Raw genomic sequence first — 288,358 nt, 5'->3', positions numbered from 1 at the left:
ATCGCTGACATGGACAGCGGGATTGAGTGCGCCCTCAGCAAGTTTGCCAATGACACCAAGCTGTGTGGTTCGGTTGATACGCTGGAGGGAAGGAATGCCATCCAGAGGGACCTCAACACGCTTGTGAGGTGGGCTGATGCCAACCTCATGAAGTTTAACCATGCCAAGTGCAAGGTCCTACACCTGGGTCGGAGCAATCCCAGGCACAGCTACAGGTTGGGCAGAGAAGAGATTCAGAGCAGCCCTGCGGAGAAGGACTTGGGGGTGCTGGTCGATGAGAAAATGAACATGGGCCGGCAGTGTGCACTTGCAGCCCAGAAAGCCAACCGTATCCTGGGACGCATCAATAGGACCGTGACCAGCAGGTCAAAGGAGGTGATCCCGCCCCTGCACTCTGCTCTTGTGAGACCTCACCTGGAGTATTGTGTGCAGTTCTGGTGTCCTCAACATAAAAAGGACATGGAACTGTTGGAACAAGTCCAGACAAGGGCCACGAGGATGGTCAGGGGACTGGAGCACCTCCTGTATGAAGACAGGCTTAGAAAGTTGAGGCTGTTCAGCCTGGAGAAGAGAAGGCTGTGTGGAGACCTCGTAGCAGCCTTCCAGTATCTGAAGGGTGCTGGGGAGGGACTCTTCATTAGGGACTGTAGTGATAGACCAAGGGGTAATGGGTTAAAACTTAAACAGGGGAAGTTTAGATGGGATCTAAGGAGGAAATTCTTTCCTGTTAGGGTGGTGAGGCACTGGAATAGGTTGCCCAGGGAGGTTGTGAATGCTCCATCCCTGGCAGTGTTCAAGGCCAGGTTGGACGAGGCCTTGGGTGATATGGTTTAGTGTGAGGTGTCCCTGCCCATGGCAGGGGGATTGGAACTAGATGATCTTAAGGTCCTTTCCAACCCTAACTATTCTATGATTCTATGAATAAAAGTAGAATTTAGGTTTTATGTTGAACTGCATTATTAGCAACATCTAATATTTTTTGAAAAGCAAATTGTTAGAAGCCCAAGGACAGCTTGCTGAGCTGAGGTGTTGAGGCATATTATGGTCTGGTATAGCTTGTGTGTCAGTGTGTGACCTCTGTTCATTCTTGACTCAAATGGGAATACCCATGAGCCAAATATCAGCTTTGTCATGGGTATAGTAACCACGATGTTTGCAGTATCACATTACAGCAGAGGTTCAGTCAGGTACTGTTATATTTTCCTAACCCTGTATAACATAATAAAAGATAGTTGTCTCAGATTGCCTTATTCTGGGGAAAAAAAATAAAAAATAATCATTGTCTGCAGCTGAGGATGATTCCTAACTGCTGCTGAGAGAAAAAAAGGCTTCACTGCTGTAGAACAAAGCCAATAAAATGCAGCAATGTAACTGCAATAATGATGTGCTGCATATAAGTATGCATGTGAACACATGAAAAATATTTTATTGTAGTCCCAAAAAAGTCTTGCAGGCCAGATAGTGAAATGTCTAGAATTATCATATTTAATACTTCAATACTAATAACAATGGCAATGGCTAATTTGTGCATATAATATCTTCTGTGTGTTAAGATAGTTATTTACAACTTTCATCTAAAGAGCAGATTTCTTTAGGCGCTATATATATGCACTGTGTATTATTGGGCAACTATGTAAACAGAAGTATTAACAGTTCTCGCCTAGAGAATGCCTCTTCCTAAGACGTTAAATACTCTGTCACCTTTTAATTCAATTTATAACCTGCTGCTGAGGTGCCCGATAAGTCTGTTACATGGTAGTTGCCACTTGACAGAAACAACAGTAGTCTGTGAAGCAGAGCGAGACCTGTGACCTCCTCCTTCCAGCAGCTACAAACAACTGCCTGTTCAGGAGGATAATTCCATCTTATTTCTGCTGACCTCTGCTGGATTCAAATTACTATCCTAAAAGGAAGAAGCCTGTGCTAGGGCCATGACAAACTTTAAATGCATTCATTTTTAGGTACTTTAGCAGAGATGACCAAGACTTTGAACAGCTGGAGATCGCCGCTCGTCAAACAAACTGAGTATCTGACCTATCGTTGAAGATGGTCATGATATCTTATTTCTTGTGGGTATTTTAGTACCCAAAGTTAGTCAGAGAGGGAGAGGAATTATGATATTAACACAATTCATATGCTGATGAGCCAGAGCTCTTTCATGTAAGAGCCAAGTTATGTTTGTCTGGGCGACTGGATGAGAACCATTTCTGTACATATTATCTTGTTATTCTTCAGCTGTGTGATGTCTTTAATAGTAAGTATTGTCTATATTTGTGTATCTGAGTAATTCCATGCAAAGGGATAGAATATTAATAATCTTTAATAGTTTAGAAATTTGCTGATATGTACTTGCAAATGCTTTAATCACCTTGCCAAACAGAATCAACGAGAAAATACCAGTTGCCTGTAAAACAGTTCAGATAAATTAAACATGTACGTTTATTACTGCAACAGTATCAAACAGACCAGATCTAAATATTCTTTACAGAAATATGATGCTCATAACAAACAAGAGAAAAAAACCTAAAAATATTTCTGGGAACTGGGAAGGGCAGGTCAGCAATTGATTTCAGTGCTCATTTTAGACACGCTAGATGTGACTACACTAATACAAATGTGAAGGACTTAAATATTGTTAGTTTTAGAGTGGACCAAACCAAACCACATGGTTCTTGCCAACCATGCGGCTGAACCTGAGAGAGAGCGGGACATTATACCCATTTTCAGAAACCTGAAAGCTCGCTCTCTGAAAACAGAAACCAGTTTCTATCATCATTGCAGACACGGAGAGATGTCAGTGAGGGCTCTAACTTTAGTCAAGCATCTCAGAGCAAAATCAAACAAACTCTTTAGTGACAAAGACTTAGTGTTAGAGCAAATGCCAGTAGTTATAAAATAGTGAGGGGGAAAACAGACATGCTGTATAGGTGAAACCTCAGTAGACCGATTCATTTTTTTTCCATGAAGAAACCATTAACAAGGTTTTAAATAGCTGCAGCCTGCATATTAAAAATGCCCATGTGTATAATACATGAATAAGGGCACCTTGGCTGAATACATTAGGGAACAGAACTGTCATCTTTACCCCTTTCACAACCCTACTTTTGCTTGCTTATGTGAATAGACAAGAATAGTGAGGAACACTTGTCAAAAGTTACATTACTAACTATTCTATGATTCTATGAATATTAATGAGAGATATGGCTTCCTGTATTTTTCATCAGTATTAATGAGAAAGGCAGGTGCCACTAATGTTAATGGGAAATAACACATGTGTGTAAATCCCATTAATGATTATTAGACATCCACAGGAGAACCATCATTAATGCTAATGAGTGTTTCACATATATGCAATTCTCATCAGTAGTAGCCAGAGACCTATGTGCATGTATTGCCCATTTGAGTTAATGAGATATATACATGCATGTGGCTGAAGCTGTGTTTAATGTTAATGCGACGTATACAGGAACTGACAAAAGAACATGCTTAATCTTGATAACACTATCTTGCCCTTTGGGTTCTAGTTCATCTTTAGGAAATTCATTGTTTTCTATTAATAACCTGGTTTGGGTATTACTTTGGCTGTGTACCAAGTACCATGCAAAATTAAGACAAAATAGAGAGATCTGTTTTCCGGATGACGCTGCAATCTCTCTCTACGTCACAGATCAGAGTATGGCAATTTGTCTATTTATGCTGGGGTCGGTGTGGGGATATTGGTGAATACATGCTTTGATTCTATGGTTGTTGATCAAAATTGCCTTTCTTAATGGCAATAAATCTCACCCAAGGCTGTACTCTGATCGGTACTTTTGGTAGCTGTGATCTGCCTTGAACTTAGGTCCTGCTAGCTATGTTTTCATATGCTGTGAGGTTTGTGGCAATTTATTTTACAAGTTCTCTTTTATAGTTAGTTACTTCCTAATCGATTAGCGGCTGTGTATGGAGAATGGGCTTAAATCGTATCTTTAAATAAAATAAGTTAGTGGAATTTACAAACTGAAAATGTTGCATATTGGCATCAGCCTTTGCTATTTCAGGGGGATCGTCTGTGCAGATACTGAATTTTGCCACGTATCTTTCATATCAGCAAAACTCATAGATAGTCAGACAGTAAGCAGAAAAGACCTCCAAATGTTAAATTAAGATTGCTGTCAAAAAAAAAAAAAAAGGAACACTTGTCAAAAGTTACATTAGACAGTGAATCAATTGGTTGTGATGCGTGTTTTAAAAAATAAGCATCACTCCACCAGTTCCTTTTTTTCTACCACTTTTTCAAATCAGGCCATTCCTCTGCAGCTCTTTATTTACACACAAAGCCTGGTAAAGGATCATGTTTTACCCACAGCCTGACTGAGGCTTTTTTGTGATTCATTCACCTGCTGCTCCAGCAAAGACATATCCCATCTTCATTTATATACCTAAGAGACAATTCCAATACAGGAAAGAATGTATGCTACCAAAAGGAGGCTGCCACATCTGCTGTGCTTGATATATGTGAAGTGTGGCAAAAATCTTTCTGCAGCTGTTAATCTTTGTATTTAGAATGAGAGGATATAATAATGCACTTGTAGGGCAGGAATGACTCACTGAATATTTGAACAAGATATGTCAATTTTATGCTGTGCTATTCAGTAAAATATACGTATATTTATTTTGGCAAGCCATATATTCCTGGCCTCTGAGCCTGTTTCAAAAGGGGACACAGAATTTTTTATCAAAGTAGTTTGACTTCTTCCCCTTAAGTATTATTTCCCCTTTAAGGGGAAGAAGTCAAACTATTTCCCCCTTTAACCATTATTTTGCAGCTCTCTGGAGAAAAGCTAGCAATTCAGATCTTTAATGCACTCTCTTTAATGATGGGGCAGGGGAGGAAGAGTGGCAAGTTTTCTGGCAGCGTTGGCTCTTGTCTATGATGCTGCGTTTTAGCTCTCGAGTGAAACAATATATAGCTCCAAGCTTACGAATTGCTGTTATCAGTGAGAGCTTGCTGAGAAAATGAAGTGCAGGCCTACACTTCTATTTTACGTTCTGTAGAATTAAAACCATTTTAGACCCTGAATGCGGGCCTTTACAGATACCTGAACTCTATTTTTTTCCATCTGACTCATGTCTCTGTGAGCCATTTATAGCACTTTCATATGCAGAGAAATTTTTTTAGGCTATGTCTGATGCTCCTCTGAGTATATTTAAGCCCTCCTTTTTAACAGGGGCTGGACACAGAAGGAAGAAAACATCTCCTGGATAATGCTTTACAATGATAGGAATAACGATAAAGCTTAGAAAACGGAAATCCCTTCCTATTGTAACCACAACAGGTTCTAAGTAGGAGCAGGCTCTTACTGCGTTTCATCATAAGCAAGGAAATCTGGTTTGCCCCTTCTTGTCTGACCTTGGCAAAACGTGTAATCTTGGCAGCCCTGAGTTTCTTACAGCCCCAGAGTTGAAGTTCCAGGCTTCATGCAGTGCTGAGGTAGACCGCCTCAGCCCTTCACAGGCTGAGCTGTGCTCCGTGCCCGAGCGGTAGCTGGCAGGGAGGAGAGAGCAACAAATCATCAGCAACCCTGTGAGACAACACTTTGGCAATCTACATTGTACCTGAGAACAAAGATGAGTACTGCAGGAAAAACACAAAAGATGAAAGATCACTAAAATTGCAGAACTACTGTTTGCTTAAAGAAAAAATAAAACCAGCAAAGAAAGGCTGTAACCAAGTAAAGGACTCAGGATTTATTGTTACCTCTAATGGAGGTCCTTGTTGACCATCCTATTGCACCAATGGTATGAAATTAAATTTCCTTTTTTCTCCAGGACTTTTTGCAAGCCACTTCCAAGTCCCACATCAACACACACTTCTTACTTGAAAACAGCTGCCAAATTGTGAAGATAAGAAAAGAAAGCGATCAATTCCTGTTTAAAATGATCAGGTAATTTTTAGCAAAACCACTTTTTTTCTGTCTTTTCAAGCTCCTACTGAGATAAAAAGGGGAGGAAGGTGTGAAAAAATCTGAAACCTCCAAGATACAGCCCTTTTGTGGGAAGGTTGGAATTGTCTTTTCAGGGCTTTCTCTGTATTTTGAAATTGTTTAGAAATACAGATTAGAACAGACCAAAGAAAGGGATGAGACACCCTGAAAGGGAAATGTGAAACAATATTTGAATGTGTGACTTCATTCTTGCCCGAAGGTGTGCTGAATTCATGGAGTCCCCCAGAGTATTTCACGGTGTGGTGGTATACAGCCTGCTTCCCTGACAGATCATTACTGCATATCATGCTGGGACCTTGCACATGGCAAGCTGGTGGCTGCTTTACCTGCCTTGGTCTCAGTGAGGTCCCTGTAAATATAAGTTCAGGACTCTGTCTTTGGAATCCCAAACATTCAGGCAAACTCAGAATTCAACGTGTGATTGATTTCCACTACAGGACAGAGCTGCCGGAAGAAGTTAGCTTCAATTCAGGAGGCTTATGGGTAAGCTCCTTACAAGACCAAGTGTATAACACAGGTGGCTATGAGGGGTTGGCTTCCTGAAGTACTTCTTTCTGACTTCATGCAAGGTAGCAGACTCTGAGTGACTGAAAAAGGGTGGAGAGGGCAGAACAACAAATATAGAAGAATAGAAGGGTTGAATGTAAAATACATAATACAGATGCGTTAGGGTTGATGAAACCATAAGGAAAAAGTACTGCATTAGTGCGATATGGCGAAGGCACACCTCAGAGTTAGGAAAAAACCTGCCTTTCTGCATTGCATTGTGTTTCTCAGGCGAGAAAAATCTGTGGTTGTTACACGAGTTTTGCACAGCTATTTGAAATCTAGGCCGACTTCCGGGAGGTGTCAGTGGCACTGGTGACCCTGGAGCAAAAAGAACTCCTTCCCCAAGCAATCTTTCTGTAGCAGGAAATTATCATTTGACCCTTGCCTACATTCTGCCAGCAACAATAACAGAGTGAAAAAAAAACAAGCACGTGGCGACTGGGCTGAGTTTGATGATCCAAGACCTTTCTTAAGTTTAGGCCTTTGGAAGTTTGCATTACCTGTGGTTTGTTAGTGAATAAAAGCTTTTTAAGAAAGCTGATGATTATACAGATTTTGAGAGCAAATTGGTCAGATTTCCTGTTTGAAAACCAGTGCAGCTGTGAAAATTTTAGGGATACATGGATAATGGAAAATTTAATGTTATTTCTGTCCAGTAAAATATTCAGCCTTCTGGAGGCAGACAAAATTTTAAGGTTTCAGACATGCTGGTTGTTTAAATCTGTTTGCACTTAGATTCAGAACCTGAAAAATGAGTCTTCTGGCATTATCAGTACCCTCTTAAAACCAAGCTACTAGTTAGAAATAATAACAGGTACACTTTCAGGGCATGGCCATGCAATGAGGGAAAACATATCTATATGTATACGCTCAACTTTTATGCTAGATTAACAGAATTTGACTTTTGGCTATTTAAAGTAATTCAAATCCATGCGGTCTTCCTGCAATTTTGTGACTAATTAGACGTTAAAATTACTTTTTGCAATATCCTGAGAAAAAGCATCTACGTAGCATTAGAGTGTGAACCTGTGATCTTATTGTTTTTATTTTGAATCTGAATGAACGTTTCTTATGATAGTGGAATAGAAAAAGGTGTGAATCAATAAATGGTGCTTCAGTATTAGCTAGCAGAATTGAGGAAGTGCAGCTGGGGATAAAAATAGCTAGAGGCTGCCTTGTAGTTGTTACAAATTTACCTCATGAAATCTTCACTTCTGTACTTTTTCTTTCTTTGTTTCTTTCTTCTTTCTCAGAAATAGCCTCAAGCAGTCTATTGACTTGGTTTTACCCCAGATTTTTAAATTGTAAAAGTAGTTGTGACTCCTGGTCTGACCAGATACCTGTCGCCTTGACAGCACTTGAAGGCTTGAATGACAGCTACCTGCTGTGTTTGGAAAAGTCCTTAGGTTATGAAGGCCTTGCTAGACCATTGGATGGGAATATCAGAAACCAAGACTATCTTACTGCACTTATTTGCAACACAAAAGTATATACATCACTGAGTTTAGTAAGAGTTTTTTGTTGGAGCATTAGTGGTTTTAAGCCAACAACATGATAATATGACAAATAGAAGACAGAGGGTGTGGAGGGCAACTGTTAATGTGTATTAAGGAACAAGTGAAAGCGTCAATACACTTGTTATATGATGCCATGGCTAATCAATGCATGCTTATTCTCTGTTTGAGCTGCATTATTGAGTTTAATCCTGCTCCTTTGTGAGTATAGATGGCTCCTTTGCATTGCAGCCAGCCTGTTTTCTTTCTATAGAAAGGCAGAAAACGGTTAATGGCCACTTGCTGATACATGGCTAGCTGGCTACACAAAGCTAAATTTCTCTGCTTGCTTACATGGTAGTAATGGCATAATGGAAGTAAATAGATGAAGAACTAATAATTCTAAAATAGAGAGAAATTTAATGCTACACACACAGGAAGTGACTAGGTAAGTAAATGTGCAGTCAAGTCATGTCATGGGAGGGAATGAGGCTTCTCTGCCTCAGCCCCCCCATCTGTAATGGAAATTAGTCCACAAGTTTCTTGGCATCTAAAAATGTTTACAACCACTCTATAGATCAGGCAAGTTTTCTTTTCAGGAGGCTGTGGTTCCTACTTAGGACACTTTGCTTCATACTCATTTGCTTTTGTAATACCCCATTATTTCTAATTTCTATATTCCATTATACTCTCAGCCCTCTCTTTTAAGTTCTTCTCCCAACACGGTTACTGTACCACCCTTGGTTCAGCTACATTACATAATTCTTATAGATGTTCCTCATCAGTCAAATTGTTCTGGTGCTTAAATATTAGCCCTGCTTTTGGGTTTTTTTTCCCCTAATATCACCATCTGTCATTGCCCTTCATTTATAGCTTGTCAGCCAATTTTAAAACCACGAGACAGTGCTCATTTCCAATCCAAATGAGATTAATTTTTCAAGTATGGTTTCTGAGGTATTGCATCTGCTGTCTACTGATGCTGGATACAAGATCTGAAATTGCTCTGTGTAACAAATTTGTGACCCCCACTGTAGTCACCCGTGTTCCAGCACGTATGCCTAGGACATAATTGCACTCACTGCTGTTTATTGCTCATGTTGCTGCTCTCAGCTGCTTATTTTCCTTAAAAAAAAATAGAAAAGGAAACAAAAAACCTACACTTCCATTATTTTCCTAGGGGTTGTAATTTGATTTACCACATGATAATTTCCACAATTACTCTTTATTCATCTTCTAAAGTTCAGTGCCATCCAGCCATCTGGTGTCTCATTAGTTCTGCAAAAGCTCTAGCCTCGAAAGAAAAAAAATTACTTACATGGCTAATTTTAAATATGCTAATCCTAATGATGCAAAGGAGACTGCTCATAATTTTTGAGCCAGGCATATAGATAACTCTTGCAAGATCAGGCCATAAAATACTTTCAAAAGATTTTTTGAGTTAATCATATAAAGTAATTAACATGCACACAGCAATGTACTTCACACAGAAGTGCTAATAGGCCTGTATTAAAGTTTTCTATGCATTTCTTTAGTTGCTTTTTCTCAAACACCTAAGCATCAGATTTGTGAGCAGCGTAAATCAGTGTTCACCTGAAGGTTGTTGATAGATGTATGCTTTCAGAAGATTTAGAATCAGATGGAAAGTCTTCATTTATTTGTTATCCATTTTGCTTTCTCTCTCCCTCGTTGTGATAAAGACTCACATTCCAGCACAGTCAGTTCAGATGGGCATGATCAAATTTTTGGTCATCTTTAAATGGCAGATTTTCTTTCTTAAGCTACTTGTCCTCACTGATACACCCATAAAACTCTATCTTGTTTTACGTTCTGCAGCCAGAATTCACTTTTTTTCTGTCTAGAAGGGGTTTGCTGCAAAGACATAGCTCTTCTCCATACCCTCATTTCTTATAGTAGCTGAGAAACACCTTTTAATTTTAAGGCACTGCTCAGTGAAAACATCAATGCTATACCAATTTTAGATTCTCATTAAGGTGTGATCTATTTTGTGAAGGGCAGCTTGTTATTGCTATATATCATAAAAATCCTTCAAACATCCGCTCTTTGAGCTTGTAACTCATAAGTCTGGCATCTCAAATTCTCTTCTGCTAATTACAAAATGCTGATCTTGCTCATTACCACCGTAACAGTAATACCTAGTTAGGAAAAGAACACTGCTTCTCCTGGCAAACTACAATGTCTTGTGTTTTATTGCTTTCTGCTACTTAGCTTATTGAATCAGTTTGCACATAGCCATTTTTCCACCTGCCTCTGCAAAATTCTGAATGTTCTTTTGTAGGCACCTGATTCAGACTGGGTGATGTGGAATATGCAGGATGAACGTCACTTGCCGTTGTGGTTTAACATACTGTTAATTTACAGAGCTTGCCCCAGCTCAGGAATGCATTTGGTCATGCGTTTTGTGAAGTGATGTATTTTTACCTCTGAGTAGGGATCAGTGAAGCAAAGAGAAATCAGGTATGTTTACTCAGGACCATAGTAAATCTGCAAGTGAATTTCTTGAAACCCTGCAAATGTCTTAACTGCAACACTGCCCCTGATGAAATGGTAAGGCCTCTAAGTCAGCCGTTAACTGCTAGAAAATCCTAATCAGCAAAAGGTAGAGGCAAATTCACTCACCTTCCTCTAACTGTTTTGAAACAGCAGGGACTAGTTCAGTATTAGTTTAGCTGGTTTTATATTATTGGGTTTTTATGTGCGTTTTGATACAAGAACTGGCACTTAATTAGCCTGGGAAAGAGGAACATCTCAAAGATCCAGAAGAGAAACTGACCAAATCTAGAGTTTGACAAAAGCAAAAAGAACAACAAATACTGTTCCTCCTAAACCAAAACCAAACCACAACATATCCCCAGTGTGGTCTTTCAAATGAAGACAGTTAAATTCCCATGTTATTCTTATTTAGCCACAGTCCGGATGAGATATTATTACGGGTAAGCAAGTGTTTCGTCTAAATACCAACATTAAATCCACTCTGCAGAGCTGGAAGTTAACAGTTAACTAGCTGTGAAATAAATGCTAGAATGAACAATTTCCACAGGTCGGGAAAGAATTTGCATGTAAACATCCTAAACAAAAGAAGAAAGTACCCTTTTAGACAGCCTCTAAATTAGAAGCATTGTGAATTCCTTTCAGGCTTAGCATAATGGTCCTGATGTACCATCATGCTCAATGGGATAAGAAAACAATATCTCCAGAAAGAAGAGACTTCAGGGAAGCCAAGTCAGTTCAGGATCATTTAATTCAAAATCTCCATGTTATTTCCTTTTATTTAAACCATTATTAAGAAATAACCTTCAGCTTATCACATGTGAAGCATAAGCTTCCTTTGCTATTAACTTTGACACTTGGGGGATTATATTAATTTAGGTGATGGTGCCTGTTAGAGAGCATTTGACTGCCCTCAGTGTAGAAGGACTTACTCTTGTTATTGATTTGTTGGTAAATATATTGGGTGGAAATCCCCTGGTATTGCTAGTAACTGCAGATTCCAAATTTTATTGGATTTGTGAGCAATTTTTCTCTGTGTTTAAACTTGTGACCACTTTATAAAAAGAAGAGCCTATGAGTAAGGTGAAAAAACAAATGCTTGGTTTTATTTTGTTGAAAGGAAAACTACCTTGTTTTGCTTTGTTCCTGGTTGTTGATTGCGTTAGTCTGGGGTTTGTCATGTTTATTCCTGAAAAGGCACCAAACTAAGAATACACTGCAACAGGAGCTAGCAAGAAAGCCATTACCTCTAATGTTCAAAGGGCCATCAGAGTAATTTTATTTCATGCATAGGATAGAAATCAAACCCATCCACCCTTTAGTTGCCACAAATAAGTGTACAGGTCAGTGTGACTTCTTTAATAGCGCTATTTTCTCCTAAATAATTTTCCTCAATGCTTTAAGCAGGAGTTAATGAAAGCCAAGAATAAACTTGATTGGACCTTTGCTATCCCAACACCCTGAGGCCAGGGTACTGAGCATCCAGACAGCTCCTCCTCCCACCATGCCGGGCAGGGAACAGGTCCAGGCATCTCTGGGAGCATGTGGTGATGACAATGACTGCTCAACTTTCCCAATCCTGTCCTGTGTCTTGGTCTGTGCTCCAGTAATCAATATACTCTTAGTCCTTGTTATCAGGTCTTCAAGAGAGTTAAATTGGTTTATCTACCCTTTGCCAAGGCACGATCCCTCTGTCCTTATACACTGAAATTTCTGGTAGAATATCAAGGAAGTGTCGCAAATAATGAATGGAATTGGGCTCCTATGTCTCCTCTGTAGCTTTTCTTTAAGACTGATTCATAAAACTTGATCAGAATTAACAACAAGAAGAAAAAAGGGAGTTTAATTAAACACAGATTGGGAACCGTCGAAAGAAATAGTGTTTCATTATGTTCTCTTATTATATCCTACAATATTAATCCAATTAAAGCACTCAAGTTATTTTTAAGATGTGGCATGAATAAGGTAACCTAAAATATCATATGATTGCTCCAGCTGAGACATAATAGTTGGAAGTAATTTTTTCCAATAAAAGTAACAGTGAACAGTGCTATTAATTTATGGTAATGATGCTACTGGGAGAAGTATATGACTTCCACTGCTGAATAATCAACAAAAGTAAATTAGCTTTAAGCAATAGAATGTGTGTGTATATCTATGTGAGTGTAAATGACCTTGAGAATAAAGAATTGAGAAAAGGAAATTAAATACAGTTTTAAGCATCATGAGAACATAGGGATTTTTTTTCAATTATGTCTTTTGAAATGCAGTCCATGTGAATTCAACATTCTACAAGGAAAAACTAATTGTCGTTCTCTTTTTACGTATTTTAACTAAAATGAACAGATGTATACTTGCACCTGAAACCTTTCCAAATTTCTGCTTTATCACCTGAAGAAATACGGTTCCTGGGACATTTCATTTACTCCTAACTCAACAAAAACAAATCTGTGGTTTCTTATTCATTGTCTCTCAGTCCTCATTGTCTCTTTCAAGTGGGCTGTGTTTAAAGAGAAAGCATTTGCCTCCATTGTAGATATTTTTAATTAATCTTTTCAAGTTGATTTAAAATACTCAGCTTCTTAACTTAGGAAATGCTGTTTTAGCTGTATTTATCTTTCAACCTGACTTTTTCTTTCATTCCGCAACCAAGAATGTACGTATTTTCCTAAAACTACGTGTCTTTCACTTTGAGTACATTTTTGCTGCTTAAATCATGCGTGAGTGATTTGTACTTCTACTTGTTATGACCGAATGTCTTAGATCAAACCCCTCTTGTCACCTTTGAAAATATACATTTTGTCTTTTTTTGAAGTCCACTTCTTATATTTTTTCCTATCTAGGTAGTCCACTCGCCTCCACTCACTCAGTGTTGCTTTGCATTTTTTCAGACTACTTTCCTTACAGTTCTTTGTGCTGCTTCCACTTGCAGTGCCTCTCACCAGACGGGTGGACGGGTAGCTGAACAACAGCTATATATTTTTTTCTCTATTAAACAGTATCAACTACATTAAACGTCTTGCTATGTGGAGAGAAGCTGCCTTGTTGTGAGGCTGATTGACACAGACTTTTACAGAAAAGGAAACCACAAAAAAAAAAAAACAAACAAATAAATTAAAAAAAAACCAACCAAACAAACCCTTATATTTGAAGACTTAATGTTTTTCAACTTGGAGTGTCTTCCAATCTTAATAGCTGGAAAACTGGAAATATCTAATTAAGTACTGATCATTGAATTTAAGAATATCTTCCAATAATGCCTCTTTCTTGCTTGTTTGTTTGAAGATGGTCGTTTTCATAAGAAAATGTAGAGATACAGAAAGCAGAATCATGGACTTATTGAAATCTTGAGTTTTATCTTGACTTGAAAGGAACCAGTATTTCTCCAAATGCTTATGTACTGCAAATGCTCTCTGTGTGGATATAAATCAACAGTATTTTCGTACATAATCTTAGAGTGGCCATTGTGAAATATTACATTGGATTGGGGCACAACTGTTATTGACAACTATTTTTAAGCAGAATTTAAAGAAAAAAATACCATGAGTGTGTTACAAGGCTTCTGTGAAAAATTTGGCTGACCAAATATACAAAATATGCTGCCCTTCTACCTGCTCATCTAGTGTGCCATCTTCCCCACGGAGCTGGCTGGTGTGGGGAAGGACTTAGAGGGAGTGAACCAAGCATCTCTTGTTAACTAAGACGTTATTAAAAGTTCATTTTGGTTCATGGAAACTTCCTAAAGGAAACATGTCTTACATTTCCATTTCAGTCATACTACATTTAAATTTGGGACATTAACTGAGAATAGAAGAGGGAAAAAGGAGGGAAGCTGAGCAGAACTATGTAGCTAGAGGAATCTGAAAGCTATGCCCTTTCTCTGCATGAGGCAGTATATACATAGTGTATATAAGCATAGTCTGTGCATTTTACACTTTCCAACTATACCTGGGGGGAGAGTCAACACTTGGTAATCTATAGTAAGTTTCGAATTTCTTTTGGTGATAATTACTATGAAATAAATATTACAACATTCATATGTATATGCTACATGGTGTGCCCTGGTTTTGGCTGGGATAGAGTTGTCTTCCTAGTAGCTGGTACAGTGCTGTGTTTTGGATTTAGTATGAGAATAATGTTGATAACACTCTGATATTTTGGGTGTTGCTAAGCAGTGTTTACACTAATCAAGGACTTTTTGGTATTTTCTGTTCTGCCATTGACCAGGTGAACAAGAAACCAGGATGGAGCACAGCCAGGACAGCTGACCTGAACTAGACAGAGAGATACTCCATACCACAGCTCATCATGCTCAGTATATAAACTGGAAGGAGCTGGAGAGGAGCCATTGATCTCTGCTTGGGAGGGGCATCAGTCACGGGTGGTGAGCAATTGTATTTTGTGCATCACTTGGGTTTCCTTAATTTTTATTTCTCCTTTTTTTTTCTTTCCTTACAATTACTCTCATTATTGTTATTGCTGTTATTTCTATTTTTATATTTTACTTACTTTAATTTCTAAACTGTTCTTATCTCAACCCATGGGTTTTACCTTCTTCATATTCTTCTCGCCATCTCACCCATGGGAGTGGAGGCGTGAGCAAGCATCTGCATGGTATTAGTTGCCGACTGGGGCTAAACCATGCCACTTTCTGTTATGGCTCTTAGTGATAAATCTTAGTAAGGGTATTTACCAAAGACAGAAAAGTATGGACATGGACAACACCATCAGGAAAAACCAATACCTGTTTTGCAATGTCTTCTCAAGTTGACACAAAACATCAGTAGGTGTTCTCTCAGCCAAAATTTGGATATTCTACCTATATTTCTATTTCAGACATGATATAGAGCCAACTATTGACTTTCATAAGTCTGAATTTGATACAATTAAGATATTACAGTAGCATTTAAGAGGGCTGAGGAAATCATCAAGAAACAAGACCACCACCCAGGTTTCACGCAGTATCTGACTGTGAACTGCGATGATGATGAGGTCATTCAGGTCAAAAGATCTTTCTTTATTTCATTTTTATATATCTCCAAGCTAGGCAAATGACAGATTTTCACTAACAGAAAGCGATAAAAGATTTTTGCCTTTGCAAGCTGGGATTTGCTCAGGGAAAGTTCTCAGCCATATGACAACTGTAATTATTTTAAACTCTTGCAGGTAGTTTGCCAGCACAATGGGTGTTTCAAACTGCACAAATACCCTATTAAGCTAGATTCCTAAAATAGCTGTGGGGTTTTATGCCTGCTCTGAAAGAGTTTGGATCTGATGCCAAGTAACCTGCGTGTCATAAGTGTGTAGTTTTCAAAGCTTTATGTGTACAAAAGACATATTTGGAAGCAAGTGGACTTCAATTTAGCCATACCTGAAAGTGTACCTTAGATTCATGAAGAATATATATGTAAAATAATTAGTCCTGCCAGAAACTTTCCAGCCTTTCAAAACAGATTACAGAACCTTACAAAATTCTGGAAGCCAGGGAATATACAGAGGGCAAAAAAGTAAGAATAACTTCTATGATTTTCTTAAAGTATGTTTATTTAAGCATATATTTTTTAAAAAGATAGATTACATATTAAATATAATAGATATATAAGTTTACTCATAAAGATAGACATTTATATATATTATATATACAGATAGAGTTTGAAATATTTCTATTTTTAGATATGTAGGCTACATATTTAGATTTTTTAAAGATCAGATCAACGATCTAGGGAATATTAATTGAGCTCTGTTGAAAAATGAAACATTTTTGGTGCTTCAGAACAAAAACACAAAGGTAAGCTCCTGATCTACTTCAGCTTTTTTACAAAAAACTATGTTACAGATGTGTGACTAAATAAAGGAATATATTAGTAATAGCAGAGAAACATTTATTAAATATTTGGAACTTTTTAAAAATGAATTTTGTGGATTTAATTGCAGTTTGGAACAAAAAGTCTCTGAAAGCATAAATTCCTCTGCAGAACAGATATTCTGGTTCAACTGTAACTTTCTGACTGTGAACATAAACATATTTCCAAACAGATTTTTTAATAGAAATATTAGAGGTTTATTTTAAAAGTGGATGTTAAAATCTAGAGTTGTAGTAACAAGGATGGGATTTTCAGTGTCAGAACAGTTTGGTGATATCCAAGATGTCTAATACCTAAGACACCTAAACGGTACTCCTGAATGTTTGGGAGATTCCTAAGATGCACTGTGCTAAGTTTGAGATAGTTTAGAAAATTGAACCATCTAAATTTATGTTTGCATTTTCAGATGTGCAAAGCACCTCAGCATTGTTCCTAACTCTATTGTTGCCCACAAAATTTACTATCTCTATCAAGTTTACAAGATGACACAAAGCATTCAATGCAATATTTTGTATTTAATGCAAATATTCCGCACAGATTTTTTCCATAAGTACGATTTTACCAGGTAGTGCTCCTGCTACTTTAATAATGGTATTAGTAATTGTCCTGGGTTCAGCAGTAGCAGTCATTTTTCTCTTTCTTGGTAGCTGGCGCAGTGCAATGTTTTGACTTTCGGCTCAGGAACAGAGCTGATAACAATGATGTTTTGGTTTGGCCAAGGACTTTGTGAGGCTCATGCTCTGCCAGGGAGGAGGGGAAGCCGGCCTTAGCATGTGAATACCTTATTCATTTCAAACTACTACAATACAAGAGAGTTCAAATGTTGTATCTGATGATACAAGCAGGATTTTCATGTGCTTTCTACAGAGCAGAAATAATAGATGAGAAAATCTCTGCCATGCAAATTCTTTCCTGGAATGGCAAATGAGTTTGTGACCTAGTTGCTAAGTAGAGGTGATCATCACAGTATTGATGATGATCTATGCTGTTCTGAAGCTGTGACATACAGTCCAAATTTCAGGGACTGTTTAAAACTGGTGGATCTTTCAGGTTTTTTTTTAATTTCTTGATAACACCATATACTGCCATCTTTAAAAAAGATATATCTTCAGAGTGCTTTACCTGTGTTTGTCAAGAGGTCTACTTTGTTAGTTTTAATTACTTCTGTCTGTTAGAAATCAGAGTCAAAAAGGCCAGAGAGCTCTGTGAGCATTCATCTAAAGGGACAATTAGACAGTAAGCTAAAAATTATCAATATGTCCAGATACATTTGCCTTTGACTTTGTTATCTCTATCTTCTGTTTAAAATGAATCTTATTTTACTAGGAGAGTGATTTAAGCATGTCCTGGGTTCAGCAGTAGCAGTCATTTTTCTCTTTCTTGGTAGCTGGCGCAGTGCAGTGTTTTGACTTTCGGCCTGGGAAGAGAACTGATAACAATGATGTTTTGGTTTGGCCAAGGACTTTGTGAGCCTCATGCTCTGCCAGGGAGGAGGGGAAGCCAGGAGGAAGCAGAGACAGGACACCTGACCCAAGCTAGCCAAAGAGGTATTCCATACCACAGCATGTCATGCCCAGGATGTAACTGGGAGTGAGCCGGAAGGGGTGGGGGACTGCAGGGTTGAAGGAGGTGCTTGGTCGGGCTGGGGGGGGGGGCGTGGGGGGGGTGGAGTTATCGGTTGGCTGGTTGTGAGGTGGTGTATTGTATTTTCTTCCCTTGTTATTTCCTTTATCATTGTTATTATTGGTAGTAGCAGCAGTGATTTGTGTTATACCTTAGTTACTAAACTGTTCTTATCTCAACCCGTGGGAGTTGCATTCTTTTCGATTCTCCTCTCCGTCCCTCTGGGAGTAGGGGGAGGGAAAGAAGTGGGGGAGTGAGCGAACAAGTTACCTGACTGGGTTTAAACCACGACAGTTCTTCTTGGCGCCCAACATGGGGCACTAGGGGTTGAGATAACGACAGATCTGACCAGATTAATAGTCATTTGTCACAATGCTGATTTATTGGCTCTCAGAGTTGTTCTTCTTGATCTCACAGTTTCAGAATGTTGTAACTTACTTAGACCAGGTATTTGCTGTGTTAGTGCTTATCAAGTGTGGGGCTTGGGCTAAGGTTCTTGTCTCACTGTGCTTTATGGCAATGGCTTGTAACACGGGTGGGCTCCAGCAGCAGGGCGGGACGGACGTGGCCGTGGACTTGTACCTGGCCGTCCGGCTGCTCTTCACCGCCCTGGCCCTCGCCCTCGCCTCCGTCTTTGTGAGTCCGCGGGGAGCCGAGGGGGAGCGGCCCCAGGAGCCGGCGGCTGCTGAAGCAGCCCGGGAGAGCGGCCCCGGGCACCAAGCGGCGGCGGGAGGGGGCCGGAGGCCGCGAGGGGACGGCTGCCGGGAGAGGAGGTCGGGGCGGTCGGGGAGCAGAAAGAAGCGGCTGCCGGGCAGCGGGAGAAGACGGCGGAGGAGCCGAGTCCGGCGGAGAAGCCGAGCCCCGCAGAGGAGCCGAGCCCCGCGGCCGAGCCCAGCCCTGAGACGGCCGAGAGCATTCCCCGGCAGCCGCCCGCCGAGCCCCGGGAGGATGCAGGAGACCAGGCAGCATTTCCCAGCAAGGCAGAGGAGGAAGAGCTGGACTCAGAAAAAGAGAAGCTGGCGGTGGGAGAGCCGGCAAGCACAGCAGCTACACCAGCCCCAGTGACAAGTACAGCAGCATCAACTGAGAGTTCTGAAGGTTTTGAATGGCCTTTGGGTATCCTTGGGACCTGCCTGCTGATTGTGATGGGGATCAGCATGCTGGCACACATACACAGTGTGTTTTACCCACCACCATTTTGTCTGATCTCAGAAGTTAAGCAGAGTCAGGTTTGGGTCTTGCCTGGGGTTAGACGACGATGCAGGGGGACCAAGAGATTTTCCCCAAAGCTGGACAGTCATCAGTGGCAGGGTGTGTGTGACAGTATGGGCAAGTATCTAGTCCACTGGGCCCCTCCAGTGCTTTGGAAGCATCGGAGATGGAAGGCAGCTGTATGGAGTCCACAGCAACAAGCTGCAGAAACTGCTGAAGGGGACAGTGAATTATTTTGAGCCTGGTGGGCCCATGGCACTTCAGGCCATCAGAGCAGAGATGCAACATAGAGATGGACTCATGATCGAGGGGTGGACTTAACAATGGACACTACTGCCCATGTTATTCACAAGCGTGAACACTGCACACAGTCTCTCCTGCTCTGAAAGACTGTTACAAGAGATAGAGCCTGCCATCATGGACCAAATGGACGCAGCAGCTTTATAGCTACTTGTCCATGCACTTAGACAAGAGTGATGGTATATTGAAAATGTGGGATCTGAGCATGATATGAATTGTATTGAATAAGGGGTGGATAATGTCCTGGGTTCAGCAGTAGCAGTCATGTTTCTCTTTCTTGGTAGCTGGCGCAGTGCAGTGTTTTGACTTTCGGCCTGGGAACAGAGCTGGTAACAGTGATGTTTTGGTTTGGCCAAGGACTTTGTGAGCCTCATGCTCTGCCAGGAAGGAGGGGAAGCCAGGAGGAAGCAGAGACAGGACACCTGACCCAAACTGACCAAAGAGGTATTCCATACCACAGCACGTCATGCCCAGGATATAACTGGGGGTTAGCCGGAAGGGCTGGGAGTCTGCAGGATTGGAGGAGGTGCTTGGTCGGTGCTTGGTCGGGCTCGGGGGGGGGGGCGAGTTATTGGTCGGCTGGTGCTGAGGTGTTGTATTCTCTTCCCTTGTTATTTCCTTTATCATTATTATCATTGGTGGCAGCAGCAGTGATTTGTGTTATACCTTAGTTACTAAACTGTTCTTATCTCAACCCGTGGGAGCTGCATTCTTTTCGATTCTCCTCTCCTTCCCTCTGGGAATAAGGGGAGGGAAAGAAAGGGGGGAGTGAGTGAACGAGTTACCTGACTGGGTTTAAACCACGACAAAGCATGAGAACATCTTTATGTATTTTTGTATGTTGATCTGATTATAGTTAGATAGCCCACAGAAGACAGACACTCAGAAAAATACATCTACACAGTAAGTTATTTATGAAAATTTGGAAGAGGAATTTCCTTTACTTTTCCTACTAATGAGCAGTTAATCAGTGCTCAATGATTTCTTTGATTCATATAGCCTATTTGTGCTCAAGAAATATTCTTAAGGACATAGGGAATTTTCTCAGATTGATTCAATATCCAAATGTATTTCCCAATTTTTTTTTTTTTTTTATTGTTTCCTCTCTGGTGTGATCTCCAGTTCGCTCTGTTTTGTTTAGCTGTGAGGTGCCAAACAGTGCTTTGGGTTTGCTTCCTACCTACTCACTCATTAGGTGCTCATCCACAAATTTCAGATTAGAGCACTCAAATGGACTTTTAGCAAAAGTTCCACAGAAGTACCTCAGCCAGCTGTCAGCCAGAAACAAGGGCAGAAGGACCACAAATTTCAGCTAAAGAAAATTCATTCACAAACACTTGTGAACAATCATTAGCCACCTTGTTCTAATCTTACTGAATTATACCATACATCAGCGTAAGGCTTAAGCTATTTGCAGGCTATGCTCAGCACTTAATGTTGCGTGAAAACAAATGCTCAGCCTTCAGCTCTGTAAACAAATGGGGGATATCCAGAAATATTTTATATCCTGTCCTCATAAAGAAAGTGTAGGTAAGAAAATACGACTGTATCAGTACAGGAACTGCATTTTATGCAGTGGGCACTTGTAGGCAGTATGGTGTTAAACTGTGTAACAGATTTCTAGGCTACTTCACAATAAAATGATAAGAATAAAGGATTTTTTGATAAACATACATTGTCTACAAAAATCTAGGGAGCATTTTTGCTGATGGTTTTTATAAACTTCCAGTTAAGGAGAAGAGTCTGATTCAGGACAACAAAGGAATAACTGGTAATGGCCAATTGAGGTGAACGTGAAGGAAAGGCTTACATATGTATCATCTTCTTAGTCCCACCAGGGGGTCACATTAACACTTTGCATTTAGTCAGTTGAAGGCAGAAGTTTTCAAGTCTGTCGATGGATATGCCCTGATGGGAAATTCTGGGCATTTGGCTCTTGTGGTCTTTATTCTTCCACACTTTTTTGCAACATAGCTTTTTGTATATTGCCAGATTTTGGAGTACTTGCAATAATGGGAAATGGTCAGTCTTTGCATTGCATATGTATGAGAGTTAGTCAGAATATTATACTATTTATCATCAGAGTATCCTTCCCAGAGAGACCTGTGTACTGCCTCTTAGGAAAAAAATAAAAAATAAAAAAAAAAAAATAAAAACCTACAGCAAATTGGTTATCAAGGGGACATGTTAACTGCTGACTGTGTATGGGATGGAATTTGTTCTGTTTGTCTGGCTCCTGGGCATTGGCAGTGGGGAGGAGACGGAGTTTTTTTATTTTTCAGTTTGCTGTTTGCTTTACTGTTAAAGATAAGATGATTTGGGAACTGCCTGTAACCTGAACTGTTAAAACTCTTTTGGTAGAGCAGAATAATGTTCCAGACTTTGGCACAAACCTTAGAAAAATACTTCCACGTCTTACAAATAGCATCTTTGCCCAAGTTTGGGGCAATGTTATATATTCATTGCAATCTTCTCCATAGTTTTTCTAAGAATTGAGGTTAGAGTAACAGGAAAGATAGAACATTTATATGACAGCAGCTCTTCTCAAGCTACTCTGACATCCTCTTTCTCAACTTTACATGCTTAGCTTATGGCTGTGTGTCTTCTTCCCACCTCCCTTCAGTAAGCATAGGATGTGGGAAAGCTATCAATTGAGAATTGAAAAGGGATTGTGACTTTGCTTGGTTCACATCTTATTTGCAGGCCTTGTCAGTGTCTCAAAACCATTTTAATGTGACCTATTAAGACTCTGGTTAGAAGAAAAGTTAACCCCCTGCTGCAGTTGTTAGTGTGTGTAGCCAAAGTGGAAGTCAAACATGAGAGCCCTGAAGACCTACACAGTTGAAAAATTCAAGTCACCATCTAGGTTCAGCAATGGTTCACAACTTGCTGGATAAATCTAGATGCAAAGCAGATCTGGGGGATCAGTTCTGGCCCCCAAACTGATACTTGGGTATTCTAGGTTTGCTGAATCCTGTTTGGCCTATGAACCAGCTCAAAAATTTTCACCCTCCTACCATCACACATTGTATATTACTTGCTGGGAAAATATCATTGGCTTATGTTTTTATATTTCAGTCCACAAATTGTACATGCAAATCCATAAGAGCTAAGGTGCAAGAACAATTCTAAGTGGTAAAGCAAGCACTTGCTTTTCAAATTGCCTTTTTTTACCTATAAAACAGCACATAAAGGCAAAAACTTATTTGCAGAAATTAAGATTTTTACTAAAAAGCTGCAGAATCTTTGAAACAAATGGCCCTTGATTACATGCTTATCTAATGTGTGGGGGTTTTTAATGTAAAATGACATAAGTGATTTGTACTTTAGCCTTGCCTATTGAAACAAAAGGATAGTACAGAAAAAATGGAAGGAGCAGGTATCAATAATGGATGCTTTTATTATTCTGAAGCAGTTTCAATCTCATTTTTAGTTGGGCAAGTACTTATATGGGACTGAAAGGGCTTTTATACAGAGATACACTACATAATTTGTTTTGCATGCTCATTTGAAACTCTAGGAGAAACTTACTGGGACCTGAGCTGAGAAAGTCTTCCTAAGCAAATTAAACTATAATAGTGATCTAACATATGCTTTCAACCATATGTGCTTTGCTGGGTTATAACATTTCTATGAGAGTTTGTTATGATGATGTAAGCGGCATGTTCTCATGCTTTCTATGCATGAAAATACAGACAAATGAAGGGATATTACACTGCCACTCCATAAATGAAATATCATCAGTAGCCTCTTTTCTGTAGGAGACAATGCAATACTGCCACCCCATATCCTCTCCACTTATTAAAAAACCAATAGGTCCAAGTCTTAGGAAAAAAGAAAAACAGAGAATGACCTGCTCTCATCCATATGAATTGCCTTTTTCATCACCTTCTTCTGTTAAAGCAAATATTACCAATAAACATTCTGAAAGTCTGACGTTCATGTTTAACAAAAGCTAGAAAAAGCTTAGAGAGCTCATCTGACATAGAGAAGCAATAAATTAATATTACGATTGATGCTAATTTCTAGAACTAAAGCTTTCTCCTGAAAGAAGATTACATGGGGTTTTTTTACAGGAAGAACAGTAAGAGGACTCTAATACTAAATCTCTTTGATGTTTTAAACATGCTAAACATATTTAAAGCTATTTCCCTTACTGTAAATATGAAGTAATGGAATTTTGGCTTTATTAAGCTGGATGGTAAAACCACAACAGCTGATTTCTCTATTTCCATAAAGCTTAGATCAACTCAATCATTAAGATTGAGCTTATAAGTGTTCATGCTCTTGAGAACCTTTCCACTAAACCTGTTCTCCTCATTTGGAAATTCAGCCAAATACTTGTAAATACAAGAGTAACCCTTAGAGACCTCTGTCTGAAGTGTTCTCTGGACTATGCATTTTGCAAATGTGCATTAAACATTTGAAGCTGGCATATCTTTGTAGGGCTTTTCAGTGTAAGACCTGGGTGTTCAAAGATTTGAAGGAAATACGCTCACTTACTCATCTGCCTTTTATTTTCTGGTTAGTATTTCAATAATGTGTTGAGAAATAAGACTCACAGTGCCATATTTTCTTTTATAAAATTAGTGTGTTTGCTTACTAGATCATTTACCATGGAAAGCTGTTGAAATTGTAATTGACTGTTCACTTTTTAATAGGTATGACAAAAATCAGTCAATTTCTGCCTTCATCAAGCGTGCTGATGTTAGAGCTTTGGCTGAACCCCTTTTTTCCTGTTTTGGTCTCCTCTGTGGGTTTTGAAAATTCGTCTCGCCTATTGTTGTTTTTCCAGTTTTCTGAAGAGGAAGGCAAGAAAACCAGAGAATGCACGTAACACCCTTCTTCCATACCCTAATGCCCATATCTGTGTTACTTTGTGTGACTAGGACCGGTCTTGTGGCCCTACATTATTCAAATTTTTTTGTTGGTGCTATGAAGCAGCAAATAGGGATGTATTTTAGCAACTCAGTCCCCTTCTACCAATGCCTCTACAATGGAAACCTCAATTTAGGTTTTGGGGGGCTTGATTTTTATTTTCCCTATACTGCATCATTCATTCTTTACATTTGTTCATCCTGTTCACTATAGGATAGAGCAGACTATGGGATATGTCATGGTTCCCAGAAGTACTCTTTGTAAATGACAACTTTTCCCAAAATGACACTGCAACATTAGGCGATGGGTACATTCTGAAATCACCCCCAGATATGTGCTTTTCTGGAAGCCTTCTTTGGATATTGATTTTTTTTCATAAATGCCAAAGCTTAAACCTTTTATCTCTTTTAGTATCTTTGAGTTCTGTGTCTTCTGAAGAGTATGCACATAAAGAAACACACAAATGCAAACACGCACCCCGCCATTTTTCAGCAAGAGTGTTGGGACCTCCACAAAAAGAAAGACACTCAAAAGCAAAAAATAATTTGATGCTTTTTGTGGTCTCCCTCAACTCTGCCTTTTTTTTCTTCAAGGACAGGTGTCTTCTGCCACCTCTCAAAACAAACACAATAATAAAACCCATGCTTCTTGCCTCTGTGGCAGCACTGCTGCTCTTTAATAGCAAATAAAAGCAGTAACAAAGACGTTTTTTGCCTTAGTAAGTATTTTTAACCTGAAAATATTGTTGAAGGAATGATTATATTTCAGATAGGATAAAGCAATGTAAAGGCTAGAAATCTTTGTGCTTAGCGACATAAATCAGCCACTATTTTACATAACTAAGCCATTCTTCACATCTAAAGAAGTTATCCTATAATTTTGCCTTATATCCTTTTCTTGACTTTCTAGAGAAGGTGGTCACTTTCAAAGACAGAATACTGAACAAGATACATAGTGCTTCTGCTCTGGCACAGCAGATCAAGTGCTCAAATTCGAAGCGACTTACGGCACAGCTGTTATCCTTCAGTCCTGTAGCCTGTTTCTTCTGTCATCCTCCGCTGAGGTATGGCAGAGTGACAAGTCACCTAGATGTATTTAATGTGAAATGAAATATGTCGCTTTTTGTTACTTTTCTTTATTAATTTTTTATTTTAATGACATGTCATCTTAAAATATATACTTGAAAATACTTTTGAACCAGGGAGCATATTATTGTACGGGTCACTTCATTATTTATTTATGTTTTCTTCCCATACTGTCAAGCTACCAAAATTGCAGCAAAGAGATTCTCATTTTTTTAAGAGAGCTAGGTAATGTTGCAGTGCAGGGTAAATAAAGTAACCAGCAGTATCAGATATTATTATCTTTTTATTTTATGTTTCCTACTGTTTTTTGAAGACATACATATATACAGTCTGCCTCACAGTATGTTTCCATATTTGCACAGGAAAATGCTAAATGATTTTCTTTTCTGGCCTTTAATATCTCAACTGTTTCAGTGGATCCTTTTGCATTCTGATTTGTAGCAGGTAACAACCTGTTATGATAAATCATGGAAGGTTGGGTTTAAATGCCAAAGCCATGGAGTTTTCCTTACATTTGGTACTAAGGGCTTGAAGTTCTCAGCCTGCTGCATACATATCTTTCATCCCTATTTCACTGCAAACAAGTTGAGAGTTTGAGTTGGAAGGGAGCTAAGACACTTCTTTGCCTAATCACTTGTAAAGGCATAATTCCCCTTAGAACATGCAAACTTGTAATTATGTTTGAATGTCTAACGTAACTGCTAGAAATATAGGAGAAAATCCAATTTCTAATTCTTGTGTGGAACTGTTCTTTCTTTCTCAAGAAAATCTGAATTATGACAGAGAAGTTATATTGAGATCGTTGTGAAGTTTTTGCTTTCATGAAGAGTAGATATTAATGGCTACTGATGATAATTATGCAGAGAACTCTAGGCTAAAAATCATGCCTGTGCTGTATGTCTGCAATGCCTGAATGTTTAGGCAAACAACAAGTAAAAAAGGTAGATGCATCTGCTTCCTTATATCAACTTCTTGAAAAGAATTCTAGCTGCAAGAGGGAGACTGTGCAACTCAAGATACGAGACAGGAGAGCTACACAAATGTTTTGAAACGAGTTGTGTGTAATACAGTAAGTATCTCAGTATCCAAGATTCTAAACAGTTTGACTTAAAACATATTTTTAGGAGTTGCTATTTTCTCTTCTAATTCTGGAAGACTTTTCCATGAGATTTGAGCTCACTTCCAGATCCAGGAGAAATGGCATACTTAGAACTAAGAACTGTACTCTGCTATTCATGTCAGCAGCAGCTGTGCATGAACATCCAAGAGACTTTTATTCCCTCAGGTTATGTTCTACTTTGATGTTCCTAGAGTCTATAGCCTTTAAAGTTAATGGGAGTTATATGCTATAGCATGCATCAAGGAAAAAGATACACCCTGCAGTTAGATATGAAAACATTCCTCTTCATAGACCAGTACTGGCACCGTGTTCATGCTGCTGAATAACATATCTTGAATGAGGCTCTGAACTAGCAACTTGTGTAGTTATTTGCATCTGTCACTGTAAACACAGATAGATAGGTTACGTTTGTCATGGCAATCGGTAGACTAACAACAAATTTTTACTGTGCTATGGCAAATCAGTTCTGCACCCTGTAACTGGCAACTCCCTAGCAGAGTGCTGTCTGAGACAGGGAGTAAACTAGCAAGTGTTTATCTGCTGTGATTTCCCTCATGTTTCTGGAGGCACATGTGTGTCTAGAAGTCCTTTTGCCACTACATAGTGTTCAGATAAGACTAGATTTTCTACTTTTATATCATGTATGTCCCTGGAGTACAACTTCTTTATAATTTTCCGTCATTCCTTTTAGCACTGAATAAGCATGCATGTGTGTGTTTACACACATTTCTCAGTGAGTTCATATATGCCTTTGATGAACCTCTTTGCTAGGCTGCGAGACCACCTAGTTCTTACTCTTACTACTCATGAAGTTTGCCACCTATCTTCTTTGAGCTCCTGCTGCTTAAGCATTTTGGTTTGGCATGATACATTCTCTGTTTTAAGAGACAGTTATCAATAACTATTTAATAACATAACCAGGCAGTGCTACTGAAATGGGAATATGAAGTTTACCCTTGAGATATACTATCATTTTATCCCTTGCTCTGACCCCTTTTGCAATACACTGTATACTGATGAAGCAATGCCACAGCAGCTTCCTGTATCTGCTCTCTCTGCTGCCTAAAAGTGGCTGTAATTGTTAACATGATAACTAATTGACAAAAATAGCTGCCAGACACTACTGAATGGCCTCAAACTTCTGCGGAAGCTGAGGACATGAAAAAGAAAATGAGTGCGCAGTATGTTCACTGACTGAAACATGGTCATTCTTCTCTCTTGTATGTTTTGTGTTGCAGCACTATTCCCTTGAAGTCTGAGCCATGATACTGAACAAGAATCTCTTCTACAGTACTGTCCTGGATTCAGCAGTAGCAGTCATTTTTCTCCTTCTTGGTAGCTGGTGCAGTGCAGTGTTTTGACTTTTGGCTCGGGAACAGCGCTGACAACTGATGTTTTGGTCTGGCCAAGGACTTTGTGAGGCTCATGCTCTGCCAGGGAGGAGGGGAAGCCAGGAGGAAGCAGAGACAGGACACCTGACCCAAACTGACCAAAGAGGTATTCCATACCACAGCACGTCATGCCCAGGATGTAACTGAGAGTTACCCAGAAGGACACAGGGTCTTCTGGGTCGGAGTCGTTTTTCAGCAGGTGGTATCGTATTCTCTTCCCTTGTTATTTTCTCTTATCGTTGTTGTTGGTGGTGATAGCGGTGGTGATTTGTGTTGTACATTGGTTGCTGGACTGTTCTTGTCTCAACCTGTGTGAGTTGCATTCTTTTGATTCTCCTCCCCATCTCTCCAGGAGTGGGGAAGGGGAGAGCCCCCGGTGGGGGGGGGGGGGGGGGGGGGGGGGGGACACGGGCCTTGACTGCTTCCAGCCCAGCACCACTCACTGAGAGTGAGTGAACGAGCTGTCTGTCTGGGTTTAAACCACAATAAGTGCTCATTAAAAGGAGAGTTAAACCGTGCAGACACCACTAACTTGTGAGTACCTTCCTGTAAAATATTCATCTTGCACTGTAGTTGTTAAAAAGTGGCATGCATGCAATCTGCTATGCACGGTCATAACACTTTCCTTTTACTTGAGTAAGCTTTATAGTTGAACAGCATTGCCATCTTGTGGTTCTGATGGGTTTTGTGAGTCTGTTTCTGCAACGCTTGTTTTCTTTATTGTGTTGGCAAGAATTCCTGAAATGCCTTGGCACATACAACAGAACTGGTATTGCCCCAGTTGCAAAACATTCACAGAAAAATATTAAAGCCTACATCTAAATGTAATAAACTATTTCTTCAGTCTTTCAACAAAATTATTTTCCCTCTTTCCACTGAAAGAAAGGGAGTAGAGAGTTAAAGTTTTCATTAGAAGGGTCATTGTGTGACACCAGATTATAAGAGCTGACTTATTAATTATTGCCCAATTTTGAAATGGGGTTTGGTCCAGTACCCTTCAGCAAGTGTCTGGACTCTTCCTCTGTTGGTGCTGGACCACTGATAGTTCATAAGATCATCCACAGTCTAAAAGAGACCTGTACTATCTTAAAACAATAATGATAAGGATTCAGAAAAAAAAAGGAAAGAAAAATTCACAGTAGTGGAAGTCCAAATTATTATTTTATTTCTTAAAAAAAAAAAATCACTGTTTTCTGTGTTTGCACAGTGTAGTGTTAAGGAACCATGCTCTGTCTCACTTGTGGACAATGTTAATCAATAGTAATGTACCACTGTAACTGGTCACAGAGGACGCCCTGTCAGAGTTCAAGACGTGCAGCGTATTATGCAGTAAATAGGACCACTCAGTACTTCAGAGACTGATTGCAATTAGTCTCTTGATCTAGAAGACTGAAAATATGCCTTTGTCACCTTTGATGCAGGAAAGGCTCAAACCTTTTTACTGCACCAGTCAATTAAGAGCTCTCCCTTGTCGGATGAGTTGCTGAGCACCTGGTGTTACATGGTCCAACTGAACAAAACTGGCTGTGATTTCTGTTGGAGCTTAAGAGACAGGTGGGATTTTTTTTTGTTCTCCTCTTTTTCCATGAAAAATGTCAAGCTGCTTATTGTCTGCTCAAACATTTATAGAAAATAGCAAGTCTTGCCTTAGAACTACTTACATTCTTGCTATTAAATCTGGTGACCCTAAGCGAATGCCAACCATCACTTTTCCACTCATCTTGAAACTGCTCTACCTTGTATAAAATTGGTAGTGTTCAATATTATGGATTTGAGTTCATGGAGAAATCTGCCAGGTACCGAGCAAGTACCTCTGAAAAATCCCACCTATGTAAACCACTGTATAGTGTCCTGAACTTGCTGTTTTTCTTTCAGGACACTGATTCAGGTTGAGCATATGAGCAAGATCTCCCGTTTTGCAGGTAAATTCTAGGGACACATTGTCAGAGAGGGAACTTTATCGAGAAAGAGCTTTTCTTGATAAACCAAGGATTCCTGACAATTGAGAATTCCTTCTCAGGCTGTACTACAAATCCCACATCATACTGATTGATAGTCACTTTACTCTCACAATGTTGATTTTTGGTCAAGTTGGTCCAAGTTGAAGTTTTCTGGTTTTACTTTCAGGTGATAAATCTAAAAAGATGAGTTTATGGAAGTAGCATCTTTAAACTGGAAAGTCCCAGAATGAGTAGCCTTCTAATGGAAGTAAGCTAAACACAAAGAACAGGATCTGTATTTGTGCCTAAGTTTCAAAGGTGAATTATAATACTTATGTCATTCATGTTTTGTGATTGATCAGAGAGCCCTGCTAGAGGTCCTGTGCTATATAGTTCCTAGTTTTACACTTACAATGAGCAGCCAATCCTGAAAATACCATTTTGATTTGTAAGAAACTTTATGAAAGACCATAAAGCAAATATATGAAAATAAATTGAGATTTTAACAAATTTTATGTCTTCTGATGGATAAAAAGACATCAATCTTTCAATATAGAGATACTAGAAAATGAACAGTTATCATGGTTCAGGTTTCAGACCACACTATGCAAGACATACTGAACATCCTTTACACCTAGATTCAAACAGAGATAAAGGATGGAAATTACATTTATTTGTACATTAATGTGGCAAGCATCTTCCAAAAACCTATCTAGTTATTTTAACCCTCCATTTCAACAAATTTGACCGTCTGCTTTGTCACCAGCAAAGATCTTGTTCTAAAAGCTACATCAAAAGATCACCTGTCTTGTGCACCTTGTTCTCACTTAGCACAAACAAAATTTTAATGGTACCCATCTGTAGGTATGATGGTGACCTGAAGCAGGTGCATACTCATTGAATCAAAATTAGCAGCTGGAGTTGTAGTAAGCAGAATGACAATTAAAATTTTTAGACTCTACCAATTACTAAAAGCAATGAAATTAATTGCTTCTTTGTGGAGACAGTGTTTTCACAGGAGAATGGATAATTGGTACATAAACTCTGAAAATCCTGAAAGATACAGCAAGGCCATGAGAGGCCCAAGGAAGCTTAAGCAAGCAAGATAAGAAGATGGAATTCACTGAGGTAATGAGAACTGTGGACTGTTGGCAAGCTTTCGAGGTCAAGTTCCCACACCTGTGCTTAACCAATTATATGCTAGTTGCAAAGGGTCCTCAAGACATGTATCCAATCATAATATGCCAAATCACTGTAAGTGCATGTAAGAAATAGTATTTAAGGGGTTAAGGTTTTGTAATAAATGGCTTTTGTCTGATCATATTGATCTCTGACTGAGTCCATGTATTTTCTGCGGCACTTCTTTTAACTGCTTAAAACTCTGTAAAACTTGTGACACAGGATCTTCAGACTCTGATAAAATCCAGTGACGCAGAAATTAAAATACATAAACTTCCCTTAAGGTGATGCTGAATTCTGAAAAAAAAAAAAAAAACTGTTAAAGATTCTATCACTTCATAAATATAAAATACAATGCAATAATACAACAAATGGCCAAATTAGTGTTTAGTATGAGAAACTGGGGGTTTAAATGTTTTTTTCACGACTGTCAAGACTTCATAAAGAGTTTCTCAGAGGAGGAAATCTGACAGAACCTGTAGTCATTGGGGCCTGACCCTCTGGCTCAGGCTGCCTGAGGAGCTGCAATAGCAGGAATGTGTTATTGCAGCCCAGGCAAGCTGAACGTGAGCCTCCAGACTGGTGCCGACATTTCGAGTGTTTTGTTACTGTTGACAGAACACAAAGTTTTCTCTAATTGAGGCTGGAGATAACAGTACATTGCTGTTGTTTAGCACTTAGTTAGAAGGCAGCCTTTTTTTGCTTTGTGCTTATATGCGATTCACTAGAACTGTTTCGTCTACCATTGGAGTGAATTTGTTTATGTGCACTAAGTCTCTCTACTATCAGCAAAAATTACATCACTTCATCAGTCTTTCTCAATACCAATTAGCGGTTATTTTCCAAAACAGTCTAATTTAGATTAAGCTAAGCTATTATGTTATTAGTATTTACATTATCCTGATGATCATGATCCCGCTTCTTTAATTAGGCACATCAGCATGTCTATGTAAGACTGCTTTTTTGTAGACAGTCTTTTCAAATTTCTTTGTTACTTTCTGTGTTCCAAGAAACACCCAGCAACTAAGTCTTACCTCTGAATTACACATGACCTTTCTGAAATACTTTTAATCAGTCATAGGATTGCATTCAAGGAGTAGGGATTATTTGAAATGAAAAAAAAAATCTAGTTACACTTTGCTACATGCATCTTTGCTGTAGATTAGTAGAGGTAACAGACTAAAGCATGATATTTACTCACTATGAAAGCAAATTTCTTTTCTCTCATATAAATCAAGTATTAGAACAGGCTGCCCAGGGAAGTGGTGGAATCACCACCCCTGGAAGTCTTCAGAAAACATGTAGATAAGGTCCTTAGTGATATCGTTTAGTGGTGGACTTGGCAGTCCTGGGGTAAAGGCTGGACTTCATGATCTTAAAGGTGTTTTCCAACCAAGTTGATTCTATGATGGTGCACAGCTTTCCTGAAAAGGTGTAGGTTTCCTATGTTCTCACAATTTGTAGGAGTCCTCTGAGATTAGTAACAACCCTTCTGAACTACTGATTACAGAGGGAGATGCTGTGCATGTTAACAGCTGGTCTTTACCCAAGAGAATGTACAACCAGACAGATAAAAGCAAAAAAGAAGCAAGGCAAAGGAAAAAAGCAAGGTAACTGGGTTTGAGTGGAATAATAAAGATGCACTTGAACTAAACCAGCTTAAGTAGATGACATTGCAATGGAAAAAGAGGGCAAGAAGAGAGTAATTTAATGCATCTCTTACAGATTTCTTTAATAGGCTTGGAAATGGGAAAAGTGGGAAGACTATGTTGTATAGGAATCTGCACAGTAAAAGAGATCTGAATTTTGTCTCCGCACTTTAAGGAACATGCACGAGCTTTGTCCTCTGCTTGCTTGATTTATTCTAGCATAGCTTTTTTCAAGTGGAGTTACACTATATTTGCACCCCTATAAAAAAAACAGAGAGTCAAGACACTCACCAACCTAGATTGTTTTAATGACAAGTAAGACTACTTTTCTCATGTAGTGGAACTTCACGCAGAAATTTCTACAGTTCTGATTTTAACACTTTCTGTTTTTTTTAAATGAGAAGGTAGTAAAGTGTTTTTTTAAAGGCACATGAATTTATTGTTTTATTTAAAGGAACATGATTGCATTACACTGTTTGAACTGATTTGGCATGAAATAAAATCTAGGTTTTCCTAATAAAAACATTTTATCATTATTCTCACAACAAAGATTACTAAGAATTGTTGATTTTAAAAGTGTTTGAAAGTATAGCACTAATTTTCCATAGCTTTCTGTTAGAATTTGACATTTACTTGCCCATACATTTAGTTTATGACTCTTGTCTGCAGCAAGAAGATTAGGAATATTAATCAGTACGAGCAGAGGTATGCAAAAAGAAATCTCAAATATATTATGGGGAAGATTAAATGTAATTGTAGTGATGTTTAAGATGATTGAGAGAATATAAGAAAATTTGAGTTAGGGGGTTGCCCTTCTTTTTTACATTATTTGCTTTAGACTCACTACTTAAGAAAAATTTGTGACCCAGTTCCCCTTCACCCCAGTAGTAAAGAGTTTTTAGATCCACATCATTTTGGTGGTGTCAGCTGCGTGTCACATTTGTTTCTCTGTATACTGATCTCCAGGCATCTTGATTTTGAAATTTAGCCAAGGTAAGTGACCAGATTTTCCCAACCCTGGAATGAGACCAGCAGGAGCTGATTATCTTTTGCTTCATAGAGGAACAAGCACAGTGTCCTCCTTTGCATGGGCCCAAGGCAGTGCAGCCTTCATGAGACACACAGAGGAGGAAGACTATCTTCACAGAGGGTTGGTGTCCATCTGTGGTCCTGTCAGCACTCTCCATCTGAGAGGTTTTAAAAGATGTAATATGTGAAGACATAATAAATGCATTGCAAACAGCTCTCATTTGGTTTTGTATATGTAAGTGAGCATCACACGCCTTTGAGGAGTTGTTCAAAAACCTGTTGTCTTTTTTGTTCCTGTGATCAAAGCTGAATGTAGTGCTGTTCCTAATAAAGACATAGGAAAGGTGACCACTACCATGGGAGTGGTATCTCAAAATCCTTTCAGCTAGATCTTGTATCAGTTGTTGAGGTGACAACTTTGACTCATTTGTTATTTAGGGAAAAAAAAAAAATTACTATCAGTAGATAAGAAAACATTCACACTCCATTCCTGTGCAGTGGGAAAAGAAAGGATAAACAAGATGCATTTCTTATTCCTATACTTTTCTGTGCTATTCATCTTTGCTTTTATCCTTCAAAATACGTATTATTTACATAGCTGGGAGAGTATTATGGCAGTGGCTTTTCATGGTGGTAGACGTCCTTTATGTTTAGTACTGCAGATTGCCAGCCTTTCTGAATTGCAGCTGAAAGCATTTCCTTCAGCACAGTTCTGCTTATTATTGTTTCCAGTCTTGTCAATGCTGGCCTAAACAATTATTAACTAGAAGAAAACAGGGCAGTTGTTTAAATTTTTGAATTATCAGTTCTAGATCGTATTAATTATTCTGAGAAGCACTTAACAGCTTAATGAGACAAGGATTTGAGCATAAATGTTGTTTTCATTTGTTTGTGTTATTTGAGACTGTTGTAACTGGCTGCTTAATCATCTGTGTCATATAGGTGTATTATTAGTTCTCACTGGGACATTTTACTCAGTTGTCATTAATGGCACAGAATGGCTTTCCCATCATTTTTTCTTGGAATCCTAGATAGAGAACAAGATCAGTCACAGTTTTATCAGTGAGTTACATTAAGCTGTTCTTTGCCACTCATGGATCAATGTATTTCCACCTCTGACTGGTCCCTGTTCTACCTATGTCAGTGCCATTCCAACTGTCTCATTTGCCAAATGAATAACAAAGTTATCTTCAAATTAATGCTATGTATTTTTTTAAGTGGATTAGCTGCAATATATTCAGTTTTTTCTTTTGATTTTACTGGGAAAAAAAAAATGGCTTTCAAGTACCAAAGTATAAAAAGCCAGAGTTATTTAAGAACTAAAGAAAATAAAATGGTATTTGAGTTATAAAATAAGTCACTGTTCTTGAATGAAAATTCAGCAGTAACTGGGGAGTTTAGAGGCAGTGAAGCACATTATTTCAGACTCCAGACCTACAGTGTGGTCACTTTGTTTCTTATTTGGGCAAAGTAATACAGTAAGGAGAAGAGAAAATAGCAAAAGCTTCTTACTCTTGTCTTTGATAAGTGTGCATCTGACAGGCTTATAGTAAGAAAAATCAAGGTATACCTTAAGTATCTACCAGCTTTAAAGGAATGAATTCCCATTTGCTGGCTAAAGAAAGCCCAAGCACCTAAGTATGTAACCAATAATCCTGCTACAATCATTGCAAAATGAAGATGTGTGCTCTTTTTTTAATCTTAGATGTGCAGGAGGAGCAGCAACCAGTCTGCAATACTCCAGTGTCCTGGGTTCAGCAGTGAAGTAATTTTTCTCCTTAGCAGCTGGTGCAGGGCTGTGTTTTTGACTTTTGGCCTGGGAACAGTGCTGATAACACCGATGTTTTTACTTACTGCTCAGTAATGTTTACTCTGACCAAGGACTTTCTGAGCCTCATGCTCTGCCAGGGAGGAGGGGAAAGTAGGAGGAAGCAGAGACAGGACACCGGACAGGTAATTGTGTTTGATGATTGCTGCCACATTCACTAATCGAGATGCTTGAACACACCTTGCTACAGTAGCACGAATACAGGTACATTCTACTGTGCTCTTTGTCAGAAATATGTAAATGCCGTGTATCTCTTTTGAAATAAAATACAGTTGCTTTTATTAGCAGGATTGCATTTTTCCACCGTGATGCCCAATCCTGCCCTGAATAACAATCCTGTGCAGGTGGACAGGTAGCATGGAGGTATTTAAGACGGCTAGATGTGGCGCTTAGGGACATGATTCAATGGTACACTTGGTAGTGTTTGTTTTATGGTTGAATTCAATGACCCTAAGGGTCTTTTCCAACCCAGATGGTTCTGTGATTCTATTCCGTGATTCTGTGGTGTTGCCCCTACTGGCTGCCATTTTAAAATGTCACAGCCCTCACAGCTCTGTGCGCGCCAGGCTGCACACTTTTAACGTTTTGCTTTGTTTCCCCATGTTTTCAGTATGCATTGAGATGGCTCTAAATCAGTCAGTACCATGTCTTTTCAGGCTGCACTTAAGAAATGTCAGTTGCTTGGAGTCTGTGTTTCATACTGTCCATCCATAATTCTTACATTTGTCTCACAGGGTGAAAAAGAACGCCAAAACAGTGAAGTAAATATATAGTACCTGAAACAGTGAAGAACTCTTGCATAATGATATTAGTATTGTTCATTTTGATGCTGTCGTGGTTTAAACCCAGTCAGACAGCTTGTTCACTCACTTCCCCCCCTTCTTGTCCTCCCCCTAACTCCCGGAGGGACAGAGAGGAGAATCGAAAAGAATGCAACTCCCACGGGTTGAGATAAGAACAGTTTAGTAACTAAGGTATAACACAAATCACTGCTGCTACTACCAATAATAACAATGATAAAGGAAATAAGGGAAGAAAATACAATACATCACCTCACAACCAGCCAACCGATAACTCCACCCCCCCCCCAGCCCGACCAAGCACCTCCTCCAACCCTGCAGTCCCCCACCCCTTCCGGCTCACTCCCAGTTACATCCCGGGCATGACGTGCTGTGGTATGGAATCCCTCTTTGGTCCGTTTGGGTCAGGTGTCCCGTCTCTGCTTCCTCCTGGCTTCCCCTCCTCCCTGGCAGAGCATGAGGCTCACAAAGTCCTTGGCCAAACCAAAACATCATTGTTACCAGCTCTGTTCCCGAGCCGAAAGTCAAAACGCTGCACTGCGCCAGCTACCAAGAAGGAGAAAAATGACTGCTACTGCTGAACCCAGGACAGATGCATAAACCAGTCGTGCCCTACTTCCACATGCCTTCCATTGTTTATTTAGAGAAACCGTCTTTTCAGTTAAGTTACAGCTTTGGCAATGCATGAAACCCCCTTTCTGTTATGCTCAGCTCATCAGTTTTCCAAACTATTTGCTAAGGATGTGTGAATTGTGGAAGAAAAAGGAATTCCCAGCAGTTAAGAAAAAAATCTGCACTCTCGTGCCCCTCAGGAGAGAGTGCGTCCTAGATATTCCGTGTATTTCAGTGTGACACAGTTCCAGGGCACAAAACATGTCTTCTTGTATTTTATTCCGTGTTAGAAGTGATTATCAATGAGAGATCCAAATGATTTGCCGCTGGGATTTAGATTTAACAATGACTGAGTGACTGACGGGAACAGCCTTGAGATTATAATGTCTTTGAAATGGGCAATTGTACCGGGTACTTAACAAGCCCTACTGAAAGCTTTCCACAGCCTGACCGGTTGCCATTCCTATCCCTGAAGAATAGAGGCTGTTGATCCAGGAGCACGTGCCTGTGTAGTGGAAAGAGTAGCTGTTAGCATTTTAAAACAAGCACGTACAGCGTAGCTCCTGAATAATCTGAAGGAACTGGATTTTCATGTATCCCACTTACCTTCCAGTGCATATTCAATTCTTATGCTCTCAGATGGTTAACGGGCCTGTTTGTGTGCATCTGCCACAGGTTATTTTATGCAGGTTTACGGCTTGGGGTTTCCTGTAACCCAGGTGGAAGCATTTGCTATTCCTGAGAGGAAAGGCTTTTTTTCTGTGAAAGACAAACAACCTTTAGGCAAGTCTAGAGTTTATAATTTGTCAGAAACTTGCAATAGGATGCCAGTTGCCCCAGGAAAGCTTTCAGTACCTGTAAGTGTTTTGTGGGACTGCAAACAGAATGCAAGTGCAAGATAAACATAAGGCCAAAACCTTTAACAGCTCACCAGCATCTCTTCAGTTATAGGACCTAATAAGCAAACAGCTATGAAACTTTCCACAAACTTTCTTTCCTTTAAAATACCTTCAAGCAGAATAGTTACCAAAACATTTGGTGTAATTTTTCTCTGATGTAATTTTTAACACGGAAAATAGGTTTTCTATTCATGAAGTATTGTTTCATTTAAGTGTTTATTGCCCTTTGCCTTGCCTGTGTCAAAGTAAACCATAATCTGGCAATAGATTCATGATCTGTAAGAGTCTGTATATCCCAGCCTTCATGAATTTCTCTTGCTCATTTCTATTAAGACTGGAAGGAAAAGTTACTACATGCAGAAACCTAAATGTAGGATTGCAATTATCTATATGGTAATTGAAGAGGGAAGAACCATGAGAAAACGCTGTCACTTTTTCTGTGATAACAAGCATAATGTCAGTCTGGATGTTCTAAGTCAGCTGCAGAATTACTAAAAACAAAAGAAGAGCAAAACATTGGGAATGCAAAGTTATCCACATGAGCTTAATGGGGAACCTGCTCCCTTGTGGTTCTTTGACTGTGAGAATTGTGATGGTTTTCTTGTGAGTTAATGCTTTTTAGGAATAGGGATTTGTGCGTTTGCTTTTTTTTTTTTTTTAATAGAGTCTAAATTTTCATGTTATAATTCTCAAACTCAGACCAAGAAAAGTTTAGATTTGTTACATAAAACAATCCTGTAACAATCTTTATTTAATGGGGGTAAGGTATCTAATTACCAGGACATTCTGCACATTAAAACAGTGAATAAAGATGTAGGTTAAAGTTATATCTACTTCTGTAAGTCTTTAAATGACGCTGCAGGAAGCCAAAGACCTTCTGCTGCTTTGAGCTGCTGCATGTGGGTGCAGGGTAATGGCAGAATATTTTTAAGTAAGACATCAGTTTTCAGTTAACATTAGTGAACCAGTTAATGGGTGAACCATAGTGTGTGTGCACACAGAAACGAACCAGTTAAAACCCTGGGAAAAACTACTCTCAGGACCTGAAAAAGACTGTTTCTTTTAGCTTTCAAAGCAGAGATAAAGGGCTATTTATACCGTTCAGTCCCACATATACTTAGCAAAAGATTACATTTGACCTCACTGTCCCAATTTCTGGTGGCAGATTTTCATTTATAAACCTAACTAGGCTGTAGATTGTAAGGTAATAACCCCAGGAAAATTACTTGAAGAAGTATTAGTTATTTGTGGACTCTGAGTGATTAAGACCCTGACAATTAAGAAGGAGACTGGTGTGTCAAAACCTTTATATCACACTGCCACCCTAAAACCCGGGTGCTGTTTTGTTCCCCCAATGTATGATTGTTTCTCTTTAACCAGAAAGGCAGAATACCTTCCACTGGGGATTTCGATTGTTTCAACTAGGTTTCTGCCTTTAAAAAGAAGGCATTAGTGTAGACATCTATACTGAAGACTGTGCACAGCAAAACTGGATTAAATTATTAACAATCCCGCGGAAAACCACATGAAACCGGCAACAAAACTATGACTCGTGCCCGGCCTGCAGTACCGAGGCCTGCACACAGGATGACAGTGGCACAAAACGCGCACCTCCCTCCCCGCCGCCTCCCCAGCTGCAGTGATGAAGTTTGGTGGCCGCTGGGCGGCAGCACACCTCATCTTCTCTACCGGAGAGGGAGCGGGTGAGTCACGGCCGCCCTCCAGCCCAGATTCCGCCCTCCAGGGACGGTAGCTCCTTCCTTCAGGGTTAGGGCTGACGCTTCTCTGCCCTTTTCTTTGAGAACGAAAGATTTCCGTTCTGGAAAATCTCTTTCTGACCGAAGTAAAACATTACACATGGTAGGGTAAGGAAAAGGACATCACTGAAGCAGTAACTCGCCTAAAACACACCAGGACTCACTGATTACAAGGCTATTTAACGCTTCTCAGAAAAGCCTGGCAAACACACAGAAGCAACGCAGATTTATACCTTTGTGTCCGTGTGTTTTCTTCAGCCATGATTACTTTTCGTACAGATGCTAGTGCCTCAGTGAGGTTCTCGGGGACTCTTTTGAAAGCTCTTTTAAAAACTTAACTAAAAAAGCATGAAGCTTTTAACATTCGTATCTGAAATGCCTTCTTAAAAACACTGTCCCCTTTTCATACAGCATTATCTTCACGGTGTCATTTAATTGTAACAAAACAAAACACAGAAGATTATGGTAACAGGAGAAAACAACAGAGGGAAGTGAGTTTTGCCTGGGTGTCATGCGCTCCACAGCAGATGTTATTTTATTCTTAGTATGACTTTTAAAATATTTCACAGGGAAAAATAGAGAGGGAGAGGGGGCACATTCGTTCGCTTAACTTCAAAGTCCACACTTCGGGTACCTCGGCGAGGGGACCCCGCTGCACACGGACCCACTGGGGTGTCAGCACGGAGCAGTCTCAGACTCCCTTCCGTCTAAGGGCTGGGGCCGTGCTGGGGAGCTGGTGTGTGAGGTCACAGAAGGCCGCCGAACACCGCGGGGTGATGTGCGGTCCCGCAGGCACCCTTCCAGCAGTGCCGGCAGCAGCGGGTTTAGCGGCAGCAGCAGCTGCTTTAGCAGCGGCAGAGCCGACAGCAGCAGTGCCGGCAGCAACAGCAGCAGTGCCGGGAGGTGCCCTGTTAGCGGCGGCGGCGGCGCCATGGTGCGTGGAGGCTTGGTCCACTGCGTCGTCGTTACCCTCCTGCTGATCCTGCGAGCCCGGCATGTCGGGGCTCGTTCGTGGCCACCACGGGGATTAGGTAGGCAGGCAGGCAGGCAAAGGCCATCACCCAGCCCCGGCAGCGCGCACTGCCCTGGTCGCGGTGGGACTGGGCTGCGCAATGCGCAGCCAGCTCCACTGGCAGCGAGAGGCACGGGGCTGCAGCCACTGCGGGGACGTTTGCCGAGGAGTGGTGGGGCCCCAAGCCACACGCAGAGCCAGCCTTGTGCAGCCCTGCCACAAGAAAACCTTCCTAGGTTAAACGAAGTAGATGACGACGTCTGATGGAAATGTGCTTGATTACAGCTGTGCCTGTAGCCGGTGGCCACCCGATTCAGCAAAGTGCTGCCCCAGATCTTGTTCTGGAGCCTCAGGCCGATCCCGCAGGTGTGTCATTTCAATGCGTGAGCATTTAGGTTTTAATCATTCAAAATTTACTTGATATTTTCTTGGCTGGTGCTTAAGACATGCAGAAGAGCAGAGCGAGAACGGGTCAGGCTCAGTGATGTGCCTTGGAGCATTCTGCCTTGCAAAGCCTTCCTTCCCAGCCTCTCTGACCCTGAACTACTTCCAATACAAAGCCCTCGGGCTTCTGAGGGTTGAGTTCAGAGCTGGCGTGAGCTCCAGTGAGTCCTTTCTCCTGACAGCTCCGTGCACGGCTCGTTTTAGACCAGCATGGTCCAGGCATGCAGTAACTGCACAGCCCTCCTGAGCAGAAGGGAGAGACAAGTGCCATGGAGCAGCCCTGTGCTTGAGCTGCATTCGCTGCTGTTCAGATGTGAGGAAACACACTGAAATATTTCAGGGGAGCTCCTCTGTACTGTTTGTTTGCAGATGTGGCCGGAGGTGAGGGCTATCCAGCTTCCCAGCTGGATTCCATGGCTGACGCTCAGGGAGACAGCATGGGTACGTCATGGCTTTTTACTTCCTTTCAGAGCTGCCCACCCAAAGCCCAGACGTGAGCAAGGAGTCTCTTGCAGGTGGGAGAATACAGACCTGCGTGTGTGTGTCATGCCATTAGATGATTCCCTTATATGTTCTGCTGTTCGCTTACGACAGTGTCGTATCACAGTGTGTGAAGGAAACATCTCATGGGTCTTTGGTTGCAGATGTGGGCACAGGGAGGGCTTTTCCAGCTTCTCAGCTGGATCCCGCGCTGGAGCTTCCCTGGGACCCCAGGGTGGAGTAGTCAGCTTTGACTCACTTCGCAGACAACACACTGATTGTCAGTGCTTCATTTGCATGGAATTTCACTTTGTACTTTCCATTTGGGTCCTCAAGGAGCAAAGTCTGAAGATGAGACAGGAGAATCTTCACAGCGGTCGTCAGATGCCTTGAGCAGAATCATGACAGACTTGGATGAAGCAGCACAAGGTGGTCCTATATCACTCTTGACCAGAAGGCTCGGGAAGCTGAGGTTTTAGATGCATGTACGGACAAGGAGTGGCCTACACAGCAGGAACGGGAGAGGCTTGCCAAGGAACTGATTCCCGATAAGCCATGACAGGGCCAGCATCCTGCCAGTCGCCACAGGGGAGAGTGCCCTTGGACAGCGGACAGGGTGCGCAGGCAGCTTGGGGTTGCCGAGACCAGCAGACTTGGCTGGGGCTGCAGGCGTGCTATGGCCAGGGTCGGAGCTCTCCGGCTTCACAGGCTGACCCAGCCCCATTGCTCTCCGTGGTGTCTGGAGACTCTCAGTGACACTTTGGGGTCCGGGACAGATGACAACTGATGGGACACCCAGTTTGAAGGCAGCTAAAGCGCAGGGCTGTGAATTTAGTGGTGGGTGGTTTAGCTGTCTCTTTCTACTTGTGTTTTAGGTGACTTGGCTGTGGTTTTCATAGAACCATAGAATACTTAAGGTTGGAAGGGACCTTAAGATCATCTCGTTCCAGCCTGCCTGCCATGGGCAGGGACACCTCACACTAAACCATGTCACCCAAGACTCCATCCAGCCTGGCCTTGAACAGCGCCAGGGATGGAGCATTCCCAACTTCCCTGCGCAACCCATTCCAGTGGTCTCACCACCCTCACAGTAAAGAACTTCTTCCTTGTATCTAATCTAAACTTCTTGTTTAAGTTTGAACCCATTACCCCTTGTCCTATCACTACAGTCCCTAATGAAGAGTCCCTCCCCAGCATCCTTGTAGGCCCCCTTCAGATACTGGAAGCCTGCTGTGAGGTCTGGGTTTGGAGGACTGTGGGCTCTTTGCTGCCACTTGAGAGCTTTCCAGAGTGTGGCTGCAAGAACTTGCATCTTAGTCTACCATGTGTGTCCGTTACTCCTTCCGCATGATTGAGTTGGCATGATGGAAAGCGCTTCTCAGAAGGCCTCTCTCCCCAGCCAGATTGGCTGCGGCGTCTTTTTGTCCTCTCTGAAGGAAGGAATTTGCCATAACCTTGCAGTGTGCCAAAAATGCAGAGCGGAATGCGAGCAAGGAGACCACGGGCAATCCCTTAGTCTCTCAGCGGGCCAGGATGTGCGGTCTACTGGCAAACTGAAAAACGTCTAGTGCTTCAGTTTTTCTCCATGAATGGCGTGTTGTTTGGACTGGTGATTCTGTGCACCCCCAAATGCCCAGGATGTTTCTTAAGTGCTAGGAATGTATTTTGAGAAGTACTGCCGTCTGAAGATACCATGTTCTGATGAGGAACAGTTCCTCGTAATCAAACTGACCCACCTTCTTTCAAAAGAGGTGAACCACGAGACTGCAGAGGCGCTCCAGGAAGGCAACAGGTGGGGAGCGCCAGCCTCTGGTGGAAGAATGGGGGCCTACTCGTCAGTAGGCGAGCCAGGTAACTGCTGTCCTTCAGTCACCCAGTGCCACAAGTCAAAGTCACTGCGTGTCTGCAGGCTACTGCATCCCCTGGTGCCTGCACGGGTTCATGGGAGAGTTCGAATTTAGCCCTTTGGGGAAGCCGGCCATCTGAACTACTTTCAGCAGGTGATGGGAAACATGACTCTCAACTGAATGTACCTTCCACCACAACACCTGCATCCCAGAGCCTGCTGTGAGTCCCCTTAGGCACAACAGAGGGGGATCCCTCCTGTGGACTGAGGTCCAGAGGGAAGCCCTGATGGATTGTGCATGGCTCAGGGGGAACCGGCACTGTCCTGCATCCTTTGTGCCCGAGCCACGCTGAGGCTTTACCTTTCTCTGAGTGTTGTCAGTGCTGCCCAAGCCTGGGGAATATCCATGCCCGGATACATGATTTTTTCAAAAGACCCCACAAAGTCTTGCTTGCGGGGGGCCATAAGTGGGAGACAGGTCCTGGAAACTGGGGGCATGCAAGCAATGCCCGTGCCGGAGAAAAGGCAAAGAGGGAGAGCGAGGCTCAGGTGTCTCCCGAGGGGATCTGACTCTGTCCCTTTGGGGTGTACGTCACCCGGGGAGGGAGAGCTGGGGCTGGCACTCCCTGACGCAGGGGTGGGCTTTGTCCGTCTCGCTTAGAGGGGCAGTCGGTCACCCTGCTGCTCTCCCCCGTGTGCTCCCCACCTGGCTTCATGAGTTACGCTCAGTGGAACAACTTGTCCCAGAGGGTCAGAGAGTGCCTCCCGGCAGCAGGGCTAGGAAGGCTTGCGAAGGGAATGCGGGTGAACGCACAAGAACTGGCGTGCAAGTGTGAAGGATCACCAGGAAGGGGGAGCAAACCTATGGCACTGGGAAAAACTGGATTACGGTTATCCCAGAGTGCAGGCAAAGCTGAGAGGAGCAGAGGTTGTAGCCTGGGGAGAGGCTCCAGGATGCGTTCGTTTGCAGCGACTTTGGGGGTTGCCTTTGCTTCTACTGAAACCAAGGAAATGTCGCAGTCCCAGGAATTTCGCTGAGAGAGCAAGAAAGAACATTTCCTGGTGGTGTCAGATCTCTTGTGAAAAATTAATCATTTGTGTGCAGCATACAGAGGTCTGCCTGCAGGTGGGGATGAGAAGAAAAATCCAAACGCTGCAGATCAGGATGGATTCTGGAAGCCCTGCACAGAAGGCATCGCGGCGGTCTTGGGCTCCATGCTGCTCGGGATGGTATTTTCCTGTGTGATCCATCTGTGGAGGAAGAGAAGACGGTGAGCTTTTGAGCAGGGGGGAAGGGTTATGAAAATCCAGTATGAGATGGCTGCTACTGACTATGCAGCGTTTAGAGATAGGGTATTCCGGTATTAACTGGCCTCTCAATTCATGGGCACTCGTTTCTGAAACCTGTTCCTGCTATTCCAAATACGATTAAAAATGACCCTGCCTTGACAAGAGCAGACCCAGCAGCAGACGTAGGCAGAGCAAAATCAGGAAGAAGAACGAGGGGTGACACTGCCGTAGAAAGTGAGAAGGGCAATAGTGACATCTCCCTAGCAGTGAACCCGCCAGCAGAAATCACCGTTTAGGTGATGCCAGACAGAGAGCCGAGGCTATCCCCTTGTCTGGGCAGGGATGGGCAGGGGAGCTGAGTGCTGGTTTTGCCGGGCGCACTGAGAAAGGCCAACAGGAGGCTCTCCTGGCCCTGCAGGGCCATATCCAGCGTTGTGCCCTTTGTCGACCCAGGTCAGGTCTCCTTCCGTGCACATGCAGAGCAGGCAGGTCAGGATGCTCAGGGCCCTGAGGAGATGAGCCGTGGGCAGGCGAGCAGAGCCCTGGGTGAGGGGTGCAGGGCTTCCCATTTTCTGCCCACAGCTCCTGTGAGGAGCCGGGTACCTGCACCCTATGGGCTGCCCAGCGCTGTTCTGCACTCTAGAACCTGCCTGGCACTGCAGCCACAGCAGGGCCTCAGTAGCCTCCTCTCTCCACAGGCGCATGGCCGAAGCTTCAGCGACTAAGGCTGGCATCAGCGGACACATATCAGATGTGAAGGGCGAGATGCCCCGCTCAAAACCCTCTGAGCGCTGGACCCAACAACCATCGCGTGCACCTCCAAAACCCCCTCGCCAGCCGCCGAGGCGCCCACCCCGACCGCCTCCACCACGGCCCCCATGGCTGTCCCAGTCAGCTCAGCTGGTGCTGCAGGACCTGCACGGAAGCCTCGATGAGATTGAGGAAGCATCCCCCCAGCCCCCAAAGCCAGCGCCCCGACGGAAGCTGAGGCAGCTCTATGAGGCTCCAGATCTGGGGGACACCAGAAACACCCCATGAAGCCAAGCCAGAAATAAAACTTAGAGCAGCACAAAGCTGCTGTCAGGCCATAACGGAGACACTCTGCTCTGGTTTAGGCTGGAATGGAGTTAATTTTCTTCCTAGTAGCCCAGATGGTGCTGAGGTTTGGATTTGGAATTAACCTAGTGTTGGCACCACACCCATTCTTTAGCTACAGCTGAGCACTGCTTGCATGGTGCAAGGAATACTCTGTTTCGGGTGAAAAACATAAGGCACACCTTGTGGGTTAACCATAGCTGTAGGACCACGCAGCCAGTCACCGACTGCCCCTCTCCTGCTGCTAAGTTCTTTTCCATCTTGCAGCAAACACAAGGCAGTAGTTTTACGTTGCTCGAGTGCTTCTCCAGACATGGGCTGCTGTCAGGACATGCTCTGTGGGTCTCCAGTCTCATTGGGAAATGTGGAAGAATGTTTTTTCCCATTAGTGTTTGGCAGAAGCCATTCTTTTCCACACGCCACCCTGATTTTACCTGGCATTACAAGGAGGTACGAGTGCAGTCCCCAGGTCTGCGCGTGGTGTTTCTGGCCTGTAAAAGAGTCACCGAGCTCCTTCCACACCAGCTCTTTGCTCCCTGGAGTACTGTCTTTTCTGGTCGTTTCTCAAGATGCAAAAGTACAGGTGAGCAGAGAAGCCAAACATGAGCAGCATTTCCTGGTGCTTACGGCACCTTTTAGGTACTGTCACTGGTGTCAGAGAAGCCGGTCCAATCTACTGCAGTTTTGCTTGCTTTACTTTTATTGCTGTATCCTCTGTCAGGCAATTCCCTCTGCAAGCCTAAAATATGTCTGGATCTGTTCAGTAACAGCAGAAGACAACAGAGGGAAGTAAGTTTTGCCTGGGTGTCATGTGCTCCACAGCAAATGTTATTTTATTTTTAATATTAGTTTTAAAATCTTTCATGGGGAAAATGAGGGAGAGGGGGCACATTGGTTCCCTTAACTTCAGAGTCCACACTACGGGTACCCTGAGGAGGGCACCCCGAGGAGGGCACCCCGCTGCACACGGACCCACTGGGGTGTCAGCACGGGGCAGTTTCAGACTCCCTTCTTCCCTCCCAGGGCTGGGGCCGTGCTGAGGAGCTGGTGTGTGAGGTCACGGAAGGCCGCCGAACACCGCGAGGTGATGTGCGGTCCCGCAGGCACCCTTCCAGCAGTGCCGGCAGCGGCGGCTTTAGCGGCGTCACCTGTGGCAGCAGCAGTGGCAGCTTTAACGGCGGCAGCGGTTTTAGCGACAGCAGTGCCGGTAGCAGCGCTGCGGCGTTAGCGGCAGCAGTGCCGTCAGCCGCCCTGATAGCGCCATTGGCATCGGCGGCGGCATTGCGCAGCTCCGTGGAGAGTTGGTCCACCGTGTCGAAGATACCTTTCTGGTTATCCTGCGAGCCCGACATGTCGGGGCTCGTCCGTGGCAAGCACGGGGATTAGGTAGGTAGGCAGGCAGGGAAGAGCCAGCACGCAGCCCCGGGGATTAGGTAGGCTGGCAGGCAAAGGCCAGCACCCAGCCCCGGCAGCGCGCACTGCACTGGTCGCGGTGGGACTGGGCTGCGCAATGCGCAGCCAGCTCCACTGGCAGCGAGAGGCACGGGGCTGCAGCCACTGCGGGGACGTTTGCCGAGGAGTGGTGGGGCCCCAAGCCACACGCAGAGCCAGCCTTGTGCAGCCCTGCCACAAGAAAACCTTCCTAGGTTAAACGAAGTAGATGACGACGTCTGATGGAAATGTGCCTGATTACAGCTGTGCCTGTAGCCGGTGGCCACCCGATTTGGCAAAATGCTGCCCCAGATCTTGTTCCGGAGCCTCAGGCCAATCCCGCAGGTGTGTCATTTCAATGCGTGAGCATTTAGGTTTTAATCATTCAAAATTTACTTGATATTTTCTTGGCTGGTGCTTAAGACATGCAGAAGAGCAGAGCGAGAACGGGTCAGGCTCAGTGATGTGCCTTGGAGCATTCTGCCTTGCAAAGCCTTCCTTCCCAGCCTCTCTGACTCTGCACTACTTCCAATACAAAGCAGACGTAGGCAGAGCAAAATCAGGAAGAAAAATAAGGGGTGACGCTGCTGTAGAAAGTGAGAAGGGCAATAGTGACATCTCCCTAGCAGTGAACCCGCCAGCAGAAATCACCGTTTAGGTGATGCCAGATAGAGAGCCGAGGCTATCCCCTTGTCTGGGCAGGGATGGGCAGGGGAGCTGAGTGCTGGTTTTGCCGGGCACACTGAGAAAGGCCAACAGGAGGCTCTCCTGGCCCTGCAGGGCCATATCCAGCGTTGTGCCCTTTGTCGACCCAGGTCAGGTCTCCTTCCGTGCACATGCAGAGCAGGCAGGTCAGGATGCTCAGGGCCCTGAGGAGATGAGCCGTGGGCAGGCGAGCAGAGCCCTAGGTGAGGGGTGCAGGGCTTCCCATTTTCTGCCCACAGCTCCTGTGTGCAGCCGGGTGCCATGAAACCAATGGCAAATGAAGCAGCTCCTGAAAAAAATTTGGAAAGCAGTGATTAATTTCAGACAACTGGAAAACAAAAAAAAAAAAAAAAAAGTAATTTTTAGCTATTTTCTCACTTTCATACAGTGAAGGACCATACTTCCAGTGCTTTCCTGTAATTTTAAGGGCTGCTAATCTTTTTGTGTCAGGATATCCTGAGGAGAGGAAGACGAGGCCATTTTCTTACCCTTCTCTGCAGCCAACAGCAAACGTGCGCATCTGCTTCTGATAGATGCTTTACTCTGCAGGAGATGAGACCTGCTGTGCTTCCCAGTGCATCCCAATACGCCATTGTCAGCTTCCTGCTTTCTGCACTGCCCCTTTTATAGGGACTTAGAATACAGTCCTACCTATTTAACGCCCTATGTTTCCTGAATTGAACAGGAGAATGCATTGAAAGAAAGCAGGTTGTAGGAGAACAGAGAGTATAAAGACTGATTTGATGTACTGGGCATGTGGTTATAGAAGGAACATACCAAGTTGTGTGCTAACCATATTCCTGTGAAAAATATCTCCTAGTAGACCTGTGGATGTTACTTAGGTCACCACCAGAGAAATGGGCGGTATCATCCTGTTAAACTTCGGTTAAAGAAGAAACTTCTTTTTAAGCTACGTATGTATTGCATGGAGTATTTTTAATTCTGTCCCTTTCAAACACCAATGAAAATCTTGGGTCAGAGGACAAACCGTCCAGCATGGCAGTTACCATCACTCACGATACAGTAGTGCTGGAACCTACCTTTCATGGTAACAACAGAATAGAAAAAAGGTATTTATCATGTGATTTTGTGACCTCCCTCATTTTGTGGTGAATTTGTATTTCTTTCATTCGCTGTGGAAAAATATGTCTCAAAACCTGTGCATCAGTTCTCTGGAGGTAGTTCTGTATAGCAGAGTGACTGTCCTATGTGTTCAACTGGCTCAAGTGATGATGCCTTCTACTTTTGTTCTTGTGTTTTAAACAGTGCTAGCATCACCATAGCTTTTTGTTGCTGTTTTCTGCTTATAAAAAGTTTATTTGCCATGCACATACTTACGTAATGCTAATTGTGTTTGATGATTGCTGCCACATTCACTAATCGAGATGCTTGAACACACCTTGCTACAGTAGCACGAATACAGGTACATTCTACTGTGCTCTTTGTCAGAAATATGTAAATGCCGTGTATCTCTTTTGAAATAAAATACAGTTGCTTTTATTAGCAGGATTGCATTTTTCCACCGTGATGCCCAATCCTGCCCTGAATAACAATCCTGTGCAGGTGGACAGGTAGCATGGAGGTATTTAAGACGGCTAGATGTGGCGCTTAGGGACATGATTCAGTGGTACACTTGGTAGTGTTTGTTTTATGGTTGAATTCAATGACCCTAAGGGTCTTTTCCAACCCAGATGGTTCTGTGATTCTATTCCGTGATTCTGTGGTGTTGCCCCTACTGGCTGCCATTTTAAAATGTCACAGCCCTCACAGCTCTGTGCGCGCCAGGCTGCACACTTTTAACGTTTTGCTTTGTTTCCCCATGTTTTCAGTATGCATTGAGATGGCTCTAAATCAGTCAGTACCATGTCTTTTCAGGCTGCACTTAAGAAATGTCAGTTGCTTGGAGTCTGTGTTTCATACTGTCCATCCATAATTCTTACATTTGTCTCACAGGGTGAAAAAGAACGCCAAAACAGTGAAGTAAATATATAGTACCTGAAACAGTGAAGAACTCTTGCATAATGATATTAGTATTGTTCATTTTGATGCTGTCGTGGTTTAAACCCAGTCAGACAGCTTGTTCACTCACTTCCCCCCCTTCTTGTCCTCCCCCTAACTCCCGGAGGGACAGAGAGGAGAATCGAAAAGAATGCAACTCCCACGGGTTGAGATAAGAACAGTTTAGTAACTAAGGTATAACACAAATCACTGCTGCTACTACCAATAATAACAATGATAAAGGAAATAAGGGAAGAAAATACAATACATCACCTCACAACCAGCCAACCGATAACTCCACCCCCCCCCCAGCCCGACCAAGCACCTCCTCCAACCCTGCAGTCCCCCACCCCTTCCGGCTCACTCCCAGTTACATCCCGGGCATGACGTGCTGTGGTATGGAATCCCTCTTTGGTCCGTTTGGGTCAGGTGTCCCGTCTCTGCTTCCTCCTGGCTTCCCCTCCTCCCTGGCAGAGCATGAGGCTCACAAAGTCCTTGGCCAAACCAAAACATCATTGTTACCAGCTCTGTTCCCGAGCCGAAAGTCAAAACGCTGCACTGCGCCAGCTACCAAGAAGGAGAAAAATGACTGCTACTGCTGAACCCAGGACAGATGCATAAACCAGTCGTGCCCTACTTCCACATGCCTTCCATTGTTTATTTAGAGAAACCGTCTTTTCAGTTAAGTTACAGCTTTGGCAATGCATGAAACCCCCTTTCTGTTATGCTCAGCTCATCAGTTTTCCAAACTATTTGCTAAGGATGTGTGAATTGTGGAAGAAAAAGGAATTCCCAGCAGTTAAGAAAAAAATCTGCACTCTCGTGCCCCTCAGGAGAGAGTGCGTCCTAGATATTCCGTGTATTTCAGTGTGACACAGTTCCAGGGCACAAAACATGTCTTCTTGTATTTTATTCCGTGTTAGAAGTGATTATCAATGAGAGATCCAAATGATTTGCCGCTGGGATTTAGATTTAACAATGACTGAGTGACTGACGGGAACAGCCTTGAGATTATAATGTCTTTGAAATGGGCAATTGTACCGGGTACTTAACAAGCCCTACTGAAAGCTTTCCACAGCCTGACCGGTTGCCATTCCTATCCCTGAAGAATAGAGGCTGTTGATCCAGGAGCACGTGCCTGTGTAGTGGAAAGAGTAGCTGTTAGCATTTTAAAACAAGCACGTACAGCGTAGCTCCTGAATAATCTGAAGGAACTGGATTTTCATGTATCCCACTTACCTTCCAGTGCATATTCAATTCTTATGCTCTCAGATGGTTAACGGGCCTGTTTGTGTGCATCTGCCACAGGTTATTTTATGCAGGTTTACGGCTTGGGGTTTCCTGTAACCCAGGTGGAAGCATTTGCTATTCCTGAGAGGAAAGGCTTTTTTTCTGTGAAAGACAAACAACCTTTAGGCAAGTCTAGAGTTTATAATTTGTCAGAAACTTGCAATAGGATGCCAGTTGCCCCAGGAAAGCTTTCAGTACCTGTAAGTGTTTTGTGGGACTGCAAACAGAATGCAAGTGCAAGATAAACATAAGGCCAAAACCTTTAACAGCTCACCAGCATCTCTTCAGTTATAGGACCTAATAAGCAAACAGCTATGAAACTTTCCACAAACTTTCTTTCCTTTAAAATACCTTCAAGCAGAATAGTTACCAAAACATTTGGTGTAATTTTTCTCTGATGTAATTTTTAACACGGAAAATAGGTTTTCTATTCATGAAGTATTGTTTCATTTAAGTGTTTATTGCCCTTTGCCTTGCCTGTGTCAAAGTAAACCATAATCTGGCAATAGATTCATGATCTGTAAGAGTCTGTATATCCCAGCCTTCATGAATTTCTCTTGCTCATTTCTATTAAGACTGGAAGGAAAAGTTACTACATGCAGAAACCTAAATGTAGGATTGCAATTATCTATATGGTAATTGAAGAGGGAAGAACCATGAGAAAACGCTGTCACTTTTTCTGTGATAACAAGCATAATGTCAGTCTGGATGTTCTAAGTCAGCTGCAGAATTACTAAAAACAAAAGAAGAGCAAAACATTGGGAATGCAAAGTTATCCACATGAGCTTAATGGGGAACCTGCTCCCTTGTGGTTCTTTGACTGTGAGAATTGTGATGGTTTTCTTGTGAGTTAATGCTTTTTAGGAATAGGGATTTGTGCGTTTGCTTTTTTTTTTTTTTTAATAGAGTCTAAATTTTCATGTTATAATTCTCAAACTCAGACCAAGAAAAGTTTAGATTTGTTACATAAAACAATCCTGTAACAATCTTTATTTAATGGGGGTAAGGTATCTAATTACCAGGACATTCTGCACATTAAAACAGTGAATAAAGATGTAGGTTAAAGTTATATCTACTTCTGTAAGTCTTTAAATGACGCTGCAGGAAGCCAAAGACCTTCTGCTGCTTTGAGCTGCTGCATGTGGGTGCAGGGTAATGGCAGAATATTTTTAAGTAAGACATCAGTTTTCAGTTAACATTAGTGAACCAGTTAATGGGTGAACCATAGTGTGTGTGCACACAGAAACGAACCAGTTAAAACCCTGGGAAAAACTACTCTCAGCTAAAAGAAAAATCTTACAGGACCTGAAAAAGACTGTTTCTTTTAGCTTTCAAAGCAGAGATAAAGGGCTATTTATACCGTTCAGTCCCACATATACTTAGCAAAAGATTACATTTGACCTCACTGTCCCAATTTCTGGTGGCAGATTTTCATTTATAAACCTAACTAGGCTGTAGATTGTAAGGTAATAACCCCAGGAAAATTACTTGAAGAAGTATTAGTTATTTGTGGACTCTGAGTGATTAAGACCCTGACAATTAAGAAGGAGACTGGTGTGTCAAAACCTTTATATCACACTGCCACCCTAAAACCCGGGTGCTGTTTTGTTCCCCCAATGTATGATTGTTTCTCTTTAACCAGAAAGGCAGAATACCTTCCACTGGGGATTTCGATTGTTTCAACTAGGTTTCTGCCTTTAAAAAGAAGGCATTAGTGTAGACATCTATACTGAAGACTGTGCACAGCAAAACTGGATTAAATTATTAACAATCCCGCGGAAAACCACATGAAACCGGCAACAAAACTATGACTCGTGCCCGGCCTGCAGTACCGAGGCCTGCACACAGGATGACAGTGGCACAAAACGCGCACCTCCCTCCCCGCCGCCTCCCCAGCTGCAGTGATGAAGTTTGGTGGCCGCTGGGCGGCAGCACACCTCATCTTCTCTACCGGAGAGGGAGCGGGTGAGTCACGGCCGCCCTCCAGCCCAGATTCCGCCCTCCAGGGACGGTAGCTCCTTCCTTCAGGGTTAGGGCTGACGCTTCTCTGCCCTTTTCTTTGAGAACGAAAGATTTCCGTTCTGGAAAATCTCTTTCTGACCGAAGTAAAACATTACACATGGTAGGGTAAGGAAAAGGACATCACTGAAGCAGTAACTCGCCTAAAACACACCAGGACTCACTGATTACAAGGCTATTTAACGCTTCTCAGAAAAGCCTGGCAAACACACAGAAGCAACGCAGATTTATACCTTTGTGTCCGTGTGTTTTCTTCAGCCATGATTACTTTTCGTACAGATGCTAGTGCCTCAGTGAGGTTCTCGGGGACTCTTTTGAAAGCTCTTTTAAAAACTTAACTAAAAAAGCATGAAGCTTTTAACATTCGTATCTGAAATGCCTTCTTAAAAACACTGTCCCCTTTTCATACAGCATTATCTTCACGGTGTCATTTAATTGTAACAAAACAAAACACAGAAGATTATGGTAACAGGAGAAAACAACAGAGGGAAGTGAGTTTTGCCTGGGTGTCATGCGCTCCACAGCAGATGTTATTTTATTCTTAGTATGACTTTTAAAATATTTCACAGGGAAAAATAGAGAGGGAGAGGGGGCACATTCGTTCGCTTAACTTCAAAGTCCACACTTCGGGTACCTCGGCGAGGGGACCCCGCTGCACACGGACCCACTGGGGTGTCAGCACGGAGCAGTCTCAGACTCCCTTCCGTCTAAGGGCTGGGGCCGTGCTGGGGAGCTGGTGTGTGAGGTCACAGAAGGCCGCCGAACACCGCGGGGTGATGTGCGGTCCCGCAGGCACCCTTCCAGCAGTGCCGGCAGCAGCGGGTTTAGCGGCAGCAGCAGCTGCTTTAGCAGCGGCAGAGCCGACAGCAGCAGTGCCGGCAGCAACAGCAGCAGTGCCGGGAGGTGCCCTGTTAGCGGCGGCGGCGGCGCCATGGTGCGTGGAGGCTTGGTCCACTGCGTCGTCGTTACCCTCCTGCTGATCCTGCGAGCCCGGCATGTCGGGGCTCGTTCGTGGCCACCACGGGGATTAGGTAGGCAGGCAGGCAAAGGCCATCACCCAGCCCCGGCAGCGCGCACTGCCCTGGTCGCGGTGGGACTGGGCTGCGCAATGCGCAGCCAGCTCCACTGGCAGCGAGAGGCACGGGGCTGCAGCCACTGCGGGGACGTTTGCCGAGGAGTGGTGGGGCCCCAAGCCACACGCAGAGCCAGCCTTGTGCAGCCCTGCCACAAGAAAACCTTCCTAGGTTAAACGAAGTAGATGACGACGTCTGATGGAAATGTGCTTGATTACAGCTGTGCCTGTAGCCGGTGGCCACCCGATTCAGCAAAGTGCTGCCCCAGATCTTGTTCTGGAGCCTCAGGCCGATCCCGCAGGTGTGTCATTTCAATGCGTGAGCATTTAGGTTTTAATCATTCAAAATTTACTTGATATTTTCTTGGCTGGTGCTTAAGACATGCAGAAGAGCAGAGCGAGAACGGGTCAGGCTCAGTGATGTGCCTTGGAGCATTCTGCCTTGCAAAGCCTTCCTTCCCAGCCTCTCTGACCCTGAACTACTTCCAATACAAAGCCCTCGGGCTTCTGAGGGTTGAGTTCAGAGCTGGCGTGAGCTCCAGTGAGTCCTTTCTCCTGACAGCTCCGTGCACGGCTCGTTGTAGCCCAGCATGGTCCAGGCATGCAGTAACTGCACAGCCCTCCTGAGCAGAAGGGAGAGACAAGTGCCATGGAGCAGCCCTGTGCTTGAGCTGCATTCGCTGCTGTTCAGATGTGAGGAAACACACTGAAATATTTCAGGGGAGCTCCTCTGTACTGTTTGTTTGCAGATGTGGCCGGAGGTGAGGGCTATCCAGCTTCCCAGCTGGATTCCATGGCTGACGCTCAGGGAGACAGCATGGGTACGTCATGGCTTTTTACTTCCTTTCAGAGCTGCCCACCCAAAGCCCAGACGTGAGCAAGGAGTCTCTTGCAGGTGGGAGAATACAGACCTGCGTGTGTGTGTCATGCCATTAGATGATTCCCTTATATGTTCTGCTGTTCGCTTACGACAGTGTCGTATCACAGTGTGTGAAGGAAACATCTCATGGGTCTTTGGTTGCAGATGTGGGCACAGGGAGGGCTTTTCCAGCTTCTCAGCTGGATCCCGCGCTGGAGCTTCCCTGGGACCCCAGGGTGGAGTAGTCAGCTTTGACTCACTTCGCAGACAACACACTGATTGTCAGTGCTTCATTTGCATGGAATTTCACTTTGTACTTTCCATTTGGGTCCTCAAGGAGCAAAGTCTGAAGATGAGACAGGAGAATCTTCACAGCGGTCGTCAGATGCCTTGAGCAGAATCATGACAGACTTGGATGAAGCAGCACAAGGTGGTCCTATATCACTCTTGACCAGAAGGCTCGGGAAGCTGAGGTTTTAGATGCATGTACGGACAAGGAGTGGCCTACACAGCAGGAACGGGAGAGGCTTGCCAAGGAACTGATTCCCGATAAGCCATGACAGGGCCAGCATCCTGCCAGTCGCCACAGGGGAGAGTGCCCTTGGACAGCGGACAGGGTGCGCAGGCAGCTTGGGGTTGCCGAGACCAGCAGACTTGGCTGGGGCTGCAGGCGTGCTATGGCCAGGGTCGGAGCTCTCCGGCTTCACAGGCTGACCCAGCCCCATTGCTCTCCGTGGTGTCTGGAGACTCTCAGTGACACTTTGGGGTCCGGGACAGATGACAACTGATGGGACACCCAGTTTGAAGGCAGCTAAAGCGCAGGGCTGTGAATTTAGTGGTGGGTGGTTTAGCTGTCTCTTTCTACTTGTGTTTTAGGTGACTTGGCTGTGGTTTTCATAGAACCATAGAATACTTAAGGTTGGAAGGGACCTTAAGATCATCTCGTTCCAGCCTGCCTGCCATGGGCAGGGACACCTCACACTAAACCATGTCACCCAAGACTCCATCCAGCCTGGCCTTGAACAGCGCCAGGGATGGAGCATTCCCAACTTCCCTGCGCAACCCATTCCAGTGGTCTCACCACCCTCACAGTAAAGAACTTCTTCCTTGTATCTAATCTAAACTTCTTGTTTAAGTTTGAACCCATTACCCCTTGTCCTATCACTACAGTCCCTAATGAAGAGTCCCTCCCCAGCATCCTTGTAGGCCCCCTTCAGATACTGGAAGCCTGCTGTGAGGTCTGGGTTTGGAGGACTGTGGGCTCTTTGCTGCCACTTGAGAGCTTTCCAGAGTGTGGCTGCAAGAACTTGCATCTTAGTCTACCATGTGTGTCCGTTACTCCTTCCGCATGATTGAGTTGGCATGATGGAAAGCGCTTCTCAGAAGGCCTCTCTCCCCAGCCAGATTGGCTGCGGCGTCTTTTTGTCCTCTCTGAAGGAAGGAATTTGCCATAACCTTGCAGTGTGCCAAAAATGCAGAGCGGAATGCGAGCAAGGAGACCACGGGCAATCCCTTAGTCTCTCAGCGGGCCAGGATGTGCGGTCTACTGGCAAACTGAAAAACGTCTAGTGCTTCAGTTTTTCTCCATGAATGGCGTGTTGTTTGGACTGGTGATTCTGTGCACCCCCAAATGCCCAGGATGTTTCTTAAGTGCTAGGAATGTATTTTGAGAAGTACTGCCGTCTGAAGATACCATGTTCTGATGAGGAACAGTTCCTTGTAATCAAACTGACCCACCTTCTTTCAAAAGAGGTGAACCACGAGACTGCAGAGGCGCTCCAGGAAGGCAACAGGTGGGGAGCGCCAGCCTCTGGTGGAAGAATGGGGGCCTACTCGTCAGTAGGCGAGCCAGGTAACTGCTGTCCTTCAGTCACCCAGTGCCACAAGTCAAAGTCACTGCGTGTCTGCAGGCTACTGCATCCCCTGGTGCCTGCACGGGTTCATGGGAGAGTTCGAATTTAGCCCTTTGGGGAAGCCGGCCATCTGAACTACTTTCAGCAGGTGATGGGAAACATGACTCTCAACTGAATGTACCTTCCACCACAACACCTGCATCCCAGAGCCTGCTGTGAGTCCCCTTAGGCACAACAGAGGGGGATCCCTCCTGTGGACTGAGGTCCAGAGGGAAGCCCTGATGGATTGTGCATGGCTCAGGGGGAACCGGCACTGTCCTGCATCCTTTGTGCCCGAGCCACGCTGAGGCTTTACCTTTCTCTGAGTGTTGTCAGTGCTGCCCAAGCCTGGGGAATATCCATGCCCGGATACATGATTTTTTCAAAAGACCCCACAAAGTCTTGCTTGCGGGGGGCCATAAGTGGGAGACAGGTCCTGGAAACTGGGGGCATGCAAGCAATGCCCGTGCCGGAGAAAAGGCAAAGAGGGAGAGCGAGGCTCAGGTGTCTCCCGAGGGGATCTGACTCTGTCCCTTTGGGGTGTACGTCACCCGGGGAGGGAGAGCTGGGGCTGGCACTCCCTGACGCAGGGGTGGGCTTTGTCCGTCTCGCTTAGAGGGGCAGTCGGTCACCCTGCTGCTCTCCCCCGTGTGCTCCCCACCTGGCTTCATGAGTTACGCTCAGTGGAACAACTTGTCCCAGAGGGTCAGAGAGTGCCTCCCGGCAGCAGGGCTAGGAAGGCTTGCGAAGGGAATGCGGGTGAACGCACAAGAACTGGCGTGCAAGTGTGAAGGATCACCAGGAAGGGGGAGCAAACCTATGGCACTGGGAAAACTGGATTACGGTTATCCCAGAGTGCAGGCAAAGCTGAGAGGAGCAGAGGTTGTAGCCTGGGGAGAGGCTCCAGGATGCGTTCGTTTGCAGCGACTTTGGGGGTTGCCTTTGCTTCTACTGAAACCAAGGAAATGTCGCAGTCCCAGGAATTTCGCTGAGAGAGCAAGAAAGAACATTTCCTGGTGGTGTCAGATCTCTTGTGAAAAATTAATCATTTGTGTGCAGCATACAGAGGTCTGCCTGCAGGTGGGGATGAGAAGAAAAATCCAAACGCTGCAGATCAGGATGGATTCTGGAAGCCCTGCACAGAAGGCATCGCGGCGGTCTTGGGCTCCATGCTGCTCGGGATGGTATTTTCCTGTGTGATCCATCTGTGGAGGAAGAGAAGACGGTGAGCTTTTGAGCAGGGGGAAGGGTTATGAAAATCCAGTATGAGATGGCTGCTACTGACTATGCAGCGTTTAGAGATAGGGTATTCCGGTATTAACTGGCCTCTCAATTCATGGGCACTCGTTTCTGAAACCTGTTCCTGCTATTCCAAATACGATTAAAAATGACCCTGCCTTGACAAGAGCAGACCCAGCAGCAGACGTAGGCAGAGCAAAATCAGGAAGAAGAACGAGGGGTGACACTGCCGTAGAAAGTGAGAAGGGCAATAGTGACATCTCCCTAGCAGTGAACCCGCCAGCAGAAATCACCGTTTAGGTGATGCCAGACAGAGAGCCGAGGCTATCCCCTTGTCTGGGCAGGGATGGGCAGGGGAGCTGAGTGCTGGTTTTGCCGGGCGCACTGAGAAAGGCCAACAGGAGGCTCTCCTGGCCCTGCAGGGCCATATCCAGCGTTGTGCCCTTTGTCGACCCAGGTCAGGTCTCCTTCCGTGCACATGCAGAGCAGGCAGGTCAGGATGCTCAGGGCCCTGAGGAGATGAGCCGTGGGCAGGCGAGCAGAGCCCTGGGTGAGGGGTGCAGGGCTTCCCATTTTCTGCCCACAGCTCCTGTGAGGAGCCGGGTACCTGCACCCTATGGGCTGCCCAGCGCTGTTCTGCACTCTAGAACCTGCCTGGCACTGCAGCCACAGCAGGGCCTCAGTAGCCTCCTCTCTCCACAGGCGCATGGCCGAAGCTTCAGCGACTAAGGCTGGCATCAGCGGACACATATCAGATGTGAAGGGCGAGATGCCCCGCTCAAAACCCTCTGAGCGCTGGACCCAACAACCATCGCGTGCACCTCCAAAACCCCCTCGCCAGCCGCCGAGGCGCCCACCCCGACCGCCTCCACCACGGCCCCCATGGCTGTCCCAGTCAGCTCAGCTGGTGCTGCAGGACCTGCACGGAAGCCTCGATGAGATTGAGGAAGCATCCCCCCAGCCCCCAAAGCCAGCGCCCCGACGGAAGCTGAGGCAGCTCTATGAGGCTCCAGATCTGGGGGACACCAGAAACACCCCATGAAGCCAAGCCAGAAATAAAACTTAGAGCAGCACAAAGCTGCTGTCAGGCCATAATGGAGACACTCTGCTCTGGTTTAGGCTGGAATGGAGTTAATTTTCTTCCTTCCTAGTAGCCCAGATGGTGCTGAGGTTTGGATTTGGAATTAACCTAGTGTTGGCACCACACCCATTCTTTAGCTACAGCTGAGCACTGCTTGCATGGTGCAAGGAATACTCTGTTTCGGGTGAAAAACATAAGGCACACCTTGTGGGTTAACCATAGCTGTAGGACCACGCAGCCAGTCACCGACTGCCCCTCTCCTGCTGCTAAGTTCTTTTCCATCTTGCAGCAAACACAAGGCAGTAGTTTTACGTTGCTCGAGTGCTTCTCCAGACATGGGCTGCTGTCAGGACATGCTCTGTGGGTCTCCAGTCTCATTGGGAAATGTGGAAGAATGTTTTTTCCCATTAGTGTTTGGCAGAAGCCATTCTTTTCCACACGCCACCCTGATTTTACCTGGCATTACAAGGAGGTACGAGTGCAGTCCCCAGGTCTGCGCGTGGTGTTTCTGGCCTGTAAAAGAGTCACCGAGCTCCTTCCACACCAGCTCTTTGCTCCCTGGAGTACTGTCTTTTCTGGTCGTTTCTCAAGATGCAAAAGTACAGGTGAGCAGAGAAGCCAAACATGAGCAGCATTTCCTGGTGCTTACGGCACCTTTTAGGTACTGTCACTGGTGTCAGAGAAGCCGGTCCAATCTACTGCAGTTTTGCTTGCTTTACTTTTATTGCTGTATCCTCTGTCAGGCAATTCCCTCTGCAAGCCTAAAATATGTCTGGATCTGTTCAGTAACAGCAGAAGACAACAGAGGGAAGTAAGTTTTGCCTGGGTGTCATGTGCTCCACAGCAAATGTTATTTTATTTTTAATATTAGTTTTAAACTATTTTATAGGAAAAATAGAGAGAGGTGGCACACTTTTTTCCATTAACTTCAGAGTCCACACTTCGGGTACCTCGGTGAGGGGACCCCGCTGCACACGGACCCACTGGGGTGTCAGCACGGAGCAGTCTCAGACTCCCTTCCGTCCAAGGGCTGGGGCCGTGCTGGGGAGCTGGTGTGTGAGGTCACAGAAGGCCGCCGAACACCGCGAGGTGATGTGCGGTCCCGCAGGCACCCTTCCAGCAGTGCCGGCAGCGGCGGCTTTAGGAGCGGCTTTAGCGGCAGCAGCGGCTTTAGCGGCGGCACCTGCTTTAGCGGCAGCGGCTGCGGCGGCGGCTGCAGCGGCTTTAGCGGCTTTAGCGGCGGGAGCTGCTTTAGCGTAGCAGCGCCTTTAGCGACAGCAGTGCCGGTAGTAGCGCCGGCAGCTGAACTATTAGCGGCGGCGGCGGCGACATGGTGCAGCTCCGGGGAGGCTTGGTCCACCGCGTCGTCGGTATCCTGCTGCTGATCCTGCGACCCCGGCATGTGAGGGATCGTCCGTGGCAAGCACGGAGATTAGGCAGGCAGGCAGGCAAGGGCCAGCACCCACCCCCGGCAGTACGCACTGCACTGGTCGCGGTGGTACTGGGCTGTGTGAGGCACAGCCAGCTCCACTGGCAGCGAGGGGTACGGGGGTGCAGCCACTGCAGGGACGTTTGCCGAGGAGGGGAGGGGCCCCAAGCCGCACCTAGAGCCAGCCTTGTGCAGCCCTGCCACAGGAAAAGCTTCCTAGATTAAAGTGATGTGCGGAGAAAGTACTTTATAACCAATCAGCGAGTTAAGGTTGTAAAGTAGGTATGTTTATTCAGCGCTGGGCGCCACGAAGTTATTCCAGTAACGTCGCGCGCGTCCGACCCGCTCGGCCTCCAAACAGGTATTGTCGTTACGTATTCATGAGAGCTTCTATACATATTCATAACCTGTTCCCGCTTCGTATGATAATTGGTATTTCCATAAACTCCTCCCACTGCGCATGCGCAGTGTTTTCGGGTGGTGGTCGCAGGGGGTCGTGCGGATGAAGGCAAAGGATTCCTCTTCGTCACAGGAAGGAACCTTTTTGTCTTGCGCAGGCTCAGTTACTCCTTGGATCGTGTCCAACCCACAAAGCTGGGTTCCACCTGTTCTCTTCTTTTGCGCGGGCTCAGTCTCTCCTTGGATTGGCTGATCGTGTCTCAAGAGTTACAAATGTAGCTAACTTTTGGTAAGTGCTATGTCCCGCGCTTTGTTAACCCTTAGGCTCTTCTAACAATGCGATTGAGGTATATTATCACTAATTACATTAACGATGCGAACTAATTACCCAGCCAGCAACAAGTTTAAATCTTAGGATTCCCCCTATCTCAAAACGACAGAAACACCCTGTAAAGCCAAGCCATAAATAAAACTTTAAGCAGCACAAAGAACTCACAAGTTTGTGAACGTAAGTATATCTTCACTTGTAGGGGCAACTTTTCCCACACATCCTCAGACATGCTGTTCTTAGTTGAGAAGAAATGAAGACAGAAAGTAAGTTTTAATTCACACAATGTGTTGTGTTATGTTAAGTGAAGCAACCCCTACTCCTATGCTCAGTATCCATCTCATTCTTTTATACTCTAATAGTACCTATTAGAGTCAATGGCCAGGGTTTTAATAATACTCCATAGGAGTTTTGCTAGTGACATCAAACGGCCAGGATTTTGTCATACACATTTCTATTCACTGTATGTGAAATAAAAGTCTGTAGCTGATTTCCAAAGCTGGGATTTTTCATTTGTTCAGAACCATAGACAGTTGTGGACTGACTCAACATGGTCATAAACAAATGCAGCATTGTTTTAGTCAATGATCCTGTTCCAGGTCCTTAGCTTGCCCACTTGAAAATATCTGTATTAAGTATTCATCAGACAAAAATCACTTCCATGATCTTCCATCACTTAAATCTATCAAATGTGGGAAATTATTTGATGAACATTCTACTCATACATTGAACAGTAAATAGACTTTCAGAGCTGGAAAGCTTGCAACTGGAGAAAAACGGCCAAGTGGATGCTTATCTTGGCTCTTTCTTTTTCAGTGACAAGGAGCTCATTGAAGTCAGTAAAGCCAGGAATTAGTCCTGGTAAATAAATGCCAAGCACCTGGCTACACCTAGAACCATGGTTCTTCCTTCCCATCCCCAAGCAACCCAAGATTTGGAGGAATTTTTATTCTCCAAATGGAGGCATATGATAGGAGCTGAGTGGGCATGCAAGTGCACACACACAAGGTTCAGTAAAAAACAAACCAACAAAACAAACAAACAAAAAACCCAACACACTCCACCAAAACCAACCCCCAATTTGTCATTCACTTTGATCTTGTGAATGGCTTCTATGATCTATTCAGATGTGTGCTCGTGTCATTAGCTCTCTTTAAAATGTACCTCTAGTCATCCAAAACTAGAAATACAGCCGAGTAGGAATGAAACTAAATCTCTGTGACAGCTTGTTACTCTCATGCCTAAGCATCTTGCTTGTTGTGGCTTTGCTCATTAAAGCTACTGTCGCTTTCTAGACAGCTCTACAGTCTGCCTCTTCCACAGTCATCACTCTTACAGAAGTATTTGCAGGGGCAGAATCATCTTAGGAGTGGTAACACTGTGTATTCACAACTGAAATAAAACAAAAAAAAACCACTTCATCACAGAGGTATGACAACAAAATACATCCAAAGTGAAGCTGATTCTGTTTCAGGAAAGCATTTATTATGTCTTTAGTCTGCATACTTCTCATTTTTCTGCATTATATAAGGGTTTACATCACTGTGATACTGAAGGAGATTTATGCAGGAATATTTTTTTGGTAGTATTGTGTCGTGGTACTAGTACTAGTTTAGCTGGAAGTGGGGGAGAAAATGAAATTAGGAACAGCATTTTTTCTTTACCTGTGTGAACTCTAAAATCAGGTTGATTCTGTTCATTTTTCTAAAACACAGCTGCTCTCCTGTGGATATCATGATTAAACTCTCTAGGCTGCTGTATCACAGTATCCAATGAAATTAATTATAGTCACATATCATTAAGAATTTGTGATAATAGTCGTACCAAAAATAGCCAAAACAACTCTTCACTGTGAAAAGTTTGGCAGCTGTAACACCCATGGAAAGGTCTCAGGGCAAATGGAAGAAAGAGGCTTGATTCTTCTCCGTTTTGCTTTACACTGTATATCAATATCTTTTGTATGGTCAGTTAAAGCTGATTCAGGCTAGATGTGATTTATGTCATACTCATTTATACCAGATGTTAATTTGCATCAACAAGTGGTTCCTTGTAGACTCCCTTTAACCATCATATGCAATTATATATATTTTCATATATATATGTTCAGAGCTTATTCACGTGCTTCCAAACATAAAATAAAGAATGCATTGATGTGAAAAAAAAAAAAAAAAATCCTCCCAGGAAGTCCAGAAAATGCAATTGTATTAAGCAGTTCCCAGACAAGATGTAGGCTCTATGTTTATGATCAGTATTCAATCAGTCTGACAGGAGCTCATTCCCCCTCAAGCACATCTGGTGTGTATTTATGTGCTTTGGAATGTGGAAAAGTAAGAGCTAAACATACTTAACCCATTTCACCTAAAGAGGTGAAAAGTGGGTGTTTAGATATTATCAGGTCTGTAGCTGGCAGTCCTATGCACACTATGTAAATCTCCCACACTGGAAGCATCTGGCATGGAAAGGCATCCTCTGAGAGCAGCCAGCAGAGCCCAGTAGATGCCTATGCATGCTTAGCACCATCACATCCCAAGGGTGGGCAGAGCGAGGAGAAGGACTTGCACAGATTCTTCGCGTGTCTGTGGAGAAGCGAGTAACATCCCGGCATGGAATAGTCTCATGCTTTTTCGATGCACAGGTGCAAAAAGATCCAGAAAAAAAAAGCTCGTGCACAGCTTCTTTTGTACAGCATGTTTCAGGTTTTACTGAACACTACACAGTGGCCTGTCAGTAGAGGAATCTCATTGGTAAATCATGTTTTGAGTAACTGTCACCTTTAGTGAGACAAACCTGGATTATCAACCAGTTGTCCTAGTTTGGCCTCAGACTTGGTTTAGCTAAGCAACCCCATGCCTGGAGGACATGCAGCAAAACCCTTTTTTGCTATCAATCATTCAATGCAGCACAGTGTACTTCATACAGGAGGACCATTTTTTATTTCTGCAGGTCCCAGAAAACCAGCAGTATCACAACATACATCATATTGGAAGATACTATAATGATGCAGTCACGCATGCTGATTTAAGATCCTGCCAACTGTGGCAATTAGTCATGGATGAGTGATTTAGGTCTTTTAAAGCAGCACCATAAAAGGTATTGGCAAAAGTGGTTTTAATACGAATTTGTAAAAGTGAGACTTCACAAAGTTTAATGGCAAGGTTCACTCTGTTACTTCCTACACAAATGAAACATGCAAAGGAAAATCAAGTTAGAATAGAGCTAGAATGACTTACACTGAGACCAGGGATGCAAAAGGGTAAGGGAGACCTTACCCCTCAACTCCTGTTGAGTGATGAGGTTCAGAGTGGACCCCCTTGGTTTCTAAACTCTGATGGAGTTTAGGTGTGCCTAGGTCTAATCTTAGTCTCAGACCTGGACAATGGTTTATTTCTAATGGAATTATCTATACAAAGTTTATAATAATGGAGTATTGGATTTCATGCTGTCAGTCACCAAGGATCTATTGCTTGCATACACCCCCCCCTTTCCCCCCCTCCCCCCCCCCCCTCCCCCAAGTAAGGGGCCTCTCCACCTTGGGTAAAGAAGGATCTCTTAGTCTTAGGTAAGGAATCTCAAAACTAGAGAGAAGCATCCCTGCTCAAGGGGAGGTCACTGATGTGCAGTCCAGTTGCAATTTAGAGGGAACTCAAATCAGACACATCCAAAGATCTGTTATTAGTAAAATATGTCCTGCCTAGCAGGGAGAGCCCAAAGAAGGTTCACTTAGGCTGTTGTATTGATGGAATAATGTGTTTGCTTCCTAGTCAAATGGCATACAATGGAAAGGTATGCATGAGACTCCTTGTACCCATAACTTTGTTTCTTGATAAATGAGTCTTGGAAAAACCACATACTATTCATGTGTTAATCACACGATCGATGTTCCAGACTCATGCTTTGATGCTCACTGGGTCGCTTTGTTCCTTTGTGGGTGTCTTGAAAGAGTTCTTAACCTGGCTATGGCCTTTACCTCTATTGAGGCCTGTACCAAACTATTGCTAGTTTGGTTAACCGGTCAAGTGCATCGGTCACAGAAGCCCAATACTGGATGTAATTCTGACCGCACTTTGAAACATGCCATTTACAGTGACCCACGTTCACTGTTAGTATAGGGTGTATACACGATATGAACTGAAACAGGGCTGCACCTGCTTACCCTAATGTATTTATTTATCTCTCTGTACAGCTGTTTTATTATGAAGTGTTGAGTCTACTTTAAAAGGTACTTACAGGCAGATGATTTTACCCTGTAAATCACTTTATCATAAAGATGGATGTGCTTAATGCAGAAGTGGAGTTTGTGCCTTCTTTTCTTGCTTACTCATATTAACAGGAATGTGTATGCAAATGCATATCTCCCAGCAGCTACAATAAATTGCTCTTGGGCACCTTTCATCTTGATTTAGAAGTTCAAAAGAAATGTGTATATATATATATATATATATATATATATATATTCCCCCCTCCTCCAAAAGTTGTGGCAAGGGGCAAGGGAAGTTGACCGTTTGGGTTAAAGTTTTAACGCCATGTTAGCAGTCTTTGAAGGTGCTATGGCTTTGATGAGATAGGGCTGTCTTCCCTCCACTCCCTTGTATGTGGGCTGCTGTGTTCAATAAGCCAGAAAAATGTAAATAAGACAGATAAGATTAAGACATAAAATATAGACTGATGATTAAATACATTATGACCCTCTATGAGAAACAGCCTCAACAGAAGCCCTGGGTAAAGCTCCAGCTGAGATGTATTGTCTCTAATTACAGTGATCAGTCCCAAACAATTAGCTGGTTTCCCTCTATACCCCAGGCCTGAAGGAGGCTTCTGCTGTTGGGGGAAGGCTGCTGAGATGTTTCTCTGCAAACCTACTATTCTTCAGCTGTGTGGATGTTGGCCCTATGCAGCTATTTTGGGTGTTTCTCTAAGCAGCAATGTGTAAGTAAAGCTGTTATTATATGTTGTGGCTGGAGTGTTATGCTTAGTAGGGTCAGTGGGTTCCAGCAAAGTTGGTTGTTTGTAGAATGTCATTGTTGCTTTTTCTTTCTTTTGGGGGAGAAATGGATGTGCTTCATCCTGCAGTTGCCAGTGGTTGGTTGAATCCACCTGCTAGTCATAGAATAGTTAGAGTTGGAAAGGACCTTAAGGTCAGCTGGTTCCAACCCCCCTGCCATGGGCAGGGACACCTCACACTATTCATAAGTACATTTACCATATGTGTGGTCTACTCAGAAACCACACGGTTTCATGTAGCATGGGCTGCAGCATTGGAAATACTAATTCTACGTGTAGAAGACTGCAAAGGGTCACTTTGTCCAGTGTATCCTTATAGTGTGATACCAAAGTAATTAAAAAATTAACATCTAAATGGAAAGCATTCAATCCCATACACATCTTTGCAAGTGGATAGGGGCTTTTAGTCCTTATTTGGATCCCCTCTACTGCTTCCATTCTTTGCTATGATACTTACATGCAAATGTTTAGAAACTCATTCTGTGCAGTAAAATGACTTGGTTTTCTATCTCAATGTTCTGCCACTGTGTGTGGCTGTAGCTGTAGTGGTATGTGTGTATACTGCAAAATGTTTATACACAGACTTGTGATTGCAGATGTGGGCTTGGCTGCTTTTGGTGTAGAATAAGGGAAGAAAACCAGTTATTATTTTGTTGTAAAACTGGAAAACATTTGAAAGAGTGGAATGCTTATATTGTGTGTTGTCACTGCTTGTGGGATGCACTGTTTATTCTCCTCTGTCAATTATAGGATATTTGTGAAGGGAAATCCAAATATAAACTGTGGTTAAACACATGAAAAAGGTGCAAGGGCTAAAATACACTGTGTAGAGTGTTGTTTCCAGACCCTTCCCACTAACTGCTTTGGCACATAGCAAATGACTGATAAAAGGGAAGAATTTTTTCTGCCTGTTTGGCAGTGGGCTGCTTCATACCCTGAGTTTCAACCACTGAAATCAGTTACACTGCACCAGAGTTTAAGTTTTGCATTATAAGGAAACACCAGCAATCTGTCTTGAAACTCATCTCAGAGGGGAGAAATCAAGGTGTGTCTGTGTTTCCAGCACAGATCCCATGCTGCGAGGGGGATGCATGGGGTCAGAGCAATTCCCCCAAATCCTCTTGTATCTGAGTGTTTTAGCTTTGTGCAAACAGGCAAAGCATTTAGACTTGTGCCTGCTTGAAATAAGTTTTCACTTTTCACATCCAAAGTGCCTTTGTCTCAACCTGTATCATTGTGAGATTTAGTTGAAATAGTTTAAATCTTTCTCCAGGTATGTTTCGTTTACTTCAGCTGCGTTTTTTTAACAGCTCCACTTCTTGGGAGCTGAAAGCATTCTAATGTGTTAAGAACTTTCTTTACCATGTTAAAAGTATGGAATATATTTGAGTGAATGAAGTATTAGAGGGGGAAAAAAGACAATCCCATTTTCTTTTTACCTTTAAAGGGAAGGTGTTCTTGGTTTGTTTCAGGAAGTTGATAAGCATGTGGGTCCAAATGGACTGCTGAGACAGACAAAGGAATTACTGGTTTATTTAATGCAATTTTACTCACTAGTAAGATCACAAACTTTATCCTACAAATTGCTAATAAATTTGTAGGATAAAAATGAGATTTTACAGCTTTCAACAGAAAACTGTAAGGATTATGTCTAGATTTTACACCAGAAACTTCTCTGAGAGCAGGTGGTGAGAGTATGGCATGTTGCAGAGTATTATTGTCTCTCACCATGCCTACTGCCGAGGGAAAGACGGACCAATACTGTAGTCTTGCGAGGCACATCTAAAGTTTTCTTCCATGCTATTGCAATAAAATAGGCAGCATTCAATGGCAGGGCAATCCGACTTGCCCCACTGAATCTGTAGCAGATGAGATGGAACACTGGCATGTAGGTGCATTAAGGTAATCTTAGGACTGTTCATGAAATAGTGTTAACTTTCATCCCTGCTCAACAAAGGCATATTTCCATTCAGTGAGCTGGTAGTAAAAGTATCTCCCATAGTCTTGAAAAGGCAGGAAAACAGAACTTCAAAATAACTAATCTACTGCCTCTGAAAAAGCAACATCACTTTATTCCATGCAGAGGGAGAATAATAACAAGGGTGAATTTACCATGTCCTTCTCTAAATTCAACAGTCTGCAAGAAACTACACTGAAGAAAAGCATTCCTACTGTTTTGGCATAGCTGCTATTTTTTTTTACTTGCTTGTTCTGGGAGTATCATTTTGGTAACGTAAGAATGGAAGAGTGTGATCTTTGGAGAAAGAGGAACTTTAAGGGAAAGGGAGCTATCTTAATGTTGTGTTTTCATGAAAGGAGGCTTTGTCCCGAAGGAGAACTCGCATCATAAAAAGTTTACTTAAAGATGGCCTTTCCTCGTAAGTAATGCATGCCTTCTGTTGACTCCCCGTGAAGTTGTCTAAGCACACTATTTAATTCTGCCCTGCAGTGCTGGGGATTGTGTAGGACTGACCCAGTGTTACCTGTCCTGGCTGTAGGAAAAAATGAGCTAAATGGTAGGTGGCACAGAGCAGAGCTAAAACACCACCGTGTTCGGGTGATGGTGCAGCTGTGACCTTGCAGGCTTGGGTGATGCAGTGAGAGGTGCAGGGCTGTGGGCATGTGCTGGGGCAGCCCCATGAGAGGGGAAGTTATGGCAGGCAGGAGGTGCCCTCACAGCACAGGAGCACACATGTACCACTGTGGGGTGGTGAAGCCTGTTAGGCTTCAGACAGGGGAGAAACACAACATTTATTTGCTTTTGTTTTAATCACAACTGCCCTCAAATAAAGGGGGTGTTTTGAAAAAGCAAGGGCTTCAGGAAGAAGCAAAGTGCTTAAGAGAGCAAAAGGTTTTAAGTGCGATTTAACAGTGTGCCTCTGCCCCTATTTACCCAGGGATATTGTCTGTTTTTTCACATCTAACCAGTTAAAAAATGCCTTGGGAGACAAATATACCCACATCACCTGGGCAGGAGCAGTCCCAGGCATAGCTACAGGTTGTGTGGAGCAGAGATTTGGAGCAGCCTTGCAGAGAAGGACTTGGGGGCGTTGGTTGATTAGAAAGTTAATATGAGCCGGCTTCGGTGTGTGCTTGCAGCCCAGAAAGCCAAACGTATGCTGAGCTGCATCAAAAGGAGCGTGACCAGGAGGTCGAAGGAGGTGATCCTGCCCCTCTACTCTGCTCTTGTGAGACCTCACTTGGAGTATTGTGTGCAGTTCTGGTGTCCTCAACATAAAAAGGACATGGAACTGTTGGAACAAGTCCAGAGGAGGACCACGAGAGTGATCAGGGAACTGAAGCACCTCCTGTATGAAGACAGGCTGAGAAAGTTGGGGCTGTTCAGCCTGGAGAAGTCTGTGTGGAGACCTCGTAGCAGCCTTTCAGTATCTGAAGGGGGCCCCTAAGGATGCTGGGGAGGGACTCTTCATTAGGGACTGTAGTGATAGGACAAGGGGTAACGGGTTCAAACTTAAACAGGGGAAGTTTAGATTGGATATAAAGAGGAAGTTCTTTACTGTAAGGGTGGTGAGGCACTGGAATGGGTTGCCCAAGGAAGCTGTGAATGCTCCATCCCTGGCGGTGTTCAAGGCCAGGTTGGACGGAGTCTTGGGCAAGATGGTTTAGTGTGAGGTGTCCCTGCCCATGGCAGGAGGGTTGGAATGAGGTGATCTTAAGGTCCTTTCCAACCCTAACTACTCTATGATTCTATGATTGGTGGGAGTAGACTCATTCTTCCAGAAGCTCCAGTGTACTGAAACTGGCCAGCTGGGGCTACCTGATGTGTCACTTAATGTTCGCTACAGCTGTTTGATTTACTCCTAGAACAGGAGCAAAACCAGTACTCACAACAAACAGTTAACTTCCACAGAGCAATTCCTTCATCCAAACCAATTTCCTTCAGATGTTGTGAACCTTGGGACAGCTGCATAATATTGGTTTTTATGTAAAAGAAATAGCTGAAAGCTCAGCTTTGATGCTTTCCACTTGCCCTGTCAGCCTTTACACATTGGCCATTTTGCTCCTTTACACAGGTGTCAATAGTTACAATTTCTACCTTCGCACTGAATGAGACTTGCCAGATATGTGTTAGAATGGCTGCACACATGATTTTTTTTGTAGCTGTATATAGCAGCTACTGTGCAGTGAAGTTTCACTTAAAAGTAGCCCACATCATCCTATCTAAATGCAAAAGGTGTTTCTTCCAGTTGTCCAACCCTTCCAAGGACACCTGGGTGAAGAAGGCAGGCTTCAGGCAAAAACAGGGGCATGCTGGAAAGGGGAAAATGTCTTGCTTTTGTAATGGGGCCTGTTGCAGGTGCAAGGCCACTGCTTGATCTTTGGGCAGATGTGCTGGGTCCCCTTCTTCCTTATTTCTATAAATGGGTTTCTCCTTGATTAGTGGTTTGTTGTACCACTTCTGTCTCAATGGCCTAACTTAGAGCTGGGCTACAAATTTGCATCCTTACAGCCAGCTCAATGTCCTTAATTATATGTGTCTTTACAGGTCTAAGGAAAATTTCAGGTTTGAAAATGCATGGAGAGAGGAAAGGTTTCTGTATTTATAGGGCTCTGCATTTTTTTTTTCCTATGTAAAGGCATCTGGGACTGATTCATATTTATGGTAAGGCTGCCTTATGTGAATATAAAAGGAAGCTTGAAGCATGAATAATGGTGTTTCCTGCTAAAGCAATGCTGGAGGAGTGGCAGAAATGAGAAACTCATCAGAGTCCCAATGTCTGAGTGCAGTGGTCCTATTCTGAGATACGGTAATTGAAACCACCTCCACCCTTCCTGTATGGGATGATCTGATGTGTTTCTGTCGTGGTTTAAACCCAGTCAGGCAACTCGTTCACTCACTTCCCCCGCCGCTTCCTGCCCTCCCCCTACTCCCAGAGGGACAGAGAGGAGAATCAAAAAGAATGCAACTCCCACGGGTTGAGATAAGAACAGTTTAGTAACTAAGGTATAACACAAATCACTGCTGCTACCATCAATAATAATAATGATAAAGGAAATAACAAGGGAAGAGAATACAACACCTCGCCACCAGCCAACCGATAACTCGCCCCCCCCCCAGCCCGCCCAAGCTCCGACCGATACCTCCTCCAACCCTGCAGACTCCCAGCCCTTCCAGCTCTCCATGTTCTTCCGAAACATGCCATGTTTCCTGGGCTTGCTTATAGTACTTGCACAAATACTTCCTTCTTTTTCCATAAATAATCCACGCAAAGGTCACCAGCCACAAACTGTTGCTGGTTTTTCTTCTCACATTATCTGTAATATTTGCCCATTCCAACAAGGAAGTTCTACCTTATCTGGTATGAAGAGAAAGCATGGCAAAGATTACACAGCTTTCTCTTTACTTTTAATTCATCAAGCACAGTCTTTTCCATTTCCTCTTCTTAAACAAGGCTGGAAAATTCATCAAGAAGATGCAGTCATTCATTTAAAATATGTTGCTGAATCAGGAAGCAAAGTGGACACGTAATTTATGCTTTCTGGTGCTTTTTACTACATAACATTCTGGGATATGGTTCCTTTGCTTTGTCACCAGTTCAGTTCTGTCCAAGTCCCAAGCCAGACATCAACACTTAATAAGCTTTATAGATGTTAACTGGTTTTGTTGGATCATTTATTGCCCTTCTATTATGGACATAGTATCCTAGCAAATGATGAGAAGTACCTGCTGGCTAAATGAAAATACCAAATGCAAAGAATTTTGTTTGTTTACAAATGTATTGAAAAGAATGACAATACTTCCTTTGATTTTTCTTGTTAATATCACTTGTTGGCTGAAGAAGTGTTCCTGAGTAAGTCTGTCCCATACCCTTTTAGTAGATTAGCTCTGGAAAAAAAGACAACTACCAGGGAATTCAACGGGTGTGATTCTGTTCTTCTCACCAGTGTAAACCTAGGATGTCGTCCTGAAAATCAGTGCAGTTAGTGGAGAACAAATTTAAGTGAGGACAGAATGACTGAACGTACATGAGAAATGTATGCAGCTGAGTTGAATACTGGCTGTATTCTCAACTGCATTTGCCACTGACTCTGGGATCCAAAGGGATGTCACTGAACCAGCCCTGCACACCTGGCTGCAGTACTTGAGGTGCCACAAAACTTGGTCCCAGCCATGGTCACTCTTCTGTAGCTGCTGTCCCCTGCAGATCAGAGGAGAGATTCTCATCCCAGGTAACTGCACTGTCTTGAGTGACCTGCAGGACTGTGAGACAGCTGTCCTATGCTGCTGAAGCACTGCTAGAGCCTCTTTTCAAGGGTGGTCCCTCAGGCCCCAGAGTAAGTGCTGCATGTCTGGGGAAGGACTGCTGAGGGAAAAGCCATGCTGCACAAGAGTCCAGGCTGCTTTGAAGCTGGTGGGCAGCCCAAGGGAGTTGTCATCCCTGCTGCACATGGGATCCCTTAGCACCCAGAATGAAGAAGGTGTGATGGTGACCTGAAACTCTCCTGAAGCTTCATCCTCTTCCAGCACTGGGATTTCTCACTTTCCTAGAGGTTATTTCTGTATGACAATAATATTGTCTAATTCTCTAAAATTCTACACTGGCAGTGTGTTCACCTGTAATGCAGCTGATTGACCTGTCCTGCAGAGCAAGGCATGAACTGAAGTCCTCTGTCCAACTAACTAGCCTGCCTCCTCTGCTCTGTTCATGTCAGCACAGCTTCCGGACGTCAAAACCAACCCATCAGATCTGTTTTACTCAAAGCAGCCCATGGTGCCACCAGGTACAACAGGCTAATGCCCCAGGTTTTTCCATTTCCGTTTTTATGTCAGTCTAATACAGTTCTGAATCTTTAAAGGCTGAGGAATTTTGGTTACTGATGGAGTTTTCTCCATGCTGTTTCCCACACCTAGCTTTCAGTAAAGGGAAGGTCCTGGTTCAGAGATTCTAGGTGAGGAGCAGGCAAAGTTCTGTGATGAAACACAGCTCAGCCCAGAGGCTACTGAGAATGCAGTCCATTTGTCTCTGGATCTTCACATACGGAAGCTGTAAAACAGCCCTGACTGCAGGGTTGTGGAAGTAAACTGCCCATACTTCTTTCTCCCTGAGAAAGCAGTGCCAGGTTAAAGGCGAGAAGCTCTCTTTCTTCATAAATTATGCTGTTAACAAACCACGTAAAAATAATTTAACAAATGTCAGAACATGTTGGGAGGGAAAAGAAAACACCAGAAACCCCTCTCCTCCCCCCATCAAAATGTAAGTGCAAGGATAGTATAAAGCCATTGTATGATCTGTCGTGAGAACCAGTGAGTGGAGAGAGCTGTTTCTAACACTTTGAAAGCATTTTGGGTAGCTGTAACCCACCTGCCTAAATTGACTTAAATATGCTGGTTTGTGGAAAGGGAAGAATAATTATTTCACCCCATAGTATGATGGGGAGGAATTGTTTTAAGAATTATGCCATAGTTCCTTTTGAGTTAGCCATGGCATGTTTCAGCCTCTGAATGACACTGTGGAGCTGCAATGCAAGTTCAATAATTTTTATTAAAATTAATGGTTTAATTAAACTCCTAAAAATTGTTGCCCTTATATTTTAAATCTCTAAATGCAGTGCTATAGCCTGCTATATATTTAAGAAACTTCTAGTTGGGTGTGCAACATAATTTAAGAATTGCCAGAGAGAGGAGGAAAAACAAAATCCAAATCATTAAATTATGAAAGAGATGAAGTCTGTGCTTGCTTACAGCCAGGAGATAAAACACTGAATTGGTTTGCTAAAGAAACCTTTTCTGATTATGCTGAAATCTTTTCTGAGGGGTTATCCAAGTATTCCAATAAGCCTATTGCATAAGGACCAAATAGCTTAAAACCAAAGCTACATATAAGATGCAGCTATAGGAATTGCTGTTCAGATGTATAGTGTTGTTTGGCTCCCGTAATTGCCTCTGTGTGTGTTCTTCCCCTTGCAGGGAAAGCAGGAAAGCTCAGCTGTTTATGAAAGCCAAATACCAAAAAAGATGGCAAACAATCTGGCTTTACATTTTGCCATACCACAAATGGAGGGGCAAAGAGTGGAAAGAGGCACAGGGTCCAAACTCCATCCAGAAGAATCAAAATGCAAAAGAATGAGGTTCCCAGTGATTCTTGGGACACTGTCAAGAGGTGCATCTGAGTTAAACAGGAAAACTAAATGGCTCCCTATCAGTAGACTATTCCTGGTTTTGCTTTAAAATTGAGCAGGAATATCAGCAGTGTAGTAAACTGCTGTTTACACTTTTCAGATGTGTGAGCTCAGTCAGACAATAGCAAGCCTATGCTGCAGAGCCTAGCGTGGTGGTAGAAATGTCAATCCAAATAACTGAGACCTAATAAAGTTATCGTAACGCAGCTGGTATTTTTTGGGAGGATAATCTCTTCAGACTTACGCACTATAGGACAAAAAAAGCCCGATGCAATTTGAAGGTCCACCATCTATCCAGCTTTTTGCTTTTACAGTACTTGGAACTACACAACAACAGTCTGGGAAGGAAGCCATTTTGTGTCCAAAAAAACCCAAGCTGCAGCACTATGGTAGAGAGAATGCAGATGCAACGTTGCAAAGAGCCATACTCTGCTACAGTATTATTTATCTGATATTATCACTGTGGAGAGCAGTTCTGTGGAGATAAGGAAGCCACTCAATAAGATGCAACAAGACCACTAGTCTTACATACCATGGAGAACCGCAGTGTTACTCATGGTACCTTACTGAACTCAGCAACTCAGAGGAGAGACTGAGCACAGCCAGCATCTATCTCTGAGGGCCAACTCTGAATGTACCTCTGCAAAAAGTACATTGCTGAGAGTAAAGAGGGGATCTCAATGGCCCAAAAAGCCATTTTGTTTTTGAGGAGCTCACCAATATCTTATGGCAACTATCAGCAATTTTTACATTTGATACTCTGCTTAGAAATAACTTTCTGGTGCTGAGAGCTGGAGGTTAACTTGTTGTGCTGTGTGTGCTCCCCTCTGCGACCAGCTCCTGTGTCTGGCTAGAAAGCCCTGCAGGCTTCTGTTTAGTATCATGCATTTAGACTCCTAGAAAAAAACAAATGGCTTGAATGATATAATAATGAAGGTTTTTCTGTATTATATTCCTCTGGGAGACAAAAGGTGGAAGAATTAGTTAATATTTTAGATTACAGGAGTTAAATGAAGAGATGTGTATGGAGTGTGGAAGTTCAGAGTTGCTGCTGCTTAATGGACTGCAGTCACATATCACAGCATGTGTATGTGTAATTGTGTCCCAAACGGGAGACTAAATCCTTAAAGATTCCCGCGCTATGCATTAGTTCTCTAAACAAGAGACAGAAATAAGACACGGTATTACCAAAGTACATGATTCATTCTGATATACTAGTTAAAACATGCCAAGGACATGAGTTACAGCTCAGCCAAAACCTCCCTGTCTGAAATAAACATTGATCTGATGGAGCCCTGCATTAATTTTTAAAACATAACAGCAGGGGACAAGGAGGGCCAAGGATTTTCACTGCAAACTAGCTGCTTCCATGATAAGAACAAGGTATATTTTCAGTGCTTACTCTTCTTTTTCTAAAATTGTCCCCAGAAGCTGTATTTGCAATAGCAAAGCTCTGAAGAATTCTAAGGGGTTTAAGGATTTTCTTTCAGAATAATTCCTTTTTCAGTAAATAGTCTGGAAAAACACATCCTGCCTTGCACATGGTGCATAAGATTGCGGGAACGTATTTTCAGGGTCATGAGCTAAATTAACATCTGGCTCAATTGATATTTCAGCTCTATTACATGCATTTTGTCTGCATGTAGCCCATCACTTATTTTACTTGCCCTCAGATTATGCAGTGGCACTTACCCTACATGCATATATTATGCAGTCTATGCCTAACATCTGAATGAACCTTGGATTTTCAGTCATCTGGCATACTTGTAAGTTATTCCCATTTTTTCTTTGCTTACCACTAACTACTCTGGATACAGCACAGTCTATTTATAAGCTTTGTAAACACTCCCTCTTCCAAATGCTTTGTGGTATCTTCAGTGTCTTCATGGAAGATTGTCAAATGAGGGAAGCAGCTGAACTGGAGAGGCATAGGAACGAATGGAAAATAAATCCCCTAACATCAACAAGGCAGAGATTGTCAGTGTTAGCAAACATTTCCCTGATAGCTATTCTGTTAAATTATTCACGAATTTGGAGTAATAGGTTACCTGCTGCTATGCAAAATGAAGATTTGTTTTTTTTTTTACTGTCAGACTGCCAAGTGTAGTAATTTGAGTGCATAAAATTCGACAGCACAGAACAAGCAGCTTTGGTGCCATTGGGATTCTTCCTGTTACTTGATGATGGTCTGATGGTAGTGAGCAGGTTTTTAGTGCTTTTGTGGGCACCAGCATTTCCTCAAAAGTATCATTTAGGTAATAAAATGCTCTTTTTGTTAAAACAGATGAATGTCTTCATTTCTGAAGTAATGCATTGTTTCCATGCACATGTAAGACAAGGGCACCCTTACCTGACTGTTCCCAGTACATGTTATTTCTTCCAGCAATTGATATGAAGCCCAGAAGGATGCTTCCTATCCCCAAATTTGCTAAACCAAAAGCCTTCAACATCTTTTTCATCCTCCAAAGTGCAGTAAACAGCGTTGAGTGAAGGCACAGAGTTGCTGTTGGCTGTCAGAGGCATATGTGAAATGCTCCCCTTCCATGTGACCCAATTCCTGTAATCTGCAGTTCCGCAAAACCTGCGTATTTGATGGTTACTGGGATTTTGCAAAGGTAAACTGGACCTGGTAGAGATGGTATTTCCAAAAATTAAGGCTATGTTCATATAAAGGATTGTGTTACTGAAATATCTAGATGGATTTGAAGAGAGGCTTTTATGTCTTGGCAAATTTAAAACCTCTTGATTGCCACTGTTTCCTCAGGTGTCTGCTTTGATAAATATGGTGGTTTAGGATGTGTGAATACTCCAAATGAATTACCCTAGTGAATGACAAAAAATAACCCCCCAAAACAAAATAAAAACCCCTGCCACACAACACCTTCCTCCTCTCGAAAACAACCTCAACACAAACTTGTAAAGAATATTAAGCATAGGGCAATAATTTTCTAATCAACAATGTCACTTCAAGAATAACACAAATCTTCTGGAAACCCCTTCAGATTTACCCAACTTCTTAATGTGTGTTTAAACCATAAAAATACTTTTTGAGATATAAAAGGTTATAGCTGCAATTCTTTGTAAAGGAATAAAATGTTAATTTTGGTGAAAGTTTTTATTAAAATCCATGTTTTTTCTAACAGGCAAATAATGATGCTGGTATATTTACATATGTAACTTTGAAATCATAGCAAGTTAGCTATTAAGACAGAATACTTTACTTTGGAAAAGAGCAGCTAGCTTACATGTGTTGGTCGACCACTCTTAAGTCAAAACTAAACATCTGATAACCATAAATGCTTTTCTGTATGTATGTTCTAATGCCATAAGTATTTAAGACAAAAAAATGATCCCAAACTATATCAAATGGAAAAAGAACAAAGTATAGATTTTTAATGGACTTTTTTTCCTCATTTGTTTCAGAGATGTCTACATTTTAGTCTGTGTGAACATCTGTTTCAGCTGGATGGTTTCAGACAAGGTTAAACAGCTCCAGTAGTTTCTGAAGGGAGGTAAGAAGTATATTGTTGAGCCTGTGTTTGAAAATGGAGACTGAGGTAAGGTTTGGCATTGCCTGCTTCAAAGAAAACGGCTAAAATCTGGCAGTGCGCAAGGCTATTGTGCCAGCCTGATATCTCTTGCCTTGCCCTTACAATTCATGCAGGTTGTAAGTCTTCCAAAAAGCAGCAGTTCACTTGTGTCCGGGAGAGACACTGCAGGTTTCACCCTGTATTTCCTGGAGGTCCCATGGTGCAATGCCCATCTGCCTGTGGAGGATCTGGATCACCAGAAGAAGGCTGGAGCCCCATGAAAAATGGTGCATGATCCCATAAGGATTCTAGTCTGGACAGCGAGGTTGCAAATGTAAGTTAATGCTGGTGCTTTGACAGGTTCTGGACCTCTCAATCTTAATGATGTTCATTCATTGAACTGTAGCATGTGTGTTTGGGTCAATGTGTTGCAGTTACTCATGTCATCTGTTGTTCAACTTTTGACTATGGCTAAGCCAACACCGGATAACTAAACAACCATAAGGTTTTTATATCTCTCTCTAATAAGAATAATCCAGGCACATCTGGCTTAATGAACTTGCTTTATCCAAGAAGCAAGTCTCAAGTTTCAGATGTATTCATAATTTTTCACTTTATCGGTGTTTATAGGAAGAATTTACTCAGTTATACTTTTTTATATAAGTGGGAGGGGGGAAGGGTTGCTCTGTGCCTGGTTAAAATCCTAGTCCTTTACTTTCCTGCAACAGTAGTTCTCACCCACATAGCTAATCATTTTTAAATAACTGAAGCACAAATTTTCATCTCTAAAAATAAGGTGATGAAAATAGCCTATTAAAAATACTATGCTATATTGGTGGTACAGCTGTAAGGGATTTACAAAAATCAATTATATTACTACTGTAAAAATATCAGCATTGAAGTTAGTGGCAGTGTATTTTGGTCTTGGATTCCACATATTTATCTGTCTGGTATTTTCAGAAAAAGCAATCTACTTCAAGTCTCTCTATAGAAGACTTTTCCTGCCATTATACATGCCTGATCTAGAATTATTAATTTGGAAATTAAATGTCCATCATCCAAAAAATACCATGTTGAACTTGACAGTACTCTTGGCTTTCTTCTTAAATCCAGAGATTCAAAGAAAGCAAACAACAATAAGCCCCATTTGTTTCCTTTACTGGGAGCTAAAGACTACTGAATAAGTCTCATGACTTGGGGGGGGAGGCAGGGGGAGGAAGGGTAATAGTGCAACTTCTGTATTCATCACTACTAATACATGCTGAGTCTGGAAACTCCTGTTTTGATGAACGTTATCAACAAATGTTGTGAGGTTTAAATTATTCCATTGATTTACATTAATTTGGTATGCTGTGTGCCGAGAGACTCAGGATATTTAAAAACCAGTAGAGATAATTGGTGGGAAGTTGGAGGAGACTTTCAGACATACCAGAGCAATCGCTTATTGTTGAGATAACCATGTGAAGTTGGTAAAATTATGTATGTTTTTCTGATTACGCTTCTCTCTTCCCAAAGATGGAGTTCATAAGTATCCATAGTATTATGATGTTGTTTCTTTCTGTCTTTCAAAGTTTGGGCAGAAGCAATGGAGTTCTTGTGGCTGCCACAAACCACTATTTTTTCACCATTCTGAAGGTCATAAACTGATCTCATTAAATTTTCTGCTTCTATAATCAGGGAGAAAATTCTGATAAGACTTTTAATGTGAGAAGTCCTCTTACTCCAAGGTGGAGATTTAACATGGTGTTAGCCACTGAGCACCAGTATCTCACCTCTCATCAAGTGAGAAAGTGGAGAACTGAGGCTTCTGCAAACTCCCCTTGAAGTTGCCAAAGCTAATTTTGCAGAGGCAGGTCAAAACTGTATTTTAGTTACTGCAGAAGGAATATCTGAGAACACATTTTTGCCTGTAGGGCAGCAGTGTGAAAACCTGCACAGTCCCAAGGCTGGAAGCAGAGATGGTCAAGAAAAGGCCTTTCTAGAACTAAAGCAGAATTGAGCATCTCCCACAGTTGCTGAGAAAAGAAAGGGGAATGTCTTTAAAAAGGACTAGCCTAATGCAGAACTCTCTGCGGCTTGGGAATGAAATGCTTCTCAGATGACTGTGCTGGTTCTTCCAGATGTGTGAGCAATTTTTAGTGCTGATGAGATTTTGCTAGCAGGACGAGCACCATATGAGTATGAATAATTTAATTCCAAATTCTTTCATAGATAGTAATTTTCAAGTAATACCTGCAGATTTTAACCTGGAGACAGATGCTCTAATGTGTCGCTAAGGGATTTTTGACTTGCCCTTCCAATGTGAAAGGGCACTGTGGAGCACTACCAAACACTTTAGTGTCCCAGTACTATGAGCTAGTGTTTTTTTCACATAGGACAACCACAACTTTTTATTTATTTCTCAAAGAAAAAGGTTTTTGCTTCCTTTTACTGGTGGAGACAGGGCACATTTATAATGACAGAGAACCCCACTTTGGGGAGGGCTCCTGCAGTGGGCAGGAGGCTTTGGAGGGACCTGCTGGGGAAGCCCTGGTGCAGGGAACCCCACTGAGGTTGCTGAATGCCTGTGACAGGTGGTTTCAGCCACTACTCTGGTGGAGGAACACATCTGCTGAGGCCTGTCTTGATCTTTGTGTCTTTGTCAGGACATATCAGTAGGCATGTTAACTTGGCCATGGGAATACAGACTCTTGGTCCTATTTATGGACTTCACCTATAAGGGGATTTTCAGTTCAATGAGTATCCCAGATAATACCTCATGTCAAATACAACTTCCTGTCTGTAAGAGTGGGTGTCTCTACTGCCTGCCTGGATGGCAAAGCACTCTATCAATGATGGGATAAAGATTAACTAAAAATGAAAGTAATTGGGTTTTCTCTAGCTTCTTCTCTGTTTCTTTCACAAGTTGCTCTTAGGCACCAGAGCCCCTCTTTGAGATGGAAATAGTTACTGTGCTTCTCTCTTGGCAGTTTGGTCTATTTGGTAACTGGAGTCTTCTCATTTGGCAAGCTATTCTCAGGGTTCCCACGTTGCACTCGTTCTTGCATTTTCCATTCCCTTATTACTTTCCTAATAACTGCTTCTCAGGCCTCCTCTTCCTTTAATATTTTCTTGTGTGTTTGGCTGGGCTTCTCTGCATTTTTGGTATGGCGTACGATGTGCCATCGCTGGAACAAGATGTCACAGCTTTTCAGCTGCTGGGCTTGGGGTTGCTCATTCAGAACGCTTTGCTTCAGTTGCCTGTTTCAGCTCTCTCCACGAGAGCTTTAACTCTGGTTTATGGGGGGTCTCTGCTATAGCAGCGACATTCTGGAACGGAAGATGCCTCGTCTGGTAAACAGTTGCTAGTATCTTGGCTACAGTGAGACACCTTTCTCAGCTGGAGTCGCTGGAGCTTTGTGGTCTGGAGTCTCTACTCTGGCTTGCGGTTCATTCAGGCTCTCTTCTGCTTCTTGCTCCTGGCTGGATATATTCCCTTGTTTGCTCTAGCTCATCACCTTAAGGAATCTCAGTAGTCTATACAGTCATTTGTGGTTTGGTATTTTTGTCAGTCCTGACTGTCATGCCAATTTTTGCTCTGTAGCCTGGACCTCTTAAGTTTTGTCCCCTGCACCCACAGCATCTCTCCTTTCCTCCTTCAGCCTCTTCTGCTCAGAAGTTTTTGTGTGTTGGTCTTGTAAGGCAGAAAAATCCTCTCTGCTCTGAATTCTTCAGAATATAAATTTATGTTAACTGTCTCCTTATTTTGCTAGTAAAAAATTAGAATGGATAGGATTAACCTAAAAAGTAATCAATTGTGCTTTTCAAAGGCATTTCAAGATTTTAGGCCTATTCAAGACTGGAGAATACCGACTCTCAAAAACGTCTTCTATCAGAAGGTAACAGGCGTATCTGGAGAGAGAAGGCAAACACTGGTCATTACAATGTCTTTCACTTTCTACAAAGAAATAAACATGTCTAATGGCTTCAGACCTGGAGTCCCCCTTTCTTCAATTTTAGCCAGTTGTTGTAAAAGACATACTGTAATCCTTTCCATTTCTTGTACTTGTGAATCCTATTTGATAGCTGGGTAATTTTCTTTAACTGGAGCAGTATGTTAAACATTTTCTTGGCTGCCACAGTCAGAATTCTAAGTAATTTTGCTGAACTAGGTTCCAGCAATTTTGGTACGTAGCCTAACACCATATATTGTGGTGTGCAGGGCAAATCAGTTCTCCAAAGGGAACTGAATGGCAGTGTGGATCTTCTGCCAAAAGTTCCTAATACTGGGACTGTACCAGGAAACTTGTGTGGGTCCTGTTCTGCTCTTACTCAAGTCAAAGGTAAAGTTCCTATTGACTGCAGCAGGATAAGGCTCAGGCTTCAACACTCAGTCCTCACATTCCCATGTTGCACATTTTCTTTCAAATTCTTATTCATTTTTTTTCTTTAATTTTAGGCTCTGGCAGTATACCAATCATTGCTTTCTCCTGTACATTTTCTGGAAGGAAAATCAGAGATAGGAATCATTTCCCTCGCCTCTTATACTGTTCAAGAGTAGCTCCTGTTCTGTGCCCCAAAGTGTGGCTGGAACTCAGCAGCTGTAATCTGGAGTGACAGATGAGCAAGTCTGATCATAAAAAGAGGGGAAAAAAAAACCAACAAACTGCTGGAAAAGGAGCAAGTAAACAGAAGAAAAGCTTGTAGTCGTGTCAGAAAGGCAAGAAGTGATATCTCAAAAGAATTACTTTTGCATTTCAGTAATCCCTTGGTTTACTTGGAGAGATAAAAGAAATTGTGGATAGGCTGTGGTCAAGCTGGAGACAGCAAACATGAAAAATGGGATCTCGGGACATTTACCATGGGAAATGAAACTCCAGCATCACTGTGTTGCAATGAGTGTTAATGCATCCGGAGCTTAAGTGTCTTACTTGTAAGTATACAGACTGCTATATATAGCACTGGAAATAAACACTCGTAATCTGATAGCTTCAAACATAGTAGGTTTCATGTATTAGGCTGTAAGAACACATGGAAGAAGCAAGTGTAAGAATAAACCTGATAGTGATTTTTTTGCTATGAAGCAAAGCCTACTCCACACATGACATCTTATTTAAGAGCTTGATAGATTTCATGGAATGGCACCAAACCATTCCAAACCCAATCTGTAATGTACATCTTAGTTCATCTTAATGCTAATAAAACCTAAATGAAATACGACACTGCAGTTGTTGGAAGCCATTCAAGTGTGGTTTAAAACAGAAATGCTGAGAAAGCCTTCACTTGCAACAGTGTTCAGTACCTCCCTGGGCAGGCACTGTTCTCTTCAGTGAACAAGCACATTTTCAAATTTTGCTGTCACTTTGTTTAAGGCAGGGTACAGAGTCAGGAAGCAGAAATGTTGACAGCTTTTACCTTGTTCTCAAATAATGAAGTAAATAGGAAATCCCATGGTAGCGAGTGAGACTATATAGATTCTGAATGATTCAAGGTATTGAAAATGACTGAATGTGAAATTTAACTCAAAACCATTCTGGTGTGTTGCCTGAAAACAATTTTCCCTGACAATTTTTGCCCTATTTTTTCTGCCTGTTCCCAGCTACCTGGATCACTCAGAAAAGTCTTTCTCAGCTGAGTGGAGCATCCTCAGATACAAGAATATTAAAATCCTTGTCTTCCACAGGCATTCTTTATGCCTTATCACCTCTTTTGTTTTCTGCTGTTAGGGAATATGTTTGCTTTTATTTCATGTCACCTACAACCTGAAGGTCGTTGCCAGAGGTCTCGTGAACTTTTTGTTCTTGTAACACCCAGCAAGAGCCAAATACTGCAATGAAATTTCTGCTTAGGTCAATGGAAGTTTTGCCTAAGTAAGGCTGCAGGATTTGGCCACGTGTATATTGCGAGGTCTGGTATTGTTTAACCCTACCTTGCTTGTTCTGAGAGATAGCTTACCTAAAGATGTATTATGGGATGGTGTTGCAATAGAATGTTACTTGGACAAGGTAAGAAAACTGGAAATTAAAGCCAAGAAGTCCTTTGTCATTTTAGCAAGAAGACAGCGAAGGGTGTCTTCTTTCTTTTGGCATTGTAATGCTACCAGATTACATCTGCTCCTCAAACATTTTCCAGAGGGAGGCTTGCTAGACCCCACTCCAATTATACTCGAGATGTAAACCCTCCAGCGCACTCAGCTTTTTCTTATACCATTTCATGATCTCCTTTCCCCCCCTCCTCCTCCATCCCCACATTTTGACTTTTAACTTGCAGCTTTCTGCCAGCCCTTCCCAGCTGAAGCCCGGTGGGAACCTAAGGCACTTCTCGCCCTTCAGATGCGCTGACCGCCATCACCTGTCTGCCCCTTACAGTCCCCCGCTGCCCGTTGGACGGGCGCACCCGGGGCTACCGCACGGCTCTGCCTGCCTGGGCCCCTCCGCGGGGCTGGAGCTGGCAGCGATCGACTCGTATCGGCTCGGCGCGGCACTGCGCGCCCCGCTGGTGTCGCTGCGCGGGGCAGCGCGGACGGGTCCGTCCCGCCCCGTGTTTGCTGATGTAATCGCCGGCGGCCACCGCTGAAATTCAACACCGAGGCTGGCGGGGAGGCCGCCGGTGCCGGAGAGGCGGCTACATCACCGCACTCCGCGGAGCTCCTCCGGCGTACCCACCCCGCCCCCGTAGCGCCCGCCCTGGGGCCGCCCTCGGGCTTGCGCGGAGCTCTGCGGAGACCTCGGGGGCGGAGGGGATTGATGGGCCGGACCTAACTCGGCGGCGGCGCGGTGCTCGGCTCCGTCTATTTCCTCGGATCTCCGCTGCCCGGGCAAATGCATACAAATGCATTTGAGAGCCGAGAGGACAAGGCGAGGACGCATCTTTCCTGCGGCGCAAACGTAAGTGTCATCGCTACCGGGGCCGGGAAGGGATGGGGCTGCTCCCTGGGGCAGGGGACGATGTTCCCGGTGTGCTGTCCTCATACCCCACCTTCTGCAGCCGTAACCCTGCGAGATCCCGGGTACTCCTGGAGGACCGATGGGGGTTGCAGGATGCCGGCTCCTCGCCTTGCCCGTGACTGTCTCTCCCCTCCGCACTCCCTTCTTTCTCTTCTCCCTCTTGCTTTCGGGATGTCCCCGGTCCTGTCCCGCATGCCTCACGTTATCCTTCTCCCGTCCGAGCCCGGGAGCGTAGCCCCTGGGGTGGGAGCTAGCGCATCCCGGCTCCTGGGAGAATAGGGATCCTGGGGGAGAGTGAGCCTCCGCCCCCGCGGGGAGCCCGGCTGCTTGCCTTTTGGTACCTGGCTACTAAAGCACAGCAAACAAGAAAAAAATTTCACGATTCACATCTAAGAGCTGAGGACACTCTTAATAACAGATGAAGTAGCCTGTATTTACTTGCTTCTGCTATAGGCTGGGGTGTTTCTAATGCATCATCATTAGTGTTGCAGAAGCAGAGCTTGCTCTCCTCTACAGTTTGTCTCAAAGCAGCCGGGGCAAGATAATTGTGAACTTTTAATAGTTATAATGATATTATAGAGGTTACCAGTATACGTTTCCTTTTTAAAAGTGCTTATTCTGGCTTGAATTAAGTTTACCGAGAGCTCTGAGCGGGACAGATAAGGGTTTGTCATGTGTTGTAGTGACGATTATGCTGCTAAAATGTTCCTCGTGTATAATCTGGGTGCGCTTGAATGCTTGTGGACACTTCCATGGCTGCCTGAAGGTGGCCTTCAATGTTTGTGTGTTTCGTGGCTGTGTCTGGGGGACTCTTCAGGAATTGTCTCTGCAATTTGCAGAAGGAGTTTCTATGATGTCTGTAAAGGGATATAGTTGGTACAGAAATATAAACTGAACTACAGTGAAGTAGTATTGTAGCAGAGGTGCAGTTTATCTAAGCTGAAAATTTGAGATAGCTCGGGAATATGTATTTCTGTGCTTCTATCTTGTTTCCCTAATTTACCTGACTAGAGAGAAAGCAACATGGTTGCTTGCCTGGGTTAAGAAACCAGAATTCCTCACAGGAGGATCTGGTTCCCTTTGCATGTATCAAGCCAGTCAGTCCCTTGCAACCTACACCATCTTTTTGTGGAAATGATGTTACGTCAGACCTGCTCCCTGTGTAGGGGTGTCTCTGCAGGTTAGAGAAATGAAACAGCAGCATGACTCCTAAACCTCTCCCCATATTTGTTGATGGAATAGTTAATTTTGAAACATGAGTTACGAGAGCTGAGTTGTAAAACTCAACCAATCTGAAAAATGTGTAGAGACAAGTATACAGAGACAACAGAAGGGAGCGTTTCACAGGAGTGGGAATTTGAGCTTTGTGCTTTTGCCTTAATACACAGGAAGACAGTGTGCACTAGCTAGACAAGAGAACTAGTGTAGGAAATTAGGGAGGTACTCATAAAATGGCTCTAAAGTAACTTCTTTTTGATTAACTTTTCTCCTTTTACAAAAACAGAGTTGACTATTCTGGATGTGGTAGTTTCTCATCTTAAGCCAAAGGTTGTCCAGAGAGCATCTGGGCCACCAGACAGGGAGTTTCTTGCCTTTGATACACAGCACTGTTGCAGGACTCATCTTAGGCTTCTGCTTTTCAGAGCACTACGTGTTTTGATTCTCTCCTTCTTGCCTTATGTCTCTCCCTTTCTCCCATCTTGTCAGCTTGTGTCAAAGGATTCAGGTGCTTCCCCCTCACTGGTTAGCTGCACAGGGGCATCCATGCCCGAAGGGCATGCCGCTTGCCCAAGAGGCTTTGGGGGCTGTTGTGTCCCCTGAGCCGCCTTGGTAGTCGGTCTCTTCATTTGATAAGCAGCACTGGAGCTGCTGGCTAATCTCATTGTAGTAGCAAAGGAGGAAGATACCTTTACTTTTAGATCTTGAAAGGTTTTTAGCAGCTTAGGATTTTTGAGAAGCCCAGGGCATTTCTGTCCACAGGGTACTATCACCTTTCCCAAAGTCCTCCTCAGGCTGGATGAGCACAAGCTGGGCCATTCTCCTCAGCAGTCCTGAGGAGATCCACTGAATCAGTGCACATAGGGCAGGTGCTAGTAATTAAACCATCATCACTGATGAGCACAGGGTTGAAAGCATCTGTGCCAGTTAATCTGGGAACAGGTTTTCCTGCCTTCTCTAGCAGCCAGCTAGTGGTATTTCTTCCTTTAAACTTAAGCTTTAGGAAACTAGCCTGGAATGAAGAGGATACTGCTGTGCACTGACCAAACCCGAGCTCTGTCCGTTGCTGAATCATCTTCCAAGGTTGCAATTTTTCATTGCTGCTTGCCACAACCTCCTGCTTCTTTCATCACCCATAATGGAAGAACATAAGCATGAGTGGTCACTGTCCGCTCATAGGGAGAGGCAGGCAGCCACAAGATGTCGAAGATCAGAAAGATAAGCTCTAGTTTAAAAGGTATCAACCACATTTGGTAGTGCCTTCCTCCAAACAATTATATAGTTGCCCTCAGGTGGTATTTGCATGTAAAATAGGAGAAAGGATGAAAAGGTACATGGAGGGGAGGAAGCTCAAGAGATACCTTGAACTCTAGGACAGGACATAGATAAGTGGTGTTGGAACAGCTTCATGTGTGATGTTAAATGGGGGAAACCAGCCAGCATATATGTTGCTTGGAGTCCTCCCTGCCATATGCTTTTGCATTTTTCTGTTGTCACATCCCAGAGGGGCAAGCCTCCCCAGGAGCTGTGGGCTCAGCTAGGGCATGCTGTCCAGGGTTTCTGGAAGCTGCTTGCTTTGTTCCTTGCAGCCATGGCAGCCAATGGATCAAGCCATGTATGCATAACACAGCAGGGAGCCTGGTGTTTTAGGGCAGTTCTGGTGAGAGAATGGAGACAGAAGTGGCTGCTCTAAAGCTTAAAAGCTGCAAATGCAGAGTAGTGATCTTGACCAAGAAGGAAGAAAAACAGAATTTCCTTTTTCATCTTTGGCCATGGAGGGCTCCCTTGTACAGCTTCACTTGAGGTTGCACATGGTTTCATTTACAGAAAGGTTTACTTACTGCAAAAAAAAAAAATAGGTAAAAGGAAGACTTAACTTTCCCACGCATTAAAGGACCTCTAGCCCTACGGTTGTTTCTGATCCCTGTATTTTCTGTTAGCTGATCACTCGTCTGTTCTTGACATTAGCTGGAGAGCACTGTGTAAGCCAGACATTTGTCTTTACCTCTCACTAAATGTTTCTGTATATCCAGTTACATCTGTGTAATTTACAGCCCCGGGAGCATTTTGGAATTTCTTGCCTTCCTACAATATTTGCTGGGAGGTGACAGTCAGAACCCGACACATAGCTTGTCCCTGGCTGATGTTATGGAAGAGGCTATTGTAATGAGGAATCATCTTTGCATTTTGGGTTCTGGGGTTCTTTAAGCATGTCAACTCTGGAGTTAACTAAAATGTGTTTATGTTATTTTTACTTGCAAATCCATTTTGTGCTAATGACAGTCAAATAAATAAAGAGTTGTTGTGAGTTTTAGCTGATACAGTGCAATGCATGGACTTTCTTCCTTACACAGCTGTCTCCTGTCACTGAGCTGCTCATTAGAGCAAAAGATCATCACTGTGTGACACAAACTGTGAACTTAAATTCTGGTCTTCAGAGCTGAAAAAGCCGAAGTGAGTGTCCCATAGCTGATCTGCTGTTTGGACAGCAGTCAATGTTAGGTCTTTTGCAGGATTGGCAGAACTGTTCCAGTAGACATTTCATGGCTGTAGCAGGAGAAAGTATGAGGAGAGAAATAGGAAAGACTGCAGTGGTTGATTAAAACACATGTGTTTACAAGCATGTTGGGATTTGCAAGGTGTAATTTCCACCCCAGTCTCCTTCTTTGATCAGAACTGGAGCAGTGCTGCACATTTTCTAATATCCCGTATATTCTCTGCATTTTTTTCCTGGAAATGTGATGTATTACGGTTTCACAGTGGCAATACCGATAACAACATATTACCATTATCATGCTGTACTGTTCCTTAAATTATTCATTTGTTCCGACTGCCAAAAGTTAAGGTGTCACAATATGCAAATCCACATGGTGTATAACCAATGGACCTAATTTTGTCCAAGATTCAGCCCACTTGTTTGCTTTGAAAATTGAGCAAATGTTTTGAAGAACAGTGCAGGAGACTCTTTAAGATTTATGATAGCAGGGTAAATATTCTTAGTCTAATTTTATAAAGTTTTCTTCCCTGCCCCTTTAATTTGAAATCCTGTTTAAGTAAGTGGTTTGCCTGAAAATCAGTGTGGCAGGTTGTCGCCGCAGCCCAGGCTGCTGATCAGGTGGAGAAGGTTTGCCAGCTGGAAAGCAGGGGTGTTGGATAGTGCATTTCTTCAGTTATCATTTGAACCAACACACCTGTGAGGAATGGGACATGGGTCTCTAATGCTTCCTTTTTCCTCCTAGCATTTGCCACAGCTGGTTTTCCTCATAACAGGAATTGGGGGAGGGCTCAGCTTTAGCTGACAAGTGTCTCTCAAGGGCTGGACTTGAGGAGGGGGCTCACAAGAAGAAGTGGCACTGTCTCTGAAGTACCCCATTCCCCTAAGGGGGACTTGGTTTGGAAACTGGGGTGAAACCCCACAGTAAAACTGCCCAAGGAAGGTGAGTAAATAATGAAACCCATCCTTTGCTAGACCAGTGATTTTTGCATTTTGGTTGTTTTCCTTATACCTATATATTTCCTTATATCCAGTCTAAACTTCCCCTGTTACCCCTTGTCCTATGATATTGAAGGTGTTTAGTTGCAGCTGTGTTACTTTCAAATACTGTTTATTCCAGATACTCAAGGGCTCTCTGGCATGGTCCAGCAAACACTTTTAGTCAATCTAACAATTAATATTATGAAAAAATCAATAAGGTTATATATGTTAATGAGCAGGAGGGTTGAGCTTACCCTTAAGTGTGAGTTGAATAGGTAGTATTGGAACTATATTTGCGATATTTTGAAATCGCTGGTCTTAGAACTAAATAGATACAGCTTACTATAATCATTATGTACATCTGTTTCTGTGCCTGGATGTCAAACATTAACAGAAAATGTATTTCTCATTTAATAAAAGATTCAGTCACTCACAAGAGTGTGATAGGGTGCTAATCTGGCTGGTATAATAACCGAGTAAAAAACCAGCAGGCAGTCTCTTTTTAATAATGGCAAAAATGTATTTGTTTGCCCAATATCCAACATTTTTCATGTAAAGCAAATTTTGAGCACATAATCTGTATCAACCTTATATATGTTCATTGCAATCAGTCTGTGCTACCTGTCAGGATTGCACTCTTCTATCTGAGCATGAAGTTTTAAGTAAAAATCTGATGGGTTTTTCTGTGTGAAGAGCGTTTGTAACATGACTAAAATTTATAATACAGGAATAAAATTGTGAAACATTTTCATTTATAGTAAAATGATGCAATATAGTAACAAGACTGATAGCAGGTCAGAAATATCTGATGATCTCTACAGGTATGAACTTGTCATTTATTTTATAGTTTCTTTACAGTAAAGTTGTGGGTTTGTAGGTTGTGTTTTTTCTTTCCAGGAAGAGATTTACTACGTAGTAACATACATATTTGAAGGCTGCTGCAAGAAATATAAACCAGATGCACTTTATTAATAAAAGCTAGGGTAAAATATATGTAATATATATGAGGGCATACATAATCCTTGATCTTTGCGTAAAACGCCTTCTCAGCATTAGTGGAAAGTTGTACAATGTGATGGCTTTTATCCAGGACTTGCTGAAGTCAGTGGTATCCTGCCATTGACTTCGGATGTTGAATCAATCTTGTAAATCCTTGGAGTTCTGAAACTATAGACGTTTTCTTACATCTTCTTTTCTTTCTTTCCCTTTTAGGAAAACTCTCATTTTTATTGCAGTATGTATAGCTGTGGGTGTTGCACAAGTACCCAAACAAGGTGAGAATCCTTTTTTTTTTTTTTATAACAGGACATTTGTATAATTGTTAATAGATGAAAAGAGTAAATGTCTGTTGTTACTACTGACCTCTAGGTTCAGTTCCTTAATGGCGACTTAAAGAAAATACCAGCTACAGCATAATGAGAGTAAATTTTAAAGCAACCAGTTTGGAAAAGATGACCTTTTAAAAATTACTCAGATTTTCTGTCTGTGAAATTGCTTACATATTTAAGCAAGCCCTTCATAAAAGGGAAGCCTTGTACAGTGAAAAGGCTTTGATTGTGTCTTCACTGTAAGTGGGTGTCTTTGGGGGTGGCGAGCTATGACTGAGTTACCTTTGCACTTAGGGCTGTGCAAGCAAACCACTGCATATAATAAGGGCTTAGTCTAGGCTGGCATCATTAAAGCAAAAAGTGAAATTGTGTATTCATTTGGTTTTGCATTCAGATGCAGATGTTAGTAAGGAAATAGGGTTGTCTTGTTTTCAGTTTGTTCTTTAATCTGCCAACTGTACCAGATGTGCAGCTTGCACAAGTGACCCCTGGGGTAATATTAGCATCCCAAAGTGGTGGAGGCTAATGTGCCATATAGTCATTTCTTACCTGCCAGAAGAGCGGCAGTGCCAGTTCTCTGCCATGGTCCTTCACCATACAGGTGAAGCAAGAAATAGGTCAACCTTGGCTGGTAAGTATGTTAACTGCAGATACTCAGCTGAATACAAACAGCTGGGTTGTATGGTTAAGACAAGACTTATTCCTGATAACGTTTTGCTAGAGCCCCGTGGGATATCTTGGCAGCCTCCCACCGTTATTCTCACCAATCTTTTACCTTCTAACAATTTCCTGCAACTGGCAAAGCTTGTTTTTTTTTTTTTTTCTTCAGTTGTGTTCCCCCCTCACCTCCCTGCTCTCTTTGTAGTTTTGCTTTCCATTCATTGCTCCTTGTTTGCCTGGTAAGGTTGGTTGTTGATTTTTTTTCATGTTCAGCTCAATGGGAGACACGTGCTTTTGTGATGGTGGGATTTTCCTGGATTTTCCTTGCAGCTGAGCCAAGTTCTCATCAGAGGAGGGGCAGCACTCATAGATGTGTGTGGCCTGCCCTGCTCCGCTCCAGGCCTGCAGGGATGGAAAGAGAAGAGGCTGTTTGCACTTTCCCAGTGTAGCAGGAGGAGGTGAAGGATGCCAGAGGCAGGTGTGCAGTGATGGTCTGAGTTGTCTTCATCCCTACAGACCACCCTCCTCTTTGAAAAGAAGTGACCAGTTTCTCTCACTTTTCATGTGCCTCAGCCTCAGAAGGGCTTTTCTAACAAAACTTTAGGAGAGGACTGTGAAGGCTACAGGACTAGGGGCTGGCAGCGACATGGGGGAGTGGGTACAGTTAGAGGCTTATTCACCTCTCAGCCCAGAGCACCTCTGTGCACAGACCTTTGCAGAAATGGAGTGCAGCGTCCAGTCTTGATGTGGCTATATATGATTAATTTTTCTTTGGTCATCAGCAGATAAAGCAGCATTTGTAGATAACTGTGTAAGAAGCCCTACCGAGTGGAAACTCTCTCCCCCACCCCCTGTGCACAGATGCCATACCAACTTCATTTCCTTTAGGTGGTTGCTTATGATCAAAATGATGCGTGGAACCTTGATGCATCTTTCTGCCCATGGGTGAATTTGGTCCCTCGTGCACTTTATTTGCATGCTGCGCGAGCAAGTTTGCGAAAGGCAGTTCAGGGAGCAGCAGACTGAGGAAACCTCCTCAAAAAAAGAACAGTCTCGGTGTGCAGCCTGCAGAGCTAGCACTATGCCATTTGCAGCGTTTAGAATTTGGTCTCTGAAGAGGAATAGGACTGTCTGCCCATTTGGAATGTGTTAAAACTCACATTGTTATTAAAACCTGTGGCACCTGTGTTTTGGAAAAAAAAGTATTCTGCCAAATAGGAAGAGGCTACTAGAGTAATTAACATCCCTTTTTTCCCTGAGCTTATATGACAGCCTATGCATGCTTCATCTGAGAAGCTATGCCATGTTCATTTTAGTAGGCAGCTGTATATTGCGTTCAGTGAAACACATACAAAGATACAGCCTCAGCCTTTATGAATAGTACTTTGAGTGTGGCTCAAGGACATAGAGAATCAATGTATCTGGTTGGATTTCCAAGGCTAGTCGCTCATCTTTGTGTCTGCAAGAGCACTGGCTGCAGCCAGATATCTTAATTTACCCAGTTGCAGATGCAGCATCACCTAGGAAATGGGCCACCTGCTGAATACTTACTCTCGGTTCTGGTGGAGCTGACTGATGGATGACCCTTGCCTTTCCTTGGTGCATACTGGTAAAGGGAAAGTGAGTAATGTGTATACTAGGATTGCTGAAATAGAGAGATCACCCCAAATATTTTGCCTTCAGAGTATGGAGGAATGTGGGAAGTGAACTGGAGAGACTGAACAGAATGGGGGTTTGGAATGATCCAATAGCCAAATCCCCTCATCCCTCCCCAGTTCCTTTTGGGGATTTTTTTGTTTTTCTCCTCTTTTTCTATGACACGAGAGGGTCAGAAGTTGGCTTTTTTTTGTTGTGTTTTTTTTTGTTTGTTTGTTTGCCAAAGTCCCTGTTAGGTTTCCCCTCCTCTTGGCACAGTAAGATTGTGAATTTTTCAAGTCCTCCTAGAAAGTGGAAGGAAAGCGCTTGACACCTAAAACACAAAACAGTTGTTCCTTCAAGAAGATGAGGTGTTACGATTTTTGGGACTACTGAGTTGAGTAAGCAGTAAGTGAAGTCAGATGCCATGCAAACATGGGTAAACAAAGAGAACTGACTCCTGATAGGTGAAGAAAATTGTGGTATTCATGCTGGGAGGAGGAGTTGAGCAAATTGCCTCCTCCCAAAACCATGTGTGCTGCCAAGAGCTTCTGAAAGCCCTGAGCTAAAATACATGTTGGACCAGAAATGAAGCAACGGACTGGCCAAAAAAGTTTGGAACAGCCTTTTGGCCTGAGGGTGGGTTAACAGGCAGCAAATCAGCAAGGGATAATTAGTTGATGCTTAATCTTTTGCTGTAATTTTTCACACATTTATCTGTGATTAGCTTTCTCAGGACCTGTCATTGTTTGCAGAAGTCTCTTTGCCAGGATGTGGAGTATCTGTCTTACTTCTTATTGTGCTCTCAGAGAACTCTCCTTTTATTAATAACTTTTAAACAATGTGCTGTTTTCAAATTAGAACTGCCAAAATCTTGGCAATTTTGCTTGCATTTTGAGACTTAGTAGCGATACTTTTGAATGTGATTTTTAAATTGACTGATTTAAGCCCATTTGGGTTTAAGCTTTTGTTTTGTATTTCAATCTGTGATAGTTTGGGCAGATCACATGCAATAATTTTTTAAAATACAAATGTATAATTGCAAATGTTTTAAAATAGAAACACTTGCCAAATATTTATTGTTAGGTTACGATATTTAGGCACTTCAGGTTAGGCTATCAGATGTGCAGTTAGGTAGCCCAGGCAGCACACAGAAGTGATGCAATGGTGTCTCCAGCCGTGCGATATTATTTGCATATATAAGACCTCTGTGTTTCCCAGAGCACATGACCTGTGTTTCTTCCTAGTTTTCGCACAGGCAATACAAGTACAGCTTTCTTCTCTGTAACTATATGTAGACCATGCAGGACCGGGGTGTGGTGGTTCATTAGCAGATACACTGTGCTCTGAAGGTCTGCTTAATCTGACCTCCATTATCAGTTTGACAGATAAAAATACAGCCATACTAAATTAATTGCTCTGAGGCAAAGTATCTTGAGAAATCGGTGTACACATGATGTTCTGCAAAGAGATGCTTTCTCCATGCCTCTGTCTCTGCTGGCTACCTGCCAGGATAATCTTGGCACATCTGTGAATCTCAAACTTGACTAGAAACACTACAAGGTGTGTGATTAATTTTCAAGATGTACGGTGCATTCAGGTTGATGCTTTTGGTTCCAGTTTATAAATCACTCCCAAGGAAATGTCAGGCTCTTTTCATAACTTACCACTGAAACTAAGCCAACATCTGTCTAATCTTAGAGTTTGCTATGAATACATTCAGTGAACAGAGAAAGGGGAGACTGGGAAAGGAGAACTTTTTTCCACTAAAAGTGAACATCCATTTGTTTCAGTTTCTTTTTTCTCTCAATAGAGCAGAGAATTCTTAACTTCTTTCTGGCTTATTAGGTCAGTGCAACTGTTAAATACTACTAATTATTTTTTATATAGACAGTTCACTGAAGCTTAGGTCCAGCCAGTTATGGGGAGAAAAAGATGATACCCTGTGCTTCTGTGCGATGCTGTGTATGAGAAGTACAACACTCAGTTTCCCATTGTGCAGAAAATCGGAAAATATAGGCTACAGGGACCTTGAGGTCATCTGGTCCTGCCTCCTGCTGAGATCAGGGTCAGTGCTGAAGTTAGTTCAAACTTCTGGGTCCTGTCCAGTTGGGCTTTAAAAGTCTCCAAGAATGGAGGTTACACAATGTCTCTGCCCCCCTGCTCCAGCACTTAACCACTTTTGCGGTGAGAATGCTTGTTCTTTGTAAGAGAATGGAATTTCTTGTGTTGCAGCCTGTGCCTGTTACTCCTCAGTTTTCCTGTTTGCCCAATTCAAATAATGGGCAATTGTCTTTAGTCTTCCCCAAACCTTCCTATCTCCAGGCCAAGCAAGTGTATGTCCTTAAGCCTTTTCTCATGTCATATATTTTAGCCCCCAACCTTCTTGTCTCATGATTGCCCTTTATCTCAGTTTCTGCAGTATTTCTTTAGCAATTCCACAAACACCCAGAACAGCAGTTTAGTGCCGTAAGTGCTGTCTTATTTTGTGACCCTGCAGAACGACTGCTGGGGACATGATGTTTATCTCCTATCAAGCCTTTGTAGTCTTTGTTTCAGCTGCATCATAAGGGATCTTACAGTGTCTTTATATTCATCCTGAAGGAAGAAGGTGCTTATGCCTGCCAACTCCAACATTCCTTAGTCTGATTTAGGCAGCAAATGAACACCAAATGAATTTCATCATCTTTGACCATTGATTTACCCTGGCTCTGATTTTTTTCTTTTTTTCTTTTTTTTTTTTTCTTACCCAGGTTGGGTATGATTTTAGTTTATCAGGAGGCTAGATAACTGTGTTTCTACCCATTAGGTGATAATATTTAGCCAGGTGTGAGGTGGAGATACTGAAAGGTCCAAGCTAAGGGAAGGGTTAAAGCACAAAGTTCATGTTATGTAAGGCAGTAGAGAATCCAGCGGTGAAAATGCCACTTCTCATTCCACCCTGTAGGAAGATCTCCTACCCAGACTTCTATGCACCAAAGCCAAATCTGCAGGACATAAATCAGTAGGACAGCTGGTTTCTCTGTCTCCTTAATGTCCATTGCTATCTCCTGCTGTACAGTAGTGCACTCTTCAGTATCTCATCTGTGTAGCTGCAAACTGAGATCCTATGAAAGGACAGACGAGCCAGAAGATGGGAGAGCTGCCCCTTGGGTCCCAATGTTCTTCCTCTTTCCTTGTTCCTCACCACTTTTGTTTTTGCAGAGTTCACTTTGTCCCTGGTCCTAGCAAATAAACCATGTGGATGGAAAGGAGGCAGTGGCATGCTCTGTTGCACCCCCCTTGAAAAGATCTTTGTTTTCTTTTAGTCTGACTAGGTTTGGCACAGATACAGTCAAGGGTGATCCCACTGGGAAAACGGTTCTCTTTGAAGCCAGGGCTGTAATGGCACAGGGCCTTGCATGGTGGGTGGAGAACTCACTTGTGGAAGCACAGCAATTCTTCCCAGGTACCAGTCAAATTATCTCTGCAGCACATAATAGCTGCTTGGCAAGGCTTACCTTTATATTTTGCTTTGAACCAGTGACTATCTTTAGATGCTCTACTGAGCTGTCACTATGTTATGAATAGCTCATGCCTTATTAAAAACAAAGCAACCATCCCCTCAAATTCATTTGAACTTTTCAGAGAAAAAGGAAAACTATGGTTTTACTGCAGAATGTTTTGCAGAAGAAAAAGTTTAAGTAAAACAAACCAAAACCAAACCTCAAAGAGTAAGCAGGATTAGCCAAGTAAATAAGGAACCAACATAGTGTGTTCATTGACTGGTACGGAGGTTGAAGGCCAGATGGGGATTTTTTCAGTTTCATAAATGAATTAAACTACAATGGGCATTATTTGTGCTTTTCTGTGTGTTTTTCTTTTAAGATAGAAAATTTGTTCTGGCTTTAATTATTTCTTTGATTTATGCCAAATATGGGTGTGCCTTACACTAGGGATATGGTGGCCTTGCTGCGTGCTGTATACATGCTCTGGGAAGTACTGATCTTTTTTTTAAAATGTGCATACATTTGTTTATGTGGATCTGAATTTATGAGCTTGTAAAAGAAGTCAACAGTATGCCTTTATTTCTTTTTTTACAGCAATAGATGTTCTTCATCAACTAGGCCTTGTGAAAGATGTTCAACAGCCCTCAGAGACGACAGTGCCCTCAACATCATCTCTGTTACCTCAGGGTGTTCGTCTAACTGTATCAGGAGTTGTACTAACTAGTGATGCACATATTGAGTCCCCCATCATTCAAGTCCTACCATCAAGTCTAGGGCATCAGTTCACCATATTGGTTGGGTTATACTCGTACAAAATAAATAATGCTTTCCTTTTCAGTATTAGGAACAAAAGTAGGCTGCAGTTTGGTGTCCAGCTGCTACCAAGAAAGGTAGCGGTGTTCACTGGTGGGAAGCAGTCCGTACACTTTGATTATAGTGTTCATAATGAAAAATGGCATTCATTTGCCATTGACATTAGAGACAAGACTGTCTCAATATTTGCTGAGTGTGGAAAGAAGCACTATAGCAGGGAAGTACTTTCTGAAGTGGAGACATTTGATTTGGATGCTTTATTTACCCTGGGAAGGATGAACTCTCACTCTGTCAGCTTTGAAGGAGTTATATGTCAGCTAGATATTATTGCCTCTGCAGAAGCATCTGCAAACTATTGTAAATATGTGAAGCAGCAATGTCGCCAAGCTGAAACCTGTCGATCTCTGCCAGGAATTCTGCATGCATCAGATGGGCTGGATGTTTTTTTGAAGATGATGGCTGATGAGGAAAAGCAGTCAGAAGGCATATCGGCTTATAGAAGGAAAGAAGTGCCAAACATTCCTGTTACCAGTGTTGCTCAGAGTCATTCTCTACCAGAAGACTTTGAGTCAAGAAATGTCTCTGCATTGGAGTTTGCAGAGGCCAAACCTCTGCTGCTGGAAGCTTCGCCTGAAACAGAGCTCCAGGAGTACATCAGTCTGCCTCTTCATCAGCAGGAGACTGGCACAAAGAGAAACATCACTAAAACCCCCAAAGGATCATATCCAGATACTTCAGATAATACCACAGAAGATGCAGGCAGACAATGTGAGCCTTCTCTGATTTCCCCTGTAAAACAGAGTAAAACTAAAAGCAGTGGAATGGACAAAGCAAAACCTTCAGATGAACCAAGCAGAGAGCAGCAAATCTTCAATGCAAGCCTGTACCGTTTGCCTGTGGACCTCCCTTTGGATAATCAGCTCAGTCCAGGGCAGGAAGGTGCCTTTGATGCTGATGAGACTTACCATATGGAAAACAATCATGAAATTGGTGTTGATAATTATGATTATGACTATGAAGATCTTGAGCAAATGTTTGAAGTGGGAAGTGTCAGAGGTCCAAAGGGGGAAACTGGACCTCCTGTAAGTTATCTTTACTCCTCTTTTTACTATAATGTAGCACCATACATTTAACAGAGGCTTTGAAAGAAATTTTGCAAAGCATGCCAAAGCTATGACTGCAGCTTTTTTGGGCTGTACTGTACAAATGTTTGTCTGCCTTAAGTATGTCTCTTTACCGCATGTAATTTTGGTGTAAGTGTTGTATTTTTATTTACTGGAAGAATACGAAGATGTTCACATTCTGGTGAAGTGATAGGCAACCCAGGCTTCTTTAAATTTTGAAATGCAGCCAGATGTTTATAGGTGCTAGTTATGAAGACTGCTCACTTAATAAAATTACCGGAAAAAATCATGCAGTACACAGATGTAGACATTGGCTGATGGAAAGAACCACCAGGTTGTTTGGAAGACTGGCATAGTTTCCTCAGTTGAGCTATGCTATCAAAACTTCTGATTGTGGAAGGGGACCAGTTGCAGAATCTAGACTGGTAAAACCATCTGTAACCCAAGGTTACAGGGTCATGCAAACCTGCATGTGAAATTATTTTTAGAACAGTCTTAGAATATTTTATTAGCATATTTTTCCATTTGCAGGGTAAGTGATCCCTGAAACAACTGTAAATGCACAGTAGTGCTTTTAATAGAAAACCGTTTGTCCTTACTGTGTGCACAAGGCTCAAACCATTTTAATACATAAAAGTGGGAGCAATATATATGAAGGTATAGAATCATAGAATCATAAAATAGTTCAGGTTGGAAAGGACCTTAAGATCATCTAGTACAGACAAGAGAGAACAGCAGCTCCTGCTTAGCCTGGGGGTTATGATGGTGCTTGTTTGAGTTGTTGGTTAACATTTTTTAAACCATAGCATGCAGTAAATAATTCCACTTGCTCTCTTTTTTTTGTGGTGTGTGTGCATTTGTGTGGTTATTACTAGAAGGCAATTTGATGTGTGTTAAGCAGCTCCTCATATAAATTTGACTATGCCCATAATTTTATTGTTTGTGTTCTTTCAACACCAAAATAATCTTTTTCTTAAGGTAGTCAGCAACTGAAAACCTTTTTAAAAGTTAAATTTTTACTCTCCACAGGATCCAGATGCAAAGGGCTTGTTATGCAATTAAAAGAAGTGTTAACAAATAATTCAGTTTAGTCCAGGATGCTCTTGCTTAATCCATTTTGAACGCAAAGTCAGCTTTGGGCGTTTTTTCTCTTTTGTCCCTTATAGTAGTATTTATAGGGACATATCAGTAAGTATGTATCTGTCATCAACATGATGTTAATTTCCAGTTTTGGAGTTTAGGATGTTTAGTAACTGCTAATGGAAGCTTTTCATTTTAGCAGGTAGCTTACACGTTGCGATTTAAGTCAGCTACAGCCGAGAAATCCATTCTTTTTTACATGGCACAGAAATGACTGCTGATAATGCTGTTGGCTGTTCACATTACTAAGAAACTTCAAGGGAATGCTCTGCTTTTTTTCTACACACAGACCCTATACATACAGTGTCAAAGATGATAGCTGATTTGGAGAGCTTGAAGGTGTCTGTGTTACCATTTTGTATGCCTGTCTTACAGACCAGGGTTGCAGAAGTTTGCCTTGTCTAGGAAGGCAGTTGGAGCAGACCTTGTGTTTAGTATGGTCTGTAGCAATGAATATGGTGCATTTGTTCTGAAGTGTTTTGCTGGGTCAGGATTTAAATAACATGCCTGAAGTCTTAGAGATCAGTGGCAGAGCTGGGAAGTTCATACAGACCTTTGTAAGCACTAGTTGGGCTGAATGGGCCAGCAGCACCCACTGGAACAGAAGCAGCTGAAGCATTGCTCAGAGGTTGATAGTAGAAGGAGACTTGGCCTTGTCCACACAGGCTTTTGTAAAGAATTGTGTTGCATGGATGTTGTGTGGTGCAGTACCTGCCACTGGTGTTGGCTTCAGACTTGCAGAGGTGGTCTTCCTTTGCTGCCTTAGTCTAACAGAGACAATCCAGCTTTTATGTATGTGGCTCTAACACTTTACTACACAAGTACCCCCAGTCTTATCAATGGGGAGCCTGAAAAAGCAACATGAGGAGCTTGCAAACTTCCCTTGCAGCAAAATATCCTGATGAGACATGAAAACCTGTTCGCTCCAGCTTTTTTTATTTTTTCCTTTTTCATTATGTTGTGGTTGGTTTGAATCTTCTTTCAAGATTTCAACACAGAAATAATATTCATACTATTGGAACTGATGGGCAAGAACTAGCTTTTGTGGTTCTTGAACTCCTTAGCTTCCATTTAGCTTTTAATAATCTACCAGAACTCATTCTTGCCTTGTATAATAACTAAGCCCCTTGTATTCCATGATGCCACAGCTGTGTAATTCACCCACCACTGCAAAGTAGTGCTCCAGAATTCAGGCTTTCATTTATGGATAGCATATGGAAAAAGGCACCTATTTCTTCAAAACTGTTAAGACCCTGATCAAAATTCTAGCAGTTACAATGACCAAAATTCCCTACAAAAATACAAAGTGAATTTAAAGTGCAACAGTGCGGTCTCTTCAACCACTAGTTTAGAGGGAAAGCTGCACCATTCATTAGTGAGCGACTCCTTTTTGTATTAGGGTTTTGGCACTGTATAAAAGAAAATAAATCTGGTGTGTGTTTTTAATTGTTTAACTTTCAAGCAGATATTCTTCATTACGTAGTCCTAAAGCAGCTTGCAGTAACATGATACATAGCCCATGCTGGTAGGAAGAGGGGTTGATGTGAGCTGAAGAGTAGATTTAGGTTACTTGCTGGTAGGTGATTGCACCTGCAGGCCTATCTGCACAGGATTTGGCTTCCCCTGAGAAATGAGCTAGGGCCTACAAGAAGCTGGAGAAGGACTTAGTGCAAGGACAAGGGGTAACGGCTTTAAAGAGGGCAGGTTTAGATGTGATAGAAGGAAGTTCTTCCCTGTGATGTAGCCCAGAGAAGCTGCGGCTGCCCCATCCCTGGCAGTGTTCAAGGCCAGGTTGGACAGGGCTTGGAGCAGCCTGGTCTAGTGGAAGGTGTCCCTGCCCGTGGCAGGGCATGGGAACTGGATGGGCTGTAAGATCCCTTCCAACCCAAACAATTCTGTGATTCTGTGAATTAGTTTCCTCTATTGGAAAAGCTTTCTGGATTATGAAGACACTTGACCAGGAGGAGAAAATAGTAGATAGACCAGATGGTGGTGTTCTTTAAGCTATATAGTTGGTAGGGAGAAGTAGTCTGGAGATACTGCCAGGAGGAATTGGAAATGCAGTCCCTGCACTAGGCAGAACTGAGTCCCAGATGAGATGCTCTTATTTCAGCCAAGAGTCTTGAGAGCGAGAACCTTGAGAGAGGTCAGTTCAGAGATTCTGAATGTGGTGCTAAATAAGTAGCAGTAAGAGGAGTGTCATCTACCCTTTCACTCTTGGCTTATTCCACTTATTTTGACCTTAGCTACCCTGTTACACTTCAGTTTATTTCACTCTTAGCTTATTTCTCGGTTGAACAAAATTGCTTGGCTGAGGCTCTCCCTCGCTACAGGGGATATATTGGGCAGTTAATCACTTTGATGCATTTTTAGCTCTGTAGGTAAGCCTCACATTTCCCTGCCCAGGCAAAGAAGTCTATCTCAGTATCTGCTGATTCAGATAAAAACTTGAGATTGTTGCTGTTTTATTTTTAGTAGCAAAAAGACAGTCTTAAATATTTAAACATTTCATTTAATTCACCTGAAACTGATGCAGTTTCTCTCTCTTCTGAACCACACTATTGGAAAACTGTAATTCCTCTGATATTGATGACATTGCCTTAGCTGTCATAGGAATTCTTGACAGAGAAAGGGAAAGACTTCCACAGCTGTAAAGAAGGGAGGTAAATCATACACAGGTGACTGCCTGCTCTAAGACATTTGGAAAGAAAACCATGTGGGTTTTTTTTTTATCATTTCCAGTGAAATGCAGATGAAGCAAGAAGTAAAAATAGATGTTAGATATTCATTATTTGGTAGGATCCTTGTGCTCAATAATTAATATCTTTATGAAGTAATATGCTTTAAAAAGGTAGACAAAACATGCTAGGAGTAGGTAGAAGAGTTCTGACTGACAAAATCAGAATTCCAGATGGTCTAAAACTCATGGGATGAAACAGTGCAATATTACAGAAATTAAAAGTCCAAATAGAGGATACAGGTGATTGGCTAGGCAGTCAGATGAGCGTAATAGAGTAACGTTATGGTGCACAAGAGAATAAATGCATCTTACGCCTAATGCATTACCAGAAGTGGTGAGTATCAGAGGTGGTTTTTCTGCTGGTCTGGGTATGCTGAGGCTGGAGTTTTTGGATGTTGAGCTTTAAAAAAGATGTAGACAGAATGGAAGGATTTTAGAAGGCTGCAGTAACGGCCCCACCGTTATAGAAAACATGAGCAAAGGTTAAAATAAAAGCGTGTTTAGTAATGAAAGTAAGTACATGTAATAGTTCTGCAAAGGGTGAGTTAATAAAGATACTTTTTTTTGCCTGTTCGCAGAAAGTATGGGAAGACAGAGTAGGAAATTTTAGGTGGCACATAAGGAAAACATAGCTAATCAGAGTAGTACCTGAACAGTAGAATAAGTGATAATTAGCAATGTCAAAATTGAATTTTCTTTTCATGTAGAGGTGTTTAAGAGTCACAGAACCTGATGTTTGTTTACTTTCCTGCTGTATTTCAGGTATTGGGTGATGATGTGCAGAAAGGTTCATGGGATTTGTGTTTTGCTGAAGGACCACCTGCTTTAGTGTATGATGGATCAAGCATTAAACTCACATGTTTCTGAAATTTAGTCTTTTTTAAAAAAGTGTTTGAGGTGAGCTGAAGTTGAGTGATTTGGGTCTGGTCAAATGCCTTTTAAAGAGAAACCTCACAGTTCTGCAAGAGGAACTTCAGCGAATATGAGTTGGGTATTGAATGGCAGCAGGATCAGCATATGTTAGTGCAGGAGCGTTTATTTAATCCAGGATATACTGCTTTGCATCTGAAATCTGAGGGGCTTGTTATATATAAAGTGAAATGCTTCTTATTAATGCTGGCAAGTAGGGCAAGTTTAAAACACATGCATCCATAGAAAGGCTTCAGTAGCCTAGAAAATGCCTGTGAAAGTTCACAGTTATGCTCATCCCAATGACCATTTGAAAGGTAGTGAGAGTTTCTGGAAGAGTAGCATCTACTTGTATTGTTTCAGGATTAAGCCACAATTATTTGGTACTTGAGCTTCTCCTCTCAATCGCTAAATGAAATTTTTACAATTCCTTAGGACAGTAAGTTGAACCTGGTTTAGAGTACAACTTAGTGTTTTGAGTAAACTGATCTTATTAAATGCATTTTAGTAATACTTACACAAAGTCACTATTTTATTGGTGGTGGTTAAAATGTCAAATGCAAAAATACACATTAACCTTCTTAATTGCTTCAGGTTTGTTGAATTACTGTTTTCAGTAGTTGGAGGAAAAGCTATTCAAACAAATGACTAATTCTGTGGTCATTGTTGACTTCTGTGGCTTACGTGGATGCTTAAGAGGCATAGCTTCCTAGCTAGTACGAAAACAGCCGTGCTGATCTGAAGTTGCAGTTGCTTTCACAGGTTGAAGCAGTGCATAGGATAGGATAACTTCTTAAAACTAGTCAGTAAAGCACTTCCAGGAAGACTTGCGTGTGCTCTACTAAGTATGCATTCAGAAGAAATGTTGCCTAAGTTGCAGGGAGCTGCAGATTAAGGAGTAACATACTCTGGTTAAGGAGAGTCCTTTAATCAATCACCTGGATTGCTGGTGCTAATTGCTTATTATTGGTGACCAGAGACTTCATCTACAGTGATGGACTTTGTTTTAGAAAGTCTTGAGAAAGTATTATTAAGATCTGGATGCGTCATTCAAAATACATTTTACTGCTTCTTTTAGGGGTTGCCGAAGGCTTCGTTGTAATTAAGTTATCTTGGGTTTGTGTTCTTTAGATGGAGATAATTGTTTATGAATTAGTGCAATCAAAATGGGGCAGGGGTTTGGTGCTATTTAAAAAAAAGAAAAGGTCACATAGGAAAAAGTATTTGTACTGCCCTCATTTGAGAAATTGGCAGCAAAGATCAGGGATGTTAAGAAATAGTCATTAAAATTTCTATTAGGAAAATGATGGGGGTTTGGCTATTAATGTATTCTGAAAGATAAGCGAAAAGCAGCTAGGGACCTAGATCAGCCTTGCAGTGCACATCACAGAAGAGCACACACTAGTTGCAACTATTCTACTTAATTAAAAATATTATATGTTTTCCTTTGTAGTCCCAGGATAATTTTCTAATCAAAGGGCATCTCTTAACTTACTATTTGAGAGGACATACTAGGAAGCATGCTACTTCAGCAGTGGCAGGGTGGGGGCTCTCTGTGCCATTTTCAGGTAGGTTTTTGGGCCTGAACAAAAATGCCAGGTCAGGAGCTTTCCATGTGTCTGTCTGCTACTTTTTTAGTAAACACAGGGTCTTTTTAGTTAAGAAAGATATGAGAATGCTAGTGAGCATGTATGCAGTCAGGGTGAATTGCAAACCTCCTATGCTGAAAGTATGACATATTATGGTTTGATCTAAAGACTAGGACTGTTGCACAGACTTGTGTCTTCAAAATTACACAGAAAGGGAAGTGCAGAGTATGGGTTTCATCATGACTTAATATAGTATGTATGGCTGTACAGATATTCCCAGTTGTAAACGGGCAGTTGTACTACACTTAGACTCCTAAGGTTATTATTGTTAATTGGAAAGGAAAATATTTGAGGTTTTTTTTTCCTTCCTCAGAATAACAATATTCTTCCCAGAATTGTCCGGAGTGGTTTGTGTTTTTGCCAAATAAATGTAATTGGCTTGACAATGCCTAAAGTTTGTAATCAGCAGTCTTCTCTTCCAGTGCCATTACCTTTCCAAGGGAAAAGAAATACCACTTCCACAAAACTTCAGGTTTTTAAAATGCAACTGTTGTCATAATAAAAGGATTCATTGGTTGCTAATAAAACCGCAAAGGGTTTTTGTGTTTGTTTTTCCTTTAGTTGCTTTCTCTCTCTCTGTTGTCCCAACACCCCTTTTTTTTGCAAAGCCTGTGAGCTGGCCATTTCAGCTGCCGTTATCCTAGTGCCTCAGGTGAGAGGCTGTTGTGTGTACAGAACACAGGAGTGCTAGGAAGCCTGGGTGAAAAAGCAAGTTGAATCCCTTCCTTCTGTCATTGACTGACCTTTGTGAGGTCTGGCTTTCTTGATGCCCCTCTTCCCTTGCAGTGGGAGCACTTGGTTTCTGTTAAAGCTGAGACTTGCCATGCTGGCATTTGGATGGGAGTTGAATTCACCCTTAAGAATAGCCTATGCCTCCTTAAGACTCAAGTGTGACAGGCGAAATATAACACAAATTAGTGCAGATGTTAATCTAGAGCTCTCATTAGTATTTGAGTACAATGAAGTAGATTCTCGGGTTTTCAATGTGAACAGAAAAGGAAAGGTCAAAACAACTAGATATACATAGGGTGGTACACTGTCTAATAGAGTGACTAAAAACCTAATTTTTTTGCAAAAGATACATTTGGTTATACACTAGTATTTAAAAAAAGAAACCCCTGCATTATCGTTAAAGAGAACCACATTTGCTATGTACAAGGGCAAACAAGCTACCAATTATTCTTATCAGAAGCCTTTAATAGGAAACTGAACAATCATTTGTCTGCATTTATTTTCTTCTATTTCATGTCTGTCTTTTCTGTGAGGTATCTAATTTTTTCACTCACTCCTGACTTTTCTAAAATATGTTTGGCATGCCAGCATGCTTAATGAAAAGTCTTAATTATTCTCTGCTCTTTGTTTTGAAATACACTGTACTTGCTTGTTCCTAATCCTAGAACTGATCTGATCATTCTTGAGTAACTTTCACTTAAGTGTATTTGTATTATTGTTAGCTCCAGTTCCTCTGACATAAGATACTTTCTAAACAGAAATCTGATTTAGAGCCAGATTAAAAAAAAACACATGCTTGGAGTTTGGGAATTGGTTTTCAATTTGAGAAGGTCTGCATGAGCAGAAAGTCATCAGTTAGAAGAGCTGGTCTGATTCCGACTTGTGATACTGTCCTTGTATCAAGTTTTAGCCTCAATTGTTTTGATTTTCTATCACCAGGGTCCTCCAGGTCCTCCAGGTTTACCTGGGCCATCAGGAAGGAGAGGTCCTCGGGTGAGTAAGATGGATGTGTTCTTCTGTAGCTCTAGGCAGTTCACCAGTAATTGAACTGGAGTTTGCATCATTTTGTTTTTGTCAACTTTATTCATATGTTTGGTGATTATGAAAGTATATTATTCTGAACATTTGGCAGACAGACCAAAGTAAAGCAAAGCAAACAGCTTTTCTGCTGTGAGCCTCCAGCATAGTTAGTTCCATGTAAGGATGCGTACACAGAGCTTTGTTATATTTATACCTAACTTCTGCAGCTCGCAGTATTAACTTCTAATTTTTCCGTGCTGCTCCCATCTAAGGTCGTGCTCATGTGTTTTTGGAATGAGGGGGAGTGAGCAGGCCACAGAGGAGCGGGCGGTGGATGCAAATTTAACCACTGCAAGAGAGATGAGGGGGGAAAAGACACAAAAGATTTGGTTTAGTCTCTTGTGTTACAGCAGCTTGATAAAAGGGATGATAAATACGTGGGTAATTTGGCCAAGAAATGAGCTGCAGTAGCAAATGTGGATTCATTTTTGTGTGACACCCCAACATGAGCAGGGACAGCAGCTGTGCTTTGTGCCAGAGGACAGAGCATGGGCTTTGCTACAGTGAGCAGAAACCTGTGCCCCAGCTGCCAAGAATATGGGAGAAGCCTGCAAGGCCTATTTGATGGGACAAAAGAGGGTAAATCTGTGTTTGCACAACTGTGTACCAAAAAAAACCTGAATAGATGGTTGATGAATCCCTGCGGTCATGGTTGATTCTGGAGGTTCCAGGCGAAGAGCAGCTGGAGGTAACAGCTAAGGATTTGCTGTGTAGGTGATGTCGGGCCATAGTGTTTGGAGATTTAAGTGGTTATCACTGGTGTGCACTCATCTAAGCAAATTGCAAGTGGCAGATAAGGGAGTAGTTCATATGAACGCTCAGCAGACATGTAGGAGGAGCTTTGACTCAGCCTTTGAGGAGCGTTTAAACAAGCTGCTGTTCAATAGTGTGTTGAACATCCTGTGCTTTGCTGGCTTTCAAAACGTGGCCTGCATGGATGGGAAAACACACTGGTTAAAGGGCCAAAAACCAAACTGATTCTTTAGGGTAGTTGGAGGGAAGGGAGGTAAGGAGACATTTAGAAGTATAAAATGAAAAGCATTCCTTCACATCCATATCTTCCTGACTTCTTGGATCCTTTTTTCAAATTATACTTCTATGCAAGAACTGACAATTCTAACACCTCAGGTTCTTATGTTGAGTGTATGTCTGGCATCAGAGGCAGGATCCCACATACCAAGTAGTTCCTCACAATTGGTAATCTGTTTCTGGTTCAGAGGAGGCTACCCATATGTTTAAAGCCATACTTGTTTGCGAGATCCCTCTTGCTCAGTTGTTTCTTTGAGTGGATTTATTTGTTTGTGGGGTTTTTCGTTTTAGTTTGAGGTTTTTTAGGTCTCTTACAGGTATGACACACTTAAGAGCACAGTGCTCTACTGTGTCACTCTTCTGGATTAACTGTTGAGTAGGATATGCTTTCAAATATGAAGAGACAACTTACAGTGAGGTGCCTGGAACAGTATGGAACTGGCCAAGACTAATATTTACCAGTAGTTCTGAGTTTAAAATACATATTTATATGAGCCAAGAAAGTCTATGGAATTTTTTGATCAAAGAAATAAATGGTTTTGAAATGTCAGTGCTTTTCAATTTGTACAACACTGGTAAATTCAAGTAAGTACAGTTAATGAATACACATGGTATGATATTCAAGCCTGAAAGCACGTAAAGCCTTGTTGATGCAAAGTTCATGTCTGTATCTACCAGTCTACCCTGTGACTTCTGCCTTCCTTTACATGAGCTGTCATTTGTGATCCTGAAATTAGACTGAAGGTGTTGAAAGGAAGCAGCAGAGTGCAGAGGCACATTGCCTGGGCCACCTTCAGGGGTTCTTGGGTGTGTGTTTAACCTGATCCTGAAAGAGATTCACATGGGTTGGATACTGTGGGCATAGTATCAAGGGTAGAGAAGTCCACATATGACAGTTAAGGTTTCCTACATGTCTTGGCTTGTTCTGAGTTTCTCAATGAAATTTCAGCAATTTCAGAATTAGTAATGAGATGATATTCCCCAATACCTCTCATTTAACCTAATTTTCACCTCTGTTGCACAGCTGTGCAACAGCTGCATTGCAGCACTGTGCTCCAAGATGGTAACATCTCAAGCTGCAAAAGCTAGGAACCACTTAATCAGTGCAGCTACATTGGTACTTCCTATTTGTTTCCTTTTCCTAAATCCCCGAGAGTGCCTTCAAAGTTGCCAGTGTGCAAATTAATTTCTCAAACAGCACATGGGATTAGTGTTTTAGTGAAGTTATGTTAACATTGTCATTAGTGAAAGGGAACACTTAACAGATACAGCTTTCAGTGTTACTGTAAGATATAACTGGTAAATTCAGTCTCATCTGATGGAAAGACATGCACTGAGTTTATCTGTTGTTAGAACTCTGAATATATGAGAAAGCCGTTTCTTATTATTTTTGGTATTTGGATTAATTATTGGAGTGGAATTTTGGCCTTGATAAATTCAATAAAAGTGTTGTTGCTGACTTTCCAAGAATAGGTTTTCACCAGCTTGGTCCTTCAGTGTTTGGAAGATGAATAGCTGCTGACAGCTGTTACTCCCTAATGTGTAGTTTGTCAAGGAGTGAGGATTGCTGAGTGTACTGCAGGATCACACACTTAATCCTGGAAGACATAGATAGTCCTGGTAGTCCAATCTGTTTCTGGAATGGTTTAAATTCAACTCTCTTAGTAGCAAGGCCATTCATTTTCTACACTGGCTGAGAGAGAATCAGGTTGGTGAAGGGTTTTTGTGATTTGTTTACAGGAAGCAGAATACACTGCTTTGAGTCATTTTTTAAGTCGCTGAGAACTGGTCCACTTCTTTCTCTTTGCAGTGTATAGCTGGGTACCTCAGAATGTTATTTTTCTGATTTTATCCCAAGCCTCCAAGTTTTGTAGCTGCAGAGCAGCACTGCAGTGACTGCGTGCCAAATACCCATTAAGAATTATTTGAGAAGACAATAGAAACTGAGATTTTAAAACAAAGGGAAAAAATCAACTTTAAATTTTTTAGCAAGATTTTCTCAAGATTCCTTTGAAAATTCTAACCAGCACTTCTAAAAGCATCAATGATGCAGTAAATGGTTCTCTGCAAACTGTTCACACTTGTTCACTGGAGTATTGAATAATCCCACTCCTGCTTGCTTGTTTGTTTTACAGGGTATTCCAGGACCACATGGTAATCCAGGTTTGCCAGGATTGCCAGGTCCAAAGGTGAGTTAATATTTATCCATGTTGCCATGTAAACAACTTATTAATTGCTTTTTGGAAGCTCCAGAACTGTTGCCTGTAATAGAAGTAATTTGCCTTCTTTGGTTTACAGGTAGAGACTGTTGGTATAAATATATTTTAATTAAATCAATGAAATTGGACCTCAAATCAACACAAAATAGCAGTTTATTCAGGGTGGGGAAACCCTTCTGTGTGCAGAATGATGATTTGGAAACTGTTATCCATGCTAGTAGTCTGTACTTCCCAAAAGAGTTCCTGTAAATCAGCTTGGCCTCTTTGATAAACTTGAATTTAAGTAGAATAAATATTTAATTGCTGTAACCTTTTTGCATTGCCTTTTTTTTTTTTTTTTTGTCAATAGCCAGGCTTTGATACTTAAATATTCTCATATTTCTGACATTGTCATGTGATTAATATGTTAGAATAATATTCTGAAGATTTATGGATGTGATAGATAAAACCAAAGGCAAAATACTAGACTGAAAGCTCAGATAAAACCCTTCCAACTTTTGTGACATAGGCCCTTTAAATAGACTTGACAGTTTTGTGCAGTTGGAGAATGCCTTCAACTCATATTTAGTTTGAACAGTTTGATAGATATGTTAGGAAAAAAACAGCAGTAACCATGATTTTAGTACAATTCCTAATTGCAGGAATCTGACCTTTCGTGACAGGTGTTAAAAACTGCTTGAGGACATAAAAAGAAATTTAATTTCAGTGTCAAACACTGTAAAACAATGTCACCCTGGTTCTTGTGTGTGCTTTGTTATTATCTAGTTATATAAGAACAGTTAAACTTTGAGATTCATAATTAATTTTTACTGTATTTATGCTGGCTGTGTAGTAGAATACATTGCTGGGAAAATAATTGTAATCAATTACTCCTAGGGCTTGTTTTAGAATGTATTTTCTCCTCTGCTGGATTGTAATTCCAGTCAGTTTTGTAGTTGTCTCCATGATTTTAAGAATAGAAGGAATCACATGTGTGTGTGCTTGTGCTTATAGATATTTTATATATTTATAAAAAATACATGTGTATATTACTAGGTGCTTAGTGATCTCTTTCATTTCTGTTAGACTGTAAATTATCCTTTCAATACAAGTATATTCTGAAACATTTTCAATAAAAAAATAGTTAGGTGCTAACCAGTCTGTAACTGTGAAGATCCAGTTGACCAGCACCAACCGCATAAACTGAGACAGAACACTTCTGTTTGATCTTAAAACATAGCAGACAAGTTGCCACTATTTTCTGGCAGTAAATTAATGTAGAATCTTATTCTGCCTTTGGGTTGCATGCATTTTCCCTCCTGTATTGAACCATCACTTACGGACTTGCTTTTGAAGCATGGAACAACATTGGCTAATGCCCTTATATTATAGTATCCAGCCCTGAGCATAATCTAGTAGTTCCAATCGATAGCTGATGTTTAATTGGCATTTAATTCCTGATAAACAGTTGGTGGGTGTTGTTAAAGTAATATAGAAGTATTCATGAGTGTTAGATGCATTTCTGGCTTTCTGAAAAGTGGTTTAGTTAAGAAAAATCTTGTTTGTGGATTCTGGCACTCTTCTGAGTAAACTATAGTGTTACATAGGTTAAATAATGAAGGGCTTTATATCCTCACATCTTGACCTGTGGTGACGTGTTGTCGATCTTACTGCTGAAGGCCATGCATAACAATGGCTGTTTGGTTTTTTAGATTAAAAATAATGAAGAGGAACTGTAGCAATAAGACAAAGGGTAATAGGTTAAAACTTAACCAGTAAGGGTTTCACTGTAAGGGTGGTGAGGCTCTGGAAGGGGTTGCCCAAAGAAACTGTGGCTGCCCCATCCCTGGCAGTGTTCGAGGCTGGGTTGGACAGGCCTTCGAGAAACCTGATCTAGTGGAATGTGTTCCTGCCATTGGTTGTGGGTTGTAACTAGATGAGCTTTAAGATTCCTTCCATCTCTAACCATTCTATGATTATGAAATTTGGAAAATGTAAATCGTATTTTAATGCAAACTCACACTATTATATTTTGTTCTTAGTTGAAAAAGTTGTGAGAAAAAAATCTGCAATAATGAGTGCATTTTATATGAACATTTTCCTTCCTCTTGCTGTAGTAGTTGAAAATACTTGTTTTGCATATATTACTCAAAACTGTCTTCCCGATAATATTAATGTGCTTAACTTCTCTGCAACAGGGCCCTAAAGGAGACCCAGGATTCTCTCCAGGACAGGTGAAACGTGGAGAAAAGGTAATATTTTCTTAGTTATAGAGAAATGTTTTGTCTGTCCCATTCTTTTGTGGAAGTCTTGGTTAATATTCAGACAAGCTATAGCAGCACAATACTTTGTATTTACTGTGATGCTGGTGTATTTTGACAATTATGTGAGGCTGGCCAATGCAGGCACAAGTGATATAATAAGCCAGAGAAAATAGAAAACTATAGTCAAAGCTGAAACTTAAACAACATATTGATTTCACTTATAAAAATAAAACAATTTAAAAGGATGTACTTTTAGAACAGTTTAATTGAATTCAGTTCACCCTAGTATAACGAAGTGCAGATTTCAGTTTTCTTCAGTACGTTGCATTAGTTCAGACAGTTGTTTAAGGTAAAATCTGGTGATGACACACATTATTGCGTGTTGTGTTGTATTTAACCACTTTCTTAACCGACTCTCAATGCTAAGATTTGTCCTTTCACTTCAGGTATTTCCTGCTTTAGCCAAACTAGTGTTTGCTCTCTCTGCCAAAAATATCTGAGTATAGATATTTAAAATGGTTCTTCATAGAACTTGTGGGCTTGAAAGCTTGTGTCTTTCATTCTTAGATCACAAATCTGCTGACTATGTGTGAGACTTTATAATGAATGTGATAATACTGAAAATGTATTTGCGTGTTTTCATTGTAATGTGTTACCTACGCTATGTCTTTTAGAATAGCTTGTATTTATGCTAGGTTTTATTAAGAGCATTTGCTAGTAGTTCAATTGTGGAATGTTTGTGCTAAGTAGAAAGCACTGTAGGAATCAAGGACCAATATCCATAATGAAGCAAGCATTAGCAAATAGCTTTTGTTTACTAGCTGCTGATGTGCACATAATTATTTGTTTTTAATGCATACGTTTTGTCAAACCCTCAAATTCACAAATATGTTTTCGATGTTAAAGAGCCACTGAATAGAATTCAGAAATGTGTCTGTTGATACACTGATAAGAAAATTAAGTGCAACTTTAGTAGAAATAGCAACATTATTTTAATCTAGCCAGCTTTTGCTTTTGGCAATCTAATCATAGTGTTGGGAGCTCTGTGTCTAAATGAAACTCAAGCTATATTCTTTGGCATGGCCAAGCTGTCATAGAACAGTCTAAAGCCCACCCATGTATATGTATGACCTACACCTAAGTACATGTAAGATGCATGTATAATCAAAAAGCTGTGGGATTGATATGCCTTTTTACAGTTCTCACTATTTTAGGTTCTTGAATTTTCATGCAAGTCAAATTTGCTTACTCTGAGAAATGGACTTGAATTTACTTTGATGTTAACTCACTTTCAGGATCTGTCCCTTGACTCACTGGATTTGAATTTGGGCACTAATCCTGAAAGAGTCTCTTCACTGTCAGTCCTGAGCAAGGAAAAAAGAACAAAAACAACCTTTTCTCCTCCCCCATCTGCAAAAAACAGATAAAAATGCACCTTTTTTTCCATCTCCCTAGCATTCAATATGCTCTAATTCTTATTCATGCCATCATGTAGTCGCAAGCTTAAAGAACTTGAATGAGAATTGCTATATGCCACTGTAAGCCATATACCAGCATAACACCTTTGTCTATATGCGTATTTGATGTTGTCTTTTACACAGAGTAGATTTACACCATGTTTTAGGCAGTATATGTACCATAACGGTGCTCTGATTTCTAGTTGAGGATTGTTGGCATAACAGGAACACAAACAATGAACAGTATTTTTTTTTATTTATTTATTTGAGGTGAAACCACTCACTTCTAAGGAAGGGGTTATTTCAAGAATTGTATAGCTTTTTCAATTCCATTTATGTTGGCTAAAAGTAAATGCAAGATTGTGAACTAAGTCTATTCCAGCCATGATTTGGCCATGTTGTATGATGCAGGAGCATGCACATTGCATCAGGTGGTCGCAGTTGAGGAGCTGTTGTCTTTTCAATTTTATTCCTGTTAAAAAAACAATAAAATTTTAAAAAAATCTATGCCTGATCAAACAACATTAGCTGTTACTTCATACTGAATGTCCAAGAATGCAAGGAAGATATGAAGCCCTACATGTTTATAGCCCTGTGTCATGTTTCAGTGAGACATAGTGATTCTGCATGTTTTTGTTGTACAGGGTGATCCAGGCCCCATAGGCTTTCCGGGCCCACCTGGGATCAAAGGCCAAAAGGTAAGGTTCTCTTTCTATTATTGTGTAACCCTCTGTGGCAGAAATCAGTGGCCATTAGGTGGATGTGTGCTGATTATGAGGTGACAGAAGGGCTTTGGACCTGCTGTTGATACAGTGACCTGTCTGCTCTGTCAGGCACCAGAGCGAACAGCACAAAACCTTCCTTTGCAACTAAAGTAAGTGAGATTGCAATAGAATGAAAGTCAAAGTTGCTTAGGTATGACATGCCCCTGCTCAAAGAGAATAGGTAGTAGGGAAGATAGGCTTGCCTGCGAGATACAGCCATTTTTAAATCAATTTTATTCAATCTTCAGTAATAAGTTTTTAATTTCTTTTTCTGTATTACGTATTTTAGAATAGAATCATAGAATCATAGAATCGTTAGGGTTGGAAAGGACCTTAAGATCATCACGTTCCAACCACCCTGCCATGGGCAGGGACACCTTACGCTAAATCATATCACCCAAGGCCTCGTCCAACCTGGTCTTGAACACTGCCAGGCATGGAGCATTCACAACCCCCCTGGGCAACCTATTCCAGTGCCTCACCACCCTAACAGGAAAGAATTTCCTCCTTATATCCAATCTAAACTTCCCCTGTTTCAGTTTTAACCCGTTACCCCTTGTCCTGTCACTACAGTCTCTAATGAAGAGTCCCTCTCCAGCATCCCTATAGGCCGCCTTCAGATACTGGAAGGCTGCTATGAGGTCTCCACACAGCCTTCTCTTCTCCAGGCTGAACAGCCCCAACTTCCTCAGCCCGTCTTCATACGGGAGGTGCTCCAGTCCCCTGATCATCCTTGTGGCCCTTCTCTGGACTTGTTCCAATAGTTCCATGTCCTTTTTATGTTGAGGACACCAGAACTGCACACTATACTCCGGGTGAGGTCTCACAAGAGCAGAGTAGAGGGGCAGGATCTCCTCCTTCGACCTGCTGGTCATGCTCCTTTTAATGCAGCCCAGGATACGGTTGGCTTTCTGGGCTGCAAGTGCACACTGAAGCTGGCTCATGTTCATTTTCTGATCAACCAACACCACCAAGTCCTTCTCCGCAGGGCTGCTCTGAATCTCTTCTCTGTCCAACCTGTAGCTGTGCCTGGGATTACTCTGACCCAGGTGTAGGACCTTGCACTTGGCATGGTTAAACCTCATGAGGTTGGCATCAGCCCACCTCACAAGTGTGTCAAGGTCCCTCTGGATGGCATTCCTTCCCTCCAGCGAATCAACCGAACCACACAGCTTGGTGTCATTGGCAAACTTGCTGAGGGTGCACTCAATCCCACTGTCCATGTCAGCGACAAAGATGTTGAACAAGGCCGGTCCCAACACCGATCCCTGAGGGACACCACTCGTTACTGGTCTCCAGCCAGACATTGAGCCATTGACCACAACTCTTTGTGTGCAGCCATCCAGCCAGTTCTTTATCCACCGAGTGGTCCATCCATCAAATTGTCGTCACTCCGATTTAGAGACAAGGATGTTGTGTGGGACAGTGTCAAATGCTTTACACAAGTCCAGGTAGATGACATCAACTGCTCTACCCCTGTCCATGAGTTCTGTAGCCCCATCATAGAAGGCCACCAAATTGGTCAGGCAGGATTTCCCCTCAGTGAAGCCATGCTGGCTGTCACCAAGCACCTTGTTGTTTTTCATGTGCCTTAGCATGCCTTCCAGGAGAATCTGGTCCAAGATTTTGCCAGGCACAGAGGTGAGACTGACTGGTCTGTAATTCCCTGGGTCATCCATTTTCCCCTTCTTGAAAATGGGGGTCATATTTCCCTTTTTCCAGTCATCAGGAACTTCACCTGACTGCCACAATTTCTCAAATATGATGGTCAGCGGCTTAGCAACTTCATTTGCCAGCTCCTTCAGGACCCACGGATGGATCTCATCAGGACCCATGGACTTGTGCACATTCAGATTTTTAAGATGGTCTCGAACCAGTTCCTCTCCTACAGTGGGCCCAAGGTCTTCATTCTCACAGTCCCTGCATCTGCCTTCCAAGACTTGGGTGGTGCGGTCAGAGCCTTTGGCAGTGAAGACCGAGGCAAAGAAGTCATTCAGAACCTCAGCCTTCTCCAAATCCTGTTTAGTCAGTTCTCCTGAGAGCTTCCTGAGGGGGCCTACATTGTCCCTAGTCTGTTCTTTATTTGCTATGTACCTGTAGAATCCCTTCCTGTTATCTTTAATACCTCTAGCTAAGGTTAATTCTAACTGGGCCTTAGCTTTCCTAACCTGGTCCCTAGCTTCTCGGACAATATCCCTGTACTCTTCCCATGCCACCTGTCCTTGCTTCCACTTATTATAAGCCTCTTTTTTCAATTGAATTTTTCTCAGGAGCTCCTTATCCATCCATGCATCCTCCTGCTGCACTTCCTTCTGGCTGGGATGCAGCACTCCTGAGCTTGCAGCAGGTGATCCTTGAATATCAACCAACAGTCTTGGGCCCTTCTGCCCTCTAGGGCTGTATCCTATGGAACCTTCCGAAGCAGGTTCCTGAAGAGGCCAAAGTCTGCTCTTTTTTGTAGTATAGAATAAAGTCCATGGGGTCATGTGCTCAGTTTTTCTGCACTGATTTATTTGCTTTTTTCCACATCTGCCAGAATTGCTAAAATAGAACTCAGGTGGAATAAGTTCCAATTTTGAATGCCATGTAACATGACATGTTTTAATATGAGAAATGTCAGGTGCCACACTGCATTTAAGAAATATACCCAAATTATGGTAGTCTTATGTACACAGGAAAGCATAAGGCATACATGTAGTTTTTGGAAGAGAACACAAAGGATGCCAATAAAGGAAATAAGACAACCTTAAGAAGAGCACAGTATAATTGAGGGAGTGAATATAGTTTATTTGGAATGAGAATTCATCCAGTCAACAAGGCTGTGATTACTCTGGTGACAAAGTGGTGAGGTGGCAAAAACCAGCAAGAAAGCTGGAGGGAAAGTACTATTAAATGCTGCCTTTGCAGAAGGTAGTTTAGTGTTAAATGTAATAGAAAAATATGGAGAACAGCCCAGCAGAAATTTGAAGGAGTGTGTTAACACTAAAGGCAATTGTAAACTGTTCATCAGAAGGATGGGATGAATTGTTAGAAATAGAGGCCCTGGTATTTTTTGCCTTAATTTTTGACACAGAGAAGGAATGTTTGATTAATTCTTGCCTGCTATTGAAACAAAAGAAAAATGTCCCTGCAACACAATTTATATTCAGTGTTATATTTTAAGATGGCTTCAATCAACATTGTCTTGAGCTTAAAGTGTATGGCAGGTTTGTGGGTTTTTTTTAATTTTAGTCTAGTCATTCATTTGTAGAATTGACCAAAACAGGGTAACAGTGTGACCAGAAAAAGAAGGCATTGCTGATATTAACACCAGAAGGAGGGCTACATTTATTTTGCCCCATTCTCTCATAGAGAAAACTTATAGCTGTGACAAGACCTTGCATTGCCTCTGTTGAGGGTTAACCTACAATCCTATTCACTGATAGCTTTTGTATCTGCTGATCTTGGAACACCTTGAGGTTCCCAAATACCATGCTTTCTTATTTCAGCAGGTTTATAGTTTTGCTCTGAAAACAAAGTAGGTTTTGTTCTAGGGGTTTTTAGATGGGAAGCAGCTGTCACTTGTTCTGGATGACAGGGCTGACATTTGGGGACAGGGGAAATAAAATCTCATGGGTATCCTGCTCTCTTCCTGCCACAAGAATTCACTCCTTTGAGGATTAGAGACTCAGGAGAATAGTGCTCACTTGATCAGTGAAAATTTTAATCTCTGTTTCTGTTTTGTACACATCAGTCATTAATTTAGATCCATGCTTAAGATAACTTCTGCCTGACCCGGACTGTAAGAACACCGGCTTTTGAACACGCTAGACCTTTAAAAAGTTTAAAGTATTTCGTGCTTGTTTTTTTAATGACAAGCCCACAAATTGTTTTAAGTAATTATCTTTAGTTACTGCTTTTCAATGTCTGTCAATAAAATAATGCAGTTTCAATATATATAAATAATTCACACTGTTAGCTCATTGTGATCTCAGAAGTTATTTTCAAAGGAATGTGAGCATGAGTAGCTGGGAGTAAATCAGCTACAACAAATAAATTGCAGAAAAATAGCTACTTCCATTTTTTTGTACCCCAGCACTACCAGGGAATTGCTGCGGTATTGAATAAATAACGTATATCTGATACTCTTTTTCATCCCGGCAAAAAGGGAGATAAAAAAATCCTACGTATGAGTTAATGGTGCCCCAAATTCTACTCAATTTTGACAGTTGGGTTGTGTTAACTGGGCAGTTTCTAAGCGGTGAGATATTTGATAATGAGTAAAATCTCTAGTGTTCTTCCAGTTATCTTTAATAGTGTAATAGAGATCTGTGTTTGTTTCACAGCAATTGTTTGTTTTCATACTGACTTTTGTCAGTGTTTTCCTGTAAGACCTAGAAATTTGATGGGTTTTATTTATTGAATTAATCTTCCATATCTCATTAACTGGAGTGGTGACTGTGGAGAGCTGAAGTGGAGGGTGTACTTCAATGCCTCCTGCCTTCCACTGGGCCTGATTGCCCCCTTACAGGGTGGCCGTGGAAGAAACTGTGTTGAACAAGTTTTCTAATCAGAATTTGCCTGATGCTGAATTTCCTGTGCAGCGTTATTTGGTGCTTATACAAAACTATGTGTTATGGAAATTTGAGGCAGATGTGCTTATTGTTTTCACTTTTTTGACAAAAATGACTTTTGAGAGATTTTGAGGCCCTCAGTGGAATAGAACAGCACTAGAAAACTGCTGTTTTGGATTAGAATTGAAAAATGATGTGTTTCTCCATAAAAAGCTGAGAATCTACAGGGGGTTTTTAGTGAGATGGCAAACCAAACATGTTAATAATCGGGACTCTGGTAACAGATTATTGTGATTGACTTCATTTTTCATTACATGTCATGTGTCGGAGTATGCGTCCTTGGGGTTGCATGTAAGATATGCCATATTTCTCATGCCTGTCACAGACACTATAAAAAGCCAAGTTTTGCTCAGGGTAGGGCTCCAAATTTGTTCTAGCATAAGAACACAAAATTGCATGGTTTTGAAGTGTTTAGTGCTGTGTTTCTTTTAGGCATCTTTTGAAGCAGAGAAACAATGGTAGGAGATGAGGGTTATATTCTGAGGAGAGTGCTATTTCCAGAGCAGTTGTGCGATCTCCTGTCTGGAGCTGTCTTGACAGGACCATCTCTACACCAGCACTCAAAACTTTTATCAGTCCAGAGACCTCACAGAGCAGAAGTCCCTTTCCTTTCCCATCTCCCCAGAAAGGGCCTTCTTCACTGTACAGACAAGTGAGTCCTTGGTTGTGCTAGCCAGAGTACTGGTTGATAGATTGTCATCCAAAGGACCGTACTCCTGAACATTAATTTGCCTGGGATCATGCCAGTACATTAGAATGACTGTAGTACCTGTGCAATGCAGCACCTTTTCTGTCACTTTCCATAGATTAATATTTCTGTATATCTGATGGCTGTATATAGTGTTATAGCGTTAGGTGTAAGACTTCACTTACTGAATTTTAAATGTTACAGAAAACCTCTTGGCTTTCTAGCAAAGTTGCTGGTGTTGTGCCAGATGTATTTTAATAACAAATGCATAGAAATTCTGGTAAAACACAGTGGGCACCAGTAAGATGGAAAGACTTGGCTTAACAGTCCTTGCTGTTACAGTTTAACATCTACATTTTAATATATACGGGCTTCACTCAGTCTGGGTCTCACTGTGCTAGGCATATGGTAGAAGTCAGACACTTAAGTTTTGTCTGAGTCTCATTGGTGGTAAAGTTTTCTCCTCTCACGCAGATCTAAGTATTCTTGCAACTTGCTGTATTTTTGTGATGTGCTTCAAGTCTGTATTGCTGTAATTGGATGCCTCAAACCTTTCTCTTCCACATTGAGCTTTGAAATCAGAGCATTAATCTTCATTAGAAATTGGGAGGTATTTCATTTATCAAACAAGCACATATGAACCTGCATTCTTGTTTACTTTCATCATAGTTCAGAGCAAACTGGGTCTTATTTAATGGGTAAGCTTAAGAATACAAAGGCAAGCTACTAAAAAACTAAGAAGTTTGAAAGGATTAGTAAATCACAGGAGAGGGAAACCCCTAAGTGAAAACTCTCTCCTTTGGGGTGATACTCACTTTAGCATAGTTTAACTTCATTCCCAACTTAAGTAAGTCAGAATGAATTAAGGCTGTGTAAGCTCTGATTAAGAATATGGGCATGTGATTCTAAAATACGATTTCAGAGCAGTTTTCTCTGGCAGAAGTGAGACGCTGTTGTGTAGAAACATGCACACCAGTTATCAGTCATCCTTCTTAAGCTCACAGTTCCTTGTGTGCCTTCTTTTGAGACTGTCCATACAGATGTTAATCAGTTAAACTGATCCACTTTGAAAAGAAATTGTGATAAACTTCTCGGTGATTGTTTCTGTGTATAGCAGCATTTGTTTTCCTTTTCTCCTTGTACAGAAATAAAAACCTGTGAGATCTCTTACAGCAGCACCTACTTTAGTTGATTGTTTAAGCATAGAGAGAGGATAAAATTCTGAAATGGATAAAACTCATGAAATGCAGAGTGGGCTGAGAGATAAAAAAGTATATGGCATTGAGGCACATTTTGAAAGCTAAAGATGTGTTACTGGCTTATGCTGGCATCTAAGTTCTGCTTTAGCAATTCAATAAGAAAAATCTGATTTTAGACAAGCATTAATGTAGTAAATTGGGATATACTGTTATTAACTAGTTTGTTGAATTTCAGCTCCTGGCTATCTGTGTTACAGCTATTTTGTTCCACCACACTCGCATTCGCCCCAACAGCAGTGCAGACCTGGTTCCTTACGTACAAGACAACATATAAATTACTTAAGCTACAGGAAAGGATTGAAGCCAGAATGCACTACAGTTTTGCAAACTGGCAATGCTCTGCGCATGATAAGCAAAATGAAAGGACACTCGTGCTTTGTTGGGTTTTGAGAAAATGAGGCGTTTAGGTTTCTTAAGGAGTACATCTGTTCTGGATCAAGATTTCTCAAATAGCCTGTAATAGCAAAGGTCAAATTTTGAAGCCTTTCATATATGGTCTTCTATTGTCTAAAATTATCTATCAGCAAGCAAAATTATTCCATCTTTTAATTTTGTATGATAATAAAATTGATTTCATGCAGAAATACTCTTGTGGTCATGCAGAAGCTTATTTAAAAATTTGGGATACCTGATCTGCTGAAATCAGTTGCAGAATTCCTTCTTATTACACTGGGTCTCAAGCCTCTACTAATGAGTGTCATCATGCCACAAGGCAGCCAGATGTTTGACATCAGCCAAGACTCTCCCGCTACTCAATCAATGTCTTTAAGGCAAATTTTATGATGGATTTCTATCCAGAATAGGGATTATTTTGGTCTTTCCCTTTCAAGCTGCAGCTTTTGGAACTTATATATTCCCAGTACCTCTTGCAAGGGATGTGGAGACCAGATACTTGGCTTCTGCATCAATCGTGCGACTGCTAACAGCCTCCCTTTTAGGCTAGCTTGTCTGGGTATGTTTAGTGCAAAGGCATCCAAGAAGAAAGTTCCTCTTTCAAGTGTACTGTTGCAAATGGCAGATTCCAGCTCTATTTTTAATTCTATTTTTAGTTTAAGAGCTGAGAAATGCACAGGGAGTGAAGTTTGACAGCTTCATGATTCCAGCACCATAGGGAAGAGGTCTGGGATGCGGAACAGGCTATTCTCCTTACTGGTATAAATTCTGTAATATAAGGGCTGGAATTTGTTCCATGTTAATTTTAAAAAGAGGTATCATGTGCTCTGGAAGGTCTGTTTGATTGTCTATCCTAATATAGGCTGGGATGACCCTCTGCTTACACCCCTTCTGAGCTGCCTTGTTCGAAAGGCCATCATGGCAAGGATTCAAAATGGGGGAATGCAGTGTACCAAATCCAGTTCTTCAGTTTCATCAGTAACTGGAGACAGCATCCCATGTATTTATTTGTTTAAAAGAGTAGAAGTCTGGAGCTGTCTTTAAGCATGCTGATACCTAGGAATTTTCTAGACTGCATTGAAGATTTCTTACTCCTTTTCTCTAACTCAGCTTTCATATGAGCTGCTAAATGTAAACCACACTAATGCTGCAGGCAAACAAGTCAGGATAACTTTTCCTTGATAAAGGGAGTTTGAAGCAGGAAAAGAAATTGTCCATTTTGTGTGTTTAACTGTATTTATTACTTACCTGTTTCTCTGCCTGCAGGGTCTTAAGGGTTATGTGGGACTGCAAGGGCCACGGGGTGAGCAGGTAAGTGTTCAAAGCTTAGTACGTTATACTCTACAGATGAACAATTGAGGGTAGAAGGTGGCATAATCCAAAATAAATGTTCAATATAAACAATCAGTTTAAATTACTGGCTGCTTAAGGAAATATTTGATAGTTCTTGGGCAAGAATTTAGATTATTTAGAGACCAGTGTGGTAAAAAATTGTCTAAATGAAATGGAAAAAGACCAGCTTGTTTTTCTTCAAATACTACACTAGCTTGGTGGAGGTTGAAGTAACATTCTTGTTAGAGGCACAGGTTGGAATCTCTCAAAACCACAACTGATTCAATGCATTTAAAATCCCGTAGCATTTAGAAAACAAAATGGTTATTTAGTGCTTTTTTTCATTTCCATGTCAGTTGAAGAAGCAGTCTGAATGTAAGTTTCAAAGACATCCAATTGCTGATGTGTCTTGTTAACATTAATGAGGGTCCTAATGGCAGGGTAGATGGAAGCCTGACTCTCCGTTTGAATGACACTGACAGGGAAATGGTGAGGATAACAGATGATAGGCACCTGAAGGAAGGTGAAAACTTGTAAACATCATCCATGACTTCAGTGAGTTTTATACACACATTTTCACTGAATGGTGATTTTTATTATAGGCCTACAGGCATTTTTCTGTGGTGACTATGAGATAGCAGTGAGATAAAGAGATAACCAGTGGAAAAAAATAAAGGCATTCTTAACATTAGGAGAAGAGTGTCTCCATCTATGAAGAAGTTGCAGGTGAAAACTAATCAGTTGCTGCCATGGAGGGGAAAAAAGTGAAGCTTTCATGGAAAAGTAGTTCTGCTTGGTATGCACACAATAAAGCATGTAAGTTCCTTCGAAGGCAATTCATGGTCAAGAATGGGAAAACTGGTGATGTGCAAATGTTTGATATCTCAGTGTTCATTCTTAAATGCTGCTGTAAATAGTTTACTTCATTATTATCACTTAGAAAATACTCTGATGTAACTTTTAAGAGAACACTTTGGATACAAGAGTTTTATTTTGCACTTAGTTCTTACTGGTGGTATTTTCAGGCCTGTCTGGTGAAGGTGATGAATTAGACCAGTTACTTGTCATCTGCAGCACCTACCTGTTTTGTAGATTTTAGAAGCTTGCACAATGATGACAGACATTCCTCTGAATTTGTGAATTGTGGAACTCCTTGTACAGCTGGTAACTAAGAAAAGGTGTTAAAAGATAAGTTGAAAATGCAGTGATTCTACTGCTTGGGGTGGTTTTTTGTTTTTTTTTGTTTTCATATACCCATATTTAGAGGTACAGTTGAGCCAAAATAGGGGACCAGAAATCTCAGTTCCATGAACTGTCATAAGATGAATCACTATTGGTTGAAAGCAGGTGACAGAATCGTCTCAGTGGCATCTTATTTAAACAAAAAATATTGCAGCCCCTTTTTTTCATCTGCACTTCGAGGGTTTGCTTCCTGAGATTGCTGTTCCACCATAAATCTGCTCTGAACAGCTCGGGCAGGAAGTCTTGATCCATTGCTATGTTAACACTGACATAGGACAGTGAGTGGAAGGGTTAGGCTGGGAGAACTGTCCAGTTTATGGACTTGGCTTGCTTAAAATAAAATGAACTGAGCAGTGGTGGGGGGATCGTCCTGTGTCTGGACCTGTAATGGACCCGTGGCATTTGGCACCATTTCAGAAAAGTGTATTTTCTCAGAAATAAACAGGTATGTTAAGTAATAAACCAACAGAAATTGCATTTGGATTTGATTAGGAGAAAGAAGATGGAGAGAAGTTCTATGCATTTGTGACTAATTCAGTGCTATAATGACCTGATTCTGGGAGAAACAGAACTGACTTTGTAAGGACGGACACAAGGATTCTTTAATGAAATGTTCAAATGCTGCTGAGACTAGTGCATTTACTTAATTACAAGGACCTGTCTTTTGTAGTACTCCTCAGTTACTCTTTGTGAATAGCATTTGTGTTTTTATTATGGAAATAAGGGGTACACTCTTGTATTTCACAAAATCTTAGACTACTCTTCTTGTAATGCTCTTTAAAGGCTATGTAATTGAAATTGGTGGAGTTACGTATATGTGATGAGTTCATTGCAGGGTGTTGCTGTGTAGCCTGCTCTGAAAGTATTTTTTTAATGAGCTTAAACGGTGTCACATGACTAGGTGCTAAAAGAGAAATGCTAAACCCTAAAACAAATAAACTTCAAAACTTCTAATTTTTTTCCCCCACCTCTTTTTCCCCTCAGGGAATTCCAGGAATGGCTGGCAACATTGGGGTCATTGGTTACCCTGGCAGGCAGGTGCAGTAACTATACTGATGTCTTTGCAGTTTTGGGGGTGGTCTTATTTGTTCTTTTCAAAAGTACCATATCTAACTCTTTTTTAGAACTACTAATAGTATAGATATATTTGTTTGCATCCTGTCATCCTTGAAACAAACCGCTTTCAGAGGTAGTGACCACGAGGTAATGTTGAGTCTCATGTCGTTTAAACTTGGATGGTTTAGATACAGTAAAACTGTACCTTTCTGGAATACATAAATGACATTACCAAAGCGCTGAATGTCTGAAAACTTTGCACTCCTTCATAAACTTTATGTGGTTCTTTGTGTTTTATTTTCATATTTCAAGTCCAAAAGCAATAGGAAACCACCTGTTGTAGTGTATTTCCTCCTGATGATCATCAGTATATTTACCTCACTGCTGAAATTATTTGTTCAGCCCTTTAGGGAAACAGAACATTAAAAGATATTTTTCTTTCCCCCTGCCCCACTGAGATATTTGAGAAGGAGAATCACTAAAACCAGAAAGCAGCTTTGTATAAATACAAGGCAATTATATAAATACTGATTTTATTTATTTATTTATTTAGTTTATTTTACGTGTAAGCTAACAGATACCTCACTCCAGTAATACAAATAAGACAAAGTAGAAGCAATCACTGCTTTCCCCATATATGGGCCAAATTCAGCAATTGACTTTGTGATTTTGTGTCTGCTTAAAGGGTGAATTTGACCAATATTCAGTGTTTTATTGGGTAAGGTTTGTAATGGCAATATATTTTCAAATTCCATTGCAGGTATTTTATATAGTAACGATTGATAACATGTTTGTATTGAATCAGATAAAATGTTTAGTGCATTTGGACTACATATGCTATTCTGACATTAGCTTGAAAATAATGGGAAATGTGTCCAAATATAAAAGCTTATGACAAATCCTGTGGAATCCCGTCACTGAAATGCCAGATCACTGGGTCTGGAAAAAAATTTCCTCCCAGAAGAAATAATTTCAGTATAAAGAAATTTTTAGTCATTGTCTAAGTTTCAGCCATGAATTAATGGGAGACCTTTCTGAACATGGTCCCAGGGGGCTGCTTGGTGACACCCTCTTCAACCTTAATAAATTTAAGACTGTATTGCCAGTTTATAGTTAACAAATGCTGTTACACTGCTTTTAAATACAGTATATCTAGTTCCTTAAGATGAAGTGCAACTCATGTCTTTTTGTATTAGGGCTTAGCTGGACCAGAAGGTAACCCAGGTCCTAAGGGTGTAAGAGTAAGTAAGCATTTTAAGAATTTTGGCATGTGTGTCTATTTTTACCCATATAGTACATCAGAAGGGGGATGAGGAATTTCATTCAGCTCTGCCAGTTGTATGCCCGCTGATCACTATGTTTTTAGAGAGCCTACAAATGAGAAAACATAGCATTTCTTTCAAAATGTATGTTGTAAGGATTTCAGTGTTTTTTTTCCTTCTTGAGCAGCATAGAGCAGTCTTCCGTTGTTGCCCTTGCTCTTACTTGGAATGCATGCAGACAAGAGAAGGAAAGCAGTACTAAATGTGGGTGTGTGAGAGCTGGGAGTGAAGAGGAGCGGACGTTTCCTGCCTGAAGCATTATTTTCATAATGGAAGCTGTCAAGAAGGGAGACATATCTGGCATTTGCAATCTGTAACAGCCACAGAAGTTGATAAAAGGAAAGTGTCTTGTCACATTAAAGCCATAAAAGTGGTCTTGAGAGTTTGGAATGGTTCCATTGAAGTCATGTGTGTCCCAGGGATTGAATGTTCTTAAATGCTATGCTGAGTCAAGGTTTGATTTTGATTATTTTTGGAGATAAAATAGGTTGGCTTTTTTCTTGGAAGTATGATTGTTTTGTATTTTGTTTTTGCATTTTGCTTTTTGCATTTTGTTTTTGCCTTTTTTCTTTTTTTAATAGGCATATGAGCTTGCCTACATACACTTGTATGTATATAGGTGTTTTTTCAGCTGACTCTCACCATCAGGCAGTAGACATGGGTTTCCAGAAATCTACATGTTGCTGGTTGCACCTAGGATCTGAAGGAGCCTTTTGATAGGTGTTTTCAGGCGCTTAGCTAATGCCGTGAAAGTTGCTGAGCAGTGTGCCATGTTCTCAAATATCTGTTAAAATAATCTGACTGTGTTGCTTGATTTGCTGTCCTCCCATTTTGGTTTGTTTTCTTTAATGTAGAAGCTTTTACCTGCAGCAGCTTCTTAAACATATGTCTGGTTTTCTGGGGTGGGACTTTTGATGTCAGTTTTCATTACAGTGAAGGAGAAAATTGGTTTGTCGGGATCAAGTGCCAACAGGTATCACACCCTCAGGGATTGTATCTTTTACATTTCTTCAGTTTATTTTTGCTTAGATTCTCAATGCATTTGTCTCGTTCTCCCCTCAACCAAGACATTAAGTGATCCCACTCGCTTCCTGAAAAGTTACTACGTCTCTGTTTACACAAAGCTAAAAATGGCCAACATATGAGTAATTTTAGGGAAGAACACCTGTCAGGTCTTAAGGTTAAGTCCCGTATATGAATTCTACAAGCAACTTCCGATGAAAAATGGTGATGCAGTGCTGTTGAGGCAGGCTACTGTGCCGTGGAGGTGTATAGCAACATCATACAGAGTATCTTCGGAGCTTTAAGTTTAGAACATTCCTGTAAACAATACTCTGCTTATGAGCTGTTTCAAGAAACTGTAGGTGAAAAAAAAGTGCCTTTGTTTTCGTTACTCTCAAAAGGGCAACCCAAAACTCCCAAATCATTACAGTTGGAGGATTGGAGAGAGAGAGATATGAAAGCAAGGGATTCTTTTTTAGTACCTAATATTTCTGTTCCAATTTCAGTTGGAATCGGGTAGTTTAGAGTTCATCTCGAGTATTATTTTTGTGAATTCTACTATAATTTCTGCTGTTTCAACAGCATGTTTCTGTGTCCATACAACTGATGATTTGAGAGAATCTGTTTCTGCCTTTGAGGGGAAGATGGGAGAGAAATGCATTGTGAGTGAACTTCAAGAAAAATACTTTGCCTGTGACAGGGTAAACTTTCTGGGACTCTGGCATATAGTAGTGATCACAGTGTTGTTAAAGATGAGAGCATGTTTTCTGATGTATTTCATAGATAAGATTAACTTCAGCAGCTTTTTTATATTTCATTTATTCTAATAAATAAGGTCCCTAATGCAGCTTTATCTTTTTGGAACACTATCTTAGTGCTTCTTTATTAATTGATTCTGTACCCTTGTAAAAGGCAATTGTTTTTTCTGTGTTTTGGAGAGTAAATCCTAGTCACAAATTCAAGTTGATTGAGTTTCACTGGTACTTTCAAATAAGCCTGAATGTAATCTCTGGGTATTGAACTCACAGCTGGCCAATACTGAAGGACAAGCAGTGTTGGTGGGAAGCAGTCTTGTAACCAGGAATTGTTCTTATGTTTTTTTAGGGCTTCATAGGACCTCCAGGTGTGGCAGGACAGCCTGGACCTGAAGGAGAAAGGGTAGGTTTCTTTGGAACATTAATGAAATATTGATGTTTGGGTGGTAATGCAAGGTATGCCAGAATGGGGGAAAAAATGTACACGGTATAACCATTCTTTTGAATCTTTTTCTAAAAGCAAGACTGATATGGAATAAATTAGGGCAACAAGAAAAACTTCTATAGGTAAATTGGGGATAAAAGGAAGAAAAGGGAGAATGTGGGCCCCTCTGGAAGGAAATGGGAGACCTGGTCACCTGGGACATGGAGAAGGCTGAGGTACTCCATGACTCCTTTTGCCTTAGGCGTCACCAGTGCATGTTCCAGCCACACCTTCCAAGTCATAGAAGGCGAGGGGAAGGGACTGAGAGAATGAAGAAATGTCTGGTGTGGGAAAAACCTGGAGGTGCATAAGTCCACGGGACTAGAGCAGCCTGGTCTAGTGGAAGGTGTCCCTGCCAGTGGAAGCGTCTTGGAAGTGGATGAGCTTTCAGATTCCTTCCAACCCAAACCATTTTGTGATTCTATGAAATAAATAGGTAATATCAAATTAGTCTAATCAATTAAATGCACTTGTGCTAAAGTTGAATGGGGATCAGCAGCTCTAAATTATTATTTTAATTTAATCTAGAGCTGAAAGGAGTAAGGTTATTTTTTTTTTTTTATCACCAAGGGTCCATAAAGAGTATTTTTCATTGAAGCAATTTCATTCAGTCAGTCATTAATAATTATTTGTCGGTTGACAGGTGATGTTTGTAATAAACCGAGTCCTGGAAATTTTAATATCTGCTTGAGCCTTTTCCTGCTTTTCTTGGGCACAAAGGATGTCTGGCCATGTAATTTGATGGAATCAGGATATGGCCCTTCTTTATAGTTGTTCTGATGTGGCCACAATGAAGACAAGCAAAGTTTGTGTTTCTGCCTCCCTGTTATAGGACATTGTCTCTATGATTCTTTGCTTTTTTTTTTTTTTTAAGGTGTTTCTTCTCATGTTGTCTTTTCCAACCAAGTGGAGGTTCATTACTTGAATTTAAACTACTGAAGAAAATAAAATCTACTTATGATGGGTTATTTCTTTCGTAGGGCATCCCAGGCTTTCGTGGGAAAAGAGGTCCTAAAGGGAGACAGGTACAGCTTTTGATGCTTGTTAAAATTTCTGCTGCCAATGCACCTGTAATTCACTCTGTAACTTAATCAGCCAAAAAGTTTTAGTTTTATTTTTTCCATAGGTGACTTTTCATTGGTTTCATTTAGTACTTTGCAGTACCGAAAATTCTGTGCAGATTACAAGTACTAGCTGTTCTGAAGTGAGGAAGACTTAAAATGATGAGCCTTGTGGCTGCTTATTTGTACCAGTTACCTAAGGGTTAAAAGATGACAGAAAACACATAAATATGTTCTCTATAATTAGTGTTAGTGCGAGATGCAGACACGATGCAAGTTTTGTAAGTCTGATTTTGGTGTTGGTTTGAATGCAAATCAGCTGCTTCTGATGTCTGGTATTTCTGGACAAAGGTAAATTAAAGCTGTCCTCAACATATATTTCTACAGCTGAGAATAAACACAAATCTGCCAAGTATACATTATCAAGGTTTACATATTTCCTGTGGTATATCTTCAATGCAAAGTGCTTGTTTTCTGCTGCAACCTTATTATTTTAAGTCTTTGAAGCTATCCAGGAGTTTCCAATTTTAACTTGCTTGTGGTTTGAGGTTGGAAATGCCAATAGCCATATGCAGTTGTGCACTCACTTGTGCTGAGAAAAATGATTTTTATCTGAAACGTTAAACAGGCTTATTTAGCAGTAATAGTGTGGCTACCATCATTTGACCCCTGTGTATGCTATGAAAATTGCAGAGAATTCTAAAACCAGTCACAAAAAGGCACTAACCTTTGAGAGAGTTCCTTCTGATATAACAAAAGGCAAGCAGAGTGTCATTATGTTGCTAGACTCCTCTTTCTGAAGCTGCTATAAATGCTATAAAATCAGAGAATCTGTTTTTTAATTACTCAGCTAGCAGAGCAGAGTGCTTCTGTGCTTGTTGACCGTATTGTAGCTTACTTACAGTTTGAATCAAAAGGTTTCACTGAGACTTCTGATTCCCAGTGTAGTAATTTGTTTCAGTCTGTAACAGCTGGTGCTGTGCATGCAGTGGTAAGCAGTTATTTTTCATTTACAATCACAGCACAACTTCTTTTAGTGCCAGGCTGTGCTCTGATAAGGACTTTAATTTATAAAAATCAATTTGGAGAGGTTTCACACAGGTGACAGAGCACCAAAAGCACCACTGCACAATGCCCATGGTTACCTTCAGTCAGTCCTGGTTCCTGTGCAGTGTTATTTCCTCAATCCCAGATCTTTTCTGTGATCTATAAAGTACTCATTGGACTAAAGGCTACTAATACAGGAACAAAACCAGGGGAGCAATTGCATGTGAACCTGACTTGAAGTACTTTGTTTGGATTGAAAGCTTAGAGAACGTCTGTTATTTTAACCTCTAATGACGATAGCTGTGATGGCAACATCTTTTGACACAATGTCTGAGAGAACAGCACTGATGCTTTGAGGCCCAGCACTGTCCCTAATGGAAATTTGGAATGAGAATTGTGTATTGCCTGCAGTCAGGCTCCTCACTGTGTGTTCTAGGATACAACTTATTTCTTTGGACAAAACTTGTGTCAATGATAATATTTAAGGGGGAAAACAACCTGACTGGCAGAGATCCTTTTGAAATAAAACAGATCCCAAATATGAGCTCATTTTTGGAAAGTAGCATTGAAGTATGAGAGGATCATACAAGGAATTGTACACTTACAATTCAAAATGCAGGCTTATTGAGTAGTTACTCATATTTGTAACATCTGTGGCATATATGAAATGGAACAAAATATTCAATTGCCAGTCTTTATTGTGAAGATTATAGAGTGAGGGTTTGTTTGAAATTTAGATTAGATTTGCAATCAATATGCTTTAAAGAAAATATTTCACAGAAATGCATATGTATTCAGTTTCTTTCCATTGTATGTTTGTAGTACAAAATTTGGCTAGTTCTGAAGGATTTTTTTAATGCCTTGTCTGTCCTGTTGGTATGATGCATCGTGTTTTTACGTACATAGTTTGACCACATTTGGGAGAATGTTTTTACATACATTGTTTACTTCTGTGTGGGGTTAGTTACAACCAGTGGTCAATGTGGCAGAACAGACCCTGTAAATTATACCAAAAATTTATTAATCAAGTCTGTTTTAACTGTAAAAACAGATTCTCTTTTATATTACAATTATGAATAGTTATTCTTTGCATGCTTTATAGTAATGTTAAATGATAATGTTGATGTAATAAAATACCTGTTGCACAAAAGTAGTATTACTTCAAATTTTGGACTTTTCCAGCTGTTCTCCTGTGTTGCATTTTTCTTTAATTTTTCTACTAAGAAGTTTTGTCAGCATTAGTTAGAACATGCTGTTGAGAGTGGGATTATGAAGACTGTGGGCAATCTGTCCCTTCCGTAATTTATGCTATGCTGGGCTTCTGCAGTTATATACACTGAACTGTTATGTGAACTGCTTATATAATTAGGTGCCTGGTAAAACTGTCCCATTGCATTCTCCATTTCACTTCTGATGCCTCATTTGTGTGTTGTTTTTGTGGGTTTGGTTTGTTTTTTAAGAGCTTCTTGTGTGCTACAGCTATTCTGTCTCTTTCAATGTCTACCAATGGCAGGCAGTACAACCAAAATAGTGTGCTATTAAAGAAAGGGTAGCAAGTCAATTTTTGCCGTCTTCATCAGCTGGTAGCTTTAAACAACATAGGCACTGTCGAATATACATTCTGCATGTGTGAAATTTTACAGTACATTTTCAGGGTTGTGCAGAAATTTGCCCAGGGGAGCACAGATTAAGAACCAATTAAATCTACTTTATTAGCATTAACCTATGAAACTCTACTTTCTAAATAAGGCAGTAGAAATATAAAGACCTGTACTGTCATATCTTACAATTGTGGCTATAGAGTCTTCTTTGTGACTTCCGTGATCAAATCCTGAACAAAAATTGAATTGTGGTGAGAGACCTTCCTATCTTTTGCTTTCCTGTATTTGCAGGAAAATACAGAAAAAAACCCTTCAATCAAAAGCAACCCAACAGAGGGTACAGGGAGCGTTAAGCATGTCTCAGATTAATCCACAGTATCATGCATGGTGATGGGAACTAAGACCCTATAAAGTTGTTCCAACATATTGCATGAGTTTGGTATTAGCTTTATGTGGTTCTTCTAGGGAAATAGTGAGATCTGCCTGGCAATAGTACACTGATAGAAATCTTAAACAATAAAGATTAATTTTAAATTAGAATTTTTTTTTTTTCTAAAAGCCAAACAAAAATCCTGCAAAACCTAAATCACTTTTCCCAGGCAACTTGTGCCTTGACAATGGACAACATCAGAAAGAAGAAAAACAAACCTAAGAGGAAGCAAGAAAAGTTGGAGCCAGTAAAGTGGTTGTTTAAGTCTCTAGGTGCAGCGTAAGACAAATATTCACATTGCTAGGGACAGTGTTGTGTGAGAAAGATGAAAAAGTTGATTTCTAATAAACATGTGTTACACTGAGACTGCAACCATTAATATTTGGGAAAGAGTAAGGAGACAACAAAAGACAGATGTTTTAGTGAATGTTGTGGGTAACCGAAAAAATGGAAGTAAAAATACTGAATAGAAAAAGAGACTCCAAGCAAAAAATTCAAGTAATACTTGTTCAATATTGCTTCTAAAGCACTTCAGTCATCTGATTTTGTCTTATGCTTACATTATGTATAGTTATCTTTTTTTGGTTATGATTTTAGGAGACAAACGCTACTGTTCATCTGAGCTGTGCAGCTGCTGCTCACTTTCCTCAGTCTCACACTCTGAATCCACTTGCTGATGTCCTAATTTCTAATACCTGTTGGAATTTGTGTTCAAACCACCCTTCATGTCTTGGATAATAAAGAACAATCTTTCTCTCGTCTGCTTTAGGGTTTTCCAGGTGACTTTGGAAATAGAGGCCCCCCTGGTCTCGATGGGAATCCTGTAAGTATCAGATTATGTGTTGATTAGCATGGTAAAATTTGTAACACTCTCAAATGGAAAGGTGACTTTTGCCTCTAAAGTAGTGTCTTGAAGTCCACAGAAAAATTTTGGACTGTTACTTTTCCATGGAAATTGCTAGGGTAGAACTGAAGTAAGTAGTGGTATAAAAAAGAGAGAAAATAGCCAGAAAGTTGCTGAGAGAACACAGTTTCCACTGCTGCATGTGCTAACTGCCTTGAGAATTGGATGTTGTGCTGCACTCATTGCATTACTGATGAATGTTTTGTCTTCAGAAATTCTTGCATGGGCTATACCTTTGCCTTGTTTATTTAAACCTTTATTCTAAGACCACCGTAACAAAATGGGAATCTGTGTGCACACCAGAAACGTAGCTTTCATACACTTGTTGCTTGTGCATTTGATAATTGATTTCATCCTTTGAACTGTTACTGAATAACACTAGTATGTCATTTAGTGCATTATAATCAGTATGATAACAGCTTTGTCCTTGGCAGCATGTGCGGGCTAAAGTGCTCTCGTGGTACAGTATTCAAACTGTGACACAGTCCATGTCACTTCACTGGCTGCCCTCAAAGGAGCTTTGCTGCCTTACTGTATTTGTAGGGACTTGGACTACGGGCTACAGACTCCACACTCAGGTTTCCTTTGATATGAGAAATCAGTGAAAGGGCTTCAGGACAGGCAAGGGAACAGCAGTAAGTGCTGGACAAAAGAGCGGCTGTTTTGCATCTGCTTTTGTTGTTGGATACTCCTTTGGAAACTGCTATCAGTTTTTGTTTAAAGGATGTTCTGATACAGAACAGAGGCAGCAACTAGGCAGAAATGGTCTTGTTTCTGAAGGCCTGTCCTTTCCTGACACCCATTTTACTTTAGAAGAGCTTACATCAAGAGCTTGCTGGTTGACTATCGACATTCGGTGTCAGCATTTTGGAACATAGGAAAATACCTACTTTGCATTTTTGGTCCCTGAGGCGAAGTTCCCCTTGTGGGACTCTCGGGTGATGTCAGTATGGTGTTTTTCATCTTGAAAGCCCTCTGAGACATTGTGTCACCAGCTGCTTTGCAAATGACAAAAAAAAGGCTAGTTCTTCTTTCCCCTCCTGGTACTTCCAAGTCTCCCTCCATTCCTGATAAAGCAGACATTGTCTTTCCGCAAGATCCACAGAAAACCAGTACTTTAATAGAAACAAACTCAAAAAGCCTGGATCTGAAATTACAGACTTGTGCTTCACATAGAAGCCTGTTTTAATGCAACCACTTACAAACAAGTTCCTTCTAATCTGCCAAGACAGCTGCTGATCTTACTGCCTTCTCTGACAGGCAGCAACCCTTCTCCTGCCTCCCCAAGAACTCGCCCTGCAAGGCTTGTTCAGGCAAGGGGCCAGAGCTGCAGCTGCAGGGGACTGCAATGCTAATGGGATATTTACAGAGCCTGTTCCTGAGCTGGCAGTGGAGAGCAGGGGCTGCCTGGGAGGCCTGTGGTGGCAGGAACTCGAAGGGAAGACATTTCTTCCCATGTGCTGACTTGACACTAATGACATTTGTCTTCATGCCTAATTTCTTCTGCTTAACTAAGCAATGCCATCCTTCATTTCCACATCACCCTCTTGGTTCTCTGAGGATGTCAGTCTGCCTTGGAGAATGTTGATAGAGCATTCAGCTTTCCTCTGTGGTTAGTTTGGAGCAGGTTGAAGAAGGTGCTTAGGCACTAGAGGAGGAAGGAGAGTACAAAGGTGTCCTCCATGCCATGCTCAGTAGCCATGCCCTCCCTGTTGAACAGCTTCAGAATAGGCTCAGATTTATTTGCCTAAAAATTCCCTTCACTATGGGTGCTGATGTGCTGCAGTGAACCCTCTGTATCGTATCCATTGAGTATTAGGTCCCAGGTTTTGGGACAGCCTGGGCAAAGCATGCTGACCTGGAGGTCTGCAATAGCCCTTTCACACTGGGCAGATAGACTTGGCAACTGTTTTCCAGAGTGTTTTACCTGAATTAAACTTGAGTGCAGCAGAGGCAGTAATAGAGTACTGTTGAATTTGTTACTTCTACATAAAGTACAAACACTGTAGTTTGTATCAGGAAATACTTTTCCATAAAGAGAATGTAGCCTTTAATTTGCAAAGGTTTTTCTGTGACCTGACCTGGTTTCCTATTTATCTTTCAAAGGAATCTTAATAAATTCTTGTGGTGTTTTGCTTGGTTGTTTTGTTTTTTTTTTAATTCCCACCACCCAAAAAAGAACCTTTTTTTTTCTTCTTTCCATTTTAAATGTCATTGTAAAAGAAAATCTCATATTCCTTGGTAATGCAGGAATGATTTTATGATGCAAATATCTTGAGATTTGATTCCACAATCAGGGATTTTAATAAGCGTGTTCCCCTGTACAGTGATAAGCTGTCATTTTTCAGGACCTCTGTGTAGAAATTCCAGCTGACTTTCCTTGTAGGTCACTTTGTTTATCTTACCACTGAGAATTGTTTTAAATGCTAAAATTCAGATAATCTAAAATTCCTTTTATTTGAAGGGAATTGTTGGTGGTGTTGGTCCTCCTGGATTTCCAGGACTAAGAGTGAGTACGCTTTATTACTTCCTTTGATGTGGCTTCATTAGAATATTTGTCTTGTATGTTTGTGAAATATTAAAAACAAATATAAAAATCTGGAGATTATAACAGATTTTGTTTTAATGAATTTAATTTGAACCACTCTACAAAGCTGCTGTAATATTGTTGGTATGGAGTATTTCTGAACTTGGTTTGGATTTGTGTACTTATTTCTGATCTGGCGCATCAGGGTTTTTTATTTGCAGTAACCAAGTTTGCCATTTTATAACCCCAAAGCCAGTATTACTTTTTGAAAAAGTGCTGTACTCAGGCATTTTAACACAGCCCTTATTCATTCCTGTATATGGCTGCTAAATTCTAAGCAGAATCAATTCCTGAACAGGGTTATGTTATCTTGTATACAGTATCATATTCAGGTTTTTTAATAGATGTTTTTAGAATGTGATGCTCATTATGTAGTTGCAAGCTGTAGTTGTATAAATACACCAGAGAAACTCTGTGTCAGGAATGAGTCCTACATGAGATGGGAAAGACTGATACTATCACAACATCTATTCTTACTCCCGTATTTTAAGTAAATCATGTGTTTACTGATAGAAGACCTGGATTTGATTCTTGATGTTGGCTCTATTAAGGCTTGCTACCCAGCTGTATTCGTAGTTCATAACATGTGGGAGACCATAGCATGTTTACACTTGAACTAAGAAAGCCAGGACTGTCTCCAGTGGTGGGTTTTTTGATATTTGGAGATCTGAAACATTTTAGTAAGTTTGTTAGCTTACACTGATGGTCATCTGACTTTTCCTTCGAAGTGTAACAACTGAGTTCCATTATTAATCTTTTTAATGATGCATTCATAACAAAAATTATTCCTATAAGTTGCCCCTTGCTGCTTGTTTGAGATTGTTATGGCATTGCTATAGTGAAGGCACACAAGCTTGGTCAAGGAACCTCTATGGCTTCCAGACTTCAGCACTCAAACATGACTCATTGTGTTCTTGTCAGATGATATATGTCAGCCAGTTGAACCACTCAGGAGAGTAGATGTTGCACTTTTGAGAATTTGCCTTGGAGTATAGCTTGCTTTTCTTTTGTACGTGGCCATTTTTGGAATTTCATCTCAATGACTTTAATAATTGTACAAATGTATCTGAGGTTTTTAAAAAAGTCTCCTATCGCTTCTAAAGAGATTCTGTTACTGATTATTTTGACTAAAACTTAACAGTTTAGCCCCTGCAGGGTCAAAGCTCGAATAGCTGTGTTGCTGAGTTGCAGTCACTAACACAGAGAGATTGAACGTCAGTAATTCCTTGTGAAATATAAAAATCGTTTTCAGTCACCAAAGCCTTTGCCACTTCTATATATCGAAATATAACCATAATGAGATCTACTTCTTCAAAGAAAAATTTGATGGCACATTTAGATTTTGACCAACATGAAATTAGTAAATGTTTTGCCTGTGAAGTCCATCTCCTGTTTATATGTGAGACTCTTGCACAGTTCCAGCTGTGTAAAAAAAATTATGTGCCAATGTGCTCTACATAATTTGTATCTAAAGTAAAGACAAAAAAGCGAAACATAGAAACTGATGTTTTGTGCAAGTACTAAGCTGATTCTTCCTGTCTATAGTTTTTAGTTTCGCAGTGTGACAATTTGAAGCAGACTTTGACAGGAAATGTGCTGATATTCACACCTTTTGTTGAAATTGGAGTTTGACCCCCAGACCTGTTGGCAACTTTACATCATCTGCCACAGCTCCTTTTGACTGCAAGGAAGTGGGGGTTTTTTATGGAGAGGAGAGCTCCTTTGATCCCAAAATTTGTGTGTTTGTAGCTGAGGTGCATGTATATATGCTGAAAACCAGTTACCTTTTTGGACGCAGAAATAATTTTGCAAATGAGCTTCTGGTCTTAATCTAATTTAGTGCTTGGGGTGACAAATGCATGAACAAAAATAGGTATGAAAAAATTCTTATGATGTAGAAATGTGGCTCCATAAAGATAGTATCGTTGTACATCCTTCTGACAGCTTAATATATCTTTACAGATATATTAGGGTGGTTTTAAACTTATCTTCTTTAATTTAGCCAAGACACATTACCATTGCTTATATGGGGCAGTTAACTCTCTGTGGCAGATAAGACCTTTCTGGTACAGTAAGATTTTGCATTTGAGAAAAAAGGTCCAGCAACATTTCCTCCATGTTCCTGAATACCCTTTGGGAGGTTCCAAAGCATAGCCAAATCTAGCTGGGATTTTGAAATAAGATCAGAACATGGCTAAGGAGGACTTCAGTATCTAGTTCATGAGTCTTTTGTGGAAACTAATACAGTGTATAGGCATCATCAGTAAAATTTACTATCATACATTCCTCTGTGACTCTGTATTACATCGTATTAGTTACTCGGATTCCCACTTTCCCAGTCAGTAAGATAATTGGAAGAGCTTGCTAATGTTTCAGAATTTCTTTACAGGAGACCATTGTGTTCTTTAAATTATAGCAGAATTTCACTAAGACTTTCAGGGTATTTCAGGTGACCCCAAAATCCCCAAGTACAGCGTGTGTGGTGCAGCCCTGTTCTTTGACCATCCCTGCTCTCCAAATGGGTTTTTGCAGCCTGTCCTCCGTTTTCACATGGCCCTTATTTAGATGTTAGCAGTCTTCCAAAACTGAGCAAAGAACTGGAGGCCTCAATGTTTGTTCTAAAATACTTAGTCAATTATAACACATTATGCTATTACAAAATACAATATTGAATATGCGATTAAATATATTACTCTGGCAGAAACCAAAAGCATTAATTCAAGTAGCTTGTCCAGCCCAGCTGTATGCAGTGTCAGGAGCTAATTATATTTCCGTGTTTGTTCATGAGAACAACGGCAAAGTGAGGAGCATCAGCAAGCTGAGGCCAAGAATTCCTTCCTTCTACAACTTTTTGCAATATAGAAAGCTGCTGCCAAGTTCAGGGTTTTGGCTGGGTGAGCAGTAAATCTCTTAAGACTTGCGAGGCCCTGAGTTTTAATCAGATGAAGACTTTAGGAAAATTTACAACTACAGTTACCAGAGCTAGCTTTTTTTTTTTTTTTATTTTATTTTTTTTTTTATTAATCAAAACCCAAACCCCCCTATTTCTAAGAAGCATTGGTTTTCCTTTTCTGGTATCTTATGTTTTTGACAGGTAAAAGCAATTTGGTTTTAGTTTCACCTGTCACATAGAAATGATGGAAAAGGTACGTTTTATGTAGCTGAAATAAGTTTTTCTTTTCTATCTGTCAGCAAGTTTTAACCAGCCTGATAAGCATGTGCTAGCATATAGCAAGGCTGTTGTAGGCAGGACGATTTAAAAATCTGTCAGATTTATTAATTCAACCCTTTTCTTATCACTGAGATGATTTTTTTAGTTTTATTTTTGTGTAGTTCCAGTTCTTTGCTGTTAATTTGGTAGCTGATATCCCTAGAGACTGTGACAGTAGTTTCATCAACCTGAATTTTGTAAAGCAGTTTTGGAACTTCTTCCCACCGCTTTTGTAAGCGGTATTTCACAGTTCAGCATCCCTCTGTTCAGTCAATGCTAATTTTACCATAAGTATGCATTTCAGCATACAGTATCATTAATATAGAAACACTAAGAACTAGAATATATAGCACAATTAAGAGACAGCAATGTAAACAATTTATCTTGGCATCAGCTAAAGTGACTGAATATATAATTTAAGCAGTCATGGGAAGCTAAAGCAATGTAGGGTTGCAAGTTTCTCGGGAGCTTTACCAAGCACCATTGAGATGCTAAGTCATCAGTCTTCCCTTTTCTTCAGTGAGCCTTATGATGGCTGCAGAAGAATATTTTTGCTAACCATGCTGAAAGAGCCTATAGAGAATAAGGAATGTGTGCTGAACTGGAAATCAGTAGGTCTCCATCTTGTCTTTTTCATGTCGCTCTCAGCAAGAAGCAAAAGGTTTCTGTATTCATATTTGCTGCTAAATGCTTGCATAGCCATAGAGGTATAGCGCTGCTTTTTTTTTTTTCCTTTTTTTTCCCCTGAGGTAAATAGGCAGCAAGTAGATAGATTTTTCTCTCTGTAATATAGTTTTAACTATTGCTAAATATTTTTTTATGTTTAGCTCATCATCTTTGGGTGACATGGTCTAGTGTGAGGCATCCCTGCCCATGGCAGGGGTTTGGAACTAGATGATCCTAAGGTCCTTTCCAACCCTAACCATTCTGTGATCTTCCATTAATATTATTGCTGTTGCTGTGTTGTTTTTATAAGGTTCTTAATTTTCTCAATTTCTGGTTCGTGTTTCTTTTTCCATTCTGTTCATATAAATTCCAGAAAGGAGCAATGTGAGAAAGGCTTTGAAGACATACAAGAACAGAAAAATTTAGTGTGCCTATTAGAACTTAGGTTGCACACTGGATATTTTTTTTTAACTTGTAGAAGTCACTGAAATCCCAGTAAAAGTCACTTTTTATGGCACTACTCATGGTAGAATAATTCCTTTAAGCCAGATAATTTGATGCTTCCAGAGTTAGCGATGTCATGTAACCCTGAGGATAGAGGGAATAGCTACTGAATGTGCAGCTGCAGTACAAAAGAAAGCTTTCCTTATTCTGAATTGCCTAATGCACTGCTATTTTCTCTTGAATACATAATCTACAGGAAAAGAAGGAAGTTTGGTTTCTTGTGTTTCTGCTGATATAGTTGGGGACTGTAAAGGTAGAATGCTTATAATATAGCTACTTTTTTCCCGGAGAAATTAGCCTGCACATGATTTTGGTTTCTGTCTGAGGTGCAGAAAGTGTCACATTTTGTTACCAGTCTTCAAGTTACTCCATTTCATCAAATGTTTAATGTCGTCACTTTTTTTGCTGTCTCATAGGGAGGCATTGGGCCAGCAGGACCAAGTGGACCATCAGGAATTCCAGGGCCCATGGTATGGTGCTAAACAATCGCAGAGCCTGATGGCTATTCTGCTTTCTAAATTATGGACAAGCATTGGATTTTTGTTTTCTTCCTTTTAATAGGGTCTCCCAGGGAGTGTGGGACAGCCTGGAATGAAAGGTGATAAGGTGATTTAAATATTTCCATTATCCTAGAGAAGTATAATTCTTTCAGACTACTTTCATTAAATCTTGAGCAAAATAATGTATTTGACAAAGTCTTCCCTTTTCCTTTAGATTTCTCATCTAATTATTGTTTTTTGAAACTACTTCAGTCTCATGATCTGGTACTTTAGTCAAACTTACTTCTGGACAGAGCACTTACTACTGGGCATAACAATACCCAGTGCTGTGTCTATAGGGTTTCCTGGAGGGGGTGCTTCAATGGAACATCTTGCATTGTTATCCAAAGATATGCATTACTTTTAAATAGTAAACATTGAATTAGTCTTTCTCATTCTCTAGTTCTGATAACTACCACATTTTAAGCCGCATACATGTGTATGTATAAAATAATATGTTATTTAGGGTGAACATGGCCTTTCAGGAGAGCCAGGAGACCAGGGGTACCCAGGAGACAAGGTAATTTATAATTGCATTGTTTTATAAAATTGTCCAATTTCAGCACCTTTGTCAGGCTTCTGAGTCTCTTAAAATGCAACAGGTGAGTTGCATAAAAGCAGAATGCACTAGTAAAAGTTACTGGATACCACTGAATTAATATCTCTTAAGAAATGTTTTGCTAATTAAAACTTGGCTATGGAAGGCAGTGAACAAAGACAAGTAAAGGGTATGGGCAGAATTCAGGCAGCTTATCCCTGTGCTCAGAGATGCATCAAACAAGAAAAGAATTATGGTATGTTCTGAAACCTGCTAACAAACTGTTGTAACAGATATTTTTCCCTTCTGCAGCTCACCTGGACCAGCTGTGGTTAGCAGCAGCATGTGGTCTGGCATGCTCCTTCATATCGTGAAACTCGTATAAATATCTTTTTTCATCTTTGGCTAGTACATCAGAAGTCACTGAAATAGCACATCCTGTGAGAACTCTTTTGATGGGAGTTGAATGTTAGAAAGCATTTCTTATCCCACATAATTATTTCAAAGTCTGTTTCAGGTGGCAAGGTGTAGCAATCTTTTATTTCCAAAATAATGTAGCAATACATTTTCATGTGTCTTTAATAGCTTTCTATTTTCAGGGTGCTCTTGGTTTACCAGGACCCCCAGGGATCAGAGGAAAGGCAGGACCCCCAGTAAGTTTGCACATCAATTTTTGTTCTTGATATATGACTATATTTTGTTGTTATATTTGATACTTCTTTGTATCTTATACCCACACGGCATGTAATCCCTCTAGACGCTGCCACAGCTACCTGCCTCTTTTTGGTGTATAATTAGAAGCAGCCAATGTTTAATGCTGTTAAGAAATTAATCACTCCAGTCTCAATTTTCTTATGCACAGTCAAGCCACTATCTGATAAACCTACTAAGACTTCATGAATGTCATAGACACTTAAACTCAATTTAAAAAATACTTTTTGTCCCAGAGAATTTATAATACCAACACTAATCCTGCAAAAAAACTCACACAATTTTGCTTAGGTTTAGGTGGAAAAACTCAGCCCTTTTGCCTTTAAATAAGCATTTTCATTTGAAGATAAGCATGTGGATTAGCCTCTTCTTTAACAGTTGTGGATTTTAAGTGCAAACTGAATGTGCCCAACTTCTTGACCTGTGTTAAATTAAAATATGAGACCTCAGTCCTGCAAGTAATATAATGTTTAACTTTGCAGAATGCATTTACAAGAAAATCATTTACATTTAAAATTTTAAACATATTTGCAAGGTCAGGCTTTAATTTTGCTCAAGGAGCACTCAGTTATGGCAGCAGCAAACTGGAAAAGCAGATAATTTAGAGAATTATTTTGGTCAGTTTTTTGGCTTGTCAGTATTTATATATAATGGAGTCACTATAACCTGGACAGGTTCTAATTTTGCTATTCTTAATCCCAAACCTGCCATTTCTTTGGCCATGATTGGATACTTAAACCATGTAGGTGGGTATGTAAACCGATACCTGTAACAGTTGCTTTCTGGACTTAAATAATATGTAATTTTATTCTGAAAACAGCTGTATATTTAAAGGCAGTTTTATATGACTGCTTGGACCATCCCAAAGCTCCCAATTTATTTGTCTAAAGCTAAGTTGTGACCTCCTCTTAAGTGGAAAAGTCGTCTCAACACTTGCTGGCTTTCTTTCTGATAGATGTTTTTAAAATTTTCATAACAATCTGTTGTTGAAAAAAATAATTATCACCAAAATTCCAACTGTTTGGATTTTTTCAAGGGGAAAATTGGAGATCCTGGATCCCAGGGGCCATTGGGTCCTCCAGGACCTGAGGTAAGAAACTGCTTGATAGAGGTAAATTAAATGTCATTTTGTTCTAAATTACAAAAGTCAGAGGTAAAAGGGTTTTCTTTACAAAAGATTGTTATCTTAGTTGAATTAGAAAATACTTTTTATTCAGTCATAACCAATGAATTCTCCTCCATAAAGTACAAAAGATTCTAGCTCATAATTTTTAATGTAAAATATTAATATACAGATTCTTTGATTACAAAGTCGTTCCTTATTTGCCTATATGATTAGGTGTTGCTGTCTTTTGAATAAAGGTGTTGTGGATTGTGGATTACACCTTGAACGAGGCTCATGTGATTTCTCGGCCACATTTCCATTCATGAATTCTACAGCATGTTTACAGATGGGATTTTCCAAGCTGGGTCATATATTTATCTCTTAGAAAATAACTGTATTTGCAAGGAATGCAAAGAATAAACACTAATTACGTAGGAAGCATTGCCAAGTACTTGAATCTAGCAATGCAGTTTCCTAAGAACTGTACAGTACTATAGAAGTCTGCACAGAAACTCAGTCTCTACATTGTTCAGTTTCGGTGCTTTTTGGCATTTATACTATGGGCTATTGGAAAAAATGCTGTGGACTATACAGGAAAGACATATGCACATGCAGACGTGCATGTATTTGCTGGAGACATGAAAGCAAAAAGTCAGATTTGTCTTTTTAATCAGCCTCTTCCAAAGGATGGTTTGGCGGGCTACCTTGATTTTGGTTTGTTGTCATTTGTTTTTCTTGGGTTTTTTTGTTATGTGTGTGTGATTTGGTTGTTGTTTTGGTTCGGGTTGTTTGCTTTGTTTGGGGATTGTGGATTTTTGGTGGGGATTTTGTTTTGATTTTATTATTATTATTATTTTACATATATCTCGAAGAGATATATTAGCGATGATGATTGTTCTGACATTATAAGATATACAATAACTCTGAGAGTATGTCTTCTCAAACCAAGGCTCTATATCTCTACTTTTAAGTAGGAGCACCTTTTTGAGTCTTTGATCTTTAAAGAACTGTCGTGGTTTAAAACCAGCCACACAACTCGTTCACTCACTCCCCCCCTTCTTGCCCTCCCCCTATTCCCAGATGGACGGAGAGGGGAATCGAAAAGAATGCAACTCCCATGGGTTGAGATAAGAACAGTTTAGTAACTAAGGTATAACACAAATCACTACTGCTGCCACCAATAATAATGATAAAGGAAATAACAAGGGAAGAGGTTACACCACCTCAGCACCAGCTGACCGATAACTCGCCCTACCCCACCAGACCAAGCACTGACCAATACCTCTTCCAACCCCGCAGTCCCCCAGTCCTTCCCGGTAACTCTCAGTTACATCCTGGGCATGACATGCTGTGGTATGGAATACCTCTTTGGTCAGTTTAGGTCAGGTGTCCTGTCTCTGCTTCCTCCTGGCTTCCCTTCCTCCCTGGCAGCGCATGAGGCTCAAAAGGCCTTGGCCAGACCAAACATTTGAGCAGTAACTAAGAACATCAGTGCTATCAGCACCATTCCCAGGCCAAAAGTCAAAAACACAGCACTGCACCAGCTGCCAAGAAGGAGAAAAATTGACTGCTGCTGCTGAACCCAGGACAAGAACAGATTACTGGGTTTTATTCCTTTGTTACAGCTCATCTCAATCCTAAAGAACACACTTTCCTATTGAAGATGAGCCCTCATTGAGAAAAAAACTACTGGGAAAGATGTTGTAGCAACACAAGATGGTATTTTCAGAATAAGCCAATATGTTTTTAGTCAATGAGGAGAGAGTATTTTTGTGCCTTTGAGTCAGAATGAAAAAAGCACAAAGCCTGTGCATGCTGCCCACAGCTGCCTCCTTCTGTAGCTCAGGATTTTAGATTTTGTGAGCTTGTCTGACTGTTTGAACCCACAATGCCTGTGCTCGCTGAGTATGATGAAGTGTGTAATACTTATTGTTAACGTGAATGAAATTAGACAAGGTTTTAACAGGCTTCCACATGTACTCAAAATATTTTATAGTTAAATTTTGCTCTGCGAATCGCATTTATTTGTCCCTCAAGAATGAAGGTGATAGTTTCCTTCAGATTTGCCTTCAGATGTGCTCTGATAGGTTTCGTCTGGAGCAGAGGGAGCATTAGTCATTATCTTCAATAGAACTTTTTTCATCTGTGCAGTATTTTGATCTGAGGTCTTTAGCTTATTCTTTCAGGAAGGTACTCATATGGGATTCAGCTGGTATGTTTCATGCTCATGGCAATAGGATTACAAAGGAAAAGGAGGCATTTAAATAATAGTTAAATAATCAAAAAGGCACATATTTTGTAAGTGAATCACTGACTTTGAGCTGTTCATTTTTTTAAATGCATGTTTTCTCTTCATCGCATGATGTTCTGAGGTTGTGCAAACAATGCCATGAGTGCAGTGGTAACATAGCTTTCTCTTTCAATATTGCAGGAATAACTTGTGTGCAAATGACTTGAAGAAAATATAGAAATAAAGACAATTACAGCTGAAGTAGTTGCATGTTTTGGCATACATCTGAAGAACTGTTCTTGTAGAATTGCTCATACTTTTCTGCTTGGCTTTGCAGAGATTCTTTACTGGTCCTTTCATAAATTTTATTTGCCATGCCTGTGTCTTTCTGATTATTTTTTTTCTGTCTTCAGAAATCTGTATTAATTTTGCAGAAATAGGCAATTTACCATAACTTTTTAATAATGTTGAGCAGTGCTTGTTCATATTTTCTTCAGTGATTATGATAGTGCAGTCTGTGCCTTTTAGGTCCTAGCCTGTTTGTACAGACCTTCATAGGTACTTTTCACAGACTTTGTCATTTTGGAGATTTTCTTTTTCAGGCAGAGCTGTGTGAGACTTCACTACAAAAGAAGTGGCATGCAGATAAACAAAACTTGATTTGTGTTGCTTTACCATGGCATCATTTAACTCCTAATGTTCTGAATCTGCTTAGAATAAGGCCAGCTTATATTTAAATGGCTTTTGTTTGTTTTTTAACACTTGCACTGTGTTTGGCTCTTGGGTTTTGGTGTTGATCTTAGAAGAAACGGTAGTCTTGCAAATAAATTGGAATCTCTGCCTTACTTTTTTAGTCTGGCCTAAGTCTTGATGTGGCCTGATCTGTATGGGCAGGCAGTTGTTAGCAGCATAGAAGCAATGTAAAGTGAAATAATCCTCCTGCAAGAGAGCTCAGTTAATCTTGCACAAGGATTATATAACTCTTAGTTACCAGTCTCTTTTTTAAGGTTTAAAGTTAGGAAAACTTGATGCCAAGCTCCCTCTGGAAATCCTGTCTGATTCTTGGAGTGGGTCTACACTGAAGTTCTTACCAAAGCTCTTAAATTTTTTCCACTGTAGTTTTTTAGAATGCTTCAAGACTTGGTCCTTAAAATGCTTGTTGGTGGCTGGTGCTGCTGTGCTGATCCATCAGGTGAATCACCAGCCACTTGTTCACACTGTAAAGTAGATACTACTTTTATAAATACAATCATTCTAATGCCTGTTTCATGTAATATGTAGATGCAATAGAAAGCTTTATAGCATGATGCATCACATTTGGGAAACTGGTGACTTCAAGTCTCTCACAAGAAAATCAGTCACTAGTGTTTCAGCAAGCGTGGCTGAACAGATCTGCCAGATTTGTCTAATGTGCTGTTAGACAAAAGCACAAAGCAATATCGGCATCACTTCACTGACAGTAGCAGTAAATTGCAAAGCTTTCCTGTATTGTATGCTGTAATCCATGATTTTAATGTTCTCTGATAAATTACAATTGTACAGTTGTAATTTGTACTGTTAGATTCCTTCTTCCGCCCTCTCCAAAATCAGAATTGAAGTTTTGTACCAAAAAAAAAAATTGAAGTTTTGTCTTTACCCTTTACAAATGCTGGCATTAAACTTTGGCTAAATTGGCGCACACAGAATAAAGCTCATTTCAAATCTTTCTTTTTTTCCTTACTGTTTTCCACTGTACTTGGCACATTGTTGAATTGTCATGCACTTGTACAGATGGCAAAGAGCAAAGTCCTGTCACTGCGTGAATACTGACATTTCTAAAATGGTGTAGAGAAGAAAATAGATTAATTGAATTCTCTGTGTAGCATGAGCTTTCAGAAGAATGGACACTTATTTGAGAATACAAAATCACAGCTTGTTTTCTCAGTTTAGAGAGATTTACAGTTTTATGCAGGAATCTTCCTTTTATAAGTTGGTAGGAATTAGTAATAAAGCACTTAATAAGTCATCTTTGAAGTTCATTGGCTGCATCCAGTCAGTATTGCTTCTGAAAATTCGTTTTAAATTCTCATTCCAGTGAAACACGGCATGTGATTGAATGAAATAATATTTGAGCAGGGAAACTTGGCAACTGAAGGCACTATCACAGTCTGTGGAGCCGTTTTTGCTCTGTGGTACCTTTCCACCAGCGCCCATGTCCTGATCTCATTGAGGGCTGCTGAGGAGCTAAAGGGCAGGAGGGTTGGTGGCAAATAACAATGCTGGAAAATGTCATGTGGAAACAGCTTGGACTGAGTGGGATTCTGCAAATATAAGAGGATTTGTAGTGGAAATGGAGTATAATTTCCAAACATTTCTGATACTCTGCTTCCTTGTTAGCAGTCACACAGGAAAACAAACAGAAGGAAAGCAGCAGCTTTTGCAAATGCATCATCTCTGAGGCACTGACAAAAAAGTCATGCCCTGACATATTAACAGTCTCATCATCTCTGCATTTTTTTTGTTAAAGATTATATAGGTAAATGAGAGCAATAAATATGTTAAATTTAGATTTAAATGCATTCAGTTCAAAAAGCAACACTTTTACAGCAAGCTCAAAGCGCATCTGTATTGAGATAGCTAGTATGTCCCTTTTTTGTGGCACTAACCTCTAGTTTTATTAGACAGAGTAAACTCTAAAGTGCTTTGCTGGCAAAAGGCCACATCTGCAGCACAAGTTGGAAAATTATTTGTAACTACCAGCTGCCAGGCTTCTGGCTGTTGGGAAGATAGGAATCTACACTTTGCATTCCCTTAATAGTAGTCATAATGTTGAGTGATGCTTGGTTCCAGATAGCGACTGCTGAAAATTACTTTGCCGCTGGAAACTATACATTGGTCTCCTGGCCTTTCACTTACGGAAGAATAATGAATTTTAATCTGGAGTAGCTTCACAGGAAGCTGAATAACTCTTGGCAAATTCAGATAGAGGTAGATATGTATATGACTTCACTACTTGGTATCTGAATGGCAAACACCATTGCTGAAGTGTTTAAGAACTTCTTTCTGGTTCATTCATTTTTCTGGAATTAAGTGACTGTGTCCTGGATTATTACCGTTTTCTCATGGATCATTCATGTGATTATTCATTTCAACACTTGGAAATAGTGTTTTAATATTGCCATAGCATCTGCATTTTCTCTGTGGTAATGCTTCAGAATAAAAGATTAAATCCTACTTAACAGCAAAGACAAAAAATATGAAGGTTTTAAAGTTCTGAATAAATTGATAATACTGCTCTCAGGCCAGTAGCCCTCTCCATCCTAACACTTTGCCTGATATGGAAAGGTTTCCAAAGGTCATGTTTGTTCTAACTGTGATAGTCCTTGTCAATGCTTGTATTTCATAGTTAATAAAATCATGGAATGGTTTTGGTTGCAAAGGATTTTAAAGCTCACCTAGTTCCAACCCCCTGCCATAGGCAGGAACATTTTCCAGTAGACCAGGTTGGTCCAAGCCCCATCCAACCTGGCCTTGAACACTGCCAGGGATGGGGGAATTATTACTGAATTACTTCTAGAAGTAATTCTGCAAATAAAGTAGACATCTTTCCTCATAATAGTATAAGAATTATAAGACATATAAATAGACATTTTTCTTGACAGATTGTGTTCTGGAATGTTTATTGCCATAAGGGAAATGTCTCTGGGTAAGCATTTAGCACATCTTCACACATTAGAAAGTTAGAGATTTACAGATGTATGGAACAACCCAACCCTTGGTACCTACCTAAGTTTGGTAAATAAATTTAAGAAAAGATGGGTTTTAGCAACTTCCAAAGAATTTTCCCAACTTTGAAGTGTATTTCAGTGGATAAGTGTGGTCAAGATTTAAAAAATCCCCTTATGAACTGTATATAAATGAAAGCTGATAAAAGCGAGTACTTTTAAGTGTCAGACTAGTTATCGGACTTGGGCGCATGCGACTAGTATGCTCTGTGCCACCTAGAGGAGTGCTGAGCTGTTGCACAGCTCTACTAGTTAGCTTAATGGCAAAAAGAAATTACCACCGCCGTGTTTTGTGAAATGCTGTTATGGTGGTTCTGCTTATTCTGAAAACTCAGGTGAGTTGTTTTTTACTCTTTTTTTGCTTTAGTACTTATTAACATTCAAGTGCTGAGTCTTGGGGGTTTGGAGGGGTTTGGGTTTGTTTGGCTTTTGTCTGCTGTTTTTTCTTTCAGTATTGTTTATTCATTTATTTTTTAATTTAATATGTAATTATTTATATATATAATATTTATTTAATATATTATATTTAGTGTATATATTTAATATATACTACATTAAATAACACCTAAAATATTTGCACACCATCAAAATCTCTGCTTGGAAGTCTCTTCATCCTGTTAAGAACAGGTTATAGAAAGCAAACAGAAGAAAGCCCTACAAGTAAAAACAGTCATAGCCTAAATACTTCTTAAATTTTATTATGATGTGGTAGTTGAGGGTGAGGTAATGTTCTTTTCTAAACTTCTTGCTTTAGTTGGATTTCTCTTTACCTTTTTGGTAAAGTTTTTTGTGATTCATGTCGGGTAATTATGAATAGTCATTATAAATTATTATTGCCTGTATTTGAAGCTCAGCTGTTCTTGAAGAAGTGTATGGTTAACTGTGATCCACAATGAGGCTTTTTTCTTTTTATTAATACCTTTTTCCTGCTTAGAGAACCTGAAAAATGACTTTTGAAGCTTTAAGGATGACATGTATTAGCCTGCACTTTTGGAAGGGTGCCAGAGAGAATTTCACGCTGGAAGTTCTTTATGAGATGTTCTTTAAATTGTTCTGAACTTGTAAGATGCTTTCACTTCCATTATTGGAAAAGTATGCATGCAAAGAATGATGCTTATAATTTTTCATTTACAAACATTTTCTGTTAAGGAAGAAGGAAGCTTGTTTTTACCAGTGTTAGATGACGGATGTGCAGAAATGTAGTAATAAATATTTTAGTCAAAGGAAGAACTTTTCAGTGGCAGTCTATTTTCAGATAAGCAAGATTTAATGACATTTAAAAGTTTATAAAAATAACAAAATCAGATACTGTCTTGGCAGGTGACTGAGCCCTGTGCTAACTAAAGAGTCATTTACCAATGCTTCCTTTAGCCTACAAATAAAAAGATTACATTTCTTCACCGAAAGTTTATGAAATTTAACTCACTACTGTATTGCATAAGGGTTAGCTGCATCATTTTTGTTTCCTTAAAATACACTTTTTCCTTAAAAAGCAATCTCGTTGTAACACTGGATTCCTCTGACATAGAAGCATCCTCACAGTGTCCCTGTTGGTGCCTACTGGCCTGATGGCTCGGGATCATAATCTTAGTTGATTCATTTTCTTTGCGTATTTGCTGTTTCAGCAGCTGGACCTATACCGTGCACTATTTAACAAAGGCTTATTCTAAATAAATGCTACAAGGTGGTGATCTTCAGTTACTGCCAGCCAGACCTGGATTAGTACCTGCTGATTTAGAGGCAAAAAGCTTTCTACCCTTTTCTTAATTGTGCACTGATCTTGTCCTTAAAGTGCAGCCAAGGATTAAAGGCTTTCAGTTGCTCTCTAAGCTTTTTTTAAAACACACTTGAGTGTATGAGTACAGGACCTGGTGCTTACTGCTCTGTGTGTAGGTTTCTTGTACATCAAGACCAATCTAATAGTTTAATTTCACAAGTTACTTAATGCATAAAAAGTCTTATGCTAAGAGAAGTGAAACCCACACTGACATCTGCTAAATTGAGTTTAATGAAAGCTCCCTAAAAATCTGTCATTCATCCAAGTCCTTTCAAGGAAACTTAATAGATTTTGACATTTTGGGGGTGGTAGAACAAATTTATTTCTCTTTTTTTTTTTTGTGATTCAGGTTTGTGAAATGAATTAACAGGATCAAAACAAGTATATTGGAAATGTTCTTACTCTAGAAATCATTTGTATGTATGATTACTTTAGGGTTTTCCAGGAGATATTGGTGTACCTGGATTAAATGGCCCTGAAGGTCCTAAGGTAAGGTTATTTGAAAACTTATTTATATTAACAATAAACAGTATGAATTTCTGAGGAAAAGCTCTGAGAGACGGACACTGGCTTTTTGAGAAGCTAATCTTACTGTCAAAATACAAATACTTTGGCTCAGGTGTTTATATGAGGAAGTTAATCTGATGTTTAATGCTGTTACGGGGGTAAAATTATCCTTTGTTAGGTGGAAGCATGTAATGGCCAGTTAAGTGTAAGGTCATTTGGTGAAAATGCTATGCAGTTGGAAAGTAGCACCTATGTTTAAGTAAAATGCATGCCAAATGCAGATCTCTGTAGTCTCACTTGAGTCATACAAATTTTTTTAAAACAGAGTTTGAAAGAAATAGTAACTAAAAATATGGAAAAACAGGTAAAATTCACCTACCACATTAAATAACAATAATAATGGATAAAACTATCTACCAAAAAATGACTGTGCCAGATTATTTTAGCCTCTTCTCTTTAATAGACTAAAATTTAGACCAATCTTGGTCAATGATTCACATATCTAGAGTTTTCAATGAAGCTTTGGATAAAAGCACATGATGGTATTTTTTGTTTAGAATGGGAAAAGTAGAGACTAGCACAAAAGTGCAGGTGGGTCAGAAGTTAACCCAGAGGGAGATGGTTTAAAGATGTCTAAAGATGGGCTAATTGTTGAAAGACAAGCACCAATTAAATTCTTCACTCAGCAGCCTTGGGGCTGTTCTTGTAGGCACAAGTATGATGGAATGAAATTTGTATATGAAACAGAGTTGAACATCTTCAGATGATCTTAAAAACTGCACTTTGTATTAATTCACCCCACTTGTTACTTCAGACTGATACATGTAGGGATAAAAGTAATAAATGCTAGTGTAAACTTAGCACTTTGTACCTGGCAAGAAGGGCACTGCCAATTCTCTCTGAAATAAGAGCACAATAAGGCAGTTACAAATTAAGTGAAATTCTAGAACATGTGAGGCAAGGTGCCACTGCACGAAGCATGAGAAGACTTTATCTAAGTAGTACACACAGTACTGGGCATTTGTGTTCCAGAAGAACTCAATCAGGTGGGACTAGTTGGAGAAAAGGATACTTGAATGACTGTATTCTGAGAGGCTGTTTATTTATCCTACCAAATGAAGGGACTTTTTGAGCTTTGTAGGCCAGAGGACAGAAATTGGTGAAGCAAAAGAACTGTGCAAGACCAACAATATCATTAGTTCAAAGTCAAAACATGCAAGTTGTCCATAAATAGAGATGGAAATTAGAAGTGTTCCCATCAACAGAGTTATGAAATTCAGTGGCAGCCTACTCAAGAAAGCATAGGACAGGGAGCAGTAAATAGTTTAAAGATAGTCTTATTTGTTCCTTGAAGATTGTAACAATGCCTCCATGCCAAAGTTAGTAATTCTTGAGAACATTTCAAATAATCCAGTTGCCAAAGCCATTCTGCATCTCATATCCTTCAACTGTGTTAAGAGCCTTGTCCCAGAATAGCACATACATGCATTTACTAGGAAGGCTGAGAAATTATTATCTGATGTGGCAAACTGGTGAGAAGTTAAAATACATTTCCAGAGAGAGGTATGGTCTTTTTTTCAGTTCTGATTTATTGTTTTGCTAACTTGTTTGTGTGTATGTATGTATAATATTAGTAGCCTTATGTGAATGAATTTTATCTAACCATTGCAGTGGCAGTTGCTCCTGCATTTCCAAATTACCAGGGCACTTAAAGAAACTTTTGATGCAAGACTGTGTCTAGGGTCTAGAGGAAACAGGAGAAGAGAAATACAACAGTTCTTGAACTACAGATGATACTTAATCCTCCAAGCTGATAGATAATGATGTAGTTGAGATCTAATCCCTGCTGCCGTTTCTTCACTGAGATAATATTGCACATGATATCCCAAGTGTTAAATTAGATGATTTTGATGGAATTGGATTGATGTTTAATACATAAATTACTGATCTATTGCCTTTTTGCAGATTACAGCAAAAATACTAAAAGGTAGCCTACAAAGTTTAAGACTCTGTACTGTCAAAAAGCTTAAACATCCTGCTCTGATCAAGGAGAAATGATGGCTTACATTTGAGGGGGAAAATTAGCAAACTGGAAAAATTCTTACGCTGCTCCTCGTACCAAGGGAGAAGTGCTGCAGAACACTGGAAATGTTTGGGCTTTTGGGATTCCCAGCTGTCTTATGTTGACTGCAGTTATAAAAGATTTCCTCCAGCTTTTATTTTTGGAACACTCTTCTCACTGTGCTGCTCTTTCCCTCATGATTTGTTTATGCTATCTCAGAAGCAATACCATTTTAAAAGCCAAGAAGGCTGGGTAAGCTTTATTTTTTAGCAGCTGGTGTGGGAGAAGTTCAGCCTCTTGGTGGAAAGTTCAAGCTCTGTGAGTGTGATCAGCCATCTCTAAATACCAATAAGAAGTTCTGGATTGTCAATTTTCCCTAAATTAGTGCAGTAATCAGCAAATCTGACCATTCTGAAATAATGTTCAAAGGATTCATTGCGTAATTTGGTCTACAGCACATTACTGGGCTTGGAAACTGTTTTAGAAGGTGTTTGATCTTGATCCACTGCTTATTAAAAAAATAAGGCACACTCACATTTAAAAGTAGAATAAAAATGTTTTTAAGAAGTTCTGAAATAATTTAGTTTGGTTCCTATGTTATTCTTGCAAGTACTCATGCTCTGTAACAGAAAAGTGAGAGGAAAAGAGTCAAAACATGCTGACTACAACTAAGTTTTACAGTAGCGTGTTTTGTACCATGGAAGTAGTTGAGAACTTCATTTCTCTGCTCATTTTTGTTTGGATAACATATTTAATAGAAGTGGCTATTAGGAGTTTCACCAGTTCTGGAAGGGATGGTCAACTGGGAAGTTATATTTGTGAATTACAGGATACCCCCATTTGCTGACTCCCCAAGCTTTTTCCAGACCTTTTGGTGCACTTCTAATGATTACCTTCCTTTTCTGTTTGTTGCCTGAAACCTCAAAGGGAAGATGGAAATTTCATTTGCTCTTAATATTATTTTTACAGTCTTGGACATTTTTCCAGTTAAGTGCAGTGGAATGTTTTGTGCAGTAGCAGTATTGCTATCATTCCCACTGTGCAGTTACATTATACTGAAAGCTGCATCTCCTCATATGCTTTGCTATTAGACTGAAACATCAGTGCTGTCAATGAAAAATTTTTATGACTGACTACACAAGCACATTACTTACATAGTGCTACTAAAAGCTCTCCTCTCCCTTTTGTAGTGGTGTGTTAAGCAGCAGTCCACCCTGGTCCTTCACAGATTGATGTCTCTGGTGAAACTCAATACCTTGAAGTTGCCTGTTCCACGTTCTGCTCCATTTTATTTGGCATGCTAAGTAAACTGTTACTGGACCAATGCCTGCACCTCTGTCTAGACTTCAGCTTCATTAGTAAACAATTGATAAGGCTTACACTTGGGACTTTCCCACCTTTGCTTTATTCAGAGGCTAATCATATCTCTCCCAAAGGGCAGTTTCTTTGTTCTTGTTGCTTTATCTGATATTGTTAAGCCTAGCTCTCACAGAACATTTATAATAGGTTTATACAGGTGGTGTTTTTTTCCTACACCAAGTCAAGTGCTTTTCCTAATTACTTACCATTGCAATTGGGATGACCGAGATTTTTGACACACTGCTAGCTGCAAAGTCATTTTAACAAAGTTTTGAAATGTTACTGTGAGCAGTCATGAAAACTCAGATTTGACAGAGAAAAAGGTGCTTTATCTGTGGGAATCAGATTATAATTCTTACAGAAAAGTAGAGGCTTAAAATCACAAGTAGTTTTGGACAAGCTAGTAGTCTAAATTCACCTTGTAGTTCATTTCCATTGCATTGTTGTCATCACATGTTATGCTAAAGACTACCTAAATGAAAGGTCTGTTAAGAGTTATATTGGTTCTGCTTTAATCTTAATATGATGGTGTGCTTTATGTCTTCAGAAAAAATGAATTGTTCTGTTGTAAGCTTCAGTATTTTCTTACCTCCTTTTCAAAACAACAAAAGAAAAAAGCTTCGGAATAGTCTATGCACTAGAAGTTGGTAGTTTTCCAACTGTAGTTTTCCAGTAGATACTGAAATTTTGCTGCATCTTCTCCTGGCTTCCTCAGAGAAATCCTAAGAGCAATGGTAAGAAGTGAGTTCTGCTTCCTGAGTTTTACATTTCTGTCCGGATTTGTAAGAAGAAGGAAACTAGTTAGTTGATACACGTTCTCACTGTGTTTGTTTGGATGTTTAGGGGCTTCTGGGTGACCAAGGGCCTCCAGGGCCACAAGGCCCCAAAGGACTTGAGGTAAGATGGAAAATTACCTGATAGAGAGATTATGTTTAAAAGAAGGTTGTGAGGGGTAAAGGGTTAGACAACAGTGGTTAGGTGTTGGTGGTGTTGTCATGCAAAATTTGAAGTTTCTTCTGCATTTTGGCAGGTGTTGCAAAGAGATTTTAGCAGCCTTACAGGGCTTCCATTCTGTCATTTATTTTCGTAATGTTAGTGGAATCTCGGATAATGTGTGTCCAGAGTCAGATGTGGTTATTTTAGTTAATCTGGGGAGATGGGGGAGGTGGTGGTGGTGTATGGAGATAGGAACTATATATCATTTTGATTACAGTATCATAGATAAGTAAACAGAACTCTGTTGCTGAAGGTGGATCCTCCTCTTACAGACTTATTGAGCATTCTCAATCCATCATCATAAATTTAAAAACTCATGTCTCTTAGTCTAAACGTAATTAACATTAGAAATAATCACTGATTCTGGGGCTAGACTTGTAAGCAGCTTAATTATGGGCTTTCATGACAGATACTGAGTAAAAGCTAACAGTGGCAAAGCGATCTGTTTAGTTAGAAGCCAGGAAGCTGCAGATTCAAATTCTTAATTCCTCTGTTTCTTATTGTTTGCAGTTGAAAAGGTTGCTTACCACTTCCTCCAAAACTTGGAGAAAATCTTCCATATTGAGAGGATTAGTGACCCATCATACGATCACAGCCTAACACCCTGGCATGGCATTGATACAAATCCGTGCTTTAATATAACTGTGTAATGACTGAACCCTGAACAGTTAACACTGCAGTTCCCCATCATGCATAACTGCTATCTGTGCACTGTGCAGTGTAGGCACAGTGTCTTATTTCTTCTCTTACACACCTGACATGGCTTTCTGGCTCATGAATTTGTCTGAAGTCAGATTAGTCTCTCTTAGAGTGTTTCTATCAGATTTGGACTCATGCAAACACATATGAAGCAGACAAATAGCACAATAAATGCAAAAAGTTACCTGCAGATTTTCTTTTTCAAAGCTAGACTTGGCATCAAGATTATTCAAGTCCAGATTTCTTTTAGGGAGAAGTAGGACCAGCTGGACCTATTGGAGGAGTTGGCCCAAGAGTAAGTATAATTAATCTTGTTAGGAAATAATATTTTTCAGTGGAATTACTGCTTTTGAAGGTAAATTTACTGTGAGAAGTGACTGTGTTAAAATGGCATCTCCTGAATAAATATGTGTCTTTGCTCAGCATATGCTCAAAGCTGGAGGAGGAGAAATGGCTTCCCATACAAAGGATTTGAAAGGATATTACAGCCATGGTTTAAAAAATTGTTTTTAAAGAGTCAATAACAAACTGCTTATGGTGCTCCTCTGAGACAGATGAAACTACCGTGTACTTCGTAGGGGCCGACCCAGCAGATATATCAGAACATTTAAATTGGTGAAAAAAGCAACTTGAGGCTTAGTTCACAAGGGGGACTATAAAGGACTGATGCTTTCAGAAAAGCATCATATTTTCAGGCTGATCTGGTAGACAGTTGCTGTAAACAGTGAAGCTGAAATGCCATAATGCTGTTTGTGCTGACAAGTTTTGGAAGTTTAAAACTAACAGCTGATTTTGTTAGTTATGAAAGCATAATTGTGTCTAAGCGTGTTTTAGTGTATTTGAAGTTTATTTTTAACAAAAATCAAAGTTAAAAATGAATACTAGCTTGCACAAGGGACTATAGGAGTGTCACTAAGCTTATTGAAAGCAATATGATCTTCTGCCTTTGCTTGATTTGCTTATGTATGGTGATCACTGGCTTGGTCTTCGGTTTGAATGAATTCCCATTTCTTGCAGGAACTTGCGAAAGTCTTTCCCGTTGTTTCCCAGTTCTGGAGTGGATATATTCCTATGTCATTTTCCCTGTTCAGTAGCTAGCCAAAGCCGGGAATTTGCTTTCTGTTAGAAATAATATTAAAATGTTCATTTGCCACATGGATTAATTTTTTTAAAAACAAAACAGACTACTTTTTTTCAGCTAAGGAAAACATGCAGAAAAATTGAGCAGAATTTCAAAATACTTTGTGACTCAATTCAATATTCAGTTTAATCTTCCTGAGCATCTGCCGAGAGCCTCATGGAAATTCTTATTTTGGCTGCATCCTATTTTGAGTCTCCTGCTTGGGCAGGGCTTCACGGTTGAACAGCATCTCCCATGTTGTGTTGTGGTAACTGGAAAAGAAGATGCTGCAGCGGGTGACTCATGCCCAGGGAGACACCTACCTTCACATTCCCTGTGTCACCAGGCATGCACAGGCCACCATCAGCTGGTGTCAAAGTGACCCGAGAGGAAAAATCTCTGTGTAACCTAGCAAACTGAAATATCTGCAATCTATTTTGGGACAGTTCGACCTAAATTATTTTGGATTTGATATGTCTCAGTGGGAAATGTGCATATTGTTAGCATGTCTTATGGCTCCTTGGTTTCTCTTACAAACAAGCTATTAAGAGTGTGTGCATCCAAAGTGGGTCCCAGGGTTGCTGTCTCCACGCATTCTGATAGCTTGCTGAAATGAGAGGTAAGGGAAAGTGGGAATTTTGCTTGATGGGGAGCCTTGCCTGTTTTCCCCCCTTGTCTAAGACCTCTCCTGGATTCTGTAGCTTCTATAGTTGGCTCCAGCTGTTTCACAGCTCCAGGCCAACACTGCTGCTCTGATCTGTGCTACCATCTCTGCTTGTCCTTGCTTCTTCACTCCCACTTGTAAACATAGACTGTGTGATTACATTGGAAAGAGAGAGTCCAAGTCATGAAGTTGTTGAATCCAGTACAGTTTAGCAGGACCAAGCCAGTAAGCTGCTGATCACATCTGTTTGTTTTAAATTATGATTGCTTGATTGCAGTTTCACATACATTTGATTTACACAGGCTTTCCATTTTCCATGAAAGGAGTTCAGAAAAGTAAATGCTATATCTGAAAGTAAATGCTATCAAAACTTTGTGGTCGCTGTACTAATTAAATAACCCTGGGAGCAGGGGACGTCTCTGAGAGGAACCTGAACAAGTAAGTGGTCTCTGGCCATGCATAGTCCCAAGGCACTGTCAGTTGTCAAGCTATGCCTTGAGGTGACTGATGTCTCTAACTTGTTTTGTGTAGCCTCCAGGGGTGGGGTTCTTCATTCTCCTTGGCGATCTGCTTCCCTGCTTTGCCCAGTTTATTGACACTTTTCCTAATGTCTAGCCAACTGTGACTTTCTTGCTACAACCTTGCTTCCTGTCCTACAGGACTTACTTGTAGGCATTATTAGTAGGTTAGTCCTCTCTTCAGCCGCTGTTATCCTGACCTCCTTTGGGTTTGTCTAAAGAGATAACACATCTTTGTAGGTGATGCATTGTAAACCTGCGACTATTCTCATGAAACAGTTCTAGTTTTCTCTTGGACAGTAATGGAGCAGGTTTCTGGTCCTTCTGGAATTCCTCATCTCTTTTACTGTGTAGTTTTCAGGTCAAAGCACTCAGCCCCCAGTTCAGGTTTAGGTATGCACCAAGCAGGCAGCCATAAATTTTTCCACCTCATTTTCCCCCATCCCTCCCCATCACTGCCTTTGTTTCTAACATTTGCTTTAAAAAACATGCATGAGACCAGAAACCCCTGGGACCCACCTGACCAATGCTGACAGCAAAATAGGTCATTCTCTACTGGAACAAAAGGTGAGTATGAACCTGCAGTCTGATCCTCAGGTCCTAGCTTGGAGAAGAACTACCATGTGTCTAAAATAACAGGAGCCAAAACTGACGATGATTCCCCACTTGGGATGTATCTAGGGTTCCACAGAGCTCAGCCTGTTTGAATTTAGGGGGAGGATTTTGAGCTGAATCTGGTTACACAATTTGATTTTTCATTCATCCCTTTCCCAACTTTCTCATCCATTTATTCAAAAGTCACATTCATATATTACCTTATATTAAGCTTTCTAAATTAAAAAAAAAAGCTGGTTTACTTTTTTTTTTCAGTATCTGCTTACTTCTCCTGTCAAAATACAGTAGATGCCACATTAAAGAGTGACTGTGTTTATTCAGTTTCCTCCCAGTTAACTCACTTTCTCAAAGACTGTCCAGCTATTAACACTCTACCCATCAGTGTAGCTCACCTCAGTCAGTGCAATCATTGGTGCACTTTATTATTTATCTTTTTTAAATCTATATTGCAGGATCAGAAAATGCATTTAAAAGGTGTGGGATTGTGTTAAACTAGAACATAAAGAGGAATTGTCGTGGATTGATTATTTTGAGAGATGTATAAAACAAAAGCTGGTACCTGTTTAGGCATAAGGTGAACAGTTCTTCCTGAAGGTGGAAGAAAGTTCGGTCAAAGCTGCCCTGCTTCCCCAGTGCAGTGTTTCCTGAAGGTGGTATATGTCTTCCTATGGGCTGAAGACATACAAGGAGCTTGTGGAGGGCTGTGAATAGAGTGATAGTGAGAGATATTTATATTAAAATATACGCACCTGTATCGGTGCATTGTGAGGTGAAAGGAAGCACAGGAGGTTGCTGTTTCCTGAAGAGGAAGGGCAGAACTTTCAGCTAATATTTTAGGAAGCAGACATTTCCTTTGGGATTACCCTGCCCTGGAAGAGTCATTTTCTCAGGAGTTTGCAAGCAGAAAAGCAGCCATCCCTAGTTTAACCTTCTGTCAGTGGCTTTTCCTCCATGTGTAATTTACAGTGGTATTGCAGTTCTGTTTAAAGCCAAATCTAGTTGTTTCCAGTAGCTTTACTAGTTAAAGCCATTTGTTCCATTTTCTGATGAACTTGTATCTGTTGTGTGCCCTTTGCAGCTAGTACATAACTTGGGTCCTACAGCCAAGAAACCTTTACAAGTTGTAACTCCAGTTCAGGACTGAAATTATCAAGATGGTTAACAGTGGTCACTAAATTAATTTCAGTTACTTTAGTTTCAAACAGTTTTACATTACAGTCTTACTCTCTAGAAAGACCTTGAGGTTCCTTGCAGCGAAGTAGTTAAACAGCATGTAGTGAACTGCAGAAGCCGTCACTTGGTAGTTTTTGTTTGTTGAGGTTTTTTTTTGTCACTCACTTTGCTAAGCCTTGTGGAAAGACATGACTTGCTTTATATGGGTCTCTCAGAGCTTCTTTTCAAAGTCTTTTCTGCCTGCATTCCTGACTGTGCTATGCTTTAATCCACTGGCAAAAGCAAATATGTGTTTCTAAAGCAGTGATATTTGTTGGAACTTGTAGGGCAAAATGAAATCACTCAGGCAGGCAGAGAGAGAACAAGAGAGATAAAAAGGGAATCATATGAGAAGTCATGGAACCTGTTAAGACAATATAATTTTAAGCCATACAGAGAATTTATCAGATGCTCCGAAACTAACGTAGACATTGTGCTCTGAAAGGCAGGCACAGAGCAGCCAGAACAAAGGAGCCAAATGGACAAATCCAATTTTCTTTGAAGAAACCTGTTTATCTGTTGATTTAGTTGCTCTTGTCTCGGGACAGCTGATGTGGAAAGGAAAGCTCTCATTACAGAGTCCTGCAATTGCAATTATTCAGTCTGCTGGAACGACAGCTGATAATTTCCTTTTAGCAGAAATCCGCATCTTTTTGATATGGAAACATTAAAATGTTGAATTAATTTTCTTTGTCCAGTTGTTAGGCTTCAGCAATCTCATTAGCAACTTGCTCAAGAGCCAGATCCGCTCCACTGAACCGTTACTTTTGAATTAGGGTCTTTGCCTCAGAGCAGATGGGGAAAGTTTCTCTAAGCAGGGCTATGCTGTTTAGATAACCAAAGGGTCAGGCCAAGGTTTATGTTGTAGAGGAAATAAAGTATATCTGAAAGGAAAATTACCTCCCAAAATTGAGACATAATTAAATTATAAGCACCTAATTGAAAATTCAGGAGAAGCATTCTGGTTTGTATGCCTTTGTGGATATGTGTGAGTGACAGCAGATGGAGGGATGTATATTATAAAATGCTTCAAAGATCTCAGCACTTCATGGCCTCCTGCTCTGATTGGTGTTGCTGTATTTCATCCAGGTAACAATATGTTATTATCAGAGTATCATAGCCACAAGATACCAGCAGCAAAATGGTAGTTGAGAGAGATGATGCTTAAACTAATCAATTTGATAAAGAGGAGAGAGATTTAAGCTGATTTTGTCTGTTTGAGGAAGGACAGTTATGACAACAATCCCTAACGTCTAGACATCAAATTCTATTAGTGTGAGTCCTTATTCTGCTGGAATTAGTCAGGAGAGTATGTGACCTTGCCTTTTCTTTGTCTCCTCAATAGGTTTTTTGAAGTTAAGTTGATATATGATTGATTCTTGGATTGTGACTATTTTTTCTTCAGTGTCAGATGCTGTAAGAGTTAAGACACAGAATCACAGAATAGTCTGGGTTGGAAGGGACCTTCAGAGGTCATCTGGTCCAACCCCCTGCAATGAGGAGGGACATAGAATCATAGAATAGTTAGGGTTGGAAAGGACCTTAAGGCCATCCAGTTCCAACCCCCCTGCCATGGGCAGGGACACCTCACACTAAAACATCTCACCCAAGGCTTCATCCAACCTGGTCTTGAACACTGCCAGGGATGGAGCATTCACAACCCCCCTGGGCAACCCATTCCAGTGCCTCACCACCCTAACAGGAAAGAATTTCCTCCTTATATCCAATCTAAACTTCCCCTGTTTAAGTTTTAACCCGTTACCCCTTGTCCTGTCACTACAGTCCCTAATGAAGAGTCCCTCCCCAGCATCCCTATAGGCCCCCTTCAGACACTGGAAGGCTGCTATGAGGTCTCCACGCAGCCTTCTCTTCTCCAGGCTGAACAGCCCCAACTTCCTCAGCCTGTCTTCATATGGGAGGTGCTCCAGTCCCCTGATCATCCTCGTGGCCTCCTCTGGACTTATTCCAACAGTTCCATGTCCTTTTTATGTTGAGGACACCAGAACTGCACGCGATACTCCAGGTGAGGTCTCACAAGAGCAGAGTAGAGGGGCAGAATCACCTCCTTCGACACATTCTGATTACTGTGCAAGTACTTGCTGTAATAATCAAGAGTGTGTTTTCAGGTGCAGATTTGTAAAAATACTTGCTTCAAGCATTGGTATTAAATATGGCTAAACTGTAAATTTAGGAGTGCATGTATTTTGATAAATATAGAAATTGGGATGAAATTATCTTTTAAGTATTTACACTATTTTATTCTAATCATTATTTTAGGGAAAGCCAGGACAGAAAGGTTATGTAGGTGATCCTGGACCAGAAGGTTTGAAGGTAAGTGATGTTTTTATGTCGGAAATAAAATGTGTTTGAAGTATAAACTGTGTAAAATTATACACTGCTGCGTACAATGGCATGGCAGTGAAAGGATGTGAGTACACATGCTTCTGTGTAACATATCATACTGGTAATTAACTAATTGAATACTTAGTGCCAGTTCCAGGGTTTTGGGAGGAGGGAAGGTTTGTTAAAATTCAAAATGTCAATTTTCCTACTATTTCTTAGTAAAGTTAAAGTTACCAATTGTGTGCACAGATGACATTTCATAGAATCATAGAATAGTTAGGGTTGGAAAGGATCTCAAGATCATCTCGTTCCAACCCCCCTGCCACGGGCAGAGACACGTCACACTAAATCATGTCAGCCAAGTCTCTGTCCAACCTGGCCTTGAAGACCACCAGGGATGGAGCATTCACAGCTTCCCTGGGCAACCCATTCTGGGTGGTTGCCTCACCACCCTCACAGTAAAGAACTTCCTCCTTATATCAAATCTAAACTTCCCCTGTTTAAGTTTTAAGCTATTGCCCCTTGTCCATCTACTTTTTACTTTTTTTTACGTTTAAAAAACATTTGCTTTTGAAGTAGCTGTAAAATAATGAATGAAATTTTCTGAAAGGAAGAGTAAAATAAAAACAAAATCATTTATTTGCAGTGTTTGCTGACTTAAGGTATTAAGTGAGCCCTTAATACATAGTTTTCATTTTTGTGGGCAAGTCCTAAATCTTTTTACAAAATCAAAATTAACCACTGATAAAATTAAATTTTTGCAGGTTGCTTTAATTTTGGGTTTTAAAATTTTAACTGGCAGATATAATCTAGAAAATAAAAGAGGCTCTTAGGAAAATAGAGGACTTCAGTATACACATATGAAAGAAATTACATTTTTGATGATCTACATCATCTGTTTTCTACATTTAACAGGGAGAACAAGGAGATCAAGGAAAACTTGGGAAAACTGGTGAAGCAGTAAGCTTGAATTCCCTTTCTGGTTTTATTTTTAATTCTTTGTTTATTTGAGAGTGAATGAGTTTATTTGTTGCAGTGACCTTCTGATGAAGTTTGCTTTCCTTTGAAGCTGTAGGATGTTGGCTATACCTTTTGTGGTCTTTCAGAATTGTACTATTTAAAGAAAATCCCCATGATTTTCCAGAGTCAATTCTGCCTTTTTCCTAATAGGTTGCATGAACATTATAGGTAGCTGTAGGGATCTTCCAAAGCACGTTCAGGTAAGTGAGTGAGTGATCCTTTTCCAGTTAAATTGTTCGAGAGGCTGCATTTAGCCTGAGATGTATTTTGCAGACTTGTTCTGTCTCCTGTTCATAAAATCACACCACTGAAGGTGACCTCCATCTTCTACTGCCTAGGCAGGATCAGTTCCTTTTGTATCACTCCTGACAAATATTTGGATAATCAGTTACTAAAAAGCTCCAAGAACAAAGGCTCCATGACCTATAGGCAGCCCAGGGCTTCTCCATCCTTATTTTTAAAACGTTCTTCTAATTGTATAATCAGACTTCCTTCTGCAAAAAGCATTTTACAAATGATGTTTGTTATTCTGTGTCTCCAATTGGGACTGTCCCAATTCAGTTAGCCTTTCATGTTTTCTAGGTAAGTCACATTCTTGCTCTCCTGTAGACTGTTTCTAATTCACCTAAACATCTGTGACCCCAGCTTACTGCCCAAACTGCTCTGACTGCTGAGAGAAAGGGAAAACGGATGCACATGCACATTTTTGTAACAGCGTGTTGTTATTCAGTTTTTTATCCACAGTCTCCAGTCCTTTTTTAAAGTTGTCTTTCCCACTTCTTCCGCTGTAGGCACTTTTGTAGTTGATAATTATCACTTAAACATACTGTTTTGCAGTTGTCTCTGCTTAATTTCATTTCCTGCCCTTTTGGTTTTTTACCTTGTGTCTGGGAATTATGAGCAGGTGTGTGCTTATTGACCCATGCTTGAGTTACCCAGATGTTGCATAGAAGATGATGAAATTGGTCTTGTTTCTTAAGTTAATGTATGCCAAGGAGAGATATCACACACTGTTTTGGGCTCAGTTCTGTACTAACATAAACACAGTTCAGCTTTTTTGCATTGTTGATAAACACCAGGCAGATATACTCCAGGCAGCATATTAAATGGTTGGTTACTGCTAAAACTGTCTGAACTGCTTGTAAGTCAAGACCAGCTCCTCTGTGCATTTCTGAAGGCTGTGCTCCAGGGAAGGGTACTGAGAACCTGGACTCTCAGTCAGTTAAAAGTGTCTGCTTAGACAGGAACCAATAGTGCTGTGTAACACCATATGGTCAGCCAGCGTATCTCTAAATCTAGCGAGTATAGCTAGCAGCAGCTTGATGCTTAGCTTTGTTCAGCAGTTTATGCATAGCAAAACTTTCATTTTGTTAGGTTGTAATCAGAGCTGTAAGATAATAGTTTCCTTATGATACCATTTGGAAAATCTGGGATTCTTTATATTGCTGAATAATTAGGGCAAACCTGGGTGAGTACTGGAGAATGAAGATGTAGCTGTAGAGCAGAACAGATGGGACATTGTAACACTATGTTGCTTTTATGGAAAAATGTAGAAATTACTCTGTATTGGGACAAAGTAATATAATCTCCTGTTGAAGCTCTTATTACATGTGGATTGTTTTTCAGCCTGTATTGTGTTAGGGAAAATTTATAGCATTTACTCTGTTGCACAGTGCCACATGCACCAAAATCCTCAACAAAAGACTAAGCTAAGTTGTAAGTCACTTCATTAATAGTAATGCATAAGCAGTCACAGAAGCTGGTTATTTAACCTTAAATTTCTGGATTTGTCATGGGCTTTTTTAGTTCCTCAGTGAACTCGAATTCAGTGAACACATTTTCCACAACTCAGGTATTTTATATGAACATAATATGATTCACTGCTAAATGAGCTCCATTCTAATTCAATTCACTAGCTCAAATATATAATCAATGATTATATGTTGCAGTGATGATTAATAAAATAATCATACTACCTACCTAACTGAATCAGGGACAGACTGCAGGAATAAAATACCAAAAACAGTCTTTGTGCCAAAAGAGGGGGTGTTGCAGCCCTGTTAGTGTTATAATGAAAGATAATTATGGCCCATTAATTACCACTTCCCACACTTGCAGTTTGGAGAATTTGTGTGGGATAGAGGATGACATGAGATACCTGAGAGCTGAAGTTATTTCTGAGCTATTGATATTGATTTTTACTTGTGAATTGTAAAATGTCTTCTGCTCTATGAACATATTTTAATCAAATGAGTTTCATAGGCCCTTGATACTATTGTATTACCTTTGTGTTGTCTGGCAGCAGCGAACTAACACCCACTGGTCTTTAGGGGGATAGTATCTATCATTTTCTGGTTAAGGCCAATGGTAAACCATCAAGAACAAGAGACAGCCTTTCAAACGCACTCAGCAGAACTCACAGAAGACCTTTCAAAATTCTTTCCCTTCACTTTATTCACCACTGTAATCTGTAACAGTTAAGCTTTTCCTAAGTTAGTTGAGAAGTACTAGCAGGAAGAGGATTGCTTTTCTCATATGCAGAAAGTGGTTTTCCAGATGTGAGTCCTGACACAAAATCACATGTACACTTTGGATGCAGTTTTTACTTCCAGATTCTCACCAGCTTCTGTTCATGACAAGTAATTTTTCTTTTCTTTGTTGTGCAGAGAGAATACACATTTCTTCATTCACAGGTAAATCCATCCCCTGCTATTCAGTGTTGGCTCTGGTGGCATACATGATGACTCCAGAACATCCCTGGAATCTAACATGCCACACACACACACAAATAGTACTAAACAATGTGCAATTGCTGTATTCAATAGTAAAGGTAAAGAGAAAAACAAATTACTGAAATGTTGATAGGAAGTCTAGTGTCTAATAGAATTCTGTGTATGGCTTCTTCCTTCTGCACACAACCCGCTCCCTTCTGGCTTATCTGTTGTTTGTGGGTTGTTTTTTTTTTAGCAATGAGGAATCCATTTCAGTACTGCAGTTCTCCAAAAGAAAATTCATTTTTTATATTCTTACTTTTCTTGCTATCATCTATCTTCTGTCTTTGACTAATATATCTGTCACTGCTGCATGAGGTACCAGAATAGTTATTGCTTTTCTGTAGCAGCTTTTCAGGTCAAGTACTGCTCAGTATGTGCTTAGAAAAATACAGATGGCAACTGTGCACAAGCAGGGAAATTTCAGCAGCAGGAGATTGAGCCATAGTGCTTGGTTATTCAGTGTAGTTGATGGGATATGTACTGAAATACAGATTTGACAATGGGCTAGAAGCTGTATTGTCAAACATTTCTTAGTTCACATGAAACTGCTGACTCAGAGCACATTTCTGCCAGAGTGTTTCTGGATGCTTGTCCAGTGTGGAAACTGAGTAGAGTAACTTTATAAAATGCTCACTGTGCTCATAAGCTTAAAATGACATCCATCTTAATACTAGATCAGGAAAGTGCCCAAGATCAAACTTCAGACACTATTACTTAATCAAGTCCTGCAACAAAAACTGTTTCTCTGTCTGCAGCAGAGACCTTAAAGAAGAAGGTGGGTGGGTCTGGGTAGTGCTGCTTGGTTAAGCAGAGCCAAAAGCTGCAGTAAGACTCAGCAGCTGTCCTTTGCTGCAAGGTACTCCGTTAACTGCAGGACCATCAGGTCCAATTGTAGCACAATGGGTTAAGATAGTGAATAGTAGGGGACATCAGACAGAGCAAATTTACAGTGCTGATGAGACAAAATCCTTTGGGAGTCATGCCAAAGGAAACAACCACCTCAGCTACTTATAAAATTGTCCTTATATTTGGAGGAGGAAAATCTCGCTTTGTTGATGTGTGTAGTTGGATTTTGTATGCTTAGATCAGATGTTATCCAGTGGTGGATAGCAAATATCTGAAACCAGCTTCAGGCATCTCATAAAAATGACCTGTGTTCAATTGTGAGGGATGATTTAAGAAAATGATTTATTGTTCAAATTTTATGGCACAAAATTGAACTGATCTGAACATTAAATAATTACTTGTCAAGACTGTGATATTGTTTGGTAGTGCTAGTGTTTACCCACACTGGGTCATGCTGGATAACCAAGTGCAAGTTAATTCCAATTTCTCTTTGTCAGCTCCATTACAGAAATTCAGACCTTGGCCCATACACTTATGAATTAGAAATCACTGACATTTATACATATGATAACACAGAGTACGAGTGTAGAATTATCATCTGCAGCATGTACAGCTGGTGTCAAAAGGACGAAATGAAATAAACAGAGCTCATGAGCACAAATCCTGGAAAAATTATCTTCAAAGACCCAGAAAATGTCCTTCAGAGGTAAAAATCAGCTGGATTAGGCACCAGGGATGCTTAATTAATGGAGAATGGAAACTACGATAACTTTTGCTTAAAGAAAAAACTAAAGGGGCTTTAACTGATGTTTGCTGGATACTCACTAGAAAGCGTTCTTTGAAGTCTGGGCTTTGGGGATATGCAAACGAGAACTGTAAGCCATAGGTCAAAAGAGAAGTCAATTGAGGAAAACATGTTTTTTTTTAAAAAGACTGATGAATTCATGGGGTATTGCCAAGGGTTTCGGAAGAGGGAACTAGTTCCACTGCCTTCAGAAAGCAATTGGATACAGGTTAAGGTAAGTTATGTGAAGGTTTTACAGTGAATGATAATAATGATACTTCTGTGTCTGTGTTGTGCTTCTTGGTGTTACTGTTGATGATCTGATATACTGCCATTGCTGCTAGGGTTTTTTCCTCAAGAATAGTAGGGAAATAGGTTACAATAGCCATAGGTTAGCTTTTTTAAACTGATGCTCATTTTCTTGAAGGACTTGATAGTGCTTCTAAGCATAGCACTGTCAAACAGAATTACCCTTCTTTACACCAGTGTATCTGAAGTAAAATTTAACCAATTTATTTCTTTCCTACAGCTGCTGTAGGTTAAGAAATGGTGTCAATACATTTTGCTTTCCAAATATTCAGATGGTGGAAGTTCTTAGTCCTTTAAAAAAAATTGAGTGAAGCGTCATCTGTGAGGTAGAAATATGGTGCTTGTCTGTTTTCGTTCACCTGCTCCACTGGCAGTAGCAAAACAGAGATTTTCACTTGGATTATCACCTCTGGTTGATTGCCAAATAACTTTCTCAACAGATGTAAAAAAAAAGCCAACAAAACAGCTGGACAGATCTCAATGTCAAAAAGAAGCAAATAACATCTGCTTTTCAAATATTATGCTTCCCATCATAATCCTGGGTGATCTCATGGTCACTTCATAACATTTTTAGTACTGTGGTTATGAGGTAGGAAATAGTTTCTAAGGTTTAGGGGTGGAGCCACCAGCCTGAATAAGAAAAAAGGCCCACACAAACCCATTGCTATGTGGCACACAGTGGTCTTAGCAGCTGCCAGGCAGGAGCTCCTCAGATGACGAGTTCAAATGTGGCACCATTTTCAAGTCTATTCTTGTTGGTTAGTTGTATTGAGCTTTCCCAGTGGTCTGAACACAGGGCTTTCTTTTTAGTACTTCAGGTAACTCTCACCTCTAAGTGCAGGACATTAACAGGTACTCTATTCAGTTCATACCTGATACTGTTACAGCAGTAAGGAAATGTTCTGTACAGAGGCTCTGTTGAAAGTCTTTGGTTCTGTAATATACTGGTTTTGATCAGATTGAAGAAAGTCACATGAAAGCACTGATCTGATACAAATTCACCCAGAAATCTAAGACTTACCTGCTCTGGAGCATACACTATCAACTTAACATGACACCTCCTTCTCACAGGTCGGCTGCCTTTTGTTGTTCTGCAGAGGCTGTGAAGCCCAAATAGCAGCCAATATAAAACCTGCCTCATGCTTTCTTCCTAATTTTTGTGTAGGCCTGATCTGGGTCACATCTGTTAGAGGCATACCTGAACAGATCCAGTATTAATGCCTGCGATAGCAGGGTACAAATAAATTGATTTTAAAAATATTTGTTACTACCATTATGTCCAGCTAGCAAAACAGAGCTTGGGTTAATACTTACTTCTTAGAATTTCATTTTTATAACACTGAGTTGTAGAAGTAATTTTCTATCTGTAATCTGGGTATGAAATAGTAGAAGCTGATTGCTAGAGCATCCACTTTTCTTCCTCCTCCTGTACAACTCCCTTGGTTGTCTTTCAAACATAGATTGTTGAATTTTCAAGGATCCTCAAGTAGATTTTGATCTGTTAAAATCAAACCTAAATGTTGGCTCATTTTGGGGTTTTTTACATACTGTACAAATAAAGTCCTTCATGAAATATGAAGCTGATGGACTCCTAAAGAAATGTTTAAGTGGGAGTCTTAATGAGCAGGCAGAGATTATGATATTGCTGAATGCTGGTTCTGGATGAAGTGATTCAGCACAGATTCAGGATAAATTTTAATGAAAATTAATCAGAAATACCAAAAAAAGCTCATAGGAAAGTGTTAATGAGTCAAGATAATATATTAAATTTACTTATGTCACCTTATTAAAATAATGCTACCTTATTTAAATAATGTTGAATAAAAATGTTTGGAAATGCAGAACTCTAAATAGCATTGGGCTGGAAAATTTTCAGTTGCCACAGAAGAGTGTGTTAGCATACAAACTGACAGGTAACTGCCTTCACAGGAATGTTTGCAACCAGTTGCATACTTATTTCTCACTACTAAGCTTTTCAATGGGTTACTCCATACTTGGGTTTGCATTAAGTGTACAACATGTTTTCAGTTCTTCAAATACAGTCCGGTTTCTGACACAGAGCATATGCCCTGGAAAGATTATTTGTATTTCTCAAGCATGTGCTACTTGTGAGATCTGGTCTCTGATTAATTTTCCACAAAAATGCTCCTGTCAGGAAAGTTTCTAAAATGCTGTTATTGTCATGCAGAGTTCTACACAAATTCTTGTAAAAGAAAGTTTGTTGCTATTTTTTTCAATAAGGAGATTTATTTTTTTTTTTACCATTTCTGTTTTTTTCTTACTTTACTTTTCTGTTGCCCAGTACATTCAGTTTGATTTTTGGAATCCACCACAACTCCATAACGGATAGAAGTGATGCTGGAAGACACTGGCTCAACAAACCTGCTCTGGACTGTATGTATCTGCTGACGTAAGAGGGAGAATTGAAACCTCAGTCCAGTACTAGCGGCTGGTCTTTATAATAAGCCAGTCCAAATCTGGGATGTAAGGAGCCATGTGATCTTTTAAAAAGTCCATAGGGAAAGCATTACTTTATGGCTAATATATTGGTGGACCAAGATGTTTTTGCTCTGATTGCACTTTCTCTTCACTGTATGCTATTAATTGTTTTAAGAAACAAAATTATATTCTTAAATAAGCTTTTTTTTTGTGCCTCTACACATACCTGCCCTAGCTTTGTCTCAGTATCAGACACTTAACTCTGTTTTGAATGGAGGGGTGGAAGAGCATTTAATTAACTTGTAATGAACTTCTTACTCCTTCATTCCTCTTGAAGTTCTTATTGCCTTTACCATTTCACTGGCTTCAGTTATTTTTTTCATCTTGGCTACTGTTTCATTTTACATACATACCCACTTCTTATTCAGTTTCTTTCCCATTTTTTCTATCAATGAAAACCAACTTTCTTCTTCTAGTGTTTTTACTCTAATTTTTTTTTTTTTTAACTACTCTCTTCTGAGGAACAGCCAGCGTCTAGGAAACTCTCTAATAGCCAGCTGTTGTCCTCAGTCTGGAAGCCATTGTAGGCTAGTCTTAATGTACTGGGTAATACAACAGCACATTCACAGTCACTGCTTCCTAGTCATTTTTACTTTTTCAGACCAGAGAAACTGAGTCAGAAAGACAATACTTTTGAATTGAAAAGGGGACTTGATCAGAGGCTGTATAGTAGAATGGTTCAGAGTAGGTCTGAGTTACATCTTGGCTCTGGTTATGTCTTCTGTCCTTTCTGGAATAAGAGAATCTAAGTGATTAGTCTGCAGACTCTTGAAACCATACCTCCACACACTTTATCTTGATGAGCAAGAGTACAAGGTAATTCTTTGTCTCACAGGTTTCTGTCTGGTACCAGGGTCTGCTGTTGGCCATGACTGGTAGCAGTGGTAGCTTTCACTCTCAGAGTTCGTCGTGAACGTCCCTCATTCCTGCCAGTGACGTCTGGGCATCATCCTAGTGCTTGTGTTGCCAGGATGAAGTCTTTGCTGCCAAGCCAAGAGACATCTCAGTTCTGACATAAAATACACAAGTTCTCACACATAAAAAAAGTAGTCCAGTAGACATAGAAATGCCTGTTTTTCTCTTTACTCTCTGCCAGAAAGTAGTTTGTGCCAGTGTTGTGAGCCTCGAAGGCAGCTGTATCAATGCTCATTGCAATATATTTAAATTGTGAGATTTCCAGAGTAGCTACCAATCCAGGAAAATAAGAAGCAATCATAAAACATCCGTTACTTTGTACATGTCATGTTAAAGTACTTGAGGGTGAATTGTATTGAAATTATACAGGTATACAGGTAAAAGCTGCCCCTGCCCCGAAAGGAAGAGATCTCGGATTGAAATGTCTATCTGCTGTGAAATTATTTTGATTGAATAAATTATTACTAGGCTCTTGAAAGTAATGTGAGCAGTCTAGTGATCTCAGAAGTTACACTTTTTAGGAAAAAAACTTATTTGCTAGTGTAGTGCTCCTAAATCTAGGACATTCCTATACATGTAGAGGTAGCAATGCCATTGTGTGAATTGCCATTTTTAATTGTTTTTTTTAATTATGTCTCTACTAGGTGCTTCCACACACATTTCTGCTGTCTTTCATGAGCAGTCATGCAGGTTACTCTGGGCACCTATTGCTTTTATTTTCCAAGATCACTGCCTCATACATTTCTCAGCTGGGGTCTTGAACTATATTTTTTCTTTTTCTTTTAGTTTCATAATAAAAAGGATATTGCAGGCACTTGCAACAAGCTTTTTAACAGTACTCACTCTCATGTTTCTCACCCCCATACACTGGTACTTGTTCTATGCAGTGGAAATTTGTGGGAGAGCCTCAGGAGAGAGCCATTTCATTTTTGAAGTACTGAAAGGCTCTGATCATCTACTTCAAAGGCATTTAGGGCTACAGCTCTTAAAGGGAAAATTCTGACAACACCTGATTCGATGTAATTTTTGTTTTGACTGGCTTTTACTTTGTTCCACTTAATTTATTTCCTTTGAAATTTGTGGTCAAACCGAAGCGCTAGTAGAGCAGTTATCACCTTTAATTGTGCATCTATAAAGTTTCTGGTGCTGCAAGACTGGGCTTGATGGCAGAACTTAGGTGGTTAAGACAGTATGATGGTAATGTAATTTCTGTTCTAAGAGTAGACATTTAAGTTAGTGTGTTTAGATGCAGTGATTCTCCTGGATGGACTGTAAGACAGGTTAGCTTGTGCAGTCCTCCCTTCCCCACAAAAACAGACCAGTGGTTCTCTGGGATGAAGAAATGTGCTGTGCTGCCCAGTTGCTGGGGAGCTGTCAACCATGATCAGTACAGACATCACACTAATAAGTCTTCTTGTTTTTTGTACAGGGATCAGCTGGCTTACCTGGAGAAACTGGGCCATCTGGAAGCCTTGGTGAAAAGGTACAGTAACGTATTTGACTACTCAGCAGCAAATACCAGTTTTGAAAGCCACTGGGGTGATAAAACATTGGTGAGAGATTGTTTACTGATCACTGGCAAAGCTAATATTCCTGTAGCTATTTCAGAGTAATAAATGGTAACCCAAATGCTGTTATTTGAGGTATGCATCTGGTATTTTTGATTTCACTTTGTAATTAATTTAGAGCCGATAGAGTGGATATCTTGTTCAGATTATGTCGCTTACTTTACTATCCACTGCTATTGAATCACAGAAAATGAGAGATTCAAGAAACAAAATATGCTTGTTTTATACAGTAGGCACTGGTTTTGCACTGCTACATAATGAAGACAAAAGTAGAAAGATAAAATTCTGCTGTATGCCATAACTGAGTAAAGAGGACAGTGTTGTTAGTTTTATCTGCTTTGCAGTAATAGTTGTGTTTAGGAAGGCAAAAGTTTGTCAGACTTAATGTGACTAGAACAGTATAAATAGTTTAAGCATATTTGACATGGTTGTATTTAGGTGAAGTATTTTAAAACTGAAAAACAGGAAACTATTACTGAATTGTATGTCAGCTTCAATTATAATAAACCCATAATTGTTTGTCAGAATGATCCAGCACCATTTGTATTTCTTCCCTGCAGGGCTGAGTTATTTTACCTAGATCATTAGCTACTATTTGGATATTTTATTGAAGAATTCTTAATAATGTATTAGAACTTCCATTAAAATCTTAATTGCAGTTTATATAATCTGTGAAAGGAAATACATCAATAGAAAGCACTGCTTGTTAAAACTAAAATTTAGAAAAGTCTCATATGGTTTTAATCATAATATCCTCTTAGAATTCAGTGTCAGAGGATTCTCATTCTTTATAATTATGCTTGGCACAACAAAGATTACCTTAGGGTAGTGCTGATAGTTTAGGTAGGAGGGAAAAGGCAGTAAAAGATCTATCATCCTCAAATGGAAGCAAGTTGTTTCATGGTGCAAGAATTGTTATCACTGCTATGCTTTTTCTGTAGAGTTTGTCTTCCTCTTTTATCTATTCAATAATACCAGTGTTCATGCTATGTGGATTTAAAAAACATACTTCCGGCATAATTGTTCTAAAGAAATGTATATTTGCAGTATACAACATAAAATAGGGTGTTATCACTATGTCATGTGTACTGTCTGCAACAAAAGTGTAATCTTTGTATGGGGATATAATATACATCCAAGCCTGATGTTTGGGCTGGATGTGGTATGAATAATAGGTAAAAAAAATTGAAAGACAAGAAAGAGCCCTTTCCTACTTCCTGTACTTCAGTTGCTTCTGCAGCTGCTGAAGGGCTGGCCTTCCTATTAGAGCTGTGCTTTCCTAACACATATTGAAGAAATGAGGGAGAGAGGAACAAAATCTTCTTCTTTCCTTGTTTGCCGTGGTGAATTTGATGGATTAAAAACATAACTGTAAACGTGATGCACCCAACAGAGAGAAAAAGGGGTCTGCTAACTGCAGCTTGCAGGAGCTGATGTACCAGATCTCTTCAGACTTCAAGGAAAAGCGAAGGCACAGAAACTCAGTTTTACCACCTTTTCAAAACGTAGGTGGGCTTGTAAGATGGAATGCAGAAGTTCAATAAAAGCAGTTCTCTGCACGGTTTGTGAAGGGTGGTCCCTGAACCAGTGGTGTTATGCGCCGCAAAAAGTGGTTCCCTTTAGTGACAAATCTCTTGTAGACTACAGGCTACAATATTCATGAAAGACCTCTTGGATTGCTGGGGTGCTGTTATTTCAGGTTACCCTTGTTGGCCAGATATGCCTGGCTCAGTGGACATGGAACAAGTCAGAGAAAGAACACTTAACTGTTGTTTTCTTTTTATCCTTTTGTTAAAGGGAGAGCGAGGAATCCCAGGACCAGTAGGTCCTCCTGGAGAGAAAGGTGTCATGGTAAGTTGCCAGTAAGGTAGAATCTATAAGTGTGATACAAATGCACTTTAGCTTCCAAAACAGTAATAAATTCTCACCCTTCTGACTGTGCAAGCCTTATGGAAAAGTGTAGTATTTATGATGTATTGTTCCTAGTAAGTCTTATTTAGCAGCTTCATCCCATCTGTGACATTGCAAAGTGACCCACTGAATGAAGCAGCAGAGCAACTGCATTTTTGAAGAATAGCTTTAAGCAGCCTTACACTACAAAATTAAACACAGTTGAAAGAAGAGACAAGTAAGGGAAGGAAAGTAAGATAACAATCTCCTGTGTATACTGGGGTAACACAAGTTATTTTAATGAACAGACTGGTAACTATCATCATGTCTAATTCTACTGTGCAGCAGTACCCAAACAATCCCTGTGTGCCACTCTTGTCGGAGGACTGGCTTTCCAACAATGGCACTTGTCATAAATCAGCTTGCAATGTTACATGCAGCATTAGGCAGTCCAGAAGCCATTGTCATGTTAGGTAGATTGATATGGTACAGAAGTAAAAAATACTACTCACATGCCTGTTGTCAAGTTCGTGTTGAAGTACTCAAGGAAAAGTTAGTAGGGTTTTGTTGTGTGTTTGCAAGCTAGCTCTAGAATGTATAGAGAACAATTAAAGTCTTAACTGTTTACAAGGAGATGACAGAGATTATAGGCAATGTGCTGCATTTTGCTACAGATGTGGGCCTGAGTATGTTGCAGTGGGGAATTGGGGTATCCATTGGCAAGAAAGAGTCCAACTACCCTCAGGCTGCAGACCAATGATCCATGCATCAGAGGACAATATTTTTTTTAAGCATTCTGTGCCTCATTAAATCTCTCTAATCTAGATTTATCATCAACCAGCTGCATTTGATCCATGAAAAAAATCTCATTGAGGAGATTAATAAGGGGTTTATTAATATAGGATCCAGTCTTAACTACTTTTTTCAACTATTAGTAATGCTTATTGCCATAGGTAAATCCACTTCAGTGGACTCTCCCATTGTCAGAGTCTTCACCTAAGGATGTTGAAATTCACGTAGAACTCAGCAGCTTTTGTTCTGGTACATCCCTGTCAGCTAGTGCCTGTGTGTGGGGAAAGTTCTTAGTTGCTGTCATGGTTTAACCCCATCCAGCAGCAAAGTACCATGCAGCCACTCGCTCCCTCCCTTCCTCTCCAACCCATCCAGTGCAATGGGGAGAATTGGAAAAATGTAGAATCCATGGGTTGAGTATAACAGTTTGAAATAAAATACAACAACAATAAAACAATAATAGGAAAAAGTGAAAGAGGAATAAATCCCAAGAAACCAAGTGATGCACAGGTCAGTTGCTCACCACCTGCTGACTGATACCCAGCCTGTCCCCCCAGGCAGTGCTTAGTGGTTCCTGGCCAAGTCCCCCCAGTTTATCCTGAGGATGATGTTCTATGTATGGAATACCCCTCTGGCTAGTTCAGGTCAGGTGTCCTGTGTCTGCTCCCTCCCAGTTTCATGTGCCCCTCCTCACTGGCAGACCATGAGAGACGGAAAGTCCTAGGCTTGTTACTAAGTAGTGCTTACTCTAACTAAAACATCTGTGTTACCAACATTGTTGTCACACTAAACACAAAGCACAGCACTGTACCAGCTACTCAGAAAGAGTTAACTACCCTAGCTGAAAGCAGGACAGTTGTTTTAATGACTGTTGTGATATATCCAAATATCTGTTTTCTAAACAAAATTTTGGGAATAAATTCTGCAAGATTAAATGCTTTATTAACTTACCTCAATTTTTTTCAGGGAAGTAACTGAATTTTTATTGTTCTTATAATAACAGTTCTGCTAAAACTGTTTTGTCTTTCCTATGTTTCAACTCTAGGGCTACCCAGGACCTCCAGGCGGCCCTGGATCTGTGGGGCCAGAAGGATTACCTGTAGGTGTAGAATGTTCTTTAGTTTGACATAAAGTGCACCAATTTCAAATTGTCTTTTTGCTCTGATGAAATTAAGAACAGTTTCTAATATTTACTGCAGTCTGTAAAACTGTCATGAAAAGTTATTCATAAACAAAGTCTGTTCATCCGCTCTTTACCAGGGTGATCCATGAGGAACAGGAAAACTAATTATATCATTTACTCATCTATTTAAAACAAGTACTCAGCTGAGACAAGTAGGAGGATCAGATTTTTTAAGGGTGGTTTGCAATTGTGCAAAAATTTTATTTTTAATTACTTTATGACTAATATAATTTAAATATGTTCATTTTGTGTTTAGTTTCATTCTTAACCAAAACCAAATTGTATTCTAATTCGTTGTGTATAATTGTGTTATAATTCAGCTAATATGTCTCTTCAGTACAAACAAAAAACTGAATCTTCTATCAGAAAATATTAGGGGGGTTTAACATAATGTTGCTGAAATATAAGTATCCTTTAGCAGTTTTTGGATGTTGGATAGAAGTCATTTATCCAACAGTCATATCATGATTATTTTTTTTTTATTCAGAAAAAAGTTACATAGAGTTTCTTATTTAGATTTTTTCTAGCTAAATTGTACTAACACAATTGATTGCATTTGAACCATGAGTGAAAGTATTGATTTGTATTGGTTGCACTGAGTGCTGGTCACTGTGCATGAGCCTTGTAATTTTCAGAAATCTGTGTATAGAAGGCAATGAATAAGAAGTTTATTTGACATGCAGGGACCTTCTGGGGCAAGAGGACCACCAGGGCCGCAGGGACCTAAGGGAAGAAGAGTAAGTCATACTGCTGTTTCCTGTTACTTGAGCAGAGATTATTGTGTTGCTAATGTGAATTTGATGTGTGACCCATGTACAGGTGCTTTCTTTGAACTCTGTCCTCCAGACTTAAGCCAGTACTAAATCAGACAGATGAAACTTCCATTTCCATGTAGAAACAATATGAATCTTCATTTTTCTTCAAATTACAGTTAAATGGGGTTTTGCCATTGATGTCAGCTGAGAACAGGGCCACAGCCAGAAAGAACACTAACCTTATTTTCTGTATACATAAACATGCAAATATTGGCATTTATAGCTACCATTGCTCTGTTTCAGTATTTTAAGACTATTTTCTTTATCTTCCAATCACTTGTACTTCCTGTATGGAGTTCTTTTGGACATGTTTTTGCAGTCTGAGCTCAAAGTGACTTGAGGAAAACACCGCCACTTCATAGTACAGATGGGTTTGGTTGCAGCATGAGCAAGCCTATTCTTACTGGATTTAAGGAGCTTGTTGAAAAGGGCAGTGAAGATGCACCCATCTAACATCAGCCTTACCTAGCAGTTTGACAACATATCCAGGCTTCCTATGAGACCTGTACAACTCATACCAGTGGCTGGACCGGTGTGTCTTCACAGCTGGCGTTAGCATCAGGCAGTGCTTACCGCTTACTCATGATGAGTTCCCTGAATGCTTGTCAGTGAGATTGTTTTGTTGTTTTCTTTCTGTTGTAGGAAACAGAAGCCTTTGTTGCTTCAGCAAAGTACAATTACAGCCTTCCTTTATCCTCCTTTGTTATCACGATATGTATGTTTTTGAAGAAAATATGTGATAAAATTTGAAAAGTTGTAAGCTCTGGAGGTGTCGCTCCGGTTAAAGATGGGTACTTGAGAAGCACACATTGCATTTAAAGTAAGATTTTAGATTAGAAAATATTGGGATTAGCTAATTTAGTAATACAAACTTTATTAACTTTATGTTCTTCTATATTACTTTTTCATGATTGATTAACTGTTGGGGTCAGGTAAAAAGTTCTATTTTCAGTATATTCAAAATAATATCTCTGAATATATCATATTTGATTATTAATATACCATATTTGAGACCATATTTTGAATATCAGGTATACTTGAAATACACAATGCTTAGAAACTTTAAAGTACACTACAGGATTATTCATGGGAGAAACTTCGCATGTTTCACATGAGTCTTTCTTCTTTAGTATGGTTTTCCTCCTCTTCAGAAATCTGTTTTAATTTAGCTCTTTGTTCATGGTGCAGTTTGTAGGAACAGTTTATGAAATTTAGCATATGAAATGTCTCATTTCTCTTAAAAGTCTGCAGTAGTGATTCTGGGTTACCCTGTATTAGAGAGTTTTCCAGCTGGCAATGGTTGGGGTTTTTTTGTTGTGTAGTTTCAGCATAAGAGTATAATTTATCCCAGACTTCAGTTTCTTCAAAAGGGTGAAGCAGATTTGAGCGTACACTTCAGACAAGTACAAGAAGTTTTAAGTACCTATCAGAAGGAGATTTGTCTGAGTCTGGGTTTCAGGATTAAAGAAGTTCTCAGCAGCTCATGGAAAAGCACATACCTGCCATTATCAGGGTAAACAGTCTTCATTTTTCCCTTACAATAGATGGTCTTTTAAAAGCCTATTTAATAGGTTTTTTATTTTTTTTTCCTGGGGAATTAATTTGCTATGTTTTGTAACAGACAATTTAATAAGGAGTTATTTGTAAAAAAAAAAAAAAAAAAAAAAAGACACAAAATTGTACATTCAGAAATAGCAAATGCTTTCCACATTCTTCAGGTAACTTGCTTATTTTCTGAACTGAGTATGTCATATGTAATCTGTCAGTGCCCAGAATGAGTTTATTGAGGGCTGTTTATCAGGCAAAAATGAAATGCAGATATATTTGTTTGTCCAACATATGTAACAAAATTCAAAGAGAAGCCTAAATTAGCTGCAGAGAGTAAGAATCTACCCCCATTGATAAGCACAGTGAGCTAACAAGAATTGGTGTAAGCAGGAGCATCCCACCTGAGCATCAGCTGGGTGAGAAGTAGTTCCTGAAGTGTTCAAGAGGTGCTTATACAAATCTGTTCAGTGGAGAGTGACTCTAGGGGCTCCTGGGAGCCCTATGTTAGTAGCTAAGGCAGCCTTCTGACAGGAGTGTGAATCTGCTTTGGTTTAGAGGAGCAAAGGGAAAAACAGCCTTTTTGCCTCACAGGTAGGTTTGAAAATGTAAATCGAACCAGAAATGCAAAGCAGTTGTGAGGCTGAAAAGTAGCAGCAGTTTGGTAGCACTTTTTCTTGGGAAACCTGACTCAATGAAACAGATGGTTGCTGTACCTCTCTGTGATTTCAGTAGGAGCATGTCTGAAAGTGAAATACATGCTGAAGTGTTATGCTCAGTCAGGACACACAAGCCAGTGACGTCAGATGAGGAGTACACATATCCCATTTTTTTCACTGTAAGATGCTGATGTTTGAGCTTCACCTAAAAAGGAAAATCCCTTGGGCTTTGTCGGTCCACCAGTTTCAGTTTGACTGGTGGCCTGTAGGATGCTGTCAGTTAGGTAGCTAGCTCAAAAGTAATTTGGTGTAAATAGTTGTCTCTGAAATTAGTACTGATTGCAGGTTGTACATTTTAATTCCTCTGAACATATCATTCCCTTCTAAACTTCTCTGATTTTTCCTTCTTGGCAAGTCCATCTGCCAACATCACCAGAGCTGGATTCAAAGCCAAGTTGCTGACATGAACATGAGTCCTCCCCTGTAGGCTCTCCTCCCTCCCAGCAGCATCTGCTACCTGGTGGTTGCTTTTATGGGGGAATGTCTTATTTTAATTTAGATTCTATTTTGAAGGTAGAAGATAGTTTTTATTTAAGGAGTGTCACATCTTCTGCCAACTGAGGAATCTTTGAGGGAGTCTGTCTCTCTGATTTTGGCAGCGCATCATGGAGTACATTGCTTATAATTAAAGATCACTCAAAATAAATCCCAAACATCCCAACCTCTGTGGAAGTCCCAGTTTGGTGCTGTGGTTTATGACTTTGCCTCCATCCAGCATGACTGGGAATCCTCACGAAAGGGGGTCTTGGAGCAGACCCAGCTCTTCAGGCTCTGCGAAGAAACTCCCACTGAAGCCAGTGAGAATTTTGTCTGCTCTCAAGATGAGAATATCAGACCCAAAGTGGAATCTCGCATAAGGAAAATATTTGGGGGCCCTGAAAGCTGAGGTTTGTCATCACTGGATTCAGGAAGAGAAGTGTCAGAACCCTGAGCTCTGTGTGGCAGGCCATGGAAAAATGCATACCACTGTCACATACAGAAATTAAATAGAATCATATGGAAATTTCCCTTTGCTGTATATTGAAACAAGAACATATCCCATCTTCACAGCTGGTATCTTCAGGAAGACTTAGGAGCACTGACCCTCTGCTTCTGTACTGTCACAGAGTAGAATTCCTTCATCTCATAAATTCTGGACCTCTCAGCAACCAGTTCACATCCAAGATTACCAGCAGCTTACTTCTGCCTGAGAGCATCCAGCTGCTCAGTCTCCAGTACACCCAGGAGTTCTGGCCTGATGAAGCCAGGCTGTTTTAAGAGTCTATGGAGTATCTCACTGTCAGGGGATTTGGGGGGATGTGCTACTGACCATAGTGCTAACAAGAGAGCTTCCTTAGGTCGTGCTGGAGACATGATGTGCTTCAGCTGGAGTTGTGTAGAAGGTTGCACCCTTTTGTGACCCACACTTTACTGTTTAGTATTAATCTTACGAAAGCACAAAGGGAGACTGCTTTGTAGATACTGCAGTGGCAGAATGACATTCTGGGAGGTGGAAATACCTGTATCTAAGAGAAGGAATTTCTCTCTCTGAGTAGAAGGAAGAAATACCTTTGTCTGGAAGACATACTGGTAGCAGTGTAAGCAGCCATTGTTTCATATTTGGTGTTTTAAAGCTCAATAGCAGTAAAAAGTGCACTGGCATGAAGAACTTCAGTTACCTGAGGGCATCAGCCCTGTTTTAATGAGTGATATTTTTCATACCTCTAAAGGCAGGGAATATGGCACCTCGAAAAATATGTGCACTTCAGGGTTATGTGAAACAAGTGGCTTTGTGATACATCAGTAGCCAAGTGTGTTTATCTGTCTTAATTATTCAAAGGAAGTGAGACAAAAATTGATGTCATTTTCTAATATGTCAACCACCAAACAAGAGAAGCAGCTGTCTAGTATGTTCGTGTTATTTTCACTCTTCCATTTAGGAGGCAGGATGAAAAAGAACAAAGAGTTAATTGGTGCTTCTTGCCTTCTTAGATGACCTTTTTCTCAGCTTATCATCCTAGGGTTTTCATGTAATATGTTCCATTTTAGAAACAAAGCTGATCCTGTGCCAAAGAAAAAAGTAGTAGCAGCAATCATTAGGCAGCTTTACTGCTCAGCTCTTTTGCAACCTGAATTAAGTAACAGCAGACAAATCATTTGTATTTCTCATTCTGTGCTAGCTATAGTAGGACATTTACAGATGCAATTTACATGGGCCAACAGTGAGTTCCATCACACTATTTATAGGAATGTTATGGTGTGCTTTTGTTAGAATCATGAACTGCCTTTCCCTTGGATTCTTGTGTTCTGTTCTGTGACTGGCTTAAAGGTAGGCACATCCCAGAGCTAGAATCTGAGCATCATGTTGGTCTGTTACTTTGTTTTTAATTCAGAATTATATAGTAGAAGGTTGGTGTTTTGAACGATAGGTTTTTTAGCTTGATTATTAGTGATATAATCAGTTGTCATACCCTTCCTAATGACTGGGCAGTTGGTGTGAACCCCATTCAAGTGGGAGAGCTGTGTGGCTAGCAGAAAGGTTTTGGTGTGTCATGTGCATAATAGACTGAGAATCCTGTGCAGTCTTGTAACAGGACTCTTTCTCAAACTATGGGCTATGACCCTCTTTGTGATTAAAAGGAAGTCACAAGTGTTCAAAGAATTTATCTGTTAATATGATTTATGTATTATATGTAAATACTCAGCCCTGGCTTAGGCCAAAAGAAGAAAGGTAGCCAGGCTAACTCAGGGATTGTCTCACTAAAGTTGTGTCTGAAACTACTAAGGTATCAAAAGTATTCAGACAACTTTCCCTGCCTGTTGACTTTCCTTTTCCTATGGTTCCTGTGTTCCCTCTTGCTGGCCAGAAGCAGCAGTGCTGAAATGCTGACAGATAAACTTCTTGTGGGATATTTCTGGCTCTGCAGGGCCAGATTATTATGTATCAGCTCACAGGAAAGGCCTTTTCTTGAGAGATTTCCGTTTCAGGAGAAAAGCCTACATGATTCTGAATACACACTGTTCCTGAGTTAACAGTCAGATATTTTCACTGTAGCTCCAGAAGGAAGTGTGTGGGTGCTCACTGCCTGTTCTGACAGAGGTTTGCATGTGCATCAGTAAATCCAAGTCAGAGAGAACAGATTTCTGCTAAGTTTTGTCTCAGAAATTCAAGGGAGACATGGAAGTCCCATACATTTTTGAGGGACATTTTGAGGTAATGTACAAAAATCAGATGTGCTTCCACCAAAGTCATTTTACAAACCCCTGTTATTACCTGTTAGAACAGTATTGCAACTGTCTGGAAATCAGTGATGATTGCGTGCTCTGCATTATAAACCATGACCCAAGACATAAGGTTCTCTACAACTCAGAAAAGCACCTGGAAAAATGCAGCTCATTTACCTCTAGGCAGTGCTTTAGCAGTGTACTAGTTCCTTCTGATTTCAGCCCAGGTGCCACCAAGTAAGCTGTTATGCCTCATCCTCCCACTAGATACTGCTGTAAAAAGCCTGGCTCTGGCTCTGGCTCTTGCTTTAAAGTAGTCTTTCGGTTTAGGTTGCTAACAACAGGTTTTCTATGCCAAAACAGTCATGGTGTTTAGAAATGTAGAAATAACCTTCTATGTCAGCATGGCTAAAATATTCTTTTCCATTTTTCTCATGGTCTTTTAAGGATTTTTCATTTACTAATGATCACTAATAGATTTAGATTTCCAGTCTTAATCATGTTTTAATGTTTTGTCAATAAATATTTGCTATATTGTAATACAGTAATATAACGGGTTATCTTACTCATCTATTTATTATAAAGTCAGTTTACAGGAGAGATTTTAATCTAACAATAGAGCAGTTCATTATGCAAGATTAGAAGCTGCTTTTAATATCGCCTCAAACTGACTTTCTAATGGAAGAACTTTATCTGCTTGTTTATCAGTCTTACTAGCAAGCTGGATTTTTGCATATACAACTTCGATGCTCTAAAGAAAATGCTCCATATAACCAGTGTGCATCTAAATTGTGTCTGTTACATGCATACAAATTGCATGAAAAGGAGAGTAGAAAGTATCAGCCTGCAAGCTGGCACCAACGGAGACCCTGAACATTCTGTTTACAAACAATATTTCTTCTTATATTCATATTTCAGCAAACCAAGAATTTATTTTATTCTTTGAAACTTTATTTCACACTTAACTTACAGTGAAAATTGTTTTTTGTGCTAGTAAAATGTGTTTCCCCTAATGTTCCCATCGCCCTGATGAGAACCACAAATAATGCATAATTAATATTCCAAATCACTTGGTTCACTATTCAGGGGCCAAGAGGTCTAGATGGTCCTCCAGGAGAACCAGGAGCACGGGGCATTAAGGTGAGTTCATTGGTTAATATTAAATAAAACATCTAGAGAGACCATAACAGATAAGATAGAAAAGAAACAAAGAAACAAAAAAAAACAACCCAGCATGTCAGAAGCCATAAAGTTCCATTTAATCCATTGGGAGATTTGTGAATTTCTGCCTTCTTCAGGTAAAAGCCCATCTAAGCCTGAATCTGCACTTCCTGCAGTTACCCTGTATTTAAACTGACAGCAACTGTACATAGCTTATCTAGGAAATGCATGTGTGGAATTCACGCACTGTTGGTTATTTATCAGGGAGAAAGAGGCAATCCAGGGAAGAAAGGAGTTCCTGGGTATATTGTAAGTATCAAACCCAGTCTTTGTAGTAAGCCTTACCACGGTTACTACTAATTTCTTAGCTATGTTTGTAAATTTTCTGAATCCAGCATTGTCTTTAAATGCTTCTCTTTGACCAGGGTAAAGCTGGAAATCCAGGAGAAAGAGGAGATCAGGGAGCAGTGGTGAGTATGAAATTCTCTGGTACTTCTACACAAAAAAAAAAGCAATTCCACAAAACATCACACTTTGTTTAACACTGGAATATGAGGGAATTTGTTTACTTTAGAGCAGCTGGAAAACTCTGACAGCTCGGTTTGCATTTATTCATATAAAGAATAAGGGGCAGAAGTGAGAGTGTGAACATAGTGTAGTCTGCTACAAGATCAGGGTTTCCATGAAGGATGGTCTACAGAATACAGTATCTGATCAGATTTAGGAGCTTGTTGCCTCTCACCTTTGAAACAATGGGTTTTCGTTTCTCTTCATTCACTAGGACTGTTAGGTGCATTTATATACACAGAAGTGAATGAAGCAAAACCTTGTTAGGTTGGAATAGATGGGAATTAGTACATTTATTGCAAAGTACAAGATACTGCTCTATTACTCCTACAGCTGCAGTTTCTAGAAGAGTGTAAGACAGAGATGCCATGAGCCAGGTTGAGCAGAAAGAAAACAGCTCTAATCTTACTGATCATGTCAAATACAGTTTGCAGGGTAGAACACTCATAACACTATGTTTAAGTCTAGTTTCTCACACAAGCAGCGCATGAGTCTGAGAAGAATAATGAGGAACTGGTAAATGGTGGGTCGGCCAAGATCCATCCCTACGTAAGAGAAACTGAGGAAGGATTTATTCAGAGCTCCCTCACCTGCCATAAGAACTAGCAATGTGGCAATGCATACCAACCAGAAGAAAGGGCTGCACATATTTCTTGAGTCTTTCTGAGCAAGTTATTGAGTGAGGAGAAATAAGAGAGGAAGTGGCTTTTTGCAGAATATGAAACAGCTTGTTTCCACTGATTTTTTTATTTTATTTTAATCTTCTAGGGTTTGCTTGGGCCTCCTGGAACCACAGGAGACAGGGGACCAATGGGAGAGCCAGTAAGTTGATCCTTATGCCTGCTTAAAAATTTTTCCACGTATTATACAGACGTCCCTGGTAACTCAAGCTGTGGTTAGATAGGAATTGAGGGGTAATTGTTGCAAAACTGCAAGCCTAGGGTCTGCCTCCTTTGCTTAGCCTAACTTGTTCATAAGGAGATTTGTTAATCGTGTTCAGAAGCACTGACGTAAGGGGTTCACAGCATGAGAGAGCGTGATAGAAGCTGGACCACAATATTATGTGGCTTTACACTGCATTGAGGTAGACATCTACTTTATGGATTATGTCAATATGTGCCAATACTGAGACTGGTGGTATTTTTGAGGGGCAAAATTTAGGATAGTTCTTGAGTAACTCAGGGACCACATCTATTTGGCAGGTTGAATTTTCAACGAAAAAGAGACTGCTGTAGTAAACCTCAGACATTTCTCTGCTGGATGGATTCTTGTTCTGATTGTTACTATTTCAAGCCACACTCACTTTTATGTGGCCTATATTGTAACAGACGTTCATGCAGAGTCTGCAGCAAGTATATGCAAAGTGCTATAAAATGCAACCATGAGAGGAATAGTGTTACATCGCTTTCTCTGGGGGTAAATCAGGTTAAATAAATACAGTGAAAGAGGGTGTGCTGTCCTAGGGGTACTTGGGAGAAAGCTGCCAGTTTATAGTTCAGAAATCTATTAGAGTTGTCAAACTTCTGAAACGTTATTTTGCATCTCATATTACATATAGTTACTTCAAATCTTGAAAGTGAACTGTTGCTATAAAGCATGTTATTTGTACTAATTATTATTTCTATTATTATTAAATATTATTTCTACTAAGCCATAGGTTGACATGCTTACAGAAATCCATTGCACATTTTGGGGTCTAGAAAAATACCAACATTTATTTTGGTATTTGTTTGGTAAACTTTCCTTTGGGTATAATTGCCTACTTCACTTGAGCTGCTGTCGTGGTTTAAACCCAGTCAGGCAACTCATTCACTCACTCCCCCCCCCCCCCTTCTTTCCCTCCCCCTACTCCCAGAGAGATGGAGAGGAGAATCAAAAAGAATGCAGCTCCCACAGGTTGAGATAAGAACAGTTTAGTAACTAAGGTATAACACAAATCACTGCTGCTATCACCAATGATAATAATGATAAAGGAAATAACAAGGGAAGAGAATACAACATCTCACCACCAGCCGACTGATAACTCCCCCCCCAGCCCAACCAAGCTCTGACCAATACCTCCTCCAACCCTGCAGTCCCCTAGCCCTTCCGGGTAACCCTCAGTTACATCCTGGGCATGACGTGCTGTGGTATGGAATAGCTCTTTGGCTAGCTTGGGTCAGGTGTCCTGTCTCTGCTTCCTCCCGGCTTCCCCTCCTCCCTGGCAGAGCATGAGCCTCACAAAGTCCTTGGCCAAACCAAAACATCATTGTTATCAGCTCTGTTTCCAAGCCGAAAGTCAAAACAGCACTGCACCAACTACCAAGAAGGAGAAAAATGACTGCTACTGCTGAACCCAGGACAGCTGCCAACTTGTAGGAGTGGCAAAATGTTTCAACAGAAAATGTATTTTCTAACAGTTATTATTGGATTTCTGTCACTTTATCGCTTCCATTTATTTTCTCTAATCTTCATGTTGTGACATCTGAGAGCCTTAAAATGCAAGGCTTATACATAAAATTCCTGCCATTTTCTGGTCAAATCTGAATTTTCTTATATATAGAATGACTATCAGCCTTATCTAATCTAAGTGGTCTACTCTTTAGCAACCTACATTTCTGCTGGGCTCATCATCTTAGAATCTAAATGTGCAGTGTCAGAAGTAAGTAAAGCTTAGCCTTTGAAGAGGGTATCTTTTCTTTCAAGTGATGAAAGATTAAAGTGTCTTCAGAAAATGGTCTATGGAGCTAGGAAAAAGTGACAAAAATTATACAAGCTGTTATGGACTGAAACGTGTGACTCTTTAATTTGCCCATCCAAGCAGCTTGATTTCATCTTCTGTCAGCTGGTCACTACATGAAAGCCAGCTGCTGAAGCAGTTTCTCTGTCCCTGTCACTAGTTCTCCACAGAGGAGAAAACCCCTAATTGTTGGTGCAGAAGCAAAAAATGTAAGCAACTAGAACTATTTGTAGTAACACGCTTTATCTAAATTATACTCTAACTTACTTGTCAGGTATTTCAGTAAAACCTTTCTTTGCAAATTACCTCTTTTTAATGGTTAAAAGGAGTCCCTACATTGTTATAAATTTTTGGCTTCTGAAATTCCCTGAAAGTCTCAGGGGAAAGCTCCATCACCAATCCAGCATGTATAGCTCCATGGTAATATTATGAAGAAATACTTGACTCATGAATCAAACTTAAGCTCTGTGACACTTGCCTAGTGGAATGCCATGGAGTTGATGCAATTGAAAGCCAGAAAACTTGGTTTAGGACCAGCTGACTTCTGAACAGGAAATTAAATGCAAATTCAGTTACACTTAACCGAAGCTATAGGGTAAAATATATGCATCTGCTGAAACCCTCTCAGTAATACACAATTTACGTTGTTGTAACAAGGGAAGAATATACTCATGTTATCAGTTACCAGGAGGAGTAAAACCATATGTGGAGTCTGTAAGAGGAAGTGAAACAAAAAGGAATAAATATTTGTGTAAAAGCCCTCTACGATAAATACTGGTAGCAGTATCTTTATTTTACATGAGAGTAATAGATCAACAACATGTTTTGAATTTAGAATGTACTTAAACGCAGATGAGTCCCAAAGGGATAAATGTGAACTTTCTGAAAGTTCAAAGATTGGATACATCCAGAGGGTTGATCTGTCTTGACATACGTTCACAGTGGCTATGGAATGAGGTGTAAGCTGTTTCAGGCAACTTCTACCCACCAGTGCACAAATCCAACTCTGTGAGCAGAGGTGGACAATCTAACGTGCAGAGAATCTGCGCATGCTGCTTTAGGAAACTCTCAAACACTACATGTTACTGCAAGGAATTTATTAATTACAGAAAGGTTGGTAAGAAAATGCTTATAGTATAGTTATTAATATTACCAAAAGGCTCCAGCCTTTAGTCCATTACACCTCAGTGGTTGTTCTGTATAAACATTGCTAAATCCACAGTGAAGCACACAGTAGTTGTTTTCAGTTAATTCCATACCAGACTGTAGGATTTTCCACAAAGCAAACCAGACAGTTTAACAAACCTTAATTAAACAATGTCTCGGTTAATCAAGAGGAGAGCTTAGCTTAAACAATAATTTACTTTTGGTCTAAAAGAAAAGAAATCTCTGCTCTTATTTGAAGTCCATTTCAGTGTGTCAGGGTTGGCAGTGAGGTCTCTGGTACTGTACGCCACCAAGGTGCATGTATACAGTACTGGATTCAGGAGTAAAACCAATGAAATACAGTTCTTCATGCCAATTGCAAGAATTCTGAAGACACAAAGTCAAGACTAGACAATGTAATTTAATGTTAATTGAATGATGCATCCAAAATTTTGTTTAATGCCAGGGTCTAAGAGGACAACCTGGAGAAGCTGGCCCTATTGGAGAAATGGGTTTTGAGGTGAGCTTTTAATAATTTCTATCATAATTGTAAACACTCCAGCAACTGAATAAGCCTGGACATTGTGTTTAGAAACTACTTTTATTGCAACCTTCCAGACTCTCTTACTTGAAAAATGAGCACTGTCTTTGAGTGCACATTCATGACATCTGCACCTCAAAGGTGAATGTTTGAATGTTTACTTGAGCTTTTTTTGGAAGCCCTATTCTCCTTGCAGTTAGACAGCAGAACAGCATTAATCATGTGTCCTTGCAAGTGGGAGAGGAAGAAATGCAGCTGCGGGCAGTCATCTTGCTAACTTTTGCTTCTACTTTTTGCTTTGAAGAAAATATGACAGCACTTGTTAGCCACATTTGTAATGAAGTAACTGAGGGATGAGCTCACTTAGAACGGAACAGATCTGGCTTCCTCAAAGAAATGCTTTTCTTCAGTCGCCCACAATCCAGTCTTCTGACTATTAAAAAAAAGGTTTAAACATAAACTTTACAAGAAGCAATCTGATACCATTAAGTCTTTAAGGGCTGAAGACTCCAGAAAGGGCTTTGTTCTCCAAAGGCTATCTCTGTTTGGCTCCAAGCCTAAACAGTGTTGAAATTGTCAGTCAGATTTACAAAAGAATGGTGTTTGCTCAGCTTGCTACTAATTTATGATGAAAGGTACAGACTTAGTTGTATTGCTGAGTTTTCAATACATTCCTGACCCACAGTGCAGTCCTTGAACTCTTCCTATACTCTCCTTCTTTTTCTTCTTTTGGGCTCTTGTAAGAACAAAGAACTGCATTACCTTAATTTGATTTTTCAGACATGATTCTTTCCCAGTGGCTCATGGCATTTTTGTGCTTCGATTTGGCTGTGGTGTTTGATGGTTGCAAAATCATTATTGGTGACTGTGTATAACAGTAGTTCTTGTGCCATGCAGGGACCTCCTGGCCCTGAAGGAGAACCTGGCCTGCAGGGAGAACCAGGTGCAAAGGTAAATGTTGAAATCATTCTCTCTTGTGCTGTTTAAATTTTCAGATTTCCATAAAAGCAAATCAGTCATCTGATTCATTAGCCAAGTAGGTAGTGACATGGGAAATGAGCAATTAAGGAATATTGTTGTGATGACTGAATTATCTGTAAACCCTTTCATAGTTAAGAATATTTCCCCTTAAAATCCAGTGATTTATTTTAATTTTGATATTTCAGGGAGATGTAGGACCTGCTGGAAAAGTTGGAGAACCAGGTGACCAAGGTTTAAGGGTAAGCTATGGATGCTAATCTTCTTCCCTAAAGGGAAGGGAAGTATGTTACAAATGTGTCAGAAATACAGGTTGAGAAATCTTGACTTGGCAGAAAGGCTCAATAAGAAGCTATTTTCTGATATTCTTTTTAAAAAATAAAAATGTATAATACCGTAGAAAGGTAAAGAGAGTGTTGATTTTGATGTTGAAATATTTCTAAATGTCTTATGTCCCTGAGGGACATGAATGAGGGCTTTGAGCATGAAGGTAAATCCAAGGGAGTCTAGCCCAGCTGTTAAGGTATCAGCCCACGATATTGCTCTGTATGGATACTCAGTCTAGGTGAGATAATAGGAACATTATAGTCTCAGCAGAGCAGGGAATCTCTCTGTACCAGCATCTAAAGCAGCTGATCTGCTTCTGGTGCTGTGGATGTCTTATTAGGAGCTTAATTTTACTAACCATTTGTGCTGCTGCTTATTCTTCCTGTGCATCTTACCCCCCTCATCTGACCCCAAAAGTTGCCTACCTTTGAAGGCTGAAAAAAACTTTTAAAGTGCTAGGAACAGATTTTATCAAGGACACTTTTAAAAGAGTATAAGCCATATCCTTTCAGACATATGTATTACCGTTGAGCTCTCTTTTTCAATCAGCTCCTTGCATTTGTGTTTTCCTCCTGCCCAAAATCTCCAGCCAGGTGCATTTAGTAGTCCTGCCTGTCCTTAGAGAAGAGTAATTCCTGTTACTGATCCACAGTGGGTGCTCTGGACTTAACCATACCACTGTGTCTGAAATACTACATTTAGTATAGGGCAGTTCATATTTGCTTTTTTACTATATGCATCAAAAGTTGCAAGTTACCAGTATCTTTACCTGTTCCTTTTCATAAGGGTGAACCAGGACCCCCAGGAGAAGACGGCGTTCAAGGGAAGGATGGCTCAAAGGTACATGCAGTTTTTGTAACAGATACAAAGCAGTCACATCAACTTAAGGACCAAAGTCTCTTCTTTTTCTCCTATTTCACCAGATCAACAGAAGCCAGTTGAGTGCATTTAGTTTTAACATAGGAGGCCCTATATATTGTAGGCTTTCCTGAGCCTTTTAGACACATAAATACTCTGCAGGGGCTGCAAAGTTGAATGGCTTGACACAGAAATGCAAGCTGGAGAACTGAGTACAGCTTATTTCTGTAGCGACTATCATGCTGGAGAGAATAAGCCCAAGGCTGCTCCATTCCCTGCATTAAATCAGTGCTGTGCCAGGCACTGTGGCAGGTACCAGGACAGGGCATGTCCCAGAGGACATACATGGTGAGTGAGGCAAAATCTGGCTGCTGAAATGTATGAATGAGATGGAAATTCCCTAACTTGGACCCTGACATCAATTTGACTGGTAAAATTCCCATCAGCTTTAGGGAGCTTTCTGTCAAACCTGAAGACTCAGAATTCGCTTTTCTCAAGAATAAGTAATTCCAGAGCAGAAGCTTGACTAAATTGGGGTTTTGTTTTGGCTTTCTTTTTCCCATTTGTTTTAGGGAGACTCAGGAGACCAGGGACTTCTTGGAGAAGGTGGTGAAAAAGGAGAGATGGGGTTACCAGGAATTGCTGGACCCCTTGGTGAGCCTGGCATAATGGGCATTCCTGTAAGTGTTTTCAGGTTGAAGTGGACTTCTTGTACATTTGCTTTTCCCAATAATTTTCCATTTAGTTTTGCTTGCTTCTTTTACTTTGCAGGGCTGGTGCAATTAGAAATGAACATCTTTAAATTGGTTTTCCTTCCTTTTTTAAGTGGTTCAGCTTTTTAGGGTTGGTAGAGAGAGAAGGCCAATGTTTTTCCTATCCTAAATCTGGGATCTCTTAACAGATAGTGCTTCCTCACCACTTGTCATCCAGACACATACACCACACAATCTGGAGCCTCTCACTTTAGATCTCTTCAGGCAATATTCTGTCATTAGTCTCTATCGTCACCTTCATTTGGAGACTGTGAGCAATCTCAAGGTATTAGAACATTCTTTAAATTTTAAAAACACACAAAGAAATTGGCAAGATTGCCATAAAATGTGCTGTGAGATCTGCCATTGTTCTGTATAGCTTTCCCTACTCATGACTTTGTTTACTGTCCCAGGGCTACATATAGTAAAAAAATAAGGAGAAAGAAGAAGGAATTTCATTATTCCTTTTTGTTCCTAAAAGATATTTATTCTTTAATTAACTTCATTGTGGCACCTCTGTGAAAGGAATTAAATAAACATACCATGAGAGCAGCAGTTGCCACAGACAACTCAAGAGATTGCAGGTGGAGAGAAATGGCAGCAAGCATACCTGGGTCAAACAGTAAACAAGCATTGGGATCCATGGTCAACATTGTTAGATCAGTTTGCGTATTTATTCTGACATCACTCCTAGTAGCTGGAGTCCATCTATAAAATCTGTTTTGCTGATTTTTGAAGTTTTATGCAACTTCTTAATGTAAACTAATATTCTGGAGCACAGTTTCCAAAGCATTATATAGCCTTAAGTCAGACATCAGATTCTCTTACCAAAAATCATCATGCTCTCATTCACAGTCCTCTGGCTGCCTTTGCTGTAGCTCTTACATTATGATGGAGCCTGAGTAAACATCAGTTGGAGAGCCAGCTGTCAATGGCTGTGAGCACTGCCTGCTCTGTCCTCTAGGCATCAGTGTTACAATCTGCTGTCTTTAATCCTGGGTTCTTCACACTGAACTAGTGAAGGAAAAAAATGCTGGTTTAGTTGTCAGCACACTTAGTGTGTGCTGCAGAACAATTTTTGTTTCTGATGCAGTATCACCCTGACTTTTTTTTTCCTGTTTTGGCAATTCTGGAGAAGCTTGAAAGTTTAATATATTGAAATTATCATAAAACAGCTCAGCCCTGGCATATCTGCACTGTGTGTAGTTATAGTTGTATACCATAAACAACATCAGCAGTGCTGCTGTGCCTCAGTGAGACAGGTGGGTCTGGCAATTCAATGTCTGGAAGTGTTCACATAATGGTTTTGGTTTGTCCTCCTAGGGATGTGGACAGATCTAAACAGGTATAAATGTGGAAATCCATTTCCTATAATCAATTCTATAAGGCTTTTATTGGGATGAGAGTAATACTACATTTTCCTTAAATAAAACTTACAAAACAACAAATAAGCTTCACAAATCAGTTTAAACTATATTTACCCCAGCCTATCACCACAATAACTTAAAAAACCCAGAAGCCCCCAAACCAAAACCAATATATCTTTCTTTATCCAAAACTGAAGCTAAAATACCCTCTCTAATTCACAGAGCTTTTGGATAAATTGAAACCAGTGAGGAGTGGTCACACTGGGACGGTCAGGTTTTGAAGTGACCTAGAGGGCAGCAGGGCTGTAGCACCCCTCATCTGCACAGCCATCTTAGTTTTTCTTTGGTTGTGTATTGTATTTATCTAAATCCAGTGGTTCTCTGGAAGCAATGTTATTCCTAAAGTAATACTTTCAGGGTGGACAAGATTTACTGGGGGGGGTTTTGTCCCTTATTTTCAGTGCATTTTCACTAGTTTGGTAAATGATCCCTGATGCTTTCCCTCTTGTTTCTGCTTTAGCTTGAAACAGTCCTACTAACTTGCTCACATCCAGTTAATGAGATTTTTTTCCTCCCACCTCTCTGCGTTACGAAAAGCTTGCTTAGTTATCCAATTTGCAGCACAGTTTAAACATGTTTCCAGGCCTTTCTCAATCATGTATTTTTCTCTAATAAATTTACAGGGCCCTGAAGGGACACCAGGAAATCCAGGTCAGAGGGGCCGTTTAGGAAAGAAGGTGGTGATTTTTTTTCTCTTGCCCTATTCTCTTCCTCTTATCTGAAACTCAAATTTACATTACAAAATAATCCCATTGTACAAAATCTATCCCTGGTTTATGTCATGCTTCAAGCCAATATTTTTCCTTTCTAGCCATAGCAATCAGAATTGTCATCATTCTGCAATGAATAACATTCAGGACCTTTGGAGGTTTAAATTTGTATCAGGATCTGATTTTTAACTCATAAGTTTCTGCTTCTGTCAAATAACATTAACCTTTGGCTAAAACAAAAGTAATAGGCTTTAGCTGTTGGTTTTTTTTTTCACTGCAGAGTTCTAGATTCAGACATTCCAAGAACTATAGTAAATGCATATGTCAATATAGATGTAAATGTAATACTCCTATTAAATAGTGCTGTTACACAATTTGGTTAAGCATAAGCTGCATTTTGGAACTTTGTATCAATCTGTTATTTTTTTCAATACAATAACACCAACAGGGGGAAAAGGGACAGCTTGGCCCTCCTGGAGAAATTGGACCTGCTGGTGACACTGGCCAGCCTGGAGAAATTGGTCCCAAAGGTGCAAGAGGAACTCGAGGCCCCTTGGTTCGTACAAAACATGCTTTTTAAAGAGCTCATGTATTTCTGGTTTAGCAGAATTGCGTCTCTCCAAGGGAAGAGGCAAGTCACAGCTATAGCACATTAAAAATATTTTTTGATGTAGCTGGAGATGTAGGCTGTGTCTTTCCCAGCCTGTTCATCCTGATGCGTGCCAATGGCAAATCCATTCTTTACCAAAAGAAGTTGGACCTAAGAAAGAAGTTGTCTGTGGCTCTGAAATCTCAGTATTTGAAGCTTTTTCCAATTCTTAACTTTTTATAAAGTAAGCATTTTTGTAACATTTTATGAGAGCTCATTTTTCTATCACTGATTATTCCATTAACAGGGACACCTAGGAGGAATGGGACCTGAAGGAGAGCCAGGAATTCCAGGTTATGGGGTGAGTTTTTTATTGAATTTATGTACACACACATCCCTAAGTAAGTTTGTGGTACTGTAAATAATTTCAAATATCATGGGGATCTGTACCTAGAATACACAAATATCTATTGGAGTGTCAGATCTCACATATGTTTATATGGCATGGCATTGCCCATTCAGAAATACTAGTCTTAGGCTATGTTGACTGGTTTTTGTGAGTTCACTAGCAGTTGTTTTTACCACAGATTTGAAATTCTTGTTTGTCCTGTGTATCTCACCCCTTGTGAATAAAGTTCCTATAAGACTACTACAGCTATCCATTATAAAGATTGTTCAGCACCCCCCACCACCTCTGCCTACTATCTGACCAGGCAGTTTCCATTTCAGTAACAGAAACTGAATGAGGTTAGTTGAAGATCATAAAGATATCGTGGCTTTCACTGAAAAATAATTTATATTCATTATCATAGATGGATTGAATCCTGCTCTTAAAGACCAAACAGAAAACCCCATCAGTGGCCTTAGCCCTGAAGCGAGAGCCAGCCTGGCTCCCCTCACCTGCATCAAACCCTGCCAGAACCTTTGGTTTCCCACTGTGCACAGAGCTTTTCCTGCACACAATACATTTTCTGTCTGGGCCCATTAATTTTGTGCCTCATTGCTATTTAGCATTATTAGCAAGCAGCAAAAAAATAATAGTAACAGGCAGCTAAAAGAAAAGTTGAGAATTATTTCTTAAATAATTTTTTTTTGAATTAATGTTTGTTTTGTTTGCTTCTTTAGGGTCACCAAGGTGCTCCAGGGCCTCCAGGGCCTCCAGGACCTAAAGGAGAAAAGGTATAAAGATGGATTATACTGTCTTCTCCCTTTATAATTACTCAAAGTGTAAAATGTTCCTGCATCTTCACTGTTTTCCACAGCATGCAGCAAAAAACACCATTTGCAATATTTATTAGTATTGTGAAAAAATATGAGAACAAGATGCAAAATTAAGGAAACTGATCATTCAGAGCAAGAGTTCCAAATTATGCAGTTGAGATGTTTCAGGTTCTAAACAGAAGGTATCCATTGTAAGAAACGCATTCTGTTGTAGCAGATAGCACCACTGCCCTTAGTGAGTGCTGCAGACAGAAATCACTGTGAAACCAGCAAAGTATTTTTGTAGCTTTAAGCCTGTGAGTACACCCACAGATATTGCTGAAAGTCAAACTAAGATGTACAGAGGTCTGTGCTTAATATAAAATGTTATGGGCAGAATGTTGCCTCCGTGCTGCTATTTTAGTGTCAAATTCACTATTGTTCTTTCAAGCCTCTAATCCTGCATACAAATTTATATGCTGACTGAAGTTTGTGTGGCTCCATGCAGGTACAGGTTTTCCCTTCATGAAGATTAGTTTGGAATTGCACTTGACGGGAAATACATTCTTGTATTAGGACCAGTTTTGCAATGAATATTACGAATAAGCAATGAATGGCTTATGTTACAAATAGATTCTGATATAACTGAAAACTAAATTGTTGGGAGCTAGGTGTCTAGCTTGCTTGGTCACTTCTGAAAAGGCACTTTGCCCTTGGGAAACCCTTAGTCGTATTTCAGACATGAGCCTCTTCTCATTAAATATTGGTAAATATCATCTGGAAGAGATAACTTTTTGTCTATTAGTTTGGATGGCAGTTGTTTCATATTTAAAGCTTAACAGAGTTCAGGCAGAGTGTTGGAGTCTTCTCTACACTTGTTTTTATTATGCATATTTCTCAAAACAGTGGAAGAAGTTTTCTTTTTTTCCTTTTGTCGAATATCCTGTTTATCCTTTCTTTTATTAAATAAAGGAATGATTACATGGACATTGTTCAAATACTTACTTTTTATAGCTGCCTTTGAGAACAGGGCAAATACTTAGCTTTTTTTAATCCTAAATGTTTTAGGGAAGTTTATGTGCATATAAAATGGAGTTATCATTTCCACTGTATTAAAACCATAATCATCACATTTACTTTTAGCATCTATGAAGTATGCTCTGTGCATGTTTATTAGCATTTGAGCATATGCGCATGGTAGATGAGGTTGAATTTCTGAGCCAATGTATTTTAATGCATATCTTTGTTTTAGGGTTACTCAGGTGAAGACAACACAGTCCTTGGACCGCCTGGGCCCATAGGTGAACCAGTAGGTCTTTCTTTCTCAAAAAAAATATCTCAGTGCCTCTGAAGACAAGAGGCAGTGCAGGTTCTTCCTGAAACTTTGTATTGATGTCTCAGGACTCAGTACTCCCTTGTACAAAAATGCAGAATGATGGTCCTTTAATCAGTAATCCCTCTCTGAAAAATGCAGTCATGTGCTTTTTCCTGCGTAAGCACATGTGCCCTGTGTTTAATTACGCTAATGCCATTAGTCTGTGTTTAGCCCAGCACATTTTGGAACAGAATTTTTCCCTTTCTGTTTATTCTGAATTGTACTTAATTGCTTTACTAACCAGAACTGTGTTTTTATTTATTTCATTATCACTACAAAGCTAATTTAGCTGGTTTAGAGAGAATTGCATTTTGTAACCTTTTTTTAACTGAACTCCTATGTAGGGTATCTCTCTGCAGCAATTAGGAACACGTGGGAAAAAAAAAGCCATCTCAAAATCATATTAAGTGTTTCATGTTCAGGCTTTGCTTGTGCCAGAAGCAATGCTTGTACAGCCAATTTATCTTCAGATTAACCTTAATATTTATACCCCACCTTCTCAAAAGGCAGGACTTCTAAGACCCTGATGTAACTGAAGACAGAGTCTGGACTAGATTCTTAATTTACTTATGGTAACGCATTAGAGAAGAGACTCTAGCCAATTCTGCTGCAGCCAAACTATCCCTGTAATGATGACTGCACAAATATTGCAAGCAGGGCCTGTCCACCTTATGGATTCCCTTTAGGAAACATGACATGAGCCTGCTGAAACCTTGGAGAGTATACAGACAATTGCATAATAGCATCTATTGGTGAATATGCCCTAGAAGTGGCTAGTCTATTAATTTATGAACTGTAAAAGATACACTGCAGTTAGTGATGTCTGGCCAATTTTTCATTATATGCTTTTACTTAAGACAGGTGGGTAACCAATCCCTTATTACTTCGCCTAATGATTGGCTGGATGTCTTTGGGAAAGACTTGGCCATTCTTACTTCCTGTGGGCATGACTTCCTATCCCATTACATTTCCTTTGACTGAGATTTGCTGCAATGAGAGTTAAAATTCTGGGGAAAAGTCCCATTTCTTGTGAGACTGGAGTAAGAGCCTTTCCCTGAAGTAGAGCTAGTGAGGTGTCTGAATACAGCAGGAAGTACCATGTGACTCAGAAAAATCATTCTATTCCTGCTGCTCCTGTGCAGTTCTTATATGTGCAAAGCATGACGAGGAATTGAGATTACCTTTTTATTAGGACAAACTTCAAAATTAAAGCAGATTCTGAGTATGTCAGAAGCAAGTGATTTCACAAAAGAACCCAAGTTTTCATGGGTTAACTTACAGAATCCGTAGAAGATTTTTCCTTGCATGTCTTAAAAACAAAGTTTCTTCATTTATTTATGGAGATTTTTTTAGTTCAGGTATCATACATATGGGTACAAACCTGGAGAAGTCGTACTGAGGTCAATACTTCTGTTTCATTTATGCTCACGTAAGATCTATTTTCAAGATTCCAGTCTTCGGTTACAAAATACTTCAGACAGTGGCTACTGTCTGACTGCAGTGCATTTTGTTTAGGAAAAAAGGAATGTTTATTCCTTAGGAGAAGCTAACTTTAGTATTTGTAATCCTCAGTTCTGTCTTACTGGTTAGTCTGTTTTGAGAGAAATCCCATCTTCTTTTTTGTATTTCATTAGAGTGTTAGTTCAGCTGTTATATTTTTCTCTTTGATTTTCTTTCAAGGGCCCTAGTGGTGAACGTGGAGACAGAGGAGAACCTGGTGATGAGGGTTACAAGGTAATGCTAATGCCTCCTGCTTTATTCTTTTTATTTGAACATGGCATGCTATGCATACATAATGTAGCAGAAGTATCATCTTATCTCATAAGTGTGCAGAAATTGTGCTTCACTGCACTGATGAGCTCGTTGAACACATTGGAGCATCTTTCGTAGGAGGAGAAGTTGCTGGGAAGAAGCTAGGACTTACGAGCTGGAGAAGAGAAGGCTTAGGTGGTTTTAATGTCTAGAAATACCTGATGAGAGGGAATGAAAATGAAAGAGTCAGACTTGTCCCAGTAGTGTCCAGTTTCAGGTCAAGTCGAGGCAAAGGGCTCAACACTGAAACACATGAAATTCCTTTTGAACACAAGAAAACAGTTTTCACTGTGAGGATGACTGAGCACCAGAACAGGCTTCCCGGAGAGGTTATGGAGTCTCCATCTCTGGAAATGCTCAAAATCTAACGGCATGTTCCTGCACAACCTTTTCTACCTGGCCTTTTCTACCTAAACAATTATGTGATTCTGTAATACTGAATGAATTAACATTTTTCTCTGAAATTTAAGCACTATTTCATTGTAGATCTAAGCCTAATAATTATTCATGAAGCATATTCAGCCTTTTAGCATAGACAAATTGGATTGTAACTGATCACAGTAATCACTGATAATGATTTGTTTGCTGAAGTATGAAAGAGACAGCCCTTGACATGGAACATCCTGTTTAAGTTACGCAGATAATAAAGATAGACATAGTAATAAATCAATGAAATGGAGACAATCTATGCTTTCAGAAGTGCAGAAATGTTTAAACAATATGTAGTTCCTAAGGTCTGATGTCAGGAGAGCTGAGCATATTTTATCTAGGTCACGTTAGGAAGCTCAGGCCACCCAGAACCTCTCAAAATGGCCTTTACAAGGAAATCTGTAGCTTGCCAAGTGTGACATCCTGAGTTGCTTGTATTGCAATATGCTATTTTTTCTGCTTCCCAGGGTCCTATAGGTCTTCCAGGGCTTAGAGGACCTATTGGACAGCAGGGGCCTCCAGTAAGTGTTTCAAACAAGTGAGATTTCTCTATTGGCTGTTGCAAATGTGTGTTTAGCTGCATTCGCATGATTCTTTTTATTTATTTAATATATGTTCTTTCCAAAGGGAGAGCCAGGTGACTTGGGAGAGCAAGGACCAAAAGGAGAAAGAGGTTCAGAAGTAAGTAGAAAAAAGTAAAGCAAAACTGTACTTAATTGGAATTTTTATGTTTTCACTGTTTGCTGACTATCCTTGGAAAACTGTTATATAAGGCTAAAACTTGGTGTTTTGGGTTTCCTTTACAGAGCAAGTAATGAAAAGTATCAAAGACTAAATCTTTTCCTTTAGAAATAGTAGTTCATCTTGGTGGTGTGCCGAAAATTGCCCAAAGCATTTTATATTCTCTCATGGGGTCATTTTCATTGGCTTTTGAGAAGTGTTCTTGCAATACCAGTTGCAATTGCAACTTAAACGAGACATTTTGTTTGAGAAGTTTCATAGTGCAACTCCATTGACATTTGTCAGCTCACAAGTATTTGTAACTTTTAGGGACCCACAGGGAAGAAAGGAGCAACGGGTCAAGCAGGCAAACCTGGAATTCCTGTAAGTAATAGATTTTATCTTCGGGTTATAAAACAAAGAAAATAACAGCTAATAAAACCAAAATTGAGTCATGCCAGTGGTACCAGAAGGTCTTGCACTCACTCGAAAAAGCCTTCTTAGTGTTCAGGAAATGTAAAGGATCCCTTGTGAGAATACAAAGTAATTTTCAAAACTGCGCTAAATCGCATTGAATTCGATTTGATTACACAGCACATAGAAGCAAAGAGCAGCTAATATAGCACGATCCTCCCCACTTGTAAAGTTACTTGATTAGGTCATTTTGCACATGACCTGTAGTACATGTGGAAGTTGTCCCACTATATTGCACAGATCTGTACTGCTGTTCCCTCCTGGCTCCCATCAGTTCTTTGAACAGCTGCAGCCTACAGAAGCCTGGATCCGTATGTCCGTGATGGATATCGCTGGCAAATCCCTTCAGTTTTACTCCTTTCTCTTGCTTGCCTTGGGATGAAATTTTTCATGTTCTTTCTTGAGTTACTGTAGGGAAGCTGACTTGCATCCCATTCTCCCTCAGGGAGAAGAAAGAGCGGGAAGCAGTAGGTGTTCTGTAAACATAACCAAGAACAAAATGCATCAAGGCTATTTTGGTCCCCTAATAAGTAGTACAACACAAGCATGTATTGTAAATAACTTCTACTACCTCACATAAAAACATTGTCAGTAACCAGAGAAACACAGCTGCTTTACAGAGCTTGTACCTGCTGGGCAGAGAGCAAAAAGAGCCTTTTTAAAGCAAGGACAAAACTGTCCTTTGTAAATACTCAGCTCTTTCCTCTGAGGGACTGCAGGGAGTGTGTCATTCAGCAGACAAAGGAAAAGAGGGAAAGGCAAGACATACGAGAAGTGAGCAGGAGAAGACAGTTAAAACTAGAAGTTGAGGAAGTTTCTGAGCACATCCCAAGTGCAAGATGCTTGAGCAGCCAGAAATTAGAAATAAGATTAAGATGGTATGGTTCTTATATTCTGTATGGCAGTTGTTAACGGTACCTTTTCAAACAAGATGTGTTGTAGTTAGCATACTTTAAATTGTTGAGAAACTCATTCATGCAGAGATACTTGCTGAACTCCAAACCCCTCAAGATATAGTGTATATCAGTCTAAAGGGAAATAATTGTGAAGAAAAAATCACTGCCCTGTGATGGATGTGACATGAGTCTTTTTCATACAAGTATAGCAACAGTTAGCACAAACTTGCTTTGTTAGGAGTTTGCATGCGCTCTTTTAATATGTTCAAATTTGGATAGCATCAATTTCCAGATGTACAGGACAGAGTATCTAATAAAATAAAAGCTGAAAAGTTATGCGGTTGTTTTTTTTTTAAAGGGATAAATAGATTACTTTGTCAGGTTTCCTTGCTTCAGTTTAAGAATCAACACTCTCAGCCATCTTCCAGGCCTGGTACACAGAGGGATCAGCCCCAGGGTTTCAGCTGAAGTTGCTCAAATCCCACAACACACCAAGTTTAAGGTGAAGTCAATAGCATTTTAAACCAAACTCAGAGCTCATCCTAACTCGGAGCTCCTTCTGCAAGTATTCATTCACTGGATCTGTTATTATGTAGGGTTTAGGAAATACTGTGACTAAAATCTAGTTCTGTGATGGTGAAAATGAAGAGTGCCAACAGTGCTATATTTGATTTGAATTTCTTTTAAGGGAAAACTAGGGCCAGCAGGGAAAAAAGGAACAGTCGGGTATCCTGGACCAGAAGGTGTTCCTGGGAACCCAGGCAAGCCTGGGCCGTCAGGGATGCCTGGCCTGAAGGTAGGTTGCTTTCTACATACCTCTCTTTATGTCATTTTACTTTACAAATTTTCTAAGGTTACTGTGTTTAAGAAGAAGGAACAATTTTCAGTTCCCTGTGTATCTTGAAAACGAGACCAGTTATTTTGTTTTCTTCTTTTTTTTTTTTTTTCTGGCTAGGATATAAAATTAGCATAAGGGATGTGTGCTGGGAGAGCAACTATTTCAGTAGCATTTGTTAGTAGTAACTGGAGCTAAGTGAAAGTGTTTTCTTAATCAGAGAAGCTTCACAGCTTTGTTCCTGAAAAAGAGCTGTAGGTCCCAGCTGAGAGTGTCTCCTCTCAGGCTGAGAGAGAATCCCACATTTTCCTTACTATCATTGAATTTCTAACCTATGTCTCTCTACCGAAGCGATTCTGAAGGTTTGCACAAAACCAGTGAAAAAGAGTATCAGGTACCTGAGGTATCTGGAAGCATTTTTGGAAGCAGGTTTTTCATCTTTCTGTTCTTTGCTGTGACCTGCTACTTCTGAGAGCAATGGCACATCTCTGCTTACTCGCTCCACAGAGGAGGGAGAAAATTCCTTTAGTTGTTCTTGTTGTTGGAACCAATTTGATCAGACTTTCAAGTAGTTCTAGTTAGATGGACAATTCATTGTTTTAAAAAGATGCCAAGTTAGATTTGGTGTCAGGAATTACTCAAGGAGCCAAATGAGACACGAGTATAAATTTCCTGCCTGGTTGAACAAAGAGAAAATGAAACAAGTTACCCGTAGGGGGCAGATGTACCCTGTTCAAGCCTCTCCAGTTTCAGATAAAGTCCTACAGAACCTCTTCCAAGTAATTGAAATTCTTTGGAATTGGATTTAGGAGTGTCACCCCAAAGAATACTCACATTTTTGCCTTTCCACTCAAAATGTCATCTTTCGTATTAAAAGTAGACTCCACTACTCCATATTAACAATATATATTAGCATTATAAATTGTAATAAAGAGAGGCTTGTAACTGATTTTTGTCACAGTGAGTAAAAAGAACAGAACTTTTGCTATGTAAGTTTATCAGTCCATCAGGCTGTAAGCCACACTACCATTTTCAAAGCCCTGAAAATCGCATTTAATATAAAAATCCTGTTTCATATAACTTTTATTTCTATGAATGCTTAACTGAATGTCATATGAAACAAGAAAAAGATATATCTATGTATGTATGTTTCTGCTAAATGACATCACAGAAGCATTCATTTGGATGGCAGCAATTTTGTTTTTCTTAACATGTCAAAACTGGCTTAACTCCATGTACTCAGTAAACATGTTTTTTCATTAAAAATAGTTTCTTGTGTTTATAGTGTGATGTTCTCATGCATATTTGTAATAAATGTTTTGGTCTTTCTTAATGTGGTAAAGTTATTTTGTATGAATCCGTACAGAGTGTACACAGCCATACTAATATTATCTGTAGGTCTGATATTTACAAACATTTGAACATTTCTGTGGGAAGGTATTCTCATTTTGTTTCTTGATGTGGAGTTCCTTGAAAAAAATTAATACTGTGAATCTCAGCCCACCTGTAATGAATTAATTCAGCATCTTGTTTTCATCAGAAGGAGCTCCTTATTGTAAGCTCAGAATCCTCAGACCTCACCAATACTTTACCAAGAACCATCTCAAGGAGTCATCTTCTGTAACTGAGATTAGTATTCTCTTCCTGCATATTTCCACAGAGAGCTGGAAAAGAAATAGCAATCAGTGCTAATGGCTATTAATCTGAACATGCAAATGTTCAGGTCTGGGGAAAAAAAATCGGGTCTCACATAAACTGTTCTATATGATTCCCTGTGGGAGGTGAAAGCAGTCACTAGTATGCGAGTGCTTCCATATATACTTGAATGCACAACTACTGTGGGCAGAAGATTTTCTTACTCTTTCTAGGTCACTGGTACTTAAACTGGTGATCCAACTGGGCAACTGTTCCTCTTGAGGAGGGTGTTTTGCATAAGCTCAAAGAGGTAACTCATTTTCTTGAATGTTCTCAGCAACCTTTCAAGGTCTAGGTAGGTGATCCCACAGAATTGATATCATGCTATATTTACAGTAAGGCAGAACAAGGTTTAAGATGAGACTGAACTGAGCAATTGCAGTGGGCTGTGGTATCTGCTTTGCTGACAGTCAGTGATTTGCTAAACTATAATAACTTGACTCCTCAGAAACTTCAGTCCATGCCACAGTTAAAGAACATGTAGCTTTGTTGCAAAGTGTGATGGGGTTATGCTTTTGGAATATTAGTAGAAATCAGGATGTTACTGCTGTTCATTGCCTTTCCATATATTTTGATGTACAGTAAATGTGTATCCATGTATACAGAAAGTATTAACTGGCTTTGATTTTTATGTTATGTTCCTGTTTTCACACGCAATGAAAAAACATGTCTGGCTATTCTGCTTGTAATCAATTCTTTTCCATTTGTTAAGGGTAATAAAGGAAACTCAGGCTTGCCAGGTCTGGCAGGTTATCCTGGAGCTCGAGGTCCCAAGGGATTGCCAGGCATGCCAGGGCCCATGGGAGCACCTGGACTAAAGGTACACACATGGGATGTTTTTGTTTAAATACAGTATTACTAATATTGTTTAGTCTTCCAGTGATTGTGGAGCCACCATGCTACTATTAATCATATAAGTAACTGACATTAGAACTTGTTTGAAGGTTAAGGCTGCAAATTTTGCTGACCTCACTTCTATGAATTGTAATTGGAGAACTGAGGTCCCATCCATCTGGATGCTATTCCCATCTCTAGATGCCATTCAAATGTATATTCACTCAAAGCTTTAGGGCCAGATGTTTCCTGACTTTTCTTTTTAAACTTAGGTAATACTAGAACAGTTTGGATGATTTGAACATGTATTAGCAGAAAAGTACTGTAATTTCAAGCCTAACAAGTGTGTCTGGGACATCCATTTACACAGGACTTAAAACTGTTTAGCCCTGTCAAAAAGAAAGACATTTGAGAGTGCTCCATTTTCCAGGGAATTCCAGGTACCTGACATCAGTCTAACCTGATATTAATTAGACTTATGTCAGTGGTAAAGAAAGCAAAGAATGCAACATTAAAGATCATTTTCTCCATTTAGAACAGGCTTTTTCATCTAAAAACGTAATTTGCAGTGCTCTCTGAGATTTTCTTGGTAAGCAGTTTCTTAAAATCTTCATTCACTTGAAAACTGGGGGAGGGAAATATTGTCTTTGTCATCTTTTCATGAAAATATTTTAATATAAACTATATTCCCTACTTGCAGTGTTTATTGCCAGTGATCCCGGTCTGGGTTTTACTCCTTTGTCTAGACAATGAGCTGTAGGAGGTAGAAATGCTTGCAGTCTGAAAAAGATAGGAAATAGATGCGATGAGGGAAAACTGTTACTACATAGTGCAAATTAAGTGTCAAGATTGGACATACTGAGTCAGGCCAAAAGTGTGTATTTGTCAGAGCATAAAGGTAATGCCTAAGAAAGAGCATAAGCACAAAGCAAGAATGAAAAGTGTATATTCACAGCCTTAATTGCAGCTCAGTAACCTTCTGAGCTAGGCAATGGTTTCTATGTATTTGATAGTCTTCAGAGGATTCTTCTTGCATGAACTTCTCTAGTTTCCGTTTGAATTGATGTAAACTTTTAGTCTAACAGGAAGGAGTTCCACAACTACACTGTGCCTTGCTCAGAGGATTACTTTCTAAATGTAATTCTAACCTGCCTGTTCTGTATTTCATTTTGTGAATTTGAGTGCTTACACAGGGAGACACCATACTGGAAATGATCTGACATGTGTGAGTTTTCTATGTTTCCAAGTCGAGGAACAATCAAGTCACATTTACATTTTAGTGAATGTATAATTATTGAAAACATTCATGATGGAAATCAAATTAGTGGAGTAGGTCTATTTCTTAAAGATAAACCATGATCCACACTTCTACCAGTAGTCTTATCTTTAACATTTGTAACTGGCATAATTGTAATAATGGATATGTTGTCTTCCTATTGACAGGGTGAGAAAGGGCTTCTGGGTCATCCAGGAAAGCGAGGCAAAAGAGGCTTTCCAGGATCACAAGGTGATCAAGGACAAGCAGGAGATGGTGGACTGAAAGGACCAGCTGTAAGTAATCACAGCTGCTTATGCAAAACAAGTAGTCCAAGAGTTACCAACTTGAACTAATAGTAAGGATACCTGATCCTTTTACAGGGAGAAGATGGAGAGCGAGGTTTAATGGGGTTTCAAGGATTCCCAGGTCCAAAAGTATGTGCTTATTCTTTTCTGTTAGATCTTAAGCCATTTACAGAATGAGAGCATTAGGAAATCATCCAGTTAATCAGTTTTAATGATAATTTGTTCAAAATCTATCTGAACTGTTGGAATATTGTAGGCAGAACTGTGTACCCTGTGCCTAAGGACAGACATTTAGGGTCAGTGTGCTTTGGTATTTTCGCTGATACTGTTCTTAGAAATTATCTTCCTTTCACTGATTACAAGAGATTGAAACAAGTGGATAGTTAATGTCCATGTCTGATTAAACTGTTCCTTTGCATTTTCAGGGTCCTGCAGGGGACATTGGCTTAGTTGGAATTCTGGGCCCGAAAGGTCCAACAGGCCAAGTTGTAAGTGTTTCACTTCATGAAAGAGATGGTCAGGATGGCTTGCAAGTGGCACATGTTTTTATTAATTTTTTTTTATTTTAATTAACAAAGCTGGAACCTTCTAACCAAACCTTTCTCTTTAAGACTATGACTCCACTAGAAGCCCTTTGCTTGCACTGCAACACTGCTGTGGTTGTAGCATGGGTACAGTACACAAGCAGAGCTGAGCTCTTAATCTTAAAGGGAAAAAGCAAGCCCTGCTGACAAAGTGTGGCTCTCCTAGTGTAATTTCATCTACCCAAGTATCCTTATCGCTGTCATATCTTTGCCTGTTGGGGTTGAAAATTCTTCTTACTGGCAACAGTGCTGATCATGTAACTCTGTCCTACAGCAAAAGAGAGAAGGGTCAGACTTTGCCTGCAACAAGAAAGAGAGGTGCTCAGGCATTATTGAGTAATAGGTAGTCTTTTTTTAACAAATATTTTCTTTTTTATCTATACAGTTACTAATCTGCATTAGCTTGTTCTTTATTACACCTTCTTCATTACTTTCTACTGTGCTGTTCAGCAAAAATGTGGAAGCATCTTTAGCATTTTGTAATACTGGGGAGTTTGCATCCAGCTTTTACAGCACAGAGTGAAAGGTTGTAGCCTGGAAGGCCTTACTTGAAAATGTTCTTCTCTCGATGCTGCCGTTGCCATCAAAGAAGTGAACCAGTTCAATTAACAAGATGCAGAGTAGCAGCTTTAGGGGCCTGTTCTAATAGCTACTTTTTCTTTTCTTCGAAGCATTCCTATGCAAATAAACACTGGAAATGAGCCGTTTCCTCTATGTGAAATGGAACAAGAAAGTAACATTTTAGCAGCACTTACTGGCAGCCTTACAGGATTACTTGAGGGCAGTGATACAGCTCAAGATTCAGTTGATTGTAGCTCAATAAATATGTGGTCTTTGGTAATCAGAGTAGTCAGTTTCCATTGTTTTTAGTGCATTGACTTTCACGTAAAAGAATGTGTGTGGCTTTCCATGCACCACTATTACTAGTTATTAAAATAATTACCTTGCTGATTTTGTAGCAATGTACACTCAATATTCAGAAAGAGGATATCACCGTGATCTTTTGGCTGTTTGCCAGGGCTGTGTGCTGAGCTACTTCAAACCAGGGCACGTCATGAGGATTTTCTTCATTTTGAAAACATAGCAGACTAATAAATTTTTTGCTTGTTTACAGGGATATATTGGCCCTGTTGGTCAAGAAGGTGTAACAGGCCCAACCGGCAGGCCTGTAAGTTTCCCTTCTCTTTTACATAATTCCCCTACCCTTACTTTTAGTCCTCGGGTTTGCTGCTTGAAGCATTCCCATCTTTCTATTTGCAAACAACAACTAGCAGGACCATCTTCATGTTATACCATGCTGGTAAGCTAATATATGTGACTCCAGCATCTGTAATACAAACAAGAGAAAAAATTACAAAAAACAACAGAAATGTCATTGCAGTGGCCTTATGTGTAAGTACAAAGGCATACATATCTAGACATATCTAGAGAGTATCCACACTCCCTTTCAATGTAGCTTATTCTTTGTGTTGATTGGGCTAATAATCATTAAAATAACAGGAATGTACAATAAAATCAGTAAATAGAAATATTTACTGTGAAAAAGAAAGGAGAAGGGAAATGTTCTTTCTACAATTAAACTGTTCTTCCCATTTGTTGGGAAAAAGACAGCACTTGCTGCATTCTTTTCAATACCCGTCAAGAGGAAAACTTCAAAATTGCCTGTACTTTATAAAGGCTTTTAATAGACTTCATATTGAATGTAACAGTTTGCATTATCATTAAGAAAGCATTACAGCCGAAGATTACTTCTCCGTGTTATGAAATGCTCCCATCAAGACACACAGTTCTTCCAGAGAAGAACTATAAGATTGTACCTGTGTTCAGAAACACAGTTTAAGTGCAAAACTAGCCAAAAATGCCATGGAGACAGAAAACCAGTGTCTGATGTGACTGTGAGTGAAGAACTAATAGGGTAATAAAGCCAGATATGTAAACAATGGATTTCTTCAGTGATGGAGAGAACAGAATTTTGTTCTCTATTCTGAAGATGGTGTAGCACTGATGAATCACAGTAGATCAAATTGTAGAGAATATAGCCAGTTGATAGGGAGAACACTGACAGATAAAATTACTGAGAAAAAAGAAACATTTACAATCTGAAGAAAACAACAGCTTTCCGCATGTAGGAATTACAAGATGTTTTCAAGTAATTTAGTTTTCCAATAGTACAGGAAAATTAAAGCCCCAGAGTTGTAGAAACTTCCACAGATGAGACTGGACTTTTCATGTGAGCAGTATAACCCATGGACATTAATCTGTTTATTTCAGTCTTAGACGGTTAGAAAGCATACTGGATTAACAGCTTCTCTTTCTTACAGGGACCGAGAGGTGAAAAGGGCACAAGGGGTGAAATGGTAAGATGAAACAACTTTTGTGCTTTCATATTTTTGGCTGTGTAAAAACTATTTCTGCGTTACACTGAACGTACTCTTGGATACTGTCAATGTTAGCCAGTCATGCTGTGCTCCTGGACAGTGCTGGCCCTGAAAGTTGGCAGCATGAGCCAGAAGTCTGACCTTTTCTTGTTCAAGTTGACTTATGTAGATGTGCCCAGTGTTTGTATGCTGTCAGGCAGTATGGCCCCTGATCATACAGCATCACATAATCCAAATCTGACCCAATTCAGATGCAGAAGAAAAATCCTTCATCTCATTTGTGATCAGTGCTCCAGTGCCTCACAGCACAGCATGCATGCACATGTTCATACATCTGTATCACCCTACCTCATTTAAAATCATTTTATTTCTCTTATATTTTGCTTTTAGCAGCCACCTGTGTGCAGTTCTAACTGCCATATAAAAGTTTTGGGAAAAAAAAAATGTATCAGAAATATTCAAAATTGCTTAAAGAGTTAAGGCTTGGAATTCGGCTTGTTGTTGCACGTGTCTTGGGGAACTTTCCTTTTTGATTCTAACGCTCTGGAGACCATTAGAGTCAAACTGGTTCCTTAATTTGTGCTGCTATTAACCATCTTAACTGTCTTTTTTCTACTGTTTATCCATGAGAATTGCTATAACAGCATAGAGCAAAAAATGCTGACAGTTAAAAAATTAATAATAAAAGCCATCCAGAATGGTGAACAAGAAACACCCCTTTCTATTATTGGTACTGGTGTTTAAGAAGTAGTTTCTAAAAAAGTTATTGAATTCATCAAGATGAATTAATCTTCTAAAACTGTGTTCAGAAGAAGGTTTAATTTTAAATCTTACACAGTGGCATTAGTTTATATTATGTAGCCAAGAAAAGATTTATTCCCAACTATTTTCAGATACAAAGGAGAGGAAATTATTTTCGTCCAACTGTGTATTCCAAGCTTAAATTTATACCTTAAAAATTTACATTGGCATTCTTCCTAGAATCATAAATATTTTAACTTTTCTGTAGCAGTCCAAGTTTTAGTTATAGTTTTTAGTCTGTCAGGGAGATACAGGGTTCATGACTAGGAAGAAATGTCCTTTTATTCACTGAGAAACCTACTTGAGGTCAGTGGTGAACTGCATTCAGGTTGTATAAGCTATTTGTGGAGAAAAATTCATAGAGGCAGAAACTGAGCTTGAAGAATTTTAATCCAAATTATTTTTCATTATTCATATCACTGTGATTGAAACATTTAGAAAAACATGCAATATATTCTAGAATATTGTTTCAGAGTTCTGACATTTCTGAAAGCGTGTATTTTCTTAATTTTCTTTTTATTTCATGGCATGTCACATAATGAATTATAATATAGATACATAAAATAATCCAGGTTGTGAGGGATTTCAAGACATTTGTAGACCAGCCTTCTGTTTAAAAGAATCAGCTCTGAGATGAGACCACATTGCTCAGGGCTTTATTCAGCCAGATCTTGAAAACATCCAGTGCTGGAGATTGGATAATCATCTTTTATCTTAGATTTACTATCATTAATGGCAGCTACTACACTGCATTGTGTATCAGCCTGTTGCACAATGTTATTAGGCTTTACCCTCTATGAGATATGGTGACATAACATCAAAATGACTGAAGTGGTCAGCTTAATGTTAATAATTTTTGCTGAAGCTACTTTCTGTTTCTTAGGAAATTTCAAAAGTCATGGAAAATATGGAAGTCCTTGGGATTGCTCATGTTTCCAAAGTTAAGCATATGGATCACTGCATATAAAACCAGGGTTCCACGGTAGTAAGAAAAGATTGGGAGGGTTGGCCTTTGAACTTCTGTACTAGCAATCAATCAAATTGGGTGATTAAAGAATCAAAGAGCATACTAAACCAAACTGTTCTATTCTCCACTTTTGTTGTTATGAACTGGAATTACACTTTTCCGACTTGATTTCTAATGTGATCAAAGGATAAAGTAAGTAGATTTGTAAAGGTAATCCCTATGCATTGCAGTAAAACATTTAGCAATTAACTTGATCCATGAAAAGTGCTGCTCTGCAACAGTTTTATTTTAAAGGCTTCTAAAAGTAATTGATACAGCCCTATGAAGTTTTTAATGCATTTAAGAAATGTAATATTCCCAAAAGTAGTTAACTGTAGTTAACAAATAGCATTTGATATTTACCTTTTCTTTTTCACATGGGCTTTATTGGCAAGGAGACAGTGAGGCAATTGCTATCTCAGAATAAGAGGAAACCTAGTTTCTTACTTCATGTTGTCGTTAACCATCTTAATTGTGAATCAAGAGAAATCACTTTTCTCTTTGCAAAATACCTTCAATTCATTGGAACAGTGCAGATTTTGATTTATAAAATATTCAGTTCTATCACAGAAAGCACTATAAATTAGAACTGTTCTTGTCCTAAGACTTTTTGGGTCTTAAAGCTGTGACACATGCCAAGAACATGGAATATTAACTGAAGCATTCAGTCATCTGAAAAATCCACTGGCATGTCTAAATCTCAGCACTCAGAACAAGGACATCTATTCATCAGAGAGCAGTGGTTACTTAGGGACAAACTGTTGAAGATTCTGTGCCTTCCCTTGACTTGGTATTTGCGTAATTAAGTCTTGAACCAAGATAAACATATCCTTACACTGTCAAATTCATTTCTCAAGTTTCTTTTCCACACTTTCATTTTATACTAAACATACTTCACCGTGCACGATCAGACAGTCCAGTAATATATCCACATGAGACTGAAGGTGTATCCTCCAGCAACCTAACAGCACCTGAGTTGCTGGTGCAGTTAATTAACTACGGAGGTTGGCCCTCCTAGCTGGCATACAACAGGTTAGCTCTGTGAAACCTAGTTGGTGTAACAGGATTTCCAAGAAAATGTCAAGCAGGGCAATAATCAAACTTGGATCAAAGGAAGCTAGGTACTTGCCACAGAACTGCCAGGCATTTCTATACTAAATATGCTAAAATTACTTTTTTTTTAATTTCCATTTTCCAACATTAATCATTGATGTCTTTATAAAATACCAGTAAATATTTACCTAAATAATGGCTTAGAGTCCCTTATATAGGTGTAAGTGGATGAAACATAAATAGGGTCAGGAGGTATTGGTTGAAAGCTGACAACATTTACAGTCCATATTGCTTATATGGACTTATACGGTCATCTTGGTTAAGTATCAGAAGACCATCTCACTAAACACCCAAAAATCACTTCAGGTTTGATTCTCCCTAGTTCTCCAAAGAATATGAAAGTGTGGGTCTTGGCCTCAAAGCTATTTGCAGTCCCTAAGCAGAGCCTTGTTTGGTGTAGATCTGGTGCTAGGAATTACATGATGGCCCCCATTTATGACACCCTTCCCAGTCCAGCACCTGAGCCCCTCTGGCATGGCCAGGGCCAGTGGTGTTCAGGCACACTTACTTTGTCCAGCTGTGGAAGTCACTGTAACCTCTGACAGATGCATTCCCCAGTCCCTACCATGTACTCTACCTTACAAATCTGTTTTGAGATGCAGCTGGTATTCTCCCTGAGAACTGATACGTTTGCAACCCCAGTGACTTAAGTAAATCACTCCTATCTGCTTTGAGATCTTTTTTTTTAATATACATGAATTAATGTTAGATTGATTCTGGTCTTTCGTTAGCCATTTCCAGCAGCCCTTGGTGGTGGCAGCTTGAAGTGCAGCCCAAGTTCTGCAGTCGTAACATGCAGTGACACTCACACAGATCTTGGGAAATCTCACAGCAGGAATACTTCTCATTACTATATTAAGTGATTTACAACTTAATACCTCTTTGACTACATCAGTTTGGCAATATTTGTCAGCATGACCATGTCAGATAAGATTATTTCTCTTTTGGCAGAGACTTGGTACTAGTGTGACCACACTGCTGTAAGAAGGCTTTTGCTGAAACAGCTTATTGTGCTGACATAATGGGCACAAGCAGCACTGGCTAAAGAATGTTTTGCTTTAATTAACTCGGTTATGTTAAAAGGTTTTACTATTACATGGTGCAGATCTGGCCTATGCCTTTCATCCCTTCTCTTTTGCTGATATTAAGGCACTGCCACCTATTCTTCATTGTTCTTATGGTAGTTTATGTTACAGCAGCTCCTAGAGGCTTTGAGTATATAGAGATTAAAGATGAGAATCTAATAGTGACATAAGTATCACTGTATATTAATAAATACTCAATCATACCATCTTAGTTTGAGCAGCTGCTCAAAGAAAGGATAATTCGGATGGAGTTATTATTCTGGGGAAGGTCCATATCCAACCCTGAAGCAAGCCTAAAACTTAGATTGAAGACTGTGCATTGTAGGCACTGTAGGCTAGGGAAAAGAGGCTGTTCTTTCTCCTCCTCTCCTCCCCATTGCATCATCCTACACATAAAAATGATGTTACTTATGATGAGAAAATAAAGCTGTAAATTCTTGACTATGAAGGAAGCTTCAATATCACAGTAACACAGTGAACACAAACTGTTTCAGGTGAAAAATGACACTGCTAAAAAATTGAGCTAATAAATGCCTAGTAGACACTTATGGAGTAAACCAGATCAGTTAGTTTTTTACAGCTACCCTTAACTTTACAATGCGTTTCTGATCATTCATCCCTTGTAGTACTTGTATGGGCAACATGCATATAATGCTGGCATAATGTGTAGCACGTTATATATTAAATACGTTGTATGACTTCTAATGTTCCCTTAATACCAGAAGTAATTGGGGTAACAAGTAACCAAACAACCCAGCAATTCTGACAGGAATACTCGTATGTTAACAGAGTGTAGTACTTTATCAATAATAACTGCTGATCTACAGCTTTACCAAAGCCTGTATCACATTATCTTCTTTGTATGCATTGTGGCATGTTATGATTTAAAAAATACATAAATGTAGAAGCAGAGATGTTAATCTATAACTGTTGCATTTTATCTCCATTTCTTCTAGGGGCCTCAGGGACCTCAGGGTCAGCCAGGGCCACCTGTAAGTCCCTAAAAAAAAAAACCCACGCCTATATTTTTCCCATTGTAATTGCATTTTATGTACATATGAAGCCTCTAATATCTAGCTTCTCCCATCTTCCAGGGACCACCTGGACCACCAGGACCCAGAGTAAGTTCTGTCACAACCCTAATCTACTTTTTTTTTTTTGAAAGTGAAAATATCAGGACCCTCTTCAAATGCACTGCTTGTTCCATCGCTACATATGAAATGCAAATACATTTTTGACAGTTTCCATCACTACAGTGATACATTTTTTGAACCTTCATCTTACACTTGTCAGTTCTGTTCTGCATACTGTTGAGCCCTCAACAGGCAATGCTCATGGACATACTTGTATTTTTGACATGGGTTAACTCTGTCACACTCTTTTTTTCTCCTGATCTGTATTTGAACAGTCTGAAAGATAACAACAGAAAATTTTGTGCTATTTCTGGTCCAGATATTCTCCCTACATGCACACACACGGATTTAGTTTGTTAAAGGATTGTGCCAGTTAGGGCAGACTCGATATCTGAAGTGTCCTAAAAATGTCATAATATATGTAATCTGGTGTTGTGGTTTAAGCCCCACCCCTGAGAACAAACTGCAAGAACTAGATGTTTGTGTGGGTGACTTAATTCTTTAAAAATTAAACCCTAACCTCTTGTCTGGGTCTGGTATATAGATACAAAGCATGAGAATGAAGCCCACATTGGCTTCCTCCTTCAGAGGCTGGTTTGTCAGCCTTGGTATTTGTTCATGCATCATGAAGACTACTTCGATCTGTCAGCTGCTGATGGCTGATTGAAATTATCCTTTGTGTGTGTCTCTGTAAAGGACTAACACCTATTCAATTTACCTGGATTGGTTTTCTTGAGGATATAAATTAAATGGCTGGGAGGAATAACTAGGAACATCAGTCTGTAGCAATTATTGCAGTGTCTTTTTTCTAGATTCCAGGAATATGATCATTAAATTGGGCATGGGGGTGCTAATAAAAATTAAATATGCTTTTTCTGTACACATGCTTTCATTCTTTGGAATTGGAAGGGAGGATCCTGTTTTAAAAGTAAGTGTTTACAATGAATTATTTTCTAAAATGGCAAAATAACTAAGCTATCCTTTGTGTTACTGCAGTGCTCAAAGAATTTACCACCTGTATTTTAGAGTATTCCTGTTCATCTTTCTATATTCTGAAGTGGGGTTTGGGGGGGGGTGTGGGGTGTGTGTGTTTGTTTTTTCCAGAAACAAGTGGACATCAATGCTGCTGTTCAAGCTTTGATTGAGTCAAATGCTGCACTGCAGATGGAGGTAATGTATTTCAGTGTATTTACACTGTCATACAGGGAATGCATTTAGAACTCTCTTTTTTGAGGACAGAACGTGGATTCTTTACAACGACTTAATTTAAAATGAAGCAGGTATAGCAAGTAATTACTGTCGAATATGACTAAACATGCTGAGATTTGTATGTTACAATTGAAGTTCAGAAAACCAGCAACAGTAGATTTCACTGTTCAAAATCTAAAACTGTTAAGTATACTTTACAAATGTGCAAATTCTTTTTTCACCCTATATCCACATTTTTCTGTTAACATGTCATAATAATATATTTGCATGATCTTAGCCTGTCTCTAACTTCACTGCTCTGATAATTTTAATAACGTACTTTTTTTTTTTATTAGAACATATTATTCTTACCCTTTTTTATATGGCTGATTGCATGCATTATAAATACTTTGCTTCTTTCTGGCTATTCAATGACCATTTGACTTTTACTGCATATATTGTTGTTGTGATACCTCCTCGTGGTAACGCATTTGCTGATGGCCCTTGGCAGAAATACCAGAATACTGAAGTAACTTTACTAGATCACAGCACAGAGATATTCAAAACGCTGCGCTACCTTAGCAATTTACTACACAGCATCAAGAACCCTCTTGGCACTCGGGATAACCCAGCACGCATCTGCAGGGACTTGCTTAACTGTGAACGTAAAGTGTCAGATGGTAAGTGTCCACTTTCATTAAAGATTGAACACAAGTAGGGTTTGGAATATGTTGCTTCAAAGTTTTACTTTCTACATTAAAAATGTAATGTGTAGATTTTTTTTATCGTGCTCTGTGGCAGTGTGCCTGTCACAGCTATCTTCATTTTATCTTTATTTAAGATAAAATTTCTGAATTTTAAAGATGAAAGTATGTAGCTAGCTAGTAGTGTATCAGTAGTAGAGACAGATACATATATGTATAAGTAAATAAAAGTGTCTAGAAAATTTGAAATTAAATCCAATTTAGTGATTAAAGATTTCCCAAGTATTTATGGCTAATCTTGCAATGAACTCTGTGTGGATCAGATTCTAGATTCCTAATGAGAAAATTGTATACAATACAGTACAAGTGTCAGATACACTGGCAGTTGTATCCCAGAAGATCCTGAATCCATATTTTAAATAAAAAAAGTATTTAAACCTGTAATGTTAAGACTGTGACATAATTCAGTTTCTGATTGGCTAATAAAATAATAAATACCTGTACATATCCCTATTATCAAGTATTAGCATTAGCAAGCTAAGGAGGAAATGGCAAATGAAGTTAGACATTACAGGACAGTCACTGTTCTATGGCATATATAAGGATGGATCAGTTCTTTAAGACTCTAGTAGATGAGCCTAACCATTATTAGAACTGTGCTCTCCTAAATAAATCTCAGCCCTTTAGGGCCACGGAGGTCACTGACACAGTCCTCCACTTCAGAGGATTATACACACCCGCATAGAAATTGTAGAGCACAGGCTCACCTATATTTAACCATAAATTAAGGTAAGCTAAATCTTGATCTAAGTTGCATGTGTCCCATTTCTTTTACTGGACCAAATCCCATGGATGCACAATGACAAATACTCCTTACTGCCATCACTGGATTATGTAGGAGTGTCTGATGGGGAAAAGGGAGGCTCTTCAAGACGCTGTGAGAGCAAGAGAACTTAGATTGGTATTTTATGTTCCTGAATATATTCTCTGTGCAAAGCCACGCACAAAGACAAAAAAAAAAGCTAAGTTTCAATACAGGAAGAGCAGACTGGAAAAGCTGTTTGTTCTCACTATTTAGCTGTAGAAAAAGAAAATATTTTTGAAACCATGACAGTATTCAGAAATCATTTATGTCATCACAATTGAATGATTATGATAATTTTTCTCAGTATCTGTTATTAGTAGAATTATAATAGTGAAAAGAGTTTCTTGTTGTTTTTTTTTCTTTAATTTCCTAGTAAAGCTATGGTGATATACCTAATACTTGCCAAAAAACATTAATATTTTAGTAAATTATTTAGTAACAATTATATTTTGGTTCTATTTTCCATATGGAATATATACTAAAAGGAAAATACTGGATAGACCCAAATATTGGATGTCCTTCTGATGCTATTGAAGTTTTCTGCAACTTCACTGCAGGTGGTCAGACATGTTTAACGCCACTGTCTGTGACAAAGGTATGCATTGCTTCACAAAGACTTTATCTGTACTGGAACTCTGAACAAATGAATGTTTATTTACTTACCTCATGAAAAGATCTTAGACTTCAGGGTTTTTTTCAATGTGCATCTTTGTGGAAGGACATGTTGTGCATTCTGTTACAGAAGTTACAGATTTTCTGGAGACCATAGATGTTAGTATAACCCTCACTTTGTTCATTTACTTCATTTACTCACCCTCTGTGTTGACAGAATTATTTTGGCTTGCCTTATACTTTCTTATCCAAAGCATAAAAATAAGCCTGAAATGCTTCTAAGCTACATTAGTAACTCATCACTCAGGGCAGCTAACTGTAGAGACGCTGAGGTCATTGCAGTGGGAAGGAAGAAAATTATGGCTACTTTTTAATGCTTAGGTACTTCTAAATGCCATTAGGAAGAGACTGGTTTCCTTTGTATCATTAGTCCATGCTCCTCTTTAGATTTAGTCCTAAAACCTTTGGGAATACAATCTTATATTTGTGGATATTTGCATATAAACCTTAGTCATTGAAGAGCATCAGAAATACCCTACAGTTTCCATACTCATTCCTACATTTGGAAAACCCCTGAATATGATCTAGTCTTGGAGAAATTCTCATTGAGTAATGAGTAACTATGTGTTCTATCTAAAATCAAAGTATACTTATGAAATTTTTGATTTTTAATGGAATGCCAAAGCCTGTGGTCTAAGACAGCTAAACAGCAGAATGATGTGGCTGCAGTTTAAACACTGTGATTATAATATCTTTATCTAAATCACAAAATCATTTGTTTTGCTTACTTAAAAACAGTGTTTTCTGCCCAGCTGCATTTCAACAATGTTGTAAGCATTAGCAAATGTTTATTTTTGAGCTTTGAAAATGCCTTATGAAAGCTTCTGTTTATAGTAATCACTGTAATAGAACCTAACAGCTCTCCTGATAAATACAAATCATACGTTTTGGCACTGATCCCAGTGTATAAACATTTAAACATGCTCCCATGCCTGAACACTGCATGTATGTGCATGTCACTTGGCATTGCTGCAGCCATTTGGCATAGTCCAGCTGTAAGTCTAACGGTGCGTTTCTCTTGGAACTTAGCTGGAGTTCGGCGTTGGAAAAGTGCAGATGAACTTCCTTCATTTACTGAGCTCAGAAGCAACCCATAGCATCACAGTTCATTGTCTGAACACACCGATGTGGGGATTAAATAAAGCAGGTGGCCAGAAAATGTCTGTTAGCTTCAAAGGATGGAATGGTCAAATATTTAAAGCAAATACACTGCTTGAACCGAAGGTGCTTTTGGATGAATGCATGGTAAATGCTCTTTAGCACATATTAAAACCATAATGTAGCTACTGTTTAGACGTTATTAACTTTCTGCAAATAAATAACAGTAATTTAGATTCACATCCCTTGAAGCTTACTTCTTACTTTGTTCTGCATATGTCTCTATATAACAGCCTTTTGGTACTAAATTCAACATCTATCCAAATGTAAAAGCAGTTGCAGTAATACAGGGCATTTACACTTGCTGTTTGTATTGGGTGTCACATATTTTGAGACTGTGCTGGGAAACTGGAGAGAGATCAGAACAGAAATAAGGAAGTCCTCCAGGAAACTTCAGGAACGGTAACTCTCAAAATGAAAATTCATACTTCAGTAAGAGTTCTGTTGAGGTTATCTAACACAAAATTGTAGGTTCAGACATGCTGGAAATTATGTTTTGGCTATCTAAATATCTTTAAATTCACAGACATTGTTTGGTTATATAATAAAATGATGATTGGAAGTAGACTTCATGGTTAACAAAATACTAAATCATATTTGTATTTGGGAAAAATCAGAAGGGCTTATTAGTTTTCTAATGCTTATTAGATTATTCCAGTCACCAAAATGTAAGCTATTTGGTCTTGATCGAATACTATGAAATACACTATGAAATGCATCTTACACTTTCAGTGTTTTATAGCTCTACTTTCATTTACAATAATGACAGATGTGAGACTGGTTCCATATGGATATGGGGTATCAAGTGAGATTTTTAATCTCAAAACAAAGTGCTTTTATTGGGGCACTTTGAAGCTTTTATGCTTTCAACCTTTACTAGCATGCGCTCATGAGATGCTCTAGCCTGTGTCACACAGATAAGGTATGGCCACTGAAGCCCTCTTCCTCCATGTCACAGTCTGCTTGGGACTGTTTTAATCCCTGAGAAAAATTAAGGCACACAGTGATGGCTGCTGAAAAGTGCTGTTTCTCTGTGAGATTCCATGGGGTCTGTTGCTCTTTCTGTGGCAAACTATGTACTGTATAGATCTGCTGCAGAATCTCACATATTTCCCTCTCTGCAGGGATTTCTTTTCAGTAGCATCCACTGCATGCTTAGTGGTTTTTAAGAACACAGTGGAGTAATTGCAAACATCAAGATATTCCCAGCCTCAGACAATGTTATCATGCTATTTTATAATTTTTATGAGGTATCAGTTTTTTACTGAGAGTTTTAAAGGATTAGAATAAACAAGTTCATGGCAAAAATGGAAGTCTCATTTCCATGATTACTCTTCAAGGGCCTATACAGTCATTCAAGTGCCTGTAGACTTCATAACCTACTGAGTTCAAGACCTACTCTTGAGATTAGGAGTTCAATTTTGCAAGAGATCTGAGAGTCTGTATGAGCCCAAGACTGCTTGCAAAGTGCCAGGTGCTCTGCTCTGAGCCATGCCGCGCTATGTCTCCAGCCCTTCCAGCTGGATTCTAGGCTTGGCTTTTTTATAGTTACAGTTTTGCCAGGAGTGCCCATGGTGTTGCATGAGAGAAATGGCATTTGTTAAATTACACCATTTCTTTATGAACTGCTGGGAGAAGAAATGTTTTTGTACGCTTCACTTCCTTCTCTCATTCTATCAGCTCAATTCCCATTTGTGTTTTGAAGCGTGTCTTTGATAAGAAACTAATATTCTGCTCCTGTGTGTTGCAGATGGAAGATGGCAGCTGGCATAAGACACAGTTCTTTTTTCACACTCAGGACACTAATCAGCTTCCAGTCATTCAAGTTAATGCACTTCCTCACCTCAAACCAGGACAGCAGCACTTCATAGAAGGCGGTTCAGTGTGCTTCCTTTAAGGTTTCTGTCCTGGGGTTGGTGGGGTTTGTTGTGGTTTTTCTTTGCATCAACATGGAATTGCTGCATAGATTAAATGCAAAAGTAATGATCCATTACAGGCAAAATAAGTAGGAAATTGAAGAATCATTTTAAATTATATCGGTTAAAGAGCCTCAGGAAGAAAAGGACTTCCTCCTAAGGAGAAATGGCATTTTAAAAGGAAAGAAATAAATAAAAGAACTACAGCTTTCATAAGGTATTTAAAAATATATTGGTGCTTCCTTGTGTAATTTTCTGGAACTGAGTACCTGAACATGGACTTTTTCAGGACCTCTGGTGTTTCTCAGCAATCTCTTTAAGAGCACAGCAACAAAGCCACCCCGAGGAAAGCTGGAGACATACAATACTGAGGAGCAATACTGGCTAATGCTCCTAAATGTGCAATAGCTTATGTATGAAAAGTGAATTATGCCACAGTACAGTACATCTTCTTTTCTGAAACATTGCTTTATTCTAGTCCTTGCTGGACACATACATCTTAACAGATGGCACACTACCTCTTTTGTGTTTCCTGTCCATGTTGCCTTGGTGCTCTTCATAACACAAGGTGCTTGTGGCCTTAGCAGAGATTATTTGAGTCCCTTTTTATCTTTGACTGTATGTGCTGGTTACATCAGGATATGTTTCTGTTGTAAAGGTGCTTATTTTGAATTATTGGTCATGTACTTCATTACAATGAAAACGTTATTTATGTGGATTTCTTGTTTTAAATATTTTTGTGTACTGTTGTGGAAATGGCATATGAGACAGCGCATTGTATAGGATGCATATAGTCAGAACAGTTAGCTTTACAGGCATTGTAAAAAATATTGTAGAAGAGCTACCTACAGTAGTTTTGAGGTTTAGATTCTGTATTTCAGTCAACATTTTTAATGCCAAAGGCATCTCAAGATGATACATTGTGTATATATTTTGTAACTTGTGAAAAAATCTACTACAACACGTCTTCTGAATGGCTGCTTCTAAATTATAATAGTTTCATCCACCTAGAAATTCCATTTTTCACACACTAGATCATTTTGTTGTTTGTGGTTTTTTGTTTGTTTGGGGGGGGGGGGTGTTTTTGTTTGTTTTTTAATTAAGTCTAAAGTGTTCAATCATCTTTTTTTATTAATAAAAAAAACAATTTTACCATTAGGGAAAGCACTTGTTGTAATGATAGCCCTGTATCTATTATCAATCCAAAGTGTGCTCAGTAGTACACGGCAAGGTGGTACCAGGCTCTCCTGGGGAGCAGAGGAGTGTTCAAACAACTTGTTTAACTGTCTTGATCCACAGGAAACCACATATACCAAAGTATAATAAAATAAGCTTCCAAACTATCTGTTTGTCTTTTACTGTTCTGTTCCGTATTGTGTAGTTCAGTCTTGGTAAAAAACAAAATCCTCTAGAAGGGTACTTGTCAGGTGTCAATGCTACTTTTACCACGGGGAAATGCACATGCTTTGTACCATGGAATACGGCCAGTGACTGTATTTACTTTTACAAGGTAACATACATCACATTTTACGTTTTATATGGAAGCAGCAGTTTTGTTCCCTTAGAGAAAATCTAAAGGTTAGAGAATATGTCTCTCTCTTTGCATTTTCCAGGTCATTACAACCTGACAATATTATGCTGGTAGCTTGGCTGTGGAGCTGATGTTGTGACAAATGGATTAAGTTTGGGTTTTTGTAAGAAAGTAATATTGTAGAACATGTATATTGTTTCATGTCTGTTTTCATTAGTTTCATTGCACTGTTTTTGGAAGTTATTTATTACTTTATGGTTTATATTAGCATGTCTCAGAAATCATCGATTTTAAAAACGTGTTTTGGAAAGCCTCTTGTGCTCGGGCATCTTCACCAGAGCTCCTAAAGGTGTTCGCAGGAGATCTCGTGCAGTTTTGTCCCACAATGTTAGCAAGTACCTGTACACTCCAATTAATCTTATTTGGAAAAATTTCTGTTGGGAACAAATTCTTCCCCAAAGGTTGGTCAGGCATTGTAAGAGGCTGGAAGTGTTCAAAACCCTTAGCTGAGGCCCTTAGTGACATGGTTTAGTGGTAGTCTTGGTAGTGCTGGGGTAAAGGTTGGATTTGGTGATCTTGAAGGTCTTTTCCGACCTCGTTGATTCCATGATTCTAATGTTTTTATGGTTTCTGAGGTAGTCACCTATTTCGTTACCCTTAATTCTAGAGCAAGCTCTGAGCTTTTGTCAGAACGCTTTTACCTGCTATTTCTCGTGGTTAAAACCCATTTAAAACCAGCTGGGAGGCGGAGCTTGTGAAAGAGCCTGCAGCAGGCCCCTCCCAGCGAGGCCCTTCTCGGGGGCCTCGGCGCTCCGAGTGCCGCCAGGCGGCGCTGCCGCCCAGGAAAGGACGCTGCTGGGCCCGCCCCGCCAGGCTCCGCGTGGGGAGGTGGTGCCGCGCGGCAATGGCGGAGCGGGAGGGCCTTCTCAGCGCTCGTCTGCCGGCGGGCGGGCGGAAGATATCCCTGCAGAGGTATTCCGAGGGGTAGGGGCACGGGCAAGGTGCGGGGCCGCTTCGGGAGCGCCGTCCCCGGGCTCCGCGAAAACTGGGGGCCGCCGAAGGGAAAAGGCTGCGCCGGCCTCTCTTGGCGCCCTGGGCCTGCCCTAGGGGCTTCGCAGGGCCTGCTGCGGGCCGGGCCTGCCCCCCGGTGCCCAGCATGGCTGTCCTGTGTCCTTGCAGCTCTTCTCGACTCTCCCCATAGTGTATGGAGAGGAGCAGCCGGCGATGCGGTGGACGCTGCCGCTGCCCTACAGGGCAGTTTCGTTTCAGAGGAGCGAGAGGGCTATTCTGAGCACGGGGTGAGCTTTGCCCTGGGTAGCTGCGCCTGCGCTTGGGTGTTGGCGGAGTCTGCACACAGGTACCGCCTGGCAGGTTTTCTATGGTGTAGCCAGCTGAGCTGCCAGTGTGCGTTGGGCACGGTGGAGATACTGCAAAAAAAGGAATCTTTATTTCTGCTTTGCAGTGTATGGAATCATAGAACCACTGAATCAGCTAAGTTGGTAAAGACCTTTAAGATCACGAAATCCAACCATTACACCAGCACTGCAAAGTCCACCACTAACCCGTGTCACTGAGGGTCTTGTCTACACGGTTTCTGAGCGCTTCCAGGGACAGTGATTCCACCACTGCCCTGGGATACCTGTTCCAATGCCTGACCACCCTTTCGGTGATGAAATGTTTCCTACTATTATTCCTAAATACGAAACACTGTTTTACTTATAATACATTATTTTGGCAGTGTATAAAGTGACCTTCTTGCAGGAGATGACACTGCTGGGCTTGTCCTTCACACCGCTGCTGTTACCTAGCAGCAGGTGCGTGGTAGGGATGGGAAAAACAGTATTTCAAGACTTACCTTTGTCCTTTAAAAGGGGTGGGTTCGTGCCATTCTTGAAAACTTTGCAGGTGGGGGGCATTTATTTCCCTTCCCCATTCATCAGAGTTAAAATGACAAGTGACAGTTATTTCAGTTATCAGTAACTTTCCTAAGAATAGGGGAAACATCCATTGTAATATCTTAATTAAAATAGAGAAGATTATATTTGTAGAGGGTTGGTTTTTTTTTTTCACGAGTTACTAGTTATCTGTATTTCTAAAGCTTCCACATTGTGCTTGAGAGGTTCCTTGACTTTGGGGGTTGCATTTATTAGGAGATACTTTTTACTTCTTTCAGGTGTGAAACATGTAGTCAAGAGGAAGCTAAGTACAGGTGTCCACGATGCATGAAATATTCGTGCAGGTATCTGTTATCTGAATTAAACTGTTTTGGTTATTTGCTCCACTCATCCTGAATACAGAATGTTAATGTTTTTCTTTTCTGTCATTTTAGTCTGTTGTGTGTGAAGAAGCATAAGCTTGCATTAAGCTGTAATGGAGTCAGGGATAAAACAGCATTTGTCTCCGTAAATGAATTTACTGACTTGAATCTTTTGAGTGGTAAGAACGATCCGTGTGTTTTTTAAAATTCATTGGTTTTACAAGGTTAGTTTCCTGGTTTTGGCTAGGGTAGAATTCTCATTCTTCCTAGTAGCTGGTACAGTGCTATGTTTTGAATGTAGGATGAGAATAATATTGAGAACACACCGATGCTTTAGTTGTTGCTGAGCAGTGTTTACAGTAAGTCAGGGGCTTCTCAGCCTCCCACCCTTTCTCATCAGCAAGCAGCCTGGGGGGCACAAGTAGTCAGGAGGGGACACGGCCAGGACAGCTGACCCCAGCTGACCAAGGGAATATTCCTCACCATATAGCATTGTGCTCAGCATGTGGACTGGAGGGGAAAGCTGACCCAGGCTATTGCTCAGGAACTAGCTGGGCACCGGTCAGCAAGAGGTGAGCAATTGTATTGCACATCGCTTGTTTTGTATAGTCTCATTTTCCTATCGTTACTATTTGTCCCTTTTTTTTCCTGCCCTGCTAAATGATGGCACTGCATTTTTCCTCGCTTGTTTTTTTTTACCTCCAGATTATAGATTCCTGGAAGATGTAGGAAGGGCGGCTGATGCTGCTGCTCGACATCTTACTGTGCATAATCCAACAGCAAAAAAACTTGTAAGTTTGAAATTAGTAGCTTGGTTTATTGGAGTGTTGACTACCTATGAATTCCCACTGAGGCAGTCCCAATGCAGTTTTCAGATATGATACCTCTCTTACGAAAGTATGAATGACCCTGAATTTTAGAGCCAGAAATCAAAAGAAGTCTCAAGGTTTATATAATAATAGTATTGATGGCTATGTCCATTTGCTATGAGAAGTTAGCTAAAGTTGCTCACAGTGTTTTATTCTTAGAAGTGATGCATGACCACTTCTGCTGTTTGATGACAAATGCATGTTAAGAAAGCCTGAGTGTTTCCTCCCATCTCCACATCTTTTTTTGAATTTTTAAATACAGAATTCCCAGGTGAACTTGGATTTATTAAATTAAAAACTATTACATGCTTCCCTTCATACCGAGTGAAGACAACTAGACTTCTGCAGAGAATAAATCTAAACAACAATGAAGTAAAAGCCAGCCTTCTACAGGTGACAGGGGATTTTTGCTGCAACTCCTCCAGTTCTAGTAAAGCACTAATGAGATCACAGAAATTTACTGCTTTTCCTGAAAGTTCTGTGCCGATAAACTGTGAAGACCAGAAGGGGAAAACACACAAACCACAGAAAATCAAAATCTACTCCAAAGTACTTGATTTGTTGATAAATCACAGAAAGGCATCAGGGCCATGTTGTTTTCCAGTCTTGTGAAGATATATTCAAATTCTAAACTCAGTTGGAGAGAACTCAGGTTGATGACAGGGTGAATTCAGAGTAAATTCAGACTCCAGCTTTCTCTCAGGCTGAAGTCATACTCTGTGCGTGCGCTGGTTGCCATGATGTCTTGAAAATGTTCACTGAAGGTGGTGAGATGCTGCACAGGTAGCAGGTTTTAGGGTGTCGTACTAGAATGTCTTGAGATGATATCCTTAGTGCAACCTTCAAATTGGAATTTGTCATAGTGGCTAAGATGGTGCTTATGCATCCCTTCTGCTAGTGGGCTTGTAGCCCAAAAACCAACTCTTGTGTTTGGTTGTCTGTGTGTTTCCCAGGGTGTTAAAAAACTTTTATTATAAAGAAGTCATTGGTATGTTGTTTTTAAGCATGGGAAAACTTCACCTGAGAATGTTTCAGATAGTTTCTAGGCTTACTTCATTAATTTTTCATTTGATGGGTTTTTTTAAACCAAAGTGCTTCATTAAATATGGCCTTTTCTACACTTTTCCCATAATTCCTGTCAGCATTACTCTTTTACTGTTTAAATTTTGGGTTTGGAAGATATTATTCATATATTTACAAAAAAATTTTTTTTTTTTGCTAGTTGTATGGCTTGAGAAACAAAGCTCGAAAGTGTGACATTGACCTGAGAACACTGCCTGTTGGATTTACAAAGAGGAGAGAAAATTCAACCACCTTCAATTACATGTGAGTCTTCAGTGGGTTACAGTTGGCAATATTTTGTTTTCATTGAACGCATAATGGTGTGAATCTGGATTCATTCCATCGTGCTTGCTGTTAAAATCCATTAGGTGCATAATTTTTTTACAAAAGCTATCTAGATTTGGTATTTTGTGCTGCAGGTTTTCATTTTTTAGGCTCTTTGATATCATCGGCTTATGCAATTCACACTTTGTTTGGAGGAGCACCAAGAAGAATAACTGGAGGAAGAGTCGATGATGTGTTTTTTCCATATTTAATTAACACTGAGTTTTACTGGAAAAGAAGACACTTCTTTAAAGGTTTATGATAGAGGATTGATGTAGAATGATTGCATAAGCGCCTCTCTCTGAAAGGATGACTTTAAGTCTGAAGAGGTGCTTCCAGTAACAGTCACGTTGTGATAGAAGTTGCTGTGCTGGATGATGTGGTTGCTTGAGATGGTGCAGCTTAGAGAGGCAGACAGATGGGAATTTGGGAAAAAGGCTAGGAAGATTCTTAAGTATTCTTCTTTTTATCCACTCTGTGGCATTTTTCACAGTATCCATAGTTTGTATTTTGAAGTAAGTTCACTGTAGTAGTAAGAAAAACCCTACAAAATGTTTCATTATGGCTGGCAGCGTTCATGGCCAGATTGGATGGGGCTTGGAGCAACCTGGTCTAGTGGAAGGTGTCCCTGCCCATAGCAGGGGGTTAGAACTGGATGAGCTTTAAGGTCCCTTCCAACCCGAACCATTTCGTGGCAGGAAACAGGTCTGAAGTTGCTCTCGATGAACCATGGGAACACATACAAACGCCGCTCAGGTTGCGGCAGCCGCCGGCGGCGCGGCTGCCCGCCGTTTTAGCGCTTTCCTCGGTGGCTTAAGGCGCCGGAGCACCCAGTGGCCACCAGGTGTCGCTCTCTGACGGAGGGGTAGCGGCACTCGGCGCTGCGGAGCCTGAGGCGCTCAGGAGGTGTGGATGTCCAGCGCTGTGAAGATACATACGGTACTGCGAGGGAGAGCCCCGGGCGGACCATGGGAAGAAGGGAAAGCTGGGGCACTTTCTCCGCCGTCACCCCACAGTTACACCACGGAGGCTCTCCCTGGGAGCAGGCAGGGCAGCAGCTCCACACCTGGCCAGTGTGAGTCCCATGGGCTGCCTGCCTCTGCTCTGACTTCCTTTGCCTTGGCTGCGTGTTCTGTCATTTACAGGTATCTTATGCTAGTCTCATGCTGTTGAAGTATCTCGGTCTTAGAGCTGAGTTTAATTTTCCTTGTGGATAAAACAACAGGAACACCTTTAAGGTATACAGGTGAGGAGTAGCCTATAAGAGCCAGAGCAAATGCAGAAAGACCAGGGATGCTGGGATCAGCAGCTAAGAAAAGGATATAAGAACAGAAAAGGTATGGATACAGCAAGGTTTGATGCTGGGAAGATCCTGGGTGTAGTACAGTATTGTGCTACAGACATTTGACCTCATGTTCTGTGTTTTTCAGTTCTTTTTCTCTAGAAAGCCTTTTTGGGTACACACTGAAACATAGCTCACAGTTAAGCTTTGAGCAGATTATGTTTTCATGCATATCATGTGCTTTATGTTGTTTAACAGAAGCAGATTTAAAAGCTAGAAAATGGGATAAGGAAGGTAACTTACTGGCAAATGGGCATGCAAATATTCCACAGGCTATCTGGGGGAATGCCTTACTGGTTTGTGTTAATCATAAAGCCCTGGGGTAATTTTGTTGTTATGGATTGCTGTCCTTTCTGGGACTTTAACATCCCACCAGAAAGAACATGTAATGTTCTCTCTTCTGAAGATGATAATCACCCTCTCTTTCCTGTAAATGCTGTCTAGCGGTATGGAATATGCTCAGTACTACACAAAGGACACATTTCCCCTGTTTTGTGGCTACTGATACTCACACATCAATCAGCTTTTTGAAATCGGTGCTGCAGATTAAAAATTAACCTTTGGTTTTGGTTGGTTGGTTGTTTTGGGCAAGTTTGGTTGGTTGATTGTTTTTAATTGGCATATTCTGCTTACTCTCCTTAAATGGTTTCCCAAGGAATCAAACCTCAGGATTCATTGAACCAGGGAGTATCAGCCATTTAACACCTATCCCATATGAATTCATAACACCCATAACATGTTGTTGAATATTACATTCAAATGGGGTAAAGCTATGTAAACAGTTATGTTATATGAAGTTAACACCTGACTGTGGTCAGGGACTGGTGTGTCTATTCTGCAGAACTGAACCCTTTCTCATGCTGTTTGTCAGTTGAGACATGTAGAGGAGTTGCTCCAGAGGGTGCAGGTTGTTTGGAAGCTGCTCAACATATGTGCATGGAAAGCTGAGCACAGCTTCTCTGATGTCCTCTTCACGCTCTCCATGCAAGCCAAACTGCTGGACTATGCAAGTCAGTGTCCTGGGTTCAGCAGTAGCAGTCATGTTTCTCCTCCTTGGTAGCTGGTGCAGTGCAGTGTTTTGACTTTCGGCTCGGGAACAGAGCTGATAGAGATGTTTTGTTTTGGCCAAGGACTTTGTGAGCCTCATGCTCTGCCAGGGAGGAGGGGAAGCTGGGAGGAAGCAGAGACAGGACACCTGACCCAAACTGACCAAAGAGGTATTCCATACCACAGCACGTCATGCCCAGGATGTAACTGGGAGTTAGCCGGAAGGGCTGGGAGACGGCAGGGTTGGAGGAGGTATCGGTTGGTGCTTGGTTGGGCTGAGGGGGGCGAGTTATCGGTCGGCTGGTGCTGAGGTGTTGTATTCTCTTCCCTTGTTATTTCCTTTATCATTATTATTATTGGTGGTAGCATAGTGATCTGTGTTATACCTTAGTTACTAAACTGTTCTTATCTCAACCCGTGGGAGTTGCATTCTTTTCGATTCTCCTCTCCGTCCCTCCGAGAGCAGGGGGAGGGCAAGAAGGGGGGGGGGGGGAGTGAGCGAACGAGTTACCTGACTGGGTTTAAACCACGACAGTTCTTTTTGGCGCCCAACGCGGGGCACGAAGGGTTGAGATAACGACAGATCTGACCGGATTAATAGTCACTTGTCACAATGCTGATTTATTGGCTCTCAGAGTTGTTCTTCTTGATCTCACAGCTTCAGACCGTTGTAACTTACGTAGAGCCGGTATTTGCTGTGATAGTGTTTATCAAGTGTGGGGCCTGGGCTAAGGTTCTTGTCTCACTGTGCTCCAGCAGCAGGGCGGGACGGACGTGGCCGTGGACTTGTACCTGCCCGTCCGGCTGCTCTTCACCGCCCTGGCCCTCACCCTACTCTCCATCTTCGTGAGGCTGCGGGGAACTGAGGGGGAGCGGTCCCGGGAGCCGGCGGCTGCGGAAGCGGCCCGGGAGAGCGGCCCCGGGGACCAAGCGGCGGCGGGAGCGGGGCCGGAGGCCGCGAGGGGATGGCTGCCGGTGGAGGAGGCCGGGGCAGTCAAGGAGCAGAAGGAAGCGGCTGCCGAGCAGCGGGATAAGGCGGCGGAGGAGCCGAGCCCCGCGGAGGAGCCGAGCCCCGCGACGGCCGAGAGCATTCCCCGGCAGCCACCCGCCGAGCCCCAGGAGGATGCAGGAGACCACGCAGCATTTCCCAGCAAGGCAGAGGAGGAAGAGCTGGACTCAGGAAAAGAGAAGCCGGTGGTGGGAGAACCGGCAAGCACAGCAGCTACACCAGCCCCAGTGACAAGCACAGCAGCATCAACTGAGAGTTCTGAAGGCTCTGAATGGCCTTTGGGTATCCTTGGGACCTGCCTGCTGATTGTGATGGGGATCAGCATGTTGGCACGCACACAGGCTGTGTTCTACCCACCACCATTTTGTCTGATCTCAAAAGTTAAGCAGAGTCAGGTTTGGGTCTTGTCTGGGATTAGACGACAATATAGGGGGACCAAGAGGTTTTCCCCAAGGCTGGACAGTCATGAGTGGCAGGGTGTGTGGGACAGTATGGGCAAGTATCTAGTCCACTGGGCCCCTCCAGTGCTTTGGAAGCGTCGGAGATGGAAGGCAGCTGTATGGAGTCCCCAGCAACAAGCTGCAGAAACTGCTTAAGGGGACAGTGAATTATTTTGAGCCTGGTGGGCCCATGGCACTTCAGGCCATCAGAGCAGAGATGCAACACAGAGATGGACTCATGATCGAGGGGTGGACTTAACAATGGACACTATTGCCCAGGTTATTCACGAGTGTGAACACTGCACACAGTCTCTCCTGCTCTGGAAGACTGTTACAAGAGATGGAGCCTGACATGGACCAGATGGACGCAACAGCTTTATAGGGACTGGTCCATGCACTAAGATAAGAGTGCACCGAGATAAGAGTGATGGTATATTGAAAATGTGGGATCTGAGCATGACGTGAATGGTATGGAATAAGGGGTGGATAATGTCCTGGGTTCAGCAGTAGCAGTCATGTTTCTCCTCCTTGGTAGCTGGTGCAGTGCAGTGTTTTGACTTTTGGCTCGGGAACAGAGCTGATAACAGTGATGTTTTGGTTTGGCCAAGGACTTTGTGAGGCTCATGCTCTGCCAGGGAGGAGGGGAAGCTGGGAGGAAGCAGAGACAGGACACCTGACCCAAACTGACCAAAGAGGTATTCCATACCACAGCACGTCATGCCCAGGATGTAACTGGGAGTTAGCCGGAAGGGCTGGGAGACGGCAGGGTTGGAGGAGGTATCGGTTGGTGCTTGGTTGGGCTGAGGGGGGCGAGTTATCAGTCGGCTGGTGCTGAGGTGTTGTATTCTCTTCCCTTGTTATTTCCTTTATCATTATTATTATTGGTGGTAGCATAGTGATCTGTGTTATACCTTAGTTACTAAACTGTTCTTATCTCAACCCGTGGGAGTTGCATTCTTTTCGATTCTCCTCTCCGTCCCTCCGAGAGCAGGGGGAGGGCAAGAAGGGGGGGGGGGGGGAAGTGAGCGAACAAGTTACCTGACTGGGTTTAAACCACGACAGTCAGGAATTAGAGTAATCTAAAACTAGGAAGTACAGGACGTATTCTTGTGTCATCACCCGCCCCTGCTGGGTGTGGAGAACATATCAGTGGTTGTTCGGATGTGTTAACCAGATTTAATTTCCCAGTTTCCATTAGCTTGTTTACTACACTCAGTGTCATGAAAGCGTATGTGCCAGTGCTGGGCAACACATGGATTAGACTAACCTTGAATATTTAGATACTGGAAGGTCACTAGAAAGTAGAGTGTGAGTCCAGTTCATGAACTCATGGGACATCTGACTTAGAGATTGTTTAGGATGCCGTATTTGCGAATTATTTCTAATGTGTTGCTTCACCCAATCTGTCCTGCTGTGCCCTTATTTTTCAGTAGAAACAACAGTTCCCCTTCTGGATGCATGCTGCCATGGAGTTGAAGTAGCCTGTTGCAATAATGGGCCTTTGGGAAAGGAGTGGAGAAACATGACCAGGTTGGGAAGAGGACTGAGGCAGGAACTGGGGAGCTCCCGCCAGTAGGTCAAATGGGAAGAGGGGAGGAAGCTTGTAACTCCATGCCTCCTGGTTCTCTGGCAGGAGGTGGTGACAGCGGTGAGATGCTGAAATGGGACAGCGCAGCTCCCTCAGCCCTGTGATCTGTGCTGCCCTGCTCTGAACCTCCCTTCTGCTTACACTGTCATAGATGTCTCCATCCAGCTTCCTCCCTACTCCATTCACAGCACATCCCAGACAAAATCTTACCTCCTCCCTGCCCAGAGGGCTGCAAGTCTTGATGGAAGGCATGTCTGCAGCTTGGAAGCATCTGAACAGATAATATATGTGGGAGAAGAAGGAATCCTTTTCCTTATCGCTATTTAATTCTGAGAACAAACTAAGATGTGGAGATTTGGGTTTAGCATCAGTTAAGAGATAGGTAGTGTTACAGAAGCTACTTTGAGATATACCTGAAAGCCCTATAATGTCAACTTTAATGCTTAGCTAGGTGAGGGTAATTAAAATAAATTGTTTAAAGTGTTACTGATCTTAAGAATTTAAGGAGTTGCGTGAGCTGGGTCTTGGGCTACTATTACTTTAAGGGAGCTGTTAAACTTGAGTTTAGTTGTTACATAGTACATAGTTTTGCTTGCTTTCTGAGACCTGCCAAAGTAAGTTCCCAGGCAAAGAAATGCTACTCTGGTGTGATCAGAGAGGAGGATGTTCATGCATCTTGATAAATCACTAGCTTTTCAGAACACCCCCATGTGAAGACAAGTACTGACTGAGTTCTGTACCTGAGATTTTTTTTTCCCTCTAGCAACAAATGTTTCATTCTCATAGTGAATGTGATGGTGATTTTGTTTATTTTCAGAGTTAAAAAGGATGGTAGTTTTAGCCCGTTCTTCATATAAAATTATTACAGTTTGGGTTTGTTGGCCTTGCCAGTGTCTCTTTGATTTACACAGGACTCTTACTTCAAGCCCGGCATGTTTGATTATTGCGACACATATGGTTAGTAACATCTGGTGTTGGGAGGCCCCTGACAGAAGACCATATGTGTTACAAAGTATGTGCATTTCGGTTTCTTCGATTGTCTTGCTGTTTACTGTAACTAGGAAACATGAACTTTCAGTAGACAGGAATTATCTTGATGAAATTTGAACAAAATGCAGTCATCTTCTCTATGTGCTGCTATTAGAAATGCAACGAAGTCAGTTTGGCTCTAGGAACACAGAGTTGGGGGGAGAGGGGGGTGAAATCATTATACGTCTGCGTGCTCTCTTAATTTAATTTATTGTTTTAATCCACAAGAGAATCTAGTCACTTAGGCTGAATCTTCATTGCTTAAGGAAGTTGAGAAAGGCAACATTATCCTAAGGTGTAGATAGTGAACATCCAGTGTTTCAATTAAACTGTAGTGCATTAGGTGAGAGTACTGTGTATTGTCAAGTGGAAGGATAACCTGTCCTTCGTTAAACTTCTTTATGTCCTTTTCACCTCTTTTGTCAATTCAAAGTAACATAGACAGGAAATACCTCAGTATTTGCGCTTTGATGTAAGATGTCCTCTATACTATTTCTAAAACATTCTGAGAATATTAGTTGCTAAATAGAAACCAGTCATCAGTGAATCACTGTGTTTGACAGGCTGGCAGCAAAGGACTTCTGCAGAGCCAGAACTGCAACTGGTATTTGGATATTTTTGTCAGTATGTGTTTTATATATATATACATACACACACATAAACACACATTTTAAAAGGTTAAAAGAAGGATTTTGTGTACTTAAAAACTTCTGTTGCAGTCTAGGCAAAATTGACTGTTCAGAGGAAACCTGGACAAGAAATTTAAGTCTTACGAAATACTTCATAAATGTTTTAAGAAATACGTAAACACTGGACACTTCTAAAAATCTGCCAAGGCACTTAAGTATATTGTCCAAATCCCAGAATCCTTTGTAGATCTGTCCTTTAATTCCCAGCAGCTGTACTGCCTATACCTGCAGTACTTGAAATATCTTGTAAGGTACTGCTTTATCTGTGAAAGATAAGTTTTGCAGTTGTTCTGACTTGAGGTAACAGCCACTCTGTGTGTACCGCTGTTGTCTTTGTAACATCAGAAATGGAAATCTTTCAGTTGTTGCTGTGAAAAATGTAAAACTTACTTACATGTAGTTCTGCAAAAACTACAGTTGATGATAGAAAATAAGGTTTCGGCAGTTTAAGGTGAAATGAAAGGGAAACAGTTAATTTGCTTTAGCAGAACAGTAATTGCAAAACAGCCTGTGAAGTTCTGAGCATAATTTGCAGCTAGATCTCACGCAGGCGAAGAGGTGCTTGGCTCCTCTTCTTCCCTCTGATCAGTTTCCATGCTTCTGAAGTAGCCAAACTAGGATCTGAAGCCAAGCAATGCGGGGATGGGCTGTGATGCTGCTTTTTCTGACATCAGTGTGATGTGCACAAGCCCATTTACTGATGTGCTTGTGCTTCATCCAGATCTCTGCCATTTAGTAGTCATTGCCTTGGTATTAACCATGGAGTGGTGTTCCATGGCAGCTGATCGGCATGGAACACTGCACGCAGTGGACTGTTTCTCGACTGCCTATGACTTACTCAATTAAGCATTTTCATTTAGAAAAGAACATAGTACATGTCAGTTGTATTTGAAGGAAATACTACCCCAGTGAGCCATAATGGAAAATGAAGTCAGTGAGATGTGGAGCCAGGATATCAAATTTTAATCAGTTTGTTGTGAAGCAGTTTTGATAGCATCTGCAATTGACATCAAGTTCTCTAACTGGGCAGAGATCATTGGTGGTGATGGATGCTTCACTTTAATAACTGGCATGCAGCAGGCTCTACCCAGTTTTTAATCTGTATTACCTACTTGCCTTTTACTTTCAGGCAAGAATACTTTGAAGAGACACAAAGTAATTAGCTGCAGTTTCAGTATTAGCTTGCTGGGAGAAAAAAATAAAGTTTCTGGTTTTCCGAAGTGTCCTGGTTTCAGCTGGGATATAGTTAATTTTCTTCCTAGTAGCTGGTACAGTGCTGTGTTTTGGGTTTGGTGTGAGAATGATGTTGGTAGCACACCCGTGGTTTAGTTGTCACTCAGTAGTGCTTACTGTGATCAAGGACTTCTCAGTCTCTCATGGTCTGCTGGTGAGGAGAGGCACAGGAAGCTGGGAGGGAGCAGAGACAGAACACCAGACCCGAATTAGCCATAGGGGTATTCCATACCACAGCATGTCTTGCCCAGTATATAAACTGACGGGAATTGGCTCGGAGCTGCCAGTCACTACCCAGGAATTGTCTGGAGGTGGTGAGCGATTTACCTGTGCATCACTTGTGTTTCTTGGGGTTTATTCCTCTCTCTTTTTCTTATCTTCCTTTTCATTATCATCAGTAGTATTGTGGCAGCATGGTGCTTATTTGCCACCTAGGATTAAATCATGACACAAAGTGGAACTTTTAGATAAGGAATGATTTTCTTATCTTCAGTGTTCAGAATCCCAGTTAACAATTATAAGCAGATAGAGAGGAGGAATCACAAAGCATGTTGCACAACTGCTGAATCTCATGTTGCTTTGGGGAACTTGGCCTTCATTAGTTCTTTTTATTCTAATTATTAGCTCCTTGGAGCTAAGGTTCTGATTTTATTTACGCTGCAGGAAGTGTAGTTCAGCTGTAAAGCTTATTTTCTTCCTGGGAATAACTAGGTATGGGAATGATTGTTTATTTGATAAGAGTACTTTTTATTGAAGTGCTTGCATGTAAAAGTTGGTATCCGTTAACTGAACTTAGCAGCTGAGTTTACTGTTTTGCTACTGGATATGCGTACACTGGTCTCTGCAGCCAGCTAGAACCTGCTGGATAATGTTTCATTCACCTGATAAATTAAACATGTTGGAACAATACTGTTTACTTTTAAGTGTAGTACCTGAATCTTTGCATAACTGGTGGTGATTATCCTGGATATAATGCTTCATAGATCTTAAGTAGTGCCTAAAACAACAACAAAAAAAAAAAAAAATCCAGGGGGGAGAAGTATCATTAGACATTCTGCTTCACACAGATGTCTGGCCTCTGATTTCTAGATGGTAGTAGTACCCTCCTTCCTCTTCCAGATCTTTGCTGTTTATCATGAGTGTTAAAGTTCTGAACCAGAGCAAAGGGCCATGCACGTACCTTTTAGACAGTGCTTTTCCTCAGGAGATTTGTTTTATAAAATGTTGTTACATTCACCATACTGAACGGGAGAATTTTGAGCAATGAGAGGAATGATGCTTTGTCTTAAGTCAATATTGACTTCAGCAGCATTTCTGCAGACAAGTAGGAAGACAAAAAGAGATTTCCTAATCTAGCAAAGTATTCTTTTAGTAATACTGTCTTTCTTAACATGATACTGCACTGGAACCATGCATCATAAAATCATAGAATTATGGAATGGTTAGGGTTGGAAAGGACCTTAAGATCATCTCATTTCAATCCCTCTGCTTCTATATTCAGGAATTAGTTATGCTAGCAGGAAAAGCGAAGATGAGTCTTTAAACTAGCAAGTTGGAGAGAGGAACATGACGTCAAGTTTGGTCTCTACAAAAAGCTTCCTGATCTTTCTGTAAAACGTTCTTTCTGGCTTCCGTTATCCCTGTCGTGCCAAAATGCAGCTTCCCTCCCTGCCCATGATACATTTTCTGTTGAAGCCATCACTGCTGTGAACAGGAGAGTCCCCTATTTTGTGTAGAACCTGGCTTCAGCTGGCACATCTGGCTATTACTGTTGAACGAGTTTGGCAACCAGTCCCAGGTGATACGCTGAAAAGCAGATTCCTTTTCTGAAATGAAAAGGCATTTATCCATATCGAAAGTCAGCTGGAAGAGAGTTGCTCTTAAAACATGAAATGCTGTTGATCATATAATTGGAGATGTCTGTAACGAACAAGTTATCCCATAAAGACTTGAAATTCAGCAGAAGCTGGGAGCACTGCATCTCAGCTTGTCTGTCTGCCCCTTTTGCTCTTTGAAAATGCCATTCAAAACTTTGACTGTGTATTTTCTTCTGCACCTGTGCTGTAGGCTACCAAATTTCATCATAGACAAAACAGGTAGTAGTTACCACCTAACATTAAGAATGTTATTTCTTTTTCTTTTCAGAGAGAAAAAGTTCTACTGGCACTTGAAGCTCGTATTTCCTCACTCTCATGCTGAATACATTTTAAAAGGGTAAAAGCTTGAAAACCAGATTTTTATGAAGTTTAAATTAGTCTTCTGAAATTGAACTGCAAAATATTTTATCATTTCTTATCTATTCTATTATACAAGGTAAACTTGAATATTATTTTAGTCTTAATTAAAAGGGCGTTTAAATTTTTTAAAAAGTACTTAAAGTTGTGTATTGACAAGTTGAAAGCTAGCAGGGTTTTCAAATCAGGTTAAATGTTTGATTGCTAGTCCTTTTCTCTATGTAAACAGAGAAGCTTCTATATTCGTCATGGCAGTATCCCATGCACATAACACATTCTTTTCTCATGGAGCAGACGTTCAGCAAGATTTGCCATCTCTCCTCATCTGGACACTGGAACTGACCGTATAGGATGAAATAGCTGCATTGGTTGGTTTGTAGGAAAGCCCACAAGCACGTGTTGCAAAGGGCAAAAAATAAGCTTTTGTTGACATCGTATTTTCCTTGCCTGAAGGGGGATGAGAAGTATGCCCTTGTCTACTTCTAGGGCTGTAGGAACAGCGTGTTTCTGCTGCAGGGTTAGAAACTAGAGATACCTACCTGTTTACTCCTTCTATATGCCAGTGAAGTCCTAGTGTTGAAGTTGTGATAAAGCTGACAATTATCTATGCTGTATTGATACATATTTGTGATCCTTCCATAAGGTGTTCAGTTGTGCCACTGTAGCATGCAAATATACAGCTTCCTCCAAGTGAATCAGATAGCAGATTTTTGTGTACATGATGAACCATGTCTTACGTATTTGATTTTTATCTTTGGTGAAAGGGTGCCTGATGATAAAACACTTGCTGATATCCTTAAGCCGTACATCAATCCAGTGGAGTCAGATCCTGTAATTTGTCAAAGGTGTGTATTGAATAACTTTTCTGGCTAGTTCATGTAACACACTACTAAAAGAGGGGAACAGTTCTGAATAAATGGTTTAAACTAGCTGCACTTTCAGCACGCAGAGCTGAGTTCCCAGTCAGAAGTGCATCTTTAATTCCTGTGATGAAAACCATCCTAACATTTGTCAACCGCCTAACCCTGGAGTACAGCCACCAAATGTAAACCAGGAAGAGATTAAGAAACTGACTCGTGGCATAAAGATCAAATAAAGCAACTGTAATTCTAAAAAATATAACCACAATTAAACTCAGTGGGGTTGACAGTGAACCTTTTATTTAGAGTAATTAGAAAAACATACTAGCAATTAGAGCCCTCATTTATAGGAAATACTTATTGTACATTATTTATCTCTGTTGCATATTTAATTTTTTTTTCCAGATTAAAAATCTATACAGTGTCTCCTCAGTCAGATGTACAAATTTTAATGAAAATAGAAAACAGGAAACAAAACTCTGTCAGGTAAGGTGGTTCTTCAGTTTGTGTGTTTAAGATTTGAAAATAGGGGGAAAGAAATCATACATTTCTTAGTCTTTTATATTATGAATGGAGATTACATAATCTCATGGATTACTCTTCAGTACGTAATTGCCAGCCATTTATGTCATGTTTTTTAATTTGTTTTTTTTTATATGTCAGCACTGACATTTCTGCGCAATTACTGAGTAGCAAATTCAGCTCACTCGGACAGATTTCTGAAGCTAGGGCACTTAAAGCCAAACTGGTGGAGTAGTGAGTGTGCCTCTACCTGAGCTGAACCTGAGCTGTTTCAGCAGCAGTCCATGCAAATGTAACAGTGTCTGCAGTGAAGATAGGTTTGTATTAAAATGCTAAATTACTGTCTTGTTCAGTGTTTGCATTCATTCCTTTGTGCAAGTTCCTCTGTGCATGCGTTAACCTCCTCAGGAGAACTGAAGTGATAGTTGAAGAGAGCTGGACTTTTATAAATCACTGCAGCAAAAAATACGCTCTTACCAGCATCCAGCTACTCTGTTTGAAACAACACATTTTTCTCAAAGTTACTAGCTCATCACTCTTCTTGTTACCATATTTCTGGGTGTGGGCTTCAGAATGCAGACTTGCGCAGAATTGTTTTATTTGTTTCCAGAACAGACAACATTCTAGAACTTCAAAAGTAAACTTTAGAGAAATATTTTTTAGTTGGTATAAATACCATTTTGACCACTCCACCCTGTTGTCATTGTTCCTGAAAAGGCTATGTATCAGCTTAATGTCATAGCTTATTGTGGTTGACCAGTGATTCCTAGTTAGGGTTCTTTAAAGCACATTCTTTACTTCAAATGTAAGAAATGTAAATAACATGCTTCCAGAAAGCATGGTGTATTATTTCTACGGGGGGAAAAAGGTATAAGAATGGTAGTTGTAGCTGAGCTTCCTGTTTGTGCTGTGTTTTTCCCAGTACTACTCAAAAATTTATAACCTATTTCAGAATTGAAGCCCAAAGTCTTCATTGTTTTGGCTGTTTGTTTGTTTTTTTTTCTTCCCCTCTTTGCAGTCATTATTTGAAATGTGGTTATAACATTTGCCATCAGATCTGCCAGTGAGAAATGTGTTGGGTTTAAGTGAAATTGAAGATTACAGAGCCGTGGCTCATTTATGGAGGGAGAAGACACGAAAGGCCAAAGCTTAGAGTTGAAAATGGGAAGTGTTGTTTCAGATAACAAGAAGGGCTTTTTAAAGTATGTATATTGCAAGAGTAGGTCCAAAGAAAAACTTGACTGATACTTGCTGAAGATGGTCATCTGACTAAGAGGGATGAAGAAAAAGCAAACACATCCACTGTGGTTTTCACCTCAGTCTTTAAGAATATTGATAGACCTTGGGCTGCCCCAACCCCTGAGTCAGAGGGCTACGAGTGTTAAACAGACTTTTGCACAGATTTCTGAAAGACTAGTGTCTGGATGTTTTCCATTTAGCTTTAAGAATGGCAAAATTCTGGCTGTTTAGGGTGACAATTTAGAAATGCTGGTATTGTGAGCCACCCTGGAAAGTCCATTGCAGTAGCAACTGGGCAGATGAAGTTTTCTCAGTTCCATTCTGTCTTTTTACTTGGTTCCCCAGTGATCTGTAAAGGCTATTCAGCAGAGGCACTTTAGCCATAGAGGTTGTATGTTGCACCCAAGTAAAGAAGCCTTTTAGAGGTCAGCTCCAGGAAATGAGATCAGAAAGAATTCACCATTTTTTAAATATTTGTAGCAGACTGTTCTGCTCATCTTTTACTAGCAGTATTTAAGGTAGATTCCCAGAGCATGAACAGCCTCTGTGCCCTGCTCAAGTAATTAACCCAAAATTCAGCAAAACCTGAAAATGCATTCAGCATGCAAGTGCTGTGCATCTTCTTGCAGTACATGAAAGATACATTCAAGCAATGATCTTGAACAGTTATTTGTATTTTAAAAATAAATCACACTCAGGTGAGTTTTTCCCTGGTATTTCAGTTTTCTCATTTTTTCTCATTTCTCGTTTAGAATGAAAAATATGCTTTTGTAATAGAAGGTAAAGTTTACCTTTCAAACTTTTGAAGTCGAGTATGTAAGTTGCATAGAAGGCTTGGGGAAAGAAACCAATATAGTATCAAAGTGGAGTGTCTCTTGTGCTTATCAGTTTCTTTTGTTACTTAACGTTTTCCTCTTCTGAAATCTGTACGTTTCCTTAGCTCACAGATTTATTGAGAGAGAATTCTTTTTCATGAGGTTAAATTAAATCCTTAAGTTTGAGCCTCATCAGTATACCCAGAATCAGCTTTGTTAGTTGGTATCAAAGTCACAGTAATTGGTATTTATCCCACTTAGTGAATGTGAAGTTTAGTTTAAAAGGAAATGTTGAAAATTAAAATAGGAAAGTTTTGACTTGAGAAACACAGTTCCTCGCTTCGGACATTTTGTGAGTCTGTTCATAGAGGTTGGTGGAGCAGGCCCAGCTGTGGCAGTGCAGACAGGTCAAGGAAGCAGAATATTGAAAGAAAATTATTCTTCTGAAAGGAAAGAACAAAGTTTGTTTGAAATTATGGGACTGAGATGTCAGCAGAAAAGCATCTTCTGTCGACATCAGCCGTGTCTCTGCCAGCAGACGCTATCAGTGCAGTTGTACCAGTGTAGTTGTCATGACAAAGGCTTTATGAGGGAACTCAGATTCTTACCGTAGCTGCATTGCACTTAAGAGAGAATTTATTTTGATTTCCTTTTGCACATGCACATACACACACACACATACACACGCCCTCCCCAGTTAAATTTATTTGAGGTTATGGCTCTCATTCTATAAATCTTTACCTGGAATTGCAGTGGAAATACTTGCGATTGAAACAGGAGTAGCTTGCTGCTTAGTGGTGTTCAGCATGGGACAAAAGCTGAGCACAGACAGAGCTTTCTCGTGTTTCTTTATCTGTTCCTTTAATAGTGGGGGGTTGTTAACTGCTGGTTTGTGTAGCCTTGAGTGACACTGTCACCTCAGAGGAATTTCTCATCCTGTGCTATCTCACTCTTCATGATTTTAGGCTGCATGTTACTATGTGGCAAAATCCTCTTTGGTCACTGTGGGCAAACTGGAGCAGTAGGGTTGGTGCATTCTACAGATACATGCAAGTCTACATGAATGTTATGTTATCCGAAACCTCTCCTGTGTCCGCCAGAAAAATTCCTTCTCCACAAGCAGTAGATAATAGGAAGATTGTAAATATACACTGGTGGCTCAAATGTTGTTTTTAGGCTTAGCAAAACCTTTTGAAAAAAATATTTTTCATAGCTCCAGTTATGTGTTATTGAAGAAGTGCAATGGTACTTCAGAGACTATCTAAACAGGATTATTCCGGGTTATAAAATGTTAGTATTCTAGATTTAAGATAAGTATGTTACAGAAGGATTTTAGTGTTTCCTGCAGTTGTTTATGAAACAGGAGTTTGTGGTTTAGTTTTGGCTTTTTTTCTGGGTTTCACAGCAAATGGCCCTTTTAGTTTAAAGGTCCATTGCAGAATGCTTTAAATTTTTGGGGTTTTCTTTTTTCTTTTCTCCAGAAATATAAATGAGCTATGTAGTACAGATTTCTGATTCCTCACAGGAGTTCTGCAGAACTTCAGCAAGGCAACTGGATAAATCCACTGGTGTGCAGATATGATGGATAGCTGCCAAACTACATGGTGCTTGCTTTCTTCTTGTGAGGTGCCTTTTATCATCAGCAGTGACGGCTCTTAGAGAATTTTATGATAAGCTTATTTCTGTCTTCTCTAAAACCAGCTTGTAAGAATTGCCTCCAGTATGAATTGGTTACTTGGGGCAACCTAAGGTACAATCTTTCCCTGTGTCCTTTCCTCCCTAGCTATCACATAATGCTCTATAGCACTGCAACTGTTAACACCACTTGACAGTCTTCTCATTAATTGCATTTTTTTATAAGGAATCTTATGAAGGAGGGTATGAAAAAATGAATGTTACACAACTCTCTTCCTCCTTTAAAATCTTGGTTTGGAAAAAATTTGTGTTTGAATGGGTTATAATAGTTTCCCATTTGGTATGCTTGCTTCTGTCACCTGTTATGCAATATTGAGTCGGTGGTTGGTGTCCATTCTCTCCTCAACTATAACTATTCCAAGAAAGGTTTAACTGCTGCCTCTTGGATGATTTTTACAGCCTGCATTCTTTTATAAAGTAGTCTTTTCTTTGTTCAGGATAAATTAGTGTCCTGACTATCTTCAGTCCTCTATTTGAGATGCCTTCAGAGTGACTTCATATGCTAAGAGTATTGCTTTTTCCACTAAGGAAAGAAAAGATGCAACTGCCAAATTATACAATCTGGTTTGGGAAATACACCTTGTTATTTTCCTGAGAATTGCCTTATTAGGCTTTGTGTAACAAAACCAAATAAATAAACAAAAACCCAACCCGCAAACAGCCCGCCCCCCAAAAAGAATTCCTAAATCAAACACACCCTTGGTCTTTGTTATAAGTAAGTTAAAGGTTAGAGTTGGGTTTGAGGTGTGGGGTTTTTTGTCATAACTACAGATACTTAATGAAAAGGTTATTTACTCATCTTGTCATATAAGATGATCCTATTTCTAGAAAAGAAATAACCGCAACAGGCTTGGTTTACAGTAGATACTTTAACCTAAGAGACAATTAATTAACTAAATCTTAATGAGGTTAAGCTACACCAAATATCTTCTACTGGGTTGATTAACATCTTGCATGAATCAGGTTTAGATAGTAGCCCGTCTTTAATCATATATATTTAGTTTAATGGAATTTAAAAATTATGCTTTCCTAAACATCCGTGTTTGGTCTCTTATATGGTAATTTTCTTGCCTGTTAATACACTCAGAATAGCATGCAAACATTGTTTCAGAATAAGCTGTTGTAGAGTACTTTGGGGGTTAGAAGATTTCACTAGGTGCTGGCATAATGTTGAGGTGCTTGGAAAATAGAGTCTGGTTGGCTATAAAAGTTTTGCAAAGCCTGCTGCTTTCAGTGGACCATATCCTTCAAGGAGCTGGAGTTCAGAGCAATACCAGACTGTATCCTGCAGCTTTGCTGTTGTAAAGCTGCCACACCATCAATGGATGCATGTAGAATCAGTTGGAACTTTGGTTTTTATATCAGTAGTACCAGCACGGCTCATGCTTCACTTCCTCAGAAAGCAAAAAATACCAAAAGCATTTTTGTGCTAGTTCCAACATCAAGGGGCTTCTTACTCACTGTGGTGACATTGGCTGGTGCACATGAGAATGCTGGCATGTTTGCCACTTAATTTTTGTGGACCACAGGGAAAAAAATCCATTAAAATACTACCAGAGGTTCTTCTTTACTAAATGCCATTGCTTTATGGTGGTGAACACTTACTTTGCACTAACTGATCCAGTGCAGTTGCTTCCCAGAAGGCTGGATGATGTTAGTAATTTTGGAGCACTTCCCTGTCTCAAGATCAGCTGGCAGAAATAAGTTATTTCCTTGGATGACTGAGTTCTGTGCTCAAAGAGAATTTTCTTTTGTAGTCTATTGTTTTTAAATAGCTAAGAGTTAGATCACATTTGTAGGTCGCAGTAGTTCACAGTAATAGATTTAGGAAGATGAAGTAAGTTTTTTGCTCTAGTGTGTGCAAATATGCCAGCAGACTTTTAGAAAATCAGCCTGGAATTCAAAGAGTAATATAAATGTAATGGAACCAGATAATTTTAAATGTACATATTGGTTGTTTATTTTCTTGTCATTAAAAGCATCCATTAGATACCAGTTTTTTCAGGAATTTTAAGATTATAAAAAGCTTGTTATAATTAAATATGCTGCAAGATAACCTCAAATATCGGTAATGTTTTCCTTAATTTTTCATACTGTCTTCCTAGGGCACTTACTTCTGCATTATCATTTGTGAATAACTTCATGGAAAACCAACAGAGTTTATAGTCTTTGCTTTTTGCTTTTCATACGTAACTCAGTTGCTTTAAAAAGTCACTCCTGTTAGGGTGGTACATGGACCAGTTCTCTTTATCATTGTATTACAACCTCATTTCAAAAGTACTACTTCATCTAGGAAAACAAATGTGCTAGAATTGGCACATTTCAAGCATTATTTCCTCCTCTGCATTTTCCACAAATGTTGAAAAGCGTGGGGTGGTTTATTTAACATTTTCTACTCTTTGTTAGGAAGCAATTTCTTTTCACATTTGCTTAGTATGTGGTACACATGAGACAGGAATTAAGGATACAAATCCCTGGATGAACTTCTGGCCTTGGCATGAGTTGGAAAAGACCCCAAGCTGCCTTTAACCTATGCCAGCAGAAGATTGACAGTAGAATTCATTACTCCTCTGTAGCTCACAGCAGCTGGCACAAAAGCAGCTCTGCCAGCTTTACAAAAGCAGGGAGCTAGCTTACAGTAGCCATTCTTCACAACTGTAGTCAGGCTCTGGTGACTTTGTACTGTTCAAGGGGAAATAGAATTTGGGCTGTAGTCTGTTTCTTAAACACAGCGCTCCTGTGTATTAATACTTGCTGCTGTTCTTTCCTGGAGTGTTGGGTTTTGTTTTGAGGGGTTTTTATTAAAACTCCAGCTTTTTTTACTGAGTGCTGTGTTACATTTTCTTGTGGTCATTTCAGGCTTTCTAGTTCTGTTTTGCAGCCATTTCAGTGTCATTTTTCACATGCTTCTCCTTTATCTGAACATTAGTGTCTCTGCTGACAAAAATAATGCAGAGCATCAAATGCCAGGATACACAGCTTTTACTGTAAAAAAGAGTCACTTTTCCTTCCTATCTACTTATGTTTTTCATTGAAATCCTGTATTACACAATATAGATGGAAACAGAAAACTAGTCATTGCTGAGTATAAGCCGCATGTATGGTCTGAATCTGTAGCATCCATAGCCAAATGTTTATGATGTCTGACTACAATTACTTGACCTTTGAGAAGATTTTTGGGATGATTCCAAAAACAAACCCAGAATTTGCCCATCTTACTAGCTTGGGCAATCATTAATTTCTTTTTTCTTGAAAGGGATTCCTTTATGAACCAGCAGGCGCCTGTTTTTTAAAATAACAATCCAGGGTTTTGTAACCCATGCTGAATTCTTTTGGATGAACTGTTTTATAATTGATGGTATTGCATTAGGGTTTCTGGAGTGTCACAGCTAGATAGTTGCTGAGACATCTATTGCACAAAGATTTATTTGAAACTATAGCCTCTGCTCCAAAGTTCTGCTGTCTGTATTGCAGCAAGCTAGATCCAGACCACTTACAGAGAGGGAATATGTGACTAAGTAAAGAGGTGGAGGATGAGATGGTAATAGAAGTGCTAGTGTTGACTTCATCCAGTGGTTTGTCAGTCGTTATCTGGATGTTCTGTAAGCACCACAGAGACCTGAGGACCTGAAGACCCTTCATGCATGCAAAGCAGGTAGGCAAACTCCAAATTTGAAAACAAAACTGTACACAGCAGCCTCTTTTCTGCATCGTAACTGGGCTTGAAATGTGGAAGCAGCGCACCCAGCACATGCACAAGCAGATTTTTCTCTTCTTTCTCTGAGGAGCTGTGCATCTAGGAAAGACTTTTTCAAGCACAAATCTTGCAGTTTGCTCCAGGCTGCCATCTCTGCTATGGAACAGAGTGGAACTTACCTGTATATATGTACTATGTAATGTATGCATGGTATGGAAAATGCCTTCATTGAAATCTGCGTACTGCGTAGCATGCACATATAGGGCAGACTTGAAAGCAAGAGGAAGGGCCATGAAATCCAAGAAAAGATTGCAGCTGGAAAACCCCTGTTTGAATAATCTGTTGCCCCCTGGCTAGAAGAAGGAGCTGGTAAAAATGTGCTGTAGAGCAGAAATAATGTTCAAACCATTTGTCCTGTTCCAGTCTAGCATAAATGTTGTGAGATACATCAAGGGGTTTAATTCAGCTGCATGTGGGTTGCTGTGAAAATATTTTTTTCTGAAGGAAAAGGAGGATTTACTGCTAGTTTCTTGAAAGAAGACAACATAGTGAGATGCTGACTTCAGTTCTGGGGACCAGGCAGCATGGGGAGGCTGGAGTAAGAGGCTTCTAGGTGCAAAGATACAAACGTCTTCATGAGCAGTTGAAGTTACAGGCTGAACTTGAAAACTGCAGTGCTGTGAAACATGGCAATGTAGCCATCAGCATTTTCACAAAGGCAGAGTAGAGAACCTTTTCGTGTTCCAGGCGGGAATGAGAAAAGCTGTTATTTCCTCCTGAGGCTGCCAAAGGGGAATCCCTCTCTTTTTTATTCTTCCTTGACGGAAATGAGTTAGGGCTGATTGTTTCAACCTCACCAAGGAGGGAGTTGACCTTCCTGCTTGTTCGCCAGAAAAATAATTTGTTTTCTTTATTTCATAGCTTTTCCTTGTCATGTGAAGCATGAGTAACCCCTTAAAGGAAAGTTTATGGCACTGTGATTCCCATAAATAAATATAAATGTATAGACATTTTTCCACTGTTTAGTACACAGTGTAGAAGATGTTCAGGCTATCTCCATGTAAGCTAAATTCGAAAGTTCGAATTTGCTGTCTAGGGATCCAAAATTAGAGAAGTATCTATTCTTCCTGTTCATGAAGGGGAGGTTTATTAGATTAACGCAAGTGCAATAACAAAAGTATTGCCAATTTCCCAGGACTGATTTCTCATCAGTTCGATATTTCGGTTTATCAGTGCACTGCTTACTTATATTAAGTTGTCAAACGAGAGTTGACCTGTTAGTTTTCCAAACTCAATGTATTAAGAATTTTGCATTGAATCTTTTGGTATTCCTTGGTACACCCCCACCTCAAAAAAATATTTACTCTAATGTTTCATGAGGCTGTGTACAGACTACTGTAGTTAAAGTAGGCTTAGGATATTTGTTTTTTCTCCATGATTATGCCAGTATTTGATTAGTGGTAGAAGTTACATATTTTTACTTCCCTGCATTTTTGGGGAACCACCCACGGCTTTCACTTCAGCTAAGGATGCTACTAATTTCCGCTTTTGAAACTTCAGGCTTTTATCTTCAGTCGTCAACCCACTCTCTTCTAATAACTTTTCCCTTGTGAAATTTCATATTCCCTTTAGGCCTTCTGGTTATTCATTAGAGTGTTTTAATTCTTTATCTCAGTCGTACAGTAGCTTTACACAATTGTGGTATACCCTTCTTCGGTATGTCTGCTCTGTACCATGTAAAGATTTCTAAACCCTGAGCTTTTGAGAAGTTTGTAAAGCTGCCTGGCTTTGCAGATAAAGTAAATTCCTGTATGTCTAAAGGACTGTTGCCATGATGCACTTGAATTACAGCATCTTTACTTGCTGTTGGATTGTGTTACTTCTTTTCATTATGTCTTACGAGATGGGGAAAGTATTTGCTTTCTTGAAATTCAGTATCGCTTTACTTCTGTATTTGAACCAAATTCTACCAAATCCAAGAAACTGCCATTTGCTAGTTTCACATTTTCCTTCTCTTTTGTTGTACCTTCTCCCATGACTAAAAGAGGCAGAAAGGTTTGTACTTCAGTTAATCTTTGGATCATTATTGTGCATCCTAAACCCTTTTACCACATCACTCTCAGTGCTCAGTCCACTAAATTGTTGCAACAGATGCCTTATCTGCTTTCTTGGGTTTGTCATCAGTTGATGGATTTTTCCATGATAGTCATTAAACAACTTTTACTGTGTTTTTCTTTTTGTTCAATTGCATCGTTCTCTAGAGGTTTAGACAAGGACAGCTGTGTGCTTCTACAGTGACATACTTGTAGTCTTATTTTGCTTATCACTTCTTTCCATTAACTGCTTTGTATACTTTCTAGGGTAAAAGTGAACAAACCGTTAAATCTTTCTGGACATGTACTATTGTGCCAAATAACTTAGATGACAATTGGTGTTCCTGCTGTCTTCACCTGGGTATTGCTTTTTTTTTTTCTTCCAGGATGTTTTAACTCTCTGAAATATGTTTACAGGAAGAGGGTGGTTTGGGTTTTGTTGTTTGGTTGGGGGCTTTTTTTGGAGGGGGGAAGCGGTGGGGGGGAGGTTCCATTTTACACTTCAGTTTTCAGCAGTTCATAGATTTCCTTAGTGGAAGGGCCTCATTCAGCCCATAAAAGAGAGGAGACTGTGGATTGTTATGGCTTGTCTTAATAGGGTCTTTGTTTACAGATGGTCAGTGGCTGAAACATGGCAAGGTAAAGGTTCATGATTGTCTTGGTTTTATGTGTTCTGTAAATTTAGGTGTAGTTAGGAGATAGTAGTAATGCCTGAGATTCTTTCCTGGTGTGCTGGCAGCTTTTCTTCCTTTAGTTTTTTAGTTTTAGCCCTCTAGCAGGACTTGGAGGCCAAAAGGTTGATACGAGGTTTCTTTTCCCTAGTGAACATTTATTGAGGCAAATTATGGAGGTCCTAGACCAGGGCAAAAACCATAGACCAGGAGTGGAAGAAGGAGATAGCAGGGTTTAAAATATTTGTGTGTATTGCAGTATACTATTTTTTCATATGAAAAGATTAACTTGAACTTGGTTCCTGTCACACTTCCTTAGGAGTATTCAGAGTAATCTTTCATATTGTTTCAGCTATTGATGAGAATTAGTTACAAAGGAAGTGTTAAGGGAAGTCATTTCTGGTTTTGTTTGTAAAGTCTCTGCTTGTTTGCTCATGGAATTTTCTAATTCTTTTTCACACATGTGGACTAACAAAACTGACTGTGTTCCAGATTTTTAGAATGTCAGAATTCTAGTTAGACAAAGTTAAACATAGAAATAGTGCCTTTTTTCAATACGTTGTGTTTACTTTCTGCCATATAAGTTTTCTTTCATACCTAATCCAAGAGTGCATTTCACTACTTCCATGTTCACCAAATCATAACCACACGAAGAGGTTATTCACCACTTAGGAATGAAAGTCCCATGTGTTAGCTATTATCTTCGCTGTGCTGCAGCACTTCAGAATGAGTGCTTGGGAGAGACTTTATGTGCTGTACCCAGCCTTTTACTCTCTTCCAGGCAAATGCAGATACCTAGGAAATGCTACTCTCTTTTGCTTGGGGGTGGAAGAAAAAGATCTTTGTTCTTCTCATAAGTTAGCAGAAGTTTAATTGTGGATTTTGAGGACTAGGCCCAAAATAGATAGCATGATTTATTGTATCTGAATTATGCCAAGTAAATACCTCGATGTTTCCACTCAGTTCTAGGAAGAAAAGTCATCCTTGTTTAAAATATGTGCAAGGATTTTCGTTGATCTCTCTCCCAGGAAAATTATGAACGTCATTATACAAATATGCATTTTAGTAATATTTAAAATTATTTAGACAGTTAAACTGTTTGTCCTCTTTTCAGGGTCTAGAAGACTAAACTAAAATAACATGGTTACAATTTATCTTTAATTCCAGATTACAGATTTTTCTTTATTATTAGTATTAAAATCAAAGTTCCTGTAGATGACATTCAGGAAAAGCTGATCAGCAGGGAATTTCCTGCTGTCTGAATACATGGAGATAAGTTATGCCACTGTGATGATAGCCACAGGTTCCATTTGAGGGGAGCTAGTTGTGATGCAGTGACCTAATACAGCATTCCTGCCTGTGGGGACAGATTAGGAGACTGAATCGTTGAATTCCTGGAAGGTGGTAGAGTAACTATAGATAGTGAAACCAGACTGTGCAGAAACTCAGAGTTGCTGTCAGAAGTGCCACATGAATCTCAGCGTTTTGTGGAAGGTAACAAAGTCATTCGTAGGGTAAATGTAGCAGTTTATATGGGAACTGATGTGGGATTGCTGAACCTTGTTACATTTTCTCAGTCATCAGAATTGGTGTAAGCTTTTAAACTGCCTGCTGGCAGGGAAATTTTATTTCATTCTTGTCCTTTAAAAAGCAGTTGTCCTTGTTACATTCCAGCTAAAATCAAAAGCTGTTGTCTGCTAAAATTGTCTGTTTGTGGTCCTTACAATTGGAATCATCTTCTTAAGAAGAAGTCCAGGCATATTTCTTGCTTCGTGACATGGGCATAAAGTCTTGCTCGCTGCAAGAAAATCATCAGGGAAGTGTATTATTAGATGGTGGGTGTTGGACAAGGAGGCCAAGAGAATGTATGGAAGTGAGGGAGAAAATAGTGGAAAGTAAATACCAGGGAGGAAAGAAGGAAGGGAAGAGTGCAGTGGGAAGGCCCATAGAATACAGGGATTGGGAAGCCATAGCACAGACAATTTATATGAACTGGGCAGTAGGAGAAAAGAGAAAGGAAAACGAGGGAAGGTTTAAAAGAAAGATGTGAACAGGGGGTGTTATAGCAATGGTTCTCTCAGGGTGTTCAGTTCATTCAGAGCCAGACATGTCTTCAAATCTATCCTGTTATGAAGAGCTGAAGCACAGCCTCAATTAAGTCGATTCCTGCAACTGGCCCTGGAGCATGGAAGAGTGTGGGTGAAAGGACAGACTTGTGCTGGTTACCATTCATTTTACTGGGTTGTCACCTGAAATGGACAGTGAAGGAAGGGCCTGAAGAAGGTTGCAGCTCATTATGGGTACTTACAGAGCAGGCTGTGCAGTTCCAGTGATACAGGACAAGCAGGTTAAAACAGTGATAATCAGATATTACCAGATACTCTTTTATCAGGTTTCCCTGCTCTATCTTCTACCTGTGGGGAGACCACTTCCCTGCGAATACATGGGAGGGCCTGCATTCCAATGTTACCCTATATCCTCAGCTCATCTTGGTAAATAATCACTACATGAAGTTAAAAGACTTGTAAAAATGGCATTTCATTTTTCTCCAAACAGGTCTAGCTTTTCCATAAGTAAAAATTGAAATGATGTGTGAGTATACAGGCTTCTGGAAATGCCTTACAGGACAGCCAGGTCTTTGTTGTTCACTCTGATACATGACTTTGTTCCAGTTCTGGGATAAAATTGGGAAGGTTTTTATTATGGCAAAGTCTTTCAGAGAGAACCTGAAAAATCAAGTCTTGCTCGGGAGCCATCCTGCATTAGACTTTGGAATTGAGTTACGTCCTGCATTAGACTTTGGAATAGTTTTCTTGTGGGATCTTTTAATTATTCACAGTCAAGGAAGAGGTTGGCAGGTGGATTAGCAGGAAACCTCAACTTGTATATGAAGTAGGGAATGTGGTAGGCTAAGGTCTTTTGGATAGCATAGACAATAACAGCAAAGTTTAAAAAAAGTATTAAACTCCTTTGTTATATTTTCCTTGAAATTTACAACCCGCATTATGCACTAAAGTTTTAGATGTTTTCTCTGTCAGTGTCAACCAGTAAAATGTATTTTAAAAGCAAAAAAGATAAAGCTCTGAGTCCGTTGATCTAACACTTCAGTAATTTACTATCATAAAATAGTTTTAAGTACAAATGTTTTATCTTATGCCAAGCTGGACACTAAAGATGTTTTGTCTAAAAAATGAGATAGTGGAAAGTGTATTGTGGCATGTGAATTACTTTAGCTTCTTGGTGGTAAAAGTTTGCTTAACCAGAAAAGAATGTGTTGAGGTCCTTGCCAAAGGAAAGGTATTGCCATACTTTGCATTTAGACCACTGTAAATAAAGCAGTAAATATGTTTCTGTTCATGTGTGTTAATCCACAAGTTATGAATGTATTCATTCAATAAGAAATGTAATATACTGTTATCCCTTTTAAAAGGTTTCAGTAAGAAGAGGTCATGGTTACTTTGGGTTGAGGGAAACATGAAACCAAATATTTTCATGATGATTGAAGTTGAATATGAGAAATAGTTTTTACTCTAACTAAGTTTCCCTTAAATCCCAAGAACTCAAATCCTGTTTTACCTTCAGTATTCTTCTTGTGTGCTGACTCCTCTGATGTACCGTTCTTAATCATGCATTGCTGTAAATCATAAAGTATATGATTTCTTTCACCCATCTGGTGTTGGTTTTGGCGAAAGAAAACCAACTGCATAATATGTTAATGATCAGAGGAGGCAGAGCAGCTATGGGTAATACTCCACTTATTGCTTGCAGTATGTTTTGGTTTTGAACTTCATGACTTTAACATACAATAGCTTATTAGTAATTTAATAATGTTGATTGCAGTGTAATAATATCAGAGCATCTGTTGGATGCTGCAGTTATGGCAAGTGAAAGAAAGGGGTTTTCTTTCAGAGGGCTTTGAAATATCCCTCCCTGTCGCCAAAAACCCATGTCCAGGTTTCCAATTAGAGAATTGGGAGAGATTATTACAATTCTAGGAAATAATCATGAGAAGACGCTCGGTTTGCTTTCTGTTATTGTGGTATCATATGTTACATACCTGGCTTCATCCTCCAGGGTGAAGAGCAGCCCTTTTCTGACAAAGGTAGCACGCACACACATGGGGATTTCTACAGGGAATTTCTTGCAGATAAGCAGTGATTTGCTTAGCATAAATGGGGATATTGTACCATCTTTTAGAAACTAGTGTCCCAGTGTTCTGGATATTGGAGTGCTTCTACAAAAACAGAGCTCTAAGTGCTTCCAGTGTACCTTTGCTTTAGTAATTTTACAGGTACACTTTTTATTTCATCTTCCCTGTACTTTACTGATAATTCATAAGCAAATGTGTTAAATAAGGTACATTACTAACCATGTGAATTAAACCTGTAGTGTTAAAGCCCATAAGTAGAACATTAAGTGTTATTTTAAATTTAGAATCTGATTTTGGTAAATATATCCATTTTGGTAACCCCATGTCCATATCTGATTTTGGTAAAAGTACTTGGTAAGTACTCATAAACCGTTTCAGCCCTTAGAGAAGTTTGACTTTGATTCTCCTCCTAGATGTCAGGAGGGTTTAAAAAAAATATGTAGTTCAATAATAAGACTGTATCTATGACATTTGAATCATAAGATAGTTCTTCTGAACACAGTATCATCTGAAAATCCTGTGATTTGGCAGAAAGCTTCTCTTCTTTCCTCCCCCTCTCTCCACAAAAAAAAAAAAAGTGTACATCATGTCCTTCGTAGTATTAAAATTCAAAATGAACTTCCCTGTTATTTTTAAGGTACTATGAACTGGATGCCAGAAGAAGCCTTCTAGACAATTTGAAAGGCAAAGTAATAATTGAGTATCCAACATTTTTTGTGGTCTTGAAAACATTGAAGAATGACATGGTGATTCTTGGCCAAGGTAAGTATTTATTTCCTGTTTTGCTATACTTAGATATTTTAGTTAAATAAACAACAATTAAGGATGTGCCTGTTAATGATGCTGGGAACGTGCAGTATGTCTTGTATTTCCCTCTGAATCTAAAAGTTTGCTATAAAAAAAGGTGTTACGAATGCTCTGTCTTAAAACTGCTGGCTGGTAGCTTACATCCATAACCTGTATGGTGTATGTATTTTTAGCCACTAAGGTGAAGCAACTCTTCAGACTTGTTCTAAATTTTGAATGTAGCAAAGTTTGACAGAGTTGGTTATTTCTAAAAAGCAAAGCTGTTTGGGAAGGTGATTCGTAAGTAAAGCCTGCTGATCATTCAAATGAATTGTTCTCCATTATTTCCTAGTATAACTCCTAACACTGGACAAGTAATTCTGAATTACAGGTTAGTTACTAGAAATCATAATGGTAAGGTAGCTTTTCAGATGGGTTAAAAGCACGATGTTATCTTTCAAGAAGTACTTTGTTGAGGGATGACTTTCATCTTGTAGTCAACTTAGAGGAGAGTCCAGGTCTAGCAGGAATTTGTATTTTAGTTTTGAAGGTAATTTCCATCCTTCTTCCAGTATAAAGGCTTTGTGTCCCACCTTCATTTTCTGCAATCAGTGCCCTTGTTTTTCAGTCCCCCTGCTAGTCACCTTAGTTACAAAATCCCATACTCTTCAGTGATGAGCCCGTCTGTAATTTTTAAAGATTTCTAAAAAAAAAAAAGCTTTAAAGTATGTTTGCAATGGCTATTACCTTGTGGCAGCTCAGTCATGGCTCTATGTGAATATAATTTGACTGAATAAATATGAGACTGAGAATATTGTGCCAGTCATATTAAACTTCCATGGATCTCCTCTGTTCTGGCTAGTCAACATTAAATGATCCACTGGAGCAGTCTGCTCTCAAAACACCAGCATGTAAACATGTATTGTGCTATGCACTGCAAGAGCTTCTGAGAGTGAGACACCATGCCAGGGGATAAGGTAAAGAGTCTTGTCTGAGCAACTAGGTATACTGATATTCACCGTAGGAGTGCACATACATACACTCAAGTAAAAGAAAATGAGATACTTTCAGTTTATCTTGAACTACATCCCTTGCTTTTCAGTAGTCAGCCCTATTCCCATGACTTAGATGTCAGGAGGGAATAACAATCGGCTCATGAACTTAATCTGAACAGGGTGGTGGTTGTTGTCCCCTGAGCTAGTAAGGAGGTTGTCCTTTTAAGGGTATAGATTCAGATAACTGTTGGTTGAATAACTGTATTCTGAGGTCGTGCTGCCACACAGCTAGCTGGTTCTGTAAAAGGCAGAGTAGAAAGGCAAAGGAAGTAAGAGCCAGTAATAGCTGGGGAAGTGCCGATGTCTGTGTACCACAGCAGTGCGAGTGTGTGTCTTCAGGATCTTCAAGAGTAATCCCTTCTTCTGCTGCAGGGATTATTCAGTTAGCAGTCACCCCTGGAAGTGGTGTTTGGGGAGCACTGGCACTGTTTTGGGAACCAATAATTTTCTTAATTATTTTTTGAACTGTTTCTATAGATTCTGTAAAAATAAGTGCGTAGCTCCCTATTCAGATGTCTTAATGACATCTGCAATAGATGACAGCTAATGGCAAAAATAGCATGATTTTCACAACTTTTATCATAATGTGGTTTTGTACATCTTATCAGTTAACATACTAACACTTCAGCCTTGAGTTTAGTTTGGACCCTGTGTTCTTGGAGCTTTTTCTGTTGAGTGAAAGCCTGCCACAGTAACTCCAGATTCTGTCAGGAAAAGCATGTTCAGAACAATATAAAAATGTGAGGGCTTTTTTGTTACTATTGCTCCACCTGAAGACAAAGTACCACTTTTGCTTAAGTGTGGCACAGTCACAGTACTCTTCTGTTGTGTGTCATCTTTACAGAATAAAGGAGAAAAAACAGTAAATACTGTTTGCTTTACCAGTTGCATTCACATATAATTGCTAAGAGTGAAAATAGTGGGTTCACCTCTAGACCTCTCCAGGGAGAAGTCTGTTGTAATGAGAGAGATACTTCACTCCCATCTGCCAAGAAGTGACCTTTCTGCTGCAGCATCGTCTGTGTTTCTTACAGTGCAGTTTCTTAGTCATTTATGGCTCTTTGTATCAGGTGCATGTCCTCCTAATCCATTCATGCTGCTCATGCTTATTCTATCTCTACCAATACTGCTTTTCCTTTCTGCCTTCTCCAGTGCACCCAGAGGGACACTTGTCTCAGAGCGCCTGTCCGGCTGACCTCCCTTTCACATTCCATGCAGACAGCTGCCACACTGATGAGTGGATGTCTGGCAGGGTGTCTGCTGGAGCACAGGGGCTCTAACTACCATAGTTCTCCAGACTCTGTTTGCAGAGGACACAGGCTAGAACAAGAGACAAAGTCTTGTGGGAATCTGACTGCTAAAGTATCGTTTCTTTACTGAGCAATCTCAGATATGCCCCCTTTCCCCAGGAAGAACTCTGCTTTCATAGCCACAGCAACAGGCACATGCATGAAAATCACCATTCCCCCCACGATTCAAGTTACTACCCCCAAAGACTGGGGAAGGGCTAGAGCTAGACACCTTTGAAGGGAAACTGCTAGAATTTAATGAGGATAAAGCCTGTTTCTCCTATCCTTTTTCTCAGAAATGGCTGAATCATTCTGCCTGAAACATTTAAAAAGGAAAATAAGTACTCAGGAAGGAAACTGGCACTGAAAGATTTAAACCCAGAGTTTAAATTTTACATTATAAGTAAATTGCAGACAGTTTTATGGTGGGAAGGACTGGGCAATCTTAATTTATAGGCAGTGCTATCACCACCTACAAATATAATCATTTTGAGTGAAGACAGTCTGTAATTCCTGTTAAATAAAACTTACTGTGATAGACTAAGGCTAAAATTTATCTGTTTAGCTTCACTGTCAGAAGATTGCCACTTTCTTTTATGTGATGTTTTGGTGCTTGACTTGCTTATAGTAAAAACTACAGGTGCTCTGATTTCAGTGTACAAGGTCAGTCATGGCTGAAGATAGGAGGGGATTATAGAAGCTTTCACAGGAATTAGGGGCAAAAACAAACCTTACTTTGTTCATTACTCAGTACATATCTGGCATATAAATGTTAATTGATTATACACTAGATTTAATGTAGACAAAATGTGACCTCTGATGTTTATGGGTGAAATGCTTTATTTTCTTGAACAGATTCCATTGAAACTGTACAGGTGCACACTGTGCCCTGTGTATTATCCCTGTTTGCCAGCTGTGGAACTTAATCTTGACAAGACAGTAACTGTACTTCATCGGCTCTCTTGGTAAAATTTCTTTAACGAAGCATCTGACACTAAATGCTAAAAAACTTTAAATCCATAGTCAGGTCAAATACTGAAAATAACAGAGTAGAGCATGAATCATGGGCCTGCTTTGCTGCAGTTTATTTTTGTGCTGCTTGAGTGCCACCAACCAGCGGTATCTGATGACCTCACCACAAGGTGACCGGGGTCAGCCCTTGTTATGGAAGGAGTCTCAGGGCGTGAGGCTGAAAACTAGTTTGGGAAATGAGTTCTTCACAATATGATCTCAGCAGAGCACCACAGCCATGTCCTAAAGCACAAGTTACTGTGCAGCATTAGCCTCATCAGCCTTAGCTCATGGATTCACACAGCTTAACACCATCTTTGGGATGCTGGAACACATGGAAGGAGCATATGATCCCAGTTTTCCATTTGCATTTAGGATTTCTCAGTAGTTCCCCATCTTAACTGAAATGCTAATAAAAATGTAAGTGATTTATAGTTCACTACGGTTGTGATACATGTGTGTAGCAACCCAGAAAACATTTAAAGCAAATAAGCAGAAAGAAAAGATCAGAATTCTCAGTTCTGATAGATGAAGAAGAGTTTTGTATGGGATAAATATTCTGCTTACCTCCATAACTGAAAGACCAAGATTTTAAAACTAAAAGGAATTTTCAACAGTGTCTGTCTTTCTCCTTCAGCAGTGAGGTCCTACCTAGGGCCTTATCCCATGTTATTTGACTGGTTACGTCTTACGAAACAGCTGTACTTAAGGAAAGTCTGAGTAAAAGGAAAGGAAAAGAAGATAAAAAAACCTGCTTCTGTTTGATGATCAGACAGCACTGCTGAAACTAATCGCTGCTTTTTGTTTATGTCCTGCTCCCTCAGATGCCAGTGAACCTGCAGAGAACTCGGACAGTGAAAGTTCATCCCTTTCATCTGTGGAAGAAGGGGAAATTCGGGATAGTTCATGACAGTTCTTTGGGAAAAGAGGGTGGAATGAGCATTTTGGTTTGGGGGGGGGCCTGTTTTTCTTTTGATGGTTTTAAATTTAATTAATTTTATATATATATAAAACTGCCTTTTCAGAACTTTGGTTTGGCTTTCTTCACTAAAGGCAACACTTCCAAACTGCCTGCCTATTTTGGGATTTAGTAATGGATATTTAGGAATGTAAATAAAGAGATGGGGAATTTCTGGTTCCAGAAACAACATTATATTCTGATTTAAACACACACTTTTGTCCATGTATCTTTAATAAATCAGCCACCCAAATTTAAAATTTCCAGGTTATCTTCAACAACGTATTTTTTCCTTTTGTCCTAACAGCTCAGTGACTGATTTCCAAGTTTAAATACCTGATAACGTATTTGTATTTATATATGGATTCAAGTCTTAATGCTTAAATGTACATTAGATTAATTCCCTTTTTGGGGTATTTCTGTGTCATGCTGAGTTGCTGCAAATGATTTTACTTTGCTTTTGAGTTTAATCTGTGGTGAAATTCTGGGTGCCTGGTGCAGTCCATTGGTTTTTATTATTATTGTTTTTTCTTACTTGGTTGCATCTTGTTTGATGCGTTAAGGACAACTCAAACTATGTTTTCAGGGTGGCATCTTGTTGTATGTTTAATCTTCTACCCTGATCTTCTAAGTCAGCATGGGGTTTAAAATCAATAGAAATGGATACTGAGAGTGTCAGTAATGCTAACATACTGGACTTCTGAACAGTGCTTATGTTATGCATCTCCTATTAGTAGTTTACCTACTGAAGCCAGGTATTTTAAATAGTTACTGGAATATCAACTGAATTTACCTACTTAAAAGAAAATAAACCTTAAGAAAATAAAAAAGTTCTCTATCATCTGCTGACAAGAGAAATCTCTTGCTAACTTGTGAGAAGACTTCTGGATCCCAGCCCACTGTATCCAATTTCCCTGTGTCTGTGGGGTCTACTGGAGAATAATAAATGTGTGCTGTGAGCAGTGTGAGACAGGCCTTTAGAGTTAGTTTGCAAGGGTCTACCTAAGTCAGTATTTGTTTTAAGTCTTCAGGATGTGATCACCGTGAACAGCTCTGTGAGATGTCTGCTGCCGTTGTTGTTCCCTAGTCTGTCTGTCTCCTGCTTGAGACTGGCACCTCTGTGACAGAAGTCAGTGGCATGGGATGCCCCTAAACTGCCATGGAGGTGGGTTTTCAGTCAGAAGTGTACTTCCTGACAGCACTGATCTTAATAGGTAGAAAGACAACAGCAGTGAAGGAGCTTCACTGAGAGGAGCAGGGCAGGCCAGGCAGACGAGCAGGATGCGCCAGGCAGAGTTCTCCACCTACGCATGTGAGTAATTGTGAGTAACTTGTTCAGGTAACAGGAGGCTGTGGCAGCAATAGGTGAGAGGGCTTGGGCTTCCAGAGTCTCAGTCTGGAGTTCAGGCTACTGAGCTGTTAGTTCCTTACCAGTCATGCTGTGTTAATACTGTTTCTTACAGTCATACTACATATCCTTACCCTTGTGTGTTTTGCAGGCCCTGGAAAAACAGCAAGTTTTTCTTCTTGCGTGGCGGTAGCCACCTGTGCTCTGTTGTATTTATTAGTAATTGTTGGTCCTCTGCCCACCTCTTGTTTCAATATTTGTTTTTTTACCCTTTTTAAAGGACCAGGATTCCTAGCTATAGGTGCTTCTTTCACATCTTTTTCAGTCCAGTGGAAGTGAAATCAGTGATTATTGCACGCTGACTTGGTAGCCACAGATTACTTTAAACCAGTCTTGAACTCATTCATTACGACGCTGATAAAAGAGCAGAACAGCAAAACTGCCACAGTTCTTTTGCCAGAAAATGTTTCATCCAGAGTTAATAGCGTGGCATTTCTGTTAAGATTCATAGCACACAGTGGAAATGAAAGTGCTGCAAATATTAGTGTTGATCTGCATGTGTGTGCAATTAGTCTTTGGCTGGGGAAGGCAGAGTTATAATTTGCATTGCTCTCCTACACTCATGGAGGCTTTCATTAATTGCATGAAATGGTTTGCCTCTGGGTTCTTTTTTTCTTATATAAATCTAGTTTAAGCTTCCTTGTGCCTCAGATACAGCTGTAATTTGTCTTTAAATGAAGATGCTGTTAAATCTCTCCTCCAGATTTAAATCTTCTCCTACCTTAAAGAAGGCTTAAAAAAATTATTAAAGAGCATTCCTGTGGTGGTTACTAGAACTGAAACTTCCCAAACAAACCTGGTAATCATCTTCCAGAGTTCAGTCACACTGAGAGTAAAAGGCCTTGGTAGCATTTGCCATTCAGTCCCAGGTTACTATTTGCGTATTTTTATTTAGTTTTGATAAGAGTTTCACTAGTTGGAACTGTGGTGATTCGTCAAATGCAAGCCAAGATGAAATTCAAATATTTTTCTTTGGTTTTACTAAAATTTTCAGTCTTTGTTTATAAAAATGAATCAAAATGATGGTCTCTGGTTAAAAGCGCAGCCTGACTTATGACAAGTGACCAGTGCAGATCCTGCAGGTGGTAATTCTTCATAATAATAAGGTTACTGATTTAATCAAAGTTTATGAACTCTTTGGCTAGGCAGATAGTTTGTAAAACTTTCATAGGCATTTAGGGAAAGATTTCAATTCCTTTCTGAGTCAAGTTTATGGTCAAGCACTTAAAATTTAAAACATGGAGCTTGAGGCTGCTTGGAAGACTCAGTTCTGTCCATCTTGAAGACATACTGTTGTAAGCGCATTACACAAGGATCCCTACAGAACTCTGTCTTGATTCAGGGCAGATGATGTCTGCGAATGAAAACTGTCTGATGTTGTCTTTAATATTCATCATTCAACACCAGCTTGCATTGAGTGCTTGATTGTATGCCTACTATACTTACTCATTTATTTTCCTCTGTAAACCACTTGTCACAGAAGGAACAAGCTGTTTGTGTGTAGAGTTGTTACAGCATTTCTTTCAATGGTTAGGCTTTGCAGGTTTCAAACCCTGAACCCTCACCGCATGCTTGAGCCCAAGGACCATCAGCTTACAAAGCAAAGGCTCTTGTCCTGAATGAACACGCTACTTAAAAAAATTAAAAGCTTAATGAAGTCATCCCTTTCACAAGCCGTAGAGGACAAAAATAGAGCATAGCTAAGCACATAGTAATAGCTGAGAGGTGGGGTTGAGTCAACCCTCTGAGAGAACTTGGGTCTTTCCCTTTTCTGTAGAACTTCTGGGTGCATGAGGCGTAAGTTACTGAGTTGTCATACGTGGACAGTGTTACAGCCCCTGTCAGTGCAACAGCCAAGTTTCGAATGAGCACATCTGAATTCCAGGTTTTCCTGTATTTATCTTTGCATTAGGGATTGTTGGTCCCTAGACAAAAAGAGGGTCGTGCTGCAAAATGTGTGGTTGGTGCTAGGTCTTAAAGGCAGGCCATGCCCCATTATGTTAATCCAGTTTTGCGTTAGGAGTAAACAAATACATACATTTCCAAGTTCACTATAGCAGTGATGGCACGTCCCACCTCTGTGCTGCCTCTAAGCATAGCTGTGATTCAGACCTTGTCCTGCCAGATATGAATGTTCTCTGTTGACATCTGTAGGGGCTGAGAATGAATAACACCTTGCAAGAGCAAGCTTTCAAAGAGTAAATATACAGCTGTGATGATGTAACTCCAAGCCATGTTTGGTCACAAACATTTCATTCTGCTTTCTGAAGTCCCACGCTCTTTTCCTGAAAACATTTATTCTTCCTCCCTCTAAAGGAAAAAATATCTTGGATTTGTGTTTATGTTGTTGCCATGACATTTGGTTAAACTGTATGCAGATGCATGTTCTGTTAATAAGAGAAAGAAAAAAAAAAAAGACCTGTGTACTTCAGTGAACAAAGATTGCCCTGTGTTTGTATTAAAATGTTGCTATGGCAGTGCATATGGTTTTATTTGGTGGAAATTTGTGGTGAGATGGAAGGAAATCACATGTATGCAAGACAAACAAGAAATGGCAGCAAAAGCGACTCTACATAAATACTGAAACTGAAAGGGAAGTCACAGATGACATGTAAAACCAGGAAAAAGTAAGGATAGTTGTTTTGCTGCCTGTCTGTGACTTGATAACAGAAATGTGTTCCCATTGTGTCCTGCTGGGTCTCAGTGACCTACTGGACAGGGGCTTAGCTCTAAAGATGCCTTTATTGCTAGAGCTTCTTTCCCTTGTTGGCTCCGTGTATTGTAACTTTTTTGTTTTGGAAGCAAAGTTCCACTGGCTTGGCCTGATTTCACCACTGCTGACTTTTCCTGCTGAAAAGCATTTCCAGGCTATCTTACTGAAGTAGGCTTCTTGGCAGGAAAAACCAATAGAGTGATAAAATATGGAAAGCCACTAGAGCCTCATCTGTCTCTGGGGCAAGGGGAAGTCTTTGTGGACTAGTAGTAGAAACTGGATTGTTTTTAACTGGCACAGTAGTCTTCCTATTTATCTTAATCCTTTTGCATTAGGCTTCTTTTTGCATCAGTTCGCTAAGTACAACTGTTTGTGGGGTTGCCTGAGAAATCAGAATGGGTTAAAAGTCATCTGCCAAAGCAGCAGGGGTTGAAATGAGAGGGGAGAGGGAATCATGAATAAATAACCACACTGGAGCTGGCTGGTTCCCACACGATTCCAGCTGGTGGAGAAAGCAAAAGTGCTTTTAAAATCACATTGCCACTTCCTTCCTGTCATCCCACTTCTGCCTCAAGAAGGGGGAGGAAGTGACTGTGGAAGCTGCTGTTGCCTTCCCACTCTGGGCAAATCTGTGCACCCTACCGTTATATCTAGTAAACAAAAACCTCACAATCTTGTGTAATCTTTCCCTCCTGGACAGTTGTTACATCCCATCCCGTAAGTGGTTGTACTTCAAGACAGAAGAAGTTGCTTATGTAAATGGTGCCCTGGGGTCTTTCAGGATCTTCTCCAATATAAATTGTGTATGTAGAAGTCATAGCAGTAGTCTTTGGGGGGGGGGGGGGGGGGCTATCATGTCATACTGAATACCATACTTTGAGATTCTTGGTATTTGGTTTTTACAGGGTAATACAGACAGGCACTTATTATATCATTTTGTTGGTTGAAGCCCCCTTTTAAGGATTTATATTTTCTAGACATGTTCAATGCAGTTCAGTTGTTCATGAGTTTAAATGCATTTATAGCTATCTCCAAAACTAGCTGTACATTATGCTTTCACTAAAACGCACACGTGCATTGAAGTGCCTTTTTGCAGGATCAACTCAGCAGACTGGGAGCACTGGAGATACTCCTGCAGCAACCGCACAGGTTTGTGGTGTCTCTGCCTACTCATGCACATCCCACTGGCTTCCCATCAGTAGTGGGGAGATGGACCTGATTCCTGGAAGGTGTGCACCTGGAGGGTCAGGCAGCGCAGGTGGCTGCCTTGCCATGGGCCCTGCAGTAATGCATACATGCAGTATAGATTTTCTCATGGCTTGGCTTGGTGAGGGTTAATTAATAGCTTGGCTGTCCAACTGTCAGTTAGATGTAAGCTTTTCCTCCATCTGCTGCTTATTCTGGAGAGAGAGCTAGCTGCATCCCATGATAGAGGAGTTAATGGAATTGTAGAAGTCTGTTTTCTGCATAGTTTTTTGCCTGTCTGCTTGTATTTTGTTTCCTGTGATGCCAGCGCTTAAAGAAGCAGAAATTTTGGCTTCACTGTGATGACTTTATTCATAGGGAGGATTTTATAGGTAACCCTGAAGGTGGTTGCCACCATCAAACCCTTGTCGGTGAATGCCCTGAACACGCTTTCTTTCGGTCCCAAGACTGCAGTTTGACGAAGGCTCCTTCTGGCGGCAGCAGCGTTTGCCGCCGCCTCTTGCCGCCGTGCCCCGGTACCCGCACCTCGGCTGTGCTTGCTCCTCTTGCTTTCAGGGTTTTTGCTGCTGACGTCCTGGCCCTGAAACGTGCTGAACACCTACCGCTTCTTGTCACGGACCGCACTTACTGTGTTCCTAACTCCTCATCTTTTAGTGTTCATCTTGAAGGAGGATAGTGGTATTCTCTGACCAAGAAATAAAATCAGTTGCACTCATTAACCTAACCTGTAAGCCCTGCTGAGTGTACTTAAAGGAACAGGTGCTTTTATCATTTATATTCTCATAGAATCATAAAGTATCTTAAGTTGGAAGGGATGCATAAGGATCTTCATGCCTAGTATTTAGGGATTTTCCTGCTGGAGCAAAAGGAGATACAAGTATTTCATAGCAAGTTCAAGGCCAGGTTGGACAGGGCTTGGAGCAACCTAGTCTAGTGGAAGGTGTCCCTGGCAGTGGCAGGGGGTTGGAACTGGATGAGCTTTAAGGTCCCTTGCAACCCAAACCATTCTATGATCATAGGAAAAAAATTACGCTGTCCTTCTACACCACTTGAGAATTGTGGGTTTTAGTTGTTTCGCCATGTAATTGTGAAATGCAAAGAGAGGACTAGACAGATGATGCTGGTGTTAGCTTCCAGCTCTGTAAGACTTGCAGTTCATTTTAGTGGGGTCCATTCCCTCCCATTATAGCAGGATAATTTCTTTTACTGTATTTTATTATTATGTTTGTGTGATCTGCTCTCTTATTCTCCCAACAGTGCATCTTTCTAGTGAGTATATTACAGAACCATCCCTCTACTTGATGAAATGTGGAAATCCCAAAGCACAGGTTGTAAAATCCAGGTCCTGCTGGAGCAGGAGTTGAAAGGGCCACTTTTTTTTGTACATGGTATGTGTGTTACAGACATCCAGTCTGTGCATGTAGTATAGTTACACGTATATGTAATGTGTCAGTGAACTGTTACTTACGTTGGTTTGAAGATGGGTGTCATTTAAGTGTAAGTGGCAGCAGGGAGAGCAAGGAATGTGCAGGCAGCTGCTGTGTGTCTGTGAGCAGTGGGTTCCTCTTTGCTCTGCGCCATAACCCAACGTGCAGACCCAGTGATTTCTCAGTGAGCAGCTGATGTGGTGTTCAGTACTAGATGTAAGTAGAAGCCAAACAACAGCACTTCACGGCATTTTACACTTCTAGTGTCAACAAATATTGTACGGACAAGTTTAGGTACAGCTGAGACTGGTGGCCAGGTGGTGGATTCCAAACCAGCTCAAGTTTGGAATGCCTGCAGGGAGAGAACTTGACTGAGCAGAAGAGAGATGGCTGTAATTTCTCAGGCAAAGCATTAGCTGCCAGAGATGAGCTTCTGAGATATTTGGCTATTTATTTTATTGAAATATTTATGCCTCATCAAAAGTTGACTCGTAACCACTTCTGCATCTGACTGGATCTCACCCTTCACAGTGCTAAAGCCTCAGCATTGGTCCCTGGGTCTTACGAGAAGTACCTCTGTCTTACTACAGGTTCTGGGAGGGTATTTTGCCAGAGAACTAACTAGTTGCAAGGAGGAGAAAAAAATAAAAGCAAAGTCCCCTGTTGCAGGTTTCCTTTCAGCCTTATCTGTAGTGCAGCTCTCTGTGAACCAGAGCAGTACAAATGCTTGCTGCTGCTGCTTTCTCAGATCCTACTCTGGTTCATTATTGTAAATGTCATTTTCTTACCCGCGCCAGCTAGCTCAGCGACTCCCTTGGTTAGCCAAATGTCATCTGTCCCCCACAGGATAAAGTGCAATTACGTAGTTAAAAAGCGGGAAGGGGAGGTGAGGAAAAGAGAAGCTGCTTTGCTTTTTACTCTATTGGAGAAGTACTTGAAATTCCTCACATTCTTCTCCTGTTAACAGTATGTTTACTTTTCATCACTGGGTTATTAGGATTAACAAAAGTCATTGCTTCAAGCTCATTTAATTTGAATTTAGTGAAAGCAAACTACCTCCTGCAGACTGTAGGAAACATTCTTCTGCCACAGAAATGTATTAATTTGCAAAAAAGAAAAGCAGCCACCAAAAAAAAATGCGAGACCTGAGGACCACTTCCACCCCATGCTCAACATCCCTGTGCATGCGCTGCATCCTAATGAGGGACCTTATGTTGCAAATTCCAGGACGGTTTGAATAATCTGACAGTCTTAATTAACATTTCAGTCTATCAAACATTTGCTTTCAATACCAAGGAGTTTTTTCTGTACATACTTTCTAGCGCAGGCTGCAGACACCACTTCAAAAGTGGCATTTAGTCCAAGAATGAGACTCGGGTTTCTAGTTCATCCCTGCATCTGTAGCAGAGCTTGTTTTAATTTTCAGAGAATCTGAGCTTCTCACAATTCAAGCTTTTCACAGAAAGCTCTTGCCTTTGCTGTATCTCAGTCTGTTGTCTGTCAGAATGCTCTACTAAGAGGAGTTAGGTAAATATTTCTTTATTAAATGATTAATTCCATAAATAAATTCTTTTAATTCATTGAATATAAAATTAAAATCATTTACAACTTATTCCAGTATTACAGGGGCTGGAAGGGGTAAAAAAACAAATCAAAGAGAAAACAAAAAGCTACAGTTTGATAAATAAAATACTCAGCTTTAAAACAACTGATTTCTGTTTGCCATTAAACTACAGTTGGTACATAATAGCTGCCACTGTGAACACCCCAAAAGTGCCCACCTCAGGAAGGAATGTAACTTCCAACTTGGTTGGGAAAGGGGGGGAGAAGATGGAAAGAGAGGGAGAAGCATAATGTTAAATGGAACAGGATAGGAAAGTTTTCATAACCAGAAGAAAACATTTATCTGATCACTTACAAACAGAAAACAGTACATAATTACGTAAGGTGCTCCAAAAAGAAGCAGTAAAGTGGCTCCAGTACTATGAAGCTTTAAGTATGCTTAAATCTCTGTTGCATTAGTGTCCAGTTGCACAGTGCACTTTTGTAACATCTCAATGTTGCCCCCTCAAATGGGCAAGGCACCATTTCCATTAAAGGTCCTTTCTCCACAGCTGGTTACTTCAAAACTCTTGTTTAGCATCCCACCCCCAACCCAACTTAGTCCCTAAATTTGTGGATGTCATTGACCAGTCTGTAGTAGGGGTAAGCCTCGTTCGCATGCGGACAGTTATAGTTGCACCGGCAGGACTGGATCATCATGACGCTCTTGGTGAAGGTTTCCCCATCGTCGCAGCGGAACCTGATCTTGACAGTCCTGGTCTGCTGGGGTGTGCAGCACCTGCCATCCACGCAGGAGCCGCAGTACTTGGGGCGGTACTTCTTCACACTGGAACATCCGGCGTAAGTAAACTTCACTGGGGATGGGGATTTCTTGGTCTTGGTACATTTCTTCCCCTTCTGTAAAGGAAAGACAGTAAGATTATCAGCAGGAGATTCTTCTCTAGTCTTTACCCTCTACCCAAAGCAGTTTGGAAAGAAGAGGAGCCCTGGAAGTGTCTGTATTTACCTTTAGGGAGGCATAGCTAGGCTGGCCACATGGCCTCACTTCACATATTCTGGTCTCTTTGATGAGCTTGCAGTCAGGGTTGTCATTGGTAACCCTTGTGGAGATGCCAGTTCCACACGTCTTTGAGCACTGGGACCAGGAGGTTGTTTGCACAATGCATTTAGGATTCTCAAAAGCTCGGCTTTGTGGCTCAGATCCAAAAACTGGAAAAGAAAAGGAGGGCTTAGCCTAAATACATCCTCTCACAGGGTTTCTTTCTTCCCATGGGGGCCTGAGGGGTGGTATAGCCATCCCTCCCACCTCCTCCCCTTAAACTGTCACTGTTACACAGATCAGCCCATACTCACCAGGCAGCATTTTCAAGCCTCCCTTCACAATGGCAATCAGCTCATTGTTCCTGGTTAGTTCGCCTTCGGAGTCATCCGGACCAAACTCTTTGCTGAAGAAGCCTTCCAGCTCATCCAGCGCATCCTTGCTTTCATCGCAGATCCACTCTTCGCAGCACTGCCCGGGCACTTTGACCAGCCTAGGGCTGGGACAGCCCAGGTTAGGAAGAGAGAGCTCCTGTGGGCAGAGCGGGATGCAGCCCACAGCTCCATCTATGCACGTACACTGGTGCTTACAGTTCGGCTGGAAGCTTTCGCCGTTCTGGTAGATTTTGGAGTTATATTCACACGGTCTCCCCTCGGACTGTGCTGCAGAGATCAACATGAGAGGGAAGAAGAGGGAGTCAGCGGCGGGAAGCGCTCGTTCAAGTACAGGTCTGTTAAATTCAATTTACGGTGGGGCTCCCTGCAACCCCCCGGAGACGGGGGCCAGAACAATAACTTAGTCAGGAATCACTTTTCCTTATGTGCTTTTAGCGAAGCCCAGACATAGTGAATCGCATTCCAGACTGCTGAAGTCATGTGCCTTTCTGCCAAGCTACCAACAACAAAGCATAACCATACATGGACTCGAAATTACTAAACTTCAGCACCTCGGGGACCGGGGTCTGCATCCGGGGAAGGGGAGGGGGGCGCTGAGCGGAGGACCGGAGCCGCTTACCTCTGCAGATGCCCTTCAGCGCAGCGGGGCTGGCGCCGAAGTTGCACTCCAGCCCCTTGGTGTGGTCGCAGGGCTGCACCCGGCTGCAGTCCTCGTTCAGCTGCTTGGCGCAGACCTTGCAGCAGCCGCAGCCGTCCGGCACCAGCCCCACGCCCGGGGCGCACTGCGGCACGGCCGCGGGGCACTGGCAGACGGCGGGGCAGGGCGAGCCCAGAGCCTGCGGAGTAGAGCACAGCGACGGTGAGCGGCGGAAGGGAACGGAGCGACCCATCTTTACCACCCCGCTCCGGACATGACCGTGGTACTCACCAGGCGGGCTAGGCAGAGGAGTGCGGCCGCCAGAGCGGGGCGAGCGCTGGCAGAACCCATGTCTAGCGCCGGCAGAGCTGGAAGCTTCGGGACACCTCCAGGCGTGAGCGCGGCCGGCGCGGTCTGAGGCAGGGACGCGCGCTTCTGCCTTATATAGGCCGAGGGGGCCGCCGCGTGCGCCGCGGCGCTGACGTCGCGCGTTCCGGGCCGCGGCCCGCTTCCAGCGCTCGCGGCATCCCAGGAATGCGGCTGGCGCGCGCCCGCCCCGCCCCGTCTCCCGGCACCGCGGCGCTGGCGGCGGCTCTGCCGCGGGGGGTGCCCCCGCCTCGCGCCCGCCCCGTTCCCCCCCCCCCACCCGCAGGGACCAGCCGCCGGGCCAGGAGCGGGAAACGGGAATGATGGGGATGGGGATGGAGTGGGATGGGGTGCGGGGGGCTCGGCGGGACCGGGGGATGCCCGTCCTGATGCCGCCGGTCGTAGGTGGAACAACGCGATTCCCTCGGACACGGAGCCCGGCCGGCAGCCCGGAGATGCCCGGCGTGCTCCGAGGGCTCCCGCGACTGGGACGACTCTGCGGGAATTCCCGTGCCCCGCGTTCATCGGCGCATCCCTGCGTTGGTGACTCGCTTCGGGAACTCTCGGACAGCGTTTCCCCATTGGGGTTGAAGGTTTGGGGCTGGGGAGGGGGCTCCATTCCCTCTGTGCTGCTCCGACCTGGTGGTGAGCGCTCCCACCGAGTCCGCGCTCCAGACGTAACAATATTTCCATATTTGGTAGAGCAGTAGCCCGCATTTTTCACATTTTTGTGCTCTGTTATCCAACCACAAAGCATTCTTGACAGCTTCAGATGTTGTTAAATATAGCCTTAACTTCTGTTCCCAGGGCAGGAAATTCTTTGGAATTCCTGTTTTTCACGCAATCCGTCTATCATGATTTAGGGGAATTGCGCTGGAGGAGCCAACTGGCGTTCCACCGCCTCTCGCTCCCTCGCTGACAAAAGCCCGGCAGCAGAGCGTGCTGCCCAGCGGCCTGACAACAAGTCCCCATTCCAGCGATTTTTTTCTTTGCAATGAGAGCATTGTCCCTAACGCCACTTTGGAGTTGGGTTCTTGGGTTTTAGGGCTCTTTTTTTCCGACCGCCTTCAGGGCTGGGCGGTGAGGCAGCGGGCACCCGGAGAGGCGACACTCCACAAATCCCCCCTCCGAAGCCCACGGAGAGGGGAGGGGGCACGGGAGGCAGCGCCGGGGGTGCGTCGGGGTCGGGCCGTTACCTGCCCGTGGGGTCCCCGCTGCAGTACGTGCCCGCGGTTAGGGAGGGGAGCCCGGACTTGCCGGTGCCGCTGCCAGAGCGGTTACAGCCGGGACCGTTTCAAGGGGACTGAGCCGGGACCGCGCACCCGGCTCCCGGTAAGTGCTGCTGCCGGTGCCGCTGCCTCCGGCGGGACCGGGGGCCACGTGTTCCTGCCGGTGCGCGCCTCTCCCGTGCTCTGGTACCGGTGGTGCAGCTTTGTCGGGCCTCACCGGAGCCTCAGAAAAGGCGTTTGTTGTTGTGTTGGGAGCGCTGGTCCTGGCTGTGGCTCTGCCCGGCGGCGGGACGCGGGAAGGGGCGCACAAAGGGGCCCCTGTCCGCGGTGGAGCCCGGCAGCGGCGGCGGCAGCCGGAGCCTTACGGCCGGCCCCCTCCCACCGTGCACCTTCCGTGGGACGGAGCGGGGCTGACAGACACGGCCCGGGTTTGTCCACCCGCCCGCAGAGAGCCTGCCGCTCAGCAGCATCCCCGCGACGGGGACAGGACGGACGGGGCAGCCTCTCCCGCAGCGGGATGCCGTGACCCCGGGGACAGCTGCTGGGGGAGCGCGAGGAGTGTCCCGGCGGAGGGGACAGCGGTGCGGAGCCCGGCCCTATCCTCTTTCAACCCTCCCGGGGATGTCCCCCGACGGGAGGGCTCCTGCCATTCCTCCTCCCATGTCCAGGCCTGATGGAGGGTTCTCGTTGTGGGGTTGAGCACCCCCCCCCCCCCCCCCCCCCCCCAGACCCCCCAGCTTATTCTCTTTGTGTTCTTCTTTCCATTGAAGTAAATTAGATGGATATTTTACTTTGTGGTGGTTTGGGAGTTTGGGAAATGGGATGGGAGGAAAGCTCCAGGCCCTTTTTGCCCAGAACTCGCTCTTCAGAAGGCAGCAGTGGTTTTCTTCATCACTTGCATGCCTTGAAATTTGCCCAGAAAGGACAGTAGCTGAAAGGGAAATTCAGTCTTTAGTTACATGCATCTACCTCCCGAGGCTGCCAATATATACTGTTTAGTGCCATTTCTAATGACAGGAGGTATTTTATGTGTCCATTAAGAATTGGACAGAGACCACCAACGGACTTAGATGGTTGCCAGTAGTGGTAGGAACGACTTCCCATTTTACTGATCTGGCTGAGCCCCAGCTGGTGACGAGGAGAAGCAGGGCTTGGTCCCGTTTCCAGACTCTGAGCTATCTAGTATGCCGGGCTTCCCTTGGTTTTATTGGTGTGGGGGGTTTTCTGTGGTCCTTTAGGAAAAGGAGGAATAAGTTTGTGATTCAACACACCTTGATGAATGAAAATCTTGAAAAATTCCAAAAATAACCCCGAAATAGAACAAGCAGGAGCGGCTGCTTCACCAGTGGGGATTAAACCATCCAGGTTTGCTTTCCAGGGATTTATGCAAACACTTGTTTATTCGATTACATCTAATTTAAGGGTGCACACCAGGCGTTCCACTTTGATCTGTGGCTTTCACGACATTCAGCGAAAGCCACAGGAGAAGTGAGTGAATAGCACCTTTTCTCTCTTGGTTTCATGTGTTCCATGCATTCACGCAACTTTGATGGGAAACTGTAACTGAGCCTCCATTTGCTCAAAAAAAGGTCACTTAGAAAGCTTTGAAGCACCTTTTCACAAACCTGTCCTGAATAGCAAGTGGTTGACAAGGCTTGGGAAGGGCTGAGTTTCTTTGGAGGTCAGGTTAGACTGTGACCCTTTCGTATGCTTTCCCTACACACTTTTCCCTGTCGCAAGCTGTGACCCAGCATTTACCTTCCAGGCTGTGCCTGCAGCTCCTGGCTGCGCACCCGGAAACAGGAAAAAGTTTGGAATATGTTGTTTTTTTAGATTTCATTCAGTGTAACATACTGTTCCAGACCTTTATTGTCCTGAGTGAACTGGGAAATACCCCCTGCTTCACGTCATGAAGAGTGTTTTGCTGGCTCCTCACTTCTCATGCTGTAGGCTGTGTGTCAGGTAAAGTCTGCCAGGAGCTTGGCTAATGCAAAGCAGGAGTTTGAAACAGTTGGCTTTACATAGTAGGTATTACAGACGTACTGGGTAAATCCTGTCATTTTCAGAGTCCTGTGTCTCTCTCCAGGGAAAGCACTTTCCAGAGAAACAAATCAAGGAAAAATAACCGTTTTTTCTTCCCTCCACCCAGCATCACTTTTCCATGGCCATGCACAGGGACCGCAGAGCAGGGTGCAGTGCTAGATAGGACAGAGGCTCCTCCGAGTGCTGGGGCTCCCACTGACAGTAAGTATCCAACACCAGACCAGAGCATGCCAGAGGTTTACAATCATGTGGATTCTGGAGAAAGATTTTATTAAATCCAGTGTCCAGCCATTTTTTGCACTGTGTGTAATTTCCTCTTTCTCATGCTCTTTCTCCTCTGCCCATGCCTTGCTGCGCTTTTCTGTCTCTCCTCCTCCTTTTCCCTATTCCAGTCTATTTTCCCTGTGGCCTTCCCTCTTCTAGCATGTCCTGGTTTTGGCTGGGATAGAGTTCACATTCTTCCTAGTAGCTGGCACAGTGCTGTGTTTTGAATTTAGGTTGATAATAGTGTTGAGAACAGACCGATGCTTTAGTTGCTGCTGAGCAGTGTTTACAGTAAGTCAAGGGCTTCTCAGCCTTCTACCCCGTCTCAACAGAAGCCACGAGGGGGCACAGCCAGGACAGCTGACCCCAGCTGACCAAGGAGATATTCCCTACCATATAGCATCGTGTTCAGCATAGGGTCTGGGGTGAAAGCTGACTGGGGGCCACTGCTTAGGAACTGACTGAGCACTGGTCAGCGAGAGGTAAACAATTGCATTGTGTATAACTTCCTTGCATATTGTAATTCTCTTATTATTCCCCCCTTCCCCTTCCTTTTCCATCCTATTAAATTGTCTTTATCTCAACCCCAAAACTGTACTTTTTTCCCCCCAGTTCTCTCCCCCATCCCACTGGGAGCTGGGGGAGCAAGCAGAGTGGCTGTGTGGCATTCAGCTGCCTGCTGGGTTACACCACGGCACCGTGTTTACCTAGCTCAGGCTGGCCTCTCTTGCAGCCCCTGCCAGGCCGCTGGTTCCTGCTGCACTAAATCAGTCCTCCTGGAGTCAATGGCTCCTCTCAGTCACTCACAGGAGGTGCAAATCCAGTGGGGCAAATTAAGCATAGCAGAGCGGCCGAGCAGCCAGGAGGTTTCAGCAGCTACAATTCGAGTGGATTCAGATTTTTTTTCCTTGCTTTGATTTGCTTGGAGTTTATGCTGGATTCTGTTGAGTATGGCATTTCCTATTTGTTTTCTTCCTCTTCCCTACTGCCCTCCTTTCAACTGTGCTCATGCCTGTCAGTTTTTCTACAGTCTGTGCCTTGCCTGTGGTTTCTAATATTAGGGGAGGTTTGCTCTGCAGTATTTGTTGTGCACTGCGAGGCATGTTGCTTTGTAGGTGTGCTGCATTTTCCTCTGGCTGCTGTCAAGGTGTCGCAGAGTTTCCCATTGTGAAAGGGGGACTTGCGAGCCTCCTACCCTGCAGGGAAACAGAGAAGGGAAATTTGATGTAACCTTCAGTTGTGCTCATTGCCGCTTTGTTGTGTGTACAACCCTACTGATACACCTTACACAGATACAAGGGATGTAGCAGCATAAGAGAGGCAAGAAGCATCCCTGCTGACAGTCAGTGTACTCCTGTAGACCACTGACCAGCAGTACACACTGCAGGGCTTTCTTGCCCCAGGCTGGATGCCATAATGCAAAGCAGTTCGAGCCAGCTCCTGCTTAGTCCGTCCTGCCTTGTCAGAGACTCAGAATACCTTTGACACTGTCATTCAAGAGTCTAGCATTAACTTTGGTGTAGTACCAGCTACTACCACTTCCTCAGTGAGAGGAATATCTCCACCTACTACCTATGTATATATTCACCTACTCTCATGTGCATGTACTTAACAATAGGCTAAGTTCGGAAGATACAGTTTGCATGAAGTGCATCACTACAGCTGACATTTGCAATGAAAACGGTGGGTTTTGGCTTTCCATGTCACAAAAAAAAAAACAATAAAATTCAGTTGGTCCTAGCTAGCACCTGGCTGTACACAGCTTACTGATTCTTGTCTGCTGTTTTCATCCCATGCAGTGACGTAGCTTGCAAGTATGGTAACATAGCCTCAAATCTCTATATCTATTCCAGAAAGAAAAAAGTCACAACTGTGTCTCATGAGTTTTGTGAAGGAGGCTGAGGCATCGGGAGGATACATAGGTTCTTTCCCAATGTCAGCTGAGATGAAGGTCCTGAACAGAAATACTGCCCCAGAGAGTTAATCTTCCATAATGACCTTAATAGAAACTTCTTAACTTTAAACTTTGGTCCTCAGAGTGCTGGGTTTCCCAGGGGAGCAATGCATGCAAACTGACATCTGTTAAGAAGAAATGAGCAAGCTCAAAAGAAAATTGCTCCTGATTGCAAGGAGTTACTGGAGCTTGCTGAACCTGATTGCAGTCAATTGGGTTGTGCCTGAGAAATCTGTGATCAAAGCACACTTCTAGGCTGTGATCCATAATGGTTGTCAGCTGCTGTCTGCCTCAGTCTACAGCTTAACTGTGCCTCAGAGACAACTGCCTCCTGCTTTTATCTATCCTAGGGGACCATGTGCTTCAGTATACGGCCTCTTCAGTATGTTCAGTTTTGCTTATTTTTTCCCCTATATTTAAAATACATGGCAAATTCTTCTTTCCCCAAAAGTGTTTTGTTTCAGTATAGTTAAAAGTCACAGCTATGTTACCTTAAGGTTAGTCTGCATCAAAGCTAGGGGAGCCCTCTGCCTTCCTTTATGATGCTTTCCCTCCCTCCCTGTTTGTGACCTGATGGAACAGCTTTTTGTCTGTGATATATGATGTTTAAAGGACTTGCTATCATTTGATTTTAAGAACACAGTTTTGTAGCTATTTTCTTGAATAAATTAAAAATAAATATTGATTAATATATCTTTTATTCTTCACATGCAAATAAGAGGGGAAGTCTGGCAGGATGCTGCATGTGCTTTGCCACACAGTGAATTGTGTCACTCACTGCGTTTTCCAGGCTAGCTGCTGGAAATGTCACAGGATTAATCTCAGAACCCCCTGAGGTGCCTGTTGGCTTTGTCCAGAGTCATTACTCATTCTCTGCTACCTACACAAGCTTATTAAAACACGGTGAGACCTTAGTTGTGTTTGATTCTGTGCCATCCATTTCCATTCTGTTCCAGCTGGGCTCTTACCCTTGGCCTACCAATATGTTATGTGAGCACATGGCAGTGGCAGGTAGCTGTGTTCTTCTGTTGCACACACTTACTGTGCGGCACACACAAGCTAACCAGTGCAAGGAAGCCAGCCACAACCTCCAGTGGGGTTACTCTGCTGCTGGACATGAGGTACTTGTGCTGTTCTCTTGCTTGTGCCCCTCGCTTCTAGTCTGTGATTGCATGGAGCAAAAATCAGTAGTAGACGAATAAGCAGACACGATGTCATCCTCGCAGATACGGAGGACTTGCAGGCATCCAACAGGTCATGTATGTGCTTTAAGACTGTTTGTGGAGACGGAGTTGTGATCCAAGAGTGTGCGAATAGCTGTCCATCCCAGTGTTATGTGCCTACGATTAGGGAGGAGTGCTAAACCATCTCTGGACTTGATTAGCACCCAGATCTGAAAGATGTGTCCAGTTCTGTGGAGCTGGCAGGAGTGATTTTTCTAAGCAAGGAAGAAACTGAGTGCATGGAATCTCTTCCTTACCTCTGCTGAGGGCTAAACTGAAACTGGCTGGCAAGAGCTGGTGGGCTGCTCTGTGAAAGACTTCCTATGTGGTCTCCATCCAGGAGCAAAGAGCCCAGAGCATTGCACAGGCTCATGAGGAGAAGGACATCTCTTGTAGTCAGCCAGGAAGCCTGGCTGCTGCCTGCTGGCTTCCCAGGGACCGATGTCCTGAGGAAGTAAAGGGTTAGCAGGGGCTATCAGCAGACTACTTTGGTATGGAGACTTTTACGATTGCGTTACTGCCTGATTTCCTGTTGTTGCACAGAATTATGACTCCTAGTGTCAGTGTTGAGATGAAAGCTCTTTTGCATGGAGCAAGCATTAAAAGCTAGCTGTTATGCTCATCAGAAAACTGATGCTGGCTGGCAGCTATTTACTTTTAGAGAAGTTTGGGTTTGTGGTGGTGTTCTTTTAACTCTTTGCACTTATCTGCATTCTTTTGTACACAGCTATGTCTTCTCTCACCGGTCTGCTTTTGAAACTCCCCATGAGCTCAACTTTGAGACTTATGGGATAATTTGGGATCAGAGCAGGAAACTGGGAGCTAGGATGTGGCTTACAGGTGAGCAGTGTGTAATAGCACAATAATGTTTGTATGGGGTTGTGAGAGGAGAGCTTCTGGTTTCAAGGAGTGGGCTTTTTTGGGATGTACCCATGCAGTGATTAACAGTGCCATGTCAAAATCAAAATCACTGATTAAAAGCACGCCTTGCTCATGCTGCTAAAAACACTTTTAGATTATACAGGCTGCAAACAGTAAATAGTGAATGTACAGATTTACTTTTCCTGGTTTATAGAGAGCTCAGTGGCCCTGGCAGAGCAGCTGGACAGATGTGTTTATAGCAAGCTCCCCGGCGGATACAATGCTGCAGTGTTTGGCCTGCAAGCACCGCAGGGGCATGCTCAGAAAAATAAAAGTGTTCCATTTACACTGAGGGGGGGGGGGGGTGTGTGGGATCCTGAGAATGTTTCTATTAATATTGGCTGGTGTAAGACCTCAAATTCTTCATTTCAGTCCTTACATTCTTCAAAAATAGAGGACTAGATGGTGAGAATGTGGGGTAAGAAGCATTTCCTTGCTTACGCAGCCAGTAAAAGGGATGGCCAAGGCAGCAGTTCTTCTTGCAGAAGAAGAGGGTTGTTGCTGAAATACTCTTGGTGAAGGTCGGGTGTGAAACGGAGATCAGGGGAGTGAGCAGAGTAGGGCAGCAAACCCCGTGCATGGGGACCTGTGGGGGTACACAGTGTGCAGTGCTCGTGGGTTTCCATGGACTAGGAGCTGGGGCTCAGGACCACTGCCGAGAGCCTGGATGTTATCAGCAGGCATGTTCCTAAAAGGCAAGAGGGACCAGATGCTGTGGGGAAAGCAAACTGTGTGCACACACCTCCCACCCCTGCAAGATGCTGATGGGGATGGTGGGAAATCCACTTCCACATTTGGGGAGATTTTTTTAACATGCTACCTTTGATCTGGGCTGAGTTCTTACATGAGCACTAGCTTCTGATCCAGTTTATACTGACATTAAGGCTAATTTATCTGGTCAAAATTAGTGTCATTAATTAATTTGCATATATTAATTAACTGAAACAACTGATATTTGAGTTTCTGGAGAGCTCCCAAGAAATAGGGTGGCTGCATCTGCCTCTCTGATTTCCTCAGAAGTTATCCTCTGCTGAGAATTGAGTTTGTTTTGGTCATCTGATTTACAGTTGACAGCTTTTTAACTCCTGTAGAAAAAATATTCACCTTTTAAAAGGGATTCTTGGGCTGACTAACTTCTCAGGAAAGTTTTCTGTTGAAGCAAAGTGGAGTTAGAAAGTAAAGTTCTGTATTGGGGCTGGCTAAGTGCTCTGTGATTAAATATAGACACATATATATAAAATTTAATAATCTTTTTGGGGTGTGAGTAAAGCTAGGAGCTGGTGAGGTTGTTTTGCTTTCCTACCAGCTTCACCTGCAGGGGATATCTTTCCCTGACTGCAGGTGACCTGCCACCCTGGTGATACAAGGGGATGAGGCCATCCCATGGGTATCTGCTTAGTGAAGAACAGCATCATCCTGGTAAAAGCAGCGCAGGACCTCCCTGTGGTCAGGCCCTGGCTGCAGCTTCCTTCTCTGCAAGTCCCTTTTCTGACAAGTACTGTACGTAGACCACCCCATTGCAGCTGGGAGCATCACAAAAGGGTGCCGGGAGAAGGGGGCTCCTGTGCCGAGTGCTGGTATGACCACGACAGCGCTAGGAGCCATTGCACAGCCAGGAGAAGTGGCAGCATAATGCACCTCTTTCTTTGCAAGCTGAGCTACAGGCCATGTTTCAACGTGGCCTGCTCGCACCTCTTTACTGTGCGTTGGTTGTGAGCACCGATTGAAGCAACCCAAGCCACCTTAGACCCAAACTGAGGTTCATTGATTCCGGGAGCAGCGCTGGCCTGAGGCTCCCTGCTCTCTGGCGCCCCATTCCCCTGCATTTATGACCTCCTCCTTGCTGTTCGAGTGGCACACAGGTCTGTAGTAAAACAAAGGCTCCAGCCCGGCTCTCCCAGGGGTAGCAAACCGGCACATTAACCCACTGTGTGACCTGGCAAGGACTTGTGACTCCCGCTGGATTTTGTGGCAGGATACCCTTTCCCTGAGTACCGAGTGTTTAGGAGGCTACACAGTTGATGCACAGTCAGCTCCTGAAGGGCAGCTGGCATGATGACAGTAGACTTAAAAAATGAACGAATTGTCAGCTTCAGCCTGGATGTCACCGTCATTTTAATGCTAATGGACTTTTTCCTCAGCCAGCCTCCTGCCTGAATGGGGAGCACAGAAACATCCCAATATTTATGGGATTTTAACTAGATTAGTTACAAACCTATAAAGCAAAGAAAGAGACAGTTCATCCAGTATTGGGGAGGGGGGTGTTAAAAATGCCACCTCAGATAAAATATTATGGGAGTTGAGTAACTGTAAACAAGAACCTTGCCTATGAAATAGCTTCTTATGTGAGCTTGGGATGAGGGCCAAGAGAATGTCTAGGGCTTGGGGAAATTTATTAGCCCAGATCAACAGGATTTCTGGGACTCAGGAGATGGGGTGGCAAAGAATTTGCCTGCTGGAGTCTGCACTTCCTCCATTCATGCCTGCAGCAGGGCTTCCACTGACTAAACCTTTTGGATGGGTCATTTGCATTTTTTGGATTTCCTTGGTTCTCATTAGCAGCTACAGTTCTGTCCTGGGGAGAGCTGGGTTCAGGCTCTGGGTTTCCACAGCTTGCCAGGTTGGTCTTGGATAAATGTCCTGGTGCTTCAGTGCCCCTCTATAGAGAGGAGATAACATTTATCTCCTGAGTCATGGGGATGTCAGAAGGGGGTGCTAAGGACTAGGAGGCATTTGGGTACCTGAAGCATTGATTCTCCCTACTCAGACACCTTTATTTTATCCCCTTTGCCACTGCAAGCTGGCTGTCCTGATAGGGTCATTGGTGTCCTGGTGATAGTAAGGTCACCTTGGCTATGCATTCACTTTAAAAAAAGGCATGTGCACAACTTGGGAACCTGCTGCCTTTCATTCTTCCCGTTCTTGCCCCTCTGCTGTTCTTTCAGCTATTTCTTACCTGCATCCAGCTTTCTGTCCAGGTTCTTCCATTACCTGTCTCCCCTTCTGCCTTCACTTCAGTATTTATGCCTCCACCCCCATCCTCAGTCCCATATTTTGTCAATGTTTTACTTTTCTTATCTTGTTTTTGGAACCCATCTTTAGCCTTTCCTCTGTATTTACCTTTTCCTCCCTCTAGTTCCAAGAGCTTTTCAGTAAACAGTGTCCCTCCTCTATTCTGACTCATTGTCCACTGGCAGTGGAAAGATTTCATCATGAAGGCAATGGAAAGATCTCCCAGTTTAGAGTGCGGGGTAGGTTGGGATGACCTTCCTCTGGCTGTCAAGTGAAGAGCCACAGGGTCCAATTCCTCAGACGATGTTTATTTGCTGGTTTATCTTACATTCAGTTGTCCATTCCCGCACCAGTGTAAGTGCCTGTGTGTTGGGCGATGCTGTATCATGCCCTGTACCATCCTGCTCCAGTCTGGTGGCAGCGAGCAGTGGCTGTTGGTAATGTACTTAGCCAAAGTGTGGGAAAACTCTCAGACTTGAACTTCACTTTGTATTTCCATGCCATAAGAAACTCACTGAATGTTTGTCCTTCCCTTCACGTGGCTGCTGCCTGCTCTTGTATTGCACTGACATATGTGAAATCTATTTGGTCCCCTTTTTAATATGCTGCTTACAGTATAAATACAAAAGCAGACAGTGCTTCTGAAGAGAAAGAAATGTAATTGTGGTGGTGGTTGTTATAAATAGTGCAAAGGATTTAGAAGCTATTTGGTCTTTCAGGCAGGAATCACAAGTGCTCTGTGTAATGTAATCTTAAGGCTCTCTGATTTAGCTATTGAAGTCTTCCCAGTTGTGATTGGCCTGGTTCACTTGTTACTGCTTGGCTTCAGTGCAGGATGAGAATGCTCTGCTCTTCACAGGAGTGAGGCTTAGCCTCCAAAAACATGGTGTGCTAGATCTTGTGCATACGTACATGCATATTGCTCTGTTATTCATGCAGATCAGGCGTTTGTGTTGTGCAACTGGCCTGTTCGCATAGACAGTGGTGGTATTTCCACACATGGATTTTTGAGGTTGGTTCTTAAAATCAGGGCTGCATTTTTCCTCTGCTGGAGTGAAATGCAAATATTTATTTACTGACAGAGCTGCAGTTGATCGTTTTCCCTGTCCAGGTCTGAGCTGTCTGTTCTGTCAGATGAAAACAAGTAGTATTTTCTTTTCTCAAATGCATTTGTTTGTAACTGTGTTACAAACATAAAAACAATCAGTGCCTGCTCTCTGCCAGCCCCAGCAGAGTGCTATATATATATATATATATATGTATATTTGTGTGTGTGTGTGTATGTATATGTATATCAAAAGGGGCTGAAAGCCCAGAAATTCTTTTGGCAGCCCTGCTGTCTGGTTAGAAAAGGAAGTGAGCTACAAAATTTGAACATTCAGTTCTGAGACTTAAAAGCTTTCTGGATTTTATTACTGACTCAACAGGGTTTTCATTATGTATGCGGACAAGAGGAGAGGTTTACGCAAGAGGAACACATTGTAGTTGAATGTGTTTGTAATTTTACACATTGTTAAATGATTGAGATAACTGGATGTCTCCTAAATGGGCAAAATAAATGATGTGTTAGCAGCAGTGTCACTAAGGCACAGACAAGTAAATAGAGGAGAGTTGTTGGCCCCCATCCGAAAGCTGATTTCCAATGCAGAGGGGTCCTGATCCAGATGCTGAGTGACATTTTGCTGTTGATGTGAGTGGGAGCCATCGTTCTCTCAGCATATCTGGAAGGCTGTTGCTGCTTGTCAGTCTGTACAGATGATAGCATCTTTAGCTTGTCTTTTTCCCCCCCTTTGCTTTTTAGTAACTCAGTGCTATTTAAACAGCAGTTTGAGGTTAAGTTTCTTCAGCTCTCATTTTCATGTTAGTTTTAGGAAGAAAAATATTTTGAGAAGCAGATTATCAGGCAAAGAGAGAAGGTGTGGTATGCATGGGCTAAACTCTAAATACAGACTGAGGCTGTGTCCTGCTGTCCTGCTTGCCTCCTCCAGCAAGGGATGTGCTGTTGGATCACACACTGCAACCAGTCAGTTCTGCTGCAAACCAGCTTAACAGGAAAGTGAATTCCTGTCCTGCAGACAACACGCTCCCAGCTAATTTTGCACTTGTTCATGTGATGGGCATTTATTCTTCATTGTCTTAAAAAGGTATTTATTTTTAAACCTCTGTGGTCTCTGGTGCCGTACAGTCTTGGTGCATATGTTCTTATGAAACTGCTGTCACCAGGAAACACTGTCTCCATGTGCCTTTGCATTTTACACATTGGAAGCCAAGGCCTGGGGAAAAGACAAGGTCATTGGGTAATTCAGGCTGGAATGCAGATCCCAGTCTGAACCCTTCTCACTCCTGTTTATGCCCAGCATCTCTCCTGTGCACGCTGCTGTGAGCAGCCCGGCTCTGCCTTCTGGATAACCACCCCAGAGGTGCCGGGGGGCTGCTCCTGGAGGGTCCAAGGAGTTTTCCTTTGCTCTGGGATGTCCAAGCCCCCTTCCCTCAGCCCAGCAGGCTGGTGGCTGTCTTCACTGCCATCTCGGGCCTTGTCTGCACATGGGAAACCTGTGTCTTTCTTGTCCTTCAGCTCTATTTCAGCCACTAACAGCAGGAGGGACAACTGGTTTCCTACAAGGGGCATTGTGATGGTGTGCTCCAAGCTGCACCGTGGCTGCTGCAGTTCTGCCACTGCCTGCGGTAGCGAGCCCTGTGCTCACTAGAGCCTTGCTTGCCTTTGTTTTTGGTCTTTCCTAAAAATATATATAGCTTTAGGGCGTATGATACCTCCAACACTGTAAATCCAGATAGGCAGCCTTTCATTTTTGCTTTTGATTTTTTTCATTTGTCCCACTGTATATCTTCTTGGAGAAACATCTGTTCTTCCTGCTCTTGTGAAAGGCACATGTGAAGTGGTGTTTGTCACAAAGGTTTTTCCTTGCCACTGCTACATAATTAGTGTCACTGAGGGTAAATATATATGCAAAATAGATCCCCTTTCAACGTGGGAAACTCAGTGTGTTCCTGCCCAGCTGTGCTTACCAAGCAGAGGAGTTTACTGGCTTTTCCCCACTCTCCCTCTGTTGCTGCAGTGAGTGCGGCAAGGCAGTCACTGGTCCTCACCCACAGCAGGAGGAGGGAGAGCAGGGGCTGCACTGCTGGGTTTTCCAGGGGTGCTGTGGAGCCCAGGAAGGTAATGGTGCTGATGGCCAGGTAGGTAACCGGGAGCCCCTGTCACAGCTCCCTTCCTCCTCCCTGTCCTCAGCCCTTGAAGGTGTGGTCCATGCCCATTCCCAGTGCCTCCTGGCCCTAAGGAAGTTTTCATTTGTGGCTGCTGGACTCAAGACTGTGGGCGGCTCCTGCTTTACAGTACAATGTTTTTGTAACGTTGTTATGCTGGCTTTCTTAGTAAATGCATTTTCTTTAGTCACTTTTGCCTGCTAGTTTGCCCTGTGTTTCTGAGTCCATTGGATCAATTCCAGCCAACCATGAAAAGAAGGTATTTGTTTCCAAGACATTAAACTGGAGGCAGAGCCCAGGAAGGCGACTAGCTGAGGGGAGGAAGGATAGCCCGCTGATGCCCTAGGAGAGCTGGTGGCCTGAGCACAGCTCCAGTTAGAAGCCAGAGGAAGAATCCATGATGGGGAGGAAGAGGGAGAGGCTTTGAACACCCCGACCGCAGAAAGTGCCTCCTTGGTGCTCATACGGTCTTCAGGCACTGGAAAGTCCAACCGCAAGATACAAATTCATAGGAAACAAGGTCTCATTAATTCCGCTGCCCACAACTTGCTTATGGCTCCACCAGTGCTTCCAAGCGTTTGGTTTGGTCAAAGGGCTATTGGAAACTGGGTGGATGCCTTCCCTGAGTCACCCTGCCTTTCCACCTCCCCAAGGTGGAGGTGCTCCACAGGCCAGGGCGCTGGTAGAGGAAGAGATGTTCAGCTGTCAAGCATCATCCAACCTGCATCTAGTGTGCTCGAGCACTGAAATCCACCTTTATCTTCATGTTTTTGCCAGAGATTTTGCTAACTAGAAAAATGTGGCATTATAAGAAGGCTGTACCAGCTTGTTATTCATATCCTCTCCCTGGTGAGAAAGAGCCAGAGAGCATGTTTTAAATGTAGCCCATGGTCAGACGGTGCGGTGAGTGCTGGAAGCCTGGGATGGTCTGGCAGGAAAATAATTTCCCCTCTTAAAACCACTGAACAGCTCTTGTTCCTCCACACTCCAGCTGGTTAGGTTGGCTGTGCAGCCTGGGCATGGAGATGTTGCCGGATACATTCCCAATGCCTCCCAGCATCCCTGGGTCAGCTCTTGCTGCACCTTTGCCACTGGAGGTGAGGGATGGACCCTGCTCTGCTTTTGGCTGCCAGAGAAGAGGGGATGGGGCAGGAGATCCAAAGGGATGTCCTTTCCTTTTCCCTTGCTGGCAGATTTACAGCCTGTTTGTGATGCAGAAGAAATGGTGAGGATGTTCGTGTTTTGGAGGGAGGGTTTGCGTTCACAATGGGAGCAGAGGCAGCAGAGATGGCCAGGGGAGAGGACCAGGGGTGCTGCCTGGGGTCAGTGCTGCCTTGGGGCTGGCCTGCTGTTGTGGGGTTTGCTGCCAATCCATCACGCTGCTCCGAGGGACGTGATGGGAGATGGTAACGCAGTGCTTGGAGAGGCTGTGAGGAACAACCCCTGGTTTAAAGGAAAAATAGTCTTTTGAAAGCATCGCTAGGGAAAAATTACCTGAATCCTTGGCAGATGCCATTCGGTTACATGCAGCAGCTCAGATCTTGTGGAGCTTAAAGCACTACCAAGCCTTTTCCTCCTGCCTGTGTAACGCTGCACCTCCGCCTCCCATCTTCCCTCCCTGGATCACAACATCCCTGTGACACAGAGTTTTCCAAATGGGATACGTTTCTCTCAAATTGCCCTCAAATGTTCCTACCAAGAAACTGGGATACTCTTTTTGCCTCTGGCCCTGCACAATCACCAGCAGCATGGTGAGCTCAGCAGGGTTGTGGGTAAGGCCTGGCTTGGTCCCCATAAACACAGTGTCTTCCCCAAAGACTGGTTAGTGCTGGGGAGGTGCTACTGACACCCTTCCTGGTGCTGCCCAAGCCGTCCTCTCTGGCAGGCCTCCAAGCTGTGGTTTGGGTGCTGTGCCCAGCTGAAATGGACAGCTCAGTGGCCAGCTGCAGCCCAGAAAGGTCACATCTGGAAAGAGCATTTGAGCTGCTCCTGGGGATGAACCCATGTGAATCCTGTGGCTGAGCAGCTTTTCCCTGCTTGCGGGAGGGGTCCCTGTGCTTCCTGGGGCTGGGAGGGTTTGGGAGGCAGGCAGGCAGGGGTGACTGGAGTGAATCCACACAGCTTGGAGGAACTAAAGTGAAATGCCAACCACATTCTTTGCTTCTGCCCCTCATCCTTTCCTCCTGGCTCTATAAATAGGCTCCTTCTTAGATGGGAGGGGAAGGCAGCACTTTGATATCAACTCTAGTCCATTAAAAACAGAATATGGAGCAGTTTGCCTCCTCTGAGTCCACCTGTCAGTGTTTGCAGTTTTACTATCATATTTTCCAGCATCTTCCCAGTGTTTTCTCTGCTCTGTTGCTGTACACAGAAGCAGAGGAAACTTGACTGTGCAGAGGAAAAAGCGAAACAGTCTTTCTCAGATGTTCTCAAAAACAGCCTGAAAGAGCTTTACACATTGATCCCACGCCATTTTAGTCACCGGAGGTCTTATTTACAACTGAAGTGTGCTTAAAATAACCAACAATGCAGAAGCACTGCAGACCTTCTGCAAGTACAGATCACCTGGCTGCCTGAAGAAATGGTCTCTACAGAAAATTGTAAGTTCCAAAGAATATTGGTTTTGTTTGGGGGTGGTTTGTTGTTGTTTGGGTTTTTTTAACCTGAATGTTGTCTTTAGGAGGAGATGGTGCTGTTTAAAAATGCTAAATGAGTGTAACAGCCCTAGCAGCCTCTGCGTGTCTCCTGGCCTCATTCTGTGATGTTCATTAATATTTGAGCCCTTTGGTGCATTAATCCTTTACAGCAAAGCTGTTAGCCTGGGAAGGCTGCAGCTATCTGAAAACCCCTGGGATAGTCTGAGAGTTCACATGGAGGGATTTTAGGGGTTGATTTGTTTCTCTTTGCAGATGGGTTTGAGTGGAGGGGGATGAGCGGGATGCGCAGAAGGCAGCAGTGTGGTGGTGCTGGTAGGGTGTTGTGTAACTGCCTGCCCTTGCCAGGCTCTTGCACAGCTCTCCTGACACCTCTGTAGCCTGCACATGGAGTTTCTTGTTTGCTTCCCTTGTTCAAGGGCAAAAACTAAACTGGCTTTGCCAGAGAGGACTGATGAGATGGGTTCTGATAGCCGCAGCAGCGGTGCAGCAGGGAGGATTGATTTGAAGCAGTGATAATAATTCTCCAAAGTATTCAAGCTATTAACAAATTGTAGGAGTTGCCATCCTGGAGTGTGCTGGAGTCCAGCCAAAACCTTCTTGTGTCCGGTGAGCTGCTGGCAGGTCCCTTGCTCGGTGATGGCGCAGAACATATGGGGTAGAGGATCACCCAGGGGTGG

The 288,358-nt window shown here is 41.1% G+C and overlaps 3 protein-coding genes and 2 long non-coding RNA genes across 6 annotated transcripts; 4 read left to right on the top strand and 1 right to left on the bottom strand.

Moving 5' to 3' along the window:
• Nucleotides 1-71,843: 71,843 nt before the first annotated feature.
• COL24A1 (collagen type XXIV alpha 1 chain) lies at nt 71,844-223,867 on the top strand. Its single transcript, XM_057428954.1, has 62 exons — nt 71,844-72,805; nt 74,544-74,736; nt 78,179-78,619; nt 91,117-91,178; nt 97,610-98,910; nt 107,062-107,115; nt 110,367-110,420; nt 112,628-112,681; nt 114,795-114,848; nt 123,134-123,178; nt 125,426-125,479; nt 126,694-126,738; nt 128,926-128,979; nt 130,041-130,085; nt 133,969-134,022; nt 136,568-136,612; nt 141,488-141,541; nt 141,633-141,677; nt 142,077-142,130; nt 142,748-142,801; nt 143,896-143,949; nt 152,171-152,224; nt 156,507-156,560; nt 157,609-157,653; nt 163,765-163,818; nt 164,746-164,790; nt 174,407-174,460; nt 176,343-176,396; nt 178,273-178,326; nt 179,094-179,147; nt 185,780-185,833; nt 186,119-186,163; nt 186,280-186,324; nt 187,190-187,243; nt 190,753-190,806; nt 191,725-191,778; nt 191,994-192,047; nt 192,919-192,972; nt 193,563-193,670; nt 195,793-195,846; nt 196,328-196,435; nt 196,776-196,829; nt 197,594-197,647; nt 198,921-198,977; nt 200,724-200,777; nt 201,752-201,805; nt 201,912-201,965; nt 202,335-202,388; nt 204,063-204,170; nt 206,617-206,724; nt 208,182-208,289; nt 208,377-208,430; nt 208,727-208,789; nt 210,000-210,053; nt 211,207-211,242; nt 216,225-216,260; nt 216,363-216,389; nt 217,506-217,571; nt 218,101-218,269; nt 219,644-219,753; nt 220,860-221,075; nt 222,739-223,867. Exons 3-62 carry the CDS (start codon nt 78,570-78,572, stop codon nt 222,883-222,885), a joined length of 5,067 nt encoding a protein of 1,688 aa, XP_057284937.1. The 5' UTR covers nt 71,844-72,805; nt 74,544-74,736; nt 78,179-78,569; the 3' UTR covers nt 222,886-223,867.
• LOC130609716 (uncharacterized) lies at nt 81,679-83,491 on the top strand. The gene is made up of 2 exons (XR_008974859.1): nt 81,679-82,607; nt 83,026-83,491. It is a non-coding gene; the product is annotated as an uncharacterized LOC130609716 (long non-coding RNA).
• Nucleotides 223,868-225,295: 1,428 nt separating the features above from the next.
• Nucleotides 225,296-260,391, top strand: ZNHIT6 (zinc finger HIT-type containing 6). Of its 2 annotated transcripts, none has more exons than XR_008974862.1 (10): nt 225,296-225,407; nt 226,609-226,674; nt 226,765-226,871; nt 227,398-227,483; nt 228,784-228,887; nt 239,470-239,538; nt 240,323-240,403; nt 240,824-240,904; nt 244,476-244,620; nt 255,938-256,062. XR_008974862.1 is itself a non-coding variant. In XM_057429023.1 (10 exons), exons 1-10 carry the CDS (start codon nt 225,340-225,342, stop codon nt 260,349-260,351), a joined length of 873 nt encoding a protein of 290 aa, XP_057285006.1. In that variant the 5' UTR covers nt 225,296-225,339; the 3' UTR covers nt 260,352-260,391. The 2 variants fall into 2 exon arrangements, 1 of the variants encoding a protein (XP_057285006.1); XM_057429023.1 differs by lacking the exon at nt 244,476-244,620 and adding an exon at nt 260,266-260,391.
• An 8,285-nt stretch (nt 260,392-268,676) lies between these two features.
• Nucleotides 268,677-271,228, bottom strand: CCN1 (cellular communication network factor 1). Its single transcript, XM_057429022.1, has 5 exons — nt 271,079-271,228; nt 270,770-270,986; nt 270,070-270,417; nt 269,723-269,925; nt 268,677-269,613 (listed from the first exon to the last, which is right to left on the bottom strand). The coding sequence occupies exons 1-5, from the start codon at nt 271,136-271,138 to the stop codon at nt 269,314-269,316; spliced, it is 1,128 nt and encodes a 375-aa protein (XP_057285005.1). The 5' UTR covers nt 271,139-271,228; the 3' UTR covers nt 268,677-269,313.
• A 1,137-nt stretch (nt 271,229-272,365) lies between these two features.
• Nucleotides 272,366-276,234, top strand: LOC130609754 (uncharacterized). The gene is made up of 3 exons (XR_008974864.1): nt 272,366-272,485; nt 274,469-274,626; nt 275,805-276,234. It is a non-coding gene; the product is annotated as an uncharacterized LOC130609754 (long non-coding RNA).
• The last annotated feature ends 12,124 nt before the right edge of the window (nt 276,235-288,358 follow it).

This window comes from Pezoporus wallicus, unplaced genomic scaffold, assembly GCF_028554395.1.
Source record: "Pezoporus wallicus isolate ANWC-B61680 ecotype Strahan unplaced genomic scaffold, APGP_CSIRO_Pwel_v1 contig_593, whole genome shotgun sequence".
In the NCBI taxonomy this organism is placed as follows: Eukaryota; Metazoa; Chordata; class Aves; order Psittaciformes; family Psittacidae; genus Pezoporus; species Pezoporus wallicus.
Note: the sequence above shows the minus strand (reverse complement) of the source record. Positions and strands in the feature narration are given on the sequence as shown.

Coding starts and splice junctions, on each gene's coding strand:
- COL24A1 (XM_057428954.1), top strand. CDS start 78,570: ATGGTGCATGATCCCATAAGGATTCTAGTCTGGACAGCGAGGTTGCAA. Junction 123,179..125,425: donor AAGGGCCACGGGGTGAGCAG/GTAAGTGTTCAA, acceptor TTTTCCCCTCAG/GGAATTCCAGGAATGGCTGG. Junction 201,966..202,334: donor AAGGAGAAAGAGGTTCAGAA/GTAAGTAGAAAA, acceptor TGTAACTTTTAG/GGACCCACAGGGAAGAAAGG.
- ZNHIT6 (XM_057429023.1), top strand. CDS start 225,340: ATGGCGGAGCGGGAGGGCCTTCTCAGCGCTCGTCTGCCGGCGGGCGGG. Junction 226,675..226,764: donor TGCATGAAATATTCGTGCAG/GTATCTGTTATC, acceptor CTGTCATTTTAG/TCTGTTGTGTGTGAAGAAGC. Junction 240,404..240,823: donor GATCCTGTAATTTGTCAAAG/GTGTGTATTGAA, acceptor TTTTTTTTCCAG/ATTAAAAATCTATACAGTGT.
- CCN1 (XM_057429022.1), bottom strand. CDS start 271,138: ATGGGTTCTGCCAGCGCTCGCCCCGCTCTGGCGGCCGCACTCCTCTGC. Junction 270,987..271,078: donor TCCTCTGCCTAGCCCGCCTG/GTGAGTACCACG, acceptor TCTACTCCGCAG/GCTCTGGGCTCGCCCTGCCC. Junction 269,614..269,722: donor CTAGCTATGCCTCCCTAAAG/GTAAATACAGAC, acceptor TTTCCTTTACAG/AAGGGGAAGAAATGTACCAA.